Source organism: Mytilus californianus, unplaced genomic scaffold (genome assembly GCF_021869535.1).
Source record: "Mytilus californianus isolate M0D057914Y unplaced genomic scaffold, xbMytCali1.0.p SCAF_18, whole genome shotgun sequence".
Lineage (NCBI taxonomy): Eukaryota > Metazoa > Mollusca > Bivalvia > Mytilida > Mytilidae > Mytilus > Mytilus californianus.
Genome location: NW_026262666.1, coordinates 12,252,860 through 12,522,301, shown reverse-complemented (window position 1 = coordinate 12,522,301; position 269,442 = coordinate 12,252,860). Strand labels below are relative to the sequence as shown.

The window sequence follows — 269,442 nt, the reverse complement described above, 5'->3', positions numbered from 1 at the left end:
AATACATAAGAATTTAATTTACAAATAAATTATCGTTCAAACTCAAATTAAACAATAAATACGTCAGCTGATGAATCCAACTATTTCTGTTATTACATTGATTCCGTACCTATTCTTGATATTATTTTTTAAGAATACAATTATTCGTCGATAATGTTTTGCAAGTTTTTTTTATCATAATTGTATGTATGTTGAAAGTCTGTAATATGATAGTTAATCTACAAATATCATATAAACTCAACACCATCAATGATCCATGTAAATGAGGTCTCGTCAGATGAACCCTGTCGGATTGACATGTTCACTTTACAATCATACCATACATTAAATACAGTTAGCCTATTGATTTAATATAGTATCTGCGAAACATCTATTGAGTGTAGCGGGTAAAGCAATTTCTCAACATAATGTTGGCGAATGCTCGTTGTGTTTACTACTGGGTAGCTGTCTCAAAATCACTAAAGCATATCAATGGTGATAGTTGGAGTTGATGTTGTTGACAATAGAAAATAGGAAGGCGTGGTATGATTCCCAAATGAGACCAAATGACATAGACGGTTAGCAACTTTCGTGTGGCTTTCAACAATGAAAAAACCCTATACCACATAGTATGCTATATAAAAGGCCTCGACATAACAAATGTAAAACAATTCAGACAGCTCTCGCACAAGCAACAAAAAGGGCAAGTCTTCAGCAAGTTGAATAAACGGTCATATGTCTTCTCATTTCTATAAGATAGTAGAGTTGGTACACAACTACATCGACCATTGAGTTTCAGTAAGTTGAATCAGCGGTCGTATATCTTCTCATTTTAATTGGTTATTATACTAAAGATGACTTAGAACATAACTGTATCGACCATTGCGTTTATTGTGTAGAGTTGATCAAACAGGGACTTGTACCCTCTATAAGGTTCTTCGTGGTTTTTTTTTTAAATTTATCCAAGTAAAACTGAAGTTATGGTATTTACTCAAAGAAAAATGTAAATACAACTTCTTGGCTATCATTAATTGGAAATATTCAAAGAAACAATTCTTTATGGTACATTTTTGACAAGAACTTAACTTAGCAGAAGCATATTCAAAATTTACAAACTACATGCATGAGAGTGTGATATATTGTATGACACTACTCACAGGAGTCATACACTTTGAAATTTGTTTTTATCTTTAATCGGATGCTTAATTAATAACGGTTGTGAAATATCTAAGGCAGCTTCGTCTACAACTAAAAAGTTTTCAGATTACATTATTACTCAAATTTTTAATGGTCGGAAGGCTCAATGGTCAAACCCATGTTCACGTTCTACATGAAGAAGAAATTTGGTCAGAAGGTAACAGTTGTTTTGGAAATGTTTGAACATGTTGAAATATATGACAATTAATAACCTCTCTTGTGTATCTGATGACATCTTAGAAATAAATTAACCTACTTGTTTATCTCCTTTTGCTTTTGAATACATAATGACACACACTGTTCATTTTCTATTGATAATCTTACTATTTGCTGGAATTGTTCAGTTTGCCTTCAAACTCCACATTCCTAAATGGTATATATCAAAAATATAAGCACCCTTAATGTGTAAAGTTCTGTCTCCTATAGGTATATAGGTCCGTAATTTTGTTTAATTCAAGTACAAAGACCTTTGAAGATATTCACATCAATAAGTAATGTGACTTTGAATGATAAGATTATCCCAGTATCTGCTGGAATAGTTCTGTCCACCTTCAAGCTTCACATTCCTAAATAGTTTACAGCGAAATTGTAAGCAACCTTTAGTGTAAAATTCTGCCTCCTGTAGATTTAAAGGTCCATAATTCTGTTTCATTGAGGGTTAGGATCTCACAAAACATGTTGAACCCCGCCACATTTTTGCGCCTGTCCCAAGTCAGGAGCCTCTGGCCTTTGTTAGTCTTGTATGTTTTTTTTAATTTTAGTTCATTTATATGTTTTGGAGTTTAGTGTGACTTCCATTTTCACCGAACAAGTACACATTTTTGTTTAGGGGCCAGCTGAAGCCCGCCTCCGGGCTGTGTTGAAGACCTATTGGTGGCCTTGGGCTGTTTTCTGCTCATTGGTCGGGTTGTTGTTTCTATGACACTTTCCCCATTTCCATTCTCAATTTAAGTTGAAAGTCCTTATAATCTAATTAGAATATAGATCTCTGATTTCGTTATTATGCTCACTACGCGAGATAGATCTGAATGTTAACCAGACTGAAATTCCCTTAAAAATGTGCATTAATAAGTAATGTGACTTCGGTGTAACATACCAGTACCTAAATTGCACCGAGCACCCAAAACTGCTTCCATGATGCAAAAAAAAAAAGGAAACATTACTCGCGCCTTTTAAACATAGCTTAATACACCAAACGGTCACAATATATATCAAGAAATGAGGTCTCTAGTAAAAAAAAAAGGTAGATTTATAGAAACGTTTCGTAAGACTTCTTCAAAAAGTCTTCTTTTAAAAATGAGAAATTAAGATATGTTACATTAAAAAGCATGGGCTATTGTCAAATTGTTTAAAAAATGTGAATAAATAAAACACAAAAACATCAGTAATTCGACGTTTACAGATTTGTTAAGCAAAGGTGTAATTCAGGTACCCCTCATTACAGAATCTTGAATCGTTTGGAAGTCGGTTAAAAGCCCATTTTTCTATGAATCAATATGGATTCAAAAATAAATTTGTTGAACGATATAGTAAATCAGGATACTTTTATTTGTCCTAATGGTCTTGAATTGTTTTTTACAGAATAATAATAAAGATGGGTCGTGCTCTACCTCTGATGAGTTAGAAATAGAGTTAAATATTTATGTACGATTTATTTGTCCTCTTGTACGCTGATAATACTGTCTTAATGGCAGAATCTCAGAAAGATTTCCAAAGACAACTGGACTCCTTATTAGATTTTTTGAGTTATAAACAAAATTAAATGAAGATAAGATTAAGATTGTAATTGTTTCACATGGAAGACTTCCACAGAATATATTACTTCTCGTGCATGGTGTATTACTGTCAAGGTCAGGAAATTTTTCCAGAGTTTAAAGAAAAGCAATTAAAAAAAAGCAACAGATTCTATGTACGATTTTATTCGAAAAGGAAGGGTGCATAATGTGTCAATTTAGTGCCAACTTCATTTATTTGATAAGATTGTCAAACCAATTCTACTGTATGAGTGTAGAGTTTGTGGTTTTGGAAATAGTTCAATAACCGAAAGGGTTCACCATCAATTTTGTAAAATATTACTTGGATTAAAAAAAACATCTACTCCGGAATTTATGATCTGTTGTGAATTGTGAAGATATCCATTAGAAATTTTAATCAAATTACGAATACCTTATTTTTTATGTAAGTTAGAAACTGGAAAACAAAAAATTAGCCACTGCCAAATACAGTACAAATATTTTATGGTTAAAACAAACCAATCAATTAAAGACACGTGTGGCTTGTCATAATTATGTTTGGGACAACATATTCTTTGTAAATAATAAGCTCATCATAGATACCAGGATTAAAATTTTATTCGCCAGACGCGCGTTTTGTCTTCAAAAGACTCATCAGTGACGCTCGAACCAAATAAGCTAAACAGGCCAAATAAAGTACGATGTTGAAGAGCATTGAGGACAAAATTACGGTTACATGTAACCGTGAAACAGAACTTAATAGATACATTTAGTGGAAAAATGTATATTTTGGATTGGGACAGAAATGTTGTCTTGTAACTTGTCACAACGATCCTACAACGAGTGTTCTTAATGTAAAGAGATCGTGAAACTCTCTGTAGTCATGTGCTAACGTATTTAACGTTCTCCTTTCAATAGGACGTGTCTGTGAATTTCAATATATACGTCACAGCATAAAGGACGTTTCTTTATAGCTGACTATGCGGTATGGGTTTTGCTCATTGTTGAAAGCCGTACGATGACCTATAGTTGTTGATTTCTGTGTCATTTGGTCTCTTAGGGAGAGTTGTCTCGTTGGCAATTATACCACATCTTCTTATTTTTCTTATGCCACATTTGAGATTTCATGTAACAATATTTCTATACCCAAGTCTAATATACCGATTTACTTTATAATTTCATATAATTATTCAATTTACAGATAACAAATAATTTTAACAATCCAGAAATATAATAAACATTTAATTTTCTTTAAGGTATACCTTTCGGGAACCAGGTTTCGAGTTTACTTTACTAAAGATACACATTTGCAAAAAAAAACCAGATAAATCACACTTATCAATGATGAGTGAAATACAAGAAGAACGATTAATTGATCAACAAACACAAGATTTACCAGTGTACTCGTCACCAAGTGTAAATGATGATGATCAAGAATTTTCAACAGAAGAAGAAACCGAAACTGAAGATTTTCAAAATCTCGAATCCGTTTTTGCTGAACAAAACCTTACAATAAGAATAAAGAAAGCAAAGTTACATGTTATTAGAGAACAGCTTACAAAAGAATCACCTGTATTTGAAAGAATGCTTCAGAGTGAGTTTCAAGAAAAAGATGCCAAAGAAATAACTCTTCCTGGAAAACGAGTTGAGGACTTCGTTTACTTTCTGAGATGCACACTGGCTAGCACTGATGATGATTTTACAGGTAGTCAGTAATCTTTTTGCCAATTACAGATTTAATTATGTTACTACACACTTTCAACACGAGTTACTTCCCTAATTCAATTGTAGACGGGTTCTTATATTCATAATTACATAAAAACACATTCTCCAAGTTTTATCTTTATATAAACAGGAATGAAGAAGAAAATTGAAATTTGTTAATTTCATTTTTTAGAATTTACCTGTCCATTGTGACGTATTTTTAGTCTGAGGCATGCTGGGAGTAAAATTAATTTCATTAAAAGTCTCGTTACCTTAGCGTAATTTTGAGCGTCGATGACCAACTTTGAATGACAAAATACAACGAACAGACGTTCAACTTTTTTATATTCATTAGTTAAAATCCTTCGCTTTCTGACTGACATTCAAATTCTAGCAAACATTGCCCATTTCCATTCTCAATTTTATTTCCCAACTTTGATTGTGTGAATATGTGTATTATACTGTGACAATACCTCATGAAGGCGTGGTTAATTCACGGTAGTTAAAAGATCGACTGTTTGAAAAATCTTTTGATCTTCACCCGAGTGCATTTTAGATTCAAGCGTTCACAAAACAAAATAGACATTAAACACATTTTCACATACCTGAACGATGACAAAAATGTAATATGATAATGATAAGAAAAGATTGAACTGAAATAATTGATTAATTCAGAGATTTATATATACTATATAAATCATTGGTGCATTTAACAATAAAATCGAAAAGTAACGTATACAAACTAAGAAATGAATAATTCAAATTAACCTCGAGAACCTAGTATTAAACTAAATGTTTCTAGAAAAGAAAAAAAAACCCTTTTTAATGATTTGGTGTATCCGAAGCGGTATTCACTTACTTCATCGGAAACGCTTCAATCCAATTATTTAAAACATCGCCATATATAATACTTGATTTAAAAGACCTAGGGGTGTTAAAAAAATTCAGTAACTATCTAAGGTCAACTTTGCCTAATTGAAAAGGAACCGAACACAAAAGACGAATTAGAATTAAATATTATTTCTAATCTTTGTTTATTGTGTTATGATATTGTAATTATCTTGTTCATTCATCTTGGCCTAATTTGTTTTGTGTGGCCTTATAGTTGTTTACAAATAATGTTATAACTGTGAGTATATAAAATCACTGGAACAATCATAGATACTGATGGAATGTCTAGAACATTCTATTTGACTTGCATAATAATTCCGGAATGATCATAATCTACGATGTGTATTTTAAACTACCGTATTCTAGGAGTTTCCCTTCTACAGTGTTCTAGAAGTTTCCGTGACAACTATATATACAGACACCGAAATTAGACAAAAATACTTGTATTCTCAGAAGTTCTCTGGAGTTGTTGGATTGACATTTTTATTTACGAACAACATCATACTTGATTGTGGACTTATTGGGCATTTATATTACATTGAATTCCGTACAGTCAAGAGAAGAATTCCGGATAAAGAAAGGACAAAGAATCGGCCATATATTTTAACAGTTAAGTTGACATTTCAATTTGTATAATATTTCTTGTAAAATTGTATAATAAATCTTGTTAAATTTTATTATAGATTTGTGTCTTTTGTTGGCTACAATTTAAAGGTGATTTCTGGCCGTAACAATTGAACTTGTGACCCGTCCGTCGTTAATAAGTCACCAAAAGATTTTTTCAAAGCAAATTGACGATTTTTATCGCAGTAATAGAATGAATTATAAATACAAGTTTATTAAATGATAAAGTTTTCATTTACAGCTATATGCTTACGAAATCAATTCTTGATCAAATGGTGCTAATTTTGCTCATCCAATTAACTCACATTTTTGTTTTCATATGATTGGAGCGTATTTTTTATGACAAGTTTTGTATAATGTCGTTAGAATTGTCTTATACTGTCATAGCTAAATATATCGTGTTCAGAGAAATAAAGTACTGAGGGTTTTCAGCCCCTCAAGTAAAGATTGATTGATTGTTGGTTGCTTAACGCCTCAAGTAAAGAAGATTTTCATAAGAAATACAGCTAGTCGCATAATTGATATTAACTATGAAAATATGAATCAAGTCTGTATTAATCAAATGATCACACATTAAGAACAAATGAACAATGGTAATGAAAATTCTTTTCTACTTTCAAATGAATATATGTAATAAAAAGATTGATATCAATATGTTGACCGAAATTTGTCCTTAGATTTTGATAATGTCCATAATTATTGATATCGAGTTTAAACTGATATTTTTCCAAATTTAACCGTAAGAATGTGTAAAAATATTCTCTTTTCATCTTTATATTCAGCTGGTTTATTTTATGATCATAATTTTCTTTCTTTATGCATGTCATTCATAAACAGTGTGTTAATTAAATGATATATGCAAAATTTGATATGTGTATGATTTCACATCTTGCATATTACTATCAGTCGGGACAGAAAGTTGTACACAGGATGCACATATATAGTGTTACGGCCAGAAATCATCTTTAAATTGTAGCCAACAAAAGACACAAATCAATAGTAAAATACAACAAGATTTATTATTCACCAGTTTACAAGAAATATTACACAAATAAAAATATCAACATAACTGTTAAAATATATGTCCGATCCTTTGTCTTTTCTGTATCCCGAATTTTTCCCGTAACTATAACGGAATCTGTCCAGTAAGTTCATAATCTAGTATGATGTAGTAAACGTAAATATAAGTGTTAATTCAACAACTCCAAAGATTTTCTGAGAATCCAAGTATATTAATGTCTAATCTGAAAGTCTAACTTTGGTGTCTGTATATATATATAGCTGAATTTCTAGAACACTTAGGAAGAGAAACTCCTAGAAAACTGTAGAACGGAATCTTCTAGAATACGGTAGAAGTTTAAATTACACATCGTAGATTATGTTCGTTCCAGAATTATTATTGTAGTCAAATAGAAAGTGCTAATCATTCCATCAGTATTTATGATTGTTCCAGTGATTTCTAAACAGCACAATTATAAAATTATTTTGTAAACAACTACACATAAGGTCACACAAAAGAAATTAGGCCAAGACAAATAAACAGGATAATTACGATATCATAACAATATTACACCTGACATCATTTGGTATGGCATGCTCTATGAATTTTACCTATGCTCACCTGGTTCATTCAGCAGGGAAGCGATGCATGAATATCCACATTGCGTAATGTTGAATTTGTAAGGTCGCCCAGAAGTCATAACAATACCTGAATGTACCACTTTTACACGACCTCTGGCAATAATTTATTAAGCCATTCCGATGAACCCAGAATGAATAAATATACCTTTATCAGAGACATATCTTTGCCTTTGTATACATCATTTTGACACTGTATTGAATTTTGGTATGCCATGCTTATTTTGGGACTTTGTGATTTTTAGATATCACGTGGTATAACGTGGTATGATGGCGTCATGTCGAAAATTGATAGTCGGATTTAAAAATCCATTCTGATCACTTATTCAGGAGAATGAAACGTTAATATTAATAATTGTAAGCATATATCTTACAAATAAACATAATATAAATATTTCATTTTTGGCGATGTTACCTTTAAAGATTACGTACATTACGCACATTAGGGAAATAATTCGTCTAGATTGATCTTTAATTACAGGGTTATTTTGTGAATTTGTTAATAGACTATTAAAAAAGATGAGACAAAATGACATAGAAGGCTAACAACGATAAGACACCATATTTCCTTAAACAATAAGCAAAACCTATACCGCATAGCAAGCTATAAAAACCCCGGAAATGACAAATGTACAACAATTCAACGAGAAAACCTGATTTGTATATTAAAAATAAACGAAAAAACTATTATGATATACAACAACTAACGACAACCATCATCATCATCATCATCACCATTACCATTACCATCACCATCACCATCATCAGCACCACCACCGCAACCATCATCATCATCATCATCATCATCATCATCATCATCATCATCATCATCATCATCATCATCATCATCATCATCATCATCATCATCATCATCATCATCATCATCATCATCATCATCATCATCATCATCATCATCATCATCATCATCATCATCATCATCATCATCATCATCATCATCATCATCATCATCATCATCATCATCATCATCATCATCATCATCATCATCATCATCATCAACAGTCACTTCCGGCCGGAATGGGTTTTTTAAATCCGATCCCTAGTGTAGAGAAAGTGCCATCTAAAAATCAGGAGATGTGGCATGACTGCCAATGAGACAACTATCCATCAAAGTTCAAATGAATTAGATTGCGCACATTAAAACACTGTGTTATCACCCTCTGGAGTGGATGTCCGTATATGATCTGTCCCCATCAAACATGTCCTCATTTTCCAGAGGCAGTTCAAAATTTGTTTTTAGTCCTGACCATTCATGAAATATTTGCCACTGGAAGTACAGCAAACAATAATCATATTGAACATGATTTTCTACTCATTTTTAAGCAGATATTACTACAACTAAATGGTAAATAACCTTAACAAAACAATTACATAAGAACTTACTGATTTTTCCAATCCGCTGTCCATGTTTAGTGAATCATGAAAGCAGGATCAAAATCACAGTCCATGTCTGTTTGTGATTTATTTATATAATATTTTCATGATGTTTGTGCTAGCATCAAATTATGATATTGATTTGTGTTATAAAATTTCATTACCAACTAGTTAATTTTAGATGTGTTATTTGCTAATGAGTAAAGTATGTGCTTCATTTATGATTTCATGTTTGTTTGGGAACTCATTACAATTAAGTACAGTGAGTATTTTTTTATTTTTTTTATGCCCCCGCCGTAGCGTTTGGGGCATTAAGCTTTGCCCTTGTCCGTCCGTCTGTATGACGTACGTACGAACGTACGTCCCAAAATTGGTTTCCGTTCTCTAACTTGAGTTTGCCCCCAACCAAATGTTATGAAACTTATACACAATGCTTATTAACACAAAACATAGATCTAGTTTGAATTTTAGTGGCGTCACTTTAACCGTTCTAGAGTTATGTCCCTTTATAAATGGAAAAATTGCAAAATATTTAGTTTCCGTTCTCTAACTTAAGTTTGCCTCAACCAAATAATATGAAACTTATACACAATGCTTATTACCACAAAACACAGATCAAGTTTGAATTTTGGTGGCGTCTCTTTAACTATTCTAGAGTTATGCCCCGTTTATAAATGGAAAAATTGCAAAATTTTTAGTTTCCGTTCTCTAACTTAAGTTTGCAACAACCAAATATTATGAAACTTATACACAATGCTTATTACCACAAAAAACAGATCAAGTTTGCATTTTGGTGGCGTCTCTTTAACTATTCTAGAGTTATGCCCCGTTTATAAATGGAAAAATTGCAAAATTTTTAGTTTCCGTTCTCTAACTTAAGTTTGCCTCAACCAAATGTTATGAAACTTATACACAATGCTTATTACCCTCAAACACAGATCAAGTTTGAATTTTGGTGGCGTCACTTTAACTGTTCTAGAGTTATGCCCCTTTATAAATGGAAAAGTTGCAAAATTTTTATTTTCTTCTTTATATCAAGTAATTTTTTTAAATTGGAGTTATCTTCCTTTGTCCATGATTATAGTTGAATCAGCTATAATCAATGCTTTATACAATGCAATGTTTAATTTTGACTTTCACTGATAAAACACTGATCAAGTTGAATTTGGGTAGTGTCACTTTAACCATTATTGAGTCATGCCCGTTTATAAATCGAAAGATTGCAAAATTTTTAGTTTCCATTCTGTAACTTAAGTTTGCCCCAACCAAACATTATGAAACCTATACATACTATTCATTACCACAAAACTATGATCAAGTACACATTTTTTGTTTCCGTTTTCTAACTTTAGTTGGCCTCAACCAAATGTTATGAAACTTATACACAATGCTTATTACTACATAATACAGATTAAATACAAAATTTGGTGGCGACACTTTTACCATTCTTGAGTTATGTCCCTTTATAAAAAAAAATTGTTGAATTTTTCGTTTCCGTTCTCTAACTTTAGTTTGTCTCAAACAATTGTTATATAACTTATACACAACCGTTCTAGAGTTGTACGTCTTTACAAATAGAAAAATTGATGAATTTTTAGTTTCTGTTCTCTACTTAAATTAACCTCAACCAAATGTTATGAGATTTACACACAATGCTTACTACCACAAAACTCAGATCAAGTTCAAATTTGGGTAGCGTCACTTTTACCCTTCTTCAGTAATGTCCCTTTATAACTATATGATATGCAAGCGGGGGCATCATCTGTGTCCACATGTGGACACTATCCACATTTACTTTTTTTCTTTTGCAGTTGTGACTGTTCATAAGGTACTTCCTCTTGCGCATGAATATCAGACAAAAAGAACACTTGAGAAAGCAGATTTATTTTTGAAGGAAAAATGTGAAACAGAATCTGATGATTTATCTTCTCAGCAGATAATCGAAAATATCTTAGAAGCAGAACTGTACAATTTACCACAATATTTGAATGCATGTATAAACATTGCATCCAGAAAGTATTATCAGAAATTAGTACAGAATGATCAATTTGAAAATATTTCCATAGAGACAAGGTTAAAAATTTCTCTAAAACGTTGGGAGGATATTGACAAAATGTTTGAAAAAACAAATTTTTTCAAATCTAAAGTATATCATAAGCCAAAGTTCTTTGCGCTTTCATTTGAAAATGTAGGTGAAAGCCTCAAATCGTTCATGCACAACAATTAAATGTTGCAGCAACGCATAAAGGTATATGCATGTCTGCATTGTAAGTGCTGTGGCAAACTTAAGCTTGTTTTTCGTTGACAGATGAAAGTTTTAGATCAGTTATATTCGATATTTGTTTTCGTTGTAAAATGCTTTCAATATTAGCCATCAAAACAATTTGATATGATATTGGTTGTCGTTTTGGTGTTGTGTTTGACGTTGCCATAAAAGTGGGAGGTTTGGCATGCCACAAAACCAGGTTCAACCCACCATTTTTTTCTTAAAATGTCCTGTACCAAGTCAGGAAAATGGCCATTGTTATATTATAGTTCGTTTCTGTGTGTGTTACATTTTAATGTTGTGTTTTTTGTTGTGTCGTTGTTCTCCTCTTATATTTGATGCGTTTCCCTGAGTTTTAGTTTGTAACCCGGATTTGTTTTTATCTCTATCGATTTATGAGTTTCGAACAGCGGTATACTACTGTTGCCTTTATCTCGAAGAATACGTAAGATTGTCAAGATTGAGATTCAATTGTCCAGTCTCATTGAAATTTAAAAGAAGGGACCGGGTACCCTTTTCCGTATTTCATACTTTTATCTTTTTGATGTATTTGTTCAACTTTGAATATTTAAATCTTTCATATTTAGAAAATATGACACAACAAAAATATTCAAAAATTTTAAACACAAGATTTAAATGATTAGAACATATATATGTATAAAGTGTAGAATCCAAGAGTGCTTCGTTTACATTTATGTAACCTGCAACCTTTCACAGTTTCATTATATCTTGATATCCATGATTCGATAGCAAATATAATTGAAGTTGATAAGAATAAAACTCCATAAAATAGATCCGAATTTATAAATTGTAACATAAATGAAAGTGCCCTTATTTACAAAAGATTGAAAACATATACAATGAAAATCATTTGAAGGAAAAGTTACTAGACTAAGTATATGATTTCAGAACGAACATTAATGAAGCAAGTTTGTTTTTTTTATCAATAATGGATATTTTTTTTTCTTCTTAGAATATCGACATAAATCTAAGTGCACTTCCCCTGATGTATACTGTAATCATAGATAGCATCCTCGGACAAATCTGATGAACCCTTGCTATAAAAGCAGAGGATAGTTATGATTTTTTATATGAATGAATAATAGAAAAAATGGTTTTTTTTGTGTAAACCAGGTAAATAAGTTATAGATAATGCATATTTTAAGGTTTTTCTTGTCGTAGAACACACCGAGGGGTGTCAGGATTGATCAAATGAAAGACCGACCGTAGGGAGGTCTTTCTTTGGGCAATCCTGACACCCCGAGGTGTGTTCTACGACAAGAAAAACCTTAAAATATGCATTATCTGACTTATATACCGTCAAAAAAATATTGTTTTTATAAAGATTTGCAAAATTTAGCATCCTATTTTACCGACCACACTAAAGTGGGATATTCCTTTCTAATGCGTTCAGGTTTTAATATGCCCTACGGCTCATTTAGAATGTGAAATAAAACTCACTAATTAATCTAGATATAAACCTTAGAAATTATTATCCATACACAATAAAAATATTACTGTAGCTGCATGAAGTAAGACACAAATGAATTGTTACCATCTGATAACGGTGTATGAAATATACAAGACACTTTGTAAGTAATTTATTGTACCAACTTAGTTTTAGAAAGGGGGAGGTGCTATGTTTTTTTTTTGTCTATTTGTAATGACATTTTATCGCTGAAAAGATATCGAATGAAATATTCAGAATGATTTTCTTTTGAATAGCAATACATTTTTTTAACAGATAATCAGGATATATTTATATACCCTCCCCCCACCCGACTTCATTGTGTGGTACGTGAATGTTATTCAATAGAATATAAGAATGTTTTATTAGTTAATCATTTGATAGAGTAAAAGGTATACATAAATGTAAAAAAGTTAAGAACTGACACGAAGGGGGCACGAAATCGTGATACATGTACATGTTATACGAAAACGAATATCAATATATGTAGGTCACAGTATGATTTCCTATTCAGTGTGTATCGTCCTGAACATGCATGAAATATTTGCCACTGGACGTTAAGTAACCATCAATCAATCAACCTATTCAGTGTGAATCAATAAGATTTTCAAAATCTTACACACGAATATGTTAAATCTGGCTTTATTTTAAAGTGATATGAAAGTTTTACATTAAAATTCATCTCGCATATATGATAATGTCTCTTTATTGTAGCGATAAATTAACAAAACTTCACATTATTTGTTTCTAAAATTAAAATTCGGGCAATGACGATTTTTTTACACCTATCATAGATTGAACTTTAAAAAATAAATTCCCAAATCGACAACAGAAACTATCAGACGAATATAATTTTGAAGTAAATTATAGTTTGTATTTTTATCAAGGAAAATAATTACCTCACACAGGTCATTATTTCATGTATTTTATGCCTTGGAGCATATTTCATTGAAACATGGTATCGTCCGGGTTGATTCTTCGAAAGAATGACCTATCGTTCTGAAAGAAAATAACTCCATATAGGTATATAAATATGAATATTGAAACAACTTTTGTATTTTCAACAAAAGGTAAATAAATACAAGAAGTAAATGTACAGAATCTTCACTATTCTATAAATTAGATACACTACAAACCAGTAAAAGTCTGAAATGTCCTATATCTGTACTCGACTGTACTTATTTTTTACTAGACCAGTCTGAATTGGTCTGAATTTTACTTGATATTGCTCGACACCAAACTTAACTATACTCGATTGTACTGATTTGTACTTGAACCTTATATTTGCCATTGAAAAAGTCTGAACTATTACTCGACCAGTTTAAAAAAGTCTTAACCAATTCTCGACCTGTACTCGACCAGTTCTCGACCATTTTTTTCAGTCTGAACCATACTTTACCAAAGGTCTGAACAATACTCGACCAGTCTGAACCATACTTGACCATAACTTCTACTTTTTTTTTTATTTAAACTGTTTATATGACTTTCTTTTAACTAATATGACAACAGCCAGAATAAAGAAAACATATTTTTTACAGATTTTTACATCCTTACATGATGATTAGATTTATCAAGTCGGGATAGTTAAATTATCTATTTTTTAGGTCTGAGTCTTTGTAAAAAAAAAAGACTGATTTTTTTTATCTCTTTTAGCTATATATATATAGCTAAAAGGGATAGAAAATTTAAGAAATGTTTAAAATTGTTCTTCTGATCAGAGGCACACTATAAAGTAATACCTCCTGTCGGAAAATACGCGAAGTACTAATATTGAACTATGGTAACGTTGTAACCATAACGCTGTAGTGAATGACGTTATTTGTATAGATTCATTAGCTATCACGACGATTAAACGTATATAGAAAACACAACGTATTTATTGAGATTCCACAACATTTAATGGTGCCGTAACCTTTAGATATGGATTCAAAGCTGAAGTCAGTTCGTGCTGGACACAAAGGAGCCGTCACGAAGTTACTTGTAAAATTCGACGAGTTAAAATCAAACACACACACAGAAGTTGACGAAGTGAAAGCTCTCGATGATGCCGCCACGCAGAAACAGAAAACATTGATTGACTCTTAGATCAGACATCGGAGGAAAATCTGGAGCAGAAAATCACCGACTCAGATGAGTATATGTATCAACTCGATTGCAAGATTAGACAAATACGAAAATTTATTAAGTCCTTTGAAACAAATACTATAATTTCGCATGATAATGTTGGTCCTTCAACGAGCAGACTTAACCCAGACGCATATAATTTCACACCCGAAGCTAGAGTTGATATGAACACATGTGCAATAGATTCTATGAACCAGCAGTATTCAATTCACGCCCCTGCAGTGCATACCCGTCCGTCAGAGAATGTCATGTTTCAAGTCCCGTCAGAACCGAGATCTTCAAAAACTAATTACCATAGGCTTCCAAAGTTAGACTTACCCTATTTTAATGGAGATATACTCAAGTGGCAGACATTTTGGGATTGTTTCGAGTCATCTTTTCATCATAATGATACCTTAACGCCAATCCAAAAGTTTAACTATCTTAAAGCCCAGCTTGAGGGAAGCGCCGCGCAAACAGTAGAGGGATTCGCTTTGACTAATGGTAACTACGAAACCGCAGTCAACCTTCTCAGAGAACGATTCGGACAACCTAGCAAACTGATACATGCTTACATGAAAGCACTCATCAACATACCCGCACCAACAAACGATTTATATAGCTTGAGGTTTTACGGAGACAAATTAGAGTCATATGTGCGAGGTTTAGAGTCACTTGGTCAAACACCAGAGATGTATGGTTCGCTTTTGGTACCAGTAGTTTTGGACAAGTTACCGATTGACATTCGAAAATCTATTGCACGAGAACACGGGAGAGATAATTTGATATTGGAAAATCTACGCAAATCTATAACTAAAGAGATCGACATACTCGAAGCTGGAGAAGGAGTCACAGATTCAGACAGATTGTATGCAACTGCATTTTTTATGGGTACGCAATCACATTCATACAAGAGCAAATTCACAGACACACGTAAGAAGGTACATACACGTACATGTATATTTTGTTCAGGTTAACACTATCCGACGGAGTGCACTTATGTAACAGACACAAACACAAGAAATAAAATCGTAAAACAGAAACAGTTATGCTTTAACTGTTTAGGGTCACACCGAGTGGCCGCATGTCAGTCTACAAAACGATGCAAAAAGTGTAACGGAATGCATCATACTAGCATATGTAAAGATAAAGAGGTCATTCCAGGTACGAAACCGGAGCCTACAATACAACAGTCAGCGATAATCGAAGTTGAAACACCAAACGAGACTAGAGTAATGTATTCATCACAACATAGTCACGACATTCTCCTGAAAACAGCAACTGCACCAGTTATATATAACGACCAAGAAGTAGAATGTAACATATTATTTGACGAGGGAACACAGCGTTCTTTCATAACTCAGAAATTGGCTGATAATCTAGAAATTAAACCAACAGAAAAAGTCAGCATTCAACTGTCTGCGTTCGGAGATTTATCTCAGAAAGTTCGTTACTTAGACACTGCAACAATACAACTACGGACCGACACATGAGAAAAGGTGCGTATTAACACACTCATTTTTCCGGAAATTGCCGTCCCGATTAAGAACAAGATTTCCCAGACTACAAGGAGCTTGCCACACTTAAGAGAACTTAAACTTGCACATTCTGTGCAAAGTACAGAACGTTTCAAAATTGACTTACTCATAGGCGCAGACTACTATTGGGACATTATCGAGGACACAGTTATTAGAGGAAACGGACCCACCGCTGTTCAGTCAAAGATCGGATATCTTTTATCAGGACCGATCAATAGAAACATCAACCAGCCGTCAACATCTACAATTCTTGAAAACGACATATCATACAAGAACACAGCTATTGACAACGAGGAAGGAAAATCCACGACAAAGTTGCCATTGAAATATGACCATCGAGATCTAGTACCTTCAAATATGATAGCTGCTAAAAGTAAGACTAATCACATATCACAATTGTTCGTACAAACCAGAGTGCATGTAAATCCACTTGATGAAAAGCTGAAAAGAAGTACTAGTAACTTGCTACCTAGAGCGCCCGAACGAACACACCCTCAACTGGTGGAGTCAAAAAGCCACATAGATACAGGACAGGAACTTACAACGCGTAAAGAAAATTACCGTTTCGTGAAGCTGCCGTGTGTGCCAGAAGAAACATCCATGAATGGACTAAGAGATAAACTTTAATTGTAATCAGTTAAGGTTAAGGAACTAGATTATTTTATTTGAGATGGACATTAATTTTAAATTTCTTTTATCTATATTGTGAACTTACATTTTTTTTAATTTTTCGTTACATATTTCACTTCTGTCGGCCCCCAGAATTTCGGAAAATACGCGAAGTACTAATATTGAACTATGGTAACGTTGTAACCATAACGCTGTAGTGAATGACGTTATTTGTATAGATTCATTAGCTATCACGACGATTAAACGTATATAGAAAACACAACGTATTTATTGAGATTCCACAACACCTCCTGCTTAGGGCACACTAATTTAAAAGAGCACACCTGGTCAGATAGTATTCAATTTTAATTAACATCCTTTGAAAAATAAATCACATGTAAAACTTACTTCGCAGGGAGTTTTGAATCTTACATTAAAATATATTGATGTTCAGTTTGAGGATTTTTTATCATAAATCATTTGATCCAAGGAATCTAAATTTAGGTCTTAACCTCTTATGTTTTTTAAAAGTTCGGATGCTTGGTCTAAAGTTTTGGTCTCTACCTTCTTTTCGAGGTATAATGGATTGGTTTAAGATTTTGGTCCATATTTTTTTTCTATGTTATCGTGATTTGGTTTAAGTATTTGGGCCTCACCTCTTATGTTCCATGGAACTGTTGACTGCTCCATAATTTTTGTTATCAACTCTTTAAATTCATCAAGCATATTTTGACCACCAAGTTTTCCAACAGCCTATAAATATTCAAAAGGTCAATTACATGTAACACTTATCATTCATGCTACTTCAAATTTCGGATTTTTACATAAGTCTTTTTCAATTCTGATCAATACATCTACTTAGTATCTGTCTGACTAAATTTCTTATCTTCAATCTTAAAAATTAACATGTATGTGTGTCTATAGGACACCATACATTGCTCTCACTACCACATTTGCATTTTAAGTTAACCAAGAAATCTGAATAATAAACTGTTAACACAGAGATATGTCTCACCTTTTTGTTATTTTGATAGTAAAATGAAAATGTTGAACTTAGAATAGCAATACTTTAACTTGTAAGTTATGCAAAATATTCAAATTCAAAGAACAATGACTGAAGGTACAGTGCCAAACAATACCCATGGAAATGAGATGTATCAAACAACTGCATACCAAATATCATTTACCTACCGCTAGTGGTTCTCCATGAACTGACCTAATCACAAAATTAAATATGTGAACTAAGCAAAAGTTTCAAAGTCAATACGCCATGACTGAGAGGGCAAAGCCAAATAATCTCCATGTCAATAAGATGAACCAATGCTAATGCAACTGCATACCAAATATCATTGACCTTCCGCTAGTGGTTCCCCATAAACTGACCTAATCACAAACTAATACATTGTTGACACCCACTCCCACGCCCATGCCGGAAACAGCATACCTATGTCTCGCTTTTTGACTCTGTCAAGGCGAGACAAAAAACGCAAATCTTGAATATAGTTCTAAAAGTTCACATCATAATGAACATAATTTTATTAAGTTTGAATTAGATATGACCACAACTGCATGGTAAACTATAGTTATTACTTAAAACCAAAACTCTCACCTTATATGAAGCAGATGAACAGACGTTAACATTGATTGCAAAAAGGAAAAAGGTAGAAAAATGAACAGAAGCACAAATGGGTCTTCTTTACTATTGGAGGTGGTGCTGAAAAACATTGTAGCCTTTTTTCCAACCTTCAGTACAACCCACAGATACATTCACCATAAAATGGGTAGATTGCCAGGTAGAACTACAAAACAGACATGTCAGCAAGAGTCCCACTTGCACATTTTAGTGAGAGGCAGAGTTAGAGGGTAAGGACAATAATCTGTGGAAAATAAAGATTGATTACTTTTCTATTATAAAAAAATATGACTTAAAATTAAAGTAATTCATATAACGTTTTATGTCATTATGATTTATTTGCAAATACTGTGGATTAATTTATTTTCGTGTGTGCCAATTTTCGTGGATTGCGGAAAACTTTTTTTTTTATAATTTATTTTTTTCCTTCATGAATTTACAGGTATCAACAAATATTTATCTTGTGGCACAATATTCAAGCAAGTGAAATAAATAAGCATAATAATAAAATTGAGAATGGAAATGGGGAATGTGTCAAAGAGACAACAACCCGACCATACAGCAGACAACAGCCGAAGGCCACCAATGGGTGCATACTATGGTATAACAATATGAAATCTATGGATTAAGTATAGTAATAACATTTTCATTAATATAATAACAGTAGTAATAATAGTGCAAGAACATATATGTACATGTATATGGTATAACAGTATACATATATTTTCAAATACTCATATACACACATATGTATATGGATTTACACCATTAAAATTTTATCATTGACCTAAGCCCAGGGGTTCCAGTACAAGTTGTTTTCTTCCACACTTAAATATTTTGAGGAAATATGTTTTTCTAAAATCAAGTTTTCTTTTATGTAATTTTGAATTCCTTTTATATGAGGTTTTATACCTTGCATCTTAGATCTGTAAATGAAGTACTTTGTCAGTAAAATAACTTTTATTTTGATAAAATTCAATTTATAATTTTCATACAGGCCAAAAATGACAATATCCAAATTTAGTGGAATTTCGATATGAACTATATCGAAAATCGGAGAATTCAGTTTGTGCCAAATGTCGGCTACTATATGACAACCCCAAAGTAAATGTTCTATAGTTTCAGGCTATTCCTTGCAAAATGTACACAAATTACAATTTACAAGGTTCATTTTAAAGAGTAGAGCGTTTGTACCCAAGAATGAATAATTCTATATTGAAACCAACATAACCTAGTGTATTTTGAAACCTTGGTAACACATAAGTGTATTTTTTTCCAATTTTCTACAACTTTATTTAGAATACATTCCCATTTTTTCTGCTACAAAATCTATAGGTATAGTACCTTGGTTTAAAATAGTATACATATCCTTTCAGCCCTTTTCTGACTTGAAGAAAATATTAATATTAAAAGGCATAATAGCCTGATGTTTTTTCTCTCTTTCAGTGTTGATTCCAATGGCTTGTAACCACCTTTTTAGTGGTAGTATTAGCCCATAAAACTGTAGAAACATGGGGGGTTTGAAATTATACATTATTTCAAAATTTTCATATGTTAATATATTTCCATGTTCAAGTAACAGGTCATTTAAAGTCCATACCCCATGGTGTGCCCAATTTTTATAGTAAACGCTGACATTATCAATTTTAATATGTTCGTTATTCCATATAGATGCCGAAATGACTTCCTCAAAATGAAAAGGACGTCTGAGTTTTGACATATTTTTCCAGGCATTAAAAACTTCATTCCAAAATTATTTTTTTTATTTTTTAATGATTCCAAAATAAGCCAACTCTGTAAAATTTATATTTTGTGTGGAGGTAAATAGTTGTATCCATTTAGATTTTGACTTGAATAATCTTTTAACCCAACTAAGTTTGAACCCTTGTATAAAATTTCTCAAATTAATCATTTTTAGGCCCCCTCTGTAGTATTCTTGACATAGAAGATCCCGCTTTATCTTGTCAGGCTTATCATCCCAAATGAATGAATAAATTTTACTATTAAGTTGATGTATCATATTATCATCTGGACCTGTGATTGACATGAGCAGATGATTAAATTTTGATATAATTAGCGACTTTATAATTGTTATTTTACCAAACGGGGTAAGTGACTGTTTTGACCATTTTTGTAATATTTTTTCTATTTCTTGTATGCGAGGAGCATAATTTAGGTTTAACACTCTATCTAAATCAACACAGAAAGTGATACCCAATAATTTGAAGGTACTGGAACCCCACTTCAGTCCCCACTTTACACATATTTTGTCTTGACTACGTCTTTTACTACCTATCCATATAACGTTTGTTTTGTCTAAACTAATTTTCAGTCCCGATATCTCAGCATAGAATTGTAATATACGGAGATATGCATCCAGTGAGGAAGGTGACCCATCTAAAATAAGTGATGTGTCGTCTGCACATTGAGACAAGATATACTCTGAATCATCTATCGTAGTACCCTTTATCTCATCACTATTTCTTACTAAAATGCCTAATATTTCTGGACATAGCAAGAAAAGGTAAGGAGACAAAGTATCCCCCTGTCTACAGCCTCTCTCCACACGGAAAATGTCTGACAGACAACAGTTCTGGGTGACAGTTGATGTAATATCATTGTAAAATGTTTTTATCAAGTTCATAATGGAATCTCCAAAATTAAAATACTGAAGTGTTTCAAAGGGAAATGCCCATGATATAGAGTCAAAGGCCTTCTCAAAATCAAAAAGTAATAGTATATTAGGGATATCATTTTCTTCTGTAAAGTGTAAAATATCATATATAAGTCTACAGTTCTCCCCAATAAATCTACCAGGGATAAAGCCTGTTTGATCAGAGTCAATAATTTTGTTTAGAACTGACTTTATTCTCTCAGCTATACAACTAGAAGCTAGTTTGTATGTTGAGTTTCAAAGTGTAATTGGACGCCAATTTTTTAAGAACTGTTTTGATTTGCCTTCTTTTGGAATACATGTGATAACTCCCTGCCTCTGTGTGACAGACATTTCCCCTATTTGATATGCATAATTTATTGATCTCAAGACAAACTTTCCAATGTCTATCCAAAATACTTTAAAAAATTCTGCGGTAAAACCGTCTGACCCAGGACTTTTATTATTTCTCATCCCTTCCAAAGCTTGTGTTAATTCGGTAAAGGAAATGTTACCTTCTAAGGATTCTCTTTCATTATCTTTTAATTTAGATGTCAAAAATGGTACTTTTTAAAGACATTCTTGTCTTTTGTAAAGTTTCTCATAAAATACTTTTGATTGTTTTAAGATTTCTTTTTGATTTTCTACTACAGCATTTTCATCCATTACTAGTTTTTTGATAGTTTTATTGACAAAGTTTTGAGTTTCTTAATTGCAAAAGAAATTAGTTGGCCTCTCTACTTCTTCAATCCATTGGGTTCTTTACCTAACATATTGACCTTTAACCTTGTTCTGTATCAAAATTCTAAGTTGACATTTTTTGGCTTCTATTTCATCAAGATTGTTCTCTGTGCTGTCTCCAAAAATAATTGGTCATTAATTGCAAATTGAATATCTAAAATATCAATACCATGTAAAGCATCCCCTCTATGCACTGGCATTCCATATTGCTCAACTGTGTTAGTAATTTGTTGTTTTATTAGTTTTACATATTCAGGATCTTGAAGGAGAGAGTTATTAAACTTCCAAAGGCCTCTGCCTATTATAAATTCATTTATTTCTAAAGTCAAAATCACTGGTGAATGATCTGACTTGTAGCTATTACCAATGTTTACTTCACAAATGTCATCTATAAGGCTTGCGGAAAATTTGCCTTTTCATGGATATGTGATTTCATGGTTTTGCCAAAGACTGCATACAACCCAGTAGAAAATTTGTAATTCGTTGAACATTTAAATTCGTGGTTCACCTGGACTCACGAAAACTACGAAAATTGGTATCCAACGAATAATAATGAATCCACAGTACACTGTCCACAAAATGAAAATGGGTTCTCCAACATTCAGAAATTAAATTCTCAGTTTTTAGAAAAAAAATATGCACTGTATCCTTATTTTTTGCGTTTTGCAATCATTTGAACTAAAGAATTTGACATCAACATTGCAAGAAAAAATAATGGTAGATATTTTTCCTCAGTCAAGAAAACTGGGTACTGCTTTCTATAAACAATCATTGCATGATCTCACATAAAATGTATCACATTTAACCTTTATTTTGGAAACTTAGTAAAAGGTCTGTAAGGTTAAGAAAACTTTGCAAACAACAGGGTGGACATATCTTCTTTCTGTTTAAAAGTTTTTTCGGAAAAGTATTTAAATATTAGATTTTGTGGTTTCACTTTGCCCATGCAAAAATTGATTTGGTGAATGTCTTTACTGAATAAATTATTAAACGTAACAATTATTCATACCTGAATATTATCCTGAGCTGTGCTGAAATATAAGTTGCATATCTTTCCATCTTTATTGTGTGATATGTGGTTCCGATAGTGCTTTATCTTCCCCAAATCAGCTGCTGGTGTGGTGTCTGTTACCAATGGCAACTTGTCGTAATGGTTCAACCCAGTAAGATTGTAAGCAATGTAATCATCAAAGTTATATCAAACATGTAAGAATTTGGACCACCTGTTAATAGAATAAAAACAAATATATGAACAAAATATTCACTAAAAAGTAACAAATACATTTTGAGGGTCCGAAACTAGTGCAAATTGACAAAATCTATGAAATGTTCACAAAAATGATCAAAAGTACCTTTTCAATGATGTCACGCATATATTCATTATGACATCATGGATAGTAGGTTAATTTTACCTGTTTTTATTGTGCATTCTTTCATCATTGAAATAGTCAGGAATCTGATGTTCAGTAGTTGTCGTTTGTTGATGTGGTTCATCAAGTGTTTCTCGTTTCTCGTTTTTTATATAGATTAGACCGTTGGTTTTCCCGTTTGAATGGTTTTACACTAGTAATTTTTGGGGCCCTTTATAGCTTACTGTTCGGTGTGAGCCAAGGCTCCGTGTTGAAGACCGTACTGTGACCTATAATGGTTTACTTTTATAAATTTTGACTTGGATGGAGAGTTGTCTCATTGGCACTCATACCACATCTTCTTATATCTATAAATGAAAATGTTGTGAATTTAAAGTTCCAATTTCAGTAAAATATTATACAGGATGAGACCTTTATTGCATCCTTTCCTTTTCTGCTTTTCTCAACAAAGATCTTGATATCTACATCTTTAACGGGAAGCTAAATACCAAAATGTATGATAAAAGAGATAATTTTTCATTTCCTATTGTTAATTATCCATTTTTAGATGGTGACGTTCCCTTGTCACCATCTTATGGTGTTTATATATCTGAACTTGTTCGATTCACTCGTGTATATAACAACGTATTTGATTTCAACGAAAAAAATCTCTGTATTACTGAAAAATTATTACACCAGGGTTTTCGATATCACAAACTAGTCAAAACATTTACTAAATTCTATCATCGGTACAAGGACATCGGTCGTAAATATAAATCAACATGCAGACATCTTATACGTTCAGGTATTTCACATCCAATATTTTATGGAAATATGCTTTACAAAGCACAAAAATGTCGACATTCACCTCAAAAGCTAACCAAACCTTTAAACAGATTTATTCGGAAAAGATATAGTTACAATACTGTTGTCAAATTATTAAGGATTCCATATTTTGGTAATAATATTGATTCACTCATAGGGCCTTTGCATCGGAAATAAGCACATTTATTTGAAACTCAGTTGTTGGCATAATACGGGTTATGTTCTTCTCATATATTTTATGATGGTATGATACTAAACTCCTAACGGGAGGGATTGTATTTGATTTTCATATGATGAAGACATAATCTTTCATTCAGTTTAATTGAGGTCTGGTGCTGGCATGTCAGTAACTGCTAGAAGTCATTTGTTCATTTATGTATCATTGTCATTTTCCTTGGTTTCTTTTGTTAAAAGACTCGGACTTCTTTTGAACTGAGTTTTACTGTGCGTATTACTATGTGTTTCTTTATTATACATTGGCTAGAGGTATAGGGGGAGGGTTGAGATCTCACAAAACATATTTAACCCCGCCGCATTTTGGCGCCTGTCCCAAGTCAGGAGCCTCTGGCCTTTGTTAGTCCTGTATGTTTTTTAATTTTAGTTCATTTATATGTTTTGGAGTTTAGTATGACGTCCATTTTCACTGAACTAGTACACTATTTTATTTAGGGGCCAGCTGAGGACAGCCTCCGATTGCGTGAATTTCTGGCTGCGTTGAAGACCCATTGGTGGCCTTCGGCTGTTGTCTGTTCTTTGGTCGGGTTGTTGTCTCTTTGACATATTCCCCATTTCCATTCTTAATTTTATTACTATATTTGAAAGCCCAAAGTTAAGAAAAACGTTAGATTATGGTGATTTCTGTCCTTCTTCAACTTAGATTTTTCTTTGCCCAATTCTTTATTCTCATTTTTCTGACTGAATTAAGACATAAACCTTGCGTTATTTTTCGAAAACCTATCATAACATGGAAACAGAAGGTCCCACTTAGACTTGTTGATTATTCTTTTCTTTTTTATGTCATTCAATTTGTTGGTTGCTTTCTTAATAGTAGCACCTAAGCAGGATGGATGGAATTCACTGTCAAATAAAACTCTAACTGCACGAAGGGAGATTCCAGACAACAACAAACTCATCCTGACATAGATTTCTTCTTCTTGAGATATGGTTGTCATGTTCATGTTACCACTACGCTGACTAGTTTTCTTGTCTTCCATTATTCAAATGAAATGATTGCCCTTAAAGATATATATATATATATTCATTTCATATATCTAATCTCATTATAATATGAAATAAACTAAAAAAAGCTCATATGCCTCACCCTTTATATATGACATGCATGGTTTGTAATGTAGGGAAACTATACCGTCGCTTTAAAACAAAGATAAGATAAGGGTCGGAATTCATTATCCAAAAGCCTAATATTTAAATCTGAAAAAAGTATCAATCATGAACCGTAATAAAAGTTTTCTCATAAGGAGATTTTCTTTCTGTATTTTACACTAATGTCAATGCATTTTGTTAAGGAATATTTAACATCTCTGTTGTAAGTTATATTGTATCTTACGGATCAATTGTTTTGTTTGAGAATTTGTCTATCATACTTCAGATATCAATACAGTTTGATGGAATAATAATACCTTATCCTGCAATCGACCTTTCTACTATACTAATACAGGTGTACAGATAACACGAAGCGATATACGTATACTAGACGTATATAGTCTCCTGGTATCCTGCTTCTGTTGCGAGCGAACGGTTATGTCAAATAATTGTTAACGTCTCAGTTCAATTTGGGGTCCTCATTGCGGTCCACGTTTAAGTCATGTCGATTTCTTTCAAAAACAAATTCAACGATTGGGATGGTAAAAACATGTACAAAATTAATTGCAGGATAAAGACAATAACTGTTTAGTGTCTTTAAATATCAGCTGTATTTGTACTTGGCTCGAAACAGGAGTAATAGCTCGCTGAAGCTCGCGTTACACCTGTTTCGTTGCCTCGTACAAATACAGCTGATATTTAATTCAATTCAATTCAATTCAATATTTTATTGGAAAGTGCACAATAGAGGCGTGATCCGAAAACAGACAATAATAATATTAAAACAACATATAAATGAAATATAGATGCATGTAACAGCAAGTCATAAGTAAATTCTATGGATACCATAACATTCTAAGTATGTTCTATGAATACCATTACATTCTAAACTCATATTAATACCATACACATATACATCACGATTATTATAAATTTTTGTAATTCTACTAAAAAAAATGTAAAACACACAATCACCTATATAAGATATGTGTGTACTAGTATATGCACAAATTATTATAAAGGATTATTATCTGATGAAACAGTATGGTGGTCTCTCAAATCAAGAGCTTCTTCAATATACATTCAAATAGATTTTAGTTCTTTTTCAGACATAGGATTTAACATTTTGGTAAAATTTTCATCCAAATTATTTGAGTTAATATCATTGATTTTATATTTAGATCTAATTTTGTTATATTGAGGACATTCAATCAAGAAGTGTATCTCATTTTCAATTTTTCCTGTGCAAAATTTACAAAATCTCTCATTAGAGGGTATTATTGGTCTTGCATACCTACCAGTTTCTATTGCTAATGAGTGTGCACTTGTTCTTAATTTAGTGAGTTTTTTTCTAAGATATTTAGGAACATTAAAGTTCAAATATTCTTGTTGTTTAAATTTAGTATAAATTTTACTAAAAAATAAAAGTTTACCACAGTTTCCATCTTTTATCTTAGATAGTTCAAATATAATTTTATTTTTGTAGAAATCTTCTAGTTTCTGTTTGAAATTACTATAACAATGCTTGTTTAAGGGTATTCCAATATATTTTAATAATTCACATAATTTATTAGACCATGAATTTTCTCTATTTGTGAGAGTTTTGTCTACGATTATATCGGTCAATTAAAGTTGTAAGCATTTATATCTACAAATATTAATATTATTAATTTTGCAAGAATGCTATTGTAAATAAAACGAAATGTTGCATACTGGGTAACCATACTGTACTTCCCTCTCCTACCTTCACATAATTGTCTTGAATCAGGTTTTTCAATGGGTCGGACGTGAAGGCGCGTTTTCAAATGATACCATTCTTCGCTAATTTGAATGCAGTTATTACAAATATTGCTACCACAAAACTTAATTTAATGTGTTTATAGTTGATTGTTTTCTTCTGGTTTATGTACTCTATTGTTCTGCAAAGCTGTGTACTTTTGGGAAATTTGAGATTCGCTGGTCGTATCCATATCAAATTCTGATAACTTGATAAAAAGTAAGCTTACAATAACGAACAAAAAATTGTTTAGCAAGGAATTAAGTACAGTATTCAATCTCAACAATGTTTTTCTTTTCGTATGTATCCGACTTTTTGCACTTTGAAAAGTAAGTAAATCTAATTCCAATTTGTTTTCTTTCAGAAGGACTTACTTACCCACATGGTCCTGGATGATATCAACATTATCGGTAACGATCGATATAAAAGATAATATGAGACCTTAGATACAGTTTATCTGACCATGACCCCATTTCATACATTACGTTTCGTGAAAATTTCTTATAGGGGCATTAGTTTTTAAGTTCGTGTCCACCGAATTTACTCAAACTTTCAAAACTAGTCAAAACATTTACTAAATTTTATCGTCGGTACAAGGACATCAGTCGTAAATATAAATCAACATACAGACATCTTATACGTTCAGGTATTCCACATCCAATCTTTTATGGTAATATTCTTTTCAAAGCACAAAAATGTCGGCATTCACCTCAAAAGCTAAGCAAACCTTTAAACAGACTTATTTAGAAGGAATATAGTTACGATACTGTTGTCAGGTCATTACAGATGGCATATTTTGGTATTAATATTGATTCACTCAAAGGGTCTTTGCTTTGGAAATAAACACATTTATTCTAAAACCAGTTGTTGGCATGATACGGGTTATGTTCTTCTCATATATTTCATGATGGTATGATACTAAACCCCTAACGGGAGGGATTGTGCTTAATTTTCATATCATGAAGACATAATCTTTCAAGCAGTTTAATTGCGGTCCGGAGCTGGCATGTCAGTAACTGCTAGTAGTCCTTTGTTAATTTATGTATCATTGTCATTTCGCTTAGTTTCTTTTGTTACCTATTCTGACGTCGGACTCGGACTTCCTTTCAACTGAATTTTACTGTGCGCATTTCTGTGTGTTTGTTTATTCTACATTGGCTAGAGGTATAGGGGAGGTTTGAGAGCTCACAAAATATGTTTAACCCCGCCGCATTTTGGCGCCTGTCCCAAGTCAGGAGCCTCTGGCCTTTGTTAGTCTTGTATGTTTTTTAATTTTAGTTCATTTATATGTTTTGGAGTTTAGTATGATGTTCATTTTCACTGAACTAGGACACATTTTTGTTTAGGGGCAATCTGAAGCCCGCTTCCGGAAGCGAGATTTTCTCGCTGTGTTGAAGACCCATTGGTGGCTTTCGGCTGTTTTCTGCTCTTTGGTCGGGTTGTTGTCTCTTTGACACATTCCCCATTTCCATTCTCAATTTTATTTCAAATTAAACTTAAAACATAGTATACGACACGACAACGTTAATCAGGTTACAAAAGTTCCATAGAAAATACTGAACAATACATAAAATGATAAAAGTATCAACGGTTCGGAACCGAATGTCATCTAATTAACCATCAGTATGACCTCTGCAATTTGTCGATTGTTAAATGCATATTACCCCGAAATAAATATTGAAATATACATATAAACAAATATTGAAATATACATATAAACATATATATATATATACAAATAGCACAGGTGTAGTCTGCACAAGTATAATCACTGATTTCAGCAATTACAAAAACTATAATTTAGAAAAAGCTTATTCTTATGTATATTAATTTAGAGAATCATTTCAAGAGTTTTCTGTGAAAATGTAACTTTCTATCTAATTGTTCTACTTGATCTATTATATCATTTTATTATATTAGTTCATGTACAGCGAAATACAAATAATGAATCTTGTCATGATCCAGGATAGACAATACGAGCGTGAGTAATATTCGTTACATTAAAATTCAAATCATTTACAAATTAAAGTCATATGAAACGAGTTTTTTGTAATTTCAATGATATCGAAATTATTGAACCAATGCATGCAGATATACTAATCTAAGTCCTGTACATACGTTTTTTAATATTTATTACGAATCCATAACGGACTATCGACAAATAATATTCCATTCAGTTATTGTTGATCGTAAGCTAATTGACTTTCGAGTTTGTTGCCGACGTTTACCGGATCGTGACATTGATGAAAAAATCAACATACAACAAGTGACGCACCTGAAAAATAAGTGAACTAATAGAGCTATGATATTTTGTTTTCATATTTTCCATGCGTTCCCATTTGTTAGTTAAACTTTCTTAACAGTGTTTAAATGACTCGTGGTATAAAATTTGTTCTTTCAGAATCAGTTATTACTATTTACCTTCCAGTGCACGTCTGTTTACATTCTTTTGTCATGGTATCCCCTTGCACTTGCGCTGTACGGTGGCCAAAGGTCTTGTAGTTAAGGTAACTGCATACGGGAAAATATCATCGAATTAGAGTACGGGAAGACAGTAATTCAAAAGCAGTACATTTATGAAGATTTTAATAATTAAAAGATTTTCAAGAAAGATCACGTTCACTTGTTTTATAGTAAAACATAGCCATCAAGTATATATTTATATTGTATGGATGCAAAATTTAAAAATTTAAACTATTCAATACGACATAAAGGACGATTATAACGTTGTCATAGCACACTTCCGTGTTTTAGATGACGATGTTCCTCCTGTCGCTACCAATGGCGTGAACATTTAGAAAACTTTACGGAAAATATGTTGACTTTCACAGGTTTACTCAGTGTAAACTTGCAGTAGCATAAAAATTATGTTTCTTAAATACAGATACAACAGACGTAAAAATACTTTTAAAAAAATTTAAAAGTTACTTGTATCAGAATTTTTTCTGTAAATGTAATATTCCTCGTTAAAACGTCTGACCAGAGGTTGCTTTTCTTCCTGCCTTCTATTCTGATATCGTTAAAACAAAATTTAAAAAGCCCAACTGAAAAAGTATCTATTTAAAACTTGAATATCTGTTTCAAAGATGACGACAAATATGTTCACAATTTCGCTACCATAACCCCGTCCTCTTTTCCCGAATTTGACATACCGAATTTGACTCATCACCAGGTTTGTACTTACATGAGCAACACGACGGGTGCCACAAGTAGAGCAGGATCTGCTTACCGTTCGGAGCACGTAAGATCACCCCCAGTTTCTGGTTGGGTTTGTATTGCTCAGTCTTTATTTTTGTATGTTGTGTTTTGTATACTTTTGTTTGTCTTTTGGTCCTTTTTCGTCCGTTCCCAGGGCGTTATCAGTTTATTTTCGACAAAGTAATAACAGAGAAAAACCAACGAACATGACCAACAACTACAACTGAATTACAGGCTTCTGACTTGAAACAGGGATATGTATAATGAGGCGGGATTAAACAAATTTGTGAGTGCTCAACTTTCCCCGCACCTGGGACAGTGATGTAACAGCACAGCATAGGAACAGACTGTAAACATCAGTCGGAAATGGCTTGACTCATCATCACACCACGATGCACAAAATAAAATATTATAAAGACAAAAGACAAAAAGGTCCGATATAAGAGTACTCGCAGTTATTGATAATAAACTCATCATAGATACCAGGATTTAAATGATGATATGCCAGACGAGTGTTTCGTCTAAAAAAGACTCATCAATGACGATCAAATCAAAACGTTAAAAATGCCAAATAAAGTACAAAGTTGAAGAGCAGTGAGGACCCAAAATTCCGAAAGGTTTTGCCAAATATTACTGAGAGCTAGTTGAAAGCTAAACATAACTAATAGATAAATCATGTTCTCCCTGACTAAAGTATCAATTAGTATACATTCAACGGATTTGATGTATAGACGTCATAAACAGTTTCTTAAGTAATGCCAAAATATAAGCACATAATATCGACACGATGAAGGATCATAAGTTGTCATTAATTATCAACAATATATAAGTTAAGTTATGTTCAAATTTATCAAAAACAAAATCAATGTTAGTACCAAAACAAATTATACTCAAAGATCTTCCTAAGGTGTTTAATTGATATCCTTGGAGAATAAGTTTAATAATTGGATCAATTAGTTTATATGGATCGTATCTTGTTTTACATTAACGTAAACATAAGTAATTGATATCCTGTTATAAATAAGAATTCTACAGCATGTTCAGCCAATCTTCAAATCCAAAGTGTTGTATCTATAAAAGTAATCCCTGACTTTATAATTTACCAGTTGTACATAAATAACGCCCATTGAAATAAAAAACGTCGCTACTGAGATATCTTGTTTAGTGAGAGAAAACAAATCATCAAGGAAACAAAGTGTTATCAAATTTATCAACTAAATGGAATTTAGACGGATCTTTACTGAGTTTGATCATAAATTTGATATATACCAACATAAGGAAAGTCTGCTATTAATGAGGCGCAATTGGTGTATATATAGGGAGACATACAATCTGTCGCTTAACTTTATTGCAGAAACGTACATGTATGTTGTCAAGAAAAATTGATAGTTTCATCAAAATTTCAGTAAGTATATCTAGCATATTTGCTATTTTCATTACGGTAGAAGGATTAAGTAGGTTGCAGGAAATCAATTTGCAATCAAATGATTATTCACAGGATGATTTAATAAAAAAGAAAACTTTTCTTTGATAAGATTATGTGGGAGGGTAGTGAAGAGTGTCAAACAGTCATTACTGTCAACTATCAAAAGCACGTAATTTATCTTGAACATCCAAAGAAATTTTTACATTCCAAAAATAAACGAATTCCATTATTTTCATATGCTTTATTACAAAAGGTAATGACAAGTTCTATAGTTAAAAGTAAAGACATATTAGTCTGACAACATTACAGGAAGCTGAATAAAATGATATTTTTTGGTTGTTTAGGTAACCAATACATAGTAGGGACCCTCAAATGTTCAGAGGAGGCCTTACAATGAGATGTAGGATCACAGCCTTGAATATAGCAGAATTTATAATTTTATTCTTACGAATAAAGAACTTAAGACATACCACTAACAGAGTGTGACTGGCTGCTTTGTCAGCCGGTACGAACGCAAAACGCTTTTTGTACTTAAAGCTTGTTTTTAATGCTTGATATGGCGTCTAACTAACCCTTTCATCAATTTCAAAATTATTTTCGAAATATGATATGCAAATATCCACAATATTCAGACATTCATTCATACTTAATTTTTTTTGTTTGAAAGGATAAAAACAAACAGATTTTTGTCAAAACATTTAGAAAATCTTATTTACAACAGTATGCTATAAATGTATGTTACAATTTTAATGAAAATAATTCATTAAATCTAAGTTTCATAATTTTAGAATAAAACCGGGATTTTATGCTGTATATCTATCCGAGTAAAACATTTCATCGGTGATTTTTTCATAAAAATTGGTACAAATAATATTCATGCATAATCAATACAAATGTCATTTTAAAAATGAGGGGTCAATGTTCTCGTTTACAAGCTAATGATAAAAATCAGTTGAAAAATGCATCTTTTCCCAATATGTCACAGTTTGATGTCGCGACAAAATAACATTTTACGTTAGCAACGGCATTACCTCCCCTGTAACTGTATTGCATGCCCTTAATTAGATAGTCGGGGAGTCGCCTCAGTTGATAATGTTTTCTTTGCATGGTTAACAACTTACTATAATAGCCTCGCTGCTATATGTTATTTAACTATTATTTTATGTTTTCAATTCATCTGATGCATAATTATTACAACTAAATTTCTTCAAAATTCTGGTCATAAGAAAACAAAATAGCATAATCAGATAGCAATCTTTTTACTTTGAGTTTTCTTTGATTGATTGATTTTTTTTTTAATACAATGTTTTCTATTCTATTTCCAGTTAGAGTCATTGCTCTGGATTAGTTTACTTGAACGATATAAAACTGAAAGGGATACAAATCTTGTAAACAAATTACAAAATCATTACACCATTTTGTAAGTACGTTAATGTTAATTAACGAAGTATGGGTAGGATTAACCTACGCTGAAACAAAAAATAACCTCATCTGTCGCATCTGCTTTGCAGTCAAATGTAAAGTTCGCAACCGAGTGTCATTTCCCAAAAATGAAAGATGAGTACCGTGTTTTTGAAAAAGGGTTTATTAGTATATTTCTAAAATAGAAAAGTGCCTGTTTATAGGTCGAATATATAACATATCATTTAACAAGAGACAGAATGGTCATTGTATGGGTAGTTTGCTTGTTCATCACAGACTGGTTTTATCAACCTTGCAATGTAAGGGTTAAAATAGTTCTATAAATTAATGATGAATGTATATCCTCATGGTTATTTTTCCTTAATCATTGTTAAATGGTTTTTGATTTACATTGAAAATATTCAGAAGTTATACATGTTATAGAAGAAATAAAGATATGTTACACACCATGTAAATATAAATGACAAATTAAAATTGAATATAAGAACATGCCTTTCTTTTCAAGTCAATCTGAAATTATTATCTCAATAAAATGGTAAAGTTCCCAAAAGAGAAACAAAAACAAATAACTATAACACTTAGTACACTATAACACAAATAAAGTTATAAAAGCTATTAGAAAGATAAAGAACAAATTAAGTCCCATGATTTTTAAATTTAGGTATTCTTAGATAATGAACGAGAACATGATTTCCTTCTTCCTGAATTGTCTTTAAAAACTGATATAAAACTGGTTATACAAATATACATGTCTCACCTGCTTTGAAGCCAAGTCCTAAATGGCATTTAAATTATTATACACTGCAAAAGTGTTTCACAATGATATAATAGGATACCATTATTTTAGTATTTCTAATGGTTTTTTGATACGATCCTTTAACTTAATGATAAACAGTATACTTATATCTAGTTCAGTAGAGCTTGGCTTAACACTTAACGTTAAACAATACCATAACAAAGACAAAGTACTTTTTCTAGTATTTAAATTGTTATATGATAAAATTCATAAACCAATGTTTAATTGAGAAATCTTGATATTTGAACTAGCAAGATCATGACCCTCTTTCTTTTAAAATTATGTTTTGTTCACAATTAGATATACACTAATGTTTATCCTTGCAAATGTACCTATAAAATGATTTCTGACATAAAGAAGTTTCACGCCACAGGTATAATTTTTATTTGATTTTGTCAGTTTTTATGTACTTTTCCTTTTTTGAATTTACCTCGGAGTTCGGATATTTTTCTTAATACTTTTTCACCTCCGATGTTGAAAGCCTATCATAGAATATATTAAAAAAAACGAAATTCTTAATGAATGATCAACTATATTTTAATCCTAATGCATGGATTGTATGTCTTATACAATCCAGGTAAAAAAAAATATTTCTAATATCTTGTTATTCAGTTCCTAGCCAACGGTTTTGTTTGGTAAGAACATGTTTTGTTGTATCTAAGGATTACCAACAAAACTAATCATACAAGAAATGTTGTTACTTTACCCGGAGAGATACCTGTCCTGGATATTTTCTATATATACAGGTAAATATTCTGTTCATCTATTTTATTTTTAAGTTGAATATGTTCATAAAAATTCGGAAAAGGGGATATGGTGGAGATACTAAAGCTATAATAGGAAAATATCATAAGAACCTTGATAAAACGAATATTGGATAGATACACATGAGAAAACATTCCAGGCTAGACACAACTGGGTTAATATCTCTACTGGGTCTCAAAGTGATAAATTCAATTTTGATATGTAAAATGGAATATAAAAATATGTACATGTAATGCTATTGGACATATTGCTTTTTAATAATTGACTGAGCTTAACCATTGCTGCTGTTCTGACGTACAGCAGATTATATGATAAAAATGTAAACCTATAGTGTTATTTAATGTTGGCAAAGTTTATTTATTCCGAGAAGTCGTAATGACAAACGAACTTAATTGATTGGACAACTGCAGAAAAGGATGCACACTATGTACCCTTAGTTTAAGTATTAAATTCCCCTTGAATTCCGTCTAAATATAGTGAACGGTCTTCATGCATATCATCTACGATGATCGAAACAAATAATTTACATAAGCAACAGCTAGAACGAGTCTTAAAGGCTTTTCCGGAAAGCAATTGTAAAAAAATAGTTTCGATTCATGGTAACTTCATCAAACTTAATATAAAAGAATTGCATCAATTTCAAAACGAAGCAATCTGGACAAATATATAAATGCATTTATATATAGAAATAAGAAGATGTGGTATGAGTGCTAATGAGACAACTCTCCATCCAAGTCACAATGTGTAAAAAGTAAACAATTATAGGTCAAAGTACGGCCTTCAACACAGAGCCTTGGCTCACACCGAACAGCAAACTATGAAGGACCCCAAAATGACTAGTGTAAAACAATTCAAACAGGAACACCAACGGTCTAATCTATATAAAAAACGAGAAACGAGAAACACTTAAGAAACACATCAACAAACAACAACCACTGAACAACAGGTTCCGGTTATGTATATATTCTTTGCCAACTAGTTTTCTCTTCAAATTATTCAATAACGTACAGTAATAACTCCATGAAAAGTTGAATTGCATATCCTTCCTCCATCTAGCTAGACCTCATTTCTAAATTATATGGAGGGAGCTACCTAAATGTTTATAATTAATGCGTAAAACAATTTACATTTCATTTAAAGTTCTCGAATTACCATCAGTGTTGTAACGGGTGTATGATTTCTTGTTTGATTGCTGTAATAGTGAAATTTAGTATGATTCATATGTATTTTAAAATGTAATAAACATCATACACAAAACATCACATCACATAACACATATCTATATCATATTATATTTCATTACCGTTGTTTACCAAATGTATTTCTCATTATAAAATAATATTCTCCACCCGGGTATTAAAGGAAAAATGCTATCCATAAAACTTATTTATTTAGATAAATATTGATCACAAAGAAGACATTTAAAGATTCACGTGACGGGTGTACTTTCCATCTTGGGTATAGAAAGCTCATTATGAAGTATAGACATTTGACATAAATACTTTCTGGATGATCAAATACATTTTAAATCTTGAGGTTTGTTATTCAATTCAGGTAACATTTAATAAGTCCTTTAGGTATCTTGTTACTTTCTTATTTAAACTTTTTGCTGTTGGAACGGTAGTTTGTTGTAACTAATGGTTATAAGCAAAATAAGAAACTTTCTGTGGTAAAGGTATGTTTACAGAATATATTTCTCAGTTGACAGGTAAATTGTATGCTCATATATCTTGTAATTGTGTTTACATCTAATTTGGATAAAGGTTATAAGGTAGAGATGCACACTTGATTATTATGGAAAACTACCATTAATCGGATAGATCAAGGTAGGAACCTCTGAAAAAGGGATATTGGATCGATGCACATGTGTCGCCAATTCCATGCAGAGAAAACGGGGTCAATGTCTCTTTTTATTCCTTAAAAAAAACACAAACTCAATCCTATTATTTAAACACAAAACATATGCGTGAACTTGACATGTTGCTTTTTTACAATTAACTAGGCTTAACCATTTTGTGATGTTTTTTAGTGTAGATGACGATAAAATAAAAAGGGTACACCTATGAAGTTATAGCTTTGTTAATAGTTGTAAAGAACCTGAGAGTAAATATAATCTTAGTGCGTGAAAACTTTTTATCCAGAGATGTCTTATATACTGACGCACTTTCGGTATAAGCTAAATTTTCGAAAAAAATAGTCCTACTTGATACCCGAATATTCAACTATATATGTGAAAAAGTATCAGCATCGCAACCAGCTGACCTACATATCCAAGTTTGCGATATGAACAAAATAATTGCAGAAAACTTTACTTTACCGCCTACATGAAATGGATGGCGCATCTCTCCAAATATATGTTTAAGCCCTTCAATATTTATTTTTCAGAAATGCACGATTCTTCGTATGAACACAGGTCTCTCGACGGAAAGTGGTAACTAATTCGTTATTCCTGATTCGTTACGTATTCCTTATTCCTTTTTTGTTACTTACTCTTACTAATTCATTGTTCCTTAAATTTTTACTAATTCCTTATTCGTTACTTGTTCGCTTTTCGAAGAGGAAAAAATACCCTGTAAGCGCGTTTGTTACCTTTTCTGCGCTCGACTGATACCCCGTTACTTTTTAGCTACATATTCGTTCCTTATTCATATTCACATACGTTGCCACTTTTAATGATTTCTTTTCTGTTCTTTTTTTGTCTCTGGTGTTAGTCCTGGGTTTGTGATTGCATATGTTCCAGTTTCTGAGCTCGATGATACCCTGTTACTTATTCACTACATTTCGTTCCTTATTTATTTTTTATAAGTTGTCCTTTTTAACAATGTTCTTTCTTTTCTTTTCTTTGTCTCTGGTGTTAGTAATTTGTTCGTGGAGGTCAAATTACCTTATTAGCGCATATGCACCTGTTTTCTTCTCTTTTCTGTTAGTCATTGGTGTGTGGAGGTGTTATCGCGTATGTACCCGTTTCTGCGTTCGACCGATATCATGTTTCTTATTCGCTATTTTTTCGTTCCTTCTTTATTTTCTATACGTTGTCCCTTTTTAAAATGTTCTTTTTTTTTCTTTTCTTTTCCTTGTCTCTGGTGTTAGTTATTTGTTCGTGGAAGTCAAATTACCTTATTAGCGCATATGTACCTGTTTCCGCGCTCGACTGATTCCATGTTACTTATTCGCTACTTTTTTATTCCTTGTTCGCTTTTATACGTTGCCTCTTTTGAATGATTTTTTTGTCATTTCATGTATTTGGAGTTAGCTTTTGGTTCGTAAAGTTGAAATAGTCCTGTTAGCGCATATGCACAAGTTTGTGCGCTCGACTGATACCTTGTTACTTATCCGCTACTAATTTTCTTTTCTGTTATTTTCTTGTCTCTGGTATTAGTTATAGGTTCGTAGAGGTGAAATTACTTTGTATGCGCAAATATCCTGTCTACGCGTTCGCCTGATACCCTGTTACTTATTCGCTACTTATTCATTCCTCATTGTTTTTTATAAGTTGCCCCTTTTAAAATGTTTTTTTTTTTTCTTCTTTTTTTCTTGTCTCTGGTGTTAGTTATTGGTTCGTAGAGGTGAAATTACCCTGTTAGCTTCTATGTACTCGTTTTCGCGCTTGACTGATACCTTATTACTTATTCGAGAATTCACTACTTATTCGTTCCTTATTCGCTTGTTATACGTTGCACCTTTTTAATGCTTTCCTTTATTCTATTTTATTGCTATGGGTCGGTGAGGTGAAAATATCATGTTAGGGCATATACACCAGTTTCTGTGCTCGACTGATACCCTGTTGTTAATTCGTTCATTTTTCATTTTTAAGTGTGTTCTCCTTTTTAAGGTACATATGCACTAACAGGTTTGGCCTGGCAACGTATAAAAAATCAATAAGGAACGAATAAGTAGCGAATAGGTAACATGGTACTAGTCGACCGCAGAAACTGGTACATATGCGCTTACAGGGTTATTCAAACTCCACGAAGCCAGGATTAACACCAGAGACATGAACAGAAAAAAACGAAATCATCAAAAAGGGGCTACGTATAAAAAACGAATAAGGAACAAAGAAGTGGCGAATAAGTGGCAGGATATCAGTCGATCGCAGAGAAAAAGACATACGAGCAAACAGGATAATTTCACCTCTACAAACCCATATAACTAAAACCAGAGACAAGAAAAATAACAGAAAAGAAATCATCAAAAAGGGGAAACGTATAAAAAGCGAATGAGGAACGAATAAGTAGTGAATAGGTAACAGGGTTTTAGTCGAGCGCCCAAACGGGTACATACGCGCTAACAGGGTATTTTTTTCTCCTCAAACACGTAACTAACATCAGTGTAAAGAAAAGAAAAGAAAGCATTAAAAGGGTAAACATGTTAAAAGCGAATAAGTAACAAATAAGAAATACGGAATAAGTAACCAATAAGTATCGGATAAGGAATAAGTAACGAATATGGAATAAGGAATAAGTAACCATTATAACGACCCTGGACGATTTCATACAGCAATGTTTTAATAAATTGCTTCGCCGAGCGCAGCTGGATACAACCGTAGAGGTCCAACCCTAAACAGTTGGGGAAAAAATAGACACAATATTCGCGCTTGATACAGGTCTGAATTTGGATTGTAATTAAATATTTGACACATAATAGGTTTCTGACACAGAATAACTGTAGTCGAAAGAACTTAGAATTGGTTATATGATTTGAATTAATATTCATTTTTTTTTTGTGCAATACACTATGCTGTTGCGAATTGACCCCCATCCCCCTTTTTTTGGGAAAAAAAAAATTTGAAGAAATTTTCTTTTTAAGTTTTGAAACCTGAAATGAGAAAAAAAAATGTTACCCATGATTTCTTTTTTACCACCCGCCCTCCAATTTTTTTTTCACCTCCCCCTCCCCTTTTTCCCAAAAAAAATTCTTTCCCTCAAGATATGGTCATTATCTCAAATCATATTTCCAATGGAGTTTGCAACCATAATTCAAATACATTATAAAAGTCTTAAAATAGAAAATGACATACATAACCATGTCTAAAATTAATATTCCTTAATCAGCATTTTTAATAGTAACTTCTAAAAATAAATTGACAGCTAATCACCTCAAGACAATACAACATTTCTTTATACATAATTCAAAAGCAGTGTAAGGGAGGTAATCCAAACACAAAACATTGTACTTAAAAGAAATTGTCCATTAACAAGGAAACCCTTGTTTTTCCCCCCTTTTTTGCCCCTAATTCCTAAACGATTTGAGCGATTATCCCCCAAAGCCAATCCTAACCATCCCTTTGTGGTATGGAAACTTGTGGTATAATTTCAGAGAGATCCATACACCGTTCCACAAGTTATTGTCTGGAAACTAGAAAAATGCTTATTTGGGCCCCTTTTTGGCCCCTAATTCCTAAACTGTTAAGACTATAACCTCAAAATTCAATCCCAACCTTCCTTTTGTGGTTATAAACCTAATGTTTAAATTTCATAGATTTCTATTTACTTATACTAAAATTATTGTCCGGAAACCAGATGTCTTCGGACGACGCTGACGACGACGACGACGACGTGATACCAATATACGACCGCAAAATTTTTTGCAGTCGTATAAATGCACACAAAAAGACATTGCTTGAATGCAATGCCTAGAATATACTGCGAATTTTCAATGTTAATAACAAATTAGTTGTGCTTCAATCTATGAATTAGAGATTATCACAAAAGAAGCATACTAAAGGTTAACAACCGAATTTCAATTATAACCTTAACCATGTTTCGCCTAAGTTCGATAGTATCAGGATATTTTTGTGAAGGACACTTTTTAAATGATTTATCTTCATAAATAATATAATCATGATATAAAAAATTTAAACAAATACTTTAAGCTCGAAAGGACAAAAGGTCACGATGACATGTTTCCATTACTTGGCATTCATCATCGTCCATCACATAAACGTACTTTTCAAAAGATCCTCTCAAAATCTTCTGAACCAATTGAAAGCAACCCTCACATGATTGATCTTTCAGATGTTCAGATAAAGGTTGTCTTTTATATTAAAGTCCATTTAACATGCTGGCCACAACAATTTGAATATCAATTATTGGTAAGATAAAAGGCCTCGAGCATCGCTGAAGAGACATAAATATCATCAACGTATTTTTATTCCAGAAATATTGTTATTTTTTAAATAATAGAAAACAATAACAGAAGTCTTAGTGTCGCTGAAAACAAAAAAAATGACAGCCATATCACAAGAAGAAGAAAACTATGTCAGGATGTGTTTGTTGCTGTCTAGTATCACTCCACGTGCTGTTCGAGCTTTCTTCGACATTGAATTTCATCCATCCTGTCTATACGCATCTATTAAGAAAGCTTTCAACATATTGAATGATCTAAAAATCAAAAGAATAATTAACCAATCACAGTGGAACCTTTTGTTTCCTCGTAGTGGTAAGTAAAATATTGATTTCTTAAAGTGTAAGTTAAACAGTGATATAAATAAATAAACAAAGAGTTATGAAAAATTTATCAATAGATAAAGGATAGGAATCACCATAGATAAGCAACCAAAAAAAAAGACAAACATCATTCTAATGACAAATGACAGAAATTTGTGATCATTTAAAGAACACGCCTGGTAAACCATCAAATCTAAACCAAATGGTTAAGCGAGAAAAAAGTTTACTGGCACTTCCTGTTGCGCTTTTCTGGTACAAAATATCAAAAATATAGATAGGGTAGGTTGAATTTTCATCAATTTATTGTCAATCTGTAAATATTTTGTTAAATTGGAGAATTTCATGCCATAGATAACTAAACGAGAGCTTGTCTCGTTCATTACTCGGACCAATGTTATTTAAAATGACATCGGAATGACTTTTCTCCAGCAGGTAAGTGAGTTTTTGACAAAATGACAATGAGTTCATCAATACGTAACGTTTATATCAGTATATTTTTATTATAAGTGTTCTTCTTCGCCATTATAAACGTATAATAACAGGTTTTTTTTTCTATTTCTTTACGAATATAATTTTACTAAGCTGATTTATGTTATAAAGTATGTCAGGTTTAGATTGTCTGGTATCGGTTGTGATAATCTGGAACAATGTTGAGATCATCTGTCAAATAAAACTTCCAACTAGTTGATTGTCAATCGGATACGACCGTCAGATACTAAAGAGTAGTGGTTTTTAAAGCCTAGAAAACGAGATGTTAAGTAGGCGATGGTAGATGTAAAGTCGGGCGCTGTAGGTAGTAAGTTGCAATACACAGTTAGGAGTTTGGTTTCGCAATTCGACACCGGTGAATTTGTCAAATAAGAAAGTAGGTGTCCAATAAAATAAATAATAATAATAAGCTGAATAATTATATAAATTTCAAAAGGGGTTTATATGAACATCAAGATTGTTTTTTTCATTTTGCATAGTGAATTTTCTGTTTGACAGTCCTTGTATCACATCCGTACCGCCATTAGGTCCAGAAATTATTGAAGTGTGTTTTTTTTTTAACATTTTTTATACGCTCAAACTTTTCAATTCAATATCAACAGGATGCTGTTACAAAGTCTCAAAAACAAATTCCCCATAAGTATAAACCCCTAATGACTCTCCCTATTGGATAAATTAAAGAAAAAATGTTCAAGGTCAAAGTTCAAGGTCATTATTGACCATTGACCTTTTGACATATTAGTTGGCCAATATTTTGTATCAAATCAATGCAAATTGTTTCCTTGGTAACAACTAAAAGAGATTATATTTTACCATTATGCCTATTGTATAAATCAAATGTATGGAAGATGCTGTTTCGTATGCACATACATTGCACAATAGTAAGCCTTATTTGTTCGGAAGCGAGGCAGGACTTTGAATATACAGCTCTGAAAATTAAGATCTACAGCGCCGAACTTTATAATACGTACACCGCTTGACTTTAAATAATCAGCCCTAGACTTTCTCTCTAGATTATCTGAATTAGACCAACAGGACTCCATGTCAAAACCAGAAACAAGTTAAAATGACAACCACTATACAGAAAGTTCATGAAATTTGACGGTTGTATCCGATTGACAATCAGCTAGTTGGAAGTTTTATTCAACAGAAGATCTCAACATTGTTCCAGAATATTACAACCGATACCAGACAATGTCAAACCCGACGTACTTTATTACATACTCAGCTTAATGAAATTAAACTCGTCAGAAATAGAAAAAAATGTTATTATACGTTTATATTGATTCAGAAGAACACTTATATACTGATATATACGTTACGTATTGAAGAACTCATTGTCATTTTGTCAAAAATTCACTGAGCTGGCACCACTTACCTGCGGGAGAAAAGTCATTCTGATGTCATTTAAAATTGCATTGGTCCGAGTAATGAACGAGACAAGGTTTCATTTAGTTATCTATGGCATGACAATTTTCTTTTTAACAAAATATTTACAGATTGACAATAAATTGATGAAAAGTCGACCTACCCTATTACATTTTTGATATTTTGTACCAGAAAAGCTCAACAGGAAGTGCCAGTAAACTTTTTTTCTCGCTTAACCATTTGGTTGAGAATTGATTGTTTACCAGGCGTGAACAATGGGAACACACTTGCAACCATGTTATATAACATAATATAAATAAGAAGATATGGTATGAGTGCCAATGAGACAACTCTCAATTCAAGTCACAATGTATAAAAAGTTAACAATTATAGGTCAAAGTACGGCCTTCAACACGGAGCCTGGCTCACACCGAACAACAAGCTATAAAGGGCCCCAAAATGATAGTGTAAAACAATTCAAACAGGAAAACCAACGGTATACTCTATTTCAAAAACGAGAAACGAGAAACACCTATAAACCACACCAACAAACGACAACGACTGAACAACAGGCTCCTGATTTAGGACAGGTGCATACAAATGCAGCAGGTTTAAAAGTTTTAACAGAAGCAAACCTTCACCCTAACCTGAGACTGTAATGAAACATTACAACATAAAAAGACACACTATAAAATACAAATTGAGATGGCTTAACTCGATCAAAAGGACATTTAAACAAAAACAAGTAAACAAACATTGAGCGAATTTTGTTTTTTTATTAACAGGTTTGCCAGATTCAAAACGTTTTGATGTTACTTTGATGATTGCATTGCTCACAAATCTTACTAAGTTGAGTCATTATGACAACACTCCTTTAGAAAATGACACTTCACCATCGGCTGATTTAGCAAGGATAAAATATTATAGGAATTATATATCACATCACATATCACACAAGAAAGATGGGAAGATGGACAGTGTATTTTTTAACAAAGCATGGGACGATATAAGTTGGGTAAGTTCACTGTATAATGTATGTGAAAAGAGGGAAGATTTTTTAATTTTCATATTTTACCAACCATTGGATGAAACTATGAAAAGACAAGTAGTTTCCTTCGGAAAATAAATGGAATCTAGTTTTCATTGAAAACCCATGTCAAACTTTTTGTTATTTTCTTTTCCAAAAATTATAAATCATACTTTAAATACTTTAAATTTCTGGTCTGTTTAAATTACAGGCCATTTCAATGGAATTCTTATTGAACTATTCAATTAAAAAAGAAATTCTCCAAATATCTTGTAGCTTTACTTATTATATGAGTGGAAAATAAGAGAGATACTGTTTAGATGTTCTATATACTAATCCTGTCAAAAAAGAAAAAGCCATCAAAATTTCGATTTTGCAGAAGATATTGTGTCGTTATTCCAACGAAAAGAGGGCGTTACAGAGTAACACTAGTTTAGGCACATAAGTATAATTGTAAACAGTAACTACAAACAATAAGTGTACACGTGACGTGATTTATGGGGCGCATTTTAAACATATATCGTTAAATCTCCCTTCGAAAGAATTTTTTTTTTAAAGTTCTTGGTGTTGTCAAAATTGGCCTTAAACTGATCTTAACTCGCGCTTGTATCATTTAAAGTATTAACTTATACTACAGAACATATTTACACTGAAAAACCCTACTTTTATAAGTCCATTATAAATTCACAATATCAAAACCCTACACTAATTCAAACTAAAAAGAACAGGCACATATTTACAAAATCCAATCAACGCACTAAACAAACGTAGTCCTGCAGATGTTTCGGTCTACTACGAAAAGGTCCTGAAGTTCTAACGGTTGGTTTCGTTTCTTGGTGTTCAGTCACGACATCGTCTAACTGATTATTGATGGCAATCGGTTGTGTACGATTGTCAGTGCGGTAGGCTGTTTGAATTGGCAGTTCATATTCTGACTGATCAATCATCGGCTCTTTGGTTAACATCAAATGTCTACGATTTCTCCGATAAGTGCTGCCATCTTTTGTGGTCACATTGTACGATCTAATATTACATTTCTCATCAACCTTAGCTTTCGTCTATGCTTTTCCGTTTCTGAACGGCTTTATTCGGACTACATCTCCTTTCGCTAGTTCGGTCTTATCTTTAGCACAACGGTTGTAATAGAAACGCTGTTTCTCCTGTTGAAACCTCTTGATTCCTACAACATCTGTTTGAATGTCCGGCTTCAATAATCTTGACGCTGATGGTAGTAACGTTCTCCCTCTTCTTCCAAACATATTTTGAGACGGAGAACTATCCAAACCTTCAGATGGTGCATTTCTTAAGTCTAACAATGCTAAATACGGGTCTTGTGCATCCTTCTGAGATTTAATCGTCAACCTCTTTGCTGTTTTGATAGCGTTTTCAACTTTTCCATTAGATCGTGGAAATCTCGGCGAACTCGTTGTATGCGTAAATTCATACTGATTCTAGAAATGTCTAAATTCGTGACTATTGAATGGCGGTCCATTATCTAAAAATACACAGTCAGGTAGACCATATCTCGCAAAATGTTTCTTCAAGATTCCAAAGACTTCCTTTCCTTTCTTGTTATTTAATCTGTCATTTTCAAAGTAGTCGGAATAGTAATCAATGGTCATCAAATAATCTTGCTGATTAAATTCAAAGAGATCGCAAGCAACTTTCTCCCATAGTCTTGTACATAGTTCATGACTATGCAAACTTTCTTTCTGTTGTTCCATGTTGAATGTATTGCAGTTTCACATGTTTTAATGTAATTTTCAATGTCCGAGTTCATATTCGGCCAATACAAATATTCCCTCGCTCGTCGTAAATATCCTTCGATACCTATGTGACTAGAATGTGCTTTTTCCATCAGATCTGCTCTTGCAGTTTTCGGCACTACAACCCTATCACTTTTAAATATCAATCCATTCTGAATTGTAAGTTCTTCTCGAAACGGAAAATACTTGTGTGTCTTAAGATCTACGGCGTTCTTGTTAATCGGCCATCCTTTCTTTATAACTTTCGAAAGAATTTGAAGTTCTTCATCTTCTGCGGTGGAAGATTGTAGTGTTTTGCATCTTTCGGCGGTGATCGGTAAGAACTGAATCCATTCACAGTTTCAATTTCCTTCTCGGTATCCAATCGCCTATCTTGTCCACTAGATTCTTTCCTGATATACGCGCTACTCAATGTGTCTGCTATATACATGTCAACTCCTGGTTTGAATACGATAACATATTCAAACATTTGCATACTTTACAACATTCGTTGTAGTCGTTTCGGAGCGGTCAGCAAAACTTTCTTACGTATGATCTTAAGCGGTTTGTGATCAGATTCGACGGTGATTTTTTATCCATACGTATAGGTCTCGAACTTTTCCATTCCAAAAACTACAGCTAGTAACACTTGTTCAATTCGAACGTAATTTTCCTCGGTCGGTGTTAATGTATCTTGCAGCAAGCAAGCACAAAGTCCTGATTGTGACGAATCACATTGTAATATAACTGCTTTCTTTTCATCAAAGTATCGAAGTACCGGTGTATTTGACAATACTTTGTTTATCTGATCAAATGCTAGTCCGTGTACGTGAGGATCCCATTTGAAATCATTTTCTGACTTAAGTAACTGCCTGCGCGAAGAGGTTAGACATAGACATGATAGACACGATGAGATAGACATGGTGCAAACTTCTGTACATAGTTTACCATGCCCAAAAGTCTCTGAACTGCTTGGCGGTCCTCTGGTATCGGCATCTACGTCACTCGATTCATCTTCGTTAGCAAACACGAATCCATCAAAAATTCCTAACGCATCTGCGCCTATGCACGATAAGAACGTAGCGGTTTTCGTTTTGCCCTCTGGCTTCTCTAATCCGGTTGCAATTTCATAGTTAGACCACATTTGTTTAAAGCGTTTCTAATTTGTTGCAATGTTTCGTCGAAAATCCAGTTTCTGAGGAAACGGCAGATTAGTGTTTATTATGTGCTCCGTAGAATTTTTGGCCTCGGCGACAACTTCTACTTCTGCATCAGCCATTATGATAATTAATATATCGGAAAAGTTTTCAACAAATGTGAATATTCTCTCGAATATCAAATGTTAACAAGTTACAAATAACTCACAGAACATAGCGAATTGTATGTCCATTGTACACTTGTAATCCAAACAAAAGGATGCTAGAATCTCACTTCAAATGTTATTAATAAAGTTTTTGGGCCACATAATACATTAATATGATTTAGACTGTCCGTTTGCAACCACATCTGACATCATGTGTCGTTATTCCAACGATAAGAGGGCGTTAAAGAGTAACACTAGTTTAGGCACATAAGTATAATTGTAAACAGTGACTACCAACAATAAATGTACACGTCATGTGATGCTGACGTATTGGGCGCATTATAAACATATATCACTTCTATAGAACACAATTTGTAAATTGCTAGGTGTAAAATAATGTTGCTAGAAATCTCTTGTTTGTATAGTTTTGACCTTTTAACTTTTGCAATTCTATAACTGTGAATATCACATGTTATATGTCATACTGGGATGCGTATCAGTCAACCAGTCAAAAACTCAATGTTATTACAGAACTGAAAATATTGCAAAAACATCAATTTTAATAACCATATGTGCTATGATTTACTGAGTAATTAAACTAAATTTAACTGCGATCATCTTTAGAATATGCATAGGTAGAGATATATTTCTCCATAGTCAGCATCTATGTACATAAAACATTTTGCAAAAATAAAATTGACAACTGTGATAAAATGTTAATACAGGCATATGGAAACCTATTTTGATTTAGCATGTGGAATCTAAATAAACTTAAAAGAAGTATAATTGACTTTCAAATCAAACATATAATGTTGATCCTACAATTAGTTGTATATGATTTTTTTTAAGGCTGTAAGAAGATTAAGTGACCAAGACATGCAGGATGAATGTATAGAGCTGAAAACAAAATGTTTAGACCGATCTACAGTGCCTTGGAATATAAGAGGTAAGGACTAGATTGTTTAAGCAATCATCAATAATTAGAAAAGTAAATGATTAGAGGCAAAAGTAAAAGTAAAAGAAGTAAAAAAGTGTCAAGGATATAAATATTGGGTTGCAGATTTAGAACCTTCCTCTTTTCCCTAATTTATTAGTGCCATTACTGTTTTACAGTTACCAAATAAACTGAATTGTTCTGATTTTAAACCTACTTGCAGAACTTTTAATCGGAATATAGCTAGAGTATTTGGATATAACAATTGATTATCCCCACCTTTCAGTATTTAAAGCTGATACATCTACTAAGTTAGCCTGTTTCGTTCCTTTATATTGATACCATTATAGAAAATGTGTATTATAAAGTCGAAATTAGTCGGTTGAAAGACCTTGGAATTACCAGATTAGGATTACCTTTAAAAAGAATTATTGGTCTAAAACACTATTTCATGTCACTAATGTACTGTCCATTGATGATTATTTGTACATGATCCGCCCAATAAAGTTCAAGTGTTATGTCTTTCCATTATCCCAAACTCTGCTTCTTAATGAAAAATATTTATTTCTCTGAATCCTTATCTTATGTAGTAAACAGAATTGATTGGTCCTGAGATACATGGATATAAAAAAGAAGATGTGGTATGATTGCCAATGAAACAACTCTCCACAAGAGACAAGATGACATAGAAATTAACATTTATAGTTCATCTTACGGCCTTCAACTATGAGCAAAACCATACCGTTTAATCAGCTATAATAAGTCCCGAAGTGACAAATGTAAAACAATTCAAACGAGAAAACAAACGGCCTGATCTATGTACAAAATAATGAACGAAAAACAAATATGAAATACAGCAACAAACGACAACCACTGAATTACAGGCTCCTGACTTGGGACAGGCACATACAGAATGTGGCGGGGTTAAACTAGTTTGTTGGCACCAAACCCTCCCCTTACCTGGGACAATGGTGTAACAGTACAACATAAGAACAAACTATAAAAATCAGTTGAAAAGGGCTTAACTCTTCAGATTGATACAAGGCAGAAATACATCTAATAAAAACACAGACACGGACGTAGCAGGTTACTGGAGCTGTCTGGTAGGGTTTACTTAACCTTTACCTCATTTGCATGGTAGGCAAATTTTAGGTTCTGTTGTGTCCTCAAGAGTTTCAACATCAACGATAATTGTCGCTTGCTTTTCATTCATGTCAGCAGAATTAAAAGAGGCGACAAATAGTATTGGGATATTCAAACTCATAAATCGAAAACAAACGTAAAATCCCACGGCAATAGTACACAAAACACAATATAGAAAAATACAGACTGAGCATTTTAATGGTTTATGTGGTTCTGTTTTACTGTCAGAATACTTGATTTGATTTATTTTACTGCCCAATGTTTTGGTGACTTCTGTTATCCTTTTGAGGTCTTATTTTAAATTAACATTGGATTTTTATATTGCATTGTAATTGGGTGTAATTCTTTTGCTGGCTTTCACTCGATGACATCGTACATAAGTATTACTCCTAGTTTGTTTTTATCAGGTTGTAAGGAGCAATTTTAATATGACGTTCTTCAAACGTTTTGAATACACACCCGTGGTAAAATACGAATATAGTGCTTGTCAACTGATCGGCAACGGCATGTTTTGTTTGGGCTATTCCAATCATACTCCCATGTCGTATAATTTTGTTTATCAATTTAGTTAATTGAGGTCAACCCGTGTAAATGACGACATTAGATCAAACGATCGATTCATTCTATGAGGTAAGAATAAAAGCATTCTAGGAGAAAATGCACGAATGTTAAAGTGGTCCAAACATGGAAACATTAAACAGGTGTATACAAATTTGTTGAAAGTCAATTTTCTTATATAAAAGTAAGATTTATTGAATTTGTTCAGTCTCAAGTAAGTATTTATACAAAGGAAATTAAATATAGGTCAAAACGTATATTTGTGGTTTTCATACACACATAATTGTTGGAAGCGATACACAACCAACCACCTTCATAGGACAGTGTACAAAAAGATCATTGCTTTCTTTTTTGACAGATATACGCAACACAATTTGTGGTAAAATCCAAATAAATTCAAACCCCCATGAAATATTCTTAAATAAATCATACTAATCACGGTAGACATCTTGGTACATGTATATAAAATCCAAGTACTGAATCACGCATAATACAAACTTTCTACATGTCTTCTTCAGTATATTGCAGCTGCATCTTGCTTAACTTGGCATAGTCATTTGTTTGAACTTGCAATGAAAATTCACTAAATACAGGAAACCAAAAAAAATTGAAAATAGTTCACAAACATGAAAGGAAAAGTAGCAAAGAAAATTCGATAAACAAAGATAAAAATAAAACAAACGAGCGTATATTAAATTTTATTTTAGTATATAGCTAATCACATATTTCGCTGAATTTATCTATTTCTTGATACTTGAATTCAAATGTTCCTATTGAAGATGAATCTAGAAAAGTGCTTCGGATGCACGACATTTATATTAAGAGGTATTTGCATTTTGTTGATTTGACGCTATATTCAGAATAGATATCTTTCTTGGACAAAATTGTTTCCTATTTGTATCAGTTTAAATATATCAAAATTAAGTATGGAAAATCCAAAATTGACAATTCTGGTTAACTTGCTTGCGAAGGAAAATAACAAAACAAATGTGACACTTCTGAACACCTTTGAACATTCAGATATAGGGATTATCATTAATTGATTTGATTGCATATTTCAGTACAAATCAATCAAATTTTGGAAGAATGGAAGGTAAATGCTGGTAACTTTGTCGAGACCAAAGCTGCCAAACATGTGCTTGATTGTGTACAGGGAAACAATTGTGTTGCTATTACTGCTAGCTCTGGTGTTGGGAAGACAGCAACTCTACGACATGTGGCTTTAAAAATGGCAGCTGAAGGCTACGATATACAACTGGTAACCAGTCCACATGATATTGTTAAGTTTTACAATCCAGATCTGAAAACTTTATTTGTTGTTGACGATTTTTGTGGAATTTATTCTATAAACCAGTCGGACTTAAACAGTTGGGAAACCGTTATTGAGGTATTAAAGTGCTCATTCAAAATAAAGTAACGAAAATAATGGTCGCTTGTCGATTACAAGTGTATCAGGATGAACAGTTTGAATCTTTGTCTATTTTCAAGACATGCGTATGTAACTTGCAATCAGAAAATTTATGTTTATCAAAAACAGAGAAACAGTCAATAGCAGAAGTATACATGGAAACAGATGCTTCCGAAATTATTCAGTTCTGTGATTTATATGAATGTTTTCCGCTTCTCTGTAAATTGTATAATGATAATTCTGAACTAAATATGAAATAATTCTTCCAGAATCCATTTCCAGTTTATGAGGGAGAGATTGACAATTTGCATAAAAGAGGACATTTTAAGAAATATTGTTCCTTGGCTTTGTGTGTCATGTTTAACAATAGATTGGACGAGGAATTGTTGACCGAGGAGGTAAATATAGTAATAAGAACAATGATAGAAAACACATGTGAGGCCTGTAAACTGGACAGAGGAACATCTCGACTTATTCTTCTAGATGAATTGAAGTCACTTGAAAATACTTTCTTAAGGAAGGAACATAATGTATACAAAACAATACATGATAAATTATTGACTTTTTGGTTTACTATTTTGGTAAAAAAATTATCCAGTGTTTATTATTGAATGCAGACAGTTGGATTATTTCAGAAAGATTTTTATTAGAAAAAAAAGCTGGCATGGCTCAGTTTATCACTGTCGTACCATCTAAATACCAACCGTTGTACATAGGGAGAATGATTCATGACTGGTCTGAAGGAAAAGTAGCGATCGTGTTTCAAAATATTAATATGAAAGTACCAGAGTTCAGACAGAAATTCCTATGTCATTTAAAAAAACTTGATATTTCACTACAAAAACAATTGGCACTGACCTATGATGTAAATTACAAAGATAATACATTGTTAAAGAGTTGTCGCCTTCATGATATTCCTTTTATTCAGTGGTGTATCAATCATGGTGTCGATTGTAACCAGTGTAGTTGTGGAGGTGTGTGTCCATTGCATGTATCCGCACAAGGAGGTCATACAGAGGCTGTGAATGTATTACTGAAAACTAAGGCAGATATCAATACGTGTTCAGATGAAGGAATATTTCCTTTGTATTTAGCATGTCAAAATAATCATATAGAGACCGTAAAAGTTTTACTGGATAACAAGGCAGACATTAACAAGTGTATTGATGATGGAACATCTTCCTTGTATATTGCTTGTCACTATAATCATATAAAGGTAGCACAGGTATTGCTGAACAACAAGGCAGATATTGATAAGTGTAGAAATGATGGAACATCTTCTGTGTATTGTGCGTGTCACAATAATCATATAGAGATGGTAAAGGTATTAATTGATAACAACGTGGACATTAATAAGTTTGACAATAATGGATTATCTCCTTTGTGCATTGCCTGTTACAAAAATAATTTAGAGATTGTACAAAATTTATTGGATAACAAGGCAGACATTCATAAGTGTACGGATGATGGAGTATCTCCGTTGTTTATTGCTTGTCACAATAATCATATAGATACAGTAAAGATATTAATAGAAAACAAGGCTGACGTTAATAAATGTAAAGATAATGGAACACCTCGTTTGTTGATTGCTTGCAAGAATAATAATATAGAGATAGTAAAAGTATTACTGGAAAACAAGGCAGATATTAATAAGTGTACAAATGATGGAGTATCTCCTTTGTATATTGCTTGCCAGTATACTCATATAGAGATAGTAAAGGTATTAATTGACAACAACGCAGACATCTTTAAGTGTGAATGTTATGGAACATCTCCTTTAATTGTTGCTTGTAACAATAATCATTTGGAGATAGTTCAGTTATTGCTGAACAAAGAGGCAGACATTAATAAGTGTAGTGATGATGGTCAATCTCCCCTGTATACTGCTTGTAACAATAATCACACAGAGATTGTAAAGATACTTCTGGACAACAAGGCAGACATTAATAAGTGTACATACAATGGGGCATCTCCTTTGTTTATAGCTTGTTACAATAACCACATTGATACAGTAAAGGTTTTACTAGACAACAATGCAGACATTAATAAGTGTACATATGATGGAACATCTCCTTTGTTCATTGCTTGTGACAATAATCATGTAGAGACAGTTATTGTATTACTAGAAAACAAAGCAGACATTAATAGGTGTAAAGATAATGGAACATCTCCGTTGTATATAGCTTGTCACAATAACCATATCAATATGGTAAGGATATTACTAAGCTACAAGGCAGACATAAATAAATGTAAAGATAATGGTACAACTCCGTTGACTGTTGCTTGTGGTAATGAACATATAGAGATAGTTAAGATATTACTGGACAATCAGGCAGACATTCATGAGTATAAAGATTTTTCTTTCTTCAAGAATAATGATGGTAAGACTTAAAAAAAAAAGGAGCAGAAAAATTCATATGAATATGATGGTATGCCAACAGAATGGATTATTGTGAAATAGTTACTATGATTCATGCAATATCAACACAGGAGTGGCATTAAGATATAAACTAAATCAAACTGAGTAACAGTCATCAATGTTTTAGATGGTTTACTAGCAGTTGATATTTAGTTAAATGAAAGACATTGTAATTTATGTAATTGGGGATCATTTTTCTCATAAAAATAAAATGTCAGATCAGTGATATTTTATTTAAACAGAACTTGATAACCAACAGTAAAATTTAACCTTCAATATAACTAAACGTGACAGCCTTAAGGAAAGGTATGTGAAAGTTTGCTGACATGCTTATAAACCTTTTTGCGCAGTGATTCATCTTTATTGAACACAAACCAATTTTCTAGGATACTTGAGATAATCTAATTTCATAGAGTACCACTTTGGTTTACTTATTTGATTCTAAGTTTATTAACCTGTTGTCGGTCTTAAGTTGAGATTCTAGTTACTAAAAGATATTCGGGCATGACAAGATAGTCACGATTCTTAAAACAAGGAGTTCAAAAAGAGGAACGGAAATAAATGGCAAGCAAATTTCCATCTTTCACAATTTCAAAGAATCAAAGTTCTTCAAAAGTAGCGTTAAATGTTGCATCGACAGCATTAGCATTTCCTGCTATGCATACATCACCCACCATGATAATTCACACTCAGTAAGAATATCACAATCGGGGATAGGACATAAACTACGGGTCAGACGTCTATACTGGTATTCAATGATCTAAGATTTCGGAATCATTTCGCCTGTAAGTTGAGACATCGACACATCGTAATGGTCAAACAACTCGAGATGGTGACCGTAAAACATATGTGGTGTCAATTGCAGTAATTCTTCCCTGTTACTTTGTTGGAGCAGTTTTTACAGATGTTAAATTGGTTCAATATTCAACATTCAACATTCAGAATATTTTTTGTTAAAAGAATCTTGTTCTTTTCTTCTTTTTTTTTCAATGTTCATATTATGAAACATGCGATCCCAACATTCAATATTTAAATTGTCATTATTCAATATTCGCTTTTCAACATTCAAATTCAATTTCAACATTCAAAATTTAAATTCAACATTTTACTTTCAAATTAAACCAGAAAGAGTCGGCAATTCTTAATTCTTACAAAGATATTACAATTAAAGAAATTAGGTATTGTACAATACCATATTCTTTTTTTCACTGGGAAGACATTATCCTAGCAGGCAGCATCGAAAACCTTTAAAAAAAATACAAAAGATTTACGGAACACTGTTATGATTTTAGTATCAATTCATATTTTATATGTACTTAATTTGTACATTTTTGATAAAATGTATACTTCAATACTGCTTGTACTATCAACTACAAAACAAAATGTTGGCTTTTTTGTCTAATTTACTATCAACAACTAAAACTGTTTTGTTGGCGTCTTTGTTGGATTTTTCTTTTAATGTTTGTTTGAATTTCTTAATGGAGCATTTGCTACGAGATATAAAAAACATAAAATATGATTTTTTTGTTTTGTTCAATCATTAATGAAAGTAAAATAGTGAAATAATAATTCACTTTTAACAGCCAGTTTGGTTCAGTTTTGTCAAATTAAGCAAAAAAAGATCACTAATGAATTATTCACTTGCACGTGAATAAATCGACCTCATTGAATCCGTACTCATGGGAACTTTAATTGATCCCTATAGCTAGAGATGGGTTACGCATGAACTAGGCGTGTTCAGTTATTAAATGGAAAAGAATATAAACATTGAAAGTGAAATAAGGGTAAAAAATTTGGTTGACTGGTTCGATTTAGAAAAACTCATTCTTATACAGGTAAAAACGATTATTAGCATATTTTTAACCTATAATATGAAATCAAACAGACCTAGAAAAATCCAATTGCACGAGTTCGCAATCTATTAATATCTATGTTTATGTTTATATCGGGTTATATGACCATCGGCAGTCTTCGGTGGTCACCTCGATAGTTAATTAGATGGCGTCTAGACTAAATGATTCATGACTGGTCTGAAGGAAAAGTAGCGATTGTGTTTCAAAATATTAATATGAAGGTACAAGAGTTCAGACAGAAATTCCTATGTCATTTAAAAACACTTGATATTTCACTGCAGAATCAATTGGCACTTACCTATGATGTAAATTACAAAGATAATACATTGTTAAGGAGTCGTCACCTTCATGATATTCCTTTTATTCAGTGGTGTATCAATCATGGTGTCGATTGTAACCAGTGTAGTTGTGGAGGTGTGTGTCCATTGCATGAATCCGCACAAGGAGGTCATACAGATGCTGTGAAGGTATTACTAAAAACTAAGGCAGATATCAATACGTGTTCAGATGAAGGAATATTTCATTTGTATTTAGCATGTCAAAATAATCATATAGAGACCGTAAAGGTTTTACTGGATAACAAGGCAGACATTAACAAGTGTATTGATGATGGAACATCTTCCTTGTATATTGCTTGTCACAATAATCATATAAAGATAGCACATGTATTGCTAAACAACAAGGCAGATATTGATAAGTGTAGAAATGATGGAACATCTCCTTTGTATTGTGCGTGTCACAATAATCATATAGAGATGGTAAAGGTATTAATTGATAACAACGCGAACATTAATAAGTGGGACAATAATGGATTATCTCCTTTGTTTATTGTCTGTTACAAAAACAATTTAGAGATTGTACATAATTTATTGGATAACAAGGCAGACATTAATAAGTGTATGCATGATGGAAAATAAACGGAGTTTATTGCTAGTCACAATAATCATATAGGGACAGTAAAGATATTAATAGAAAACAAGGCTGACGTTAATAAATGTAAAGATGATGGAACACCTCGTTTGTTGATTGCTTGCAAGAATAATAATATAGAGATAGTAAAAGTATTACAGGAAAACAAGGCACATATCAATAAGTGTACAAATGATGGAGTATCTCCTTTGTATACTACTTGCCAGAATACTCATATAGAGATAGTAAAGGTTGTAATTGACAACAAGGCAGACATTTTTAAGTGTGACTGTCATGGAACATCTCCTTTAATTGTTGCTTGTCACAATAATCATTTGGAGATAGTTCAGTTATTGCTGAACAAAGAGGCAGACATTAATAAGTGTAGTGATGATGGTCAATCTCCACTATATACTCCTAGTAACAATAATCACACAGAGATTGTAAAGATACTTCTGGACAACAAGGCAGACATTAATAAGTGTACATACATTAATGCATCTCCTTTGTTTATAGCTTGTCACAATAATCACATTGCTACAGTAAAGGTTTTGCTAGACAACAATGCAGACATTAATAAGCGTACATATGAAGGAACAACTCCTTTGTTCATTGCTTGTGACAATAATTATTTAGAGACAGTTATTGTATTACTAGAAAACAAAGCAGACATTAATAGGTGTAAAGATAATGGAACATCTCCGTTGAATATAGCTTGTCACAAGACCCATATTAATATGTTAAAGATGTTACTAAACTATAAGGCAGACATAAATAAATGTAAAGATAACTCCGTTGATTGTTGCTTGTGGTAAGAAACATATAGAGATAGTAAAGATATTACTGGACAATCAGGCAGACATTCATGAGTGTAAAGATTTTTCTTTCTTCCAGAATAATGATGTATCGATCGTAAGACTTAAAAAATATGGAGCAAAAAAATTCATATGAATATGATAGTATGTCAACAGAATGGATTATTGTGAAATAGTTACTATGATTCATGAAATATCAACACAGGAGTGGCATTAAGATATAAACTAAATCAAACTGAGTAACAGTCATCAATGTTGTAGATGGTTTACTAGCAGTTGTTATTTAGTTGAATGAAAGACATTATAATTTATGTAATTGGGGATCATATTTCTCATAAAAATAAAATGTCAGATCAGTGATATTTTATTTAAACATAACTTGATAACCAACAGTAAAATTTAACCTTAAATATAACTAAACATGACAGCCTTAACGAAAGGGATGTGAAAGTATTGCTGCCGTGCTTACAAACCTTTTTGCGCAGTGATTCATCTTTATTGAACACAAACTAATTTTCTATTATACTTGAGATAATCTAATTTCATAGAGTACCACTTTGGTTTACTTATTTCATTTCATTCATTTTCTACTTACCACCTGAGAAATATACATACGGATATTACTTTCCTTACCAGTCCAGACTTCGCAATTAAAATAAAACATCTAGATGACAGAGATTGAAATAAACAATTAATTTCCCCATAGGCGACAATGATAGCCTTTTTCGAGATACAGACTTTAGAAAGTTGATTTTTTTAACGAAACCTTGCTAGAATTAAAGAAAAGTTATTAGGACAGTATTTTTTGGTCCAAAAAATATAGGTTCGCGTTGCTTTTGTTAGCGTAATTTGTACTTATCTCCCATGCCTATCAATTTTGCACTTAAAAATACGTGTCTCATCCTAGCGTTTAAAAGACATCTCTGTTCCGTTAGGGCTAAGGAAAATAATTTATTTGGCCTTTAGTATAATGCAGAAAGCACGAAGTCTCTAATAACAAAAAATAACGGGCGCACATATCAACCAATCAGGATTAGCTATACTCTTAATTCTGAATACCATGTTATGCTCATAAAATGGCTGCGCCCATAAAATCTAATGGTGTATTGTAACCTATACGGTATTTAATACTTTCTAGAATCATGCAATTCATAGTTCGTTAGATGCACTAATATATATGCCACACAAAAATCATCTTCAAAATGTTCTGGCATTACTCTCTGAATTTTCACAATTTTTTATCAGAGGTGACCCCAGTCAAAAAATGTGGAAAAAAATTTCTGATTTTTTGAGTAAATGCGGTCCTGCAGAAAAGGGTCTGAAGATAATGTCCACTTTCTCCAATGATTCTTTATATGTCATCAAGTACTGATTATATTGATACCAAAACCGATCCAATATGTAACTACTACGGTGAATTTTGAACAACAGTTTTAAATGAAACCATTTTCGTATAAAAGTACATTTTTGAAACAGACTATAGCATTTCAAAATATGAAAAATGTGTAAATATTTGTGTTTAAACATCGTAAACTATTCGTTAACTACAAAATGTCATGCCTATTCTAATTTTTATAGTCTGCCATTTGAGTGAACATTTCAATGTTCGAAGGGGATCATTTCTGTAAATTTTCACTGAATTTGGTAATTTCGATAACAGCACTTGGATCGAGATTGTCATGTTTAAAAATCGATTTGTATATTGAAACTCTAGACGTGTATGTGCTTTTTTCAAACAAATCAGCAGTTCATAAAATGACATATTCTCTCCACAGTAAGTCAAAAGTCGAACCCACCCTTGTTTCTAAGGTAAAACGCAATACAAATATGAAACAGACTATAGCTTAAAAACTAGATAATCAATAATTCATTTGCCACCAAAAAATACGGTTTCACATCAAATATCAAGTAAAATTACTGTTTTTGACACTTTTTGAGCACTATGATAAAGAAATGTCGACGCTGTATAGATTGAAATAAACAATTAATTTCCCCATAGGCGACAATGATAGCCTTTTTCGAGATACAGACTTTAGAAAGTTGATTTTTTTAACGAAACCTTGCTAGAATTAAAGAAAAGTTATTAGGACAGTATTTTTTGGTCCAAAAAATATAGGTTCGCGTTGCTTTTGTTAGCGTAATTTGTACTTATCTCCCATGCCTATCAATTTTGCACTTAAAAATACGTGTCTCATCCTAGCGTTTAAAAGACATCTCTGTTCCGTTAGGGCTAAGGAAAATAATTTATTTGGCCTTTAGTATAATGCAGAAAGCACGAAGTCTCTAATAACAAAAAATAACGGGCGCACATATCAACCAATCAGGATTAGCTATACTCTTAATTCTGAATACCATGTTATGCTCATAAAATGGCTGCGCCCATAAAATCTAATGGTGTATTGTAACCTATACGGTATTTAATACTTTCTAGAATCATGCAATTCATAGTTCGTTAGATGCACTAATATATATGCCACACAAAAATCGTCTTCAAAATGTTCTGGCATTACTCTCTGAATTTTCACAATATTTTATCAGAGGTGACCCCAGTCAAAAAATGTGGAAAAAAATTTCTGATTTTTTGAGTAAATGCGGTCCTGCAGAAAAGGGTCTGAAGATAATGTCCACTTTCTCCAATGATTCTTTATATGTCATCAAGTACTGATTATATTGATACCAAAACCGATCCAATATGTAACTACTACGGTGAATTTTGAACAACAGTTTTAAATGAAACCATTTTCGTATAAAAGTACATTTTTGAAACAGACTATAGCATTTCAAAATATGAAAAATGTGTAAATATTTGTGTTTAAACATCGTAAACTATTCGTTAACTACAAAATGTCATGCCTATTCTAATTTTTATAGTCTGCCATTTGAGTGAACATTTCAATGTTCGAAGGGGATCATTTCTGTAAATTTTCACTGAATTTGGTAATTTCGATAACAGCACTTGGATCGAGATTGTCATGTTTAAAAATCGATTTGTATATTGAAACTCTAGACGTGTATGTGCTTTTTTCAAACAAATCAGCAGTTCATAAAATGACATATTCTCTCCACAGTAAGTCAAAAGTCGAACCCACCCTTGTTTCTAAGGTAAAACGCAATACAAATATGAAACAGACTATAGCTTAAAAACTAGATAATCAATAATTCATTTGCCACCAAAAAATACGGTTTCACATCAAATATCAAGTAAAATTACTGTTTTTGACACTTTTTGAGCACTATGATAAAGAAATGTCGACGCTGTATAGATTGAAATAAACAATTAATTTCCCCATAGGCGACAATGATAGCCTTTTTCGAGATACAGACTTTAGAAAGTTGATTTTTTTAACGAAACCTTGCTAGAATTAAAGAAAAGTTATTAGGACAGTATTTTTGGTCCAAAAAATATAGGTTCGCGTTGCTTTTGTTAGCGTAATTTGTACTTATCCCCCATGCCTATCAATTTTGCACTTAAAAATACGTGTCTCATCCTAGCGTTTAAAAGACATCTCGATTCCGTTAGGGCTAAGGAAAATAATTTATTTGGCCTTTGGTATAATGCAGAATGCACGAAGTCTCTAATAACAAAAAATAACGGGCGCACATATCAACCAATCAGGATTAGCTATACTCTTAATTCTGAATACCATGTTATGCTCATAAAATGGCTGCGCCCATAAAATCTAATGGTGTATTGTAACCCAGAGATACTTCCAACCGGAACTACGTCACCTACATGCTTTACTTTACCTGTACCCCAGTTATATTTTTTGCGCCGAAGAGTTCAGACGTTAAAAAAATATATTCAAAGTTAATTAATTTTCTAAAAAATTACGATAATGAGAAGTAAAGGCTCGGATGCTTATGTTGAGGAAGACACTTCTTCTGTCTTAGAAAGCGTACTTCTTCTCGTAGTAAAAAGACAATTTGTCAGACTTAGAAAGTCGTATGATGGCAAGAATTGAAGAACAGGACAAACAATTGGATTTTATGAGTACTAAAATGGGTAAATAGGTTGATTTACTACAAGGCAATTTAACTGACACCGGAAATGAAGTTCCAAGGTCAGAACATGAAAATCAAAATACGGTCACAGTCGAGGCATCTAGTGCTGCTCGAAGACCACTTATACCGTTGAACAGTGCTATTAATGAGCATCAAATACTTCAGTGTACCGACAATGGACAATACAGTAGAAAGTTTACTGATGAAAAGATATGGTCTATGAGCTAATTTTGGCAGAGTCCCAAGTTTATTTACTAAAAACTTGAAGTCTCTTGAAAGGTTAGCTTATCAGGGTCAAGTTGCGGCCCGCATGGGTTTGATCACAAGTTGTTATTCGCAACAAGCAAGTGGATATTTGTTGGATAATTTACAATCTGATACGCCAAATTTAGACAGTGCAATACAGAATGTAAGAGACATATTTGCTTTGTCGACTTAAATTTTAGATCAGACGGCGAGAACTGGAGCTTTTCACCACATGATACGTCGACGTGTTACTATATATGATACAGGTCTTAATGAACTAAGAGACTATGCCAACACAATTGTGACTTTACCATTAACAGCAGATGGTATATTTGGTTCTCGGTTTGATGCTTAAATGAAAGAGAAAACTGATAAAAATAAACAATTAGCTGAAGTTTTACCTGATACTTAACGAATTACACTTGGTTCACAGTTGGGTTAAAGAAAACCAACAGCTACAATTACTTCAGAGTCTACATTTGTGAAAAAGCCTAAATTTGACAGTAATTTCAAGATACCAAAGAAGAACTTTGGGGAGTTCAAGTCGTCTGGTAAACAGACACCTGCTAACAAACCATGGGTAAGTTCTTTCTCTAATGTGAAGAAAAAGTATAGTTCCTGACGCCAAAACTCTAATGTTGTTTCCTCAGATACCAGTGGGAGGGAGGTTAAAACATTTTATTCAGGAATGGGAATCAATAACAGACGATCAATGGGTACTGAAAACTTTACAAGAGGGTTTGAAATTAGAATTTCAAGAAACTCCTCACTTGACAGGTATAAAGCGAACTTCTGTCAATGCGAGGAATCTTCATATTATTTTAGCAGAGGTAGAAGATTTAATAGAAAAAAATGCAATAGAGATTGTACCTCAAGCAGAGATACATCAAGGTTTTTACAGTACACTATTTCTGGTTCCCAAGAAAACAGGCGATTCGAGACCTGTGATAAATTTGAAACCTCTCAACCAGTATCTGAGGAAGTAACATTTCAAAATGGACACTTTAACAAAAGTTTTGAATCTAGTAAAACCCCAAGACTGAGCGTTGTGTCTCTCGATCTGAAAGATGCATATCTCCATATTCCAGTTCACAAAACACACAGAAAATTTCTACGGTTTTGCATACAAGGCAAATGTTACCAATTTGTAGCTCTGTGTTTCGGTCCTTCTCAAGCACCTCGAGTGTTCACAAAAATAATAACTGTAGTAGCAGATCATCTGAGAATCCAGAAACATACGCCTAGCAACTTATTTGGACGATTGGTTGCTAGTGAATGCTCAAGAGAAAATGCTAACTTCAGACAGAGAGAAAACACTCAGTCTTCTGATAAAATTGGGATTTATAGTAAATCTTCAAAAATCTTCTCTTATCCCATTACAAGAGATCACTTACATAGGGGCATTGTTCAATTTCAAGAAGGAGATAGTTTCTCCAAATATGAAAAGAATTTTTAAAGTTAGAAATGTTAGTGAGGAGCTTAATGAAGATACACAATACGGCAAGAGTTTATATAATGTTGTTGGGTTTATAGCGTCTTGCATAGAATTGATCCCCAATGCACGCCTATGAGGCCTATCCAATTACATCTACTTCATTTCTGTAGACCCTCCACCAGAGATCTCACTTATCAAATTCCATTTACACAACACCTAAAAGATCATTTGAATTGGTGGTTGGACAGAGCAAACACTACAAAGGGCAAATCATTACACCAGTGGTCGGCAACTGTCACAATAACAACGTTAACAGATGCTTCAAAGACGGGGTTTTGGGGTCACATGAACAATCAGATTTTTCAAGGTTTTTGGTGTGTTCAAGAACAGAAACAACACATAAATCTGTTGGAATTGGAAGCTGTAATTCGAACAGTACTACATTTCCTACCACAATTACAAAATCAAAATGTGCTGCTCAAATGCGACAACAGTCGTTCAGAATGTGAACAAACAGGGGGTCACTTAGTCAATACAGCTTTGTTACAAGACACTATGTCTAATGAAAATGGCAATTCAAAACAATCCGACATTCAGAGCAGCTCATATAGCGGGAAAATTAAACATTCTTGCAGATCATATGTCTCGAAACAAAATACAACCCACAGAGTGGACACTGAACAACCAAGTAGTTCAATCAGTGTTTGCAATGTGGGGAGAACCAACAATAGATTTGTTTGCCTAAGTACACAATCAAAAAAGACCAGTGTTTTGTGCTTGGCTACCTCATCCCAGTGCTCTAGCAGTAGATGCTCTGTCGATATCATGGGAAAAAATGTGGGCGTATGCATTTCCACCAATATGTCTAATTCCAAAGGTATTAAAACACATGAGTCAGTTCAATTGTCGACTAATTCTGATACTCCAATGTGGTCAAGAAGACATTGGTACACAGAGCTTTTCAAAAATCAGTAGCAAGTCCAATAAAACTACCAACAAGGCAAAATCTACTGTATTAACCAAAAACAGCCATTTACCATCCAAATCCCGAAGTGTTCAAGCTGACAGCTTGGCTGCTCTCCACAAAAATTTCAGAAATAAGGGATTTTCAAGAGAAACTAGAAAGCTTCTCAGAACATCATGGAGATTGGGCACACAGCAAGACTATGCTTGTAAATTCAAAAGATTTCATAGTTGGTGTAGTGAACTGGAAAAAGATCCCTATGCAGCTACTTTAGCAGAATGTGCAGATTTTGTATCTCATTTGTACACTTCAGGTTTACAATATCGTATATTATTAGACTACAAAGAGGGGTTTTCAATTCTAGACCTCCTAAAGTAAATTTAGTCCCAGAATGGGTTTTACAAAAGGTTCTGGACATGTTGCAAAAGTCCCCTTTTGAACCTTTATTGAAAGCTGATATGAAATGTTTAACTTACAAAGTTGTTTTTCTTACAGCAATCACAACGTTCAGGAGATGTTCGGACATTCAAGCACTGAGGATAAGAGAGGGTTTTGAAAATGTGCAAAAGAAAGGACTTGTTTTCTTGAGACCAGGTTTATCAAAACAAGATAGACCAAATCATTATGGAACTAAAATTTTTGTCCTTTACTTTGAACACAATAAAAATTCGATCCTAAAAGAGCCATTGCGATATACTTGAAACGTACAAAAGAAATAAGAAAAGATGAAGGAAAACTTTTCTTGTCAACTGTTAAACCTTTTAAACCAGTTACGCAACAAACAATTTCTAGGTGAATACGATCAAAATGGCATATGAAAATACAGATTTTAAAGTAAAAGCTCACAGTATGAGAGCAATTGGACCTTCATTGGCCTTATTCAATGGTGCTAGTATGAAGAGTATTTTAGAGTCAGCTGACTGGTCTACAGATACAACTTTCATCAAGTTTTATTTGAGAAATGTAGATGTTAAGGTTTTATCCTAATGTGTATATAACAGATTGATTTTCAACTCATCAAAAAGACTGATATATATTTTTGCTGTGATATGCAGTTCGAAAAAAAAAAGACAAAAAGACTAAAGAAAAGAAAAAATCAAGACATTGTAGATATTGTATATTGTACAGAAGAAAGTTTTTAAAATGAAAAAGTGGTATGAAGTAGAGATTATACTCAGGATGTAGAGATGCAGAGCCATAGAAAATTACCCTACCACCAGAGAGGTAAGGCTTTGTAATCTTTCCGTATGTATTTTTCTCAGGTGGTAAGTAGAAAATAAATGAAATGAAATTTTAAATTTGTTTTTAAATTCAGATTTTATGAATGAATTTTTCTATTTTCCACCTGATAATTACTTACCCTACCTCCCCACGTAAATTTTCTATAGTAGAAATAATGTTACAATAAAAAAAAATAGAAAAAACAAAACTGGGGTTCAGGTAAAGTAAAGCATGTAGGTGATAGTGTTCCAGTTGGAAGTATCTCCATCATCTAGATGTTTGATTGTAATTGCGAAGTCTGGACTGGTAAGGAAAGTAATATCCGTATGTATATTTCTCAGGTGGTAAGTAGAAAACTTAATTCATAAAATCTGAATTTGAAAACAAATTTAGAATTTGATTCTTAGTTTATAAACCTGTTGTCGGTCTTAAGTTGAGATTCTAGTTTCTGAAAGATAGTCACGATTATTAAAACAAGGAGTTCAAAAAGAGGATCGGAAATAAATGGCAAGCAAATTTCCATCTTTTACAATTTCAAAGAATCAAAGTTCTTCAAAGGTAGCGTAAAATGTTGCATCGACAGCATTAGCATTTCCTGCTATGCATACATCATCCACCATGATAATTCACACTCAGTAAAAATATCACAATCGGGGATAGGACACAAACTACGGGTCAGACGTCTATACTGGAATCATGTCGCTTGTAAGTTGAGACATCGACACGTCGTAATGGTCAAACAACTCGAGATGGTGACCGTAAAACATATGTGGTGTAAATTGCAGTCATTCTTCCCTGTTACTTTGTTGGAGCAGTTTTTACAGATGTTAAATTGGTTCAATATTCAACATTCAACATTTAGAATATTTTTTTTTTCAAAGAATATTGTTCTTTTCTTCTTTTTTTTCAATGTTCATATTATGAAACATGCGATCCCAACATTCAATATTTAAATTGTCATTATTCAATATTCGCTTTTCAACATTCAAATTCAATTTCAACATTTAAATTCAACATTTAACTTTCAATTAAAACCAGAAAGAGTCGACAATTCTTAATTCTTACCAAGATATTACAATTAGAGAAATTAGGTATTTTACAATACCATATTCTTTTTTTCACTGGGAAGACATTATCCTAGCAGGCAGCATCGAAAACCATTAAAAAAATACAAAATATTTACGGAACACTGTTATGATTTTAGTATCAATTCATATTTTATATGTGCTTAATTTGTACAGTATTGATAAAGTGTATACTTCAATACTGCTTGTACTATCAACTACTAAAAAAATGTTGGCTTTTTTGTCAAATTTACTATTAACAACAAAAACTGTTTTGTTGGCGTCTTTGTTGGATTTTTCTTTTAATGTTTGTTTGAATTTCTTAAAGGGGCATTTGCTACGAGATATAAAAAACATAAAATATGATTTTTTTGTTTTGTTCAATCATTAATGAAAGAAAAATAGTGAAATAATAATTCTCTTTTAACAGTCAGTTTGGTTCAGTTTTGTCAAATTAAGCAAAGAAAGATCGCTCATGAATTATTCACTTGCACGTGAATAAATCGACTCACTGAATCCGTACTCATGTGAACTTTAATTGATCCCTTTAGCTAGAGATGTGTTACGCATGAACTAGGCGTGTTCGGTTATTAAATGGAAAAGAATATAAACATTGAAAGTGAAATAAGGGTAAACAATTTGGTTGACTGGTTCGATTTAGAAAAACTCATTCTTATACAGGTAAAAACGATTATTAGCATATTTTTTTAACCTATAATATAAAATCAAACAGACCCAGAAAAATCCAATTGCACGAGTTCGCAATCTATTAATATCTATGTTTATGTTTATATTGGGTTATATGACCGTCGGCAGTCTTCGGAGGTCACCTCAATAGTTAATTAGATGGCGTCTAGACTAAAATACACACGAAATGCTGATATATACTATCGAGTCTATGCATCGTAAATTGTTTATTTTAGACTTTTTATAATTTGGATTTGCGTTTTAGTATGTTATAAGTAGAATATAAGAACTTGAGTTAAGTCGGTGAAGATGAATTTGACAGCTAATGCCCCTTTAATCAGTTGTGTTGCATGTCTGTGATGTATGTTTACACAGTTGCGGCTGTTAGATCCCAATTATTGTAACATTGACCTATTATGTCTGTTTAGGTTGCACACTTTATTTTGTCATTAAACGGAATCATAAACAACTGCCTTACAATTGGGAGGTTTAGCTAGCTATAAAACAGGCTTCGTCATATTGTATGTCAGGAATATGAAAGTTATATTCCCATCGTTTCGTCGGTTGATGAAGTCTTATGTTTGATTTTGTCCGTTTTTGTGGTACCCTTGTTAGTTTTTAATTTTGAAATCGGTATTTTTGTTATACTTTTTTTCATTTAAAGGTCCGGCAAAATGCACCGAGAGGCAAAAGCTCAGCCATATGTTATGAATTAATTCCATTATAAAAATTCGAATGTCTTTCTGTGGGTATCTTTGCCAAGCTTTTAACAACATTTCCTAGTCATTCATCCTACAGAAAGCACTGCATCAGCAGCACAGAGCCACATTTTTCTACAAAAATGAGCCTTCAGTGACATTAGATTACAAGCATGAACTTTGTCCAGAGAAAACGATGTATTTAAGAGCAAGGGTTTCACACATGGATTATTTCCTCACTGAATGGCTAACAGTGTAAACATTTGGGTATTCTAAGAAGGATAACATAGATTGATTGTCAACATTTTCAAGATAGTCGGTTCTAACGGCATGCATCTAACGTGCAAAAGAACAGGAATCTTATTCATATCATTGTGCACAAATCATTCCTGTACATTATCACCAATTTTTGACTAATTAAATGCAGTCAATATTTCCTTAACTGTTAACACAGAGATATGTCTTGCCATTCTGTTATATTGAAAGTAAAATGCAAATGTTGAAATTTAAATAACAATACTTAAACATGTAAGTTATGTAAAATATTCAAAGTCAATTAACCATGACTGAAGGCGCCGCCGACACCGGAAGCAGAATACCTATGTCTCGCGTTTTGACTCTGTCAAAGCGAGATAATAAATAACATAAATTCTTATCTTGGTAAAGCTGTTTCTGTTCGCGCGACCGTAAACAGAAAATTGCCAACAGGAAACCACGTATTTCTGGATAACAGGCACATATATTGTGTAGGATAAGCTAAAATATTTACAAATATCCTTTCGAAATGACATACGACGAATATTTTATTTAGCAAGTGATGGTTTCAGAAAGGAAAAAAATGTATGTACAGATCAGGATTGAAAAGCAGAAATCAACCTACTGACTTACCGACAGTTATTGACCAAATTCGAAACGACAAGAGCCAACAGAATAACTTTACTGTTCATGCATCTAACATTACAATACGGATTTCAATAGGCAGAGTTCGTGTTTTGTTATATTTAGATTTTGTTCGTTTTTATTCGTATTCGAGCATGCCAGCTTGCTAGTGGTGACATCAGTTTAATGTTTTGGCAAATCAGATCCAGATTATCCTAAGAATGAAAGGTTTTGGAAATCAGAACTTAGATGAAAGGATACAATTGCACTATCAAATCATAATTCCAAATTACAAGAAAATCTAGTGTGTCTTCTTTACTAATACTTAAACTAAACGCAATACAATTTTGATTGATATATGAGTTCCAATATCTGTTGATCTTTGTTTTTTTGTCGACATTATTCTTCAGAGATTACTTATATGGAATTTGTTAGAAACTGACGACTTGGAAGTTTCAAACTTTATAATCGAACTTAATTTCAGAAAGTTAGTATTTTAAACTGTTATCCATGTTAAAGAGATATGACCAGTTTCCACTGTAGTTTGCAACTTAAAGGTTTATATCTAACAGTTGTTCAAACTTTAGATAAATTGAATGTTAAAAGTCTATATCCTATACAAAAAAAAATCAATTTTACATATTTTCATAACCTCAAAAGGCTATTCAGCACTTTGTGTTGCTGTCCGAGGTTATATGATTCAAAATTGAAAATAAAGCATGATGTTTATATCAAATTTTGCACCGAATGGCTTTGCCTACCAAAATGAATTATTTTGTTATCACCAATAACATATTCAATTTTACTTTCAATAGAATTTAGGTTTTGATGTTCTTCTCCTACATTTTTGGAATAAATTCTCAAACTTTGTCAAAACTGCAGTTTTGGACTATCTCTGGGCAGTTGCCATTTTGGTGATATGTTTAGAAATGGGCCATTATATTGTTAGAACCTTAAAGTACGAAAAGTAGTAGGTGGTACTATATATTTTAGTAAAGATTAAAAGACTTTGAAAATGGTCCTACTGTGAAATAATTTCAGGGGAAGTTGGCACAAAGAATATTTGTAATTTACGTTAACGACATTGCTTCCTTATGACAAAAATAGCAACAAGACTTTTAAAAGGCAATAAATAGTCTTCAACAAAAGACAGATTTAACCTATACAATAAAGAGGTTTGTCCCGTGTATAGAGGGTCGAATAACTCAAGTTCTAGTTTTCTTTTGTGCCGGGGTATAAAACCCGCCACAAATATACTTCAGTAAATGAATAATCTGATTTTCAAATAATGCACACAACAAAGAGCAACAAAATAGACACGGACAAGAAACGTCTATGAAGACATTTACGACTTACCATAAAAAGTAAAATCACAAAAATACAGAACTCCGAGGAAAATTCAAAAAGAAAAGTCCCTAATCATGACATTTACAAAACAATTACGACCAGTCGCAAATTGGTTGGTACTGATTGTACTCTAAAACGATCAGATAATGGCAAATCTACGCCCAATAGTGGTGAGGCCACAATCTTTTACTCATAGATTGAGCCATTTCATAGATTTACTACTTGAACCTCTCTGCCCGAAGATTCCGAATTATGTCCGTGACGATGTAGATTTCTCTAATTTTATACCAAGCACTGTACCAAAGGGTACAATTTAAACCACCTTTGACGTAACAAGCTTATACACAAATATTCAACATGATTTAGGCATTAAAGCAGTCCATCACTCGATCGAAAGAAAAAGAGAATTGATTGATTCACGACTTAAGACAGAATTCATCATCAAAGCTCGGAAAATTATTCTTGAAGAAAATACATTTAATTTCGATGGAAAAATATACCGACAAATAAAGGGATCTGCTATGGGCACAAAGGTTGCTCACTCATATGCCAATCTTGTCATGGGTTATTTAGAGAAAATAATGTACACCAAAGTAGGTGATATTTTTTACCAGGATTTTAAGGAATACGTGATCGAAAAATGGAAAAGATTTCTAGACGACTGCTTCATTTTATGGACGAAAAATAAAGGCAACAGTAGTATACCGCTGTTCAAAACTCATAAATCGATAGAGATAAAAACAAATCCGGGTTACAAACTAAAACTGAGGGAAACGCATCAAATATAAGAGAACAACGACACAACAAAAACACAACATTAAAATGTAACACACACAGAAACGAACTATAATATAACAATGGCCATTTTCCTGACTTGGTACAGGACATTTTAAGAAAAAAGGTGGGTTGAACCTGGTTTTGTGGCATGCCAAACCTCCCGCTTTTATGGCAACGTCAAACACAACACCAAAACGACAACATCACATGACAGGACCACAATACAAATAAATGGGAGAACATATAGGACAAAGAAACACACAAATAATAGCTAGCAGAAGGTACTAGGCTTAAAATTCAATACGCCAGACGTGCTTTTCTTCCACACAAGACTAACCAGTGACGCTCAGATAAAAGAAGTTTGAAAGCCAAAACAAGTACAAAGCTGAAGAGCACCGAGGACCAAAACTTCCAGAAAGTTACGCCTAACACGGCCAGGATTTTCTGCCGAAATATATGAATGAATTGTTTTTTATTCCACCAGATTCTGAATTCCCTAAATCCATCTATCTCATTTACAGTGAAACACGTGAAAAAGAGTTACCATTCTAAGATATCACAATAAAGATTTTCCGTAATCAAGTTATCACCGACATATTCTATAAAAAAGGCAAATACTCATCAGTACTTAAATTGCCACTCTTGCAATCAAACGCACACAAAACGGAATATCCCTTTCTGTATGACCAGACGAATCTGTGCAATAGTCACAGACAAAGAACACCGAGAAACTAGGCTCAATGAATTGAAGTCGTACCTACTACTTTAACAGTACCCGTTGAGCCTGATCGAGGCTGTTGTAAAAAAAATTAAAGAACTCATTCTAGCTCAAGTAAGAACGCCGAAAAAAAGAAAAGAAAGTAATTCCTTTCGTTAACACGCATGATCCTGTAATCACAAATGTGTATAACGCCATAAAAATGAATTTATCAATTTTAATGGAAAGCGAGAGGACGCAGAACAATATACCAGCGAATTCTATAATAAATAGTAAGAGACAACCGAGAAACTTAAAAAGAATACTGACAAGAGCAAATATTTTAATCTCAAAATAACACTGTGAAAACATGTAGAGATCCAAGATGTGGAATTTGCAGTAAAGATAATTATAACCATCTTGAAACGAGAACAAGAACATTTAAAATTGGACAAATATTTCATGTGAACGCAGACATGACTTGCAAATTCAGAAATCTAATTACTGTATGACATGCCAAACATGTAAAGAAAATTACATTTGACAAACTGGAAACCTTAATGCAAGAGTACGTGTCCACAAACAACAAATCCGCCACCCGCACTTACGGCAAATATAATAAGGGAACACTTAGACATATGCGCAAACGGGAAATTTAAAATTTTCCCATTCTACAGATGTTGTCGCGATGAAAAAGAATACAGAAAAGCACTGGAGAAGCGCTTTATTTAGACATTCAAAGCAAAACTAAATGCGTAAAGGAAGTGCGCAATTTATGCACAACAATAACGTAACGTCACACTCCCCCGTGGTAAAGTTACTTAGCTACATATCTTGCAAAATCCCGTAAAGGATGAAAACGTTAAAACAATGATACTAATAATTTATTTTCTACTTACCTGATTTTTGTGTTTTTTATGAATATACGAATCTGTACACGACTTGATTTAACATAATATATATATATATATATATATATATATATATAAGTGCCTATAAATAGCAGCACATGACATACAAATCTATGGGAGTGTGGATTAATCAGTACAGAGATTAATTCAATTACACAAATAAAATTATAGATTGCCTAACAATGTAATTTTAACACACTATTTAGTATGTAAATATAAGAATGTTTAAAATATTTACAAAATGATAAAAATAAACGCAATATTTCGCTAGACTAACTAGCTTTATCAAGCGTGCATCTATCCAGGTGAAATCGGATGTAGATGATAAGAAACTTTTGCAGCTCAATGTATATGTTGCACTTGAATTTAGCTGCCTTGAAAATAATACATAATTTGGATGAAGTTCAAGATTTTTACAAAATTGGTAGTTGAAGTTAGCAACGTCCATTGGCCAATATTACAGGATAAAAAGGACGATGCTGTGTACTAAATTATTCTTTATCTTTCCTGTATCTTTTCTCATCTCATCATGGATCCACCAACTTCACACTTTAGAACCTGATGGTCTTAACGAAAAAGATGAGAAAAGATACAGGAAAGATAAAGAATAATTTAGTACACAGCATCGTCCTTTTTATTCTGTAATATTGGCCAATGGACGTTGCTAACTTCAACTACCAATTTTGTAAAAATCTTGAACTTCATCCAAATTATGTATTATTTTCAAGGCAGCTAAATTCAAGTGCAACATATACATTGAGCTGCAAAAGTTTCTTATCATCTACATCCGATTTCACCTGGATAGATGCACGCTTGATAAAGCTAGTTAGTCTAGCGAAATATTGCGTTTATTTTCATCATTTTGTAAATATTTTAAACATTCTTATATTTACATACTAAATAGTGTGTTAAAATTACATTGTTAGCCAATCTATATATTGTTTGTGCTGTATTTAGACCCCTCTAACAAGAAATTTGTTGTTGCATGCACACGTATAAAAATTGCGGTTTTTATCCAACGCAATCATAGGTTTGAACGTTGTTTTCAATTTAGACTTGTTTATATTTTTTCGTTTGGGCTTGTATTGTATTTGCCTTCGGGTTTATATGATCCGTTCATCCTAATTTGACTCCTCAAAATTCGAGAGTCTATCCTAAATTGAGGTAAATTTCATGGCCTTCCAAATACTGTTTCGATTCCTAACATCACTGAAGAGACATTAATTGTCGAAATCCGGATATGGTGTACAAAAATCTTTGCACCTTTGTTTGCGGTATACCATCTTTGCCGCAAGTTTATTGTTTTCTGTTTGGTATTAAATGTTTAATTAAGATCCATTTATTACACCTTGTGATCCGTTTATTTGGCAATCGCCAATGGCAGTCAGCAGGGTTTAAGAACATTTGTTGTTCGACCTGTTAGTCAAATGCGTTTTGTTAAAATATACTTTTTCACTTTTTTGGTCTTTTGGAAAATGTTGTTTGTGCTGTATTTAGACCCCTCTAACAAGAAATTTGTTGTTGCATGCACACGTATAAAAATTGCGGTTTTTATCCAACGCAATCATAGGTTTGAACGTTGTTTTCAATTTAGACTTGTATATATATATATATATATATATATATATATATATATATATAGATTGCCTAACAATGTAATTTTAACACACTATTTAGTATGTAAATATAAGAATGTTTAAAATATTTACAAAATGATGAAAATAAACGCAATATTTCGCTAGACTAACTAGCTTTATCAAGCGTGCATCTATCCAGGTGAAATCGGATGTAGATGATAAGAAACTTTTGCAGCTCAATGTATATGTTGCACTTGAATTTAGCTGCCTTGAAAATAATAAATAATTTGAATGAAGTTCAAGATTTTTACAAAATTGGTAGTTGAAGTTAGCAACGTCCATTGGCCAATATTACAGGATAAAAAGGACGATGCTGTGTACTAAATTATTCTTTATCTTTCCTGTATCTTTTCTCATCTTTTTCGTTAAGACCATCAGGTTCTAAAGTGTGGAGTTGGTGGATCCAAAAATTTTCTCTTCTCCTTCTCGCCGTGGTGTCCCACTCGGTGTTGACTTCTATGATTTGGAAGGTAACATTATCAAAAGAATGTTTCGTTGAACGAAGATGTCTTGTGAGAGGACAGTTTTTGTTGGTTTTGTACCATGAACGATGGTTATTGAGCCGAATATTAAATTTGTCCATTGTTTCTCCCACATACTGAATGCCACATGTGTCACATGTTAATATATAAATTGAGTTCTCCGTTTTACAGTTGGAATTTGAGTAGATGGTATAATTTTGTTTAGTAACGGAGCTGATGAAAGAACTGCTTGTATTGGCAGCTTTACAACACAAGCAGTTCCTTCGACCACATTGTTTGTAGCAACCGGGAGATGGAGTAGGCTGCTTTGCTAATACAGATGTCACTAATTTGTCACGGATGTTTTTAGGTCTTCTGAAGGCCATGACTGGTGGTGAGGAAAATACTTTTTTAAGATTTGAATCATTTTCTATAATTTTCCAATGCTTCTGAACAATGGAAGACACATTTTTAAAATCAGGATGGTAAGTGAGTACAAGGGGTGTTCTGTTAGCTGCTTTATTCTTATCTTTGTACTCTAGAAGTTCTTGGCGACTAGTTTTGTTTGCTCTTTCGAAAGCGCTATCAATGATGTTGTTATTGTATCCTCGAACAACTAGATGTTTACGTAGTTGTCCAAGTCTAGCATTTTGCGTATTTTCAGTAGAGCATATTCTCTTGATTCGCAATGCCTGGCTGAATGGGATGCCACGGGAGCAGTGTTTAGGATGGCAACTTTTAGGAGAAAGGAATTGATGTTTGTTCGTTTGTTTGGTGTGAAGGTCCGTTATAATGGTTCCGTTCTTGATGTAACTCGTAGTGTCGAGGAAGTTTATTTTCTTCATAGATGATTCATATGTAAATTTTATTGAATGGTGGAAAGAGTTACAGTGTCCTAGAAATTCATTAAGAATTTCTAGGACACTGTAACTCTTTCCACCATTCAATAAAATTTACATATGAATCATCTATGAAGAAAATAAACTTCCTCGACACTACGAGTTACATCAAGAACGGAACCATTATAACGGACCTTCACACCAAACAAACGGACAAACATCAATTCCTTTCTCCTAAAAGTTGCCATCCTAAACACTGCTCCCGTGGCATCCCATTCAGCCAGGCATTGCGAATCAAGAGAATATGCTCTACTGAAAATACGCAAAATGCTAGACTTGGACAACTACGTAAACATCTAGTTGTTCGAGGATACAATAACAACATCATTGATAGCGCTTTCGAAAGAGCAAACAAAACTAGTCGCCAAGAACTTCTAGAGTACAAAGATAAGAATAAAGCAGCTAACAGAACACCCCTTGTACTCACTTACCATCCTGATTTTAAAAATGTGTCTTCCATTGTTCAGAAGCATTGGAAAATTATAGAAAATGATTCAAATCTTAAAAAAGTATTTTCCTCACCTCCAGTCATGGCCTTCAGAAGACCTAAAAACATCCGTGACAAATTAGTGACATCTGTATTAGCAAAGCAGCCTACTCCATCTCCCGGTTGCTACAAACAATGTGGTCGAAGGAACTGCTTGTGTTGTAAAGCTGCCAATACAAGCAGTTCTTTCATCAGCTCCGTTACTAAACAAAATTATACCATCTACTCAAATTCCAACTGTAAAACGGAGAACTCAATTTATATATTAACATGTGACACATGTGGCATTCAGTATGTGGGAGAAACAATGGACAAATTTAATATTCGGCTCAATAACCATCGTTCATGGTACAAAACCAACAAAAACTGTCCTCTCACAAGACATCTTCGTTCAACGAAACATTCTTTTGATAATGTTACCTTCCAAATCATAGAAGTCAACACCGAGTGGGACACCACGGCGAGAAGGAGAAGAGAAAATTTTTGGATCCACCAACTCCACACTTTAGAACCTGATGGTCTTAACGAAAAAGATGAGAAAAGATACAGGAAAGATAAAGAATAATTTAGTACACAGCATCGTCCTTTTTATCCTGTAATATTGGCCAATGGACGTTGCTAACTTCAACTACCAATTTTGTAAAAATCTTGAACTTCATTCAAATTATTTATTATTTTCAAGGCAGCTAAATTCAAGTGCAACATATACATTGAGCTGCAAAAGTTTCTTATCATCTACATCCGATTTCACCTGGATAGATGCACGCTTGATAAAGCTAGTTAGTCTAGCGAAATATTGCGTTTATTTTCATCATTTTGTAATTATTTTAAACATTCTTATATTTACATACTAAATAGTGTGTTAAAATTACATTGTTAGACAATCTATAATTTTATTTGTGTAATTGAATTAATCTCTGTACTGATTAATCCACACTCCCATAGATTTGTATGTCATGTGCTGCTATTTATAGGCACTTATATATATATATATATATGTATATACCGTATAGCGGGGTTTTTTTCGCGGATGTAAAATTTCACGATTTAAGGGGCAACAAAGTATACGAAAAATTTTGGCGGTTTTTATTTTGGCGAATTCTTAATTCCCAATTAAATATTTTGGCGAATATTGAGATGATTGCGGTTAAAAAATTGTAAAAATTAACAATCAAACAAGTGTCTTTTTTTTTAAAGGTTAAAGGCTTATTTATTGTTTATATGCTGTTATAGTTAATCTGACAAAACCGGTAACTTAGATATATCTCTGTCACAGGTGTACAAACTTTTTGTAAATGTTCCGGTTGATTAGTTACGAAATTTACCGGACCTTTGAAGTACTTATTAGTTTATAAAATTATCAATAGTGACTTACAACTCTTATATGGTTTGACACTAATTAATAAGGGTAAAATACCTGAAGGAGTACCTTACATACTTATATTAATTGACACTTATTGTTAAAACTAACATATATCGTTATTGGCCTGCCGACCGAAAAAGAAACAGATCGTTCACACCTTCACAAGAAGCTTTAGCTATTAGAAAGTACCGAATGTTTGCATGAATTTTAGCGGAATTTATTTTCGCGATTTTCATTTATCCGCGAAAATAAGCAAAAATATACACCCCGAGAAAATAACCCGCTATACGGTATATATTCCGGACCATATGGTCCGGGTATTTAATACGATGAACGTTGCATAAGTTTAACCCTTCAAGTTGTTATAAATTAAGAGTTTCTAAAATGAAATTGTGACTTATTTTATCAAATGATAATCATTGTTACATGATTAATGAAATAACGTGTATTTTATTCACAAGTTAAAATTATAGTAACAGCATTTTACACGCTCAGTAAGATTTTTCCTTACGTATCACAATATTCCGACTTCGACCTGGAATAAAACTTCTAGAAATATATAAATGAACCGTTAAAGAAGAAGTCAACTGTTGAACTAACTTGGGGCATCGCACTTTTTTTTTCGTTGTTTTAATTTGTTTTTAGTAAATTAAAGTTTCTTAAATATTTCCTAAATATTTTTTAGTTTATGCGTGCTGTCACTATATTCTTGTGTGGTAAATAAAAATAGAAGGGCAGCACGTATAAACTACTGTTATTGTAGGATCAAGAACACATCATTTAAGTAAAAATAAACAATAAAATTGAAGAACTAAAAAAAGGTAAAAATTGAATAATCTAAACACCGGTGAAAGAAGAAAAATGTCCATTACCCAAAAGCCGGTGGTTTCACTTACTGGCGATCATGTCGACAGAATAAAGGCGCTTTAAATTGTCTCTACCGAAGCTAAAATAACAGATACGCAAAGATTAAGACAACTTGTCAAAGATAACGGAATTCAGAGAGTAACTTGTGTCGATTTTTTTTTTTTTTTTTTTGAAACGAGCAACGTGTTCCTGCGAAGGAAGTTAAAATTAATTTGAAAAATACCTATATGGTCAAAATACTCATATGATAAGGCCCGTCAATAACCAAACGAGCACATACTCATATGGTCCGAACATACGCATATGGTCATGACCATACGCGTATGGTCCAAATACTCATATGGTCCAGAACATATAAACGTCTAAATATGTGACAACTTTACGACAGACGTTCTCCATCTGAAAACCTGTGGTTATACAGCGCTAACAACATAATTTATAAAAAAAAATACTTCGTCTCAAATCTAGCCCAAAAATGTTAGATTTGCAGATTTCGTTAGCAATTTTTGTTTTCCCTCAGCGGGATTCAATCCCCTGCATCTGAGACATCGTGAGACACCGCCTGCACTGTTTTCAGCGCCCTAGACCACTCGACCAACTAGGGTTTATGAAAATATAATTTTCGTGAGTCGAGTAATGCCTTTCCTCGTTCTCCTTTTTCTATATTTTTATATAGCCTAGTTGGTCGAGTGTTCTAGGGCGCTGGAAACAGTATAGATGGTGTTGCCACGATGTCTCAGATGCCTGGTTTCGAATGTAGATGAAAACATTTTTGGTATATTCAACAAAAGACGTAAAGTACAAGAGAGTGAGATATAGCAGTGAGTTGTTACTGCTTTTTCGTTTTTCTCTTTTTCTGGGGTGAGGAGGGGGTGCTTTTTACAAATAACGGAGATAATTTGAAGCGAACATGTTGTTATGTATCTATGTTTAAATTAATGTAACAGTCCATTGAATTCAATTCAAAACATATCCGTGAAGAAAATACACAAAAACTGAAATATCTGTACTATCTGTCTATTTTCCATTATGGATCCATTACCACTTAATAATTCGGAAGCATTGTCAATATTTAGATGTGTCGAATGTTTTTTTTTTAAGTCTTAGACCTTAAATATCAACCTGATATTTGAAAATGTGTATATAATGTTATTTTGGGGGAATATTTTGTTTAAATCGAAGAGGTTTTATTTTACAAAGTATGATAAATCATTGCCTAACGCAAGATACATGTATCTACGTTGGCCATTCATTTTAATCAAACAAAGATGGGCCAATTCTTTCAATATTTAGGTGGAAAATGGAAAATACTAGTGTAAGAGAATTTGGCTATGTGTACTATAATATGTTTGTACTATAATAAATGGATTTTTTAGCACTGGGCAGAAGTAGCAATACAAAATATGTGTATAAGGCGACATGTTATTTTGCTATCCAATACAGTAATGGAAGCGTCAGTTCTTCATCTGTGGTTGAAATTCCAAAAATAAAGAATCGACCGTTAATTGTTCAAGATTTTTTTTTTATAAGAGTTGTGGAAGAATGTGTTAAGTTCAAATTGATTTGTTATACCCTCTATTCTAATTAATATGCAGTTTATGAAAATAGATTTACAAACAAAACCGACAGTCATTCCATACATCAACTATAGTTGTTCATCCATTATTATACCTACAAAACAGAACGCCTCACAAAATATAACAAGTGGGAGATTTAGCCAGCTTTTAGACCAGATTTAACCCACATTTTTCTTCAGAAAATGCCTGTACAAAGACAGGAATATTACATTTGTTTTTTCACTCGTTCCGTTAGTTGATAACGTTTGATTTTGTCAGCTTTTATGGACTCCCCATTTTGAATTAACCATGGCGTTCGATATTTTTGTTATACTTTTTACACATTTTTTCAAACACTCAAATACTGATTAGAACCTGTCCTACCTCCATGACGACTATGTTGTTGTTCCAGCAGATATTTATATACTAAATACAGAAGTTGCATTAAAAAACATACAATTAACTATGTTTTTGTTTATTCTACATTGGCTAGAGGTATAGGGGGAGGGTTGAGATCTCACAAAACATGTTTAACCCCGCCGTATTTTTGCGCCTGTCCCAAGTCAGGTACTTCTTGCATTTGTTAGGCTTGTATGGTTTTTGTAATTTTGGTTCATCTATATGTTTCGGAGTTTAGTGCGACGTCCGTTTTCTCTGAACTAGTACACTTTTATGTTTAGGGGCCAGCTGAAGCCTGCCACCGGGTGTGGGATTTTCTCGCTGTGTTGGTGGCCTTTGGCTGTTTTCTCCTCTTTGGTCGGGTTGTTGTATCTTTGACACATTCCCGTTTCCATTCTCAATTTTAATAAAAACTATTTCAAGACGCCAAATTATAATGATGATATAAAAGATTAGAAAAAAAAGAAGTAAAATGAGTACATGTAAAATAATAATAAAAAAAATGTATAAATTTGCACTCAAGATTGCTCGAAAATACTAAAAACAAGAGTGCACACGCTGAAATGTCTCGCTTGTTTTACTTATCATTGAATTCAAGTTGAATTTTGTAATATGAAGGTTTTACCACAAGTATCACATAAACTTGACATTATCAATATTCTATAAAATGAGGTCACGGTCAAATGAACCATGCCAGACAGACATGTACACCTTACATTCATTCCATATACCAAATATAGTGGTCATATTGATAAAAGTACCTAAGAAACTGATCAAACCACAAAATCTTATCATTGACCAATGCAACATGAAAATGAGGTTAAGATCATATGAACCTTGCCAGAAAGACATGTACACCTTACGATCATTCCATACACCAAATATAATTGACCTATTGCGTATAGCATCTGATAAACTGACAAAATTAAGACAACTTATCATGGACCAATGAACAATGAGAATAGGATAACTATATTTGCTATATGGGTTCCTTGCAACGTCTTCATGTCTGTCAGGTTGGGTTCACCTGACCTCTACCTTATTCCATGGATCAGTTATCAAGGTTTAAGTTACGTGGTCAAGTCCGTATCTCAGATACTTTAAGCAATAGGTCAACTATATTCCATTCTCAATTTTATTTTATATTTGGTGTGAAAGATTATAAGGTGTGCATGTCCGACTGACAGGTTTTATCTGACCTTGACCTCAATTTCATGGTTCATTGGACAATGTTTAGTTTTTGTGGTTTTGTTTAATTCTCAGATACTATAAGCAATAGGGTTATATGTTTGGTGTATGGAATGATTGCAAGGTGTATATGTTGGTCTGGCAGGTTTCATCTGACCTTGACCTCATTTTCATGGTTCATTTGGAATTTTTTATTTTTTTGTGGTTTGGTCTATCTTTTAAGATATTATAAGCAATATTATGAAGTCAAGGTCATATGAACCCTGCCAGACAGACATGTACACCTAACAATTGTTCCATACACTAAATATAATTGACCTATTGCTTATAATATCTTAAAAAATAGACCAACCCACAAAAAACTAAAAAATTCCAAATGAACCATGAAAATGATCTTCAATTTAAGAATCTACCATTGGTGTATATAAAAACAAATACCAACAATAACAACTAGTTGGCTTTTAATGTGTTTTCTGCATATATTTCAGTCGTTCATCATCAATTTCGTCATTTGTGTCTGGGCGAAACGTTTCCGACTTTTCCTCAACGCCGTGTTTGCTTTTATAAAGTGACGTAACACCACTACTAACCGTGTATTAAAATAAACCAAGCCTACTAACCCCATATACACGGTCTCCACGCTGTCGCTTTATCAATGATATGCATATAAATATATAGGAGGCAAGATAAAAGGGTATACACAGACGTGTCGCTGGTATGGGTCACTTTAATGTGACGCCATATGTATCATCCCAATGTCAAACATAAACACTAGACGTATTTATATTTTTCGTAGCTTTTGACTGGTTTAGATATTGACAAAAAGATAACTTTGAGGCCCAAAATGTGACTTTTTTGTTTATTTTTTTGAGAAATTACTTTGAAAATTCTGAATTCAAAATGGTGGCTTTCCTTAGTTTCGTTCGGGTTGAAAGTGGAATCTAACCCTTCAAAATCTATGTCAACGTCAAATGAAAATTATCGTTTTAAACCACTTGCATTAGAATTCGACATATGTCTATGAATTTCATACATTCAGCATTTTCAAATTTGTGATTTTGAGCTGACTTATATTACAGTAGTTACTGTGCGAAACTTTCGTTTTGAAAGTGTGTTAATCTGTAATGGAGCCCAGCATCTATATTCTCTCAAAGTGTTTTTGTTTGCATATTGTATTAATTCTATAACTAACCTGAACAATTTAAAACACGTTTAAGTTAAGAAAATTTGGTACACCTGTTACAAGCTTTAACCAATATGATTTTTTATCCAACTCTATCTCGTATATATATATATATATATGTTTGATTCTGCTATTTTGGGTGGAATAATTTTCGACGTTTTTTAAGGTATTCTAATGGTTGTTTTTTTCTTCAGAGTCAGACTTGTTTGCATTGATTGATTGATTGATTGTTGGTTGCCTAACGTCCAGTGTGTTTGCATTGAAGTAATATAGTGTACAAAATACGGGCATTCAGGTAATTTGGAATTAAACAATAACCTAGATCTATATTTTGCCTTAACACGAACGGAACGTATTGGCTGAAACAAGGTCCTACTATTATTTTATGAACCATTCAACTGCATATCAAATATAAATATTAAAACAAACAATATCAGTTTTTGCTCACTTAAAAAAAACGCCGAATGCTTATTTTTATCTTTAAATCGGAAACATAACGTCCCATTTGACTATTGTTCGTGTTGTATTTGAGCAATTTAAGACATTGTCAAAACTGGACAATAAAATCAACCATTCTTATAAATATATAACATTTAAGGGAGATTGAAATATATGAAAATGAATTCTAAAGTATAATTTGCAACTCAAATGTGCAGCGTTTTATGGAAATTTTTGAATGAACAAACCCAAAACAAATGTCTGATAGTCAATATATCAATATTTAGTCTTAGGTACTTGACTTTTGTTATTATAAAAATAAGATTTGGTATGATTGCCAATGAGAAAACTCTCCACAAGAGACCAAATGACACACAAATTAACAATAGGTCACCGTACGGTCTAGAACAATGAGCAAAGCCCATACCGCATAGTCCGCTATAAAAGGCCCCGAAATAAAACTATTCAAACGAGAAAACTAACGGTTTGATTGATGTACAAAATAATGAACAGTTGTTATTGACTTTGAACTAGCTGCCAGTTACTGCGAGTAGTATCAGATCAGTACTTAGTGTCTTTTTTTTTGTTGTTCGGGATGAGGGGTGGATAAATACCCTGCTATGTCCTGTCTGTGCTTTTGTTTGATGTTTTTCGTCGTATCGATCTGATGAGTTAAGCCTTTTTCAACTGATTTTTATACTTTGTTCTTATGTTGTGATGTTGCACCACTGTCCCAGGTTATGGGAGGGTTGAACGCTCACAAACATGTTTAACCCCGCCACATTCGTTATGTGCCTGTCCCAAGTCAGTAGCCTGTAGTTCAGTGGTTGTCGCTGGTTCATATCTGTCTTATTTGTTTTTCGTAAATTGTTTTGTTATAAATTAGGCCGTTAGTTTTCTCAATTAAGTTGTTTCATTTTTTCCTGTCGGGGCCTTTATAACCGACTATTCGGTATTGGTTTTTCTTATTGTTGAAGGCCGTACGGTTGCCTGTAATTGTTTAAATCCACTTCATTTGAACTTTTCTGGATAGTTGTCTTATTGGCAATCATACCACATCTCCTTATTTTTATATAGAACATAAAAAGTAAATTCCCTTACGTATAAGAATGTTATTTTTTTATCATTTTTATCAGTCATATCAATCACGTCTATATATCATCCTTTTTCATTAAATTGTAGATTATAGATACCAGAATATTCGTCTGAGCAAGCATACAGGTGAGGCATGCATAGCAGGAGACCCTAACCCTGTCGACACACACGGTCTCACTTATTTTGGAGTTCATACAATTCATCAGTTTTTGTTTGTTACCTTGAATTACAGCTTCCTAATCAATGTATGCGATTTGAACATCAGTAAACTGCTGTTGTCTACTTTTATTGTTTCATATCAAAGCAACATCTTTAATTGCAACTGTTGAAACAGAACAAAAGAATAATGTAAGAAACAATGTCGCTCTAAAACCACAAACAAATATAATTACATAGTAGTTCTCGAACGAAAGCACACTAGTAAGTACAAATCACAACATTTTATAAAAATAGCAAAAATTTGCATTTGATATGTCTTGTTAACAAACAAAACACAACATTAAATATTCACTATTTGCAATAACAATTTCTTGATCATTATTATGTACATGTGAAACTTCTTCAATTTAATCTGATGACGATTTTTCCAAAAATGTTTCTGGATAGCAATAAAAATATGAAACTTAAACCTTCAATACTAGACATGTTAAGACAAAATTGGTCATGGGCAATTCATTGCAGTTCTCTTTTCTTTTTCTAAGTTTTACCTATGATATAATCGCTTTTGTCGTGTACACTAACATACACGTTTCCACTACTACTGCACCAGATGCGCATTTCGGCGTGAGGTCAAAATAGCTGAGTTTTTAAAGCTGTCAGGAATAGTTTACCTGTTTTGGGCTATTCATTAAAAGTAAGCTTTGAGGTAAAAGCGCATCAAATTTATAAAGTTTTACTTTCCATTCTCATTCTTCGAAGTCTGTTCAAAATAGGTTACAAAACCTAGAAATGTTATTGAAATCTCTCTTCTGTACCTCTATTCTAAAAAAGTATCTATGTTTCTTCATGAAATCAACAACCAATCAGGTAATAATTGCCTACGTCTATAAATTAATGGAATAAACATGAAAAGGGGATGGTAGAATATCTGTACAGGTATCAATATCTTCCGTGTTGTCCAGTAATATCTTTACTACCTCTATATGAGTTTTACAACAAGCAGTATACAAACATGACAAAGGAGATACACCATCACCTCTACACTTATTAATGTCTGCCTTGTTGTCCAATAATAGCTTTACTGTCTCTATATGGTTATTCTGACAGGCAATATACAAGGGAGATGACCCCTCATATAGACACTTATTAATGTCTGCTTTGTTTTCCAGTAATACCTTTACTACCTCTATATGATTATCCTCACAAGCAATATACAACGGAGTTGCACCATCATTTGTATCCTTATTAATGTCTGCCTTGTTATACAGTAATACCTGTACAATCTCTATATAGTTTTTCTCACAAGCAATACACAATGGAGATGTCCCATTATCCCCGCACTTATTAATATCAGCCTTTTTGTCTAATAATAACTTTACTACCTGTATATTCTTCTTCTCACAAGCAATATACAAAGGAGATTTTTCAGTATCCGAACACTTATTAAGGTCTGCCTTGTTGTCAATTAATAGTTTTACTATCTCTATATTATTATTCTGACAGGCAATAAACAAAGGAGATGACAGCTCATATACACACTTATTAATGTCTGCTTTGTTTTCCAGTAATACCTTTACTACCTCTAAATGATTATCCTGACAGGCAATATACAACGGAGTTGCTCCATCATTTGTACCCTTATTAATGTCTGCATTGTTATCCACTAATACCTGTACTATTTTAATATAGTTATTCCCACAAGCATAATACAAAGCAGATGACCCATTATCCATACACTTATTAATATCTGCCTTGTTTTCAAGTAAAAGCTTTACTACCTCCATATGATTACCCTCACATGCACTATGCAAAGGAGATGCTCCATTTTCTGTGCACTTATATTTACTTATATTTATGTCTGCCTTGTTTTCCAGTAATATCTTTACTATATTTATATGATTCATCCAAGAGGCAATTACCAAAGGAGATGATCCATCATGTTTACACTTATTAATATCTGCTTTGTTAGCCAGTAATACCTTTACTAACTCTATGTGATTATTCTGACAAGCAAAAAGCAAAGGAGATGCTCCATTTTCTGTACACTTATCAATGTCTGCCTTGTTTTCCAGTAATAACTTTACTATATGTATATGATTCATCAATGAAGCAATAACCAATGAAGATGATCCATCATCTGAACACTTATTAATGTCTGCCTGGTTTTCCAGTAATACCTTTACCACCTTTATTTGATTTTTCTCACAAGAAATTAACAAAGGTGATGCACCTTTATTTGTACATTTATCAATGTCTGCCTTGTTGGCAAGTAATAGTTTTTCCATCTCTTTATGACCCGAATATGCTGATCCATGTAATGGACTAACATCAACACCATGATAAAAACACCATTGAATCCAAGGAATGTCTTTATACTGACAACACTGTAACAGTACAGTATCTTTGAAATTAACATCACAGGTTAGTGCTAATCGTCTCTGGAGTAAAATATCAAATGTTTTTAAATAACAAAGGAATTTCTGTCTGAACTCTGGTATCTTCATATTAATATTATTAAACACACACTGCAATTGACCAGCAGACCAGTCATCAAACATTCTATGTATGTAAATCTCATGGTATTTAGGTGGTACAACAGTGATATACTGGTTCGTGTTATCTTGTTTATCTAAAGAAAATCTCTGCCCAATAACCCAACTGTCTGCATTCTTGATTAAACATTGGATAATTTTTTTTCCAAAATAGAAAGTCAGGAAATCAAAAACTTTACCATGTATAGTTTTATTTACATCTTGCTCTTTCTTTACAAAGGTATATTCTAGCGACTGCAGTTCATCAAGTATGAAAAGTGATGAAGTACATCTGTTCAGTTTACATGCTTGACATGTGTTCTCTATTATTGGTCTTACTTCATGGACCTCATCTATCAACAATTCCTCTTTCAATGTGTTATTAAAAATGACACACATAGCTAAAGCGCAATATTTCCCCAAATGTCCTTTTTTAAGCAACTTGTCAATCTCTTCTTCATACACTGAAAACGGATTCTTGAAGAAATCTGTAATACTCAGTTTAGGATTTTCGCTATACAATTTACAGAGAAGTGGAAAACAATCATATAAATCACAATACTGTATTATTTCTGAAGCTTTTGTTTCTAAATATAATTCTGCAATTGACTGATTTTCGGTTTGTGATAAACAGAATTCATCTGATAGCAGGTTACATACACATGTCCTAAAAATTGATAAGGATTCAAACTTGTCATCCTGATAAACTTGTAACCGACAGGCCACAACGATTTTTGTGAGTTTATTCTTAATCAGTACTTTAATACGTTCCATGTCCAATTCCAGACTGTTAAGGTTATACTGGCTGATGGAATAAGTACCACAAAAGTCATCAATCACAAACAATGTTTTCAGATTTAGATTGTAAAATTTTATAATGTCATGTGGATCCGTGTGGAACATTGTACCCTTTATCTATCATTTTTAATGCCAAATTTCGTAGAGTTGCTGTCTTCCCAACACCAGAACTACCAGTAATAGTTACACAACTGTTTTCCTGTACACATTCCAGTACATAATTGGCAGCTCTGGTCTCAACAAAGTTTGAATTATTTATTTTCCATTCTTCCAATACTTGACTGATTTGTACTGAAATATATATATATTCTTACAATAATTCTATGCTATATGTACCTTGAAATCATGTGATTTTATGCACTGGTGATCGTAAACTGTTATTTTATCAAATGAAATAGTTTTATCACTAAATAAGTTTTTGACAATAAATACAGACAGGATATGCAAAAGGGGCAATAAAAAGCCATAAGTCGGGGAACATGGACACTCCATGGCCAATACTAAACACAAAAGAAAAAAGCAAAAATAACAAAATAAAACACTACACAGAAAACTAAGTTTGAACAACAACAGAAACAATCTTCTACAACAATACGAACAGCAACAATACCCACATTAACTCCAGAAGGATAAGCAATTCTTTCTGGAGCCATTAGCAGCATCAGTGTTGTTGATCATGGCAACTTAAAATTAGTGATGTCACCATCAAGGAAAACACTTAAACAGGAGTTAATTGTGGCTACAAGTGGAACAGGTCAATGGTTTTAAAGACTTTATTGAAGTTCTTTTTGCTGAATCTATAGTTTTCTTTTTTTTTTTTTGCTTGGTAGACTACCGTTTTTTTTATTTTTGCCATGGTGTTATCGATCTTTCTTATAGTCTTGTATATGTTACAGTAAATATATAGGTGAAATTAGGAATTACACGTAATTACTAAATAATTCAGTAATAATATAACCTGTAATTAATAATCAATTTGGTAATTACATGTATTTACTGATTGTTTCAGTGATTACAGGTTATCACGGATTTTTTTTGTCATTTTTACAGCTATTTACTAACTTGACATTTTTGTTTCAATATTTTAGACATAATTCAAGAAGCCAAATAAGAAAGTAAAGGGGAAGGGATTGTAGGTCTTACTTTCTTATTTGGTTAAGGTATCAAAGGTCCTTCAAGAGAGCATGCTCGTTGTTTACAGTTTGTGTATTGAAACTGGAAAATGTTTGCTTTTATAATTTTTGAAACTCGCTGAAAATCATTTGCAACATGCAAGACAATGATATAAAACCATGTAACGGCAATGTTTAATTCACATATTATCTCAACCAAACATGCATATTGTCACCAATTAACGTAAAAGAATGCCTATTTACACAATGAATCCAAATTGCTTATGCCATGACAAACTGTTGTGACATCTTGAGTTACACAAAACGAATCCTTGCCCATCTCCGACTGACTGTAGACGCGCTGCTTCCTTAGCACTTAACTCGACCTGGTTATTTGCATCTTGCAAAGCAAACAAAGTGAATTGATTCCTATAGAAAGATCCATTTAAAATTCAATCCTTTGAGCAGAGTTTTGAATTGGTTATTTGTCTGATTGTGTTTCAAAACTTAACACAAAAGATATTATTGGTTTTGACTTCCCCTTTGCTTTCCTCCTTAGTCTTTTATTGCTACTATCTTTATGGAGTTAAAATGTGCTCCTAGTATTGGCAAAAAAAAATTTAAATTGATTCCCACAGTGCTGAAATTACAACTTAATCTTCAGAATAGTTAAATATTAAACAATGTAGAGAAAAGGTTCCCAGGAGACTGCGCAACAACCACCATCATTTAACATTATCTGTACAAGACAAATCTTCAAAAATGTGTCTCAAAGGCAACAACTCTTCAAGGAGTAAAATGACAATTTGAGTCCTTTTATTTGTGATGTAGCCAAAGCAATAAAAACATACTTAATGGGCAGCAACTCTTCTAAAGAGTCTTCAAACATCAAATATACTTTAAGTATTGTCAATTTATACAGATGATAATCAGTCAAGGGAATCACTAAAACTTTTTTTTTTTCAATAACTGGTTTAAGTTGTTTCAGTCAGAGACTTATTTTATATTATAATTATTTTGGGTTATATTTGACAAAATTTCTGAAATAGTCAATATTTGACTTCAATTTTCTCAGTAACTAAACCTAGAGTTTATGAATGGGAACTGACACTTAACCTCTCTGAATTACCTAAAATTGTCCATGCACATTGTTAACATTTAGTGCAAAGCTACTAAAACTGACAAAATAGCCTCCACTTGAGATACTGTCATTTATATTCAATATGAGCACGAGCTTTACGCAAACATATATTTTGCTACAAAATGTATTTTAAAACGATGTTAAAGTGTGTAAAATGTATATTAGCTAATAAGCTTTTGCTAATATAAATTTTGTCTGAAAACTATGCATCAAATTTCAATTTTAGGTAAAATATGTAAATTTTGACATGTTTATGACATCATAATGAAATAACCTTTATGCACTTAAATTTTCAGTAAATACTTACAACTATGTAGCTGGCTTTTAACTCATTATACATGAGATACTGGTTTTTGGACATTGGTATAAATTAGAAGGCGAGATGAGATAAAGGTGAAGTGATTTCTGTCAACTCAAACCAATACACAACCACATATAGACAAGAATTTAACAAAAAAATTTAAAGTTTTACTTTGTATTTTAAAATTTATTGATGTTCAGTCTGATGATTTTTGTTGTTACATCATTTCATCCAAGGAATCTAAATTTACGTCTTGACCTCTCATGTTTTAAGGTTCTGGTGATTGGTCTAAAGTTTTGGTCTCTACCTCTTGTTTTCAAGGTACAATGCATTTGTTAAAGATTTTGGTCATATTTGTTTTTTTCCTATGTTCTTTAATTGGCTTAAGTATTTCAACCTCACCTCTTATGTGCCACGGTACTGTTGACTGCTCCATAATTTTTGTCCTCATCTCTTTACATTCATCAAGCATATTTTGACTACCAAGTCTTCCAACAGCCTGTAAATATTCAAATGGTCAGTTACATGTTACAATGACCATATAAGTGAGAGGTTAATCTAGCTATAAAACCAGCTTTAATCCACCATTTTCTACATAAGGAAATCATTGACCTACCACTAGTTGATCCCCATAAACTGACCTAATCACAAACTAATACATGTAAACTAAGCAAAACTAATACATGTAAACTAAGCAAAACTAATACATGTAAACTAAGCAAAAGTTTTAAAGTCAATTGACCATGACTGAGGGGGCAGGGCCAAATAATCTCCATGAAAATGATTTTAGCAAATGGTAATGCAACTGCATACCAAATATCATTGACCTACCACAAGTGGTTCCCCATAAACTGACCTAATCACAAACTAATACATTGTTGACGCCCACGCCCATGCTGGAAACAGCATACCTTTGTCAGGCTCTTTGACTCTGTCAAGGCGAGACAAAAACACAAATCTTGAAGATAGTTCTAGAAGTTCACATCATAATGAACATAATTGTATTTTAAGTTTGAATTAGATATGACCACAACTTCATGGTAAACTATAGTTATTACTTAAAACCAAAACTCTCACCTTATATGAAACAGACAAACAGACGTTAAAATTGATTGCAAAAATGAAAAAAGGTAGAAAATGGACAGAAACACAAATGGGTCTTCGTTTCTATTGTAAATGGTGCTTAAAAACATTATACTAGTAGTCTTTTTCCAATGTCAGCAAGGGTCCAACTTGCACATTATAGGTTGCACTTTGTAAATACAGCTGTTTAACAAACCACATCTCTTTTGGGGAGATATATAATATGCATAGATATTTTGTTTTGTTTACCTACTGGTTCCTGGATATGATCTCTAGGTTTCAACACATACCGGTATATTCGTTATGACATCATCTATAGTAGGTTAATTTAACCTGTTTTGAATGCATTTTCTTATCATTGAAATAAACATAAATGAAATTTCGGCAATGTAAAGTGCAAATTTCAGTCAAATATTAAACAGGATAAGAACCTTTATTACACCCTTTCAGACTGTCCCACTGTGATTGGTTGATTATTCTACACCTACCATTAAGTGAAAACAGAAGGTCCCACTGTGATTGGTTGATTATTCTAGACCAACCATTACGTGGAAACAGAAGGTCCCACTGTGACTGGTTGATTATTCTACACCTACCATTACGTGAAAACAGAAGGTCCCACTGTGACTGGTTGATTATTCTAGACCTACCATTACGTGGAAACAGAAGGTCCCACTGTGACTGGTTGATTATTCTAGACCTACCATTACGTGGAAACAGAAGGTCCCACTGTAATTGGTTGATTATTTTAGACCTACCATTACGTGGAAACAGAAGGTCCCACTGTGACTGGTTGATTATTCTACACCTACCATTACGTGGAAACAGAAGGTCCCACTGTGATTGGTTGATTATTCTAGACCTACCATTACGTAGAAACAGAAGGTCCCACTGTGACTGGTTGATTATTCTAGACCTACCATTACGTGGAAACAGAAGGTCCCACTGTGACTGGTTGATTATTCTAGACCTACCATTACGTGGAAACAGAAGGTCCCACTGTGACTGGTTGATTATTCTAGACCTACCATCACGTGGAAACAGAAGGTCCCACTGTGACTGGTTGATTATTCTACACCTACCATTACGTGGAAACAGAAGGTCCCACTGTGATTGGTTGATTATTCTACACCTACCATTACGTGGAAACAGAATGTCCCAATGTGATTGGTTGATTATTCTAGACCTACCATTACATGGAAACAGAAGGTCCCACTGTGATTGGTTGATTATTCTAGACCTACCATTAAGTGGAAACAGAAGGTCCCACTGTGACTGGTTGATTATTCTACACCTACCATTACGTGGAAACAGAAGGTCCCACTGTGACTGGTTGATTATTCTACACCTACCATTACGTGGAAACAGAAGGTCCCACTGTGATTGGTTGATTATTCTAGACCTACCATTACGTGGAAACAGAAGGTCCCACTGTGACTGGTTGATTATTCTAGACCTACCATTACGTGGAAACAGAAGGTCCCACTGTGACTGGTTGATTATTCTAGACCTACCATTACGTGGAAACAGAAGGTCCCACTGTGACTGGTTGATTATTCTAGACCTACCATTACGTGGAAACAGAAGGTCCCACTGTGACTAGTTGATTATTCTAGACCTACCATTACGTGGAAACAGAAGGTCCCACTGTGACTGGTTGATTATTCTACACCTACTATTACGTGGAAACAGAAGGTCCCACTGTGATTGGTTGATTATTCTACACCTACCATTACGTGGAAATAGAATGTCCCAATGTAATTGGTTGATTATTCTAGACCTACCATTACATGGAAACAGAAGGTCCCACTGTGATTGGTTGATTATTCTAGACCTACCATTAAGTGGAAACAGAAGGTCCCACTGTGACTGGTTGATTATTCTAGACCTACCATTACGTGGAAACAGAAGGTCCCACTGTGACTGGTTGATTATTCTAGACCTACCATTACGTGGAAACAGAAGGTCCCACTGTGACTGGTTGATTATTCTACACCTACCATCACGTGGAAACAGAAGGTCCCACTGTGACTGGTTAATTATTCTTTTCTTTTTTAGGTCATTCAATTTCTTGGTTGCTTTCTTAAGAGAAGCATCTAAGCAAGATGGATCAAATTCACTATCAAACAAAATTTGTACAGCACGAGGGGATATCCCAGACAGCAACAAACTCATACGAACATAGTTTTCTTCTTCTTAAGAAATTGTTGTCATTTTATTTTCCCCATTACTCTGACTGTTTTTCTTGTTTTCCATTATTCAAATGGAACACTCCCGTCTTCCTATTGCTCTTAAAAAATAATTAGAACAAAATCTAAATTGGTAACATCATTTTCAGAAAAAAAAATAAAATAACAAAAGTACCAAACTCCAAGGAAAATTCAAAACGGAAAGTCATTTATAAAATGGCAAAATCAAAAGCTCAAACACATCAAACGAATGGAAAACAACTGTCATATTCCTGACTTGGTACAGGCATTTCCTTATGTAGAAAATGGTGGATTAAATCTGGTTTTATAGCTAGCTAAACCTCTCACTTGTATGACAGTGATAGAATTCCATTATATTGAAAACAATGTGTGAGCAAAACAAAGACATAATAGGTAAAAATGTCAAAAATTGGGGTACAACAGTCACTCATATAACACATGTAATATTATCTTAATCACTATAAGAACAAATAACTATTTCAACAAAGAAAAACAAATAGACACTCTATAGACAAAGTACTTAAACAAAAATAAAAGACAAGAATACAAAGGGAAGTAACTTCTATTCATTCTTGCAAAATTAAGTCAGAAAATGTAATTTAAAGGCAATTCTTATATTGATAGAAATGGAAGCAGATGATATCTTGACATCTTGAGCATTTTCAACGATAAAAATAAGAAGATGTGATATTCAAATTGCCAATGAGACAACTCTACACCATATAAAAACAAGGAGATGTGGTATATGATTGCCAATGAGACAACTATCCACTAAAGTTCAAATGAGGTGGATGTAAGCAATTATGGGCAACCGTACAGCCTTCAACAATGAGAAAAACCCATACCATATAGTCAGCTATAAAAGGCCCCGCCATGAAAAATATGAAACAATTCAACTGAGAAAACTAACGGCCTAATTTATAACAAAACAATTTACGAAAAACAAAATATGACAGACATGAACCAACGAGAACCACTGAACATAAAGAATGTGGCAGGGTGAAACATGTTTGTAAGTGCTCAACCCCCACCCCCGACCCCCTAACCTGGGACAGTGGTGTTACAGCACAACATAAGATATAAAAATCAATTGAAAATGGCTGAACTCATCAGATAGATACAAAGCAGAGAACAATTGGTTTTTCTCTGTTTATTTTGGTTTTTAAGACATCTGACAATTACATTTATTTTACCTATGTTGGTCATGTTAGTTTCTAGTTAATGATTGAAGCAAATAAAACGCAAACTATATACTGTATACAAGGATGATTTAAACAAATTTAAGCTTGCCATTGGATGAAATTGATTTCAGTTGTTCCGTAGAAGAATTTTTTTAAATTATAGCCATGACTTATAATTAATAACACAATGAGAACAGAAGAGGAACATATAATTTAACAACATGGCCAAAGACACCTGGTAAATCAAACAAATGATGAGAATTGGTATTTCTTAGCAATATTCAATCACCCTCAATGGGCCACAATTTCTGCAAAACAAATTTAAATATGCTTTTCAACTTTCAAATTGGCAACTTCCCATCTCTTAGCAGTAAAATACCCTCTGCCCATTGTATGGTGTTTGTTTAGATTAACACTACATGTGTCACAATGAGTAAATTTTGACCTCATGGACATCTCTTAAAGTAGTACATGTACATAGAGGTATATTTTTTATTACATATTTGAATTGACTAGGTAAAAAATAGCTTGTAAGCAAATTTTCATATAAAAAAAATCACAATGGGATCAACAAAGCACAACCATGATGGAATTACATTATGTATTCAATAAAGCAGTTCTGTTGATAGTTGTCTCTCCTAGATCATGTGTCAATAAATCTTGGTTATGCATATACAAATATGCCAGACAAACATGTAAAGTCCATACACCAAATATAGTTAACCTATTGCTTATGTATCTGAGAAACAGAGCTAATTACAAAAATTAAACATAGGGCAATGAACCATGAAAATGAGGTCAAGGTCAGATGAACTACGCCAGACAACATTAACCTAAATGTGGATTGAGGGCTAAAAGAGTTGTCCCTGGTAAAGGGATGCTTGAGTGCTCACAAACATTTTTAACCCAGCCACATTAATAATGTGCCTGTCCCAAGTCAGGAACAGGTAAGTTGTCATTGGGTGCTGTTAATGTCATATTTGTTAAGTGCTTATGGTTTTAGCATTTAACAAGCCCTTATTTTTCTTGTTTAAATTGTTTCACATGTTGTCATGTCAGGATAGTTGTCTCATTGATTGATTGAATGGTTTGTGGTTAATGTCACTTTCAGCACTGTTGTGCTATTTCGTGGTGGTCAGTTGTTATTGGTGGAGGAAGCAGGAGTGCCCACAGAGAACCACCAACTTTTGGTAGGAAATCTGACAATCCTTGTCAATTAAGAATGGAGTCTAGCACACCTGCCATGTGTGGGATTCGAACTCACAATTGTCTCATTGACAATCATACCATATCTCCATACTGTTCATAAAGTTAAGGGCATACGATACAGTTACAAGGAAGGTAATGCATGATGTCGCCATATGTAAAATGTTATTTTTTGCGACGTCAAACTGTGACATATCAGAAAAAGATGCATTTTCTGATGGATTTTAATCATTATCTTGAAAAACGAGTACAAGGACCCCTCTTTTTTAAAATGGCATTTGTCTTGATTATGTATAAAGATTATTTGTACTAATTTTTTTGGAAAAAAATCACTGATGAATCTTTTTCAAATTACAAAATGTAGATAAATATACAGCAAAAAATGCTGGTTTTTTTCTAAAAATCATGAAAATTTAACAAAAATGAATTATTTCTAAAGAGTTGTTGCACATGCACATTTATAGCATAATTAAATGTAAAGAAGATATTATCTTTTGAAACAAAAAAGTTAGGTATGTCTGTTCAAAAGATAGAAATGTTCATGAAACTGAAATTTTAAGAAAATGTCTATAATTTCGACCTCATTTATCTCTAAAAATGGTAAATGAAGGTATATTTTTTATTAGACATTTGAATTGACTAGTTGAATAAAAGAACAGAGTTCCAATGTTCTCCGCGTTGCACATATTTTTACTGTCCAAGGTCCAAGGGCGATAACTAAAAAAAATACTTATTTTTTTGGTTCTTTAAATCTTTTTATAAATATCTTACAGAAATGAAGACTGAGAGCAAATGCAATGCAATTTCCAGTATAATTAATATTTCCAAGGGGCATAACTCGTTAAAAATAATTGATATGGTATGATTTTCTTACTTGTCAGAGACATTGCTGATATAACCCTATGATATAAATTTTATAAAAAAAACGGGTAAGAATTGTACAAATGAGAGCGCTTACGATGAAATTTTCCATATAATTAATGTTTCCAAGGGCATTACTCTTATAAAATAGTTAATCAGCACTGATTTTCGAACTCTTCCGAGACATTGCTGATATTATTAGCGATGATATACGTTTCATAAATATCTGGCAAGAATTGTACATGTGAGAGGGCTATGTTAGCAAGCTCGAACAAACGGATGCACAGTACTTCTATGTCCCCCGCAACGCGTCGCGTGGGTGACAAAAATATCTTGCATGCAAGTTTTATCAAAAAATTACTGTTGGATTAAAACTATATTGTATGCTCTTGAAGAGATTGTCCACCCTGTATACTGTATAGCACAGCATGATGGGCTGATATTATATGTTTAATAAAGCAGTTCTGTTGATAGTTGTCTCTCCTTGATCATGTGTCAATAAATCTTGGTTATGCATATACTTACATGGTACTGAACATGGTAGTACTACATGGTAAGCCTGAGGGATACAAATGACAGGACTTTTAGGTAGACAGAACAGTTCTAGTGATGGTGAAGTTGTCTCCCCTAGATCATGTGGAACCAAAGTTCTATTGTTGGAAGACTTGTCATTTATAAAGACTTAACTATATCTGGTAAAGTTCCATTGTTAGTGATCAGTTCTAAAGATAGTGAGGTTGCTTTCCTTAAACAATGGCAAAATTCTACATGGTTCTTGTATCTGCAAAATTATATAAAGAAATTAGGATAGAGAAAGAGGTATAGATTTATATTTACAAAACTCAAAGAAAATGATATACTGTAAGTTCTGAAATTATTGCATGCATTTATCATTGCAATTTTTGAAGAATGAACAAAAATGCAAGATTAACAAGTGAAACTGTGAGCTACTGCTCACTGATGATACCCTGCCCAAATACTTGAGTGATGAATCTGAAAACGCATCACACGTTATAGCTGACTTATATAAACCCTGAAACCAAATTTCAGAAATCCTTGTAATGTAGTTCCTGAGAAAGATGCAACGAAATATATTGCTGGGACAGACGGACGGACTGACGGATGGATGGATGAACAAACAGAGGCAAAACTGCTTTACTTATCATGACTGAAGTGTAATATGAAGCTTTTACTAAAAGTTTCAAATGAAATTAACATTATCAATGTTTAATGTAAATGAGGTCAAGGTCAGATGAAACCTGCCAGACAAACTTGTAATCATACCATACACAAAAATATAGTTAGCCTATTGCTTATGTATCTGCGAAACAGAGATAATTACTAAAATTAAACATTGGCCAATGAATCATGAAATTGAGGTCAAAGTCAGATGAACCATGCCAGACAATATATATACCAAGCAATCATTCCATACACCAAATATAGTTGACCTATTGCTTATAGTATCTGAAAAACAAACATAACCTTGAAAACTTAACATTAACCAATGAACCATGAAAATGATGTCAAGGTCAGATGAACCCTGCCAGTCAGACATGTACACATTATAATCATTCCATGCACCAAATATAGTTGAACTATTGCTTATAGTATCCGAGATATGGACTTGACCATGTAAACTTAACCTTGATCACTGATCCATGAAATGAGGTTGAGGTTGGGTGAACCATGTCTGACGGACATATAGACCTTGGAAGGCACCATATAGTTATCCTTTTACTCATAGTAAGTGAGTATTTCCCTTTACCAAAAAAATGGACATATGACAGACGGAAACTTCTTAACAAAAGGTATCTGCACATAAGGTATGAAGCATCCAGGTCTTCTACCTTCTGAAATATAATGCTTTAAAATACCCATAATAAGTGAGAAGTTCACATGACAAAAAAAAACAAATTTTTTTCAAGAAGTTGCTGAACCATGAAAATGAGGTCAAGGACAATGGACATATGACAGACGGAAACTTCCTAACATAAGGTATCTGGATACAAGGTATGAAGCATCCAGTTCTTTTACATTCTGAAATATAAAGCTTTTAACAAATAGTTTAAGCCGTTGCCACTGCCGGATAATCTCTATGTCTCGCATTCTTCTTCTTTCGTCGTAGGCAGGACAAAAAAATTGTTGTAAAATGATGTACGGTACCAGTAATTATCAGTGACAAAAAGTTGCAGATTGCCAATAGAAATGCATGCAGTAAAAAAAATTATCATTGAAATTTTCTTGCCATCTTGCAAATATGACGGCGCATTCTCAAAACAGTACACAATCAATTGCAAAAGAAAAAACAGGGTACATGTGCTTGCATGTTTTTTTTCTCACTTAAATCAGAAAACCTCATTTTTAATGCTTAGGATGTCAGCTTTTGGCAAGAAAAAAAGCAGTCTTTTATTAATGCCACTTTCCTGCCTTAAAACCAAAATAAAATAAGAAACTCTGACATTAATTGATTATTATGGTGAAAAAAAAGTAACCAGTTGTTTATTCAAAATCAAGCTTTATGTCCCACAGTAGATTTCACATGCTAATCCATAAACAGCATCTCTGTTTTCCTATAGTTCTTTCGAATTCACGCATCTGATTTGTTACCATCTGTTTATTTTTTGGTAACTTTGGAGGCATATTGTTTGTGGCATGGTCAAAACAATGTGTGAAATTTGGATGAATCATTAGCTGCCCCTGCTACTGTATCTTATACTCTTAATTATCAGTCAATGGCCAGTTGCATATAGATAGAAGGTGTTATTGTCACAGTATTCCAAAAAAAAGTTAAAGTCCCATAACACCTGTATAAATGGTCAAATCAAAATGGGGCTACAATATGGTCTACTACACATGATGGCAAACAATCCTACCAAGTATGAGAACTTTCTGTAAAATAGACTCAGAAGAGTTGTGTTCACAAGATGTTATTGTCACAATACAAAAAAAAATGGTCAAAGTCCCATAACTCCTGTAAAAATTGTCTAATCAAACTGCCGATATAGCAATAGCAGGGTGAAGAGAATATGACATTTAACAATCCTACAAAGTATGAAAACTTTATGTAAAAAAGTCTGACTGAGTATTGATGTGCTTCGGACTCAGGGCTAAGGGCTCAGGCAAAGATGGACGGACAGAAACCATTACCATTTCGCATGGGGGATAATTATAAATAAATAATCAACACATATTACTAAGTTGTAATAATCATTTAATCATCATTTAAACTAGAAAGATAGAGTTTGTTTGAGTTTAGTTTTGTAAAGAGACACACCAATAACACTATTTTTTAAAAACTCTGAGGTTGTCTCCCTTACCTCATGCTTTTACACCTCTTTTTCAAATAGACACTTAAAAATGTATGAAATCAGCAGTAAAACAGGTGATGAATTTGTCTCCCTTGGCAGAGACATAAAAGATTAATAGAAGCAACACTTATATTGTCTAGAGTACATGGTAACACTTGTAAGTACCTGTAATCCGTTGAAAGTTAAGGTGTCTCCCCTTAATCATTAAATCTTCATTGCTCATCCCCTGTAAGTAAAGATAAATAATTCAGAAATACATCTATGTAGTCTTATTTCCTAGAAAAAGGAATTAAACTTATGATTGCATATCAATTTTACATGATTGCATGATAAATGTATATTATATATGATTGCAGACAAATTTATTCAACAAGAATTTGCACTTTACTTTTTTTAACAAAAAAAAAATAAACTTATGATTGCATATCTATTTTACATGATAAATGTGTATTATATATGATTGCAGACAAATCTATTCAACAAGAAGTTGCATTTTACATAAATTAGATCACTTTTTTTAATAAAAAAGGAATTAAACTTACGATTGCATATCTATTTTACATGATTGCATGATAAATATATATTACATATGATTGAAGACAAATTCATTCTCCACGAATTTGCATTTTACATAATTAAATGACTTTCTTTAACAGTAAAATGCATGTGTAAGAAATTGAAAAAGATAATGTGCGGTTCTTTGGTGTCAGTGGCGGATCCAGAACTTTTCATAAGGGTTGGCCCGCTGACTGACCTAAGGTGGGGCCCGCTAAGACCAGTCATGCTTCAGTGATTCCCTATATAATCAACCAAATTTTTCCCACGAAAGGGCCCCTGGATCCGCCTATGGGTGTTAATAGAACTAGATATAAACAATTATGACAGATGTAATTACAGTAACCTCAATCTTATTGAGAAACTGACTCATATATATAGTCACCTAGATGCATCCTTAAAACCAAGTAAATTAATTGTAGATCATGCATTGTTTATTAAAGATCGAAAACCAAAAAAATGAGGTGCCAAAATATAAAGAATAGAGAATAATGGACAAAAAGTATAAACAATCGAGATAAATGGCATAAGAAATTAAAGAATACAGAAAGCCAGACCCTTAAAGTAAGGCTCAGTATGAACTTTTTTTTTATTGAAGCTTTATAAAATGTTAAATTTAGTTGTCAATGAACCATACTTCACTGTTATAAATTAATATTGGTCTTACTAGTGCATAAAACTATCTCCCTGCCCGTCCTTTTGTGAGGTTATAGCAGGTCCCAGATGAGTTATATAAAACAGTTAGTATGTAAACTTAAATATTATCCTTAGAATATAAGTTCCCAAGGGACAATATATTAAGTAAAAACTATCCCTACAGATGAAATATAAGTCAATAATGGATATGTTTTACCTTTAAAATTTGTCCCACTCTAAAAAATTTTATCCGCTACGAAGGATAAAATCAATGTAGATATAATATCCTGAGGATAAAAGTGAGTAGTAAAATAATTTCCCATGGGATAATATTACCAAGAAATTTATTATTTCTAGGGATAATATTTCTACAAAATTATATCCATTTGGGATAATATTTCAGTAAAATTATATCCGATGGGATAATACTTCAGTAAAATTATATCCGATGGGATACAATATCATGTAAATACTATCCTACTGCATCTTGATCAATGAAGTGTTTTAACAAATGGCACATTGCTTTAAAGGAACAAGTAAAATGATAATAGATAATCATTTATGTCAAGATGGATGGAGAGGAGTATAACGTTTTGTACAAATATCTGCTGAATAAAGAATACTCCGAAAACAGCTCTTTAAATGAGAAACGAGCATTACGAAAACGTGCCCATGTAAACTTAAATATTATCCTTAGAATATAAGTTCCCAAGGGACAATATATTAAGTAAAAACTATCCCTACAGATGAAATATAAGTCAATAATGGATATTTTTTACCTTTAAAATTTGTCCCACTCTAAAAAATTTTATCCGCTACGAAGGATAAAATCAATGTAGATATAATATCCTAAGGATAAAAGTGAGTAGTAAAATAATTTCCCATGGGATAATATTACCAAGAAATTTATTATTTCTAGGGATAATATTTCTACAAAATTATATCCATTTGGGATAATATTTCAGTAAAATTATATCCGATGGGATACAATATCATGTAAATACTATCCTACTGCATCTTGATCAATGAAGTGTTTTAACAAATGGCACATTGCTTTAAAGGAACAAGTAAAATGATAATAGATAATCATTTATGTCAAGATGGATGGAGAGGAGTATAACGTTTTGTACAAATATCTGCTGAATAAAGAATACTCCGAAAACAGCTCTTTAAATGGGAAACGAGCATTACGAAAACGTGCCCATGTAAACTTAAATATTATCCTTAGAATGTAAGTTCCCAAGGGACAATATATTAAGTAAAAACTATCCCTACAGATGAAATATAAGTCAATAATGAAATTTTTTACCTTTAAGATTTGTCCCACTCTAAAAAAATTTATCCGCTACGAAGGATAAAATCAATGTAGATATAATATCCTAAGGATAAAAGTGAGTAGTAAAATAATTTCCCATGGGATAATATTACCAAGAAATTTATTATTTCTAGGGATAATATTTCTACAAAATTATATCCATTTGGGATTATATTTCAGTAAAATTATATCCGATGGGATACAATATCATGTAAATACTATCCTACTGCATCTTGATCAATGAAGTGTTTTAACAAATGGCACATTGCTTTAAAGGAACAAGTAAAATGATAATAGATAATCATTTATGTCAAGATGGATGGAGAGGAGTATAACGTTTTGTACAAATATCTGCTGAATAAATAATACTCCGAAAACAGCTCTTTAAATGAGAAACGAGCATTACGAAAACGTGCCCAAAGCTTCATAATTAAAGAAAATAAGCTGTACTACAGAATTAATGAAGGTAAGTTTTATATTTATATTTGTATAATCATCAATAATTAACAGTGTTTGTTTTGAAATATGTTTTGAATTAAATAAAAGAGATTTTAAACCCAAAAATAATCAAATATCGATCATGGATCAGAAGATGTAGATAAAATAGAACTATCCCATAAATAATATCCGCAGGTTATAATACATGTAGTATACAGAGATAAAATGTCAGTGATATTTTATCCTAACTGGAATAAATCTTATCATAAATAGTATTCACTAATTAAAGGACAATTTTCTTCGGGGATAACATGTATGTTCAGAACAAAAAGGTGCGTTTGATTTTGTTTCCAGTTATTAGATTACAGTTGTCTCTCTTTTAATACTTATCCTATGTTGATTTTTATTAAAAAAATTATATAAATTTATATTTATACAAAAGTTAAAATAATCTTTCATATTATTTTCAGGCAAATGTGTAGCAGCAGATGATCAAAATTTGAGATTGGTAATCCCATCAGACGAAAAATTTCGAATTATATCAGAATGTCACATAAATAGTGGTCCCACCTTGGAGTCGACAAAACTGTGGTGAAAATACAAGAACGTTATTACTGGAAAGGTATAATAAAAGATGTGAAAAGCTTCATAAAAACTTGTGAACAGTGTCAAACAAGTAATAAAAAACAGAAAACAACAAAACCAGAAATGACATCAATACCCGTTCCTCCCTCAACATGGAAAAAATTGCCATTGACTTAATCGGCCCATATAATGACAAAACTGGAAAACCTCTTTCCGATGCAGGATACAAATATGTATTAACCGTCATAGACTTTTTTTCAAATTATACAGAAGCATTTCCTCTCTATACCAAAAACGCAAGTGAAATAGCTGAAAACTTGTATACTTTATTTTGTCGCCATGGAGTACCACTGGAAATGACTAGCGATAATGGTGGTGAATTTAATTCCAAGTTATCTGGTGTGATATATGACATGTATGGATACACACATATTAAAATAACCCCTTATAATCCACAGGCAAATGGCAAATGTGAAAGGTATAATCAGACTCTTAAAAACATGTTGAACAAAACCGTAAAAGAGGAAACTAATCTTTGGGAACGTTTTCTGCCAAAATGTTTGTTTTCTTACAACACTTCCAAACATTCATCTACTAATTTCTCACCTTTCTATTTAATGTATTGGCGAAATCCGATATTACCAAATGAACAATCTATAGGTAATACTGTTAACACTTTTCAGTCATATGAAGAATTAAACCAAGGTCAAATTGAAGATTGTGCTATAAAATTACAAGAAATTCAGAAGTTGATTTCGGAGGAAGTCATGGAAAATATCGATCAAGCACAAAAAAGACAGAAGTTGCATTTTGACAATAGACATAATATTCATGAAAATGAGTTTAAAGAAAATGATAATGTACTGGTGAAAAATAAGAAGGGAAAGAAAGGAATGGAAAAACAAAATTGGTTGGGGCCATACAAAATTGATAAAGTTGTAAAAAGTCAGGTCCAAATGAATACAGAATTCCACGAAAACTTATTTATTAAGATTAATTTAAACCAGTCAGACCAGTTATTATTAGGCCTAATATATAGAACACCATCAAACAGATCACAGGAATACACTAAACAATTAAATACGCTTACCACTGAAGCTTGTAGTAAAGGCTACCCACATATCCTATTAATGGGAGATTATAATTTTCCTGAAATAAACTGGGACAGTTGGAATTCACCAGGTGAAAGTAAAGAAAGTAATGAATACAAATTTTTAGAGAATCTACAAGAAAACTTCTTATTTCAACATGTTACAAGACCAACACGATGGAGGGGTACCAATACACCCCATACCCTAGACCTGATTTTAACAAATGAGGAAAATATGATCTCGAATTTAGAATACCAAAGTCCACTGGGAAAAAGCGATCACTGCACTATGAAATTTGACTTTAGTTGCTATACAAATATTAAAAGTAAACCAAAAATAATTAAATTATTTAATAGAGGAAACTACATAAAAATAAAAGAAGAACTAGATAACATTCAATGGTCAGAATTACTACAGAAAGAAAATGATATAAAGGAAAACTGGAGATCAGTTTTAAGTATAATTCAAGATATGGACAAAAAATATATACCAACAAAAGAAAGGAAACAAATCGGTAGAGGGAAAAACAATTTTCCAATGGATAAAAACACCATAGATAAAATTAAAAGGAAAAACATCCTCTCAAAAAAGATAACGCATAATAACGACCCAGATGTGAGGAAAGAATACAATAAGATAAGGAATCAAGTAAAAAGTAGAGTAAATAAGTTGAAGAAAAATCTGTCTGAAAAAGCTAAAGAAAACCCAAAAGCTATCTGGAGTTATATCAAGTCAAAAACTAAAACCAAAGAAGGAATTGGGGATTTACACCTGGATCCAGAAGACACAAAATCAGATAAAACGGAGGATAATAGCAAGAAGGCCAAATTACTAGTAGAATACTTTTCCAGCGTATTCACCAAGGAACCTGACGGAGTAGTGCCATCACCAACGCCGGTATTAGTAACTAATGAAATGTCAAATCAGAAAATAAAGGAAGAAGTAGTGCTGAAACACTTAAAAGCATTAAAAATAGATAAATCTCCAGGTATGGACAAACTACACCCTAGGCTGCTAAAAGAGATCGCTGAATCATTGGCAAATCCTTTATGTATAATATATAATCAATCACTTGAAAGTAAGACAGTACCTAACGATTGGAAAAATGCTATGATAAGTGCTATATTTAAAAAGGGTAATAAGTCACTAGCCAAAAATTATAGACCAGTCAGTTTGACATCTGTAGTATGCAAAATAATGGAGAAGATATTGCGTGAATTTATTATAGAGCATATGAAAAAGAACAACTTATTCTCTAAAAAGCAATACGGATTTATTGCAGGGAGGTCAACTGGTCTTCAATTATTAGAAGTGATTGATAAGTGGATAGAGGCATTAGATCAAGGTTTAGACATAGACTGCATATATACTGATTTTATGAAGGCCTTTGATAAGGTACCTCATAAAAGATTAATAGCCAAAATAAAAAATCTAGGTGTCAATGAAGATATAGTAGGGTGGATAACAAGCTTCTTAGAAGATAGGAAACAAAAGGTCATAGTGAATGGTGAAGAATCAGACTGGGCTAACGTTACATCTGGGATACCCCCAAGGATCAGTACTAGGACCATTACTATTTGTACTATATATAAATGATCTTCCAGACCAAGTGGATTCTGATGCATACCTATTTGCGGATGATACCAAGATCTTTAGAATAATAAAAACCCAGAAAGACAGACAAATTCTACAAGAAGACCTTAACAAGATGGAATCCTGGAGTGACAAATGGCTACTCAAATTTCACCCGGAAAAATGTAAATATATGAAAATATGCAAGAAATCTAATAGCACTGACCAACCATCAAATTATAGTCTTCTAAAACATCCAATAGCACAGGTTAAAGAGGAAAAAGATATAGGAGTCCTTATTGACTCAGAACTCACCTTTGAAAATCACATAAGTGAAAAAGTGAACAAGGCCAACTCCATATTTGCACTTCTTAGAAGAACATTTAAGTACTTGGGAATTGAGACATTCATGCCATTATACAAAACCATGGTTAGAACCCACCTAGATTATGCCAGCTCAGTCTGGTCCCCATACAGGAAAAAAGATATCGACAAAATAGAAGGTGTCCAAAGAAGGGTACAAAACAATTACCAGGTCTCAAAGACATGAGCTACCCAGAGCGACTTAAAAAACTAGGCTTACCAACATTATCGTATAGGAGAATAAGAGGGGATATGATTGAAACCTTCAAAACAATGAATGGATACTACGACAAAGAAGTAAGCTCATTTTTAAGAACGGCAGACGATTCTCAACAAAGATTCAGTAGCAGGACCAACAGTAATAAAGTCATTCATCAAAGATTCAAAACAAATATCCGTAAACACTCTTTCTCTGTTAGAATTGCTAAAACCTGGAACAAATTACCAGATAAAATAACAAAGTCACCATCAATAAATGCATTTAAAAACCGATTAGACAAATTTTGGTCAGACGAAGAGATATACTATAATGACTACAGAGCAGAAATATCCGGAAGTCACGGACAAAACAGTAATAGAAAAACATTAAATTATGAGTCTGGTGAAGAGGAACCTTGAGGGATCCTGTACTGGAAATCAACTATAAGTAACTATAAGTAAGTAAGTAAAAAAGGGCACATACAGGATTAAATGTGTATCAAGTGATGATGTTATAGGCACATTCAAACAGATGAACATTAAGAAATATTATTCTCCCAATGACAATACTCAGACAGTATCAGCTGAAATACATTTTGAACCCAATAAAACACAATCTGTTGTTGATCATCATGATTTAGATAAAAGTTATGAATCAAACAATAATGAAAACCAAGATCAGAATTCGGATATGAACAATAATAACTGTGATGTTATCGATGGATCCTTGTTCCTAACACAGTCCACTTTTAAAGATAAATACAGAGGATGAAATTGAAATCATTGAACAGTATATTCAAGAGCAAAATGATCAAGAAGATGAAACCCAAAATAAGCGTCCGAAAAGAAAGTGTAGAGATAAGAAACGTCAATCTAGTATTTTTGAATATTTTGCACATTAACAGATGAAATGGAAAAATGCATTGAAAATATGTTGTTTGTAACATAAATTTGTGAATGTAATATATATTTCTTTTGTATTTGTGTTATTGTTGAACAATTATTCAAAAAAATAATATAATTTATAGTGAATATTGTTTTATTTCGAGGACAGAATTTTCCAAGCATTAACTGGGTTATTCTTAACCAGATATTTCCAAGATTTCCTACTAAGGACTGTTTTTAATTTTTTCGTAAAATGATCCGGGAGATAAAATGTCTTTGAATATTTTATCCTCTAGGATAGAAAATTGCAACATTTTATATCCCACAACACTAAAATAATATCCATCATTGTGGATATTTTTTTAGTGTTGGGGATATAATTTGTTGCAATTTTCTATCTTAGAGGATAAAATATTCCAAGACATTTTATCCCCCGGATCATTTTACAGGGGGGATCAAATTAATTGTTACAAGTAGACTGAAACCGAAAGTAGAATATAGGTTAGTCCAAATAATTATGACGTCTTGAAAGGCTATTATGTTTTTTTTCTTTGACGCCTTACATCGACGTCGATGTAAGGCGTCAAAGAAAAAAAATATAATAGCCTTTCAAGACGTCATAATTATTTGGACTAAATATAGGTATATTTTTTAGTTTATAATATTAACGTTTTAAGATTATGTCTCAGAGGATTATGTGTCGTGACTGATTTTTCCTTTTACCAGCATTTTAACCTAATGTTCGACCTTTTACGCTATTTCACCGAAATCTTCACCGAATGTATTGCAGGCCTGATAGAAAGCACATGTGTGAACGTCCTCTAATCTCTAAAATAGAAGGGAGGTAATTAACGACAACATTTTAGGTTACTATTGGTAACAGTTCAAGCATTTGATCTCGAAAAAAATGATATATATCTTGATCAACCTGAGACATAATATATATATTTATTATAATGATCCCAGATCAAACCTATCTGAATCGTAAACACGGAAAACAGTTATTATACATCTACATATAATCTGTCACGTTATAATGAAGTATAACGAAATCGGAGTTCTAGAGGTAGTTGTCAAAGTTGAATAAATAAAAATGCATGATATAGGTTTCACCGTGGCGTGGGCCGTTTGTCTGGTCATCTGAAGGTCCTTACTACTATCTGTCAATATATATACAATCCTCAGAATACCAGCAATGTAATTAAATGTGCATCAAACTTCTATCATTATCTGTTGAAAGTCGATATGCCTCTTACTGTCAAGTGGTTTTTTTTTTCTTCAAATTTTAACAGAATATTTTCACAAAGTAGTGCATAAAATACGGTTTTTTTAGGGGAAATATGACTATTTTCAATAACTGTGCAGTGTGTTTTGGATCAAATTATAGTTTTAACTTGTATACACTAGTTAAATTTGTAATTATTAGTGTACCAGCGCAACAAACTTGAAATGCGCTTAAAATTCGTAGTCATGACTTAAAGAATTTATTGAAAAAGAGACAAAAACACTAAAATATCCTGATTTTTTTTTTTAGAGTAGTTGAAATAGATTTAATAAAACATTGTTGCGTAAGTTGCTTGCTTATGAGAAAGATGAAAAACTTTTGTTTAGATGAAGGAACATGTATATGTCAATGAAAAAATTACAGACTAAGGTATGGATTCCTCCTATATTTGCACAAAATCATGAATTTGGCAACAAAAATATATCATCTCAAAACATAATTTCTAAAAAGAAAACAAACTGGATGATGATAATATTCTTATTTTTTTTTTCTCACGTCTTGAGTAGCAGACTTGACTACTTAATTTTTTATAATTTTCTTTAGTCGTGTGTAAATTTTCATCTGAGGTCGACGACAATTACTTTGATTTTCAGTTTCTTAATCGAATTCTTGTCTTTAAAATGACCAACTTTAAATTGACCAATCCAGTCCGACTTTTGTTGTTAATATATACATAACCAGGAACATATATATTGACATAGATATACTGTTCCCAGACATAACGGATTAATAAAATTTGATTGCTATACAATTATGAGCAGTTATGGGCCGATCCTATATACCATCGAAATTTCTGTTTCGGTATTGGACATGGTCTTTCCCCAGACTGCTTATATATAAATAACGTATTTACGTTAAATCCGTTGAATGTGTACTGTTTGATATTTTAGTCTGGGAAAGCATGTTTGATATTTATTACTCGGCTTTGAACTAACTTTCCGTGAATCTTGATTAATACTTTTAAAGCTGTTGTCTTTTTCTTTTTGGTTTTTGTTGGTGCTCCGTGCGCAACTGATAGACGAGTCAAGCCCTTTCCAACTGATTTTACAGTTTGTTCTTTGTTATCCTGTTTTGACACTGTCCAAGGTTAAGGGAGGTTTGAGCGCTCTAAAACATGTTTCACGTGGCCACTTCATCTATGTCGCAAGTTAGGAGCCTGTAAATCAGTGGTTGCCTTTTGTTGCTGTCTGCAGTGTTTGTTTTTCGTAAACTGGTTAATCATAGAACGGCTTTGGATTTTCTCGTTTGAATTGTTTCACATTTGATAATGCTGGGTCCTTTTATACCTTACTAAACGGTTTGGGATTAGCTCAATGTTGTTGAAGGCCGTACAGCAAATCTGCGTGCCGTGTGCAGTGTCGTCCCTCACCTAGCCGTACGGTTACATAGTTATGGTGCTTACATGCATCCACGTGTGTCGCGACTTCCAAAGGGTCAAAAGGAAACAACTTATTCTAATGAGATTGGTGTTTACATAGACTATGCGAACTAGAAGCCTCGGTTGGAGACATAGTGCTCCAACATAGTGCACGAACGGATGAAAAGGGCACTATAATAGAAAAACAAAGGATATGGGGTATCCATCCATGACACAAAATCAGTATATTCACAGCGAAAAACAAACAAAAAGTAAAGGAACAGCACTTGTATTGTTGTTCTTCATCTCAAAGTCACAGTGAGGCCTTCAACACGGAGCAAAAAAAAAAACTCTCACCTCACAGCAAGTTTAAGACGGCCCCTAGCACCGGTTTGAGCGGACTTCTTTTATACAAAATGATTTGGATAGACCTTGTAAAGTGTATCACCACCAAATTGAGCACGGTCAAAAAAGAACATACTGGAAAGTTGTACATATTTAAAACAAAATAGTTGCTACGCATAGGTGTAAATATCAATCTATGTAGAATATATTTTAGTTATTAATGTATCAAATGAAAAGTGAAGGACTGGTGATCCTTGTAGAACAAATATTGACTGATAATTTTGAATAATACAAAAATGTATTTTGTTTTGCATAGTTGTTCTTTTATTGTTCTGTTACGCCACTGTCCCAGGTTACAAGTCAGAAGCCTGCATAGTTTAGTGGTTGTCGTTGGTTCGTGTCCATCATATTTGTTTTTCGTAAATTGTTCTGTTATAAATTATACCGTTAGTTTTCTCAATTGAATTGTTTCATATTTTTCATATATCGAGGACTTTCATAGCCGACTATACGGTATGGATTTTTCTAATTATTCTAGGCCGCACGGTTGCCTATAATTGCTTAAATCCACTTCATTTGAACTTTGGTAGATAGTTGTCTCATTGGCAATCATACCACATCTCCTTATTTTTATAATGAATTAATTCACAATATTGCCTGTATCTATGTCTTCAATTAACAGAGGCGCATTTTTCGCATATATATCATAGTCAATCAGTAATTGGTAGACATATTTGGGGGAAAGGGCCCACTTTTATTTTACTGATTCTACAAGATACTAGTATAATTTTAAAGATTTCACAAAAAAAAAATGTTTTGAAGGAAGACTTCTTTTCACTATATATAATCGCCACTGGTGAGCCAAGCTCTTGAATTTCTAAAGAGGTATGGCTTATTTTCTTTGAAATTATTTCACACGAGGGCCCTTTTTAGAATCCAAAGTTTACAAACGATTCTTGTTGTGTATTTATAAGGATTTAAAGACCATTTTCGTACAATAGATAACGTCTCAGAACTGCAATCTTGAGATATCAACTTTTGTCGGAATAAAGAATAAGAAGGAAATTAAAAAAATTACTGGAAGTAAAACTATACGTTGTCTTCCAGATATAAGTTAATTTGGTTTGGTTCAATGCAATTTTTTACAAAAAAAATGTTATAAAAAATATCAGAGTCGGTTCCCTTAAATTTATAGTTCACACCAGGGCTAATTCATTTCGAATTTTGACCCCATGTATGAGTGAAGTAACTGTAGGGAAACTGTCCCTTTTCCTTTGCTGCAATGTGGAGCATTTTGATGTATGCCTCGAAATATATAATTTTTTTAAATATCTTATTTGAATTAGATTTAATCTGTAGCGTTTAAATTCCAATAGACTATGCTTTTCCGTTATATTGGAAAGTAATCTACAAATAATAGCGTTACAATAGCGTAACTAAGCCGTTGTAAACCCCGTTTTATAGAATTGCGCTTTTCGTACGATTCAATGCACATTATTATAAAATACAACCTGGTCACTCGGCCACTGGCCTTTCCTGTTTGACCGCAGATAACCTACATCCCGGCATCCAGAGTTCATAACCGGTCAGTCATCAGCAAGGTCGATCGATTTTCCAGCTCAATATCCATAAAGATGCTTCGTAGCTATTGTAAAGACTTCGCAGTCTTTTAACAATTGAATTCTTTTTGTAAATTTATAGGGGTGTAAAAGCGTTCATTTATTAAGAAGCGCGGAAGAGCTTCATTCTAAAAATGTACACTCATTCAACGCTTTAACACCTCCCAAAAAAATATAAAAAAGAAGCAAGCATTATTCATAAAATTACATTTTTATACTACAACCATAACATTGCAAGTTATATATACAGTCTTTCGCTTGGTTTTCTATACATTGTTTTAACACTGACACGGATAGCACGTACAGTCATAGATGTTACATTGCATACGGCGGAAATGAAATTTAACTTTTGGAATGCCTTGGCCAATCAAAATTACGGAATCGTATGAAACTTCTATACATGTTATGACGTAGATGCTAATCTAAGACAATAATACATTTAGGGAATAACGTAGAGGGCCACCTTAGGCTGTAACCGACCTCAAGGCAAGCGCATTAACAGGGCCACCTTAGGCTGTAACCGACCTCAAGGCAAGCGCATTAACAGGGCTACCTTAGTCTGTAACCGACCTCAAGGCAAGCGCATTAACAGGGCCACCTTAGGCTGTAACCGACCTCAAGGCAAGCGCATTAACAGGGCCACCTTAGGCTGTAACCGACCTCAAGGCAAGCGCATTAACAGGGCCACCTTAGGCTGTAACCGACCTCAAGGCAAGCGCATTAACATATGAAGACGTTTTGCAACGTTTTAAAAGGGATAAACTACCATGGCTAAAACAAAAGTAAAAAACAAAAAAGTGAAACAGACCACGGGAAATTCCGACACAACTTGACAAGTGCTTTCAGAACAATTGGTTGCAAATATGGTTTCATCCTTTTCTGTTTGCACTCTTACCCTCTTTCAAATAGAGGTCGGTCATTTAAAGACGTATCAACCGTATCATATACTTTGACGTATACGCATCTGCAGATTGAAAATTTCAGATGTATACCTGGTTTTTGCTACAAAGGACTTAAATACACATCCATGACTGATATTACAATTGTAAATTGAGAATGTTTTAACAAGTGAATACATGTTCAGGTCATTCCTGTTCTAATCCACGCCCTACGTCGTTGGAGATGTCAGGTGATTGCTATAATTGATACAACTATCCATAAAAACCTAAGGACAAAGATGTGGTCAACTACAGGTTGACCAAACACAATGTGAAACATTTAGTTCAAATGAAAAACAATTATTTAGAAGCCCCAGGTATCTTTTTATACTATATATAACAGTGAAAGAAAAACAAGTGTATTCACAGTAATGGTCGGTAATGTCTAGTTTGCTTGCATTTGTACTCCTGTTCGGATACCCTGTAATATACCGATATTGAAGAGTTGATTTCTTTTCAAAAATTTTGTTTTTTATATTGTTTCCCAGACCGAGATTAAAAAAAGGGGGGGGGGACGTGATTGATTATTTACAGCACTACTTTTACTAACCACATTTGATTAACGATACATCTTAGAGATCAGGGGCGGATCCAGGAATTTTGAAGTGGGCGTAAATCCATAACAAAATTTTGAACGATTTTACGCTTAAAAATATATAAATCGTAAAAAAACATGATCTAATATTTCTTTTGGCGTCCTCTACGCCCCCTCCTGGATCCGCCACTTTAGATGGGAGTTTAATTTTGTTGTTGTTGTATTTTCCTATTGTTTTTTGTTGTTGTATTTGGTAGTATTAATAAGGACTGATCTCTCTTTCATTGATGTTTAATGGTGACTTCAACAAAAAGTAGCATAAGTCGTGATTAAATCACGCACCAGTTATATATATGTAGTGACAAATAAAAAGGTTAACACAAATCACCGTAGCATTGACCGACTCCTTCCGATAGAATACACGTACAAACGAAGACAAACAACAACGAACCATACAGATAGCTTGACATTCTACAGTCACAATAAGTGGTTGAGTAACACAAGTTTCACTTGTGCACAAACTCCCCCTTTGACAACCATGTGTTGTAAAACTAAAAAACACAATAAAATTGTAAAATGCAGTTACCAGTTGGAGGTTCACATGCTTGAACAAGGAAACAAAAAAGGAAAATGATTTTGGAGGCAAAGTCGAAACGTGCTCGTTACTTTTACCTTGTGATAAATAAGGAGATGTGGTATATTTGCCAAGGAGACAACTATCAACCAAAGACCAATGGACGCGGATGTAAATAACTATAGGGTGATGTTACGGCCTTCCACCTATACTTATATTGTTAGCTATTTCCCAGCACAATAAAATGTGAAGCAATGCGTAAAGAGAAAACCAACGGCCCGAAAAATGCCAAAAACAAATAAGGCAGACAGCAACCAACGACCAACCCTGATTCTCAGGCTCCTGACTTGGGAAAGGCACATAAAGAATGTGACGATGATTAACATGGATGTGAGCGCTAAACCACACCCTATAACATATTGGATAGAGGTGTAACATACTATAAAAATAATTGGAACATTTTTCAATTATCAGATTGACACTAATGCACACAAACACTAACAATTTTAAAAGACAATAAACACAATTTAAGGTATCGATCTAAGAATAGTCGCAGTTAGGGTTGCTTCCGTAACATAATACTTCCTTCATATTTAGGATGCGAACAAAAAACAATTAATACAATAGGTTAAAATAAAGTTTAAAAAAGTAGTAGGTCTATTATCTCGTTTTTACATCGCGATGACCGTGAGGGCATTCCGATATATTGTTGCCGACGAGATTTCTACTTACGTAGCTTTCGTGTTTGACTGGTAATCGATAAATACGCGGACATTATCGAGCGCAAAATAACATTCCTTATCGCTTGTTATAAATTCATTTCTTAAATGAATACTAATAAAATATTTTTTCTTAGAACATAAATTAATTATATGAAAATGTTTTGTCGTTAGAAATATATATATAAGTAAATAATCATTGGTAATATCTATGCACACGTACAGAAAAATTGTGTTAACGCATGCGGAAGAATATCTCAAGAACGTTTTGCGGGAAAATATGAACGCCTGCTCAAATCCAATCTATTAGAAAAATCATATTATTACAGAAGAGTGTCCACGATACACTTGCACTGCACTATTATTAGAATAGTAAAATAGAATGATATACAAATGGATGAAAATTATATTTTATACATGTAACTGTTATATACAAACATTAATATAATATATAACAACAAACCAGAGTATACTAATTTGTATCACTACAATATAATAGTTATTACGGTGACGTTGAATTCCCTGTCATTTATTCATTATCCACGCACGAACTTGTCTCAGAAAAAAATATCCTGTACGTTAACCTCCCTTTCAGGTATACAGATGTAATTTTTTTTCTGAGACATGTGCTTGTGACCATCCAAAAGAACTTGCGGTCATCCGATGTTCAGTACTTCAGTACTTTGATTTTTTAATATTCTGATTGTATTTGTTGACCTGCTTCTGACACGAGAAGGATTACTATTGCAGCATGTTGCAACAGTGTATACAGAAGCATCGTCCCTTAGTGTCTCCTGCAGATGTACAAATATATATATATATCAGCTAACACGGGCGGATTCAGGCGGGGGCGTGGCGGGCGTGCGCCCCCTAAAATTTGCAAAGCATGAGTTGTCCACCCACTCTAGAAGAAAATTTCGATAAATTTACCTCAAAAATTTACGCCACGATCCGCTCGTCGAAAATTTAAGTTTGCGCCCCACTAACCTAAAATACTCGATCCGCCCCTTGTTGATACAGATGTTATGTTATAGGAAGTTTGCTTATCTGCATTAGTCACGAGGAGAACTATAATACAGGTTCTAACCCACTCACACCGGGTATCCGATCCGAAATCCGCGGAGGGATCCATAATCCCGAGGAGCAATAATGAAAAGTTTGTAACGGTAGGGAGGTAAAATTTGGATCCGATTCCCACGGAGCATATAATGTCGGGTATGGATACCCGGTATACTACTATTCCTATGTGTCTTTTGCAGTTGAGCAACCGACTTTAACATGTCACCTTCTATTATAATGTATAATGTATCATGTACATGTGTTGTACATGTGTTCCTTATATTGTGTTATGTATCTAATATAATTGTTGGCTGTAAATGCCCACGGCCCTGTTGGACCTTGTTTGGAATATTAATATTAGATTTGATTTTTTGTAGATTTCATAAGGTAGGTCGACCGGGATAAAGTCTGGAAATTCGGACAGACAGACGGACCGGATAATTCCAGGGATTTCAATATTTCTACACACCATTTAAACCTTGAGGTTGACGTCCTGACGAAAGGATGGATGGACCGATAAAAAATGTTGACCACCCTTCAGTACTAATGTAAGCGGATCATCAAATAAATTGCGTTTGTAAAATGATTTTTTGAACTTAGGTCAAAGGAAATTGTCAAATGATGTGGGATAGTAAGACATATGTCTCACTAACTTCCCAATTTCTACACCATTCAATCAAGCACTTATTTCTAATAATACAATACAAAAAATTATCAAACAATAGGTTGCTACTGAAAAAAAATATAACGAAATTGACAAACATTATATATAGTATATCATGTTTTTCGGTTCATTTTTTATACAAAAATCAGGCCGCTAGTTTTTTCGTTTGAATTTTTTTTACATTTGTCATTTTGGGACCTTTAATAACTGACTATGTGGTATGGGTTTTGCTCATTGTTGAAGGCCGTACGGTGACCTCTAGTTGTTGACTTCAATTTCATTTCGTCTCTGGTAGAGTTGTCTCATTGGCAATCATACCACATCTTCTTATTTTTATAATCGAACAAGTATATATAGTCGTCCTGAATATAAATGAATTGTTTGCTACTGGGCGTTAAGCAAACCGGGGCAACAAGCATTCAATCAATCGTAATTGTGCCAAAAATTTATATAATATGAGGCTCCCGCAGGGTCAAAAACGACCTGCGACCTCCGGGCTTTTTAGAGGCGACTTCCGACCTGAGGGCCTTCTAAAAACGACCTGCGACCTGTAAAATTTGGAAAAATGACCTCTGACTTCACCCACGCTAAAAACGACCTTGCCATTTTGGGCGCGATGTTTTCCTTTGTGGTCCTTTGTCAACCATGGTCAGCCATACTGTTTTTCCGGCCATCTTTCACACTTTTGTCTACTTTATTATACTCCACTACACGCAGTAGAGAAGTATTACATGGTTGGGTGTCCGTCCGTACTTCTATTTGTCTGACCGTCCCATGGTGGTATCCAGATGAAAACTTGAGAACGGATCAAAGATTTATTTCATTTGTTCCCAATTGTTTAGCACTATAAAGTACAAGTTAAGTTCGATTTTCATCTTAAATTAACATGCAGTTTTCAAATAATCAATTTTGAACTATTTGTGACCCTTTTTGTATCTATAGTCGGTTAGAAGTCTTCGTTTCTTTGTTTCTAGAGCCTGATAAGCTATCAAATTGTCAAGTTATGATAATTTTTGGACCATTTTTGTTTCTTAAAAAAGATTTAAGTTGGTCTGGGTTATTGCTTCAAATACACTATGGACACTATGGGCGATGGTCATCACTAGCGCATAGGGCACTAGCTACAAGCGTCTCTATGTGTGGTTCCAAAGAAACAAATGTATCCAAGTAAGGTTGATGATCAGTTTCATGTTTTATGTCGTTGTTATAACATTGTTGCGGTTAATATAGTTTTTCGGTCTGTTCGTCCATCCGTTCGTTCGTCAGTTACACTTTGGTTTACCTTTGCGTTTAAGATGATTTCCTAAAAAGTTTCAAGTCGAATCTTCATGAAATTTTGTACCGTACTCTTTATTTATCATGATATGGACTAACAACTGTGTAAAAATGGGGGAGTTCCATCGAAAATTGAAATAAGCGCCGAGCGGGACACCCCTGTCTTCAAGACATTTCCTTGTTGCACTGATCAGTCTATAGATCGTGTTCAAAGTATCTCAGTGGGTAAATCTAGCTCTACATCCCCGGTGATTTTATAATAGTTCTGGGGACTTGCTCAATATGACCCAATATGAATATTGTGTTGGATTAGTGAAATACTAAATGTTTGGTTGAAACTACTGTTCTGAAAAATCGAAAAGTTCAAGTCCTGTTTTGGTCTCAATATGGAAAAGAACGGATATGGGTTAATGACACGAAGACATCACATATTGATCATTAAATGCCACACAAAAAATAAATCTAGAGCTGACGACACGAACTTCAATAGAGCAGGAACTTCCCACTTACAGACAGCCATCTCTGGATGGCCTCAAACAAAACAAGAACAACCGAACCCAAGGGCATATAGGTCCCTGGTTTAATAACACAAGAATCGACACAACAATGACTTAAATGGATCCTTTAAATATAAAAACGACTTCCGACCTTTATGTTGGAAAAAACGACCTGCGACCTGTACATTTCTCTTTTAAACGACATCCCGACCTTGCGACGAATTTAAAAGCGACCTTGCGACCTGAGGGTACCCTGTGGGAGCCCCTAATATATATTATACAGTTACTATATAACCCACTCTATACCATTCCGAAAAGAAAATGGTTGGTGACTAAAGAAGGTTAATTACACGACCCATTTCGGCTGTTGCTGCCATTGTTAGCGTCTTTGTCAGCCAACGTCAGTTTGTGCTTACTACGATAGTACTATAGACTTTCCTTATTTGGGCAATCGTATTTACTTTCCCACGTTTCATTCATGAAATGTCTTTGCGTAACCAATAGAAATCAGATTAAAAACCTACGTCATATGTTGACTTCATTCATCCGCCTACAATAGTAAGTCAACAATCATAAGCCCTTGGCACAATTTTTAACATTCCGTCTCATGTCGATCGTCTGCATGTCTTAAACCTTAATACTCTTATTAAAAAATTCTTTACCAGTAAGATGACGTGGCACTTTTGTCTGTAAAATTAAAAAGTATATTGACACATTTCGTGTGTACGCAGTTTGACTGTATCGTCGCAGCACATATGTGAATCTTTTTATCAATAAATTAAAATCGAGCGTCTGCTTCTGCACTTGTTGAAAGACAAGATCAATACTCAAACGATTGTGGTTTTTTTTTCAAGGATCAAAGAAGAAAATATGACGCACTTTTTCTCGTCAACAACACGTCAGAGTCTGTATCATTTGTACTAGTAAACAATACTGTGTCATTCAACTCATAGAAAAAAATCATGACTTTATATGATAAACAATTATAAATCTGATGGATTTCTCGTAGGTTAAATCTTGGAAAATATGCCTACGAAAAGCTGAAAGTTCGATAGAAAATGTACCTCAGTTTTTTTCATCAAAAAGGGTCTGGATGGGGGGTCCTTTATTTCTGTATTCTTTTATTTTTTAAATTATTCTTTAAATTCTATTCTCTATATTTTTTGCCCATTTTTCTCTATTCTTTTTATTTTAGCACCTCATATTTCTCTATTCTTTGTTTTTCTGGTCCATTTTTCTCTATTCTTTATATTTTTTGTCCATTATTCTCTACTCTGTAAACCCCCATCCACGCCCTCATCTAATGGTTGTCATTTGACACACGTCAGGGACGGATCCAGCCATATTTAAAAGGGAGGTTCCAACCATATGTCTCCATTCAAAAGCATTGATCATCCCGATAGAAAAAAAACACCCTAGGGTTGCTTAGTTTCAAAATTTATGTTAAAATTTCAAATTTGTTTAGGCTAGACAACGAAATAGAACTTGACACACTGTAAAGGCTCTTGTATACTGTTAAAGAACGTATGTTAATTTTTAGATGTCTTTTTGTTTCTTTGTGTTGGTTTGCTGTCTCATTGGTGTATTCCAGTACCCAAGTTTAGTCTTTGTGATATGCATTTCCAGGCTATATCTACTAAAAGAAAGTTTGAGTCAAAACCATTTTCGGGTTAAATGAATTGCAGTAAACAATGTGCTCTGCAGCTATCAAATCCAAAGTGAACCGCTTTAAGCAGGGCTTGAACAAAAAGCTGCCAAATAAGGAAGTTTTTATTTGGCTCATTTAGTAATACATCTAGCTAATTGGGCACGGTCTGAAACATGTTACGGTACTATTCAATCACACACACAACGCTTTGTCTTAAAGGAAAGAGATAAGAGTCCGAGAAAGGTTATTTATCGATTATCGCAGATCCGCGAAGACTACAACTTCTAGATGAAACGTTTTTCACCTAAGTGAAACAATTATTAGGTCAAGAAAACCTCAGTGTTACAATGACGGTCAGGTTACATAACTAAACATCTAGCCGGAGGTTTAAATCCGTTTTACTATATCCAGAATTTAAGTGGTTATGAAGATTGATGACATCTCGTTTGTAAATTCTCAAATAAAAAGTGTTGCTAAGTTTCCCTATGTTTTTCACTGCGACGCCTGATGTTGTGAGACCTATTTGTTTGTTTTTTTCGTATTACTATGATCAGTTTTGGTTGAGTAAATGATGACGTCACGTTTATAAAATCAAATCAAATCTTTCTTGTCATTTTAATTAAAGAAATACACATATATTGAATATGCACTTTAAATATAAATAATATGTGGTATGAGTGCCAATGAGACAACTCTCCATCCAATTCACAATGTATAAAAAATTAACATTATAGGTCAAAGTAGCCTTCAACACGGAGCATTGGCTCACATCGAACTTGTGACAGCAAGCTATAAAATATATATATATATATATGTGCACCTGCAAATATTCAATATTCTTCTGTCTATAGTTACATATATATAGGTGATGACCAGTTTATTTACCAGAAATGGTGGAGACTGATTTAAAATATACCCTTTTTCTTTGTTTGTTAGATCAATAAAATTCCGTCTATTATTCTGTATTAATTCTTTATTAATTTTACAGCCTTAAAGTGTTCATTGTCCTCTAATAGATCGTATCTCTGGCATATGAGACAACTCTCCACAAAAGACCAAAATGACATAGAAATTAACAACTATAGGTCACCGTATAGCCTTCAATAATGAGCAAATCCCATATACCGCATAGTCAGCTAAAATAGACCCCGAAATGACAAATGTACAAAAATTCAAACGAGAAAACTAACAGCCTGATTTATGAACAAAATAACAAACGAAAAACAAATATGATATATAGCAACAAACGACAACCACTGAATTACAGGCTCCTGACTTGGGACAGGCACATACAGAATGTGGTGGGGTTAAACTAGTTTGAAGGCTAGTCTTTTTTATTTTTGGGAATATTCAAATTATCAATCAACCGAAGATGACAAAATATGTGCATTAAAAACTGTATGCCCTGAGCAAAAATATGTTGTTGTTTTTTAATGCTGAAGGCTTTAAGATAGGGCAACCAAAGAATAATCATGCAAATTCGTAATTTCCTATTCAAATTTAATAATTTAACACTACAAATATAAACGGGAAATGAGCTTTCTTTCGCCTTGACGTCTTTCCTGAAGTGCAAATAACCTATTCATCCTGTTTATTAATTAACTGAACAATTCAGACAATTTTAGTTCCCGCTACTGGACGTCACACAGTCTCTGTGTTGACAAAGATTAAGATATTAGTTATCAGTTATGTACATCCTTGATGTGGACGTTAGACTGTGGATTTGCAAGCATACTTAACCTATATATATCAAAGTTCTTTTATGAAAAAAAAAACAAAAACAAAAAACGATGAGCATGAAACATATCTTTATCATACTATTCGCCACAATCTTCTTATACAAAGGAGACAACTCATGACACAAAATAATAAAAAAGCAAACTTGAAATAGCGCTCTTATTACCGATCTTCCGTCATCAAGTCACAGTGAGGCCTTCAACATAGACCGAAAGTTAAACGCTCCCTTCACTGCAAGTTCAAAAAGGCCCTAGCATCGCTTTGATGATCTCCCTTCAACTTTGCATTACAGAGCACCGCGAACAGCAGGGTCATGTCAACAAAGCGTAAATTTTACCTGACTAACAAATTAAAAAAATACTGTCAGAAATTGTCCGACAGTCGACTTTCTATATATATTTTGTTATTTTCATCTATATCCCCATATAGCGAGGCTTGACTGTAATATCAGTAGTTTCGTCTTTGTTATCTGTGTCATTTGCATGATCTTCTGCACATGTAATTCCCTACGTAAAGATATACGAGAGCCTCATAGACATACGGTACCTGGTATAACGACTTTTTGACCCTAAAATCACATTCATAGTTTTAAATAGTCGTATCCTAAAAGGGACTAAATTAATGTGTGTATAATCAGATAATCATTGAATATGGAAATATACGATCAGCTTATCTTAAATAGACAATAGATATAAGAAGATGTGTTATGAGTGCCAATGAGACAACTCTCCATCCAAGTCACAATTTATAAAAGTAAACATATGTCAAGCATAGTATAATCATGTAATGCATTAAATCCCTTAAATATTTGGTACCAGAATATGCATATCATAACCATTCAGTTTTCTTGGGCCTTAGGCAACAGACATAACATACGTGTATGTGCTCACGACACCGGTTTATCGGATGACCTTCATTTGAGAATAGAAATGCTTCTTTTTGTAAATTTATTGTGGTGTAAAAGCGTTGACCGAAGTACATTTTGTATGAAGCGCGGAAGCGCTTCATTCAAAAATTGTACGCACGGTCAACGCTTTTACAACCCTATGAAATTACTAAAAGAAGCATTCAATACTTATAATTACATTTTTTTAACTATGATCATGAAAACACGATTACTATCATTTTTTTGTTTTATTTACCTGTGCACTTTATTGTGGAAACGTGTGTCATCATGTTACAATTCATGAAATTCATTTTGAAATTGAAATGAAGAATGACGCGAGATTGCTGTTAGCCAATCAAAATAACGTATTATAATGAAACATACATCTACTGAAATAATTACATTACATGTATATGTTTCATTATAATTCGTTATTTTGATTGGGTAACTACCAGCTCGCGTTATTCTGAAATTAATCTTCATTTCAACATGAAATGTAACGGTCAACGCTTTTACACCCCAATTAATTTACAAAAAAGAGCATTCAATTCTTAAATGAAGGTTAATTTCAGAATGACACGAGATTGCTGTTAGCCAATCAAAATAACGTATTATAATGAAACAAACATGTAATGTAATTATAAAGTATTCAATATAAAATGTAGGAGAGAGCAAAAGGTCTTGAACAGAATTGAAAAAAAAAAACAGCGGAAAGCCATCTTTTACTAGCCTTTGTTATATTATAATAGTTCGTTTCTGTGTGTGTTACATTTTAATGTTGTGTTTCTGTTGTGTCGTAGTTCTCCTCTTATATTTGATGTGTTTCCCTCAGTTTTAGTTTGTAACCCGGATTTGTTTTTTTCTCAATCGATTTATGAATTTCGAACAGCGGTATACTACTGTTGCCTTTATTTACTCGGGGAGTTTCAATCTTAGACCTACCACAATGAATTGGAAAGTTTATACATTGAAAAGTGGTTAATACAAGTATTTTCACAGCTCCCTTTGATTTTTTCAATTGATATTTTCTCCTGTATGGTTTGTCTTCAATGTCATGCATTAAATAATAATTATTTTTGGTTTGATATTTGGTGTAATGTTGAAGATTTTAGTATCTTTTCTTTTGATAGATGGATATGAATAAACGGAGATGGGGCAGATAACTCCAATAAGAAAGCAATCCAACAATACAGTAAAACCAAATACCTCAAGTGTGAACATTTTCATGACTAGAACATTGTAAATAGATGTGGCACGAGTACCAATGAGACAACTCTCCATCCAAGTCACAATGTATAAAAAGTTAACAATTATAGGTCAAAGTACGGCCTTCAACACGGAGCCTTGGCTTCCACCGAACAGCAAGCTATTACGGGCCCAAAGTAATGTATTAAGACACTTTGTACTTTACAAAAACACTATCTTAACACTGTACCTTAAGAAAGGTTATGACGACTTTCTTATGAATGACATCATATTTTTTAATGGTGTCGAGTGGGGCACTTTTTATTGTGAAGTTGTTTATCATCTATGAAGATTAATTATGACTTTGAAGATCCATGAAAATACACACCAACAAATTGACCGATTCCTTTTTATGAGGTATATCCACTTCAAGTATTTAGACCAGTAATTACCATAGCCTAATATAAGAGGTTGGTGTGTATCACATAACTCACTGTTTTAAAGAGTTGTCAGCATTTTCTTAACTGATATTTGTTTTAGGTCATAAGAAGTACCTTTTGTTTTCACTAATAAGATGATCAACTCTGAAATATGTCCATGTGCCTGACCCAAATCAGAAATCTCATGTGTAATTATGCTTATGTCTTGCTGCCTTTTGTAAGAATTTGGTGCTTATTGCTGATCTTTGGTAATCTGTTAATTTTCTTCAGGAGTCTGAGCAATTTAGTAATTGACATTATGTTGGACAGTTGTCTATTGATTTCTGATATGTTCAACTGAAGAGGTCTTTCGTGGTTTTATCTGGTTGTTGGGGTACCTTCTCATTGATGTACGGATCTTTTGAGTTAAGCCCATTGACACCAACTTTTACAGTTTCTTATGTTGTGCTGTAACACCACTGTCCCAGGTTAGGGGGAGGGCTGAGCTCTCACAAACATGTTTAACCCCACCACATTCTTAGTGTGCCTGTCCCAAGTCAGGAGCCTGTTGTTCAGTGGTTGTCAATGGTTCATGTCTGTCACATTTAATTTTGGTTAGCTTGTTCGTTTACTCAATTGAATTATTTTACATTTTTCATGTCAGGGCCTTTAATAGCCACTAAACAGTATGGGTTTTTCTTATTGTTGAAGGCCTACAGTTGCCTATAATTGCTTACATCCATTTCACCTGATCTTTGTTGGATAGTTGTCTCATTTGCAATCAAACCAAATCTCCCAATTTTTCCATGATATTTCCTTTTATGTTTATCCTGAAAGTTGTGTGCAGAGATAAGGTCTGTTTAAACAAAAAGAATCTATTTTGTTTTTCTCAAACCTGTATGCCTGATACAGTGCTCATTTCCCAATTTTGATGAATGAAAATAGCTGTAAATTTGTCTTTTCTAAATCAAAAGTTATCCCATGGGTACATGTATGACACAAAGACAAGTAAAACACAAAATTCATCATTTCTCTGTATTTATTTAAACGTAGAAAACTGGACGAGTCTGTAAAATGAAAGTTTGAAATTTGACATTTAAAAATCTACAGGAATGTTTCAAACTCTACTTTCACTTTGTTCATGTACACAATGGTTTTTAAAATGAAAATGAAAGTATGATGTAAAAATGTTCAATTTCTCTTGAAAATAATAAAAATCCATCCATTTTGGTTTAAATGTAAGTAAATAATATATTGCATAAACCTTTTCAGCAAGACATTCACCTCAGATTCTTCAAAATAAAAGTTATACATTATACTGTGAACTCATTATTTTTCGTGGGTACCAGTCAGACATGGATACCAGTGGGACAAGCAGCAATACAGATCTTGAATTGAGAAAACATGATAATCACAAGATATATCTTTAATTTGTGATTAAAAAATGGTTTTTGTACTCTTTGTCTTATATGACATCTCCTTTCACAAAAATCCTGAAATTTACCCCTGCGGCAATATTTTTGATTTAAGAAAAATTGCTATTTTGAGGTAACTAAATTACACGATTTTATCTGTCACCATAACAAAAAGAAAATTGTACATGGTTGCACACTTATTTTTCATTTTCCTTCTTCATACATCATCCACAAAAAATAATGAATACACACTATTTACTAATTAACACATATATAATCATGTGATTAATTTCGACCAATCATTCATAACTTTGCATTGTTTTTTTGTACATGTTAATTATACTGTTCTAAACCAAATGAAAACATGTCAATATGATTATTAATTCTTAATGATTAAGCATGCAGTAACCTTTTGCTCACACTGGAAAAAAATCTCATTTCTATCTCTTTCATTCCTTAATTAGATCTGGAGATCAACACTGTGTGTGCCTGATCAATAAGGTGAATGTCCTAAGAGGACATTGGGGGTGATGATGGCTTAGCCAGCTGCAGACTCAATTCTGATTGTACTTAACTGTTACACAGTAAATGATCCATGAAGGAGGAAATTAGATGCAATTTTGGCAGTTTCTGTATTTTGGAATGATAAATAATAAATGTATAATATATGTAGTCATGTGAACTTTGGCAGTTTTCTCAAATTTTCATCCGAATCAATGATTGGATATCATGGTTATAATATATATTTTGAGTTTTTTAAAAGTGTGAAATGAGCAGACAAAGATATTTTAGTAAAACTCTCTTCAAATTTTCAAGTGAATTTTTTCACTGAGCCTTTCTTTGAGTAGTAATAAAGAGATCAATTTAAACATGCATCTCCAATGTTCCCATTACTTAGACTTTTAAAGATTAAACAAATGGAACATTTTCTTTTCAAAGCTTTTAACATCAGTAACTGAACTAAAACTGGCCTTATAACTAGGCCACTGGCCATCTAGTTCAATTAAAACCCAGAAAATAAAAATTTGACTCTATGAGCCAGTACAATAGTTTATGATGACATTTAATTAAGGCTTAATTACCAAATATAATCTGTTCTTCTAGCAAGTCACTGTGTCAATAGACCTGAACATACAGACAGTAGAATTATGTTAAATTGCCCCATGCTGAAAATAATAAATCTAATTCATTTTTGACGACATTTAAGTATCGATTTTATACAATGTGTTATTGTTATGAATGACTGAATGATGGAGTATTTACCATAATGAAGATATACTGGCCAACCAATGGATGGAATAACTATCAGAGATTCAAAAAAAATCATTCTATTGATGAGAATTCTTAAATAAAAACATTGATATAAAATGTTATTTTTGTTGACAATCTGACAACTTAACACAAATAAATCACAAATAATTCATTCCCATTTTGAACAGGAAACAAAATTTCTACAGTTGATTTACTCAACATTTTCACAGCAGTGTTGGTTCCAGTTCTTATCTGTATATCAACATACATTTTTATCATAGAGATTCAAATAATTATACTTCCTTGTTTAACAATGACATAAAACTGGTACCTTACCAAAGAAGATCTGGTACTGTGAGACAAGTTTGTCTTAGTTAGGACAGTGTACACTAATACAATTCTTACACTGACAAAACCTAAAATACAATATCAAAGCAAAGATAAGAAAGTACATACATCAGATCTACATGCAGTGAAAAAATATCATCAAACATTTTTCCTATTAACTCGAGTCCACAACTATAGGTATATATTCTATGTATTCATAAAATGAAATTATGTACTTGTCTTTTTTTCTGTTACTTGTTTACTATCAATATGTTTTAAAAATAATACCCGTCTAAATTTGTGACAATTCTTCTATTAATAACATTAACAAAAATATGTGGAGTCAACTTTGTTTGTTAACAGAATCAAGAGAGGATTAACCGTAAAACAAGTTTCACCAACAGACCACACATAGGAATACCATGCTAACCTTAAATGACCACTATAATTTTAAGGAATTAGTTTGAAGGGAGGGAAATTTTGCCTATGTTTTCCTTTTGACACCCTAAGTTTGACCCTCTATCACTTAAATGATCTTTAAGAAACTGTAAAAAAAAAACTCTTTCAAAAGAATTTCTGATATTATTTTTATGAACTATCACTGGTCCTTGCTCCTAACCAAAATAACAAGGATAAACTTCATGGTCTATAAAGGTTATAAAATTTTGTGTTCATAAGAGTATGATGGCCCAAGACAAATCAATATGTACCTACATAAATTTAATGCTTGGCTGGGTTTTTTTTTAATTTTCTTTACCAGAATGGAAATCTTGATAGCAATTAAAACAACTTTTTTTAGTAAGACCGAAAACCAAAAATAAAGTTTGTATGGCCTGTTGATGTGATCACAGGGAAACATCATCCAGTTGAGGTATATCTATATATAGTAACAACAATCTATATATAGTAACAACAGACTATGTACAACACCACCTTGTATCCTTACACCAACAAAACACACAGTGTAGCAGACTATTTTATAAAATTTTTAGGCTAATTTTAGCAAGTTTTACAGTACAATTCCATAAACAGGCAATTGATCCAGTTTCAGGAAATTCATGAAAAAAGGTTTTTTTCACCTCCAAAATGATATTTTTTTGGTCAGTGTACTCATTTAACTCTTCCATTGGAAAATTTCCCTGTTATTTTTTCAGGGATAATGAACTAAAGGGTCTTTGCCATTTAATATAACAATAAACACCTTGGAGCATTTCTACAAATGAAACGAATAACCTTTGTAAGTTGTAAATTTCTTTTGTTGTCAAACAATGAACTTAATAACTGAATTGTTGCTTAGAATAATTTATAAAGTAATTATCTAGTATTCTCTATAACTGAACCATGACATTACAACATTTTGTGAGCACATTATTCAATTCTGACCTTTGTTCACATAGATTTACAAATAAGGAGGAAATATATAGATTTATGTAATTTAAATTTCTTGTTAATATCCTTTGTAAATACAATTACATCAACTGATTATCAACAGTTTTTAAAATTAGCTATGGACTCTAAAATCAGACTGGAGTCTACCAAAGAACTGTTTCCGCCATGTCCAACATGTCCATATACCTTTTGTTCGCTAGGTCTATCAGAAAATTAATCAAGCAAGGATTTACATGTTTCTCACAAACCCAATGTCTCAAAATTGATATTTCAGTTTTGTTTTTTTTTAGTTCAAGAAAAATATAAATATAAACCTCAATCTGTAAAGTTCATTTCAAAATATCAATCATAGATTGCTTGGTTGCTAGGGAAACATTTTTCGAAACCAGTCTGCTACATTGTGCGTATAATATTTACAATCAACACGGAGGTAAAAAAAAGTACTAACAATATAGGACTCTATCTACAGTAGTAACATCAACACACTGAGATCTCTATAATTACAGCATTAAATATTTGGTAACATTAATAATTTAATAAATATATTAACTATCTCAACAGTACACCGGTCTGACCATTCCACTTTGATCATTTATACGAAGAAGAAAAAAGAAAAACAATTTGGTGGATAATTTCCCATTCACCGGTGAACATACTGGGATTGGAGATATATATATATATATATACACACAGAGAATTTACATTTAATGTCAACAACTGTTACAGGCCACTGAACTTTTAGGTACATATATATATATTTATAAGGATTATCAGAGTAAAAAAATTGAAATAAATTTTATTGCTTTTAATAAATGACATTCAAGGCTATTGAATATTCAACCTTTCATGAACTTTTTGTGATTTACACTTTCAGAAGTTCAATACATTTGGAATTGAGTCTCATCTTAAAAAGTTTAAAAGATCATCTTCTAGGACCAAGCCTTAGTATGTTTATATTTTCTGCTGGTGTTTTCGGCTTTTCCAAATTGTTTTTTTTATAGATATTTAGTAAATTTTAGATGTAGTTTAGCAATGTTTAGCTTAGGGACTCTTTAAAATCATGGGGTTATGTACCTTCAGACTAAAGCCTAGACAAGTTCTCAACATAGAAATGAAAAGCATGGATATAAAAAGCATTGTTTTAATCTGGACTACAAGTCCAGAGCTTGGAAGAAAAAAATCTAAAACCATTTCAATGACCCTTAACCTAGTTCCATTTCCTGTTTTTTTAATGTACTGGTTTTGTTTTTCTGGGTTACTAATGATTAACTTATACAGAAAAAGACATGACTAACTTAATTTATATAAACAAATTTTAACTCATGTATTTTCAGTTCCTAAGGAGAAAAAGCCTTATGTTCAATGTCATGGTACTTCTTTTGGCCTGATGGTATCAAGAGATCAAATGGTCTCCTACCATGGTATAGATGCTTTGAATATAGACACAGAAATACCTACTGAAATGTCTAAGGAATGAACAACAATTGGATAGAAATCTGACAAGATTAAAACCTGTGGAACAAAAATATCTATATTGCATTGACATAAAACAGAGTAGCTTTACTACTGTCTAATCTAACATACATCTTACAACTGCAAATATATCAAGTAAAAAAATTAAATAAAGATTTAAAATTCTTAGCAACAATAACATATTTTAAATTAATTAACAGATCTAACATAATAGTTTAATAAATAAATGACTATTTACAAGTTAAAATGGTTTTAAAAGACAATGATTCGTGTGAATAAACAGTTCATATCTGATCTTTTATTAAATATTAAAGTAGGTTTTACTGGTATCTTTGATTCCCCACACTCTAACATTATATAGGTAGATGTGTATTTAATATTTTGTCAGCAAGACTTATATATTTTACCAATGTTCTTTTGTTCTTAAGGCATTTGTCAGTCAAAATGTAAAGATGTGAATTAACATTGACCTACTGACCAGAATGCTCTATAGTTTTCAGCAAACCACATCTAATGTAACACAAACTGTGTCAATTCTAGACTCATTTACTCACATAATATATTTTAAGTAACATTTCTGACAATGTCATACAAAATTCTACAATAATACAATGAATTAAATAAAAACACTGCTTTTATACAATTCAACATGTATGCACCATTTCATGTACCACTGGAAGACTGTTATTGGAACACAGTGAGAGAAATTTATCACAATATAAGGAATTAGGATGGCTTGTTTTTTCGTTGATCTGAATAACCCATCGATTACTTGTTTTATGTACCCAGACAAAAATCACTTGCCCATTTAAGGAATGCTTTCCCTCTATCGGAAATGTAATTCTTAGATTTATCACATGAAAATGTTTAGATGTCTAGTCTTGTTAAACTTTCATTTTTGTCCATGTTTCTTATTTTCCAATAATTGAAATTCCCTGAGTAATAGATTAAACAATTGTATCTCCTGTATTTGAACTAAAAAATCAATTTTCAATCCTATTTGAATCAACTTGGATCCATACAGATACAACTACCATCAGCTTTTTGTGACAGACTTCTCTTTAACATCTGATAACATAATTCAGACTATTTTTCTCTCTGTCCAGACTAAAGGCAAAAGTGAGCTTCCACTTCTTATCATGTTATCAGATGCAATTTTAGTACCATCTATTTTCCCTACATCTATTCTACAAATGTATTCTATGGTGCATGTCAATCCATTATTCTAACATCCATATATACTCATTAAACAGAACTTGATTGCTCTCCTGCTCTCGCCCTCACGATCATACAATAAATTACACTCATCAACAATAACATGACCAAGCTGCAAAATGACTTTGAATTGTTTTGAACATTTGTGTGAAGTCCTGAGTATTCATGAAATATTAAGTATCTCACTATGTAAAACCACCTTTTATCAAGGTCAATTATTATACACTTACTCATCACGCTGATATATAAGTAAAAAAAAATCTCCCACGGCAGTAAAAACTTATGAGAATTTTTAAATTGATGGATGGGATGATTTTAAGACCATTTTAACACATACTGTTTAATCCTATCATTTAAAATTTAAAATTCATTTATTCTATCTCAACAAATTTCAAACCTTACCCCGCAAATATTCCATAATGCATTTTGTACTTGGTACATGAAGATTTATTGCAAAAGTCATACAAAAACTTCCCTTTAAAAGGCAAGCAAATGCTGCAAAATTGAAACTTTTGAAATAAGTATTATACAAATGAGCTATTTCTACTCACACACCATTCAAAGCATAAGTAATCCAGGCAATTGATGTAATACCACTGTTACCATGGATACTTTAAACTATTGTTACCACAGATACATTAAACTATTGCACAAACTGAGGTAGAACATAAAACTGACCATCAACCTAACAATTTTGTTCTTTAAAAAAATAAACCCTTGGAGTGAAAAAGAGACTGATCATGCTGATCGAGGTTAAAACTACAACTATTTTTTCTTGGCAGTTTTGAATATTTTAGAAGGATCTTTCCCTAAAAAAAAAAACATTTACATTGAAATAAGAGGTTTGAACATCTACTTAATTTTTCAAAGTAGAATTGGTATAAAAAAAAACCCCAAAATAAGCATATATATTAACATGATTAAAAAAATGGGATACAGATGAATAAACATTACTGTAAATAAAATTCTGTACAAAACACTGGCCAATTACATTTATACAATTTCTTAAATAGGTATACAAGAGTAAAGTAATACATCTTTAGGAAAGTATTAACCAATACGTTTTGCATAGATGTTGTCTCCTTATAAACCCATCCACAGTGTTCTAAACTCTGAACTATGATACAAGTTTATAATTATTGACCATTTCCTATTTATCAAAGAAATGCAGAAATTTTCCTGAAGTTTGAATTAAAAAAAAACCCAAACAAATAAAGCACAGTATGTACTACCTGTTCCTCAAAGAAAACAACTTCATCATACACAAGCTTTCCTAGAAGTAAATCCATCTCATTTCATTTAACCTCCTTTCTTAAGTTCCAGAAAATCCTTACAATGGAGAATTCTCTACTGACTAGACTGAATTAACACAGCACTCATTTATACTGGCAAGAATCATTCAAAAGTACACTCAAACTTTAACATTCTAATGCCAGGGGTGGTGGCTGTGTGAAGGAACTAACTGCTGACGTGTCGTCACACGGAAATGTTGCCAGAGTCAGGTCTGGTGGACTATTTTCTGATATACTGTCCATGTCGGAGTAACTATTGCTACTTGTTGTGCTCTCAGTATCGTCAGTTGATTGACTTCTACGTAATTCTGCTGGTCGTGACTTACTTCCCTTTGTACAGGTCCAACACGGCTGTAATAACTGAGGATCAACTAATACTTCCCCGTTCATACCTTTGAATATGATTCCACAACAAACTTGAGTTCTGAAATAATAAAAAATCAGGAAATGAATCATTATGGATTAACTACATGTTGATTTATAATCGGACCTTCCTGGTTAACAATATCAATTGTGAAAAGTTACTGGACCCTCCGTACCCAACCAATCAAAAGGGTTGAAAGTCAAATATATAGATAGCAGAAAATTGAAGAACTTCGGCAGAAGTTTTCATAAATAACATGAGAAAATTATCCATCTATCCTGTTGCATCAAAATTCTGGCACCCTTGTTTCAGTGTGGGCTAATTTTCAAAATGAATAAATGATTGATGGTTGCTTACTTAATGTCTGGTGGAAAAACATGGTTGCTTACTTAATGTCCAGTGGAAATACATAAGAACAAAGAAAGAGTCTTGTCTTTAATATATCACAAAAAGGCAAAACGAAAAATGATGTTGTTTGTGTAGCATCTGCAGAGAGGACCTCATTCATAACACTTGCCTAGGGACGAGGCTTTCCTACAACAATGTGCTAAATCAATTTATATTTAACCACATGAAGAAAGAGTCAGACTACACCTACACAGTAACACTTTATTGTTAAATACTTTCCCTTAGATCAGACATAAGATAATTTAATATTCCTGTGATAATATGCCATAAAATGCCATAAAATTGTTATTTCTCCCTTTAGATCAATAACTCCTGCACTCCATATCACATAATAGTAAAATACAATGTAATAGTTTTATATAGTGAAAGTTTTAAATGATAAGGACTTAATGGTTAGAATCAATTGTTGTACTTAACAACTTATGTTAGTTGTACAACTTGATAATAATTTGAATTCACTTTATATGTTTATCCTTGGACATTATAAAAAAAGTTTAATCCCATAAAACCTTTTTTTCCCCCCAATTTTTCCTTTTGAAAGATCATACTAAAAATCAGATATATTTGCCTGATTTACCTTATACTCTTATGTAAATCCCTTCATCTATTAGGCAGAACTGCCCAGCATTCAACAAAAAACAACCAACTTCTTGAAACAAAAAACAGCTGTTTCTTGAAGTTGAACATTCAATCCCCCTTTCCCCATTATGACATAATGTTGCATGTCTCCCACCACAGGGGCAATAAATAATATTTTATACATATAAAAATAGAATACAAAACACAAGTATACATACTCATTCATGATAAACTATAGTATAGACGATGTGGGTGTATCACTGTAAAATGTGTCACTACTTGCAAAACAGATTATCATTGTTATTGATTTCAGTGCAATTTGCATAAAAAGATTATTCAATGTAAATTTCGGTGGAATAATCTGAACAATGATTTTTTTCAAGTGAAATTTGTAAAATGCCCTGATATCAATCAGTTAACAATCACACTTTGAAGTGTAAATTTGCTTAAGGATAAAAGGCTTGATGATTTAAATCTGTGAGTGGGCGTGGCAACTCACCTGGTTAAGATGCTTGGTATTTATTATTCCCACACTTGTAAAAGGACAATGAAATTGACACTCAAACATTTACTGAAGTGTGACCCCTACTGTACTGAAACCATAAATAATTTATAACCTGACCTGACCACTTGACAAACAAAATTTACTATTTCTATCTATTACCCCACCCAAAATAAAAAAAAAATCAAACTACTTTAAACACATTCAGACAAGCAAAATGATTTGAAACAACAGCACCAGTTTTATATGTATGGCCATTCATCATATTTCATTTTTGCGTATATATTTATTCATTCATTATGTTCATATATAAGTTCATTATATTCTAGGGAGGGAAGGAGGAGGGGGGGGGGGGGGGATTTTCCCTATATGCAGTTTTTTTTCAGTCCTGTAGAGTTAATCTTATTCAATCTAGTATTGAAATAAATATGTGTTAACTGTATTATCCACATTTTTTTCAATCTTTTTCAAAGATGAAAATAACAACTTGCACCTGATAATACATGTAAATTTCCTGATGTTTTGTTACGAAAGGTCAAGGACAAATGTCATTTATGACCACACAAGCATTTTTGATCCATATATGGAAACCTCCCCTTTTTTAGACACCATTTGAAGCATTTCTGGACCAGATGGAAGTTGGAGTACTTATCTTTTTAACCTCTAATAACTTAAAAAAAAAATCTTTTGTCTTAGAAAAAAATTGACAGTGTCACCTTCAATAGCTAATATTAGTTGATGATTTGACATATATATTTTACAGAGATGTCAAAATGACTGACAGTTTTGTACTACAACTTAAGTCATTAATATGTAATCATATACAAATGAGACACGAATGCAATTATAACACTAGAAATGTCTATATCATGCAATGATCAGATAACCTAGAAGTGTAACAAAAACTGAAATTAGGCCAAAAAAACAACATCTTATATGCATTTTCTGTCTGGCAGTAAAAAAATAGGGTAGTTAAGTAGATCAAATGATTTCATGTTTGAAATATTTTATATAGATATAGAGGGAAAGGTACCTCGACTTTAAATGTATTTAACTAGAAATGTCCATAAAATATGATTGGGAATTAGCATGAACATTTTTGGGTAGGTAGTGAGGCAGGAAACACAACTATAGTCTTTTGGCCTTGATATGGTGAAGTCCTTACAGACGGTGACACCATACCCATTCTACACCATGGATTATGTTTGCATTAGATAGACCTGTGCTTGGATAACATTTATAGAGGCTAATTAACTAAAGAATAAATTGTACTGTGTACAGATATGTTCATCATAGTCTGGTTTACCAATTTACTCAATGATTTTTTGTACGGAGGTTTTACTGTATAGAATACAATAGAACACATTTAATGCTGACTGTAGTTTTTCTACTGAGAATATCAAACCATTCATCACATCTATCTATCAACCAAAAAAGAGTTAATTAGATCTGACTTGAGGCTATTGAACTTAAGTTGAGTTTAATGATTTTTTTTGGTATCCAAGGACAAAAATCAGTGCATAAATGTCCTCCAAGGTCAATGTACCCACACTAGGGGAATAACTGCATTTCTTAGTGCAACATAAAGTTATTGAACCATTAACCCCACCTATTGATAATTTGTTTACCTGTATTATTGACTTTATTTGTGATGTCACACTGATAAATTCCTGGTTCAAAAATGTACATGATGTAATTGTATATCTCACAATTTGAACTAGGTGACTTATGCTTAAAACGGTGAGTTCTTTGGTCATACAACAGTAAATGAATCTTTTTCTTGTATGTGTGGGAATAAAATTAGTAAGGATCTAGTTCCATCTCTGTGGTGAATGGTAAAATAAAAAACCTCTGTTTTGTTTGATTCTAGGAACAAAAATGTTAATAGAATACTCTACCTCATGAGTAAGAGATTTGTAAAAGAAAAAAATCTATGGTCATGTCTGCAAACCTTGTATGTATAGACTATAGAGGTTTGCTGCTTATCTAAATTTCCAGTAGGTGAGATTCAAAGAGAGACTTATTCTGGGATCTGTGGACTTTCTCTTCTGTTTTGGATCAGTTTCTCTACTTATGTAAGCAGGTTTGCTACTTACTTTTTCCAGTAGGTGAGATCTAAGAAGGGACTAATTCTGGGATCTGTGGACTTTCTCTTCTGTTTATTTGGTTTCTGTAGAGTTGGAACTGCAATTTCTTCCTCAGATTCTTCACTGTCGCTGAACATATCCTTATCACAACTATCTTCATTTACTGTAAAGAAAACATATGCATTCACAGCTTTGAAGGGAGATGTTTACATTTAAATAAAAGGAGATGTGAGGTGAACATCAATAAGACAGCAACCAAACAACACAAACCATATCTTGAGGTCAATAATAAACATACAATCTTCACCAATAGAAAAGTGTCTTTACAATATGTTAACTTTTAAACCACTTAATATAAAAATAAGGAGATGTGGTATGATTGCCAATGAGACAACTATCAACCAAACTTCAAATGAAGTGGATGTAAGCAATTATAGGCAACTGTACAGCCTTCAACATTGAGAAAAACCCAAACAGTCTATTTCTTATTCATGGAAAAACAAAATTCGAAAGATATATAATCAGTGACGATTCATTATGACATCCCTTCAATTTTTTTTCTGTAATAAAATTTAACCCAAAATAAGGGCCTTATAAATCTTAAATTGTATCCTTGAGAAAAGAATGATTGATTGTTCTTTGCTTCAATGACTCCAGTAGCAAATCATTAGAAATGTTAAAGTTGCTTATGTATACACCAGACCTTGCAGTCCTAAAACTTTCCAATACGATTATTGTACTCCGACTAGGATATCAACCAATCAAAATACTGGATTCGGTGTTTCGAGCACAGATTTTGTACTCTGAGTACTGAGTAAAGTTTAATGACCTAGAAGCCAGTCATTCTCATACTAAGGCTGAAAATCATAATAAAAGAGTTTAAACTACCCAACTGAACCTTTTTTTGGTGCATTCAAAAGAGTCTTATACTTGGGCGTAATTTGTTTTACCATGCTGACCAGATTGACTCACATTTTTTTTCTATATACTAATAATATGGTTTTTAACCTTCAGGATTTTTCATATTCTCAGCCAATATGACTTTAAAAGACAGATTTCCTTGGCAACATGTTCAATTCAAAACTAAAAAAACAAAATTCTTATATCTGTAATAATTCATAATTGATGATCAAAATTTGCTGACTCAAAACAACATCACCTACAACTATGAGTAATCAGAAATACCTGTTAAACCACAAAAACAAGCCACTGTGGCCAGTGAGATCCAATAATATATAGTCAAGGTGACTTTCCATTTGGGAGTCCTTGGGACATTAAATTGAGATTTTTTTACACTTTGCTGAAACATTCAACATGATCAATGGAATTTAAAATACCAGGGGGTTAATCATTTGATTCAAACCACTTAAATTTGTATGATTCTGGTTCACTTTCATTAAGGAGCCTATGGATAACCCTCCTGACATAGCTGGATATTATAGTTTTATATAATAAAAAAAATTGTCACATACTGTACTGGAAAGACAAGCCAAACTAGACAAAACATCATTTAAATGTTAGTAACCTAATGTTATAATGAGTACAGGATCTGAAATTGATTCATTTCTTATCTTTAATCAGTTGCATTCATCAATACCAATTAGTTCAGGCATTCTATTTTATTAATTTAGCAAATAGTAACCTAAAACTTATTAATAGCTTTATTCCAATCAATATTACAGCACTAACAGATTTTTCCTTAAAAAAAAACAGATGACACATCCAGCTTCTAAATGCATTACCAGTAAAGCATGCCTATCTTTCTCTCTGTCAGAGATAATGAAAACATATGCACACTTCAAATGCATCAAAGGAAATTTATTAAAAAATACACCACTTATTAAATTACTGACATGATGTAACTAAATCAATAACCATTCCAGGGAGGAAGTGGTGTAGAAAATCTATTTATAATATATTCCAATCATGTTGTGCTTAACTCAGGTCATTTGCATAAAATATTTCAAATAATGTCAGATCTGCATTCCAATCTCTTCTGTGGCCATCAGTATTGTATATCTAACCCAATGGATGCAGTGCTAATAAGACATACAAGGTCAGATCCCCATGTAGATCAGGGATGATTTAGGCCAAGTTATTTTATGGTTTTGGTGTAGGTGCATTGATCAGGACATTGCTTCTTACTCCAACTTGTACAATATTAAATATGTTTATGTCGAGTATATATTGATAAGACATCATCCCAACAAAACAAAAACCCAGAAAACTTTTCCTATTGATTGAACTTGACATAGGGGTGCAGATGGGTTCAACAGTTTTACTTTACACTTGGCAATGTGGTGTAAAAAGGTTCAAGTAAACCCATCAATACCATCAAATTCATCAATATCCAATGTATTCCTTCACTGATAATGTTCACATGCCAACCATCTTGTCATGTCAGGACATACACATCCATTTGACATCTGTGACAATACCCTGATTTCAATATACAATAAAATTAAGAATGGAAATGGGGAATATGTCAAAGAGACAACAACCCGGTCAAAGAGCATATAACAGCGGAAGGCCAACAATGGGTCTTAAATGGAGCGAAAAAATCCTGCACACAGAGGTAGGCCTCAGCTGGCCCCTAAATAAAAATGTGTACTAGTATTCTTTAGAGGACAGTCAATTACTCAATATCGAGTCCATGTCAATACTTATAATTCAATATACAAGTATTCTTCAAATGACAAATATCTAGTTCAACACCCTTATTTCAATACACATGTAATTTCTAGAGCTGCCACTTGTGTCAATAATACCCAGCATTCAATTCGGAACTTGGAAGTTTTAAATAGAATGCATTTATTCTTCTGTTTGAAAACTAACTGCATTGATTGACTGTGTCCTCTTTTGCAAATAACAAAATATACTCGACATAACAATCGTTTAATCTAATAAAGGACCCATGAAGAGCAAAGCAATTTACTACTTTGATTTTGATAAGACACAATAATTATAACAATTTAGAATTTTCTCATACTTGACCAAAAAAAGAAAGAGAAAAAATGATATAATGATACTGAGGTCAAACACATTTGAATCTAATTTGTAGTTCTCCTTCTGATCAACATTTTTTTTCCCTTTGACCTAGATGAGAGACTACACGCACTGCAGGATGTAGGTAGCATAACAAATATTTCCTGATTAAAATTGACCTCATTAGTATACATATACCATTTGAAGACAGATTTTTTTCTGTCAGTTTTAAGTAATACCACAGATGTAAATTATACATCTAGAGTAATACAAAGTATTAAAACAAAATGTAAGTGTGCCCATGAGGCCTGAGGCATGGCTTCAAAATGGTCATATTATCTGGTCATGATTTATATTTGTTATTGACAGACTGGTGTACAGCTAAAGAACCTCAAATGTAGATTTGACACTTAACTATAATTCAGAAAAAAAGGCCTTCTTTTTTAGTTTTACTTAAAGTTTTGGCTATTAAAGACACTCCACTTTCTTATTTGGACTAAGGAGTGGGGTTTGACAAAATGTGATGCAAGGAGTGAGCATTAATTTATTGGAACAATAACCAATACATACATAACGAAACAAATTAAAATCAATGGCCTAACTGACCATGACATAACAAGATTATATCTGATTTCCTGAATAAAACAGATGCTTAGTCCAAACAGTGACAGATGTAAATGATTACCCTGATAGAGAGCCCTGGTTTAATTAGGTCGTATTGACTCAGCTGCTCCCATAAATCCCTTAATGATCATCCTATTATCATATACAATGTTTATACAATTAAATTAATCCTAATCACCCACCCCCAACAGTCAACACACTACCATGCAAAGATGTGGGTAGTTTTATTGCAAATATGTTATACAACATTTGTCCATAACATTTATTTCCTTTTAAGGAGTGTTTAAGACTTGGATTAAATGGAAGTTGAAACACATAGTACAACTTCTCGTTGTCTCAAACTTTTCAGAAACTATTTTTGCTAAAATTTGTTAATCAAATTTTCTTTCATCCGCAAAACATGTTTTGACCAAAACCAAAATCAATTCTTTGAATTTGATAGTTATGGAATACTAACCCTTTATGGTACCTCTTATTGTTTAAATATCAGAAGAATAAAGAAATGCATAGTGATCATTGACCTTATCATCCATGGTTATATAAAATCTTTTACTTAAATGCTAACAGCAGATATCAAATTACCATCTTTCTAGGCTATCAATATTTAAATGCTACAAGTGCAGACTTAAGGCTACTGACACACTGAGCTAGAAACTGACTAAATTGATATGTAGGCAGATTCAACAGACTGATGTAAAAATATACTGGTATCAAATTGCAAATTGGAAAAAACGTGCAACATGTAGGATATTTCAACTGTTATAAGAAAATACTTTCCAATAAGTTCTCCTTATTTCTATGTATATATACATATAATGATGTATAATATGAATAAAGGGAGATGTCAGATATGTGTTCAGCAAACATGACAAGATCAAAATTCTCCATATTGCCATATGCAAAATTGCATGCTGACACAAAAAATAAAATCTCATGAACTCATCTTATTTGCAAATTATCTCTTACTATTGTCTCTTTGATTAACACTTGTATATATAAAAAAAACACATTTTTCCTTGGTTTTGTGACCTCATTTTGTGCCTGCAAGAAGTCACAGAATCTAGAGTGGATAACATGTAACTCTTTGTGGTGGTTTGTACATCTTTTTTTCTGTATGAAGATGTCAAACTATAATTCCACTTAGTCCAATTATACCAGAGTTAAACAAGAAATAGAGAAACAATTTTGTACATGAAATATAAATGTCTCCTTACTTGAAGATTCATCAAAGAAGGATGTAGGACTTGATGAAGGTGTGTTGTAAAGAGACTTCCTAGTTTTAAGTGGAGACTTGTATTTCCCCATAGTCGGACTCAGCTGTTGTTTGCTTTTTAATTTGGTCGTTGATTTTATTCCTGGTCCAGCTCTTGCATCTACAACCTGTAAACACGGAAAAAACTTATATCAATGCTATTTAGGAGAAACAAAAACTAAACAAAATTTTAATTATAATAATAAAATAAATATACATTAAAATAAAGCAAATATATAATTATTCAAGATTTAAGTATTTTAAGTAAAACAAGAATTTTCAGAAGATTGTATACATGCTTCAGATGTGCTTTAATGCTACATGACAAAAGCCATGTGAGTTATATTTACGAAGTTACAAAAATGGAGTCTGGATCTGTGTGGTTAGTTGAGTTAGACTTAGTATTGATTTTTTAAAATCGTTTTTTTTTTTCAAACAGTAAAAGACAGAATATTGTCCAAAAATGAGCAAACTATTGTATCAACACAAATATATAAATCTTGAATTACAGACAGTTTGTAAAATAAAGATATTTCATAATATACAGGCTAACTCCTATTCTTTAAATTTTCAGAGTGCAGTAGACTGTTAAAAGCAGTCAATGACCCAGTAATACTTTAAAACTGAGATTAAAATGCACATATTTTATAAGGACACTACACTTAAACAGGCAGGTGCTTGTTTGGCCTTCATACAAAGTTCAATTTTTTGGTGGGAAAGCAAGTGTTTATTTCTCCCGAAAACTTGATAGGGTAACAGAGAAATATTGTCATCAAGCTTTGATCTACGTAACTAATATGATGGTTTCTCAATTTTCAGATTTTATTGTACGCCCTCAAGAATAAAATATTACAAGCAAAACTAATTTTAATTTTACTTGTAATGATTATTATATGACCTTTCAATAGAAATGCCTGATAATGTAATATTACATAAGAACTGGGACCACTAGATAATTATATATGTTATGTATTAGTCCCATATAAGAATTAATCAAACATTGTTTGTTTATTTATTTAAGGAATTAAAGCTGTCTAGGGCAACTGTTAATTATACAACCCAGCATCATTACAAATAAGGAAGTTACACAGACTGGCCCTATTAACATAATCAGATTTCATTTTATGACATTTATTACACAAGAGTTGATTAACAGGATGAGCCTGTCTTACTTCCACTGGCATGTCATTCAACATGTTTTTTGAGGGATCTTTATACCCTCTGGAGGGTAATAAATAACAAAATATTGTCAGTAATTATAGAAGAAAATGTCCCCCTATCCTACAAAAATCTGATGAATGTCATTAGAATTGATGGTAGTTGCATGGTTTCAGTTATTATCTAACACCATTAAAACAATTAATTGATTCCCCATTTGCAAAATAACACACATTTTCAAAATTAATAATATGGTAATTTAATTTTAACCACTGTATATAAATTGCTTATTCAATGACTGCCCCAGGTAATTTTACATTTTTAGTCCTTCACTATGTAAAACATTTATTTTTGGATAATACATCTATTCTGGTACACCACAGATCAATCATTAGGAAACTGAAGGTCAATACATGTGTATTTTGACCTGTCTTGAGTACACACAATGTCAGGTAACATGACCTACTTCTGACACACACAGTGATCAGTCCCTGTGTAATCTATGGAATTTAAAGTATGACAAATATTTACACAGCACTACCACTACACATTATGCTTCAGTTAACGAGACTATCTATCTAATATTCAATATTCTAAATTAATTTTTTTTGGAAAAATTAATAACTTGCAGATGCTTCTTTATTTTTTTCTTCGTGTGAAAATCAATTTGTTTTATAAAGTCAACGATACAAACTTACATGATGCCAATGTCTATTAGTTCCTGAGGGCAGCTTTTTCCATCTTTTCACCAAAAGTACACATGCATTACATATTTCACCAGCACGTCTTTCCTTAATTCTAAAGCAATTTTCAAAGTCACATTCATAACGCTTGCTGTCAGTAAAGCGAGAACTTGATGATTTTGCACGGCATATACAACAGCCGTTATTGCTCCGGTAAATCTTAGGTTTATGAAAACTGAACATCTTTCCTTGTACAGTATATTTGTTATTTATAAATCTGAAAATAACATAATTATATAATAAATAGATATGAAAATAGGGAGAAATTGTTTGTATGCCAATGAGACAAACAGTGTTTGCCATTTTTTTCAATATGTTAATGTTAACAGATCTGTAATATTTTTAAAAATTAAAAAAATTGAATACCACATACCAAATATCTTGGACTATTTAATACTAACCATTGTTAACTATGTCTATGACATATCAGCAAATATAAAAGAATATTTAAATAAAACAGGCAAAATGCAGTCCTCTGGTATACCAACAAACTTGGTGAAATGGTAATATTGAAATAACTGAATTATCTTAAACAATTATACTGATAGTGATAAAAAAAACCAAAGTAATACATACTGATCAAAATATGAATTCAAAAGTCATTATGATATCAAAGGAAATTCAGTTGAAATTATACTTCATTCCACTTAACCCCTTTGTACCTAAATTAATTGAGTCTTTTATCAATATATATCTATGTCATTCTCACAAATCAATAAATTCCTTCAATTCGTATTTAATAATATATTTTCTTTTGCCTGATCAATGGCTATTCTGATTATGGTTAACGTCCGCTTTCTACATATATGTTAAAATCGACATACCACCAATCAATAGGCCGCTCTGTGTAATTGTGTCAATGACCGTTTGGACAAGGTTACGCTTCACAGCGTTTTCCTATTTTGGAACAAAGGAATTTATGATTGGCGCAGGCCCAGATCGCCCAGATCAAGTTCATCGTGTACATACATGTGCACAGTTTTTCACCAAAATCTTTAATTTCAAAACAGGAAATGAAAAATAAACCTTAGAAGTCACCCTAATTACAAAATAAGTCATAAACTTTCAAATTTGACAACTGTCACAGTAAGTTTTTTATTAAAAATTGTAAAAATTGAGAAACCGCTCCTTACTCACCGGTAACATTTGATATGCCATTGGTCATGTAATAACGTTTTTTGAAAAATATAAAAGGTAACAGCTCACAATTTTCAACAAAAAGTATAAATAAATATCTAATCAACAAAGTTTAACTCAAAATTTCTTACCGGAATAATTTTTTTCAGAGCTGAAAGACTTTTTCTGTCCGTTTGTAAACTACAGATTTTTCAGATGATCGCCTGAAGTGCAACATCAATGAACGCGCATGCGTATTCAAATTTATTATGACAACAGCGCAGGTGCTTGATAATTAAAAAATAAAATCATTTCATGTACAATTTTGTAATGGAAATAGTAATTTAATGTCATTTTATCGTTTTAGAATTAAAAATAAAATTTATACAAATTTCTCGTGAGAACGTAGAAAATTGATTATGGGATATTCAGCGTCGCCATTTTGAGAAGTGCTCGTTCCCGCCTGACATGATTAATATCATATATATATTGGTTATTCAATGATCTGACGATTAATTATTGCAAAACCCAAACCATAGAATCATATTTAACTTATTGCATTTGATGTCATGAATCCTTCAACATGAAAAACTGGAAATGAACCAAGAAACCCGTGGAGTCTATTTGATATTGAAGAAGTTTCTCCGTGTTTACATTTGATAAAATAAATCACAGTCTTCTCTAAAGGTTAATAAACAAATTCTATGCATTATTTTTATACAGTTATCACTCTTAATTAATGCAGAGTCAACATAAATGCTGCTTATTTCACTGGCGAGCTCTAAATTGACCGTTTACGTGTAGTACTTTCAGTTCACGTAGGTTTTGCTGTGTAATGAGTATGTGGGTATACAACTAAAAAATGTGTCCTGTCTATCTAATAAAACACAACTGTTGCAAATGTTAGTGTTGCATTCTGTGCGTAATAACATGTTTTATTATCTGCTGTTGTTTTGCATGCATATTTATACTCGTGATTTATTAAGGTCAAAACATGGCTATAGTGTTTTGGTGTACTGTGTGTAATATTTGTGGCAAATCAAATGCTTTTAAATGATGGTATAGGCAAAATCCCCAAAAGAAATCAAAGGAACCATATTATTGCCTACCATGTTGTACCGGAGTGGTAAAGACAGTATTTGACCAACCTACCTACAGGTTGCTTTAACTGTTGGACCTGTCAGTTCTGATTGCCAAAATAACACCAGGTCCCCCTATTTCACTTTTCAGCTGGTCCGATTGTTGGACTGTTTCATACAGACTTAAAGAGTCCCTGTGGTTTGATCTGTCAATGTTTGGTAGTTTGTAATTTAATCATTGGACATTGGTTTCCTGTTTTATCTTTTCTAATTGTGGTCAGAAATTGTTACTTTAAAACCAGTTTAAGTGATTTTCATGGCAGAGTGGTGGGTTACATTCACCTTGTCGCTATTCATTCTTCAGGATAAACTTTTGAATCTTACAGTACAGGCCAGAATCTGAATATTATAAAAATTTTAGTTATATTCTATTAGCCTGCAGAGACAATTTTTACTGGGCCTGTGGTTGAGTGCGAAGACTGCCCTATTTATTTCAATCCAGATAAGTTCTGAAATTACACAACTTTTTCATAATGTCACAAACCTGGGCCCTATTTATAGCAGACTACACGAAATTCGTCGGACAAATCCGGTGAATAATGGATAATCTCATAAACATGGTTAACCAGCCGCATTTTTGCGCCTGTCCCAAGTCAGGAGCCTCTAGCCTTTGTTAGTCTTGTATTATTTTTAATTTTAGTTTCTTGTGTACAATTTGGAGTTTAGTACTGAACTAGTATATATATTTGTTTAGGGGCCAGCTGAAGGACGCCTCCGGGTGCGGGAATTTCTCGCTGCATTGAAGACCTGTTGGTGACCTTCTGCTGTTGTCTTTTCTATGGTCGGGTTGTTGTCTCTTTGACACATTCCCCATTTCCATTCTCAATTTTATTGGTGTGGTAAAATTTTGTTGAATTCTGGTCCGAATGTCTGGTGGTGTTTTTTTCATGGATTTTTTCTAGCATTCTAACAAAATTCCCAAACGATCTCATAATTCATTTTCTTCTTTACTATTCATGACAGCGATGTTTATTTTGTTCAGCCGCTAGCTTTATGTCGAAAATCACCAACAAGTAATGTGTAAATCTGAGTAAACCATATCTGACTGACAAAAACAACAGACAATGGCTGCCATCAATCGGAAATGTAGACAATACCGGATCAGATTCCGGGAACGGATAAAGCTTATTCCGGGGTTTGCCGATCAAATACAGTAAATAAATTTAATAAATCCAAGCAGGTCACAAAATACAGCTATGAAATATAATTAAACACTAGAATTGAAAACCAAAAGATATATAAAAAAGAAAGAAGAAACAGGAAATATTTTATACAGCATGTACAGAAACTCTTAAAATTATTTTAAGTTCACAAATAATTTTCATGTCATGTGACACTACATTTCTTTATCAATGAAATGCATTCAAGCAATTGTGCACAACTTCCATCAAAATATACACTCTTGTCACATGATTTTGTTTTTGTACATTTTGAGATGAGAAATAAGATGTAAAAAAAAAGGTCTTGTAAATTTTCATTCGGTCTGGTAAAACTAGGTTGTTTACCAGACCGAATGTCCAGTCAAAATAAAATTCATTCGTGTAGTCTGTTATAGGTTTACACTTGTGGGGCATGTTTACTTGAAAGATGTATAAAGGAATTAATTGTTATGAGGCCAAAAGTAAAATTAAAATAGTTTGATGTTGTCTACATACCCTCTTTAAAAGCAGCCTTCCCGAAAATTTCATAACTCATATTTTAAATTTTGTTTAAAATGTTTTTTTTTTCATGCTTTAAAGTTGTTTTCTTGTCTTGTAACTAATGTAGTTGGCCAAAAAATAAATAAAATCCCTACCCATCTTCCCAACACCCCAAGGCATGGGAAGGCAACGTCAAACAAAGAATTTGTTAAGGGTGGCCTGAATAAGGATATTTATAAACCAAATATTTTTTTAATTCATATTAAATGTTTGAAAAATAAATATATAATATATATGTATATATATATTAGATTAATTAGTTCATTTCTTTTTGGAACAAAATGACATAGTTCATAAAATCTTGATGGGTGACTGTCTCATTTGAATGAGTAGCTCCAGTTAACTTTAAATTGCTTGTGGGTCAAAAACCTTTTGAGTCTTAATATTTTCCAATGTACTTTGGCTTATAAATGTGTGAACATTTTCTGGTCAGTAATTTTTTTTCCAGGTAATTCTGTGTTTTTGATTGAAACTGTGTTTTTTTTTTAGTGCTAAAAACCTTACCTGTAAACTGCAACAATCTGACAGCTGATCAAGTGTATTAGTTGCAAACAAAACTATCTGTCGGGGGTTCTATAGTTTTAATAAATAGTTGGATAAGAACAGGAAGAAAACCACCATGTGACCCTACCCTATCCCAATGCTCGTTATCCATCGTATTGTAAACACATTTTTCAAGTGATAATTCATACATTATGATCACACGAAAAACAATACTGATTGGCTTAGTTTCTCAAACCTTTTCACAAATGGAAATCTTGTTTTAAGGCTATTTTTACGATCAAGATACAAATTAACAAAGGTTTAAAATTACTGAAGTTTGCAGGTATGTTATATATACACTTACATTCCCTTAAATAGCCGACAAAAAAGTTTCACAATCTAAAGGAAATTGTCCAGAATTATTCTGCATCCAACTTGTGTTCTGAATTGTTTTGACACACATATCCAGTTAAACATCTCTATTACTGTATTGCTGAAGCTAAACCAGGGGAAATTAAATAATTGTTTTACTTTATTCTTGATTTCAAATTGTGTTCTTTGGATTATAGCTTGTAGCTGTGTCAGCCATAACTACTTAACATAACAGAATCTTAACTTAATCTTTCTTTTTCCAGATAACAAGATGTTTTGGAAGTTTAATCTTATCACAACTTCAAAAATTGATACCTTGCTTGGGAAGGAGGTAAGTCACAATCAATATTGTTAAATTGCACCTGGTTTTTATATACCTTTTTCTGGATTTCTTTAGTATGATGGACTGTAGGGAACACATTACATTATTGTAGTAATTACTGTAAATTCAAAAATTATTGTGAGGTTTTTATTATTGCAAATAATGCGACAAGGTGAGTATCGTAATAATTAGAACTCGCATTCAGATATCTGATATATACATCAGTATGCAGATTTTCCTGAAATCACAATAAGTAGTCTCGCATTTTTGTCCATTCTTCAAAAATCGCAATAATAAATGAACGTAATAATTACTGAATTTACAGTACTAGAATTACAGTTGTTGTAGTTCAAAAAAGTATTGGCTATTCAAAAGTCATACAAAAAAATTTCATCCCTTATAATGGCATTTGAATGGTGTCCAAATCAATTGCAAAAAGTTATGATATATATTGTTTTTGTCGCCATCATCATTACTTTGATTAAACCTTTAATTTAGAATGCGCCAAATTTCTCTATTTAAATTAAGGATTTATTTTGTAAAAGTTATTTGAAAACATAAAAAATCTGTGTTTATTTCTAGGGAGCTTACACTTAATACCAGATATTGAGAAATTTGTTTATTGGTGAAACAGTTATTTTTTACAAATTTTACCAATAGTAGATTTTCCATCAACTATCAGGTGCAGAAGATCCTGATTGGGATTGATCGTTATACATTTAGATTAACTTTCAAGTAATTATAGAAAATAAAGACAACACCCATGTTATACCAAAATAATAAAGAATTTATTATAGATATAAGAAGATGTGGTATGAGTGCCAATGAGACAACTCTCCATCCAAGTCAAAATTTATAAAAGTAAACCATTATAGGTCAAAGTACGGTCTTCAACACGGAGTCTTATGTCTACATGTTTCACCACATGAGTGACGTCATCAGGACAGTTACCATGGTTACAATAAGAAAAATTATCCCTGAAGTACATTGTATGTAAATGTGGACTTCAGGAAGTCCACATATTCTAACCATCCTGATGACGCCAATTCTTTATTATTTCGGCATAACATGATGTCTTGATTTTCTATAATTTTATGTACGTGTAGAAAGACAACTATTGAATACCACTAGGTATCCACCCTAACTTTACCGCTACCACACGTTGACCACTTCAGGGTGTTGGTTCACTTTACCCCTTTATGAATACCACTAGGTATCCACCCTAACTTGACCGCTACCACACGTCGACCACTTCAGGGTGTTGGTTCACTTTACCCATTATAATTTTCAGGTAGTTAAAGCTTGCATCATTTGACTCCTTGTTTATTGTTCTCTACTAATGTGTAACTTTTATTTACATACCTCCTTTGTATACACTAGTGTAGGTGTGTCTTTGCTTGATTGATTTCCATATTTGAAGTCAGGAGAATGATGGTTTATTTTACAGGATGTCACTCTCCAAGAATTAATGGATGAAAATGATATACTACAGGAATGTAAGGCACAGAATAAAAAGCTCATAGATTTGTAAGTGTTGATACAGTAGTTCATGATGAATAATAAAGTGCTTGAAAAAGAGACCTAAGTCAGGTGCCTGTAATTCAGTGTTTGTCGTTTGTTGCTGTATACCATATTTAATTTTCGTTCATTATTTTGTACATAAATCAGGCCGTTAGTTTTCTCGTTTGAATTGTTTTACATAAATTTGTCATTTTTGGGCCTTTTACAGCTGACTATGCGGTATGGGTTCACTCATTGTTGAAGGGCATACAGTGACCTATAGTTGTTAATTTCTGTGTCATTTGGTGTCTTGTGGCGAGTTGTCTCAATGGCAATCATACCACATCTACTTATTTTTATATATACTTGAATATTTACCAAAAAAGCTCAGCATTTCCAAATAACAATATACATTACTAGGGGACTTGTATTCCAGCAGACTTAACATGTTAACTTGCACGTTTTAAATAATTAGAAATTTGATCATTGTGTCAGTATTGTACATCTAGCAGGTATATCAGTATGTCATTAGGACTGTTCCTCCAAAAAATTATTCGACAGCCACCCTTAGCTGAGATTTAGAAGTGCCTTCCCTTGGCCCATTCCGTCAAATGTTGGTTTTTCTGGAACAGCCCTTAGCATGCACTTTCTGAATATGCATGTAATATAAGTTTGCCAATGTTTTGAAGCCATCGTTCTTAATGAAAATTTTGAGTTACAGAAAGTGAATATCAGATTTTAAATATAAATTGTCTGATCTACTTTCAGCATTATAACACCAGAAAACATGGATTGCATGGTTAAAATGATAACCGTAGAGCCAGAGGATGAAGAAGATGAGAAATGTAAATACAGGTGAGTAGATTGGTAATTTAAATACTGGTTTAAAATCACTCTTGGTTGGAGGTTGAGTTTTCATAGTAGTAATTGCTCTTGATTGCCGTTGTTTACCTCTGAAATACATCCATAATAGAAAATCAAAGGATATGGGGTATTCATCCATGATTCAAAATCAGTGCATCCACAGCAAAAAACACTTATTGCTGTTCTTCATCAGACATCTCAAAGTGAAAGTGAGGCCTTCAACACAGAGCAAAAAAAAATAAAACCCTCACCCTACTGTAAGTTTTAGACAGTCCCTAGCACCGGTTTGAATTGATTTCTTAGGGAAATGATTAGGATAGACTTTGTAACATGTAACACCATCAAAATCTGGCTCGGTCAAAAAAGAGCATACTGGAAAGTAGTACATATTTAAAACAAAAAGGTTCCTACACATAGATGTAAATAGACCTTATCACTATTTGGGAATCTGCAACACATGACCTGAGAATTTGCGACACTTGAACTTTTGACTTCAAACAAAAATCACTTATCCTTTGTGGCGTCAGAAATTTTCTCTTATGCGATCAAAATTTTACAGAAAACTCTGTGACAAATAGCGATAGGTGTATATAAAACTATGTAGAATATATTTTAGTGATTAAGGTATCAAATGGAAGGCTTAAGGACTGGTGATCCTTGTAGAACACATATTGGCTGATAATTTGAATAATACAAAAATGTATGAATGAATTCTAAAATTGAGGGCATAATATGCCTGTTTCTCATATATATTTTAGTCATTATATTAGTATATGACAGTGTCATTGTTATGATCTAATTATTTATCATATCTAATAAACAGCAATCACCTGTCTCACAGTGATTCAATGTCATCAACTCTTATGACAGCAAGACTGACATTTAACATGTTTAACTGAAACACTTGTGTGTATTATAATGGGGTTAGATATTAGCACTTTCCACCAGAATCCAAATGACATGGTTTCTTAAATATAGATCACCATAAAGCCTTCAACAATGAGCAAACTTCTAAGGTATAGTCAGCCATAAAAGGCTCTTATGATGGTTATTGTATGCATGCATCTGAGAACTGGTATTGGTGTCACATGTAAGAAAAGTTAATTCACATACACACATACACTACTTAGTAATACATATTGTATCAGCTCCAAGGATCTGGAAATTTTTTCACACAATTTCGATCATTTTGAGATGACTTAAAAGTTGGGACCTTTTTTAAATTGTCGAAATCACACTAAATTCACAGCAGTAACGAACTGGTATTGACAGTTTCGTCGCATTTACTGCATAAAATTTCTTAAAATAAAATGTTCCAAGTACAGTTCATGGAAAGCAACTGTTTAAAATTGAAATGATTTTAATGACTCAAAATGGTAAATTTCTCAGACATCACTAATATTTCTTTCGATTTTGAAGACAAAATTAGAACAGGAAGTTTTGCGACAATACTAAAGTATTAATAATTCCGGATTCATTTCTGGGATTTGTTCTGTTTATCAAATTGGATGGAAATCACAGGAATTTTAATTTTATTACTTTTAAAGTTGTCTGAATACAACAGATAATAGTTGCACTCGTTTAATTTAGCATGAAATCATTTTGCATTTTACAATTAAATGTCTTATCTGGTGAAGACAGTTTCACGCATGCGTATTACATTGTAAATAAAGCACATATTTAACTCGTGAAAAATTACTTTTTCTACTTGTCCTTGCTGAAAAGTAATTAAATAACGAAGATAGTTGTCTCGGAATTTTAATTTCTTTATAATACTAGTTCTGAGCTTGTGATCACTGTCCAGTGTGAATTAAAAACACAGGTAAAAAGTGATTAGAGGTCATTAGCCAATATTTCCTGGAGGCATTATTATAGTTATTAGGAGTGCCCTCAGGATTATATCATTTATGCTGGAGTGGCAGTTTTATTACAGGAAAGGGATTACAAGACAAAAACAAGTGTAAATGGTGATTAAGAAACACGATCTCAATGTAATGACCGAAATTATTTCTGTAAAAAAATATGTCCTAAATCCCAATCTGACCTTTAGGACAAATAGCTATCAGTTTAGGTCATGACTGGCAAATATGACCATTTCCGGACCCTTGATCAGCTCTGAATAATCCTGATTTTCCAGCTTGCTTTATAAGTTGTTTGTTCTGTGTGACACTAATACTGAATCTGTAATTTCTTTCCAACAGATTTCCAAACACAGCATGTGAGCTGTTGACCTCTGACGTCCAGCAGATTACAGATGCTTTAGCTGGAACAGAAGAATTAGTTATCAAATTGTATAGCTTTTTAGAGGGAGAAAAACCTCTCAACCCATTGTTAGCTAGTTTCTTCAGTAAAGTTATGGGATTACTGATCACTAGGAAAAGTGAAATGGTCAGTATTTATCTCTTAACCTGATGCCAATACTTGAGAATTGAAACAAGTATTGTCAAGTTTTTTGTTAGCAAGGAATGAAAATAAATATAACTTTGCCATCTACACATAGGATACTCTTTAAAAAAAAATTGTGTTTAAATGCCTGTTCTATGCAGAAGGACTATCAAATTAAGTAATAACTGTTAATTCTGAAATTTTGGCGCACATTTATTATTGCTATGGTTGAACAATGTACAAAAATTGCAAGATAAATTAGTGCAATTTCAGGAAATTTCGGAATACAAACTTTAAAATTTAAAAATGAGTCTTTGTTATTTTGCGAAACCTATGCCATTGCAATTTTTGCAATACTGTGGAGTCAATATTATTCGTTGGACACCCATTTTCCTGGATTTCGTGGGTACAGGCGAACAACGAATTTAAATGTGCAACGAATGACACATTTTACTATAAGGTTGTTTGCAAAACCATGAAAATGTAAGTTTTCCTAATTCCACGAAAATTGGCACCCATGAAAATAAATGATTTCACAGTAATGAAAGACTTTGTAAAAATTTCTAATTCATTCTGGGTTAAGATTTTTAGAAAAAATGAGAATACATGGTATACCACATTTAATCTTACTTGATGATTGTTAATATGAAGAAATGCATCTATGGTCTCTCATGATTACCATAATACAAGTCTAAAGAGTCAGTTAAAAAATAGTTATGACTTTATACATATATAATTTGGGTCACTCCTATGATTTCAAGAATGTTATTACAAATTTACAGACCATTATAATGACTACTGAAGAAATTTTCTTTTTTTTCCAGATTTTTGAATTTTTAAAGTCACGAGAAGATTTTATAGGGCAACTTCTGCACCATATTGGTACTTCAGCAATAATGGACTTGTTATTACGGTTGTTGACTTGTATAGAATGGATTGAGCTTAAAAGAGCCGTTGTTGAGGTAAGCTATAATAATGGATATATTACAATTGTTTAGTTTGTATGAAACAAAAATTGTTGGACTTAATGAAACAGGCTGTAAAGAATAGGTTGGGCTTGAGGGAGTAGGCTAGCTGTAAAGAATAGGTTGGGCTTGATGGAGTAGGCTAGCTGTAAAGAATAGGTTGGGCTTGATGGAGTAGGCTAGCTGTAAGGTATAGGTTGGACTTGATGGAGTAGGCTAGCTGTAAAGAATAGGTTGGGCTTGATGGAGTAGGCTAGCTGTAAGGTATAGGTTGGACTTGATGGAGTAGGCTAGCTGTAAAGAATAGGTTGGGCTTGATGGAGTAAGCTAGCTGTAAGGTATAGGTTGGACTTGATGGAGTAGGCTAGCTGTAAAGAATAGGTTGGGCTTGATGGAGTAGGCTAGCTGTAAAGAATGATGGACATAATGTATATTATGGACTTTGTGATAAGGTTCACTAAGTTTAAAGATGATTCGCTACTCTTGTTTTTAAAATTTTGTCAGATATTCGGAATCCTTTAGTTTTATCCATGTGATGCCAGTAAATATTTTGTCAGCTAAACCCCTACTTTTCTTTTCATAATTTTTTATACGACCGCAAAAATTAAAAAATTTTTGGTCATATATTGGTATGACGTTGGCGTCGTCGTCGTCCGGCGTCGTCGTCGTCCGAAGACACATTGGTTTTCGCACTCTAACTTTAGTTTAAGTGAATGGATCTCCATGAAATTTTACCATAAGGTTCAATACCACGAAAGGAAGGTTGGGATTGATTTTGGGGGTTATGGTACCAACAGTTAAGGAATTAGGGGCCAAAAAGGGGCCAAAAATAAGCATTTTTGTAACTTCCAGACAATAACTTGTGTGTAAGTGTATGGATCTCTCTGAAATTGTACCACAAGGTTCCATATCACAAAGGAAAGGCTGTAATTGATTTTGGGGGTAATTGCCTCAAAATTTTAGGAATTAGGGGCCAAAAAAGGGGCAAAAAACAAGCATTTTTCTAGTTTCATGACAATAACTTGTGTGTAAGTGTTTGGATATTTCTGAAATTGTACTACAAGGTTCCATATCACAAAGGGAAAGCTGGAATTGAGTTTGGGGGTAATTGCCCCAAACGTTTAGGAATTGGGGGCCAAAAAGGGGCCAAAAATAAGCATTTTTCTAGTTTCCAGACAATAACTTGTGTTCAAGTGTATGGATCTCTCTGAAATTGTACTGCAAGGTACCATACCACAAAGGGAAGGCTGGGATTGAGTTTGGGGGTGATGAATCATAAGGGGGTTCAAAAAATTTGGGGGGGGGATTTTTTTTTTTCTTTTTTTCCTTTTTTTTTTCTTTTAAAATTTTCCATTTTAAGTTGGTTATTTCTGATTAATATTTAAAAGCAAATAATAATGATATGGTAGGAGATACACACCAAACAGGATGTGTAAATTATTATCTAATAAGTATTGTGCAATAGCAAGAAATTTTCAATTGCACAGTATTGCACAATAGCAAGAAATCTTCAATTGCACAGTATTGTGCAATAGCAAGAAATCTTCAATTGCACAGTATTGCGCAATAGCAAGAAATATCCAATAGCACAATATATCGCAATAGCAAGAAATTGTCAATTGTACAGTATTGCGCAATAGCAAGAAATATTCAATTGCACAGTATTGTGCAAAAGAAGATACTTCGTATAAATTGCTTATTTCTTGATCAATTTCAATGGGGTTTTATTCTTGAATTCTTGGGGTTCTTTAATATGCTGAATCTAACCGTGTATTAAGTTTTTGGATTTTGGGCCCTGTTTTTAAATTGGTCCACATTGAGGTCCAAAGGGTCCAAAATTTAACTTTGTTTGATTTCATCAAAAATTGAATTATTGGGGTTCTTTGGTATGCTGAATCTAACCGTGTATTTAGATTCTTAATTTTTGGTTCCGTTTTCAAATTGGTCTACATTAAGGTCCAAAGGGTCCAAAATTAAACTTAGTTTGATTTTAACAAAAATTGAATTTTTAGGGTTCTTTGATATGCTGAATCTAAACATGTATTTAGATTTTTGATTATGGGCCCAGTTTTCAAGTTGGTCCAAATCGGGGTCCAAAATTAAACTTTGTTTGATTTCAACAAAAATTGAATATATGGGGTTCTTTGATATGCTGAATCTAACCATGTATTTAGATTTTTGATTTTTGGGCCCCGTTATCAACTTTGTCCACATTGAGGTCAAAAGGGTCCAAAATTTAACTTTGTTTGATTTCATCAAAAATTGAATTATAAGGGTTCTTTGATATGCTGAATCTAACCGTGTATTTAGATTCTTAATTTTTGGTTCCGTTTTCAAATTGGTCTACATTAAGGTCCAAAGGGTCCAAAATTAAACTTAGTTTGATTTTAACAAAAATTGAATTTTTAGGGTTCTTTGATATGCTGATTCTAAACATGTATTTAGATTTTGGATTATGGGCCCAGTTTTCAAGCTGGTCCAAATCGGGGTCCAAAATTAAACTTTGTTTGATTTCAACAAAAATTGAATATATGGGGTTCTTTGATATGCTGAATCTAACCATGTATTTAGATTTTTGATTTTTGGGCCCCGTTATCAACTTTGTCCACATTGAGGTCCAAAGGGTCCAAAATTTAACTTTGTTTGATTTCATCAAAAATTGAATTATTGGGGTTCTTTGGTATGCTGAATCTAACCGTGTATTTAGATTCTTAATTTTTGGTTCCGTTTTCAAATTGGTCTACATTAAGGTCCAAAGGGTCCAAAATTAAACTTAGTTTGATTTTAACAAAAATTGAATTTTTAGGGTTCTTTGATATGCTGAATCTAAACATGTATTTAGATTTTTGATTATGGGCCCAGTTTTCAAGTTGGTCCAAATCGGGGTACAAAATTAAACTTTGTTTGATTTCAACAAAAATTGAATATATGGGGTTCTTTGATATGCTGAATCTAACCATGTATTTAGATTTTTGATTTTTGGGCCCCGTTATCAACTTTGTCCACATTGAGGTCAAAAGGGTCCAAAATTTAACTTTGTTTGATTTCATCAAAAATTGAATTATTAGGGTTCTTTGATATGCTGAATCTAACCGTGTATTTAGATTCTTAATTTTTGGTTCCGTTTTCAAATTGGTCTACATTAAGGTCCAAAGGGTCCAAAATTAAACTTTGTTTGATTTCAACAAAAATTGAATATATGGGGTTCTTTGATATGCTGAATCTAACCATGTATTTAGATTTTTGATTTTTGGGCCCCGTTATCAACTTTGTCCACATTGAGGTCAAAAGGGTCCAAAATTTAACTTTGTTTGATTTCATCAAAAATTGAATTATTGGGGTTCTTTGATATGCTGAATCTAACCGTGTATTTAGATTCTTAATTTTTGGTTCCGTTTTCAAATTGGTCTACATTAAGGTCCAAAGGGTCCAAAATAAAACTTAGTTTGATTTTAACAAAAATTGAATTTTTAGGGTTCTTTGATATGCTGAATCTAAACATGTATTTAGATTTTTGATTATGGGCCCAGTTTTCAAGTTGGTCCAAATCGGGGTCCAAAATTAAACTTTGTTTGATTTCATCAAAAATTGAATTCTTGGGGTTCTTTGATATGCTGAATCTAACCATGTATTTAGATTTTGGATATTGGACCATAATAGGTGAATGTCCAATTTAAAATTTTTAAGTTCTTAGACCACATTCATTCTGTGTCAGAAACCTATGCTGTGTCAAATATTTAATCACAATCCAAATTCAGAGCTGTATCAAGCTTGAATGTTGTGTCCATACTTGCCCCAAATGTTCAGGGTTCGACCTCTGCGGTCGTATCAAGCTGCGCCCTGCGGAGCATTTTATTTACATATATTTTTATAAGCCATTTTTGAAAATCTTGTAAAATCCTTGTTATTTTTTCATAGTTTTTGAAAGAATAAAGGTGCCAATGTTAAATGCATGAAACATCTAGAGAGAATCATTTCCCACCAAATTTTTAGTTGATTATATCTCCAAAACAAGGACACAGACATGTCCTTCATTTATCTACCACCAATTTATAACAAGTCTTTTAATTAAACAGGGAAGCAAACATCCTTAAAACATATTATTTCCCCACTCACAGTATGTAATGTAAACCATGATGACCTTGTTGATTTGGACAATCTCCTGTATGTAACTTACTCTAGTAGATGTTAAACAGATAGTTATTGGTAACTTAATTTACTATGATATGTTATTGTTTCAGTGGTTAAATGAGAAACAGATAGTAGAACGACTTGTTGACTGCCTTGTATCTGCAGAGGATGAAGAGGTACAGATAATCAGTATTTGTTTAGATAAAGGAATTTACAATTAAATGTAGCTTTTATAGATTTCAAGTATTTCCTGATGATTCCTTTATTTTGATGTTATAAGGGAAAATTGTATTTTTGTGGATACTTGATTTTGTATAAAGTAAGAAGATGTGGTATGATTGCCAATGAGGCATGTTCACTAGAGTCAAAATTTATTTTGTTGAAATTCTTAAAAGTCATGGTTCTTATATACCCATGAAATTCTCTACAGTTAGTACTAAGGAATCCACAGTAATTAGCATCTTATAAAACTAGCAAAAAACATTTTCCCGTAAAATTTGCATTGATTTACAGATAGAAATAAGTAGATCTGGTATGATTTTCAATGAGACTTCTATCGGCTAAATGACATTGAGGTTGGAAACTATAAATCACCATAACAACCTTCAACAATGAACAAAACCTATTCTGTCTAGTAAGGTATAAAAGGCCATGTCATGACAAATTGTAAAACAATTCAAGATGGAAAACTGAAATGTCAGAAATGGGTAAAATACATTAAACAAAACAGCAAACATTGCAGACAACAAGCACAGACACCCACTGAATTGCATGCACATAAAAAATGTGGATGGGTTAACTTACTATATTCCCATATTAGATCTGCTCCTTGATTTGAATATTTTTTTTAGTTTACATCCCTTTCTGGTATAAAGTAATTTTGTTTATCCTAAATTAACTCTAAAAGTTATATGTACCAGACTACACGAATGAATTTTATTTTTACAGGACATTCGGTCTGGTAAACAACCTAGCTTTACCAGACCGAATGAAATTTTACCAGACCAATTTTTTTACATATAATTGTATATTATCCGACAAAATACAACAAACTTATGACTTGTTGTGCCCTACTCCTCTCAAAAATGCACAAAAACAAAGTCATGTGACAAGAGTGTATATTTCGATGAAAGTTGTGCTCAATTGCTTGAATGCATTTCAGTGATAAAGAAAAGTAATGTCACATTTTATTGGATTTTGACATGAAAATTATTTGTGAACTAAAAATAATTTAGAGTTTCTGTATAAAATATTTCCTGTATCTTCTTTCTTTTTCTTATATCTTTTGGTTTTCAATTCTAGTGTTTATATTTCATAGCTGTATTTTGTGAACCTGCTTGGATTTTTTATTTTTTTATTTATTGTTTTTGATCGGCAAAACCCGGAATTGGCCTTATCCGTTCCCGGAATCTGATCCGGTATTGTCTACATTTCCGGTTGATGGCAGCCATTGTTGTTTTTGTCAGTCAGATATGTTTTTACTCGGATTTACACATTACTTGTTGGCGATTTTCGGCATAAAGCTAGCGGTTGAACAAAATAAACATCGTTGTCATGAATAATAAAGATGAAAATGAATTTCGAGATCGTTTGGGTATTTTGCTCCCAAAATTGGGAAAAATGTAGGGTTTTTAGAAAAATCCATGAAAAAAACAACACCGGACATTCGGACCGGAATTCAACAAAATTTTACCAGACCGATCCATTATTCACCGGATTTGTCCGACGGTCCGACGAATTTCGTGTAGTCTGATGTACAAGCAAAATATAATTTCAACAAGCATTTAACTTGCATATTCCTGTAAATTATATTCCTCGCCCGTTTATTGTACCATAGGACATTTTCAATATGACTGGTTCGTTTTACTTATTACAGGTACATTGTAACAGTGCACAATCATTATGTGATATTGTGAGGTTAGGTCGTGAGCAACTGAATCAAGAAAATCCACTCCTGTCCACAGTAGAACAGTAAGTTTTGAAGACAACAAAAATTGTGTACTTTATCTTCAGTGTTGATCCATTTAAATATACTTGGTACCCATGGAAGGCATGTTGAAAATGGGGTAACTGCCTATAAAGAAATTTTGAATTACACAGTACAGACAAGTATTTGACACCCACCCATAGTTGAGATTCTGAACCTGCCTTCCCTGGGTCCAGTGTATTTTTTATCGAACAGCTCTATGATTAAAGCATATATATATTTGGGTGTGTACAATGTACAATGAAGTTAAGTGAACCATAAAATTGATATAACCTTTATAGAACTAAGGATATATGGTATGATTCCCAATGAGACAACTTTTCACCAAAGTTCAAATGAAGTTCATGTAAGCAATTAAGGCAACAGGACAGCCTTCAACAATGAGAAAAACCTAAACCGTAAACCATTATATGGAACAGGTATTAAACAAGTGACAGAAACCCCTGTTTGAATAATTTCTTCTTTTATTTACTGTATCTTATGAAAAAAAATATCATTGTTGATCAAACAAATAAGAAAACTTAATTTTATGCATTATTGAAACAGTTGGTTATTTCAGAATTTAATATTATAATGATGTTTATTTCAGGGAGGAAACTGTAGCTAAATTATTAACTAATATGTTAGGACAAGACAAGAATGAATCTGTTATAGTTAATGGTCTCTCTGTGATACAAACACTGTTAGAATTTAGGAAACAAAGGTAAGCATAACAGATTTGTCAGTCAGAATAGCAATGATTTATCTGATACAAACACTATTACAATTTAGGAAACAAAGGTAAGCGTAACAAATTTGTCAGTCAGAATAGGGAAGAATTTTATTTTTGTTGGTCCAGCTGAAATATTGGAGACACTTAAGGTTCCCGCTGGGCCATTATTTGTAACCAACAAACAAGTTATTTGAGATTTTGGGTAAAATTTATTGAGACGGAAACCTATAAATACAAGTTCACAAAAAACAGATGAAGATACCATACAGTCTAAAACTCCATTTCAGTTATATTAGAAAAAAATAGATGATTTGAAACAACTTTAACACAGAAAGTCAAAGATCATTCATCAACACCTAATTCTAAATAGACCAAATGTTGCATAAACTTTTAAATGTCTCAATTGATTAAGATTTAAGAATTGTATGAATCTTGCAACTTCTCATATTTACTTTAACTCAGTTTTTTGAGAAAGCTGATTACTTCTTGATAGTGTAAATTTAATTTCCATGTTATATTTTGTACTTCTTGTTTTCATGAAATAAATTTCCATGTCTCATTTTCAGCCCTGAAGGTTCACAAGAGCACATTGCTTCCATAGACACAGATCGTTTAGCACAAGGTGTTAGCAATGTTTTATTAGCAGTCACTCCTAGGTTAAAAGATTTTCATAATTTATTGGTGGAACCTCCTCAGGTTAGTTCAGCTAGTAGTAGACATATCAGATTTATAATTACTTTGTACTAAGAAAAAATATACTTTTTTGAAATGAAATGTTGATTCCAAGCTGAGAGGGCAAGCTCTATTGGTCTCGGTAGAATGCATTTGTCTTATGTATAGTGTAAATCTGACCAAATGACTAAGTTTAAAACTTGCCTTTCATGAAGGTACTGTATCACTGCAGATGGAAATTGCTTATTTATACGAATGTTACAGTATTCCATCTTATAATGCCCCATCAATAAAAGTTTCTTTTCTGTGGGAACACAGTTGTGAATACTGGTTTTCATTTAATATAACAATTCTTTCTGACTGGTAGCTGAAAAAACCAGTGTATTAAAGCAACTGTTTTGTAGCATTATGTAAAGTTTTCTTTTAATAGATAAATGCATAAATTACACGTCTGTGTAGAAGACATGTCAATTGATGAAAGAACTTTTTTTTGTATTTCATTTAAAGTTTTCTTTAGAAAATGTAAAAATTACACATCTGTGTAGAAGTCATGTCAATTGATGATAGATGTTTTATTTGTATTTCATGTAAAGTTTTCTTTTAATAGAAAAATGTAAAAATTATACGTCTGTGTAGAAGACATGTCAATTGATGAAAGAACTTTTTTTTGTATTTCATGTAAAGTTTTTTTTAGAAAAATGCAAAAATTACACGTCTGTATAAAAGTTATGATAAGTTTTATTTGTATTTCAGCAACGGTTCACTTCAATGCCAACAACTATAGGCACATTAGAACCTCCTCTAGGAAACACACGTTTACAGATTGCCAGATTAGTTTCAGCTTTAGTTTTAACCAATACACATTCTGTCAACATAGAATTAGCAAATTTAGGGACCATTGGTGTTTTATTTGTAAGTATCTTTAACTTCGGTTTGAAAATTGTCCATTCTGTTTCGTAAATTTTGCCATACTTGAAATTAATATTCCAAGGTATTTTTTTTTGTTAATTCTTTTTGCTTATTTGATATGAGTTATACTGTGTAAGCCACATTTCTGAACTGCTTTGCAGACACTTCCAGTTAGGCAAAATTGTGAATATTCATAACACTTACCAAGCATGGACATTTTTCTTCATGTGTAATCTGACAGCACTTTGAACATATATTCATATTGCTACACAAAGACAACAACATCGTAGATTACTGCAAGGAAAATCTTTATTATGGGTGTTGTCCATTTTGGAAAAGACACTGACAATTCATTATTAACTTTTACTTTCACTTTCATTTTAACGTTGTCAAATCAATTATTGTGACGTTACGTCTTGTTAACCTTTGTAACCCCATATGCACCGCATTTTATGTACTTCAGTATTTGTTTTCTATGTTTAAATTGTCCTGAAGACGCCACCGTAAGTGGCGAAACCTGTAGACCATAATAAAGATTTTCCCTGCAGTAATCTACGATGTTGTTGTCTTTGTGTAGCATTATTTTCCTGAGGTTTTAAGACAACCGCAGCACACCTCTGGGTATCCATCCTGATTACTCTCTACCAGCCTGTACCGTTAGAAGGTGTTGGTTCACTCGATGCAACCATATATTCATATTGTTCAAAATTTGTTCAACTTTTATATATATTAACTATTTTTAACTCCATTGTCACCTGTTATTCTTTTTCCACTGAGTCTTTTGTAGGCTTAAGATTTCTTTTCTTGTCTTTTCAGGATTTATTTTTTCAGTATGTTTGGAATAATTTTGTACATGTACATGTAACACAGTGTGTAAATACAATACTCTATAATTCTCCTGTTGAAGTTGATGGTAAAAAAGAGCACCCTTTATTAGCACAAGTAAGTATGACCTGAGTATGTGTGTGATTTTTGTCATTAGCACAAGTAAGTATTACCTGAGTATGTGTGTGACTTTTGTCATTAGCACAAGTAAGTATTACCTGAGTAAGTGTGTGATTTTTGTCATTAGCACAAGTAAGTATTACCTGAGTATGTGTGTGATTTTTGTCATGTGACTTTTTCATGTTTTGAGTATTCTCATCTAAAGATTACCTTTAATTATTGTTATATAGATATAAGAAGATGTGGTATGAGTGCCAATGAGACAACTCTCAATCCAAGTAAAAATTTATAAAAGTAAACCATTATAGGTCACAGTACGGTCTTCAACACGGAGCCTTGGCTCACACCGAACAGTAAGCTATAAAGGGCCCCAAAAAATTACTAGTGTAAAACCATTCAAACGGGAAAACCAACGGTCTAATCTATATAAAAAACGAGAAACGAGAAACACTTATGAACCACATAAGTTATGTATATATATCTATATAAAAGTCTGATTTGGTAATAAACATCTCATCTGTTGAAAAAACTTGTGATAATGAATTATGTTTGTCACTCTTAAGGGCTGTTCCAGAAAAACATACATGGGACCCAGGGAAGGCACTTTGAAATCTCTACTATGGGTGGGTGCCAAGTACAGTGGAAATGTAATTGGAATTCTAAATTTACCTCTATAGGTGGTTACCCCATTATGAAAGTGCTTTACCTGGGTACCATGTATGTTTCTATGGAACAGCCCTAAGGTATGTTGCCATGGTTAACTCAGACATTTAACCAGCAAAATGTATTGTATAATTAATATTGGAATTATATTTAATTGTTTATTTTGAGTTTGAAATGAAAGAATTAATAAAATAAAAAAGGACATTTCATATAAAGTAAAGAATTCTGAAAAAAATCGTATTCAAATTATTTTGTTTATTTTCAGTTATTTGCAGAATTTAATATATTACAAAAAATAATAGATGTTTGGGAAGAAAATGATCAGCAACAGTAAGTTTTATTGTAAAATGTTACATCAATTGTAGAAAAAAAACATTGGATAATACTGTAAGCCAAGTTATTTTCTCAGATTGGAAAGAGTCATGAAACCAATGACATTATATAGTATATATGCATGATGTTAATGTAATCCAGAAAAAAGTTCCTGGTTACAGCTTTTCCCTCCTATATTGTGTTAGAAATGTGATGACAAGGCCACACAAAATCAATACCTCCCTCTTTGGATTTCCTGGGTATTGATAAAGGTTTCCTAGAAAAAGAAAAAAGCTTCCAGATCCAAATTTACATGTCAAAAATTAAATGTCGATCGTATGTTCGAAAGTTATCCCATTTAAATGTGATTTTAGACAATAAACCAGGTTTTTACGAATAAAATAAAATGTGTTGAATCATGCGTCAGATATTTATCCTCTAAGGCGAAATATAACATTGAAACACGTCAAATAAGTTTGACCGCGACATGTCATTTTTGACCATGACATGTCATTTATGATACTTGCTGGTAATTTTGTTCTTCCTACATAAAGTAAATGTAATGCCTAGACTTGTCTACCCAAAAATAGAGATATCAATTGTAAAACCCTAGTCATGTCTTCAGTTCTTTAATAGAAATAGATGCTATAATCCTTTAAATATAACTCCTAAAAATGATAGTGTACACTAGTATTTGCCATACAGTATATTTAATACCATATATTGGATTATTTTTTGTGGGTGTAAAATATCGTGATTTTGATTGAATAAGGTATACAAAATATTTTGGCTTTTATACAATACTATTGCATGTGCACTTTTAAATTGGCGGAATTTATTTTGACAATTTTGTTCTATCCGCAAAATTAGTGAAAATTTACACCCTGCGAAAATAATCCACTCTACGGTATCAAATTTATACACACATAAAAAAGATGTATCTTATTTCTGTAGATAAAAATATAATAAAATGACATTCTTTGTTCAGGAATAAAAAATTATAACTTATCTTTTGTAGAAGTCGGGATAAGGGTAGAAGACGAGGCTACATGGGTCATCTGACTAAAATAGCCAATGAAATTGTTGCTGTTGTAGAAAAGGGGGAAAATTCTGAACTAGTTAAAGAATATATAAGTGGTAAGTATAATATATGTACCAATGTATATAATTGCCTATCCTAATATTTCTTAGATCTTGTTACTCAAATTTGAAACACTGAAAACCTTGTCTTACACTCATACTATTTAAAAGAAGCAATAATTCAAATCCAAATCATTCAATACATTTTATATTTGGGGCTATATATTTTTATTGGTTATGGTACTTATGATAGCTTAGGATCCTGCTGTTAAGGATGTTCGCTCCCCTTGTTTTTGAATTTTTGCCAGATATTCGGAATCCTCTGGTTTTATCAATGTTGTGCCATTAAAAATTTTGCCCACTAACCCCTACTTTTCTTTTCATAGTTTTATAACATATAGTTTCAAAAGCCATATTTGAAAATCCTATAAAATCCTTGTTATTTTTTCATATTTTTTTTTTTAAAGAAAAAGGGTGCCAATGTTAAATGTATGAAGAGTCTAGAGAAACTTATTTCCCACCAAATTTTCAATGGCTTATATCTTGAAAACAAGCACACAGACCCTTCATTTTTATCTGATTTTCATGCCCCCGCCATAGCGCAGGGGGCATTAAGTTTTACCCTTGTCCGTCTGTACGTACGTCCCAAAGTTGGTTTCCGTTCTCTAACTTTATTTAGTTCCTTTATTTATATACTATCAATCTATAACAGTCTTTTAAAAAGCATGTTATTTTGAAACAGAGGAGCGAACATCCTTAATATACTGTGGATTCATTTATTTTTCTTGATACCAATTTTCAAGCAGTGAGGAAAAATTGTATTTTTGTGGGTATTTGATTTCGTGGTTTTGTCAAATTTCTGCATACAAGCATATAGAAACTATGTACTTTGTTGAGCATTTTAATTTGTTGTTAACCTGTACCAACAAAATCCATGAAAATTGGAATCCTGCCAAAGTAAACCTGAAATCCACAGTAGATTAATATTGAAGAAAAGTCTCTTGATCTATCTAACAGTTTTAGTTATGTATGGTACTTACCGACAGATTTCTGTTCTGTTTTATCCTAACTGCCATATACACAGAAACCACCGACATTAGATTTCTTAGGAATGTAGAGCTGGGGAGGGGGCAAAACAAAAAATCACTATTGTAATGCAATACACTTTTTGAGTATGGATAAATTTAGCTTGGTGTGTGAATAGTTTGTGCAGATCAATAATATTGATTAGTAGCTATAGGGAGGAGCATGACATGACCCTAATAGTACAATTTGTTTGTTTTAGAAACTCCAGAAGAATATAAAGAAAAATGGGAATCATTTGTAACAGGTGCTCTATCAGATATAAACAAAAGGAATGCAGTAGAATTGGTGAGTACTAATTACAGTCTTATTTTCAGTCATAACAAAATTTTTGGCTTTATTGTGTTGATGGGTAGCTGTGTTTTATTTAATAGATTTTTTGTGTGTATTAGAAATACAGAGATATGGTATTATTGCCAATCAGACAATTATCCCGACATGCATGTAAGCTTCTATAGGACTCAGTATGGCCTTCAACAAAGAACAAAAGTCATATATTGTAAGCTATAAAAGTATCCAACATAAGAGAATGTGAAATTATTCAAGAGAAAGAACCAACGTTCGTATTTATTCTTATACAACAAACATTAAACAAATCAAGCATGAAAGTCTAGGAAAGGGTAGCTGTCTCATTGATGTTAACCTCACCACTTGTTTTATTTAATTGTAGAAAATAGAAATATTACTCTTATTTTCCATATACCCTATCACTGGAAATATGAACTGTATAGAATGCTTTGTCATATAACATATGGATAAAACTAAGATTTATTCCCCCAAAAAATAAATGTCCATATATACAGGGTTCTTTTGTTGAAAATCACCGCAAACAATTCTAATGGGAATGCCATTTAAAGGGAGACAACCTTTTTGTAACCAGGAAAAGAGTTATGTTTTGTGCCCTTTTGAATGATTTATGACAACACAAACAAACTTTATATAAAAAAATTTTGGGGTCGTATCTTGCTATCACATCGTCGTCGTCCGAAGACATTTGGTTTCCGCACAATAACTTTAGTTTAAGTGTATGGATCTCTATGAAATTTAATCAAAAGGTTCAATACCACAGAAGGAAGGTTGGGATTGTTTTTGGGGGTGATGGTCCCAACCGTTTAGGAATTAGGGCCAAAATGGGGCCCAAAACAAGCATTTTTGTAGTTTCAGGACGATAACTTGTGTAATTGGAAAAAATTTGGGGTCACAATTTATTTTGCTTATTTGTATATAGTCTGAAAACAGATTTACTAAGTATTGCGCAACAGCACAGTGTACTGCACAACAGCAAGAAATCTTCAATTCAATATAAATTCAAATCATATAACCAATTTCAAGTTCTTTGACTACATTTATTCTGTGTCAGAAACCTTTAATACAGTGATCGGGAAGGACGTGCGCCTTGCGCCAATTTCGCTTATCGACCAGAAATGGCGCATAGAGTGACAAATATAAGCGCCCGCGTGGCGCATGATATTTTTCACTTCGTTTTGAAACGTTGAGATATCGTCAAATGGATTTCAGATCGTATTTCGTGCCGCCATGTGTGAGTACACAACTCCAATGATAGGAGCACCTATATATTTTTGGGACGTCTCGGATGTTTTCCTATGGTAATAATAGCAACATGCGGTATGACTGATTACCCAAAAAACGTAATTAACCATCATTCATGATATAATTTTTATAAACAACTTTAAATTTGTGAAAATTGGCTAGTACAGTCGATAATTCTTCTCTAATTATAATATTTTAAGTAAGCTTGCTATTATTTCGATTGAAAAATCCAAAAGCCTTTTTATGAATAGCATAGATACGGAACGTCTGGAATAAGTATGGTATCGACGAAGACCCAAATTTAATGTAAAAAAAACATGAACATGAACAAGGGAACAGTACCAGTTTTAACATTGTAAATAAAGGTTATCGTAAATATTGCCCGGTTTGGAAGAAGTTATTGTATATTCATTGAAATTGAAATAACAAAATCACAGGTACAATTTCCATGATATTAATTAGAATCATACTTGTAAGTACAGTGAAATATACACTTTTTATGCCCCCGCCGTACCGGAGGGGGCATTAAGTTTTACCCTTGTCCGTCTGTACGTACGTACGTACGTACGTACGTCCCGAAATTGGTTTCCGTTCTCTAACTTGAGTTTGCCTCAACCAAATGTAATGAAACTTATACACAATGCTTATTACCACAAAACACAGATCAAGTTTGAATTTTGGTGGCGTCACTTTAACCGATCTAGAGTTATGCCCCTTTATAAAAGGAAATATTGCATAATTTTTAGTTTCCGTTCTCTAACTTAAGTTTGCCTCAACCAAATGTTATGAAACTTATACACAATGCTTATTACCACAAAACACAGATCAAGTTTGAATTTTGGTGGTGTCACTTTAACCGATCTAGAGTTATGCCCCTTTATAAAAGGAAAAATTGCAAAATTTTTATTTTCTTCTAAATATCAAGTTTATATAATATATTTTTAAAATTGGAGTTATCTTCCTTTGACCATGATTATAGTTGAATCAACTACAATCAATGCTTTATACAATGCAATGTTTAATTTTGACTACCACTGATAAAACACAGATCAAGTTGAATTTGGGTAGTGTCACTTTAACCATTATTGAGTTATGCCCCTTTATAAATAGAAAGATTGCAAAATTTTTTAGTTTCCATTCTGTAACTGAAGTTTTCCCCAGCCAAAGATTGTGAAACCTATACACAATATTCATTCCAACAAAACTCAGTAAAGATCAAGTACATTTTTTTTGTTTCAGTTCTCTAACTTGAGTTTGCCTCAACCAAATGTTATGAAACTTATACACAATGCTAATTACTACATAATACAGATTAAGTACGAAATTAGGTGGCAACACTTTTACCATTCTAGAGTTATGTCCCATTATAAACATAAAAATTGCTGAATTTTTTAGTTTGTCTCATCCAAATGTTGTAAAACTTATACACAACCGTTCTAGAGTTATGCATCATTACAAATAGAAAAATTGCTGAATTTTTAGTTTCTGTTCTCTACTTAAGTTAGCCTCAACCAAATGTTATGAGACTTACACACAATGCTTATTACCACAAAACTCAGATCAAGTTCAAATTTGGGTAGTGTCACTTTTACCGTTCTTCAGTTATGTCCCTTTATAACTATATGATATGCAAGCGGGGGCATCATCTGTGTCCACATGTGGACACTATCCACATTTATTTAAATTTTTTTTTAATTGTTAACGAATGGCCCACTCATTTGACAACATGGCCCATTAATTCTAAAAATGGCCCATGGAATTTATTTTGGGGGGGCCCTGGGCACACAGAGAAAAAATCCTTCCAGATCACTGTTAATATGTCAAATATTTAAATACAATCCAAATTCAGACCTGTTTCAAGCTTGAATATTGTGTCCATTTTTGCTCCAACTGTTCAGGGTTGGACATCTGCGGTCGTATCCAGCTGCGCTCGGCGAATCAGTTTATTCCCCATGATAAGGTAACGATAGGATGAATATGTTTTGGTGGGAGGAGAGGACCACATATATTCAAAAATGAATATGTTTTTTATTGGCCATTGTTACTGTAGAACCCATGAAGATATGTAGTCACAAATCAAATTAGCAAAACCATTATATGATAACAACTGAGGACAGTGCTGGTTTATAATTTCAGATAAGTGGTCACAATTTAGCATCCAGTAGCGAGGATGATGATGCTGACTTCCGTGACCTTCCATTCCCAGCTGACGCAGCATTACAACAGGTTAATATAATCTTTATCGTTATATTAGGAGATAAGGATTAAGGAAGCTCTATAGTTTACAGAGTTAAGATTTAATAGAAAGATAATAAAACTAATGCAGAAACACTCAAAACCTTATACATATTACCTCTCAACTGTTCAATTGAATTTTTACTTAAAGAGATTTTTTAATAATTGATAGGTATGAAGATCTTTCTATTTGCTTCCCCTCTTTATATTCAGTACCGCATTTGAAAATATCTATTTAACCTAATTTGGGCTGTTTTTTTGCAGTAAAAAGAAAACATTAAAATCTTTTATATCTTAAACTGCAGCTGGTAAATACAGATTTCTTTGATATTCCTTCTGGCCTATTTATAGATATAAGAAAGGCAGTTTGAACATGTACAATTTTTTTTTATGCTTATTTTTCTAATTGTAGGCATTCTCAGAACATCAACTACAACAAATGACTAGTAATTTTATAGATACATTTGGTTTTAATGATGAAGAATTTGTGGAACAAGATGATAAAATAGAGTAAGCTTTACTTCAATTTAAGTGTCATCACAACCAACACGACAATTTTTACAAGCACAGAATTCTAGTTTTCTGATACTTTGAATGGGGATAAGCTAAATAGCACAGAACAATTGCAATGTCTTGTTGTTAATTGTTGTTAAACTCCCTCATGTAAACCATCTGCTTTCTTAAATGCCATCTTTTCTAAATGACACTTCGAATTTCCTGACCGTCATCCAATATAATAGAACTGACCTTATTTATTGTTTAATTATCGTGTCATGATTATGCATGGAACTTTTCGATAGTACCATCAAACCTTCTCATACAATTACTAGTGAAATAACCTTCAATGGAAAATAATTGCTATGCATAGGTCTCTGTGAACTATAACTTTGACAAGTGTATGTTTATTGGAAGTTATGCACAAGGTAAACATTATTTGTTCATTTTCTCTCTCTTTTTTTCATGTAATTCTATTTTCTTTTTTTAGTTCCTCTTTTAATGAACGAATATCAAGTATAGATTTCAACATACAGGCTAGCGATACAGATGTAAGTACACAATACTTTAACATACAAACAGATGTACATACACACATGCAAATGTACACAAAAACATACAGGTTAGTGCTTTTCAGATGTATGCACACAATACTTTAACAAACACTCACATACACATATATACATGCAAATACATTTACCACACAAAACATGCTGGCAGATGTAACAATAATATGACATACAGTCAGTCAAATCTGGTTTATATTAAGTGCATTTCATTGACATTAAATAAATAGACTTGCAGGACAAATTGGATTACTGTCCAGTATTGTATTTATAGACACACAAATACACAGTCCACATGTATACAAATAATAGATATAAAGACAAAATTCTGTAGCATACTGGGAAGTTATCTGTCATGCAATTAAGGGGTGACAAAATAGGCTCAAGTCACAATGAAAATTATTTTAAATTCATGCAGAATTTAACAAATATCATGTTTCTACTGAGGTTTTCCTTCCCATTTAAATAGATAAATACAATTTTAATAGGTTTATGGGTTGTCCTTGTAAAACCTTGCCTCATAACTAAAATTCTGCATAAACACTTGCATATATACATGTACATTGTAAATACACATGTACACAAAGCATACAGGCTAGTTATACAAATGTAGGCACAATATGGAAAAACAACATCAATCAACATACAATTTAGTGCAATTTCATCCATGCACACATACAATATTTTGAAAAAGTGTAAATTATACATGTGCACACTGTCAAAAATATACAAGCTGGTGATACTGGTGTATGATGCAATATTGTAAAATACTTTTGTATACACACATATGTTCAAATAATAATAATTGCTTTAAAAGAGAATTTTATATTATATTGATATATCTATATATACACACAAAAATATACATACAGGCTGTTAATATTATTGTAAGTAAACATTATTGTATTATAAATACACACCCGCACATACAGACAAGTGAGGGATATAAATACACATGGACTTGTACAGAAAAGAAAATATATGGGCAGCAGGATTATAAGTTACACATGCACTCAAAACACACACAGTATTGAAATGTATGTAGATATACACACAATTTACAGGCTAGTGATCAAGATAATTATGCACAGTTTACACCTATGTATACACACAAATACACACAAGGTATATCCAGGTTCTTTCAAGATAAAAAGTATTTCCATGAATAAAATCTGATAATCTGCCTTTTTTTGTGTTTTTTTTGTGCAGGAAGTTTATTATCTTTAATTAATATATTTTTAAAGGCATTTGAAGACGTAATGGGTAAATTTGAAGAAAACGAAGTAAGAGGTTGTGTTTATGTTGATTTTCATTAATAGTTCATTCTCAGATAGATTATTCAGTTTTTATTTCATTTTGAGTTATTCCAAAAAAATAAGCATTGACTTTGTCGCCTTTAACTACTGCTAACACATTTAAGTGTGGGAACATGTCAAAATATTGATTGAATCGTAATATAATGCATCACAATGCAAGTTTGCTTGTCAGTGGTTCCACTGGGCGATATTCCAATGCAATGGTGATTTTGTGATTGTTTTTTTTTCAAACTACAAACTGCATGCTACATGTCAGATGTTCAAAAATAAATAAATCAATTCAAGGTATAATTTTTAAAATAACTGAATTCTCTAACTTAAACTTTTCTAAATGGATTTGGGAAATTCTGCATGAATGAAGGGGTTGTATATATTTTGCATGAGTCCTATAACCGACATTTTCTTAGTAAATTGATCAAACTTGTGTTACAGAGTTGCATTGAAATTGAAACTTGAAATTTAGCAGAAATTTTGTTGTGTTGGTATTGGCATTCTTCACTGTTACAGCGGGGGCCTCGGTGGCCGAGTGGTCTAAGTAGTTACTACTGTAATCACTAGCCAGTCAACACTGAGGTTGTGAGTTCGAACCCCACTCGTGCGGGTGCACTGGCCGCCACGAAATAGCCCAAAAGCGGTGCTTAAAAGTGGCGTTAAAACACCAAGAATCAAAATCAAATCACTGTTACAGCTGACATTTCTTTTGGATTGACCTCACTTAAATCAATAAAGCTATTAATACAAACAGAAAGTTGTATATACTGAGGAAAGATCTTCTTCTCAACTTTGATCAACAAAAATCAGTTTAAAATTCTCACATTTTAAGCCTTCAGTGTCACATGTATTTGGTATAAAACTTAAATGAGGTTTATGAATTTTTTATTCTTCGTGAAAAAATAAAGTCTTTGGGAATATTTCAGATGTTTATATAATCTAAGATGTGTCTCTCATTACATGTCATCATCGATCTATATAACTGTTTGCAGAGCCCATCCATGTTCAAACAAATCATTCATTGTTAGAATAATTATTATATGATTTGCGATGGACCCATGTTGTCAAAACTACTTTTGTTACCAATGTAAAGACTATCATTTCACTGTGATATATTCATAAGCAATACACATAAATGGAATTATGTGGTCCATAATAGATGAAATTGAAGAAAATATTGGCAAATAGTGGGGCTTAGATTTTTATGCCCCTGCTGTAGGCGACAGTGGTTGAAGTGTTACCCTTGACCTTCTGTCCTTCATACTTTCCGTCCGTCCGTCCATCCCTATCATATTCGTTGCAAAGCTTGAGCAGTTGTATTCGTGTCCTCGGACACATTGTGTAAATATAAACACATTTTTAAAGAATTTATTGGTGTGTAAACTCACAAACTCTACATAAAAGTTTTAGGATTCAGCTTGTGAGTTGATCATCCCAGTTAACACATCAATAACCTCTGAAAAAATGTGTAAATCCTTGTTAAAAATGCTCACTGTTTTTCAGCAGCAGAGCGTATCAATGTTTGAACAAGCATGCAATGAACGTATACAACAGTTTGACGATAACGACAGTGATGAGGATATCTGGGAGGAGAAAGAGATCACGTTTTCACCGCAGGCTCAACAACAACAGCAACCTAAAAGGTCAGGGTAAGTTGATGTTGTAGCAGGTTGGTGGCTTAGTGTAATTGTTTTTAACCTCTGTAATGTTATGGTCCAGTTATATATGTTTTTATTTGCCTAAATCTTTCTATGTTTTATTGAATATATATCAATCTGTTAAACATAATTGTTTTCACAATGTGAATAATATTGATGGTCTGTCTCTGGTTAAAAACAATTTACACTGCATGTAATTACCATAGATGTGCTTTATTTTAATTGGTGATAACCCTGCATGAGTAACCTCCCCTGCTTCATAGTTGTTATTTAAAAAGATGTCAGGTGACTGGAAATGGAACCTTTGCATGCTTTGTTCTATGTTTATAAAAGTTCATCTGCAAACTAAAATAAATACTGGCATAAAAATTTACTTTCTTTAAAGGTCAAAATGAACATTTCAGTTTGAAATGTATTTATTATATATTTATAATGGGAGAGTGGAAGAGAAAGGATTGAACTTTACAAACATGTAAAAGGAATAAATCATTGTTGTAAAATATTAGGGAGCTACCATTTGATTTTTATGGAGGGCTAGGATGAAATTTGAAAGAAATAGGCAGGACAGGAGTTTTGAGTAAAAAAAAGGCAGGATGAGACACTGTGCAAAAAAAAAAAAAAAGGCAGGATGACAATTTATGTAAAAAAAGTCAGGATAAACTAAAAAAAAAAAAGGCAGGACCGAATAGAGTGAAAAATAAAAAGGCAGGACAGATTATAAATAAAAAAAATGCAGGACAAAATTTTTCATCCTAGCCCCCCATAAATATCAAATGGTAGCTCCCTTATAAGCTTTGAAAGATAAAATTAGAGTTTTAGCTTCTAAGGTTGCAGAAAAAAAGTATGAAATCGAATTTAGACCATGATAATTTTAAATTGTAATGGAATTGTTGCATTTTAATATAACATAGAGGCTTATCAGTCAATAATGCTATTTGATGAGATGTAGAGCAAGCCGATGTAGAGTAATGGCTTGCAATTGTTTGTAAATCATGAGACATTCATTAAAAGAAGAAAAGCCAAAACTGTAAAGTAATTGTGGTGATTCTTATTTGTTACTACCCTTTGTATTAAGAGATTTCTCCATTGGATTATATTTGCATCCCTGACTTTTTGTTATCTTGATTTGGGAAATTTTTACAAAATTATATTTCAATGTTAAACAGCGGTACAAAAATCTAACTAACAGTGAAACTTGTCTAAATAACCCTGTGTAAATTGGAATTTTTGTTCCAAGACATAAAGTGAATATCCTTTAGTAATAAAACCTGTGAAACAAAAGACATGTATAAAGCAAACGAAATATTCAGAAGGCTTCAAAGAAGAAGCAATTATTTTTTTTTAAACCCTTAAAAGATAAATGATTTATTTGAAGAAGAAAAATCTGCAATATAAATGACTTATTTGTTAACAGAAGAATGGCGGAGACAGTCGAGGATGATTCTAGTGATACAAGTACTGACAGTGAGGAAGAGCTGGACTCTCCTCGTAAAATTGTACAGCAACCTACCAGTGAAAATATGGATGTTGATGCTAATGATGGTAAGTGTCCCTCATAGAGTCATAGGAAAACTTACCAGTGAAAATATGAATGTTGAGGCTGATGATGGTAAGTGTCAGGGAAAGATTTCCCTCAGAATCGTATAAAAACTTACCAGTGAAAAAATGTATGTTGATGATAATGGTAAGTGTCAGGGTAAGATTTCCCTTTTAGAATTGTAAATAGACTAATCAGTGAAAATATGAATGTTGATGCTATTGATGGTAAGTGTTAAGGTAAGATTTCCCTCATAGAATTGTAAGAAACTAATCAGTGAAACTATGAATGTTGAACATGACGATGGTAAGTGTCAGGGTAAGATTTCCTTTGTAGAATTGTAAATAGACTAATCAGTGAAAATGTGGATGTTGATTTCCCTCTTAGAATTGTAAAAAAACTAATCATTGAAAATATGAATGTTGGCGTTTTCAATGGTAAGTGTCGGGATAAGATACTCTTTCTTGTGTAGCACTTTACAAGTGAAAATAGGGATGTTTGTGCAAACGATGGTAAGTGTGCCCTAATAAATTGTAAAGCAAGGTTAAACTGATATATCTGTTATTTACTGTATGTGAAGATTCAGGATAATGCTTCTATGGTAGAATACAAATTTTGGAAATATGGATGTTAAAGCTATTGATGGTAAGGGAAGGTTAAACGTAAAGATTCCAAAGACAGATATTGGTAAGACTGAGTAAAAAGATATAAGAAGATGTGGTATGAGTGCCAAGGAGACAACTCTCCATCCAAGTCAAAATTTATAAAAGTAAACCATTATAGGTCACAGTACGGTCTTCAACACGGAGCCTTGGCTCACACTGAACAGTAAGCTATAAGCATGTTTGCTATAACAAAAGACCAAGATAAATGAAATTTTGTTAGCTCTATTCTAATTTTGTTTACATAAATATTAATGTGATTGTACTTTTCCGTGTTAAAATGGAAATAATGTAGAATAACCATCCTTTATTTTGTGTTTTACTTTCGGTGCTTAGGATAGTTCTGAATTTATTAGAATTGATCTAACACCTTATTACTTAATATTTGACTCAAATTTATGAATCATATTACTTTGCTTACAGTTGACAACATATTGTTTATTTAATGCAAAACCTTTTTTTTGATGTTTACCATTTTTATGCCCCCGCCGTAGCGGAGGGGGCATTAAGTTTTACCCTTGTCCGTCTGTATGTCCGTCCGTACGTATGTCCCAAAATTGGTTTCCGTTCTCTAACTTTAGTTTGCCTTAACAAATGTTATAACTTATACACAATGCTTATTACCACAAAACACAGATCAAGTTTGAATTTTGGTGGCATCACTTTAACCGTTCTAGAGTTATGCCCCTTTATGAATGGAAATATTGCTGAATTTTTCATGTCCATTCTCTTACTTTAGTTTGCCTCTACCAAATGTTATGAAACGTATACACAATTCTTATTACCAGAAAACACAGATCAAGTCTGAATTTTGGTGGCGTCACTTTTTCTGTTCTAGAGTTATGCCCCTCTACAAATGGAAAAATTGCTGAATTTTTCGTTTCCGTTCTCTTACTTTAGTTTGCTTCAACTAAATGTTATGAAATGTATACACAATGCTTATTACCACAAAACTCAGATCAAGTACAAATTTGGGTAGCGAAACTTTTACAGTTCTTGAGTTATATCCCTTTATAACATTATATGCAAATGGGGGCATCATCTGTGTCCCATGGACACATTCCCTATTTATCTTAATTATCATTCAACAACTTCACCCCTTATTTTTGTTTAGCATGGACAGCCAACTTTGAGGATGCTCCGATGGAGGCTACTCCTGTTGCTATGGATACCTCACCTTGGAGTTCAACTCAAACATCATCAGCTGACAGCCAACAAGAAAAGTGGGCAGATTTTACAGGGAAAGTGCCAACTAACGAGGAAGAAGAAGAAAAATGGGCAGATTTTAGCAGTATTTCAGAATTAGCCAGGTAAAACTTGTCAAAATTTTGCATGTATTTTAATATGTATTTTCCATTGGGTTAGAAAAGTTTTTCTGTTGATGTCAAGCTTGAATTGAGATGATGCAGACTTGCTTGTACATGTATTATAATATAATTGTTATTTTCGTATGCATAAAGTGTTGATTTGGACATTATTAGTGGTATAGTATATACAAGTTTGTGATAATTATATAAGTCTTTGGAAAAAAAATCCTGAGGTTTTGGAAAGATTTGTTGAAGACTTTTTAACTTAATATTTAAAATGGTAACTTAAGATTTAAGGATTTGATCAATTTTCATTTTGTGGAGTGGAAAGGGAGTTGGGGAAGGACTGAATTTCTCATGCATTTGCAATAAACAAATATTCATATTATAACTTGTGTAACCCAATCCAAGATAAAGTTCATTTGATCACATAAGTTAAATCTAATGTCTGATTTTACATCTCATCATATGCTAAAATTTTCAAAGATATTTTCTCCATTTATAGGACAGATCCTGGGCCTCGAAGTAGTTCACCTGTTGCTATGGATACAACAGATGTGACAGAAGCAAATTCAAGAACAGCTGCTTACTGTAAGTGTGAAGAAAAAATGAATTGTAAAATTCAGTTTTAAGGCATTTATTTGCCAGTAGTTGATGGATTTAATTTTAGTACTTAAAGTATATGAAACGTTTATGATAAGGATAGCATTTCATTTTTTGCATTTGTTGTTTTGGGGAAAAGAGACAGTAGCTAGCTTTTCTCTTCAAAGAAAAATAAGTGTCCTCAGTGGCCGAGTGGTCTAAGTAGTTACTACTGTAAACACTAGCCAGTCAACACTGAGGTTGTGAGTTCGAACCCCACTCGTGCAGGTGCACTGGACTCCAATCTTAATTGACTAGGATTGTCAGTTTTCCTATCGAAGGTCGGTGGTTTTCTCCGTGCACTCTGGCTTCCTCCACCAATAAAAACTGGCCACCACGAAATAGCCCTAAAGTGGTGCTTAAAAGTGGCGTTACAACACCAAAAATCAAAATCAAATCAAAGAAAAATAATTTTATCAGTCCAAAGTTGAAAAAGGGAGGAGGAAGATATTAAAGAGATATTCAAACTCATCAACATTTAAGAACGAAGCAGACCAGCTGACAATGCCATGGCGAAAAACGAAAAACTATCAAAAGACAAACAACTGTCTACAAAACACAACATAGACAAAAGTGACATTTTCCAGTATAGGAAAATCACTAGTTGTGCTATTTGTGACATCATGGAAGGAAAACTGATTTTTTGTAAATTTTCAATAAAGCAACCTATTTTCTATCTAGTCATTGTTTTAGCTATGATTTATTATGATAATAGTCAATTAATAAATATTTGTAATTTTAACTAGATATAGTGGGCCATATCGAGACTTTATCAAATCTACTTCTTTGTTAGGTTTTAGTATTTAAGAGGCTTCTGACCAATTGTCTGACACACTATCTTGGAATATTGATATTTCTGGTAAAAGGAATAGCTGACTTATGGTCATCCTTACATGAAACATTTTTGTTTTTATTTACAGTGGCTAAGACCTCTCCTGCTGACCTTCTGTTGACCTCTATAGACGGTGTCGAGGGAGACAAATCATCAGATGACATACAACAGGAAGAAGTATCCTCTTCAGAGGACGTTAGTCCGTCAACATCTGAAGAAAGTGCCATATCATCCGATACTACTCCCTCATCCTCTCAGGAATCACAGGATAGCAACCCCAAATCAGGGTAAGTAAATCTTTCACGTCATATTGTCAACTTCGTCTGTAATGAAAGTATAATTGAAATACAGGATAACGAGACCAAATCAGGGTAGGTTAACATTCAGGTGACTTCTACAACTTTGTCCATACTAAAGGATATTATTGACATTCAGGATAATGAGACCAAATCAGGGTAGGTTATACATTCAGGTGACTTCTACAACTTTGTCCATACTAAAGGATATTATTGACATTCAGGATAACGACTCCAAATCAAGAGTAGATAATTCATTCACATCACTTTGCCAAATATATAGAAATATAAGATTTGGTATGATTGCGAATGAGACAACTCTCCACTAGAGACCAAATGATGTAGAAGTTAGCAACTGTCAACTGTCCATACTGAAGGATATGATTAAAACATAAGTTTATTCTTAATGTATTTAGACATAAAAACATTCAGCAAGCTCTTAATGTATTAGATTAGGAACCAGATCACCAGATAAAATTGTAATGGATTTACTGATTGTGATAATGAGATGAAAATGTTTCTTCAAATAACTAAATTAAAATTTTGTGAGAGGTTTTTTTTTTCCAAAAACACTGTTGAAATAGCCCATTAATAACCAATGAGGCAATTTGAAACAGTTAACTGATGAAAGGTAATAATACTATGGTCAAAGGTCAAACAATCGTCCACATAAACACAAGGTTTAACTCTAAATACACCTAAACCAAGGATAATATACAGTTACTGTCTTTTGATGAGGTAAATATGTGGTTTTATTTTTTGAAAAACTGATGGTCACTGAGGCCAACGGCCAAATAAAATACCCAACAATTAATCAATAAAATTATTTCAGTAGTGAAGCTGAGGAGCCATCAAGTTCTACAGCACTTCCTGAACCGACCTCAGAAACAACAGAAAAATCAACAGAGGAAATATCTAGTTCATGTAATCCAGACAGCAAAAATGATAGGTACGGATATATACTGTAGTACCAAGAAAATTGGTAGAAGAAAAATTCAGCTTATATTTTTTTCACCGGTTCAAACAGTTCAATTTTCCAGTACATCAGAAATCTTTTATGTGTTGACTTGTAATTTTTCAAGTCTTTGATAAACTGATTGTTTTTGATAAGTTTCTCAGTTAATTTACTTGAGACAATCAGAATTTGATTTCAAAAGACATTTGTTACTTTCCTTTTTAATTTTAAATCCTTCAGTAGACATAATTTAATGATTGACGACATGTTTTGATCAAAAACTTAAAACCCTATTTGATTTTCAAATTACAAGGTCAAATGTCAAGGTAATTTAAATGACTGTTTCATTTAGTAGAATTGAATTGCAAGGGATTGATACCCTCACAAATATTCATAGCAAATTTGAATAAATTAACCAACTGCAAAAATGTTGGCAAACAGATGAATAAGTTTTGTTATTAATAGTTGATTGAGTACACGTAATGCAACAAAATAAAAACAAATGGCCAAAAATTGTTCTTTGTATCTCAAACTTGGAGAAATATACAAATTTATAGTCAAAATGTTAGTGGCAAGCAATCTAAGTCTTCTGAACTTGAAGAATACTATATAAATATAAAAGAGACTGAAAATCAAACTTGTGCGTCCTGTTATAGTTAAAAAGGATTGTTATTCTATCCTCTAGAGAAAAACAAATAGTTGATTTTTTAAATTTAAAGGATTTATTTAAAGATGAACACTTTGACATTATTTAACTACTGTGGATTCATTTATTTTCGTGGGTACCAATTTTCGTGGATAAAGGAAAACTTTCATATTCGTGGATATTCAATTTCGTGGTTTTACCAAAGTCTGCATACAAGCCTATATAAAATTTGACATTCGTTGAACATTTAATTTCGTGGTTCACCTGTACCAACGAAATCCACGAAAATTGGTATCCCATGAATAATAATGAATCCACAGTAAATGATTATTGTATAAAAAAGAAATTACAAAAAAAAGGCATATTTATACAAATATCAGTTTATACAAGTTTTAACATACAATAATTATAATACGAATGCATCACATGTAGAATTGATTTCCAATGCTTTTAACTAATTGCTTCTGTGCACATATAGAACACATTATTTTTTTATAATAAATCATGCATGAGTTCTAAACACTAGAGTAGAGCAAGAATTACGGCAATTGATCTGTAAAGTAAATATTCTTTTATCAACCCTCAGTAAACAAAGATTTTTCAAATTTATCTGTTGCATAGTTTGGAATGGAAGATTGTAGGAATACTTCAATCAATAAAATTGATTGTGTATATGGTTAGCTTCCTAAAACTGAAAAACCTGAAGTAGATTGTGTTTCACGAAGATTATAATTAATATTGCTTCTTTGAGTTCAATTATCTTCCTTACATGTATTTACTTCACACTACATTTCCCCCTCATCATGTTCTTGTTTTATAACAATAAATATAAATTTCTGTACTACTTTGTTCCCCATTCCAAAATTTAGTACAAACTTAAAAAATAAGTGATTTTACAGTTTGTTAATGAGGGAAATTATCATGAGGATATTGTATTCGAATATTTTGTAATGGAAGATCTGAGTCAGGGACTAGACAAAAATTAAAAAAAAAAAACAGAACAATTTTGGCCCTGGAAATCATAACATTTAAACAGCCAAAAATAAACAATTTACAGTACATTTGGATTGGTACTTTAAAAGTTGCTGAAATATTTGAATTTTCTTATATTTTACTAATTAAAGGTGTGATTCCACTCAAGTTGAGGCTGAACTTAATGATAACTTTAAGTGAGTCTTGTGGCATATTCATGGTGCATGGCTTTATCTATATGTATACATATATATTTTTTGTTTGATGTGTATATAAATATATTTGTTGTCAAACTTTATTAGTGAAGCAAGATGAATTGTGATTGTAGTATTTTTCTTTTGTTTCACACTTTTTACATGTATATCTCCCTAACCAGTGGAGACTTTAAATTTGTATAGATAACTCTTCCTAAACCAGCGGCCTGAATTTGTATCCATTTTCTCATCACTTGGCGTCCTGCGTCTGTCGTCGTTAACTTTTACATAAATCTTCTCCTCTGAAACTGCTGGACCAAATTTAACCAAACCTGGCCACAATCATCATTGGGGTATTTAGTTTAAAAATGTGTCCGATGACCTGGCCCGCCAACCAAGATGGCCGCCATGGCTAAAAATAGAACATAGGGGTAAAATGTAGATTTTGGCTTATATCTCTGAAACCAAAGCATTTAGAGCAAATCTGATATGGGGGTAAACTTTTTCATCAGGTCAAGATCTATCTGCCCTGAAATTTTCAGACAAATCAGACAACCCATTGTTAGGTTGCTGCCCATGAATTAGTAATTTTAAGAAAATTTTGCAGGTTTTGGTTATTTATTATTTTCAATATTATTATAGATAGAGATAAACTGTAAACAGCAATAATATACAGCAAAGTAAGATCTACAAATAAGTCAACAATACCAAAATGGTCAATTGACCCCTGAATTGGTAATTTTAAGGAAATTATGCAGTTTTTGGTTATTATCTTGAATATTATTTTAGATAGAGATAAACTGTAAACAGCAATAATGTTTAGCAAAGTAAGATCTACAAATAAGTTAATATGACCAAAATTGTCAATTGACCCCTTAAGGAGATATTGCCCTTTATATTCAATTTTAAGTCCCCTACCGACGAAGTCGAAGGGGACTTTAGGTTTGCACTCAGTCTGTCTGTCCGTCTGTCTGTCTGTCCGTCTGTCCAACCGTCAAATCAGCTTTCCACACTTTTTTTCTTCGTTCTTGAAGATATTGATTTGATATTTAGTATATAGTTTTATCATGACAAGTTATAGCTCAAGTTCAAATTTTGTTCCGGTCTGATGATTTAGTCCAGAGCTATGGACCATAACTCTGGACCATATCTAATGTTAGAGTACTATGTTAAACTATATTTCTGTACAAAGGGAGATAACTCATTTTTTTTAAAGACATTCTTTGTTAAATTATTTGAAGAATTTTTTGGCAGGTTTGTTAGTTATTTTAACTTATTTAGTATAAACTAATTTTCTGAATGCTATATATATATAAAAAAAATTATGAAGAGAAATCCTTTAATTAGATAATAATCTATTTTCATTAATGTATATATTTCAATACATTACATTGTGTAGATAAAAGTTGTTGACATTTTATAGATAAGTTACAAATCTATATTAGTTTGTGACAAATGAAAGAAAAAAATATTTGGAACTAATAATTATATTTGATTATAATTTGAAAATAGATATACACTGTATTGCATCATATCTAATTTTAGAGAACTAGTAATCATATCTAATGTTTTTTTCATCATGCTTATACGATATTGATTGATAATTGGTATATAGTTTTATCATGACAAGTTACAGATCAAGTTCAAATTTTTATTTCCATCTAATAATTTTGTGCAGAGTTATGGTCCTTGGACTTGAAAAATTCACTCATATAATCAGTTTTCCACACTGTTTTTAGTCATGCTTGAAGATATTGACATGTTACTTACTTTTTGTTTATACCATGACAAGTTATAGAACAAGTTAGCATTTTGTTCCAGTATAATGAATTTTTACCCGGTAGGGGACTATGTATTGCCATGCAATACTCTCAGAATCCTTGTTAACATTTTTTGGTAAATTTTTGTAATCTTTTACAAAAATCTTCTCCTTTAAAACTGCTGAGACAAATTTAACCAAACTTAGCCACAATCATCATTAGGGTATGTAGTTTAAAAAATATGTCCGATGACCCCGCCTACCAACCAACATGGCCACTATGGCTAAAAATAGAACATAGGGGTAAAATGCAAGTTTTATCTATTATTTTTTGAACCCTTCTAAATAGAGAAAATCTAAAAGGAGCAAAAAATGTTCAGAATAATGAGCTCTACCAATTGTCCATTTACTTCAAAACTGTTAGACAAATTCTTATAGGAGTTATTGCCCATAAATGACAAATTTTACCATTTTTTTCATTTTTGCCTATTATCATGAAAACTATGATATTTAGAGAGAAACATTTTTTTTTCCTTTATGTCTTATATGATTTAAATTGTAATAGATAAATAAACACTTTAAATCACATAAATGATCAGCAAGGCAAGATCTATTAAAAAGTCAATTTGTTCCGATATAGTTTGTAGACTGTCACTCTTCATAAAAGTGATTGCCCTTAAATGAGGATTTTTTTAACAAAAACTAAAGAAGATAGAGAGAGACTAAACAGACTAAAAGATCAGTAATACAAGATCAACAAAATAGAGATTTTTGTCATGAAGTCTATTCTCGTCTATATTGTTGGAGACTGTCCTTTGTTTGATATGCACATAGACCAAGGTGAACAACACAGGCTCTTTAGAGCCTCTAGTTTCACATGGATCAAAAGAGAATCAGAATTCAAGCAGCCTACCCAAAAAAGTTTATGACAAAAATGGTTTTAAATGATTTTTTTAAAGATTTTTCCTGCTCTTTCATCGTTTTCTTGTTTTAAACATGTAACTTATGTTGTTGGCCAAAAAATAAGAAAAATAGAATCCTACCTACCTACCTACCAAACCCTTACAAGGTAAGCAACATCAATCAAAGAAATTCTTAAGAGTGGCCTAAAGTATTTAATTCCCATGTAAATGAGGGAATGTTATCGTAAAATACTACTACTGTGGATTATTTTTATTTGTCTGTACCAATAGACAACTTTCGAGTTCGATGCATTTCTGTCAAAAACTCTGGTTTTAGTGAACATCATTCGTGCGTTTAGGGGCATCGTCACTTCCGTTCCAATGTTGAGCGAGTGGTTGGAAAATTATAATGCTATATTGCACGAATTATTCGGCAAATTAAATTCTCATAATTGACAATCGGCACTGCTGTCATTAGGGAATTGTGATTAAGTACTTACAAAACAAACGTTATATCTAGTTTATCCTGCACAATGACGATCACTAAGACGCTTGATGAACGTTAATAGTGCAGGTATACAGGCGATCCCCTCTATCTGGTAAATGACGTCATAAAGGCGCGTATAATTGACGAGTTTTTTCCGGTGAAGGATGAACTCGAAAGTGGTCTATTATCATGGATTCAGGAAATATTGTAATTTCATGGATACTTGGAATCTCCTGGTTTTTGTCTCGCCTTGACTGAGTCAAAAAGCGAGACGTAGGTATGCTTTTTCCGGCGGCGGCGTCAACAATGTATTAGTTTGTGATTAGGTCTAGTTTATGGTGAACCTCTAGTGGTAGGTCAATGATATTAGGTATGCAGTTTTATTAGCATTGGCACATCTCATATCCATGGAGATTATTTGGCCCTGCCCCTGATGTCATGGTCTATTGACTTTGAAACTTTTGCTTAGTTTTCATGTATTAGTTTGTGATTAGGTCAGTTTAAGGGGAACCGTTAGTGGTAGGTCAACATTTGACTTATCAAAATAACAAATAGGCGAGACATATCTCTGTGTTAACAGTTTATTAAAAGTACTGCATACAAGCTTGTAGGAAATTTGTATTTTGTCAAACATTGATATTTGTAGTTCACCTTTACCCCCAGAAATCCACTAAAATTAGTACACAACAAATAAGATTGAATACACAGTTTCAGAATTCTGCAGTGTTATATAATTATTTAAGGAATCTTGTTACACTGTTAGGTTTGAACTAATGCTGAAAAATTAACCAACATTTTAATAGCCATTGATCAAACATGATTTATTTATTTTTAAATCAAAGGAAGGGCAATGAAGCTTAGAATAATAACATATTTAACTGTATCAGTTATTTTGTTTGTAAACCATGAACATTTGATAACCATTGCAGTATTAAAAACAAGTTTTAACATTGATTTTTTGGCTTGCCTGAAATGGAATTCCCACAGAGGGATTACAATCCTACAGCAATGGTGTAAAGTATTTGTATTAAGTTCTATATTTCAGTGTGTTGAAGACCTGGAAGCTTCATACCTTGTATACAGATGTCTTATGTTATGATGTTAGCAACTGCTTGAAAAAAAAGTTTAGTTTTTTGGTCATGTGAATTTCTCACTCATTATGTGTAATAAGATAACTATTTGGTTTAAACAAGGAATTATTTGAATCTGGAATAATTTTGAATTCTGGAAAATTGATTAGAAATGTATGATGAAAACTAACCCAACTAAATAGGGTTAGCCATGCGTGCATGGCTAAGGTTAATTTTACTTTCACTATCATTTCAGTATGAACTAACTAACCCACCTTAGCCATGCGCGCATGGCTAACCCTATTTAGTTGGGTTAGTTTTCATCATATATTTCTCATCAATTTTCCAGAATTCAAAATTATTCCAGATTCAAATAATTCCTTGTTTTTATTGGTTCCTCACAATTCTTTATGTCTGTCAGACAGATTTAACCTGACCTCGACCTCATTTCGTGGATCAGTGATCAAGATTAAAGTAACGTTATAAGGCCCGTTTCTCAGATACTGTTAGCAGTAAGTCAACTATATTTAGAGAATGAAATGGTGGTAATATGTACATGTCAGTATGGTAGGTGTCATCCGACCTTGACCTCATTTTCAGAGTTCATTTGGCAATGTTAAGTTTTTGTGTTTTTTTTTTTTTTTTCGTATACTATATAAAGCAATAGGTCCACTATAATTTGTGTATAGAATGATTTTATGGTGTATATGTCAGTCTGGTAGGTTTCTTTTGACCTTGACCTCATTTTGATAGTTCATTGGTCAATGTTAAGTTTGAGTAGTAAGTTCTCTTCTAATACCGGTATACTATAAGCAATAGGTCAACTATATTTGGTGAATGGAATGATTTAAGGTGTACATGTCTGTCTGGAAGTGTTCATCTGACCTTGACCTCAATTTCATGGTTCATAAGTCAATGATAAGTTTTCCTCATTAAGTATGTTTCTTGTATACTATAAGCAATAGGTCTACTGTATTTGGTGTACGGAATAATTGTAAGGTGTACATGTCTGTCTGGTTTGGTTTATCTGACATTGACCTTATTTTCATGGATCATTGATAATGTTAAATTTATGTGATACTTGTAGTTAAACTTTAAATCTTTAGGACTATCAACTTAAAATCTAAACTTTAAATCTTTAAGACTATCAACTTAAAATCAATCACTGTGATAGCACTTGTTTTCTACATGTACATGTTTTGTATTTATTTTATTAGTAGTTACAAATTTGATATAATATTAACATACACACACATGATTTTATATTGACAGTATTAACAAAAAAAATAGCCATTGTTACAAAACATGGACAGTATTAATCTGACAAGTATCAGATGTATAACTCAGAATTTTATTACAGTATGAAACTAATTGATAATAAAAAATTACAGAATATTTCAAATTTTGTAATTGTAGCTTTTTAGCATCATCAGGATTAATAAAGTCAGAAAAAGTTATAGATGTTAGTGTTCAACATGTAGTTGAAGTAGAGGTTAATGGTCCATCAACTGAGTCTACCAAACTGTCTCTTGAAGATTGTAGGTAAGGCATACACTAAAATATGGTCTGTCAAGTCTACCAAACTGTCTCTTGAAGATTGTAGGTAAGGCACACGCTAAAATATGGTCTGTCAAGTCTACTAAACTGTCTCTTGAAGATTGTAGGTAAGGCACACACTAAAATATGGTCTGTCAAGTCTACCAAACTGTGTCTTGAAGATTGTAGGTAAGGCACACACTTAAATATGGTCTCCCAAGTCTACCAAACTGTGTCTTGAAGATTGTAGCTAAGGCACAAGTGTACACTAAAATATGGTCTCCCAAGTCTACCAAACCGTCTCTTGAAGATTGTAGGTAAGGCACACACTAAAATATGGTCTTGTCAAGTCCATCAAAATCTCTGGAAGATTATAGGTAAGGCACACACTAAAATATGGTCTGTCAAGTCTACCAAACTGTCTCTTGGAAGATTGTAGCTAAGGCACACACTAAAATATGGTCTGTCAAGTCTACCAAACTCTCTTGAAGATTGTAAGTAAGGCACACACTAAAATATGGTCTCCCAAGTCCATCAAAATCTCTGGAAGATTGTAGGTAAGGCACACACTAAAATATGGTCTGTCAAGTCTACTAAACTGTATCTTGAAGATTGTAGGTAAGGCACACACTAAAATATGGTCTCCCAAGTCTACCAAACTGTCTTGAAGATTATTGGTAAGGCACACACTAAAATATGGTCTCCCAAGTCCATCAAAATCTCTGGAAGATTGTTGGTAAGGCACACACTAAAATATGGTCTCCCAAGTCCATCAAAATCTCTGGAAGATTGTTGGTAAGGCACACACTAAAATATGGCCTCCCAAGTCCATCAAAATCTCTGGTAGATTGTAGCTAAGGCACACACTAAAATATGGTCTGTCAAGTCTACCAAACTGTCTCTTGGAAGATTGTAGGTTAGGCACACACTAAAATATGGTCTCCCAAGTCCATCAAAATCTCTTCAAAATTGTAGCTAAGGCACACACTAAAATATGGTCTGTCAAGTCTACCAAACTGTCTCTTGGAAGATTGTAGGCAAGACACACACTAAAATTTGGTCTGTCAAGTCTATGAAACGGTTTCTTGATACATTTGAACTGTTAGCTAAGATTTCTCTTAAATATCTTTGTATGGAGGGCCTTCTCTAAAATAAGGTCTATTTCAAAATGTGTGAAAGCAACCAAGTAATGGCATTTTGGTATTGAGAGTTGTCCTGAGATCAAATGACCTAATTTTTGCTGATCGACCAGCAAATATATAAAGGGTGAAATTTGCATGAACTTAAATGTGAATGGTGAGTTTAGATTTTAAAATAATTTCATCGACCCTTGTATAAATATTATGATAGTTATTTGAATAAACAACTAACATTTGAATGTAGATAACTTATGTTACTTCGCTTGTCAAATAAAACTTACTTTCCAGGTTTAGTAACATATGATTGATACTTTTTTGTATATTGTTATTTCAGTTCTGATACCAAAGAAGAAAAGACTGATAGTGTAATTAATCCTGTAGCAAACGGGCCTGTATGAGGATACGTTTTGGTGTAATCGTTGTCTGTGATTAACTTAAGCCTTAAAACTGACAGGAATCTGCAGTATTTTACATCATTAAAAGGTGGTGCTGAAACGTCCATCGCCAAAATAAAACTTGCTAACGATGGTGAGAATCTGTGATGAGATAACCCTGGGACCTGCCATGACGCCAGCCAATCATTACTATCAATTTTATATATTTATTCTGACTAATGAGTACTAATGATGGGTTGTTGTCAATCTGCATGGAGAAATTTTAAATAGTTCACGTCATTTTTTATATGCAAGTTGAATGCTCCACTGAGAGAATTGTTTTTCTCTCTTGTGTAGTTGAATATTTTGTTGTTTTAAGCTGCAAATTAGGTTACTGTTATTCCAGTTTTACTGTTGTTTAGATTGAAATGAGGTCACACGACTTAATTTGCAGTACAATCTTGTTATAAGTACTTGGTCCTTTTTGCAGGGGTAATTTTACTTTGTAATAAAAAAAAAGTATTAAAATGTGAAATTGTCCTGTCATTAACATTTTAATAATAAAATGTCCCAAAAATTAAAAAAATATTTATGCAGTACTTAATTGAAAGTGGAGTACCCCTGCTAGGATAATCATGTACTCATAAAAGTCTTTGTTCATACTAGAAACATAGTTGTACAGCAATAAATTTAAAATTCTAGTAAATGACTGATTTAACTAGAGTAAATTTTGTTTTTAGTCTGACTTTTGATTGAGTAAACTACACTACATATTAACAGCTATCACTGTTTTAAAAATGTTTGTCAAAATTTGAAGGAATTGAGGGCTTATGAGCAAATAGGTAAATGGATGAATTTTTTCCTACTGTTAGGATATAACAAGTCTTAAAATGAATTTAGGGATCATTGTTTTGAAAATAATAAGTTTGATGATTTTTAAGATATCACATGCATGGTTTAGGGTAAGATAGGAAGATAAAACAATGGATTTTAATAGGAGAAAAAATGTTTCAATATTTTTTTTCTGTATAAAGAAATCTCATTTGCAAGATGTTCTTGAATTTTCTATTTTTTGAGGTGGTACATAACACTACAGGGAGATAACTCTGTAAAAGTCAGCTCAACATTTTAATCATGTTCTATTTTTAAGGAAATATTAAGCTTCTCAATGATCAAAATTAGTGTTTGTCAAACTGCTATATATCCAATGAAATTTTTCCAATAAAGTGTGTGGTTCAAGTTTTTTGAAATTTTGATATTTTTGTCAAAGGGTCAAAGTAAATATTTTGTCAAAATTTTATGAAAATTAAACGAGTCAAATTAATTTAAGTCAAGGTGTTTGGTACCACCTTAAAGCTGCTAGTCTGTAGAATAGATTATTTTTTTACTGATGAATACATGTATGACATATACAGCTAAAATCAAAATTGTTAGCTCAATGTTTTGTAAGTGGACAAAATGTGATTTTCTCAAATGTTGTTATCAAAATGTATATCATAGTTGCCAACTTGTGGACTTAATATGATAGGGTCATGACATTCAAATGTGTTGTGTTATGTTGAACATGTTATTTTGGTTGTTGACAGTTTTCAGGCTATTTCAAAGTAGTGATATATCTTCCTTTATAATTATGTTCAAACAATAATTTCTTATGTTTTTTTTTTAATGGTAGTCATTGGTAGAAATGTCAGTTGATATCGAATTTGGTGTAAAGGAAAAAGGGTTAGTTAAATATTATGCCATGAAAATAATTGATACTAAGAAATTAATGTTTCTAAACTTGGTTTTCCTGAATGGTTTTACACTAGTAATTTTTTGGGGCCCTTTGTAGCTTGCTGTTCGGTGTGAGCCAAGGCTCCGTGTTGAAGACCGTACTGTGACCTATAATGGTTTACTTTTATAAATTTTGACTTGGATGGAGAGTTGTCTCATTAGCACTCATACCACATCTTCTTATATCTATTGAGTGAAAACATTTTGGTTTCACTGTTGTTTGTTTGTTAGGGGTGTTTTTGTTTGTTTGTTAGGGGTGTGATCCTTTGATGGAATAGTGTATTGGCAACTGTCATAACTTAAAAACAGTTTATAAATTTGTCTAGTTTGTAGTTCATTTTGAAAAAAAAAACATAGAAAAAATTTGGATCCATAAGGATTCACATTTAACTGTTTCAGTAGTTGCTGACATCTAAATGTTTGTTTTTTTTTCATATCTGAAATTTAACACAAAACAAGAGATTGATATCGCTGTTAAGTTGTATTTTCTTTGATAATTTTTTTCAAACTCTAGGGAAATTGAAAAAAAAATGTTTACCTTCCAAATAAAGAATGATTCTTTGATATGGATTAAGACCCCCAATGGTCTCTTGTGATTTTGCAGCAATGGAAATCTATTGAAATAAAAAAAAAAAGTAGGTTAAACTTCATTGGGTTTCAACATTGCTCAGAAAGTGATATTTAATTTTTTTCAATTGACAGCTTTTTACTTTAGTTATAAACATAATATAGAAGTTAACAGTTTTGTTGAAATTGTGTTAGTTTTGTTGATTTTGAAGTGTGGATGATATTTTCTTATTTATTAGACCATTTTTTTGTTGAGAAAGTTTGTGTGAAATATGAACAAGAATGGACATTGGCATGAAAGTGTTTATACCCCATTTAAATCAATTTATGTAAACAGGGACAATTCATCAATGTATTACAAAATGCAGACATTTACCCCTATGATTTTTTGCAGGAATGAATCATATATATTTGTATGTCTATAATCCACTACATGACTTGCATAATAAGATAATTCACAACAGACAATATTTGAATCAGAATACTATGTTCAATTTAAAGGTTGAAAAAATTGGATTTCAAGGTAATTACACTGGTTGATGGAAAGAACAAGGGCTTGGATAAAAAATATATATAATCAGATGTTATCAAAGGGAGATAATTATTTTCAGAAACACATTATCCCCCTTTGATCAAAAGGAAAATTACTTGGAAAAAATGATTGATTTCTGGCTTTTGTAAATCTTAGTATATTATATAGAAAGTAATTTGCATTTGAATTAGATATTTAATTTAATTTTGTACAGTCAAGGAATAAAACTTAATGAGAAGCAATTACTCTTCATTAAATCATTTAAGCCTGAATGCATTTAAATACTTCATATCTGGTAATTTAGAACATGCTGTGTCTAAATCTTTTGACTTAATTTATTTAAGGGAAGTAACTTTTGCCAGTCAATAAATGTGATTTAAAAATGTCTAAGTGACACAGAATAGAACCTTTTGGAGCAAGCAACATCTACTTTTTGGCTATTAGTTATTATATGTGAATCCTTCTTTGTCAATATTATTGAAATTTGTGGATATTTTTTTCAGTAAGATAAAAATTAAATGATGGGATAAATAGTTATGATATAAATTTTGTGTATTCTCAGGCATTTTTGAAAATGTAGACAATTATAAAACAACAACTAAAATTGTGATTAGTTTTATAAAGCGACTCTTTTCACAAAAATGAAAATCCTGTTTATTCCAAAGTATTTCAGTGTAAATAACAAACTGTTTTAATCTTAAGATTTTTGTGAAAAGAGCTGCAATTAAAAACATTCAGGTATTGTAATGTCTTGCCTGTGTATATTTGTCAGCAAATTTTAAGGATATTATCAGTATTATATCTCGGAGGTATACCGTTTCTATAGCAACACTCATTCTCACTTGATACTAGTCCGGAAATCATTCCTGTAGGAGAACCGGTGAATTGTTATTTCACAACATTTCTTAATTGTTTGTGCTGTTTTTGTCAAATATTTGCAGCAAAAATGATACAATCATTAAAAAAAATCATTTGGTAATTTATTTCGGAGTTTACTGGACGTATTATGCTTTGAACAGTTTTCTTGAACAGTTTTCATGAAGCTTTGGTGAATTTTTATATCTATTGATGTGAGCTCCCTTTCCATTTTCATAGTTTCTGAGTTATGGGGTTTTATTCATTAAAAAAGGGAGATTTTCCCGTTTTCGGACAATTACTCAAAAATGCCTTGAGCAGTTTTCATGAGACTTTGGTGAATTGTTTATGTCTATTGATGTGACCTCCCTTTCGAATTCAATAAATTTTAGATTTTACGTTTCCGAGTTGTGGGGGTTTTATTCATTAAAAAAGGGGGATTTTCCAGTTTTTCGGACAATTACTCAAAAATGCCTTGAGCAGTTTCATGAAACTTTGGTGACTGGTTTATATCTATTGAAAAAGCGACGGGCTTATCATGCGCTCATGGCGCAGCTCTTTATTAATTCAGTTATGATCTTTTAAAGAGATCTTTGCACCCAAAAAAACTGTAAACTAATGCAGAGTTACCTAAATCAACCTTTCTACTGAAAGAATTTCTATTTAAAATGCTAGCAGTAATTAAAAATGCATTTTAAACAATTGAAATCAGAATTGACCTGAAATTGAACTTTTGATGTAATGTTATATTTACCTTTTATGAAATGCCTAGCTCAGTCTGATGGATAATGAATTGAAACAATTAGTTCATTTTTCCCAGAATGCAACTTATTTCTTCCATACAACTGTTTCTTGCAAAAAGAAAAGAGAGAGAAAAAAACCCATGTGAAAAGAACTTGAGGCTGAATATTTTATTGAGATGAAATAGGTGTTCATTCAGATTAAATAGAAGTTGAGTTTATATTATCAAAAGTACTACTATAGTTTACAGTATAAATACACCTATGCATTAATGGTTGAACCAATTTTGCTGCAATGTTTGTCCATAAGAATCAAAATAACAGACACCCACCCCATTATTAACCAGAATGTCATTAATTTTTATAATTCTCTCAAATTTAGCAAGTGTCAAGATGCATTTTGTAGAATAGAAATCTATCCCCCCAAAAAATCGATGCAACTACATAATACAATACCTTCTTTGGTATAGGTACCTTGTGGGCTATTTCAAAAACAAATCGTCTCATATGGGTTGTAATATTCCTAAAGTCAAAAATGTTTTGATTGTTTATTTCAAAATAGAATTTACAAATTTTTCAAATGAATTTTTCAGATAAAAAAAAAATGTGTGAGAAAAAACTTTTTACAAACCCTGAAATCCTTTTACAATTCCTACAACCATAAACCAACCCTCTTATGATTCTTACAACCCCAAAACGTCTTACAATTGTTTTCTGGAATAACCCTGAAGTTTGATTGATTGATTAATTGATTGCAGTTTAGAACCACATCTGGATGCTAATTCCAAACTTAATCTTGACTGGAAATGTAGTTTGAGATTTGATGATTATTTTTTACATTGTATTAACATTGTTAAAATAAGGAGATATAAGATAATTTTGACCATAAGAAACTACAGGTAAAGTAACTGACCATGTGTTTTGTGTATATTATTAAATTATCTCCCTCAAAAATTCATCAGAGCCTAAGGAAGAAAGATGTTGTACAAAACATTTGGAGGTAACTAACTTCTATCTATTACAGAACCTTTGGGCAATTCTAATCTGCTGAGTTGGAGCTTAAAAAAACATGGTATATTATCCCATCTTTAAAATGTTGAAAAAAATAGTCACAAACTAATATTCATTCTTTTAAATGTTTTGACTGAATATTTCTACTGCACATATTATTTAGAATGTTGTTTTAATGGTATAACGCTCCCTGGAGGTATTTTCTTGAAAAGCTCAGATTATTTTATGGTCATGTTGTTTTATTTGCATACTAAGTGGCAAGAGTGAAAAATGTGAACACGTATTGAGTTGCTGGTTGCATCACATTGTGAAATTGTGTTTATATTTGATATTTTATAGTGCTATGAAGAGAATTAATTGTATATATTTATGAATGAGAATATATATGTAGAAAACACAAATATCAGACCACATAAAGAAAGAATTTAATGTCCTGATTCTCTGCTGTTCTGTTATTAGGAAATTCTGGTTTTGTCCTACAAATATTACATGGACCATATTAGTTTTTGGTCATGCCATTTATAGTTATTTTTGAAAGAATTGGGAAAAATTTCTATAAAGATAATGATCCAATCTTCAGTTTTCTGTGTAGTGTTTTATGATGTTTGTCTTATATCTTGGTCAAGTGTTTTCAGTTTTTATTCATTATGTGATATTTGATTCTGCTTCGATTAAATAAACTAAAACATGATTTTAATGTGTGAGAGAAGCCTTTAAAAAGGTGACCTATGGTTAGGGACATAACATTTTAAAATCATTGGTACGTTTGTGATGGTAATTTTCATAAATATATTCTAAGCTTCTAAATAACACAGATTATTTTCATTCTGTATCATATTAAAGCTTAAAAACCATTGATGAAACTTAATTTCTGCAAACTCATTACTGATTTACCTCAAATCATAAATTTTGCTTCAGCAAATGCTTTGTCCATTCTAAAATGTTTTCTTACAAATGACACTACAACAAAGTGTATCTTCATATATCAGTCTTGTCATGATTAGAGTGTGTGAACTAATGAACGATGAATTAAGTTATTTGATTTAGATTTCTTTATGTGGTCTGTTGTATATATATTATTGACCAGGCAGGGTATTACACAACAAAACGTTGTACATTTCTTCAACCCAATCATATTTTTATGTATTTTTATAATGACAACAGGTGTTCATTGTGTTCGGAATGCCATATGCCAAACATTATAGAAACGTTATATTCTGTTAAAGCATTGATATTCACGTGATGCACAAATCCTCACCACTGCTTCAAAAGTGGCCAACATTTTTCTTTGTTTACTTTTCTCTTTCTTTGTTTTTTAAAAAGCCTTCAAAGTCTGTCTCATTTTCTTGGACTTTCAAAGTCCATTTGCTTCAGTTTTTGTAAATAAATATTTTACTGAGATGTATTAGTCAGACTCCCTCACTTTAATAGCAGAATTACACAAATTAAACAATTATCTCCCTTTGGTTCATAGTGTTAAAGGGAGACAATTGTTTCCTCTGTAATTTTGTTAATGGGATATACAATTGGAAAATATTTCTCGTTGGTTTATTAATATAAAAAAAGAATATCCTTTGAAAAGGAGGCAAAATGTTTGTTAAATTATTTATCTTTGCTGGGAAATATATTCAGGTAAAAAGTATATCACAAAAAGGTACCTCAGAGAATCTGTTTGTATAAAAAATATATGCAAATTACGAAACTGCTTTTAGAGATAATCAAATTTCAAATAAAAAACAAATAATTGTTAATTTTGTTAATTTTTCTATTTCAAAGAATGATTTGATTAGTTGTTGAAATAATAAAAATGTAAATGTTAATACTAATTAAAATTTAAGGAGAAGATTTTCATCTTATCTGTGAAAAACAGTTCCTCCCACCAAAGAAAAAAATTGTGTATTTTGTGAATGACATAATGATAATTGTTTATTAACGAGTATTGTGAAAATTTCTTGTTAAATAAAAACCATGCATTTTATATAAAAAAAACACTTTAAAATGAAAAATGAATATTGATTGTAAAAATTAATATGATATAAAGAAAGTTAATCAGATTTCAACATTAGTTAAGTAAAAAAAAATGAAGAGTCAAGTCATTGAATTGAAGTTCAGAATGCAACCATTCCTTTAGTGGATAATAATCTGTTCCTTATGCTAACTTGGATTAACACTTGCCCCGAATTTGAATAGATGATATAATTTTTAATAATTTCATGTTGACATTCCTAATTTGGAATTTATGATGTACATAGGGCCAGTTTTTAATTTGTTAATGTTTTAACATAAGGGAGCAGGTCCCACTTTGGTATATGCAATTCCAAGGTTTTTAAATGAGTGTAGATATAGCATGGAATTGTCCCAATCATAGAGATTTCCATCAAACTGTATATGTAATATAAATATTATATTAAAATTGATGAAAAGAATTACTTAAAAACAAGTCTTGTTGTATTTTTTTGTGCTAGACCTGCATGCAGAAAAAAGGAGAAAGTTGTACCAATTTTTGGCAAGTTTGAAACCATTTGGTTGTTGGGGAAAGAAGTGTTTTTTTTTATGCCCCCACCATAGAGTAGGGGGCATTAAGTTTTACCCTTGCGCATACGTACGTCACAAAATTGGTTTCCTTTCTCTAACTTTAGTTTGCCTCAACCAAATGTTATGAAACTTATACACAATGCTTATTACCACAAAACAGAGATCAAGTTTGAATTTTGGTGGCTTCACTTTTACCGTTCTAGAGTTATGCCCGTTTACAAAAGAGTAATTGCTGAATTTTTTGTTTCTGTTCTCTTACTTAACTTTGCCTCAACCAAATGTTATGAAACTTATGAACAATGCTTATTACCACAGAACTCGGATCAAGTATGAATTTAGGTAGCATCACTTTTATCGTTCTTGAGTTATGTCCCTTTATAACCTTATATGTAAGCGGGGGCATCATCTGTGTCCAATGGACACATTCCCCATTTATTAGTCCCCTACCGTCGAAATCGAAGGGGACTTTAGGTTTGCTCTCCATCCGTCTGTCTGTCTGTCTGTCTGTCCACATCCGTCAGTCTGGCAAATCAGTTTTCCACACTTTTTTTCTTCACGCTTGAAGATATTGATTTGATATTTTGTGTATTGTTTTATCATGACAAGTTACAGATCAAGTTCGAATTTTGTTCCGGTCTGATGATTTTGTGCAGAGTTATGGTCCTTGGACTTAGAAAATTCACTTAAATAATCAGTTTTCAACACTTTTTTTTGTCATGCTTGTTTTACTTGAAATACACTATACATTAAAAAACCAGGAAGGAATACTTTTTAATAACACATAATCTAGAATACACCCACAAAATCATTGGCATGTGAATTTGATCAACTTCACACTGTTAACTAGCACAGTACATATAGTTATTATACCTGACATAACAAAGTTCCGTAGGGTATAATGTTTTTGGCCCATCTGTCTGTCCTTCAGTCCTGTTCTTGTCATCGCAACTCCTCAGAAACCACAACAGAATTTCATGAAACTTTGTAGATAATAAGGACATACTATGTAGATGTGCATATGATTCATTTTTATACGACCGCAAAAATTTTGCGGTCGTATTATGGTATGACGTTGTTGTCGTCGTCGTCCGAAGACACATTAGTTTTCGCACTATAACTTTAGTTTAAGTGAATGGATCTCTATGAAACTTTACCATAAGGTTCAATACCACAAAAGGAAGGTTGGGATTGATTTTGGGGGTTATGGTACCAACAGTTAAGGAATTAGGGGCCAAAAATAAGCATTTTTGTAACTTCCAGACAATAACTTGTGTGTAAGTGTATGGATCTCTCTGACATTAAACCACAAGGTTCCATATCACAAAGGGAAGGCTGGAATTGATTTTGGGGTAATTGCCTCAATATTTTAGGAATTAGGGGCCAAAAAAGGGGCAAAAAACAAGCATTTTTCTAGTTTCATGACAATAACTTGTGTGTAAGTGTATGGATATTTCTGAAATTGTACTACAAGGTTCCATATCACAAAGGGAAAGCTGGAATTGAGTTTGGGGGTAATTGCCCAAAACGTTTAGGAATTGGGGGCCAAAAATAAGCATTTTTTCTAGTTTCCAGACAATAACTTGTGTTCAAGTGTATGGATCTCTCTGAAATTGTACTGCAAGGTACCATACCACAAAGGGAAGGCTGGGATTGATGATGGGGGTAATTGCCTCAATATTATAGGAATTAGGGGCCAAAAAGGTGCAAAAAACAAGCATTTTTCTAGTTTCAGGACAATAACTTGTGTGTAAGTGTATGGATCTTTCTGAAATTGTACTACAAGGTTCCATATGTCAAAGGGAAAGCTGGGTTTGAGTTTGGGGGTAATTGCCCTAAAAGTTTAGGAATTTGGGGCCAAAAAGGGGCCAAAAAACACATTTTTCTAGTTTCCAGACAATAACTTGTGTTCAAGTGTATGGATCTCTCTGAAATTGTACTGCAAGGTACCATACCACAAAGGGAAGGCTGGGATTGAGTTTGGGGGTGATGAATCATAAGGGGGTTCAAAAAATTTGGGGGGGGGGGGGGGGTTTTCCTTTTTTTTCTTTTTTTCCTTTTTTTTTTTCTTTTAAAATTTTCCATTTTAAGTTGGTTATTTCTGATTTATATTTAAAAGCAAATAATAATGATATGGTAGGAGATACACACCAAACAGGATGTGTAAATTATTATATAATAAGTATTGTGCAATAGCAAGAAATTTTCAATTGCACAGTATTGCACAATAGCAAGAAATCTTCAATTGCACAGTATTGTGCAATAGCAAGAAATCTTCAATTGCACAGTATTGCGCAATAGCAAGAAATATCCAATAGCACAATATTGCGCTATAGCAAGAAATTGTCAATTGTACAGTATTGCGCAATAGCAAGAAATATTCAATTGCACAGTATTGTGCAAAAGAAGATACTTTGTATAAATTGCTTATTTCTTGACCAATTTCAATGGGGTTTTATTCTTGAATTCTTGGGGTTCTTTAATGCGCTGAATCTAACCGTGTATTAAGTTTTTGGATTTTGGGCCCCGTTTTTAAATTGGTCCACATTGAGGTCCAAAGGGTCCAAAATTAAACTTTGTTTGATTTCATTAAAAATTGAATTATTGGGGTTCTTTGATATGCCGAATCTAACCGTGTATTTAGATTCTTAATTTTTGGTTCCGTTTTCAAATTGGTCTACATTAAGGTCCAAAGGGTCCAAAATTAAACTTAGTTTGATTTTAACAAAAATTGAATTCTTAGGGTTCTTTGATATGTTGAATCTAAACATGTATTTAGATTTTTGATTATGGGCCCAGTTTTCAAGTTGGTCCTAATCGGGGTCCAAAATTAAACTTTGTTTGATTTCAACAAAAATTGAATATATGGGGTTCTTTGATATGCTGAATCTAACCATGCATTTAGATTTTTGATTTTTGGGCCCCGTTATCAACTTTGTCCACATTTAGGTCAAAAGGGTCCAAAATTAAACTTTGTTTGATTTCATCAAAAATTGAATTCTTGGGGTTCTTTGATATGCTGAATCTAACCATGTATTTAGATTTTGGATATTGGACCATAATAGGTGAATGTCCAATTTAAAATTTTTAAGTTCTTAGACCACATTCATTCTGTGTCAGAAACCTATGCTGTGTCAAATATTTAATCACAATCCAAATTCAGAGCTGTATCAAGCTTGAATGTTGTGTCCATACTTGCCCCAACTGTTCAGGGTTCGACCTCTGCAGTCGTATCAAGCTGCGCCCTGCGGAGCATTTTATTTTTACTAGGAGTTATGCCCCTTTGAAATTAAGAGTTTTGGCTTAAATATACTACTGCAACAGATTTGTCATGGCAACTACTCTGAAACCCCACAACAGAGTTTCATGAAACTATAGACAATAAGAACATAATATGTAGATGTACATATCAACAAGAATTGTTATCAGTTTACTTTTGTAGGAGTTATGAGTCTGAGATTTTGTTTACCCAGTGACAATGGGCTGTGGGGTATGTGAACTTGCTCACAAAGGTTCTTTAATTAGTAATGTTGATAGAAGTAAGAGAACTAACCGTCAGACAGACATCTACAATTAACAATGATTATATCCACCTAATATAGTTAACTATTGATATTTTAGAAACAGTTCTAATATGAAAATTTATATTTACCGATGATCAAAAGTTAATGTCAAATGTGTCATGCAATAGAAATTCCTTCATAATACAAGTTCCAAGTGGAAGAAATATTACAGTATTTGTTCCTAACAGAATAAAGGGTACAGAATATCTGTTCCAACTGAAACACATATTATGGCATTGTTTATAACAAAGGTTCCAGGGGAACTTCTGTTAGGTGAAACAAATATATGTTGACAGATTGACTTGTACCCTTACAATCAATGTACACATCTTTTACTACTGTAAAGTTAGAAATTATTATGAGGTTTTTATTAATGGGAATAATGCAACTAGATGAGGGAATGCACGTCGTTACGTAACCTGGTCGTTTCGTAACCTGGTCGTTTCGTACCTGGTCGATTCGTAACTACGTTGTTGTTTTGTAACTGAGACGTTTCGTACCTTTTGTAATTATATATGGTTATAAAGTGTTAGTTTAAATTAATTAGTTTAAATGAAAAAGTTGAAGTTATTATTTTAAAATGATCCAATTGTTCATCTAATAATAACAATATTGTAATATTTTTAATTTAAAATTTTCTGAAATCTTTTTAATTATTGGCTATTATTTATTTTATTAATAAGGATCGCATTAATGGGAACTATTTTGAATTCGATACATGTATTTGTATGCAGATTTTCTAAGAAATAGCCATTATGAATTTTGCAATATTGTCCATCTAAAAAAAAATGTAATAACAAGTGAAACTGCGAGCTACTGCTCACTGATGATACCCCCGCCCAAATTTTTCAGTAAACAGGAAGCTGTTGAGTGATGAATCTGAAGACGCATCACACGGTATTATAGCTGACTTATATAAACCCTAAAACCAAATTTCAGAAATCCTTGTATTGTAGTTCCTGAGATAAATGTGACGAAAATTTTCAACTTGACTATCATGTGTAAAATGATACAATTGTTCGGTCAACAGGAAATTGTTGAGTGATGAATCTGAAAACTTTTTTTTAAAGCAGGGGTATGATAAATGCACACACTAATTTTTGAATTACAGTTCTGTGGGTTGACCTATTACTTATAGTATTATTAAAAAGAAACATCATGAAAACTTAACATTGACCAGTGAATTATGAAAATGAACTCAAGGTCTGGTGACACCTGTGGACAGACAATTATATCTTATAATCATTCTAGAAGCCCAACATAGTTTAGTAAAACTCATTGTCCTGAAAAAACAGACCTAATTATTAAAAAATGCTGACAATGAACCATGAAAATGAAGTTGAGGTCAGATGAACAGCTCACAATCATTCTATAAACCAAATATATACGTAACAGCACAAATAATGCACCACATCTTAGCATATAAAGTAGTTCCACAATTTTTTGTTTTTTCAACAAATTTGTAGAAATCCATTATATTTTTATTATAACATTTAAATTAATGCAGAGTTTATAGAGAAATTTTCATTATGTGGCGACAATGGAGATTTCAAAAACAAAAGTCTGAGACAAGTCCATCTCAAATTGGTCAACAGATAAGAATTCTATCAAGAAACTGAAAGTCCGTAATATTTAGTAAAAAATAAACATTTCAAGGACAATAACTCCTTAAGGAGTCAATTGACTATTTTGATAATTTGACTTATTTGAAGATCCTACTAAGCTGAACATTTTTGCCATTTACACTTTCTCTCTATCTATTATAATATTAAAGATGATAACCAAAAACAGTAAATTAAAATAAACTATTTCCGACAGTAACCCTACAATGGTTGGTCCAATTGGTCTGAAAATTTCATAGCAGATAGATTTTGACCTATTCATCACTTTAACTTACTGCTATAGGTTTTGAGATAAATACCAAAAACTGCATTTGACTCCTATGTTCTATTTTTAGCCACGGCGGCCATGTTTGTTAAGGGATCAAAACTTCGGATATAATTTACAAACCAGTTACCCTAAGGAACATTCAGTTCAAGTTTAGGAGTATTAGGCCCAGTAGTTTCAGAGGAGAACTTTTTTAAATGTTAGCAAACATGATGAACAAATTGTGTAAAATTGTCTTTAAAAGGTAATAACTCCTTAAGGGGTCAATTGACAATTTTGGTCATATTAGCTTTTTTGTAGTCTTACTTTGCTGGACATTATTGCTGTTTACAGTTTATCTCTATCTATAATATTCAAGATAATAACCAAAAACTGCAAAATTTCCTTAAAATTACCCATTTAATGGCAGCAACCCAACAATGTCTTTGATCTTGACCTATTGAACATTTTTACTCCATGTCAAGATTTGTATAAATGCTTTAGTTTTTGAGATATAAGCCAAAAACTGCATTTGACCCCTTATGTTCTTTTTTAGCCATGGCGGCCATGTTTGTTGATGGATCAAAACTTTGAATGCAATTTATAAACTAAGATACCCTCAGGAACATTCAGATAAAGTTTGAAGATATTTGGCCCAGTAGTTTCAAAGAAGATTCTTGAAATAGTTTACGATGATGACGGACGACGACAGACGCCAAGTGATGGCATAAGCTCACATGGGGACTTTCGGGGCCCTGGTGAGCTAAAAATTACGGACTATCAGTTTCTTGATAGAATTCTTATATCTGTTGACCAATTTGAGATGGACTTGTCTCAGACTTTTGTTTTTGAAATCTCCATTGTCGCCACATAATGAAAATTTCTCTATAAACTCTGCATTAATTTAAATGTTATAATAAAAATATAATGGATGAACAGCTCACAATCATTCTATAAACCAAATATATACGTAACAGCACAAATAATGCACCACATCTTAGCATATAAAGTAGTTCCACAATTTTTTGTTTTTTCAACAAATTTGTAGAAATCCATTATATTTTTATTATAACATTTAAATTAATGCAGAGTTTATAGAGAAATTTTCATTATGTGGCGACAATGGAGATTTCAAAAACAAAAGTCTAAGACAAGTCCATCTCAAATTGGTCAACAGATATAAGAATTCTATCAAGAAACTGATAGTCCGTAATTTTTAGCTCACCAGGGCCCCGAAAGTCCCCATGTGAGCTTATGCCATCACTTGGCGTCTGTCGTCGTCCGTCGTCTGTCATCGTCGTAAACTATTTCAAGAATCTTCTCTGAAACTACTGGGCCAAATATCTTCAAACTTTATCTGAATGTTCCTGAGGGTATCTTAGTTTATAAATTGCATTCAAAGTTTTGATCCATCAACAAACATGGCCGCCATGGCTAAAAAAGAACATAAGGGGTCAAATGCAGTTTTTGGCTTATATCTCAAAAACTAAAGCATTTATAGCAAATCTGACATGGGGTAAAAATGTTCAATAGGTCAAGATCAAAGACATTGTTGGGTTGCTGCCATTAAATGGGTAATTTTAAGGAAATTTTGCAGTTTTTGGTTATTATCTTGAATATTATACAAACATGGCCACCATGGCTAAAAATAGAGCATAGGGGACAAAAGCAGTTTTTGGCTTATATCTCAAAAACTACAGGAGTTAGATTAAAAGTGAACGGGAGTTAAAGTGATAAATGGGTCATGTTCTATCTGTTATGAAATTTTCAGACAAGTTCGACAACCTATTGTTGGGTTACTGTTTGAAATAGTTTATTTTTATTAAATTTTACTGTTTTTGATTATTTGCTTTAATATTATAATAGATAGAAAGTATAAATGGCAATAAATGTTCAGCTAAGTAAGATCTACAACTAAGTCAACATGATCAAAATAGTCAATTGACCCCTTAAGGAGTTATTGCCCTTAAAATGTTTTTTTTAACATTTTTTGTGAAAGTCTAATTACTTTTTCAAAAATCTTCTTTTCTGAAACTACTTGGCCAAATACTTAAAAACTTTAATTGAATGTTCCTTAGGGTATCTAGTTTATAGATTGTATTCAGGGATTTGATCCATTCAAAAACAAGATACTCACAACTTTAGTTTTAAAAAATTAGACAACATTTTTTGTTTTTTTGGTTAAAAATGTGTTTTTTTGAGATGTAAAGAATTAAAATTAAGAAAAATTTTATTTTCACAGAATTTGGCCTTAATGACTTCAGAAACATTTAAAAATTTTGAGTCATTTCAATCATTTTTCGGCTCACCTAACCCCAAGGGTCAAGTGAGCTTTTCTCATCACTTGGTGTCCGTCGTCCGTCATTGTTAACTTTAACAAAAATCTTCTCTGATGAAACTATACTGTGCCAAATTTAACAAAACTTGGCCACAATCATCACTGGAGTATCTTAGTTAAAAAAAATGTGTCTGGTGATCCCACCTGGCAACCAAGATGGCCGACATGGCTAAAAATAGAACATAGGGGTAAAATGCAAGTTTTGACTTATTTTGAAAGCCGTTATAAATAGAGGAAATCTGACAAAGCCAAAATGTTCAAAATGTTGAGCTCTACCAATTGTTCATTCACATCAAAACTGTCAGACGACTTCTTATATGAGTTATTGCCCTTAAATGACAAATTTTACCATTGTTTTTCATTTTTGCCTTTTATCTTGAAAGCAATAAATAGATGGAGAGAAACTTTATACTGCAAAAATGATCAGCAAGACAATTTCTACAAATAAGTCAAACATGGTCAAAATCGCCAGTCGACTCCTTATTAGAATTATTGCCCTTTGATGACAAAAAAATTGTAATAGATAAATAGACACTTGAAATCACAAAAATGATTAGCAAGGCAAGATCTACTAACAAGTCAAATTTTGCCGATATAGTTAGTAGACTGTCACTCTTTATAGGAGTGGTTGCCCTTAAATGAGGATTTTTTTACCCTCTTTTGTGTTTTGAGCAAAAACTAAAGAAGATAGAGAGAAACAAAACTGACTAAATGATCAGCAATACAAGATCAACAAAACAGGAGATTTTTGTCGTGAATTTTATTCTTGTCTACAATGTCGGAGAGTGTCCTTTGTCGAATATGCACTTAGACCAAGGTGAGCGACACAGGCTCTTTAGAGCCTCTAGTTTAAAAAGTTACATGCAACAGAAATTTCAACTCCAAAGAAATTAATGGATGTGGTGCGTTTCTTTTGTTGTTAAGTGTAGTTGACTTTTTACTTGTAGTATTCGAGAAAGGAACCTAACCTAGTTAATCACTGAACCATGAAAATAAGGTCATGGTCAAATGATCCTAAGATTGATGAAAAAATTAAGTCATTCTAATAGGGAACTCGGGGACCGAGTGGACTAAGTAGTCTAACTACTGTAGCACTAGCCTGTCAACACTGAGTTTATGAGATCTAGACCTGCACATGGCAAGTGCGCTAGGATTGTCACATGTGTTTTAAACTGTCAATTTTTCAAATGTTTAAAAATATAGTCAATTTAGTTGTTTGAATAAAAATGTTTGATCGAATCTGTTCATTTCCAATTTGCATCCATGCACATTTTTTGACTAGTTTAAATGTTAACTTCTGCAACTCACATTTCAACATAAATATTTCCTAGAGAAAACACCAATTTTAAATGACAACAAAATGTAATAGTATTTTATTATAAATAACAACTATGATAAATATGCAATATTTGAATAATATTTTCCAGAAGAACGCTTCAAAACACTAATACTATAGTTATAATGATACAATCTATAATATCATCTTCATATAATATACAAAAGGTAAGATAGAATTTTAGAAAACTATGCAAAAAATGTGTTAAGATAAAGAATATTAAGTAGATATTCCAACTAAAATTTCAAAGGTTGCAAAAGGTATAAAAAACTGGACAGGTGTTAACAAGAGTGCACACGCTGAAATGGCTCTCCTGTTTTACTGACCATTGATTTCATGTTGAAAGTCTCAAAGATAAAGGTTTTACTACAAATATCAAATAAACTTAACATTTTTAAAGATCGACAATGAGGTCAAGGTCAGATAAAAACTGTCACACAGACATGTACACCTAACAATTATTCCATACACCAAATAAAGCTGACCCATTGCTTATGGTAATTGAAAAACAGATCAAAAATCATAAACTTAATGTTAACCAATGAACCATGGAAATGAGGTCAAGGTCAGATGATTCTGGCTAGACAGATATGTACACCTTTCAATCATTCCATACATCAATTATAGTTGACCTATTGCTATTAGTTTTGAAAAACAGATCAAAACACAAAAACTTAACATTGACCAATGAACCATTAAAATGAGGTCAAAGTCAGATGACACCAGCTAGACAGACATGTACACCTTACAATCATTCCATACACCAAATATAGTTGACCTATTGCTTACAGTACTTGAAAAACAGACCAAAACACAAAAATTTAACAATGACCAATGAACCATGAAAATGAGGTCAAGGTCAGATGAATCCTGCCAGTCTGACATGTACCCCTTACAATCATTCCATACACCACATACAGTTGACCTGCTGCTTGTAATATCTGAGAAACGGACCTAATCACATAACTTTAACCTTGATCAATGATCCATGAATTGAGGTCGAGGTCAGGTTAACCCTGTCTGAAGGACATGTAGACGTTGCAAGGAACCCATATACCAAATATAGTTATCCTATTACTCACAATAAGTGAGAAATTCACATGACAAAAATATATTTTTTTTTCAAGCAGTCACTGAACCATGAAAACGAGGTCAAGGACAAAGGGCATATGGCAGGCAGAAACTTCGTAACATAAGGTATCTGCACACAAGGTATGAAGCATCCAGGTCTTCTACCTTCTGAAATACAAGAGTGCACACGCTGAAATGTCTCGCCTTCTTTACTAATCATTGATATTATGTTGATAGTCCTAAATATAAAGATTTATTACAACTGTCACATAAACTTAACATTAAACAAGTAAACTAAACATTGACCAATGAACCATGAAAATGAGGTCAAGGTCAGATGAACCATGCTAGGCAGGCATTTACAGCTAACAATTCTTCCATACAACAAATATAGTTGACCAATTGCTTATAGTTTAAGAAAAACAGACCAAAACACAAAAACTTAACACTGAGCAATGAACCTTGAAAATAAGGTCAAGGTAAAAAAAAAAACCTGTATGACTGACAAATAGATCATAAAATATTTCCATACACCAAATATAGTTGAACTATTGCATATAGTATTAGAAAAAAAGACCAAAACTCAAAAACTTAACTTTGACCATTGAACCATGAAAATGAGGTCAAGGTCAGATGACACCTGCCAGCTAGACATGTACACCTTACAATCATTCCATACACCAAATATAGAAGACATATTGCATACAGTATAAGAAAAACAGACCAAAACACAAAATCTTAACTATAACCACTGAACCATGAAAATGAGGTCAAGGTCAGTTGACACCTGCCAGTTGGACATGTACACCTTACAGTCCTTCCATACACCGAATATACTAGACCTATTGCTTATAGTATCTGAGATATGGACTTGACCACCAAAACTTAACCTTATTCACTGATCCAAAAAAATGAGGTCGAGGTCAAGTGAAAACTGTCTGACGGGCATGAGGACATTGCAAGGTACGCACATACCACATATAGTTATCCTATAACTTATAATAAGAGAGAATTTAACATTACAAAAAAGCTTAACTTTTTTTTCAAGTAGTCACTGAACCATGAAAATGAGGTCAAGGACATTGGACATGTGACTGACGGAAACCTCGTAACATGAGGCATCCATTTACAAAGTATGAAGCATCCAGACTTTCCACCTTCTAAAATATAAAGCTTTTAAGAAGTTAGCTAACGCTGCCGCCGCCTGATCACTATCCCTATGTCGAGCTTTCTGCGACAAAAGTTGCCGCCCCCGGATAGTAATACTGTTATCTCGCATACTGCAACTTTCGTCGCAGGTGAGACAATAAATACCATTCTGCATCAAAGAAACATAGTGACAATTTAGAAGTAACTCCCCCGGGGACAATTTACCATTTTGTTCCTTTACACAAATTTTGAATATATCATAAAGGTCTCTAGTTTTTTATTTGGGTTTCATTTTTTTTTAATTTGGTATATTTTCACAGACAACAGCAACCCTAGTAGAGAAAACCCATACAGTTTTACCAATATAGATCTCATTTATGCTACTTAATGTCCGACGAATATTACTTTAAACAACTAAAACCAACACCAGTTTTAATTTTTTTTCCTATCAATCAGTGCCTCGATATATCTTTAAAAAACTTAAGAGACTGATAGAATATGATACATATATATCCTGAAGGAATTGGGAACATTAAATGGAAATTCGAAACTCTCAACACTTAAACCAAACACATGTGTATCGGCAAAAAAGTAAGATACAATCTTCTATTGGAATCCCTATATATTAAGTTAAACACATTACATGTATTATAAAATAAAGAGCTGTTCTCTGTTAAATGGTAAATTCTTTCATAAAAATTATCTAATTAAAAACAAATGTCATTTCATAATATCAAAAAAATGTTGGCACAATTGAATATGTTTTATAAAAACAATTGTCAAACCAATGTTTCAAATGAATATCAGATCATTAATTTTAGCACCAAAGAAATCTGACAAAGGTTGCACCTTAAAAAAGACAACTATAAAAATTTATATATAAAACAGCCATATATATATTTGTAAACACATCAATAAATACAAAATAAAAAAAAAGTTTAAAAAACCATTTGAAATAAATCAGGTATAAACGACAAATATTATAAGATGTGGCCCCTTTTTACCCAACAGTCGATACTAAGATTTTATGCTTAAATACAAATTTCATACTAGCATTCCTACTGTTTTAATTACTTATCATTTTGACGACAAATTACTTTGAGCAACTGTAAATATAAATAAAACATTTATATATATATATATATATTAGTTATTGTCCTAAGTTCCCTTTGCCTATATCACCCTCTTCAGTCGCAAATGGAATCTATTTAAAGCAGATAAGCCCACATACACAACATACTAATAACAAGTACATTACTGGGGATTCATTTATTTTCATGGTTTGGGAAAAATTGCATTTTTGTGGATATTTAATTCAGCGGTTTTAATGTCATGGTTTTGCCAAAGTCTGCATACGACAATATAGAAAATGTGTCATTCGTTCAACATTTAAATTTTTGGTTCACATGTACTCACAGAATCCATAAAATTGGTATCCAACGAATAAAATAAATCCACAGGACTGTAATTGTAACCAATACATTCAGAAAAAAATACATTGTATGTTCTTAAGTCTTCAATGCCCTTTGTTTTATCAAGGGTCTGGATGGGGGTCCTTAATACATGTATCTGAATTCTATAAATTTTGTCATGCATTTTTTTTTATCTTAAAAATTAAAATGTTCATCAAAATAATTTTGCTATTAATTGTTTTTGTAATTACATGATTTTTTTATTCTGTATAGCGTTCATTTCTGTTATCAGTATTGTATTACTTAATTTTATTATTTTCTACAGTTTTTCTTTATACTTTTGCACCCCACTATTCTCTATTATTGAATTTTTGCTCATTTTTCTCTATTCAATATTTTTTTGGACATTAACAATTATTCTTTATTCTGTAAAACCCACCCAGACCCTCATCTGTAACCTAACATCTCAACTGCTCATTAAGGTCAAAGTTTCATATATATTAAAATGAATTTTTAGTTTTATTACATATTTTAATACAACAAATTATAGGTTTTAGATTTTCATCTTTTTTAAATACAAATTATGAGATTGAGACAAAACTAAAGACTCCAATGAGTATGAATGGCTAAACTGACACTATAAATATGCAACATTAAAACATTTAAAAACAATGGCAGTCATCGTAAAACACAGAATATGATTGTGACCAGTTTTGATCCAGATCTATTCAGACAACATATTAAAAAAAGTGGTAAAAAAAATTATAATTACTGAGGTTTTAAGACTTCCTTTTTCCTTTTTGATGTAGCACATAAGTTGTTGGAAATAATAAAAAAACACAACATTGTTATTATTTTAAGTTACATGTATTGCACATCTTTAAATGAAATGAAAGCTCTATGAGACAGATTAACAAGGACACATTGACTTTTCAGGTTGATGATCTTGCAAAAACACTGTGCCACCCTTTTCCTCCTGTTTTTTCCTCACAGTCTCAGTTATTACTTTAAATAAAGTCTCTATGTTTTCTCCACTTACTGCTGAAGTTTCAATGAAAAATTTCATATTTAACTGTTTCTTTTTATTCAAACCTTCCTGTCTGCTCACTACTTCTTTCTCTCTTTCATCAATTTTATTTCCAACAAGGAAGAATTCACACGCCTCAGAATGTACATGGTCATTGATGATATTATACAAATAGCCAATTTTGTCCAAGCTTGGTCTGTAAGTTTTGTCATAAACAAAAACAAAAACTGTACATGTAGGATAAAATGGAATAACTTTTGGCCTGAAAAAAGAGACAATGTATATAAAAGGAATTATCAGCTAAAATAGAAATACATTGTAACTCATTCCAAGTCAGCAGCCCCATCTGTTTTTTTCTACAATTCAACTTAGGGTAAACCCATTTGATATTCTGGGAGAGAAGGATTTACCCGGTATGGATTTTTCATTTATTTTCTTCTATTTCTACGCATTCTTTTTTTTCTGCGGGCAAGTGTTTTTAAAATTTATTCACAATTTAGCTAAAAGTCTTGGGGATTCAGATCTTGACATATGTATATATGGTATAAACACTTGTCAATTAATTGTTAAAGAAATAATGCCGACATTCAAATAACTTTTCAGGTTTAAGGATGTTCACTACTCTGTTTCAAAATAACAAGCTTTTTAAAAGACTGTTATAAACTAATAGTATATAAATAATGGAACTAAAAAAGCAGGAAAAAATTAAGGGTTCGTGTGCTTGTTTTCGAGATATAAGCTATTAAAAATTTGGCGGGAAATAATTCTCTCTAGACTTTTCATACATTTAACATTGGCACCCTTTTTCTTTCAAAAATTATGAAAAAATAACAAGGATTTTATAGCATTTTCAAATATGGCTTTTAAAACTATATGTAATAAAATTATGAAAGGAAAAGTAGGGGTTAGTGGGGAATTTTTTTAATGGCACTACATGGATAAAACCAGAGGATTCAGAATACCTCTGGCAAAAATTCGAAAAACAAGAGGAGCGAACATCCTTAATAATTTTTTAATTGGCTGATGTACATATCATGCTTGACATGCCCAATGTCTCCTTTTCACCATAGGGACTTGACTATAGGTAAGATATATAGCCCATTAATCGTCTAAGTGCATGTAAAAAAATGCATACCACTATTCAATGGTGGATCCAGGGGGGGGGGGGAGTCCGGGGGTTAGAACTCCCCCAATTTTTTTTGACGATCAATGCTTTTGAATGGGGACATATGGTTGGAACAACCCCCCCCCCCCCCCCCCCTGCCCCTGCTACTATCAAAATGGGTGAAGACCATTAACAGGCTATATATCTGACATGTATTCAAGTCAGTATGCTTTTCACAGGCTGGAGAGGATCCTCATAAATGGGTATTATCCTCATTCATGGATATTATACCCCAAAATGGGTATCAATTATCAGTGATAAAAATATAAACTTTGGATTTACAGATATTTTCTGTCATGGTGCAAACATTCGGTTAAAGGACAACATTTTGCCTACAGACACCATGAGTGAATTATTATCAGGATAAAAGTTAACAGCCTTCAAAAAGTAGGATTTTTGGAGGCCATTATGTTTGTATTCAGTTCTCATTTAAACTACATGGATTCATATTTTAAGGGAAAAAATGTCAGGCATAGAAAAGCATATTCCTGAAAAATATTCAACATTTAAATTACACTGTGGTCAGATTGTTAAGGGATACTATACTACATTGTGGAAAAAACAGCTAGATATACATAAAGATGGTAAACTACGAACTTATGTAACATTCAAGTGCAACTTCGGTTTTGAAAATAATTTGTCAATAATGCGACATTTTGAGCAAAGGAAATGTATAACTAGATTAAGAATATCTGCTCACAAATTGCAAATTGAATCTGGTAGATACCAGGGTACTCTTCGACAAAACAGAATTTGTCTCAGGTGCACCTCTGGTGAGGTTGAGGATGAAGTTCATTTTTTATTTAAATGTGACACTCATTTATTAAAAAGAGAGGAATTGATGCAAAGTATATTTAAATCATGTCCAAACTTTCAAAATTTAAATATTAATAACAAATTAATTTGGATAATGAATAATGAGGATCCCAATGTACTATTTGCATTTTATAAATATATAGAAGATACTAAGAATTGAAGGACAACATAATCTGCAATAACTAATTTCAATATAACTCTTTAATATGAATTTGGATACCCTGTTAAGCCTGCACAGATCATAAGAAGAATTTCAAATTCTATGGCACCGTCCCTTGATGATCTTTGCTGGCTGGACACAGAATCTATAATCTTAAAAATATGTTTTTAAAATATATTTTAAATAATTTAGGAGTTTGACTCATCTGCATTAAGTACAAGTAGGGACTTCCCTTTAAGCACCGACTCTTGGTGCTTTTTGCAGATAAGTCATATTAAATATCCTTTATTAAATATACTAACTTGTTATTTGCAGTATACCTCATAGTCAAATGTGCAAGTGCTTAAATTGTTTTTTTTTTTGTTTTTTTTATATTGAGATTTCTCCGCACAAACGACTAATGCCTCTTGTTTGTCTTTCAAAGTAAAAATACACTTACCGGGTGCACTTGAGTCAATGTCAACATAGTATTCATTGAATAATAATACATTGCTACTATTTTGTTGAGTGTATTTTCTGTAGTATATTATTCTATTTTGTTGTTTTTATAACACAGGTTACATATCTATTGTCTGTGTATTGCATATGTTATTGTTTATAATAATATTGTTTATGCTATATATGCCCTCCCTCCTGGGGCCCTAATTTGGTAAAATAAAAATATTCTATTCTATTCTATTCTATTCTACATGTATGGCATGTATGGTCTTAAAGGGAAAATGTTTCCATTTATATGAATATTTGTGCCATGACAGCTGTTATGATGAAATACAAAATCTAATTTTTACCACAATAAATTGATACCCAATTTTGTTATAATACCCATAAATGGGAACAACATCCATTTATGAGAATTTTCCCCAAACTGTTTCATGATATGTTATTCTATAAATATATTTAGTCTGGTAATATTATGAAAACATTTTATACTTCAGACATTGTCAGAGATCTTCAGATAATCTAGGTGATCTTAGCCACATACTCATGTGCATGTACAAAAATGTACCAAGTCAGGAACCTCATCAGGTAATGTCAAAAAAGCAATGATTATTCAATAAAATAGCTATAGCAGCTGTATTTCTATTTTTATCTTACAAAACGAGAATGTATGTGGTATAAAAATAGAAAATAAAATATTCAGTGTAAACAATGGAAAAACCTGCAGCAATGCGCCTGTATTATAGAATAGAATAGAATAGAATAGAATAGAATGTTTGTATTCACCAAATTAGGGCCCCAGGGGGCATATAGTATATAAACAATATCATTATATACAATAACATCAGAAGTCCATTACTAGACTTAAGTAATGGACTTCTGATAACATATGCAATGCAATCTAAATCTTTAGATATGTAATAAAAAAAACAAACAAAAAGAAACACACACACACACCAAAATAACAACAACATATTACAATTCAATTAATATTATGTTGAAATTGACTCAAGTGCACCAGGTATAAGTGTATGTTGACTATTAAATAAACAGTATGGGCCTTGTGGAGAAATCTATTTAAATGACTTTAATGTTAAAAAAAAAACACAGAAAACATCCAAATATCTAACAATGAGGTATAGCTAGTGCAAATAACATTGAATAAAGGATATTATGACTAATACGCCAGTTCCGAGATACGGTAGTAAGTTGAATCTGCCATTTGACTTCCATCACCACTTGACAAACATGTAGGCATCGTCACTTCCAACACATGTTGAGCAAACGGGTGAAAAAGTTTGATACTATACTGCACAAAATATTCGGGAAATTAAAATCTAACGATGGTCAACCTCCCTTTAGTCGTACAGGAATTGAGATTACGTACTTACGGAACATAGATTATTTCTAGACTACCCTGCAGATTGATGATCCTGAAAATGCTTCAGACTTTAATAGTGCAGGGATACACGCGCCTTCTATCTGGTAAATGATGTCATAAGGGCGTGCGTAATTGACGATCTTTTCCGGTGAAAGACATGATTCGAGAAATAGCCTATTTGCAGTAAGCACCAAGAGTCGATGCTTAAAGGGAAATCCCTACTTGCACTAAATGCAGAGAGTCAAACTCCTAAATAATTAATAAAAATTTTAAAAAAAAATCATTTTAAGATTATATAGATTCTGTGTCTAGCCAGTAGTAATCATGCAAGGGACATTGTCACAGATATACAATTCTTCTTATGCTCAGTGAAGGCTTAAGTTAGTCATTATATGATATATTCAGGCATACTAACTCAAATATTTTCTGTCCAGGTGTATCAAAAACACGTATGTTCAACAATGAATTGCCCGAATTTATGGTATAGGTCAATACATCAGTAGTTGAATAAATCAAAGGATCTTGTTTGCCCGAATTTAAATAGTCTATTAGTGAAGTTTTTCCAACTGCTGTATCGCCGATAAACATCACATTTATCCTTTCAGACATTTCATGTTTATTTTTTTGTCAAAAGTGAAAGTCGTCATTTCCAGTGTAAACGAAAGTGCAACTTATTAAGGTTATAACGAAATTGTTCCACACAAAAACCAGTGTAAAATATAACTAAATACACAACTAAAATTGTTCATTAATATATGCTGTAACGAACTAGATAACAGATAACGAACATACATTGATTGCGCCAATTGAAGTCTCCATCTAATTCTTAATTGTAGCAATCTTATTCATTATAACATGAACACTTACTGATGTTTATTTTTTTATGCAATCATCTTAAATACTGAGTGGGTTTTGTTTGATAGATGAATGATATAGATATAGATTCAGATTCAATATTTTATTAGAGTCTCACCACAATGTATTCAAAATTCATAAAATAAATTCCATACTAATATTCCCATGTAATTTCTAATATTTAGAACTGAATATTTATTCATGTGCCAAGTATGATCAAAGGTCAATTTTCATATGGTACGAAATGATATAGCATTTTTTCCGAATTGGTACGAAATGGTAAAGCATTTTTTTCCATATAGTACGAAACGGTTAATTATTTTTTTTTCATAGTGTTCGAAATGGTTTCTTATGGTACGATTAGTGCTGAATAGAGGCAATTTGGGTACTGCGACGTTGGCTCCATAAGGGGTCCTCTGCCCCCTTCCTAGATCCGCCTCTGGCTGTCCTGGCAACTGGTGAAACAACACAAAACGCATCCAGATTGATTCAAGTTATTACGAGATGAGAAATCACTGACCTCTAATATGTATTGAGTTTAAAGAACATTTCATAAAGCGTACTAATTTCAGATGAGGCAGATTTATATTTTGTGTTATTATCAAAATTAAGTGCGTTCTTGCATCGTACGTATCTTTATTTTTTGGGTGTATTAGTAATATTTTCTTTCGTTTCATCGGTGAACAATCAACATAGACCTTTACATTACTGTGACGTCATATTTACGTCAACAGGCGAGCTGTAGATTTTTACTGAACAGGCTAAAACGACTACCATAGATCTAGTATCAGATAAATCAGGGAAGTGTATGTATCAGGGAACCCTTTTGCAAAACTGTAAATGTAATAACTTTTTAATATTTCTATTTCAAAAGCTCTTGGAACATACGGTATCGAGACGACGATACACCGTACTGCATCAATGCCAATGGATAGTCGACCTTCCCATGGATAGAAACAAGATTAAACAAGTGCCTGTGGTACAGTCTCCATGGCCTTCACCGTTCTCTCTTGTTTTCGCTTACTTTTTGGCTTTTCTCCCACTGTTTTCTCCCTCCTGGCTCCAATCTATCAATAATGATATATAAATACACGGACAACTCTTTCTATTCTGTATGTATTAGAAAGGCAAATTTTTGTATCAGTTATTTTATTCACTCGTGTGTTGTAGTTGTACTGTCTCGTAGTCGTACTGTTGAATTAGATTCTACCAACCTGGGTATTTGTGGTCACATAATTTACACTATGAGGAATATTGGTGGTTTAATTAACGTCCAGTAGCAAATATAACATGCATATATGGCAATAATATGGACGAAAATGCGATATGAATATGAACAATAATTTGTGTAGATCGACACGCTGAGTCTCATTTTATCGTGCTAAATCACAAGGAAACAGTCCACAGGAATACATGTCACCCTAACTGGACCAATTATTCAAACTCCAAGCCGACCAGTCTTTGCTCTTACTCATAATTTACATAAACGTAGAAGCATCAGATACCACTTTGATCGAATCCACGATCAGGCTTACGCACTCGAAGCAAGCACGCTATCACGATCGAGATCCGTCGAGGTTACAGTAACACACGGTGTTCATCAAGTGATTACCGATTACCATATGCCAAGTTCTAAATTGCCCTGAGTTTAAAAAGAAATGAATAAATTCAACAGAGACTACCAAAGATCCGACATTAACGCCAAATTCTGAAAAAAAACAAAACCGTTTAGACCACTTACGATCACTTACGAGTCTCCTAAAGTAAAGGAACATGTGTGGCTGGGTTAGTAAACTTATTTCTTGGGCAATTGTATACTGTGACCTTCTTTAAAATTACCGAAAGGTAACACAGATTCAAAAGAGTGTTCAATAAAACTTAGTTCAAAAATATACGTCAACTCTATAATACCGGACAAGGACTTATTAGTAAAGCAGTGCAAACTGATACCGTTAGAGAGAATGTTAACGACAGCAAACTCAAACTAATCCCGCCACATTCTGTATCATGTATGTGCCTGTCCCAAGTCGCGAGCCTGTAATTCAGTAGTTGTCGTTTGTTGCTGTATATCATATTTGTTTTTCATTCATTATTTTGTACATAAATCAGGCCTTTAGTTTCTCGTTTGAATAGTTTTACATTTGTCATTTCGGGACCTTTTTATAGCTTTATATAACGTTACATGAACACTGATCTTATGCAATACCCAGAGTTAATTGTTCCATTTACTTGATATACAAGAAGCGATAAATCAAACAGCAACAGTCTAAAACATCCCAAAATTAAAAAAAAACACATGCAGTTTTAACGTTTCAGGTAGTTAGACACACGCTAGGGATAAAAACATTTTTTTTTTTCTCTAAAACAGACACAGGTCGTACGGTGACCTATGGTTACTCTCTCTCTCTCTCTCGTATATAAGTACGTCTGAACCAGTGACAACTCTACAACAGGTTTATCCATCGGATCACCAGCAGTGATGGTGATACATGGCTGTGTACTTTCTGTATATACAACTCGTCTAAACATCAGACCAACAATGTTAGATCTGTAAATTTGAGTTCGAATCCCGGCGAGGGAAGAACTAAAAATTTGCGAAAGCAAATTTACAGATCTAACATTGTTGGGCTGATGTTTAGACGAGTTGTTTATATATATATAATATTTACTTAATTTGGACTGATGGATAGTTGTCTTATTGACTTTCATTATTCTTATACTGGTAAGGTATAGTTATTGTATCAATATTATATAATGTTTTAGACAACCACAGAAATTACTGGTCATAGAAACTGGGAACATACTGTCTTATTCTATACTTGGTTTTGACACGTTTGTAGAAAATCTTAAACACAAGCATTATGGGAGCAAACATTTTACTTAAAGGAAAGGGGGACAGGATAATGGTTATTTGAGGTGAAAATAATTAAATATTACGATTATAAAGAGAACAAAAATAATCGATCGCAGCATTGCCATTGGCAAAAAAAAAAAAATCTGTTTTTAGTTGAAACCTTAATTGAATACCTTTTACTTTCTGAGCATTGAATAAAAATTTCTGTTTCGACTAGAAAAGAAAAAAATGGTTTGATTGTAGTTGAAAAAAAAGTTTCATCTATTGAAAAAAAAAGTTCCTTCTATTAAAATCTTAAAACCAATGCAATGAAGAAAAAAAATAATAACCCTACTTGAAGTTAAATGGTTGTTTCCTTGACGTTTTACGGCGCTAAACTTTCAACATTCTTCACAGTTGATTTTACTTCTCCACCTCTGAATCAAACTAGTATCTTTCTTGGATTTCAGAATAAAAAAAAATTGTATTAGAGTAGCAAAAGGGATTGGACAAAAGTTATAACAACATTAGTGACGTCCTCTCCCTACACAAATATAAACACAAAATACATTTGATAATGACGAAAACGAATGTAATATAAAAAGAAGAAAAAATATAACCAAAGAAGCAAAAATACAATATAATATGAAATTGATCAGACTGAACTAGAGTGAAGTGTGATAAAGTAGGAATTCAGTATTTTAATTGACGTTTATATATATTTAACACATGCTTACATCATTATAGAACTACAATTACTATTTTATCTAAATGTCACTAACTATATATTTTACTGACAAAAACATATTTGAATTTGATATTTCAGACTGACGGAGAAGCAAACATGGAGTTTTCCACGCGGCTAGGAGAAATTGTATTGGTGTTCTCTGTATTGATAGAATATATAGCATGTGCAAACGATACATTAGGTAATTGTTTTTTCATGGTGTCAATGTTTTAATAGTTTTTATCTAGAGTCTTGTTCCGAAATGAAAGAAAAACATCGAACTCTTCCACTTTAAGTACTCAAAAATTGTATATCAAATTGGAAATACATATCCAAGTTTTAAAGTCAGCAGTTATCTTGACCATACAACTGATTACTAGTAATTGAAACTGATATTGTATTATGGGGACGTCATTGCTTAGGACGTTCCGATTATTCCAGATGCCACTTACGATGCAGTGACGTCAGAAGAAGTTAATTATTAGACGACTTATTACACTTTTTTTTTTATACATGACGAAATTAATATCTATCGATGTCTTATTTTCCTCAATATAAGATTTAAGTCCGTTATTTGAGTCGGTAACTGTCTGTTAATACAATTTCATCAAATACACTTTTTGAAGGTATAAATAATCTTTTATAATAGAAGTGTTTCCCCTTTAATCTATTGCGTGAATATATGAGACTTGACAAATATTCAATAAATTAAACATGAAATACTGTATTTATTTGTATTTCAGTGAGTTATCATGGTAATCCAGATATAAAGGCAGAAAGACTTTATGATCTGATGATGGGCATTGTGGTTGGTATCAGTTTCTCCGCTGTGTTCTTGGTGTTGCTGTTGATAACTTTTGTTTATTACCGGAGTATAAAGGCATGAACAGAAACGAATTTTAATAGATAACTTGGGGGAAAAATAACAACAAAGGATTGAAATGTTATAGTTAATACTTAAGTAGTGTTATTGAATTCAATATTATATTCATTTTCATGCATTTAAGGACTGTGAAGTGACTAGAAAGTTTACGGATAATTGCCAAAATTGTGACAAGAAAATAAAAAAAAAGCAGTTCTCGATATAACAATTTTAATCCTGATATGTGATCATGAATATTTTACAGAAAACTATACTATTTAATGAAATTTCATGATAAAAACTGTAGCTTTGTTTTACTTAGAAAAAAGGAGGTTGTCATCAAATTAAAGTGATTATCAGAAGGTCACTTGACTAAAACTGTCTTATGAAAACAATTGAAAACAACAAAAATAATTGCCAATTACAAAACAGATTACATAATGATAGAGGGTTTGGGTGAGGTTTACAGAATAGCGAATAGTGGTCTAAATCTACCGAAACATGGACCTCAAAAATAGAATAGAGCAAAATTGGGGAAAACAAAAAATTAAAAAATACAGAAATGAAGGACCCCCATCCAGAACCTCATGGTACTTATACGTCTTCAAAACTATTACATAACCTTAGGTAAGCAAGAAGACTTCCGGAAATCAAAAATGGTGTCATTTGATACCTTTAATATCTCACATGTCCCCGGTCTTCAACTGATAGTAGACGACAAACCATGGAATGGGAAATAATCTTAACATATACATGTATACTAGTGCGCGTTTTCTTTCAGAGAATATTTTCATATCTACATCTTCAAACATTCAAAGCATAACTATGTAAAAAAACCTGCCTGTTGAAGATGGGATGTATTATGGTATACTAATCAATGTCTGTCCGTCCGTCCTTCCTTCAACACTTCGTACGATATCTAAACCTTAACACAACATTAGAATTGACAGAGAAAACTGCCTTTCGATTTTTTTTAATTTTTGGCTTTGTCATTCCAGTGTTGCGGAAATTTGACCCTCAGATTGAATGCAATTTTTCACAAATCGTGCACTAACTCAAGTATTCCTGAATTGATTCCTGCAAACTTTAAATTATTGTGGGGATTGATGAAAGGAAGCTTCCTTGTGATTTTTTTAATTTTCATGTTTGTCGTTCCGGAGTTAAGGAAATTAAACTGTTACATTTAAGGCAATTTTTTCTCAATCGCGCACTTACTTCAATATTCCTGGACTGATTTCCTGTAAACTTTACATTATTGTGCGGATTGATGAAATGCATCTCCCTTTTGATTTATTACTTTATTGCATGATTTGAATTCTAACTATGAGTATTTCTCAGCAGATCATGCATTGCAAACTGGGGGATATTACCGAATTTCAAAATTCAGGGATTACTTATCTCCAATAGAAACATAGTAAATAATTACTATTTTTTTTGTATTATGGTGTTATATCTCCAGAAAAGGGGAAGCTTTATTTATTTTTGGTGCTTTTTTATTCAAAATACAGACAGGAAGAGTTGCTCTCAAATCAATAAAGGACAAGAAATGTTGAGAGGCGTTTTTGACCACCTCCCAAAATAAGTTTTAATTCTTATCATTGATAGCCTTTTTATAGAAACTTGATTTCTGTTATGTTCCGGTAAAAGGAAGGTTGCCAAGCAAAGATTTCATAGCCAAATATCTATACCTTAGTCAATTATTTATGATATTGTGCTTCCGATTTTATATCCAATTCCTCAACATTTAGGAAAAAAAGGAGTTACACATCATTATAATACTCACGGGACGATCAACAGAGTTATGATTTAAAAAGTACATACTCAAGGGGTCACTTGGGTATAGAAGTATGATCAACCTGGACTTTTCATGACCGATAATAAACTCACCATATATACCAGGATTAAAATTTTATAAACTTCCTTCTGAAGACAGCGTCCATGTTGATGTGCGGGGTGTAGTTGTCTGGTACCCGTCGGGTATTTGACAGATTTGTTCATTCCAAAGACTAATGCATATTTATGAAAGAAAACAACGCTTGGATGTATATAGATTCGCAGCCACGTCCTTTATATGCACAAACTATTTGCGACTGTACGTAAATCACAATTTAACAATCAGTGGAAGTCTTCATTTAACTAATCACTGCATATCTAATTTATTGATTCTACGGACGATAAGTTTTATCAACAGTTAGGCCTGAATGGCAGTGACTGCATTGTCGATAGTTTGATAGTTTTGTCCAAGACTGTCAGTTAGAGTTTGCATACTTATGAGGAAAAAAAAACCAAAGCGAGCAACTAATTATTCTAATTTACAAAAAGCCTCACGTTGATACGAAGTAAAAAGGTTCAACAGGAACTTAACACTGTCATTTATACTAAACATTCGAAAAGGGACTGCGCTAAAATAGTATATCAAAATCGAAAATTCTCATCCGGATAAACAAAAATCTTAAAAGAATTCTTCACTCCACCAAAAATAGAAAGATGCGCAATGTCTACTCCTTTTGTAATAATTTCTTTAGATGATAAAAAAAAACTAGATTAAGGTGGTGGTTTTGTGATCACAGATCAAGCAATGGAATGGTGTAAACTCCAAATAAATCGTGTCCGGTTCAGACGAAATGGTGTATGTTGATTTGTTGCGCCATGAATAATAGTGTAATGTAAGTGCATGAGATGCAGACACACTCTATGACAAGCCGTTCTCGTCAAACCCTTACTGAAAAATCAGCCTCCTGCAAATAGTTGCTGCAGGTCTGCAGCGAACTTGCTGCAGACTTGCAGCGAACACAGAGTCTGTATTTGCGGCATGTTTGCTGCAAATACGCTGCAGGTCTGCTGCAAACAATTTACCATGCAAATGAGTGTTTGCTGCAGACCTGCAGCAAACATTTTTATGCAAATTAATGTTTCACTTGCGTGTTTGCAGCAGACCTGCTGCGTGTTTGCTGCACACCTGCGGCAAACATTTATATTCAAATTAATCTTTCTCCTGCGTGTTTGCTGCAAACTTGCAGGAACTACATACATTATACAATTAGCCAATGTCATGTTGTGTACACATCACATTATCTATATTACTTAGCAAAATCTGAAAAAGTTGGGTTACATTCATACATACAATAATTCAAATACTTTATCATTGCAAAATTATCATAGCAAAGGTTTATACGTTTAAAAATTGATTTAAAGTTTTTTTGTGCTCAAATGAATTTCATGCATCAAGTATTAAAAAGATTTATTTGAAATTTATTTTGTGCGTATATATACTGCTATTTAATTAATATTGTCATAGAATTCAACTAAAACATATTATTTAATCAGTTATAATCTCGAAACATACGTACTATAGAGTACTGCATATTTGTTACATGTTTGAAAATGTTTTTCAAACCTTCATGCAGGTATATCTGGGGAGGGGACGAATTACATGTTTACACTTCTACGAAGAACTTATACTTACAAATAGTGTCTTTGAAAACTAAACTTTTAATTTCCATCCTAAAATGCTCCCTGAATACTTATATATTGTATGATAACATGACTCAAACACCTTCAACATTTTCAAATTTCAAATCTTTTTCTTCCAGGAAGTTACCAATAGGCATGCTCAGTCATTTTATGTAATTCTTGCAATGCTCTTGCAAACATATAGAATTGTCAAAGATTTCTGCAATCTAGCTGCGAACATCCCTTATTTTCTAGTTTTTCCTGCAATCCTACTGCAAACATATTTGTTTCTGCAAACTTGCCGCAAGCTTGCAGCAAAAAGCTGCAATGTTTTGCAGGAGGTTCGCAGCTAGCTGCAAACTTCTGCAAACATTATTCAAAGGGTTCCTGCAAGCTTTTTGTTTGAAGCAAACCTGCAGCAAGTCTGCTGCAGACCTGCTGCAAACATTTCAGTTCTGTAAGGGAAGTATGTTTAAACCATTTTTTCGAAAAAATTACACACTGAGAATTAAAAAAATCACACTGACATTTAAGAACCTAAAATAACACACTGAGATTTCAAAAATACACACTGAGATTAATATGCAAATTACTAATGAATATTCATGAGATGAATAATTCAACAGATTAATATCTTGGTCTCCCGAACTCTTGTCATTATAATGAAATGCGGTTCCTACAACCCACATTCGTAATAAATTTCAAGACTTAACAACATTTTTTGCTAACTCATATTCATAAGTTTGTTGCCTATAATTCCGATTATTACTTACAGTATATCGGGATTTTTTGCTGAAAACTGTTTAAGCATGGTCCCTTTTCAAAGGTCTATCAACTGTTACCCTGATTTCGCAAGGTAATCTTTTATATTTTTGTTACGTTTATATGCTATGATAGATACTTGGGGAAAAAAAGATTGTTCCAATGTTTTCTTATAATTTTAATAAAGTTTTTGTATCATTTGGTTATATTTTGTAACGAGAGTAAGTGGGTATTTTTCAGTCTTGTTCTATAGTCTTTAATAACGCAGTTTTTCTTTACGTTGTATTTTTAATATTTTTTATAAAACATTTAGCACCAAATTGAAGGACTAACGAGTTCTGTCCCCTAGTTGTTTTAAACTTGTAATAGATTCAGATTAAGTATGCTAATTATACGTATGCGCATAAAAAGTGCGCACAAATCTCAGTGTGAAATTTTAAATTCTCCGTGTGTAATTTCAAATTCTCCGCAGTGTGTGTTTTTCAGTTCATTTCTTCTCAGTGTGTCTTTTTGAAATCTTATTGTGTAATATGATTCTCAGTGTGTTTTTCAATTTTTGTAATCTCTGTGTGTTATTTTTAATTCTCAGTGTGTGTTTTTAGGGTTTTTTAATCTCAGTGTTTTTTTTTTAATTCTCAGTGTGTAAATTTTTCGAAAAATGATTTAAACATAGTTTTGACGAGAACGGCTTTCTTTTTTATTAAAGGGTAACTCAGGCGAATAACTCTTGAATGTTTAATGTCAAAACTATCAAAGTTGAGCTAGAATTCTATTTTAATATTCATGGTATTGTGTTTAAGTTTCAAAAGATTTGATAAAGCAGTTTTTTTATTATCATCTAAAAACCGACAAAAAAACAAACTTATAAGGTAATTTAGTAAATAACTCTTGAACCGTCTTTGTAGTACAAGTGGCGGATCCAGGGGGGGGGGGTGTGGTGGTTCCGGGGGTTGGAACCCCCCTTTTTTGACGATCAATGCATTTGAATGGGAACATATAGTTGGAACCCCCCCCCCCCCCCCCCTTCCCAATTTATCCTGGGTTAGGACCCCCCCCCCCCTTTATAAATGGCTGGATCCGCCCCTGAATACCCAACAAAATTTAACTTCATGATCCATGGTATTGAGTTCAGAAAGTCTGGTTATGCCGTGCTTTATTTATCATCCAGAAACAAGACTTGTAAATGATGCTACAAATCAACATAATACCGATGAACTGACCTTTGTACTGATGATACCATTGGACACTATCAGTCCATCAGCCTGCAGCGATATTGACCCAGTGTTGATAAACATAATTTACATTCTATATCAGTTAAAGTGTTTTTTCTGTGTTAACTTTCATCAAGAACGCTGAAACCAATTGAAAGCTAAGGTGTATCAAAACCATTATCATATACTTATTGTACCCCTTGATAAAACTAATTTGTACATATATTTATTCATTAAATTTGAAGAATTGTCTTAGCCGTGTGATATGACTTTCGTTATCAACTGCTTTTGGTTTATATCAACTGCTTCCGACTTATATCAACAGCTTCCGGTTAATAATGCATGCCTTTCTGTAACGTTACACCTTAGCTTTCAATTGGTTTCAGCGTTCTTGATGAACGTTAACACAGAAAAAACATAACTAAGTAGGATAAAAAACAAGTATTAAGAAACAGGAAAGTTTATTATTAAAAAATGCAAAACAAATAATACAGTAAATGCATTTTTCAAAGTTTAAAAAAAAGTTCTTGTCTGTATGTCTTCTGCTTAAGTATATGATAAAAAGAACATAACATGTCATTTTTCATATCGGACCCCTTATCAGCCCATGGTCAAAATCATCCCTCGAGCCTGTCGGCGCTCGGGCTGATATCATTAACCTAGGGCTGATAAGGGGTCTGAAATTAAAAATGTCATGTTATAATCTATATTTATGATATACTTAGAGTAGAAAACTTATACAGTTTACAGTATGATAATGGCATTAAATTTACGTGAATTCCGTGTTTTCCGAAATGGTGTTTAGCGGGCTGATATGAAAAATGTATCACATGCTTCCGACTATTATCACATGCATTTCCGTAACGTTATCGCATAGCATTCCGGCGTTACTCGGCAAATTCCGGAAAATACACCTCTATGGTACGTTTTCAGTGAAAAAAAAAAAAAAAAATACAAAGTAGGGTACAAAACAATTATTAGGAAACAGGAAAAAACATTATGTAAAATGCAAAAAAAAAACCAAACAAAAAAACAAAAAAACAAATGATACAATAAATATTTTTTTCAAAGTTTCCAGCATTATTTAGAAAGTTACTTTACAAATGTTGACTTTTCCAAACAGTGTTCATTATGTTTTGTTGATTTTTTTATCGTCAATATAAAAATATATCATACTGTTGTTTTTCTCCTCTGTTGAGGCATATGACAGACAGATTTCATAGCGGATGTTCTACATTTCGTGTCCGAGGTCCGTAAACTTTCTCTTTTTGAACTTCTACTTGGGAACCACTTAAAATGATCAATATATTAAACTACTATTTTTCCTCCATGGTTGAAGCATATAATAAAAAGATCATAACATGTCATTTTTCATATCAGATATATTATCAGCCCTCGGTCAATATCAGCCCTCGAGATTTCGGCTCTTGGGCTGATATTTAACCTTGGGCTGATATTAATACATCTGATATGAAAAATGCCATGTAATAATCCGATATTATCCCATACTTATAACAAAGATATTGGGTTTTGCATATAAAATAAGCACATATTTGCCCTAGTCATATTACTGCCAGGTTTTAAAACCATTTGTATAATATGTGATAAATAGATGATAAAATTTTCTTTTCCATATGGACCCTGGTATCATCCCTCGACCCATATGAGCCCTCGACTAGCGCCATGGGCTAATATGGGAGTCTTGGAATGATACATCGGCCGATATGGAAAAGGACAAGTTAATCTATAAATCACATGAGGAGCTATATGACCAAAAGGGACTTAACATTAATAGCGACATATGAAACTGTGTCTGGTCTTGGAGGAGAACAGATGTAAAGTGTGACAGACGACCACAAAATGTTTTTTTTGAATAGCTGCCGTTTTTCATTAAACCGGGGTATGAGTAATTTGAAAATATATTATGATAAATATATAATTAACGAAATAAGATTTTGTGTTGTAACTAAGATATAGTAATATTAGTGTTATTGTTTTCAGTACAATTGTTCATGTTTTGCATCACATTAAATCTTTCTGATTTCCATCCAATGCTGTCATCATCCGTGTTAAGGCGGATGTGTTAGTGTACTTTCCTCGTTGGTTTGTGCTCCTAAAATAAATTCAGAATCATTAATCCAGTTGTAATAAGATATAATACTTTTAGTCAACTAGAATGTATAAAGACTTATGCAACCAAAGCAATATTTTTCATATATGTTTTGACAGGCATTTATAAAAACTGTGGCTGACGGATAACTTTTTAACACAGAGAAAATTTGGATTAGCATATTACATTTTTTTGGAATCCTACGCAAAGTTTATAGTTTTTTTCGGCAAAATCTAACTGATAACTGCAAATTTACCACCGACATTATTTTCTAATAGCTTATTACACATTTAAAACAAGTTAAGTAACAGTCCTAGCACAGACAGATACTTTTTAACATATTTTTGATTTTCTAACAAAAGGTGCACTCGCTGAAATGTGTTACATGCTTGTTTGTACGAAAGCCGAGAAGGATCATTCAGAATTCAGAATTCAAAATTCAAAATTCAAAATTCAGAACTCGCAAATCAAGACAGATTATCCTGTTTTATTGCAATTGAAATTAACAAATATCATCTTAATCTTGATACGTGATCTTATACAAACCGCAGAATAATAATGTAATTGTGCACAGACAAGCAATGAAACTTTTGAAAGGATATGTGCCGACATTATGTCAGACAAGTGAAACATTTCTTGTTATCACTTATACTCGGGGAGCGTGGGATATCGAGTGTCACTCCTAAGAATAAGAATTTAGAGGACTTTATTTTAACGCAAAATAGACTCTTTCCTTTTTAAAAGGGGGGGGGGGGGGGTGCACTTGGATCCGCATCCGCTCGCTGGTAAACTAACAGGGCTTACTACATATTTCACTTAAAAACAGAATGTTTTTAGATTTAGCGAAGCCTAAATCTGATATCTATTCCAAATTCCGTATATCAAAATTGTTTGCATTGATTTAGATTGCAGGTGAACTTTTTTGTGGCAAATGTTGCACCATCTTTATTTATACAACACAAACAGATATTGTTTTTTTTTATATTGTACAGGACGACGTGCTTACACAATTTTGACATAATATATTTGATTGTTTTATAAAAATGCAACTATTTTTTTAAAATAATTATTTACTGATTTGTTTCTGCTAGTTATTTAACTGGAAATCGCCTTTGTAAAGAGCGAAAATGTTTTGCAATGTTCCAGGATACCAATTTTACCTAGGGCTTCCGGATTTTTTCATTGCATGTTAAAACTGTCAGTGGGAATTCTAGTGTTAACATATAACTTCCCCTGTAAACACTTAAAACTTGATCTTTTCAATGTTGGTTCTGTTTTAGCAAGGCAACTATTAGTTATTAATTCACAAGAACACGTTCTGGTAAATAGAAACAATAAAAAAAGATTTGAAATAAAAATAAAATTTCCATATAAGGTAATCATTTTCCTCCTAAAATAGCAAACGACAAGTACAACAGGCTATATAAGCTTTGTGTAAAATTGGGTTAAAATACTCATATGCGAATAAATTTCTGGAGTACCAGCTTTAATTCATCTTTCTACTGGATGTATACCATCTGGCACATGTCAACAATCCGCATATGTATCATATGTACATATTGGTTCAGCGGCACTGATGGCATTTGAAGCAGTCAGTCTTCTTTTTCATATATTGACATCGATACTTTTTATATACGACCGCAACCTAAATATTTTGCGTTCGTATTAATGTTATGGCGATGTCTGCGTCGGCGTCCGAAGACATTTAGGTTCGTAAACATTAACTTGAGTATAAGTTTATGGATCTCTATGGAATTTTAGCACAAGGTTCCATACCACAATAGGAATGTTGTGATTGATTTTTGGGGGTATTGTCGTAGACGTTTGGTAATTAGGGTCCGAAAATGGTCCAAAAACAAGCTTTTACTGGTTCACAGAAAATAAATTGGTTTGCGGACAATAACTTGAGTATAAGTGTATGGGTCTGTATGAAATTTTAGCAAAAGCTTCCATACCACAATAGGAAGGTTGGAATTTATTTTGGGGGTTATGTCGTCGCTGTTAAGTAATTAGGGGCAAAAAAAAACCCGTCAAATTTAGAAATTTTTCCATTTATAAACGGACATAACTCAAGAACGGTTAAAGTTACGCCAGGCAAATCCAATCTTGATCTGATTTTGGTGGTAATAAGCATTATGTATAACATTTGGTTGAAGTAAACTAAAGCTAGAGAACGGAAACTAATTTTGGGACGCACGTACGGACGTACAGACTGACAAGGGTCAAAAAAATAATGCCCCCCTTTGCCGCAGCTGAGATTATTCCGGCGGCACGTCTGTGTATACCTTCGTATAGGAATAGTCAAATTATAAAAATGGAGTAGACTGAAAAGTTGGTGTATGTGGAAAGGGGGAGCAAACTTCTGAATGTGACAAACAAAGTAGTGTAATAGTCTAAAAGTTAGTCATTGTCTTCATTCATTTTCAGGATTTAGTTGTTAGTTTGTGGCTTAAAATTCGAGGGGGACATAGTTTCCCCCCTTTTTGCCCCTGTCTCCTTCGCTAATAGAAAAAAAATCATAAAAAGTAGGATACAAAGGCTATTAGCGACCCAAGCCTATCATATTTGAGTCTCATTCGCCCCTTTTTTATTTTTTTATTTTCAAATCAATTCAAGTAAAATTTCTTTTTTTTTTCAGTACTTTTACTTATTTCCCCCTTTTTAACGTATTCTTACTATTATCGTTTGATTTAACAATAAGAATATTGTATGACCGATGCGCCTTTATTCCAATTTTAAATTAATTTTCAAAAATGAAATTGAAAACATGGGCCTAATCTTCTAAGCGTTTGTGATTGGAGATCTTGTAGAATTCGTGAATTATGAGAAAGCACATAAATGAAGGGAATCACATTTTCTTAAATTTTTATTATTTTTACAATTTGAAAACATTATTAATTTTCAAACAATCTCAAATACGTTTGTCATACTAATACATCAGGAGCTGTTCTGGTAATGTTTACATCGGATGTGACCTTGAGAGGTCATACCGGTGTCATGTTGCCGCAGAAATTTCCTTGCCATTTGACTGATATCCGAACGTATAAAATTTCGTATAATTACGCGGATATTATCGAGTGCAAAATAACATTCCTTATCGCTTGTTATATATTAATTTCATCAATAAATATTCATGAAAATAATTTTTAAGAACATAAATAAATGTATAAAATGTTTCGTCTTGAGAAATATATATTTATACATATCAATAACAAATCATGGATACCGAAAATTTGTGTTAACGCATGCGGAAGAATATCTCGAGAACGTTCTGCAACAAAAGCAGGAAAATATGAATGCCTTCTCAAACCCAATCTATTAGAAAAACGAATTATTGCAGAAGAGTGTCCACCATTCACTTGCACTGCACTATCATTAGAATAGTAGAATAGAATGATATATAAATATTTGCCTGTATGTTATATTACGATGATCTGCTATATATATATGCAAAACTGTAACTGGTATACAAATATAAATATAATATATTACAACAAACCAGAGTATACTGATAACAAATGATTATATCACTACAATATAATAATAATTACGGTGAGGTTGAATTCCCTGTCATTTATTCATCATCCACACAAGAACTTGTCTCAGAAAAATATATATCTATGTACCTTAACCCGCTAACTTTCAGGTATAGACATGTGATTTTTTTTCTGAGACAAGTGCTTGTGACCATCCACCAGAACTTGCGGTCATCCGATGTTCAGTACTTCAGTACTTTGTTTAACATTTGACATAGTTTTCATTTTATCAGTTTTACGCGTGAAACAGATTATAGCGACTTATAGCTTTAATATGTTAACGATAACATTTGCATCCTCAGTAATGAGTGACTTTTTAAAAAACAGGAGAACGATTTTCAACTATGGTATGTTCAACATTACCTTTATATCTTATACATGTATATGTAAACTGTTGTAAATTAAATACTTATCGAGTATTTTGAAACATACTTGGTTATTGTCATATATGTGTATACATGTTTATTTGAAATTTAACTGTGTTTGTTTACTGTATGTCGGTCATGCGAGTGTCCAGAAGGGGGAAGTACAAACTTTATTATTGCTGATTTTTGTGCATTTTTTCTCGTATATCATATATTTATGATAACAATTTTAGTATATCATATCGATGCACCTCACTTGCCCTTATTGGTTAGCTACTGATCTGCATTCTCAAATCAACCGAGGTCAACAACCGAGTGTCCTGGCTTGTCGAGTTCAACTGTAGAACATGTACATTTACAGTGTTTATTGTTTGCATTTATTTTTAGAAAACTTTGTGCATGTGACAATTTTATGAAATTATTTTATATGAATTGTGTGCTTTGTTTGGACTTTTCTATAATAATCACCGATCCTGGGCAATCCCTGGGCTCATTCGATTTAAATTAATACTTATCTTTATGAATGTATAAATTGAATTACATTAGTTAATATTGACTTAAGAAACTGACTCAACAAAGAATGATTGACCAGGGTTTTCAAAAACAACATGCAAATATTTCAGCATCTCCAAAATTAACATTTTTCCACAGTGTTTACAAAATGAGTGAAGGTGCAGCTTATGTTGATGCTTTAAGAAATCGATCCTCATTATGTAAAATATTAAGAGTAAGTGCTCATAATCTTGCCATTGAAAGAGGAAGATATTTAAATAAAGGCAACAGTAGTATACCGCTGTTCGAAATTCATCAATCGATTGAGAAAAAAAAAACAAATCCGGGTTACAAACTAAAACTGAGGGAAACATATCAAATATAAGAGGAGAACTACGACACAACAGAAACACAACATTAAAATGTAACACACACAGAAACGAACTATAATATCACAATGGCCATTTTCCTGACTTGGTACAGGACATTCCAAGAAAAAAATGGGGGATTGAACCTGGCTCCGTGGCTAGCCAAACCTCCCGCCCCATGGCAACGTTAAATATAACATTAAAATGACAACACCACATGACAGGACTACAATACAAATAAATGGGAGAACATATAGGACAGAGAAACATACGAATAATAGCTAACAAAAGGTACCAGGTTTAAAATTTAATACGCAAGACGTGCGTTTCGTCCACACAAGACTAACCAGTGATGCTCAGATAAAAAAAGTACGAAAGCCAAAACAAGTACAAAGTTGAAGAGCATTGAGGACAAAAGTTCCAAAAAGTTGTGCCAAATACGGCTAAGCTTATATGTCTGGGATAAGAAAATCCTTAGTATTTAGAATAATTCATACTTTTGCAAACAGTAAATTTATAAAATTGACTATATAATAGATATACATGATAACACCGAAATGATGACTAACTACAGAATAAAAACGGATACATAAAACAACATAAAACATCACATTAAAATTCACAGCCGAGCTAGCAAAAGAGATCAACGCAAAAAAAGTGACGTCACATTTGAATTTCTGAAATTTCCCCAAAATCGGATAGAATAAGGATAGAATTCAAGATTTGGTTGATAATACTCATATTACATTTATTAATAAGAATGAAAATTACAATACTAATTAATATAGAATGTGGTAGTAATTAGATAATTATTAGTATTATCTAGCTATGTCGGTTTTTCTTCTAAATCAAACTGTAAACCAAAAGTTTAAAAATGCCCAGGGGTCAAAGAATTTGTGAAATCGGCAAAAGTGACGAAATTGAAAATGAACAGCATATGCTAAGTACTACACTGTAGTGGCTAATCCAGTATCAGAGAGACTTTTGAATTCAAAATGTTCAAAATTACTAAAGAACGTATAACCCCTTTGCGCGATAAATAAACAAAATTACAGCTTATACTTAATAATAAATCGACACCAAAACTTATCTTCCTCTTTCGTAACAAATTGTTTTAATGCGAGAAGTAATCTATTGCAATAGATTTTCATTATACATGTATTTTATATTCACATAATTGTTTGCATTTTACTACCATGTTTATCCAATGAATTTTGAATTTTGAAATATGAATGATCCTTCTCGGCTTTCGTACGTACGTTTGATCATGATTGCATTTATGATGAAAGTCTTTAAGATAATTGTTTTACTACAAGTAGTACTTTAACCTAATATTGTCAATGATTCATTTAAATGAGGTCAGAGTAAGAAAAATCCAGCCACCAGCCAGAAGGACATGCACACCTTACAATCATTCCATAACCAAATGGAGTTGACCTGTTGCTTATAGTGTCTGCGATACGAACTTGAACGCGGAATTTTAATCATGAACACTGATCCATGAAATAAGGTAAAGGGTCAGTTGAACCCTGTCTTGCGGCCATGAATACCTTGCAGAGATCTCATATACCAAATACAGTAAATATCTCCTATTTTTCATTGCTTAAGGTGTAATACCACCATTGATTTTCCCCTATTAGTCTTTGTTAAATTTGCACTTTTCAAAAAATTGTGCAGAATTTATCTTTGTTTCAAATAAAGAAATACTTGGCACGAGTAAAGATTTATCCTGTCCAGTACTATAGAAAAAATTTCACATAACATTTCATTGCATATAAGAAAATAACCATCACTGGAAGTTAACCAATCAAATTTTCCCCCTTTTTTAACCTGTGTACAAGCTTTAGTAACCATGTAACCTCAAGTTTCCAAAATATTCTATAGAAACTCCAAATAAAGAAATAATGGTGCTTTGAAATACCCAAGATATATGTTTATGACTCAGAAATGTTTTACTGCAATGAAATGTAGGATCAATTACCTACAACTGTCAAATTCAAGGGAATATTTTTTTTCGACCTATTTTCGTATGGTTGCATGTGACGTACTATGATTTGGTGGTATTACACCTAAAGAAGACTTTTTTGTTAAATAAACTAAATGTGACTTTTTTCCTTTGTAATACTGGTTATTTCAAGCATTCCTGTCAAGTTTTGTCATAATCAGTTCAATAGTTTGAAAAAAATCTAGTATAATGTAAGACGACATCTACAGCGATTCGAGCAAAATTTCTTCGAAAAATCCAAACCAAGCCGCATCATGATAGAATATAGTGTGGACCAATAAATGATCAAATATTTATCTCATCTGCCTACAAACAGTTGAGTATGATAGAAAAGATGACTTTTGGATGATAAATACTACTAATGGACCTCTTTGTCTTCCTTATAAGGTCTCTTTTGGTCCATTTATACCTCTCAGTTCCTCAAAATTTCTACTTTTTAGGCCAATAAATAAAAATTTTGGGGTAACTTTCACTCATTTATGATAGAAATGTTATTATAAATGATTAATTGAAGTATTCAAGCTGAATGACCTATCCGTATAAAAGTTTACTGTCTCCAGGGAGGTTTCAATAAGTCCTTACGTAAAACTTAAATTTACGCCGCATTCCAGAGAGGGACATAAAAAACTTCTTTTTTGGTGAATAATTTGTTGTTACTGCTTTAAAAGTAATTTCATTTACTTAAAACTATATATTTATTAAAGTATTTCTAAGGAAAAATTTTCTAGTAAAGCAGAATATAAGAAATAAGGAGAAAAAGCTCCCCAAAACTCTAAGTATGGCTTGTTCTGTCAACTAATATTCATGGTAAAGTCCTATTTCAAGGAAATTTTCTCATAAAATGTATTTTGGAGACTCAATCCACTCAGAATATTTCATTATTTGTAATATTTCACTTAAATAGCAAGAAATTTTAACACATGAGAGTACTCACAAGGTCAAAGGTGCATGTACAGCTTCCCATATTAGGTGTAATACCACCATTGATTTTCCCCTATTAGTCTTTGTTAAATTTGCACTTTTCAAAAAATTGTGCAGAATTTATCTTTGTTTCAAATAAAGAAATACTTGGCATGAGTAAAGATTTATCCTGTCCAGTACTATAGAAAAAATTTCACATAACATTTCATTGCATATAAGAAAATAACCATCACTGGAAGTTAACCAATCAAATTTTCCCCCTTTTTTAACCTGTGTAGAAGCTTTAGTAACCATGTAACCTCAAGTTTCCAAAATATTCTATAGAAACTCCAAATAAAGAAATAATGGTGCTTTGAAATACCCAAGATATATGTTTATGACTCAGAAATGTTTTACTGCAATGAAATGTAGGATCAATTATCTACAACTGTCAAATTCAAGGGAATATTTTTTTTCGACCTATTTTCGTATGCAACCGGATGTGACGTACTATGATTTGGTGGTATGACACCTTAAGTGAGTTATCCATGTGACAAAACCATTTAGTTTTTTAGGCATCCGCTGAACCCTGAAATGAGGCCAAGGGCAATGAATATATGACAGAAAGAAACTTCGTATCGTAATGGATTTGTTTATTAAGCATAAATCTTTCATGTCCTCTACCCTCTGAAATAAAAAGCTTTATTCAAATAGTTAACGCCACCACCGATGCCACCGACTGATAAGCATTAGTTTGTCTCGTACTCTGAGACTTAATTTGCCAATTTTCTCTTAACATATATACACCATTACATATTATGCATTATGCAACTTTGCAATATTTTACTAGTCCCCTACCCGTACTTGTTTTTGTGTTAACAAAGTTCATTTCTATTTTTTTTTAAATCAATTGGCTATTTTTCATATTATGAAATAATATGAACTTCTAAATATTATAAAAGAAAAACAGATTTTCAAAATTATATTGACGTCCTACACATACTTTTGAAGTTTTCACGTTCACACAAATTGTTGACGGACAGACGAGCAGATAGATTGACGGACGGACGGACAGAAGGACAGAGTGAAAACTATAGGACCCCGCGTCCTCAAAGCGGGGTTAAACTTGATTAGTCTTTTTCGGCCATTTCGGAATTCATTATATAGTTTATAATTATGTATAAATGAAATGCTGTGTGTTGAACTATTCAGTCTTAATTCATTGCCATGGCAACTAAAAGTACAAATTTATAAACCAACTTCATGATTGGTGTTTATCCCTAGTCCTGATTACACAATCGTGATCCTAAAAATTGCCCTTTTGACACAGTTCTCAAAGGATTACAAATGTGAGCATACATAGCCTTAAAAATTCATATTTAATTATCACAATTTTGCCAACTGACTAATTATGATAAATGCAATCTTCGTACGCGGCCGTGTTAAGTTCTTTTTTCAAGACATTTTGGATTTTAATGACTCTGAATAACACTGTCTCATTTCGAAATGTAAAACTAAAAACTGCAAAACCTGTAAAATTTAAATAACAGATGCTTAAATCACTTGCGATTTAATTACAAAATCTTATTTTACCAGAAGCTACGATGATCTGAATTATAAATCAACAAATCTTGTATACGGATTAGAGTGCAACCTTTGCGGATTGGTGCATGTCAGCGAAACGAAAGGGAGGCTTAATAAACGTATGTGCGGTCATAGATCAGACATCAACAAAATTGCAAGCGACATTGTTTACCAGCATTTTAATCAGCTGATCATTCAATAATTTCTATGCAAGTTCGCCTCTTCGAAAAATTATACCACAGGACTAACAAACCCTATTTTGCAACACCTTTTCGTAGACAAAAAAGAAGACTACTGGATTTGATAGTTGGGAACTGCGACACCATATGGTATTGATGGTATAGGTATTCTATCTAGTCTTTCCTTTAGCTCAGTGAATGTGATGATCATTTTCAGCTCTACTCCTCGACGTAGACGCAGTCATGGTCATGGTACATCACCTACTCTCCATGATGTCTCTAATAATGACCTGCTGCCATTTATACAAAAGCCGTTAGGTATTAGTAAAATTCGAACGAAGCTTTATTTCATTACCCCTTTCAAAAAGTCATCATCTGTACAACTAATGTTTGGAAACCACTGTTACAAACCCACATTCAAACCAATACAAACTTACAGCTATCATCTCGGATATTACTTGTCACCGACTTTTCAAACCAGTTCGCATTTAAAAAGATGAAAAGGAGAAAAGATCCTGTCTAAAACTTTCCTTTTCTACCAAGGGTCTCGATGCCATCAATTTGGGCAATACCCTACATCATAAATCAGTTCACTCGAAAATACCTCCCTATTTTAAAGATCAGTATGGGTCTATCATTTCTTTTACCTATACCAAACCAATTGCAACTAAAAGTTTTGATTACAAATTCGTGTTGCAGGATCTCAACATTGACGACTTCAAGTCTTAACCTCCTGATTGCATCTGTGATATGGTATATATTCCCTATTCATATGTAAACCGGATAGCCACGTTAATACTGGTGACCTAAACATTGTCAATAACACTTATCTGCGAAATATGTTATCTTAATAATGGCCGAAATAACGTAAGCTTAAATCCATCAATTGGAAACAAAACTTCAAAATACTGATGGATTCAGTCAAGTTTTATGCTAGGTAATGAGTTAAACACGAGAAAGAAGACATAGATACTCTTTCCGAATGGATTAAGGCTGTAAGGTTGTTGATACAAATCAGAATTAAAAAATTGAATTGGTCTATGAATAACCACACTACATCAATCCTTAAAGAGCCAAATGGTGTAAAACACCTGTCGTACCTCCATGACAAATGTCGTTGTCTCCGCAAATATAGCTCCAAACTACATCGTTCTAGTGTGTGAATCACATAACATAAACTGCTTGATAAATGAATTAGGTATTGACAATTCACTTGGAAACTCAACATATACCCCCAAGACACTTACCAAGGATGATGATGATGGATGGCTGCTTAAGGGCAAATTGATATGCATATTCAGAACGAGAACATGTTAATTTAAAATGAATATTTACCCTGCTTTGTCGTACACCGACACGCTGAACACTTTATTCTGACTCCGAGCTGACCAGTGTTTGCTCTTACTCCTTAATTCCGGAGGAAATACCAATTTTAATGTCTTTAGTTTGACCCGGCAGGGGTTCGAACCCACGACCTCCTGCGCTCGAGGCGAACACGCTGCCACTAGACCACCGATGTGGTTTACTTACTTACCAAGGGGGAAATGCTGGATAATCATAGGTCTGTTCTATGTTACTTTGGAATTTCAGCCAAAGATGAAGAACGGGATCTTCCTTCACTGTATTGAATACCTAAACTACATAAGTGTCCTAACAAACAACGTTATTTTGCTATGTTTTCCATGTGCTCCACAAAAACTCTTTCTAAATTATTAACATCAATTTTATCAGCAATCAAAGCCGGGTTTCAAAGTAATTGTGAAACTACATATTCTATAGGTGTCGTGAATAATGTTTGGGAACCACTGTTCTCATCTTGCAATAGTATCAAAACATTTGACTTTCTACACTTTACACAAGTATTCCCAATTCTAAAGCTAAAAGACAAATTGGAAGAGTTGGTCCTGCTTTGTTTCATAAAAAAGAATGGCCAATGGAGATACAAGTATCTTGTCGTAGGAAGGGATACATCGTACTTTTTAAAAAATCACTCTGATTCGAACAAAGCATTCTCTGAAACTGACAATATCAAGATGCTTGCTTGACAACATATTTGTTACGTTTGAAGGACGTGTTTTTCAACAAACAATCGGCATTCCCATAGGAACCTCCTCTTGCCGATTTGTTCCTTTATTCATGTGAGCTGACTTCATACAGGAACTTCTTAGGAAGAAAGAATAGAAGTTAGCTTCACTTTTCGCTATATAGATGATGTTCTCTCAACAAATAATTCAAAACTTGGTGAATATGTTGAACGCATCTATCCAATCGACCTTGAGATACAGGATAAAACAGATACAGTTAAGTCTGCCTCATATCTTGACTTACATCTAGAAATTGACAATAAGGGTCGGTTTAAAACAAAAACTTTACGACAAAAGAAATGATTTCAACTTCCCAATTGTGAACTTTCCATTTCTATGTAGCAACATTCCAGCAGCAACTTCATACGGAGTATATATCTCCCAGTTGATACGATATTCCAAGGTTGTATTTCCTATCATGATTTCATTGATAGAGGGTTACTTCTCACAAGGAAGCTACTAAACCAAGTGTCTCAAGTTGTGAAGTTGAAATCAACCCTTCGTAAATTTTACGGACACCATCACGAGTTGGTTGAACCGTTTCGAAATATCCATTTCACAGATGACAACGGATATGTTCCAATTATCGTAACTACAATCCCGTCTTATATCCCCAAATGTGAACTACCGAATTAGACTTATCACCGGGTTTGTACTAACATGCGCAACACGACGGATGCCACATTTGGAACAGGATCTGCTTACCCTTTCGGAGCTACTGAGATCACACCCATTTTTGGGGGCAGCTAATTTTGAAGGAAATAGCGGGAGAACCCAGAGAGAACATCGAAAAGAAAATATTTCTATTCGATTTTGAAAATATAAGAACCCTCAGACTTATTGAATTTTATCCTTAAAGATAATTAACAAAAATTAAAATCAACAGGTATTTTGACCTGTCCTACTTTAAACCACGAGCTTACCACATTCACCAGTGAACAACATAATGTTGTCTAATGCGATGTCGCCTTGGAATTCGTCTCCATCAATACCGTTAAACATAATCTGAAATAAAATTGAACATGGGATTATATTTTTCCTTAATAAAGCAATGCATGAATAACAGTAAACGTTAAGTCTAAATATCTGTATGGTACATTAAATAAGAATCAATCATCTACTTAAAATCTTATCTTCTTTCTCTTTAATGATACCCTTCATCTTCGTTCAGTTTAAATACTTATGAGGGAAACTGTGAAAACCAACCGTAGAAAACTGTGGAATATATTTCGTTTGATAGAGTTTTTCTTCGATTTCAACGGTAAAGGTTAACAACAAATTTAAGTATAAAAGTTTTTCATACACTTTGATACATTTCCCCTCAATCAAAACACATTGGTATCAAAGCAACCACATAAGAAGATAACTAAGAGGTAACAGTTGTTAACCGATGGTCAAATCTTGTAATTCCATTTTGAACTTATCAAGTATTATCTAATGGTCTACACATATTCTATAGTGTAACTGTATAAGTTATCAAACCAGCAGGCACGTTATATTATTTGCTTATGCCAGAAAAGTGTTGCACCAAAACAGTATATAAAAATAAGGTAATATGGTTTGATTTCCAATTAGACAACTACCCACCGAAGTTCAAATGGAGTGGATGTAAGCAATTACAGGCAAGCATACGGCCTTCAACAATGAGAAAACCCATACCCTTTAGTCGGCTATAAAAGAGGCCGACATGCAAATATGAAATAATTCAATTGAGAAAACTAACGGCCTAATTTATAACAAAAGTATTTACGAAAAACAAAGATGATAGACATGAACTAACGATAACCACTGAATTACAGGCTCATGACTTGGGACAGTCACATAAAGAATTTTGCGGGGTTGAATATGTCTGTGAGCGCTCAACCCTCCTATAACCGAGAACAGCGATTTACAGCACAACATAATAACAAACTACTAGTATTAAAATCAGTTGAAAATGGCTTGACTCATCAGATCGATACAATGCGAAAAACATCTAACAAAAACACATACAGGACGTGGTAGCTAGGGTATTTATACATCCCTAACAACAAACTACACAAAGTATTGATCTGATAGTACTCGCAGTTATTGACAGCTAGTTCAAAGCCAATAACAACTAATAAAAGAAATCATGTATCTAAGACTAATATATCAATCAGTACACACCTAACATCCCATGGATTTAGTGTAAAGACGTCATTAAAAGTCAGAGAAAAACATGACCATATGCGATGCCAAGCTATAGGTTTGACAGATTGTAGTACCGTGAAAGTGCATTTGTGTATAGCCAGGGGTCGAAATTAGCGCTGGTCCGGTGGTCCGGGACCAGTAGAATTTAAGTCGGACCAGTAGATTTTTTCAGCTAGTGGTCCGGCGGACCAGTTGAATTTTTTCGATAAAATTCTCTGATTGCATCACAATCTCAGTTTGTTTACATTACAAATTACCTGAGAAATCAATAACGCGATACTGGAGGTATAAAAATTGATTACATTAATTAATATCTCTGGTGTTCGTCCTTCACAATAAACAAAATATGGAAATTTTCGGAAGGGGTTAAAACTTTCTCAAAATCAGGATGCAAAAACTTCTTTAACCAATGTATAATATATGTAAACAAAGGCATGAAAATAAAAGTAAGCATCTTTAATTTATGTTGGAGTTTGTCAAATGTATTTTTTTCAGGACCAGTAGATTTTGTGCAGGACCAGTAGAGTTTTCAGTCCACTGGTCCGGCTGGCCATTACACAAAAAACCTTAAATTCGACCCCTGATAGCGATACTGTTTAGTATGGTATTAATTAACTGATAACAAAATCAATATTTATACCAATAAAAACAATATATAAAGATCTAATTATAGTGTTGAATTGGTAACTTTTTAGAATAAGATTATAAAAATGATTGATAAGTTTACCCGGATCGTATATGAATTTCCGGGCTCGGTAAACAACATCACCACAACATTAAGGATGTGCTATTCCGTCTGAATAGTACAGCCAAACTTCAAAATCAAATCTGTGTATCTATGGAAGAATTTGGGTAAGGTTTTGAGATTTAGTCGTATTCCAACATTTATAAAAGGACTACACAACTGATGTACCCCTATTATTGACAATTTTACCTCTTATGTCTGTTTGTTTTGTTCACACATTGTTGTCAATATAATAAAATTGTATGCGACTGTCATAGAAGTGAGAGGTTTAGCTAGCTATAAAACCAGGTTCAATCCACCATTTTCTATCTCAGAAAATGCCTGTTCCAAGTCAGGAATATGACAGTTGTTATCCAATCGTTTGATGTGTTTGAGCTTTTGATATTGATTAGGGACTTTCCGAATTGATTTTTCCTCGAAGTTCGGCATTTTTGTTATTTTACTTTTTGCATGATTGATCTTGAAGACCAGTTTTTACATTATGCTTCAGAAATTGAAAAGATGATATGAACACGATCAGTGACATGTTTTGCTGTAGGATAATATGAAATATACCGACAAAAAAGGTTTATTTTTTCTACGGATATTCTACATGAATACAAATGTATAAGATACAATTTACAATTAATGTTTGGATAGCAACAAACCTGTAAATTACTTGCAGGCTGAATGTACAGCTTCTTATAATACCATTGGTTGCCATGATCACCTGACTTTGTAAAGATGGTCTGATTTGTTCCCGAAAAAGAGACTATCACCTCCAATGTCCCTATGGACTTACCATACATGTGGTAATAAAATGACAAACACAGCTTGTCACCTGTAACAAAAGAAATCAACCAAAACTTTGAAATTGTATTATAAATGAAAGAAAGAACCAATACTTATAAAAACTCATCAGAGATACAGGGCTTTTGATTATAAATAACTCATGCAGACACACGTTTAATATCACATGCTCATGCACAAAAGAAACGTTACACGTGTACATTTATAAATATCGCAATTCTGGCATGATATTTAAAGAGACCTGGCATAATACAATTAATGCATGTGTGCCTAAAATGTAATGGAATAACAAATAACAGGTAAATAAGCATCTTACAATTCATTCAAAATGTCTAGAATGTTCATTTAGTGATGAACAGGTAAAAGTATGAAATAGTATGAGACTTACTCTTGCAATATAAATATTAAATGGCGAATGAAAGAATATGAAAGTTTATGTCTTTCAAATATCTGGAATTGTTTGTTAAAGAACTACATATATGTAAGTGTATATTTCTTCAGATTAGCAATAATTTTGCTTTAAACACATGGTCCTCTTCTTCAGTAAATTCATCATTTTAAATCAAGCAGTATGTGCATGTTATTGCATGTTATTGTAATTTCCAAATATAAAAACTGAAAGGATAGTTTTAAACAATATTTATGAACTTTTCACTTGTTAGAGACATTTAAAACTAATTTGGTCATCAACACAAACAGTTATTACCTGGATGGAGGATGCTTGAGATAAGAAGAGCATTGCCAAAGTTATCCATATCCGAGGTTTCAATATACATGTAGTAATAACCAGCTAACGCTCCGTTTGGTCCAGTCTTTAGGGAAGGTGTACCATCCTATAAAACGTACACAACCTGATATTAAAGAATTAAAAACTTAAACTATCAAGCTTATAATCTCGATTCTTACACTCTTAGACATCAAAAAAAGTAAAACAACAAAAATACCGCACTCCAAGGAAAATTCAAAACGGGAAGTCCCCAAACAATTGGCAAAATCAAAAGCACAAACACATTGAACGAATGGAAAACAACTGTCATATTCCCAACTTGTTACAGGCATTTCCTTATGTATAAAATGGTGGATTAATCCTGGTGTTAAAGATAGATAGTTCATCGATATCACTTGACAGAAATTGTATTATTTATGCCATCTTAATAGCGAAGGCATGTCGGTAACATGAATGAGTTTAAAAATGAAGGTTTATGAAATGACAAACAAAAAAATCACTGCATGCGGTATCTGTTTTGAAGAACAGCATTCAGGGTTATAAAGATTGCAATCATATTAAACTAGAAGTATTTATTGCCAAAGGTTCAAACAATCAAAATGCATAAAAATTGCTGTTATAATGATAGTTAAAAATATCAGATTAAAGAATAGTTTTTATCTGTACAGAACTGAAGCAATATTTAACTGACCATAACATTATTGGAAAGGTGTTTAAGTGTTTATGCAAAATAATTGTAGGCGATCAACGATACACTACTGTTATTTTCCTTGGTTTTAGTTTGTAACCCGGATTTTTTTCTCTCAATCGATTTATGACTTTAGAACACCAGTATACTACTGTTGCCTTTATTTACCATAACTAAACAGGTGCATCAATGGAAAAATTAACTTAAAACAATTAATTGCCCCAAACTTAATTGTCTGATATATAATCCCTCATTAGCATTCAGTGATACAAGTTCAACGTATGGGAAACATTGGATTAAATAGTTCAAATCTGTCCAAAATTAAGGATACACCTCTTCAATCTCTGTGCAATCCCAGTGCGAAGTTTGAATAAAGTTTAAGAAGAACTGTTGGAGTTAAGCATACCACAGACTAGATATCTTCTGTCTAATTTCGACGAACCGACAGAGTGGAATAGTCACTGGGGATGCAGAAAAAAGTAAGACATAAGAAATACTGCATTTACAAAATTATCGTGTTGACACAACATTTCAATCACATCATATCATTATCAACAAATTTTCTTGATAGATCTGTCACCGATTTTGAATCTATGAATTTTCATTTATGTGCTATGAGTTTTAATTCTTTTAGAAAATTTGGTTTTCATTTAAGACAACGGAACATCAATATTTAACAACAAAAAATTGTAAATCAACTATTATTTTATTGTCTTTTCATATACAATTTACAGAAAGGTGATGGAAAAAATAAAGAATCAATTTGAAAAACAAAAGTCCATTCGATTACTTTATAAACAAGAATGCGTGCGCATAGGGCGTGGCATGGCTACATTTTCAGATTTATATGTTAAATGAACTGTTAAATCAAGGTCAGATAAAGACAACAATAGTTTACCAAAGTTCAAATCTCACAATTTGATTAAGGAGACCCACCAGAGTAACAAACAAAACCAGAGGGAATCACATGAAACCAAAAGGAGTTAGACCGGGTGCACCAACAGGGTAAGCGTTTTCTGCGATGCATACGAACCCACACTAAGTCAAAATATCACAATCGAGAATGTAACATTATTGTTTAAAACTACAAATAAGGCGACTGTCCTTGTATCTTAAGATCTAATATTACAAAAACATGTGTATGGTGAGTTGAGACACTGATATATCGTATTGGTCAACCAATTCATGGTGTGACCGATAAATTAATGTTGTGTCGATTCCAGTCGTTCTTCCAAATAATTCTGTTGGATCCGTTTTTTGTGTAGAAACGTAATATGGCTAATTAAGTCCTTATATCATGATTATGAAAACCGTAATTTTGCATATCATTTGAAAAATGTGCATTTGAATATGTGTACTAAGTACTATTGTGACCATACTTCTTGGTAAACTTTCGTGAAACAAAAACTTAACCTAGAAATGAACTGGATTTCAACTATTACATTTACACATTCCGTAAAACTTGAAATCAGGATCAATTTTGTAATTAGGCATATAATTTAAAAATTACATATCACCTGCATTAAAAGTGAGGCCGAAGCTACCAAAGGGATAATCAAACTCTGAAATTAAACTAACAATGCTATGGCAAATAATTGAAAAAAACGACCAAAAGACTAACAACAGTCTTCATAACAAAACATAGAATCTAAAGACTGACCAACAGGAATCGCAGGTGCACCGGAAGGGTAAGCAGATTCTGCCCATATGTAGCACCCGTCATGTTGCTCGTGTAAGAACAAATCCAGTGATAAGTCTAATTCGGTTAGTTACATTCGTGGAAAAGGGGTCAGGATTGTGGTTAGGACAATTGGAACATATCTGTCGTGATTTGTAAAACAGATATTCCATAACGGTCAACCAACTCGTTATGGTGTCCGTAAAATTTTCGATTGGATGGCTTCAACTTCATCACTTGGAACTCTTGATGAAATAGCTTCCTCGTAAGCAACATCCCCTCTTTTAATGAGTCAAACTTCACTGTATCTGTTTTATCATTTATTTCAAGTGTGATAGGATTTAGAAATGCGTTCAATAAAATCACCACATTTTAAATTATTCAGTGAGAGAATATCATTAATATGGAGAAAGTTAAAGAATAATGATAGCTTCTTTTTCTCTTCCTCAGAAGCTTATCTCTGCTCCATATGAATAAATGAACAAGTCGACAAGAATAGGAGCACAGTTGGTTCCCATGGGAATGTCGATTAAAACATGCCCTCCCCGAAAGTAACAAATATGTTGTCAAATAAGAAATAAAGCATATTGACGATGTCAGTTTCAGAGAATGTTTTGTTTGAATCAGAGTGATTTTTTACAATATACAATGTATCCCTCCTCCAAAGCAAGGTATTGGTATCTACATTGACTAGTCGTTTTAATGAAACAAAGTGGGATCGGTTTTTTCAATTTTCTTTTACTTTGAAATGGGGAATAATTGCAAAAAGGTCGAAAAGCAAAATGTGTTAATACTAATGCAATAGAAAAGAGACCTAGATTGTATGTACTGTAACAGACCTTTGGATTTTTATGAATACACTCATCTGATTCACAAACAGGACAGGTGCTAAGCATAATTTGGGTCTATAAAGATCAATGTTGCATATATATTATTAGACCCATTCAGTTTCAAATTATAGTGACAACAGCCTCCTGTTGAACTACGTTGACTAAAAACTGTAAACTGATACTTGACGGATGACCGGGATTCGATGGAATAACGGACGAATAGACAGAATAACAGACTGACGCAAAGAACAGAAAACACTATTCCTGCTTCTTTCGTCAGCGTGACGTGGCGATTCAAAATAACAAGATAACTGTCAAAGCCTTAACTAAAAGATATATTAAGGGATTCTTTTACATAAGTCTCCTAAAATCCACAATTGAAAGTTAACTAATGAGATGAAAGAAAGCCCTAGTGCATATATGATTCTCCAAGATGTTTGCTCTGAAAGGTAAATATATGTTTTACAGTAAGAATAAGTAAATTAGAATTGTAGCCATTTTAGTATAAAATGGAAATTCCGCAAATAGAAATTTCCTATTAATTACCGATTTTTTACTATTCCTGTGTTGTAAATAAGACATACAATAGACCAGGAGATATTTTAATCAGCAAAGCATTCTTAAAACTTTCTAGGCAATCAAGAACTTGTCATCAATTGATTGTTGTTTTTTGTTTTTAAGTGGATGATTAGACAGAGTAAAGCTACCCATTAGACTATTGCATAGACCACAGCATAATTAGGATGTTAACATCTTATCTATACTGTACTTACCACAGTTCTAATCCAGTCATATGTGTCCATCCCAGATTTGTCATTATAAAACAGACAGTTTGCGTCCACTGTTGATTCAAATGTACAGACACTGACGACTCCTGTAATACACAAAACTTAAAAGTATAAAGTCTGATATTAGACAAAAAGCAAACGAGTATCTGCAATAAGGCCCACGTTTGGCACCCAATTTAGTGCACATTGTAAGTTCCAATGCATCCCCTAACACGACTTACGTGATTTGTGTTCAAAATACAAAAAAATAATTACACATTTCATGAGTGACCAAGGCCATAAAGCACGACGAAATTGGTGTATTTTTGTAAACCTTTAAGTATTATTTTATCTAGTTTTGATTTGGATTGAAAATTATGGGGCACTAAACAATTTTATATTTGGTGGAATTATGTTTATAACTATAAAAAGCCAATCTGAATCAAATTATGTTGCTATGTTGCTGCGGCCAATGTTTTCACCAATGACACAATGATCAAGAAGTTGGAAATCAGTATTTTTCTTCATTTTCGTGAAATATGAGTATATGACATAATTATGACATGTGAATCTTGCCCAATCATTAACCTTCTTGATTTTAATGCATGTTTATATATGATAAACAAAGTTTGAGCAGTTCCCCTAAAACTCCATTTTTAGCTAAGTATGGACCTTACTGCCCCTTCTCTTCTTAAAAATCAGTACAATATGTAAACAGTTCTATCAGGCAATAATTATATTGGTAGACTCTTAATGCGCTACCAGTTCTACTTTGATAATGATAATTTCAAAATCAAATACTAGTAATAGGCTCTAAAATAATATGTTGGTTAAATATTAGATGGCAAGAATACACTCTTCTACAGATTGAGGGAAGGGCTTAACATGCTGTCAAGAACGAAAAGCAAACTGGATCTGTAAATCATCAAGATATGCTTATAAGCAGATTTAAAGGGGCAGGTCATTATCTATAGACATAACGAAAACAAGACTGTTAAACTGTTGGTTTGATTATTATAGGGCATGGGTTATACTATAAGTTATGCTAAATGATATGTTCATCAACCGTAATGATGGATTATAATTTTGAAATTCAAGACAGTAAAAATGAGTTTGACAAGAGCATTTGAAATTAAATTACTGGAAATATTAAATAATGTTAACGATATGAAGACAAATCCGTTGATCTTTCCTTGTTCATTGCGTATATATGTCACTTATTTTTACCATTACATACTAGATTGTTCAATAAAATTTCAGACGCAGGTGTTATTCTTTGCTGGAAATGTGGCTTGTCTAAAATATGTGTTTAATATTGTCCAAGAAATATCTCTTATTAATTCTTAATAACATTTGACAATCCGTTTCATTTTGAATTTAAAAACATTGATTATTGCTACATAATTGATGTATTATTTCATATTGAAAACGACTGACGTTTTGAACTTCTCTTGGGTCTAAATGACATAATTCGCACCTTTAATAAATCAAATATAATTTTTAACCATAGAGATCAGCTCCAGTACTGTTTATTACCTAAGAAAACATATGCATATTTTCTTTTTTGTTGGATAAAAAAAAATGCGATCTTACATTGTATGAAATATTTGGTCATTGAATTTTACAATCAATAAAAATGTTAAGAAGTTTTTTAGGACATAGTTCTAGGGATTGTATACAATATAAGTAATGAAGTTGGATTTAATTTTGTAAGGTAATTGACATTGTAAAAACGAAATTTATTTCCAATGATTATCTAGTGAATCAGTTATTGTTTAAGATTTTAATTCCGTTGGTACTTATGTTTTTTAAAAACATCTTCCCGAAACGGATGTTATACATCATGTGACGGACTACGAACGTAACGGTTTCTCCAATTGGATCGTTTGGTACTTGCTGTATTTGACACTATCTTATTGAGAATAGTTACATTTGAGATGCTTTTTGAAAGCCTTCAAAACCTTAAAACTTAATTTCAGTTGTTTGAGATTATCACAAATATCAAATGTTTCAGTTCTTCCAAATGTTGGTCCATATATAATATCTCTCTCTCCAATTAGAAATACAAACTTATTTCAAAGTAAATCCATTGTAGTGTTCAACTGACTGATAGAATACTTTTTTTTTCTTAAAAAAAGACTAATAAAGGCAACAGTAGTATACCGCTATTCGAAATTCATAAATCGATTGTTAATATGATATTCTTATTAATTTGGGTTTGATATATTCGGCAGACTCACTTCTAGGCGAAAAGAAGCATTGGACGAATGTATATCAATAGCAAATATACGGAATACAAATACCAAGCAGACAAGCCGGCATAAAGGCAAAATTACCTTCACGACTTTGTCGATGATATCTATGAATTCTAGTGCGTTTATTTTTTAGAAGCAGGATTTTAGATTTAACAAACAGCTAGTTTGTGTCGTAAAACTTACTTAGTTATTTAGATGTAAAAACATGTAATTGTCGTGTCTTTTTAGAAGCAATCTGGATTTCTACATTCTTATTTTGCTTTCAAATGCCAAAAATCAATTCCTTCAAGGTGCAGTTTTCCTAACGTGATATTTTTTTTTCACACTAAAGAAAGATATTGTATCCACTTATGCTACAGTGGTTTTCTGACATATGAAAATACCTTTATCAAGTCAGTAATATGATAGTTGTTCTCCATTTGTTTGATGTACTTGAATTTTTGATTTTGCCATTTGATAAAGGACTTTTCGTTTTAAATTTTCCTTGGAGTTCGATACTTTTGTTATTTTATTTTTGTCTACATTCACTGCCAGTTTCTCAACCGTAATGAGAATCAATTGATGTTTATTGCATTTTAAGTCACTTGATAAATGTATTTGTATGTATCATTTTTTATAGAATGACTTTAAGTCGGCATTTGTATTTTCCGTACAAGCAATTGCTACGTCCAAATCTTTACTTCTTGTTGATCCATCATTCAAGCAGTTGTCAAAATCCTATGTTTTCGAGTTTGATAGAATATACGGATATTGCAGAAGACAATAGTTTGCTATGAAATAAAATTTGTATTGCGATATGATATTTTCTTTTGTCACCTAGCTAAGGCTTGACAAGTTGTCTTTGTTCATATGTTAATATTGCATATCGGTATGTCTTGTGTATCTTAGGAATAATTAGTAAGAACACATGTGAATAGTATATGCAATTGTGCATGGAACTTGAATATGCGTTCAAACTGTATAAAAATATCAGAGATATAGAAGTTTTGATATATTAAATGCCCGTATATAATATATATATTTACTTTAAAATGCCTACTCTAAACTCATTTGACATGTATTCCAAATTTCTAAATAATAATATATATTGCCAATATGATTTCCGTTTCACTGACTTATAAGTTATTGTGGCTACATAATTTATTTGACTGAATGGATCATTAAAGTATACGTGCTATATTTCATAAAAGTTGTAATAACATAATCACTTTAAAGAAAATTCGTAGGACGTGGTGTCGATAAATAATAATTTCAAATTTTTGCTATTTTTCAATTTTTTATTTTATCTTTTGGTATGATAATTTTTGATCTCGCACTAGACCAGTGATATGGGTTTTCATAACCGAGTAGAAATGGAATGTATGATGTTATGAGTCTACGTCATTGACATTGCCTAGGAAAACAACGATACACAGATTATCAATGGTATTTCAAACTCGAGTATGTTTCTCATATGGATAACATATCATGTATGGGCTTTACCCTTTGAAGAGATTGGAGCTGAGAAACACCATCTCGTTGGAAAAAAAAAAACATTTATAATCTAGAAGTTATACTTTTTTTAACTTTTGTACAATTTTTACATGTATTCTGTAAATGTATACTTCTTTTTTCCTGTATTTTGTTTACATCAGGATGTAAGTTATCATGTCGAAAAAACTCATCAGAGATACCATGCAAAAATGTCAAAGATATTTGTGAGGTTAAAAAAAACAAGTTCGTCTTACCTTAAATTTAGTAATCACATTGATATGTATGAAGACCTCCATATTCAACCATGCTTTACGTAACGAGAGTATGAATATACCTACACTTTTCAATAGTGAATATACCTACCTACCTGTTTTATTAATACATTCCTCAGTCCTTTGCCATTCTAGAAACCGTATCTTATTTTCTAACACATCACCATTATAGCTCAGTTCATGTACCGTTTTGTTGATTGAATACAAAGTACGATTTAACTCAACATTTGTTCCATTCAGCTCTTGTTTATGTTCTCCAGTAATAGCATGTAACACTTCTATTTCGCATGATAATTGTCTTTTTAAGTTTTCAACTTCATGTGTCAAATACTGCTTATCTTTTTTCAATAATTCAACTGTTTTTTCGTTATCTATGACTCTTTTAAGAAGATTGTGGTAGTTTTCTTTCATAACGTTAACGTCCAATCGGATATCAGTGATTTCCGTCTCTTTCGTGTCAATATTCAAAGAATTTTGTGTACTGGAACCAAACACATAACCGTTGACGATGCACAATAATAAAGAAAACATCACTACTACCCTCATTTCCATTTCATTAACGTCAAATAGTAAATAACCATTCTTAAATTTACATACGCCTAAGAAATAAAAATGTCTTTGTTGGATGAACGATAGATGATGTTTATCTGTGAAAAATGCAAAATAAAAAATGTTGAATATATAGTTCCTGATCTAATCTTACAGGAAGAATATTTCATTGAACGAAACTAGCTCTTTATTTCTCTTTTATAACCAAATCGTAATAAATCTGAAATTACATCATGATTCTTAAAGGACGTTTCCTCGGTAGAAGTGTGTCCTCTAATCACTGTAACTTGAAACACTTAGAATGGTAATGTATTTTAACGTTTCTTAAATTTCAGTATAATAAGTTTTTCAACTTTTGTAAAAAAATTAGTCTCTATTGCCTATTATATCTTTAGATCATAGTTCCATGAAACTTTGTGAACAGTCTTATAATGCACAAAGCTTTGATCATGCCAAGTTTTATTAAGATTGATTACATTTTTTTTATCCTATTAGGTCAGGGAACACAGTTTTTGTCTTTCGATTTTCGTTGTTTACAAATAAAGTCCCTAGTATAGACAGTGTATAACTTGCAATTTTTTAAATACAACTTCAAAAATAGTTTTTTCATGTGTTATGCCTCAACTAGCAAGTAGGAAAATGCAATTAAACGGTAAAAAATGTGCATAATGAATTTTAAAATTAAGTAGTGATTTGATCCAGTTGAAATAGGTAAAAAAATAGTATGTCCGAAGCTGTCAAACAAAAATCAAGATCCCTTTAACATGCAATTATATTTTGTTCTAGAGCGGATAAAGGTTTCTATAATTTTGACAATATTTGTCCCAAAAGTAGTACACTACACGGAAAAAATGTTATTGAGAAAGTGCAGGTACGAGTTTTTTTATTTAGATTTTTTGTTTAAAAGAAATGCACTGCAACATAACTGTGTTCTCGGTCCAAATAAATTAGGCTGCTAGTTTTTTCAATTGAATTATTTAATATTTCATGTCAGGGCCTTTTATAGCCGACTATATGGTATTTTTTTTCTCATTGTTGAAGGCCATATGGCTGCCTGTAATTGCTTACATCCACTTTATTTGAACTTTGGTGGATATTTGTCTCATTGGCAATCATACCTCATCTCCTTATCTTAATATTCCCGTTGCCGTGTTACTAGTTACACTTTTTAAGGTAAACATCTGAAATTTAATGTGATTCAATTTTTGTAGATTGGATGGGTTCAAGGACTAAAATTCATTTGTCTCGCATTCTTGACAGTCGTCGCAGGCGAGAAAAATGTTGGAAAGCAATAACAGCGTTGCATGATTATTTCTGAAATCTGTCAACCTTGCTTTTTTAGTAGGCGTTCGCTTAAAAGGCACATATTGTCAGTCTTGCATTGCTCTTTATCTTACTTATGAAACATGGAAATGGGCATCTGAATCCCTTAAAAAGTTTTCCAATCGCCCTCTGTTATGGCAGCAATTAGCCCGGCTATAGTTGAGGGTTGTATTTTTTTTGGCTTTTAAAATCGATCTGGATGTTTGGATGAAGATATACCAACGAAAAATTTTGCAAAGGATCTCCCAACCATAAACATGTAATGTAAAAAAATCGTAATGATTCAAAGGTGAAAATGTGTTATTGAAAATGATAATTGCTTCTTTTTTCATCGATTGAGGCAAACAAATTTTTTTATTGAATGATCTTTTATTAATGAACTGACCATGCAATTAATCAATTAAACTAAATCTTTAAAACCTTTTTTGGTGTGTTTCGTGATGCTCAATCTGTTATTGTCTTTTAGTATTTTTTTTAATTTCTAACGTACAATCTGATTAGCAATTTTGTTATTTAGTTATTCTTTAGAAGACCATGAGTTTTCTTTTTTGTTACAAAAATGTGGTTATACAGCGTAGAACAATAGTACATATAAAAAATTAAGTTGAGAAATTAAGAATGTTCTATTATGCACACCATCAATTAAGTTAAAACAAGTCAAATACATTATTATTTATTATTTATGCATCGTTATTGACGAAAGAGGTTTAATATTTGAAACTAGATACTTGGATGTCCCTGTGGTGTCTTTTGTCTCTCTTTTAGTATATCAAACACAGAAGAGCAAAATACGTACAATAATACACTACAGGTTCTAAAGAGCCTCTGTATATCACCTGCATCTTCAACGGTAAAAATCACAAACAAAGATTTCTATCTACATCTATTATACTTTTCAAGATAACAGGCCAAAGAAAAAAAAAATATGGTAAAATCATCTTTACAGGACAATAACTCTATCTAACCATGATGCTTTCTTTGTATATCTTGTTTTGCTGATCAAAGTTATAAACCTATTTTAATTTTCAAGATAATAGGCAAAAATGGAAAACAATGATAAGAATCGTATTTTAAGAGCAGTAACTCCAAGAGCGTGTCTTCTGACGATTTCAGCCAGTTTACTTTTTTGAAGATTTTTTCTTTCTGATCATTTTCCTGATTAAACATGTTAAAGTTTCTCTCTATTTTTTTTTTATAGATTTTAAGATAATAAGCAAAAAGAAAACAAAAAATAGTAAAATGTGTCATTTAAGAACAATAACTCCTATGAACAGTCGTCTGACAGTTTTGAAATAAATGGTGGAGCTGAACATTCTGAACATTTCTTTCCTGTCGATTTTCATTTTACTCATTTGTTTCATTTTTTAGCCATGTCAGCCATCTTGAAAGAGTTGGAACCATAGTTTTAGTACAATTACTTATAATTGGTTCTTAATGTTCGTCAATATTAATATTAATATTGTGTTTAATCACGGGAACAGCAAATATTTGCCTTCACCAAGGTCGCTTCGATCCGAAAGAAGTACCTTCTCTGTCCTATTAGAATCCAAATAATTGATGGTGGTAAAATATTTAACACAAAAAACCAACTCGTGGTAAAATCAGTATAAATTCAAGCCACCATGACTTATTTCTTAAGTATCAATCAGATAAAACCTGTAGGTTTAAAATAGATATAATATCTAATTGAAATTGTATGAGGAAATATGTCAAGCGATTAGGGATATGATTCTGTATTTAATTGTAACGTACTAAAATGACATGATACACTATCATGACTGAATAGTTTATGTAATGTTCATCATGTATAGTTTTTATATTTATGGTAGTTATGAATAATTTCTTTGGGGAAAAGCCATGAATGTGTATTTCTTATCAGTTTTCCAAGTTGTATTGCCATCTTTCTATTATAGGTTTCCTCTGGTCCCAAGTACGTCTGAAAAAAAAGAAAAAAAAGGAACTGTAACTGGTATTATGTGAGCTATTACCTGTGCATGTACACATGTATATATTTATATTTTCTACCATTATTTTGGTGATGTTTGCCAAAATAAAATAATTGATTGATAATTTTATGGCATACATCAAGGATATTAATTTGATATATCCAACAGGCCGGTAGATATACTTCTAATAAAAGTAAAAATGTCATAACTGATACATTTAACAACTTATGAGAACAAAATATGTTTCCGAACGTCTGAAATGTGTAATAAATAGAGATAGCTCCATAGTTGAGTTGCGGTACAGAAAATTTTCTTTCCGTTTGCACTGTTAACAAGTGTTTTTGTACTATTCATCAGAAACTTTGCATTTCCTTTTTAAAATTAACAAACATTTCATTCAAAATACGTTAACAATAGATTTAACTTGAGTTGGTTTTCTTCCGCATGCACTATCAACAAGTGTTTTAACCTTTTTTCAGTAACTTGTGATCTATTTTTAATATATAGAGTAAAAACAATTAAGAATGGAGAAATCTTGAGAAAAGGAGTTTTACATTTCTTAATAGTCAGCGTTTTAAAGAAAAATCTTCTGGTCAAGACATTTATTGCTACTTTTGTTTTAATCCTTATTTTGCGACATTTTGATAGAGTGTCTAATCACATATCGGATAATTCATGCATAGAAGGAGACTCTTATACTGTCCACACCCCAGGTCCTGTAGTACCGATTTGAGTTCATGCGATTTCCTAATGTTAAGATGTTTTTATCTAAAAATAAGCTGTATGGTTCTTTAGAAAATGGCATGCGTACCCCAACACTAAACAAAACATTATTCATTCCTTTAGTTTGACAGCAATTATCACGTTTCACATGAATTTAATGACATTTTACCTAACAGTTGTCAATGAGGTCATGTAGATTTGAATCAAAATTGATAAAAAATAAATAAGGCGTTGAGAATATTGTTTTATCGATTAATTCAAACTCAGTCAATGAACACGATCGTATGTCACTGTATAACTGTATGGGAGATTTGATCGGAATAGCTGAAAATTTCTATGACACATTTTGTGGCAACAATGATCAGTTTTTGCCGAACTGTTTATGGCATTGCAGAATAGTTGATGGACCAATAACTTTCATGTATAAGCTATTATTAATGCATGTATGCAATTTTACTGGCTTTCCTTTGACATTTACTCCACTGTGGCATTGATCTACCTTAATTGATTGTTCAAAAAAATTAAAGAAAACAATTACTGTACCGATAACAATTTAGTAATCAAAAGTGTCTGTCAAGAATCTTTTTATGAATAGAAAAGATACACCTTTTACTTATATCAGTTATTATAGATATAATTGCCCAAGTAATAAAAATATCCACTGATTTTTGTTTTAATCAATGTATTTATTTTTTACAAACACAATGATAACGTTCAAAGAAAATATAATTTGTCTTAAACATTACCATCTGGTTTAGATAACCAATGATTTGTTTATGAAAGAAATAAAATAACAAGTAAATGGTGAACAAACTTAACAGTTGCCAATTGTCCTCCATTAATCAATGTCTTCTATCACAAGCATTAGGAAATCCGTTTCCTAATGGTACAAATGGTAGATTAGTTATGTTTCTAAATTTTACGAAAACCGACAGTTTGCTCAACGGTGATGACACAGTACAGTGTAGTTTCAGATAATCGTTGCGGACGCACGACATTTAGGAATTCTATTTCATAAACTAGCATCGATACCTCTGCTGGTGGACTGTTAGTCCCCGATTGTACCATCAGCTCATTAGTCTGTACTGACATGATTTATAACACGCTACTCTAAAATTCTCCGTTTAAAGATTAAGAAATTAAGGTTCAATCTCCCTCAGGCAGATTTGACCATATATTAATTTGGATATTTGTCGTTTGAATGGTTTTATAAATTGTTTTGCGGTACTTGAAGACACGATATATATTCATTCCAAATATTTCAAAAGGGAGGGCAAAAAATCTATCAATATCATTTCCAGTTAATGTTAGCACATAAATAGACACAGGTATATTACAATTGACATTCATAACTTGCAGACTTCTTACTAGAAATTAATTGTTCGATATTTGAAATGACGAATTCATGCTTAGAATGGAAAGAAAATTTGACATGATCTTTCAGCTGTCGGCACTATGTTTAATACCTGGTTTCCCATTATAGGTATTACCTTTTAAAAAATCTCACTATTGGGGCAAATACTTGTAATGAAATAATCAAAATTACAGGTATGTTAATTAACAATGTCAAACGAGCTATTCGCCTACATACGAATCCAATGTAACGTTCGATTCAAAACAATTATAAATATTTCAATTTAGCAGATAATATTTTAAGAAATGAAAATGTTTTATAATCATACTTATTTTTTACTCTCTTGTTATAGAAAATTTTCACTAACATTTATTATGATATATATATAAATATGTTTTACGATCAGCGTTTTCAGAGTGTATGCAAACATCTGCTTTGCAACATTATACCAGGTTATATTTGTCAGGATCCTGTCATTCGTTTGTTGTTGCATATCATATGTTTTTTTCGTTCATTTTTTGTACATAAATCAGATCAGGCTGTAAGTTTTTTTCTCGTTTAAATTTTTTTTACATTTGTCATGTCGGGGTCTTTGATAGCTAACTATGAGGTATGGGTTTTGCTCATTCTTGAAGGCCGTATGGAGACTTAGAATTATTTATTACTATGTAATTTGGTCTCTGGTGGTGAGTTGTCGCATTGCCAATTATACAACATCTTCTTATTTTTATACAAACTTAAGGATGTTCGCTACCCTGTTTCAAAATAACAAGCTTTTTATATGACTGTCATAAATTGTTGGTACAAAAATAACGGAACTTAAAAAGCAGAAAAAGTTATAGGTGTGTGTCCTTGTTTTTGAAATACATGTTTAAGCCATTAAAAATTTGGTGGGGAAAGATTTTATCTAGATTTTTCTTTCAAAAGCTATGAAAAATTACAAGGATTTAATAAAATACCAAAAAAAATGACTTTTAAAACTTTTTGTAATTTGAATATGAAATGAAAAGTAGAAGTCAATGGGCCAAATTTTTAATAACACTACTGGATAAAACCAGAGGATTCCGAATATCTGACAAAAGTAAAAAAAGAAGACTAGCAAACATCCTTAAGTTGATCTATCATATTTTTCTACCCGCATTCAAAATATTTGACAATATTTTCTTTTTATCTGACCTCGGACCTTGATAAGCTTGATGGCCTAATACAGGAAAGAGAGACAACCGTCGGTGCAACAAGGCATATTAAGCGAGGAAGTGCAGAGATTGCACTGCAACAGTAATAAGATAAGAATTCTTCTGATAACTGGTTTGTTAATTATCTTAATCAATTTACAAATAACAACACAAGGTATGGTTCATTCTGTTCCATTATGTGGATTACAAAAAAATGTGGAAGATAATGATGGTTTGGTATTTAACGTCTAGTGCCAAAAATATCAGGCCTAGAATATACTTATGTGGGTGGAATATGAAACAAACTTATAATTTAATCAAAAACAAACTGCACAAATAAGTCATATTTAATATTGAGATAAACTCATGAACATTAATTTATACTTAAAGTCCAAGCGCGTTGAAAGTTCATGGATGGAAGGTGATCCATATAGTTCAGTGATTAGTCGGGACATTCTGAATACGAGCAACCGTTGACAATGGATAACGTGTGCAGAAATTGTCACATTTCATAAACTTTAATATAAGGACTCTATTTATTTCTATCCCCACGATATATCGCGACCATAAAAGAGCAGGAGAGTGGTTCCGTATAGCACTTAAGGTCAAGTTAAAACACACCATAATAACTTTGTTTTGAAATATAAATCAATCAATTCAATTAACTAATTTATACTTACAAAGTCTTAAATTTACATTGTTTGTATATTTGCGTGTGTAGTAGGTAGAAATAAAGACATGCTATTATTATCTAATGATTTAAATCATTCTTTTACAAAGGAGATAAACATCGTTCATATACATTTCAACAAAATAAATACTTTTTTTTGAATAGGAAAAAATCTCCGTGAAAAATTAATTTGCAAAGAGAACATAACGTTCGAAATGGCTTATACATCATATTACATTTTCTCTATTGGAATGATTTTTAATTCAATCAATAACAGTGGTGAGTAGCCACCTTTAATCGATTTTGTTGTCAACAATCATATTTTCCCGTTAACGGGTAACAGCTATAACCTATATGAAAGAGATAATTTTCCTGGATTGAGGAATAGATAAGACAAGATAAGACCATAACGATACAATTTTCCGTATTTCATATTAGGGGGACAAAAATAGTACGAGCGAGGTAAAAGTATTTAAAATTTTACAGAAGAACAATTCTGATAGGAGAAATTAACCGGTAGATGACGTCTATAAAGTCAATACAGTAATTTGCCAACAATAATTTTTGACCAAGATAACTTTCCGAGGGAAAATGATATAGCGTTTAATGGTTTTTTTAGCTTATATTTCACATGTTATCTAGGGTCATAAACACATGCCCATCCTTGACTTATACCGTAGAACAGTTATAACTTCCTGTAGTGTGAATGTCTGTTCAACTGTACATATATGTACGCGAGTTATACAAATTTTACCAATTTCACGACGAATATAAAATTATTCTTCTTATAAAAGCGATACATACATCTCTACAAAATGATAACGTCATTTGGAATGTTAAGGAATCTCAGTGGAAAATATACGTTCAAAGCAGAACGAAACGTTAACAATGGTTTATATCGCATATGTTATATTTTAAACTGCATAAGCAGTATATATTATATTTAGATGAAACAGTTTATTTCACGACGAATACGAAATACAACATTTTAATAACTTCAATTATTTACCAAAAAAAAAGATACATGCATTTCAGCAAAATAATAACGTCATTTGAATTCATGTTTACAAACCCCCGATTAGATTAATTTGCGTGCATAGTACTTTTTACGTCGTGTAATATGAGTGAAAAACAGTTTAAAGATTATTTTAATTATATCGATAAACATCGCGTTCAAGTATACTATAATAACCACTATGTAATATGTGACAAAAAAGGTTCGTGTTACGACAATACGAAACATTTAATTTAAATAATTCTTTTGCAAAAGAGATATATACATTTCAACACAATAATAACTTCACTTGAAATGGTAAGAATCTCAAAGGCAAATACAGTTTGCGAAGCAGAACACACCGTTAGCAATGGCTTATATTGCATATTTTATCAATTCTATTGATTTTTAATACCAATAGCAGTAGTTGTGAGTTTACAGTCGATTTTACTGACTTTTCCTGATTTTCTGATGGTGTAACAGATGCAATCGATATAAAAGGGAAACTTCTCTGGGAATGAGGATTAAATAAGACCAGAACATTACAACTTTTAATTTCTTATATCAGGGGGACAAAAATGGTGGGAGCGAAAACAAAGTTTCAAATTTCATCTAAAAAAAATGTTAAGGAGAAAATAGATTCAAGATAACACATTTTCAAATTATCATAAAACGTAAAATATACTTTAGGTGTAATACCACCAAATCATAGTACGTCACATTCGGTTGCATACGAAAATAGGTCGAAAAAAATATTCCCTTGAATTTGACAGTTGTAGGTAACTGATCCTACATTTCATTGCAGTAAAACATTTCTGGGTCATAAACATATATCTTGGGTATTTCAAAGCACCATTATTTTTTCATTTGGGGTTTCTATAGAATATTTTGGAAATTTGAGGTTACATGGTTACTAAATCTTGTACACAGGTTAAAAAAGGGGGAACATTTGATTGGTTAACTTCCAGTGATGGTTATTTTGTTATATGCAATGAAATGTTATGTGAAATTTTTTCTATAGTACTGGACAGGATAAAACTTTACTCATGATAAGTATTTCTTTATTTGAAACAAAGATAAATTCTGCACAATTTTTTGAAAAGTGCAAATTTAACAAAGAATAATAGGGGAAAATCAATGGTGGTATTACACCTAAATAGAAAAAATGTCCACTGTTCAAAAAATTATGCAGAATTGATCTTTGTTTCAAATAAAGAAATACTTGGCATGAGTAAATTTTTATCCTGTATACAAGGATACAACAGATACAGTTACGTCTGCCTCATATCTTGACGTACATCTAGAAATTGACAATGAGGGTCGGTTGAAAACAAAACTTTACGACAAAAGAGATGATTTCAGTTTCCAAATTGTGAACTTTCCATTTCTATGTAGCAACATTCCAACAGCACCTGCATACGGAGTATATATCTCACAATTGATACGATATTCCCGGCCTTGTATTTCCTATCATGATTTCCTTGATAGAGGGTTTTTTTTGCCCACAAAGAAGCTATTAAACCAAGAGTTCCAAATGGCGAAGTTGAAATCATCCCTTCGTAAATGTTACGGACGCCATCACGAGTTGGTTGACCATTATGGAATAACCGTTTCACAGATGATATCGGATATGTTCCTTATGTCGTATTTACAATCCACTTCCTTTTTCACCACGAATGTGACCTACCGAATTAGACTATTTACCGGATTTGTAATAACATGAGCAACACGACGGGTGCCACATGTGGAGCAGGATCTGCTTACCCTTCCGGAGCACCTGAGATCACCCCCAGTTTTTGGTGGGGTTCGGGTTGCTTAGTTTTTAGTTTTCTATGTTGTGTCTTGTGTACTATTATTTGTCTGTTTGTCTTTTTATTTTTTAGCCATGGCGTTGTCAGTTTATTTTCGATCTATGAGTTTGACTGTCCCTCTGGTATCTTTCGCCCCTCTTCTATATATAAAGGAGCAAATATCAAAATATGGAATTTTGCATTTAAAAAATAGTTTGCAATTCAACATTAAACGCCAAAAAATATTTTATTTCATAACTGTTTGTGTGCATATATGTATGATTCAAATCTATGATGGGTTCCATATCTATGGCAGATTCCTAATCAATGGCAGATATAACGCTACAAACGCCAAACAAATCAAATTTATGGCATTGTTTTTGTTTTCTCCAAATCTAGATTATTTGGAATATAAAACAAACACAGATATTTAACATGGGGCTCACAGATTTTTACAAATACAGGGAAACACTTTCTGCTTTCCCTCTAGAACAATTTGCCGATGGTTTAAAGGAAAATGTTACCTTTTATCTAGAGGAGGGACAATATCTGCTGTACCGTCCGAATCCCGCGATGAAGAAAGGCACCGCTGTTTTCAATAGTGAATTTTTTTTCGGAAAGGAGTTATAGTAAACATTTTAGCGTCGACATTGGCAAAGTATATAAAGCGATAGATGAAATTACAGGATATCACTATTAAGAGAGATTGATTAACGCTCTAATAAATATTATGTGAAAAGTCAAACTGTTTAATTCTTTTTTATAAAAAAACTTATTTCTTGTTTGTTAAGAGACTTCCATTTTTACTAGCTGGTTTAATAAATAAATTATACAGGTACCATGGACAGATGAGAAATGCTTATTTTCCAGGACACATCATTTTCATTCTGAAGTCTGTATTAGGGTATATCACTTCTACACTTAGGAAGTTTTAAGGTTGCCATCACGATTTGGTTGACAATTATGGAATGTTTATTTTACAAATGTTTATAGACATTCTCCCGTTGCCGTACATTTCCACTTGTTTAAGACAAGTCATTGATCGTATATGTACTGCCTTGTTTTCCATTTGCCAAAATCTGCCATAGATTTGTAAACAACAAAAATCCGCCATTGATTAGGAAATTACAAAACTTGCCATATATTAGGATTTTAAAACATCTGTCATGAATTTGGGATTGCATGACGTCATATTCACCATAGATTCGGAATTTGCCATAGATCTGGAACCCACCATAGCTTTGAGTCCTACACATATATATGATTCTTGATGCTCAATCTTTAGTTTTCCGTTTTGTATCACGGGTCTGTCTTTTGTCTTCGCGTCGTTTATTTTCTCACAAGAAGAACGACAGTCATTTTGCAGACACATAAATACACAATAAGGTTAATTGTGCGATGGTTTCATGTGTTTGCTTATGTAAATGTCTGTTCTTAAAATCGTAAAGATGTCATGAGGGAGGACCAAACCTTTGCTACAACTTCCACTCAGTGATTTCATATCGTACATAACTTCCATTTTGCGGAAGTTACAGTATGGAAAAATTTGAAATAAAGACGAAGAACTATGACACATGGTCAAATTTTTGTCTCTGAACAACGTCCATCTGCAAAAAAATCAAGCGTCACTGATGAGTCTTTTGTAGACGAAACGTGCGTCTGGCGCAAATACAAAATTTCAATCCTGGTATCTATGATGAGTATATCTGCCAAAAAAAAAAATCAAAATTAATTATAACCATTAATTATCCTATATACATACCTTTGAAAACATCAGTTTTCTCAAAATTTTACGAAAATTAGAATTGAAAACAAATCATAGTTACATCTCTTTTCTAGTGTTTTGAAACAAGAGCCTCTCAGACTACAGAAAAACACGGATTAATAGTAAAAATCAAACTTAACACCGGTATTCTTGACGCCCATCCATACTCAGTCCGTCTTCTGTGAAAATTTGATTTTCATCGTGGTGATTTTAGTCTTTGATACGGAGTTTTATTTTTAAACGGTTCAGGACTATTTTCCCATTAAATAATCGTTTTATTTAATTAAATTTGCACAATTGTTTGATTGATTTTTGGGGAAACACCTAGAGACAAGACAAAAAAACAAACATTAAAGACGTCGAGTTTAAGTTATATGCAATATAATCCATTTGGCTTACAGTATTTTCAATAGAGTCCCTCAGCAATATCGTAAAGGACTATTTTATCTACAATTATGCTCAGATCTTTTGACAATGAAAAAAAAAAATCTAAATCCTTTTGCACGGACCACTGGAAAAATTTCATGAATATGTAAAGGGCACATAATATTTACAGTACAATTTAATAGGTGTGAATGACAATACGCATAAATAATTACTAAGAAACTCCATAGTGAACAGTGAATTAATTTACCAATGACAAGACTACGCACCCAAATCAAAGAAACCTGATGAAGTTATAACATAACAACTGAGAATAACTTATTTAAAATATATGTAAATAATATAGAAAAAAAAGTACTGAACGTATTAGACATTTATTTTGAACTTTGATAACAGTTGACAGTTTTGTTTTCTGTCAAACTAAACGGAGCAAGGGGTCAATGGTTTTAGCGAATGAATCAGTAACATAGCTCCCTCTCATATTTTCGGGTTTTGAGTACATTTTCTGTTAAAATTTCAGGTGGAACTTGTACATTACCTTCTTATATGACTGGTACCTGGTATGATAATAAATTCATCGAGATTGAATTCAGCAGTGGAACAGTAATGTTTATGAACCAGTACAGCATTACAAGATCCGGATCTACAACTAATCTGACATGTCATATAAGTAGTGGCAAAAAATATGTAATGAGGTTTGAAATTTTATAGGAGCGCATCGTTATATATCGTAGTACAAATATATCGGGTCCTTGGCAAATATAATTGTATAACGGAAAAAAGGACTGGTGCCCATATGTTTGAGTGAAACTTACATGAGAAATATCCAAAGCAGGGACAAACACGTTTCTATACCTGTTTTCCTTCTTTGAGATATCCTTTGCCGCGTTTTACCAAATATCTTTGAGTCAAATGATACTCAGTTTTGTTACATAACAGTACCCTATTTATGTGATGTATGCAGATGACATTTTGTGTCATTTTTGAAACCTCATATAATCTAAAAAAAAGTTTAGACAACTAGCGGATAATTGTGGAGACTAAAAATAAACATATATTACGTTATATTCAAAATGCGAAAGATACCATGTCAAAAAATGGTCGTTAGTTGAAATGAAGCGGGTTCACTATTTCTGCAAAGTGTCCAAAGATTTAGTTATTGAAAAAATATCATGTCAGATTTGGTAAACATACTTTGCAGGTATCAAGACGATCAATTTAATACCGGTAATGGGAGAGTAATGGGAGAGCTGGCGCGATACCCCTTGTTTCTTGATAACCTTTTCATCAAAAGTAACTTCGAAAAAAATTCAAAAATCTAATAGAAAAACATATTACTAGAGTTGGTTTGGAATGATTTATCTAACATCAAAATATCAAATTAGAACCCAAGAATACTTCAGAATCGAAAGTCTAATATCAAATCATTTATTGTAAAGTTAGTTGTTTTGTTTATGACCAAAATATCTCAATTTCTTCTATTTTAAAGATATATGTAAAAACTTTAGACTTATTTCTACCTGGAACATACTATATACAAACCCCTTCACTCACAGTTTTTAAAAAAACTGAAGGTAGAGAAATTATGTCTGTCAAATTTCTTTTCAATAGGTGAATATAGTGGCTATGAATTTTATTTTAGAACATCTGACACAATATCTGCGACTATTTCTGGTGTTCCCGGAAATTACTACTACTTCTTGTGTATGGAAGTTACTAAGATTACAGATTATTCATTTTATCATTACATGCAGTCAGGTGAGTTACTTTAAAAAAGTATCTAATTGAGGTCATATTATAACGTGAAAGCAAGAAACTACAATCTCACACATCTGATTTTTTTGATGGAGACACCAACTGCACGACAAAAAACAACTAAGACATCTAGATGTCAACCTACTGTATTGACCAATAAATATGTGTCTTTACAACTTCTCAAGCTCTAAAACGACCCGCTTTTGTCAAAGTTTAGAGTAAATCAAACAGAGATCTTTTAATTTCTACAATCGACAACAACGTCTAGAAATAAACCTAATATGACAAAAAACTAATGAGGTTTCTACTTTGTAAGGAGCTAGGGGGGTTCTCGATCCTACGACTTTTTTTATATCGATTAGTTAACGAACAAAAACTAAATAAACATGAAAGAACTTATAACCAAAAAGAAAGGAAAACAGAACACACAGAAAAACCTTTTGAAATTATATGACAACTGATAAAACATGTTTTTGGCAAGATGCCTTTGATATGATTGTATGTAAAATGTAGACTTTATATTCAGACATATTAAATTTCTTAAAACATGTAAAAGAAATGAGTTCTAATTTTTTGTTTTAATAATCGATCATGACTGATTCTCCTCCTCCTCCTCCTTCTCATCATCATCATTAATGACATTTTTTAGACGAAGATACCAATGGGGAAAGAACTTTCGCCATGATTGATTCAGACGATGTAATCAGCATTTCCGACATCTGTACAACTACAACAGCAGCCGAACTTTTCCAGATCATGGTCCGTGCAGGTAGATATAACTTTATCGGATTACAATGTTATCGATGTGTGAGAAAGGGTGGAAGATTGGGGGTTTTATTTATGTATCATTAAATTTTACTTGCCTTTTTTCTCTTTTTAAAATATTTCCATTTTTTTTCCTTTTTTTTTCTTTTTAAATCCACATCGTTACTTTTTTGCCAATTTTTCTCTATTCTTCATTTTTTGCACATCATAGTTTGATCCGGTAAACCCAATCAAGGCCCTCTCATCTGCAAATGTATTTCAAAGAAATGGAATATCGCTTTCTAGTGGAAAAATTGGTTTCGATCCCGAAAATGAACATACTCTTATTAGATACTGGCTTCTTTGGATCTCGTTGACTAAACTATGGACTTATACGATTGAATAATCTTAATCTTCTTATTGTAAAAAGGGGTGGACAGATGTAAAGTAAAAAAAACAAAAGCCATAAGTGGAGAAAATACCAACAATACCACGGTCATTGGTGAAATGATAAATAGACAAACAGGGGTTCCCAAAACATTACAAAAAACAACTGGAGGTAGAGCATGACAAACTCCACAAAAATTCGGATGTACTGACATAAATAATTAAAGTTCCTTAAACAAGAAATTTAGTTGATATTGGAGCGTAGTACAGGTATTTAAAAAAATCCTAACGGGGTCCACTATGATGCTGATATATGATTAAAATAACATATATTTTTATGACTTTATATCCATTTTTTACTTGTTCCACTGAAAAATATGAAATCTGGTTTTTTGATCTCTTTGGTCTATTGTAACTAACTTTTATATGAATTATATGGTTTTTTTCTACAGTTATTCCCCATTTTAATGCATTCTAGCAGTGTATAGTGTATATCTCGTATGACCAGACATGTATTCTAAACACAATGCAATCCAAAACTATGAAAAGATAACTATTTTGCATCTTGAGTTTATCAACTTCTGTACCTAATTCCTAACCAAAATCAACAGAATATGCTTCTGATTTTTAATACCGAAATGACTTTTTAAGTCGTGCTATTTCTGAAGTGACGAAATTTTATTATATGTATATTTCATAAAGTTATTCTTGCAATCCTCGGAACTCCTCCTTCCCCACAAAGAGATGTTGCAAGCATTATCAAATATGCAGAGCTTAAACTACCACTATACGGAATCGGCTTTACTGCCACAATTAGTACTGGGCATGTCTTTGTATGTATACATACTTTGGATTGACAACACTTTCAGGATAGTAGTACCATTCTATTCCTCAGCAAATGTTGATGACACAGTATACGTATTTTCATATCAGTATCGAGGTACTGGCTTCGAGGCTTGTGATATCCGCGGAGTAATTTAAAATTTAATTAAAAAGGATTGATAAAGGTAGTTATATGTGTTTTTATGAATATGACCTTGTGGTATTGTTGTTCACCTGATAACAATAGAAAAAGTGACCAAAGTCAATTTCAAAGCCCCAGAACGCATGTTTTCTTGTTAATTTAGTTTGCGAATTCCGTACAGGTTTAGAAATAAACAAAACATTTTGAACAACTGAAATACTGGAAAAAAACGTTTACAATGTAAAAAATGACTTTTAGGTAAATCATCAGAACATTTTGTGTCAGTTGTGCCATAAACTAACATTTGATTATTTTTTAATTTAAATAAGTGGACAAACATGATCAGAACTAATATGTTTGTGAAATCAGGCGAAATCGATTTGTAATATAATTTCTGATTTTACACGAACAAAACATGGTGTTCACTAAAACATCTGAAAGGATTTGCGTAAACAAACACGGCTACCTGCAGGACACTATGCTTTGTGTGCGTAAAATTGTTAAGATATAAAAAATACAAACCTATAAAAGACAAATTGACCATAACATGAAGAAATTATTTCGATTCTAGGACAAATACAGTATTTTTATAGGTCGAAACGTACGAAAATACCTTAAAAATGTTTCCTACCCGTGGAGTATGTACATTGCATTTTCATATTTAATAAGTTTACAAACTAATACACAGGGTAAATAT

At 32.5% G+C, this 269,442-nt stretch overlaps 5 protein-coding genes and 5 long non-coding RNA genes across 15 annotated transcripts in view; 4 read left to right on the top strand and 6 right to left on the bottom strand.

The window, feature by feature from the left end:
- The first annotated feature begins 44,155 nt into the window (after nt 1-44,155).
- LOC127726820 (ankyrin-3-like) lies at nt 44,156-57,467 on the top strand. Its single transcript, XM_052234272.1, has 5 exons — nt 44,156-44,368; nt 48,278-48,374; nt 51,125-53,857; nt 56,025-56,507; nt 56,667-57,467. The coding sequence occupies exons 3-5, from the start codon at nt 52,136-52,138 to the stop codon at nt 57,465-57,467; spliced, it is 3,006 nt and encodes a 1,001-aa protein (XP_052090232.1). The 5' UTR covers nt 44,156-44,368; nt 48,278-48,374; nt 51,125-52,135.
- A 27,544-nt stretch (nt 57,468-85,011) lies between these two features.
- LOC127726818 (ankyrin-1-like) lies at nt 85,012-86,685 on the bottom strand. The gene has a single exon (XM_052234271.1). It carries the CDS (start codon nt 86,683-86,685, stop codon nt 85,012-85,014), a length of 1,674 nt encoding a protein of 557 aa, XP_052090231.1.
- A 10,397-nt stretch (nt 86,686-97,082) lies between these two features.
- LOC127726748 (uncharacterized) lies at nt 97,083-108,334 on the bottom strand. Its single transcript, XR_007993673.1, has 3 exons — nt 108,248-108,334; nt 100,028-100,088; nt 97,083-97,332 (listed from the first exon to the last, which is right to left on the bottom strand). It is a non-coding gene; the product is annotated as an uncharacterized LOC127726748 (long non-coding RNA).
- A 16,929-nt stretch (nt 108,335-125,263) lies between these two features.
- Nucleotides 125,264-144,652, bottom strand: LOC127726729 (SIN3-HDAC complex-associated factor-like). Of its 2 annotated transcripts, none has more exons than XM_052234203.1 (5): nt 144,575-144,652; nt 143,262-143,523; nt 141,368-141,533; nt 136,554-136,707; nt 125,264-133,028 (listed from the first exon to the last, which is right to left on the bottom strand). In XM_052234203.1, exons 2-5 carry the CDS (start codon nt 143,487-143,489, stop codon nt 132,731-132,733), a joined length of 846 nt encoding a protein of 281 aa, XP_052090163.1. In that variant the 5' UTR covers nt 143,490-143,523; nt 144,575-144,652; the 3' UTR covers nt 125,264-132,730. The 2 variants fall into 2 exon arrangements, with proteins under 2 accessions (XP_052090163.1, XP_052090164.1); XM_052234204.1 differs by lacking the exon at nt 144,575-144,652 and adding an exon at nt 143,969-144,189.
- A 203-nt stretch (nt 144,653-144,855) lies between these two features.
- On the top strand, nt 144,856-197,686 carry LOC127726713 (serine/threonine-protein phosphatase 6 regulatory subunit 3-like). Of its 5 annotated transcripts, none has more exons than XM_052234183.1 (27): nt 144,856-145,109; nt 148,380-148,447; nt 149,886-149,965; nt 150,707-150,793; nt 153,004-153,190; nt 154,012-154,149; nt 158,394-158,459; nt 160,160-160,254; nt 160,860-160,973; nt 161,549-161,678; nt 162,408-162,566; nt 163,380-163,505; nt 164,437-164,501; nt 165,502-165,620; nt 166,849-166,934; nt 170,334-170,423; nt 170,845-170,942; nt 171,418-171,478; nt 172,738-172,776; nt 174,307-174,443; nt 175,873-176,000; nt 177,772-177,967; nt 178,470-178,555; nt 179,527-179,725; nt 180,567-180,683; nt 188,136-188,261; nt 189,729-197,686. In XM_052234183.1, the coding sequence occupies exons 2-27, from the start codon at nt 148,388-148,390 to the stop codon at nt 189,790-189,792; spliced, it is 2,853 nt and encodes a 950-aa protein (XP_052090143.1). In that variant the 5' UTR covers nt 144,856-145,109; nt 148,380-148,387; the 3' UTR covers nt 189,793-197,686. The 5 variants fall into 5 exon arrangements, with proteins under 5 accessions (XP_052090143.1, XP_052090142.1, XP_052090141.1 ...); XM_052234182.1 differs by having other exon boundaries at nt 174,307-174,449; nt 180,570-180,683; XM_052234181.1 differs by having other exon boundaries at nt 174,307-174,449.
- Nucleotides 197,687-206,888: 9,202 nt separating this feature from the next.
- Nucleotides 206,889-216,159, bottom strand: LOC127726744 (uncharacterized). Its single transcript, XR_007993668.1, has 2 exons — nt 215,916-216,159; nt 206,889-211,802 (listed from the first exon to the last, which is right to left on the bottom strand). It is a non-coding gene; the product is annotated as an uncharacterized LOC127726744 (long non-coding RNA).
- Nucleotides 216,160-217,075: 916 nt separating this feature from the next.
- On the top strand, nt 217,076-221,247 carry LOC127726745 (uncharacterized). The gene is made up of 3 exons (XR_007993669.1): nt 217,076-217,161; nt 220,015-220,117; nt 220,659-221,247. It is a non-coding gene; the product is annotated as an uncharacterized LOC127726745 (long non-coding RNA).
- A 5,400-nt stretch (nt 221,248-226,647) lies between these two features.
- On the bottom strand, nt 226,648-243,557 carry LOC127726747 (uncharacterized). The gene is made up of 3 exons (XR_007993672.1): nt 243,391-243,557; nt 240,750-240,831; nt 226,648-228,316 (listed from the first exon to the last, which is right to left on the bottom strand). It is a non-coding gene; the product is annotated as an uncharacterized LOC127726747 (long non-coding RNA).
- Nucleotides 243,558-244,231: 674 nt separating this feature from the next.
- On the bottom strand, nt 244,232-252,871 carry LOC127726749 (uncharacterized). Its single transcript, XR_007993674.1, has 3 exons — nt 252,318-252,871; nt 248,229-248,329; nt 244,232-244,365 (listed from the first exon to the last, which is right to left on the bottom strand). It is a non-coding gene; the product is annotated as an uncharacterized LOC127726749 (long non-coding RNA).
- A 7,263-nt stretch (nt 252,872-260,134) lies between these two features.
- Nucleotides 260,135-269,442, top strand: part of LOC127726817 (uncharacterized) — a 14,263-nt gene continuing 4,955 nt past the window's right edge. Inside the window, exons 1-4 of the mRNA XM_052234270.1 lie at nt 260,135-260,241; nt 265,416-265,590; nt 266,538-266,653; nt 267,300-267,419. Of these exons, the coding sequence (XP_052090230.1) occupies nt 260,178-260,241; nt 265,416-265,590; nt 266,538-266,653; nt 267,300-267,419 (475 nt within the window). The 5' untranslated portion in view covers nt 260,135-260,177. The remainder of the gene's footprint in view (nt 260,242-265,415; nt 265,591-266,537; nt 266,654-267,299; nt 267,420-269,442) is intronic.

Coding starts and splice junctions, on each gene's coding strand:
- LOC127726713 (XM_052234181.1), top strand. CDS start 148,388: ATGTTTTGGAAGTTTAATCTTATCACAACTTCAAAAATTGATACCTTG. Junction 150,794..153,003: donor GATGAGAAATGTAAATACAG/GTGAGTAGATTG, acceptor TCTTTCCAACAG/ATTTCCAAACACAGCATGTG. Junction 166,935..170,333: donor AAAGGAATGCAGTAGAATTG/GTGAGTACTAAT, acceptor TTATAATTTCAG/ATAAGTGGTCACAATTTAGC.
- LOC127726820 (XM_052234272.1), top strand. CDS start 52,136: ATGGCTCAGTTTATCACTGTCGTACCATCTAAATACCAACCGTTGTAC. Junction 53,858..56,024: donor TCAAGAATAATGATGGTAAG/ACTTAAAAAAAA, acceptor ATTTCACTGCAG/AATCAATTGGCACTTACCTA. Junction 56,508..56,666: donor ATCATATAGAGATGGTAAAG/GTATTAATTGAT, acceptor AAATAAACGGAG/TTTATTGCTAGTCACAATAA.
- LOC127726729 (XM_052234203.1), bottom strand. CDS start 143,489: ATGTTCAGTTTTCATAAACCTAAGATTTACCGGAGCAATAACGGCTGT. Junction 141,534..143,261: donor CTAATAGACATTGGCATCAT/GTAAGTTTGTAT, acceptor CCGTGTTTACAG/GTTGTAGATGCAAGAGCTGG. Junction 136,708..141,367: donor CTTCTTTGATGAATCTTCAA/GTAAGGAGACAT, acceptor TTTTCTTTACAG/TAAATGAAGATAGTTGTGAT.
- LOC127726818 (XM_052234271.1), bottom strand. CDS start 86,685: ATGTTTGATGACTGGTCTGCTGGTCAATTGCAGTGTGTGTTTAATAAT.